The sequence below is a fragment of the Mesocricetus auratus genome, unplaced genomic scaffold, assembly GCF_017639785.1.
Source record: "Mesocricetus auratus isolate SY011 unplaced genomic scaffold, BCM_Maur_2.0 Super-Scaffold_100004, whole genome shotgun sequence".
NCBI lineage: Eukaryota > Metazoa > Chordata > Mammalia > Rodentia > Cricetidae > Mesocricetus > Mesocricetus auratus.
The window spans coordinates 61401105-61660335 of record NW_024429189.1 but is presented as its reverse complement, the minus strand read 5'-3'; the positions used below and the strand labels follow the sequence as shown (position 1 = coordinate 61660335).

At 47.1% G+C, this 259231-nt stretch overlaps 4 protein-coding genes across 8 annotated transcripts; 3 read left to right on the top strand and 1 right to left on the bottom strand.

The window, feature by feature from the left end:
- The first annotated feature begins 27647 nt into the window (after positions 1-27647).
- LOC101841846 (probable inactive 1-aminocyclopropane-1-carboxylate synthase-like protein 2) lies at positions 27648-39681 on the top strand. The gene is given in 19 exon segments (XM_040744977.1): positions 27648-27888; positions 27891-28056; positions 28458-28527; positions 29012-29071; positions 29475-29545; positions 30454-30523; positions 30789-30854; positions 31779-31898; positions 32118-32136; positions 32139-32194; positions 32534-32634; positions 34687-34776; positions 35922-35967; positions 36062-36179; positions 36182-36202; positions 38062-38148; positions 38151-38203; positions 38284-38437; positions 39322-39681. Coding segments are annotated over 19 exon segments (1677 nt in total). The 5' UTR covers positions 27648-27662; the 3' UTR covers positions 39405-39681.
- A 5421-nt stretch (positions 39682-45102) lies between these two features.
- Positions 45103-60501, top strand: Accs (1-aminocyclopropane-1-carboxylate synthase homolog (inactive)). 5 transcript variants are annotated; one of them, XM_013122498.3, is made up of 16 exons: positions 45103-45233; positions 45893-46078; positions 46801-47091; positions 49222-49281; positions 50868-50938; positions 51941-52010; positions 52325-52391; positions 53815-53912; positions 54410-54487; positions 55755-55855; positions 56606-56695; positions 57685-57730; positions 57819-57960; positions 59587-59729; positions 59835-59988; positions 60078-60501. In XM_013122498.3, exons 3-16 carry the CDS (start codon positions 46801-46803, stop codon positions 60239-60241), a joined length of 1575 nt encoding a protein of 524 aa, XP_012977952.1. In that variant the 5' UTR covers positions 45103-45233; positions 45893-46078; the 3' UTR covers positions 60242-60501. The 5 variants fall into 5 exon arrangements, with proteins under 5 accessions (XP_012977952.1, XP_012977960.1, XP_012977956.1 ...); XM_013122506.3 differs by having other exon boundaries at positions 45132-45233; positions 45979-46078; XM_013122502.3 differs by having other exon boundaries at positions 45149-45237.
- Positions 60502-70198: 9697 nt separating this feature from the next.
- On the top strand, positions 70199-200735 carry Ext2 (exostosin glycosyltransferase 2). Its single transcript, XM_040745901.1, has 14 exons — positions 70199-70369; positions 77352-77917; positions 79764-79853; positions 85999-86115; positions 94130-94325; positions 96667-96806; positions 100162-100255; positions 128314-128445; positions 152919-153108; positions 162731-162897; positions 188384-188527; positions 190155-190283; positions 191493-191575; positions 200093-200735. Exons 2-14 carry the CDS (start codon positions 77382-77384, stop codon positions 200229-200231), a joined length of 2157 nt encoding a protein of 718 aa, XP_040601835.1. The 5' UTR covers positions 70199-70369; positions 77352-77381; the 3' UTR covers positions 200232-200735.
- Positions 200736-214735: 14000 nt separating this feature from the next.
- Positions 214736-256578, bottom strand: Alx4 (ALX homeobox 4). Its single transcript, XM_005064888.4, has 4 exons — positions 256120-256578; positions 228135-228445; positions 221248-221376; positions 214736-218687 (listed from the first exon to the last, which is right to left on the bottom strand). Exons 1-4 carry the CDS (start codon positions 256547-256549, stop codon positions 218358-218360), a joined length of 1200 nt encoding a protein of 399 aa, XP_005064945.1. The 5' UTR covers positions 256550-256578; the 3' UTR covers positions 214736-218357.
- Between the last annotated feature and the right edge of the window lie 2653 nt (positions 256579-259231).

Sequence of the window (259231 nt, the reverse complement as noted above, 5' to 3'; positions counted from 1 at the left end):
CTCTCTCTCTCTCTCTCTCTCTCTCTCTCTCTCTGTGTGTGTATGTGTGTGTGTGTGTGTGTGTGCAGGCCGATTTATGTGTGGGAAGAGGTTGATCCCTGACCTTCCTCAGACTCCTTCCCCACCTTCCCCTAGGGGCTTCTAAGGACGAAGGGCTCTGAGCCCCCTTCCCCCAGCACACTCTCACCTTCTACTCCCTAGTGCCAAGCGTTCCCCATAGCAGAAGACTCGTTCCAAGGATTAATAGCTCAGGAAGGAGCCTTGGCCAGCCAGGGGGACAAATGAGTCTCCAGTTCCAGCCTTTGTCCTGTTTTCTAACTTTGATCTGCAGGCAAGGAGCTGGGGAATGGGCCTGCTCTGCCCACCCAGTGCTCCTGTCCCACAGGTCTCCCTTTCTCTTGTGCTCAAGGGTTAGGAGGAAGAGGTCCCCCATGCCTGGCTCTGAGGGATCTGTCTCCTTCAGGCCTCCCCAGTCCCGTACCAACAGGCCCACTACATCCCAGTAGCTGGTCAGAACCCCAGAAATGCTACACCCTCGGGGATTGTTTCCAGAAGAAGCCTTCGGATCAGTCCTATGGTAAAGTTGTGTTGTAAGGGTCTCTGGCAGTTCAGTAAATGCCTTCCTCTGTTCTCTGTGGTCTTCACTGTTGGAGGGACAGTGTCCCAGGGGACCATTTTAAGGTTCGTCATTCACTGGTCCTTGGGAGCTGTCAGTCAGGGAAGAGGGGCACTCCTAGGCTCCTACTGACTTTTGGGTAAGGACAGGTATCTTCTGTGGCTCTAAATGCTGTTTGACCACTGGCAAAAGAATTAATCTCTCTGAGTTTTAGAGTGCTCATCAATAAAATGGGGATAGCCTTCCTAGCTAGCAGCAACTTTTGGCATGAAAGTTGTTAGTTGGGGAGGAAATGACATCCCTTAGTCTGCAAGGGAAGCTGGGGAAGTTTAGCTTTTCACTAGGAAACTACCAGCACCTTCTCCATTCTACCTCCAGAGCGCCACCCTCGAAAGGCCTCTCTCCGGACCCTCCCAGCACTGAGTAAGTCCCCAGTGGCCATTGTTGCTTACAGGGTGGGAGTGGCTTCTCCATATCGTGCCTTGCTGGCAACCTTTACATATTATCTAATTTAACCTCAGGTTCTGGCTAGGAACAGCACATGAGCTGACCCCCGCCCCCATCAGATCCGAGGACACCTGGAAAGCTGTAGGACTTATGGGTGCTGAGCCTGTAAGAACCTCAGCTGGACCCACAGCAGGGATTTGCTCCCACTCTGGGCTTGAGGAGGTTTTGTTACTGCAAGGGCTCCTGGCAGGCAGATCAAAGCTGACCTCCCGTCCTGGAAGATGCCCTGGGCAGTAAAATCAGGCATCCAAGACCTAAGCAAATTCTGTCTTGCAGCCTACAGCCTCTAACCCCTGTGAGTCCCCAGGGCCTGGACCTTGACTCAGGTGAGGGAGCTGGGGGTCAAGAGGTCAGTTCACAACCTGGGGTAGAGTGTGGAGCAGGTAGGTAACTCTGGCTGCCCTCCTGCTGGCATCTATTCACCAGTCCCAAATTGTTCAGGGTTGTATGGATTGCATTCCAAATCAAGAGGTCAGAGAATTAGGCACTGGGAAGACAGCTCAATAGGTAAAATGCTTGCCATGCGAGTGTGAGGACCTCAGTTCAACCCCCAGCACCCTTGTAAAAACGTCAGGTGAGGTGGTACATACATACAGCCCTAGCACTGGGAGGCAAAAGCGGGTGGCTGGCTCTGTGGCGCTTGCTGGGCCAGCCAGCCTAGCCTCAAAGCCGCAGGTCCCAGTGAGAGACCCTGTCTAAACAACAAGATGGGTGGCATCTGACAAACAACAAACAAGGTGAGCCCTGGTTAACACTCACAAGCATATGCACGCATGCGTACCGTACACACACGTACCCCACTTCATGCACACATTGAAAAACAGATGAGGAAATTAGTTTCACCAGCTTGGTGGAAAATTCGAGCTCAGGTGTCTTTTACAGAGCCTACAGAGCCAAGCTGAGGGCAACCCCTCCTGAGAAAGTTATTCTGCATTCCGTCCCTCAGGAGGTCAGGTTCAAAGTAGTAGTTTCCTCAGTCCACCTCAGTCCAGCCTGGGGCTGTATGCGAACAGTGAGGACCTGAGAACGGGGGTGGGGGGGTTGGGGGGATGTACCCTGGGGGGCGGGGGGCAGGGGCCCGGCTTGCTCAGGTCATACAAGTTGCAGTGCATCAGCAGCCCCCCCGCCCCCCACGGGAGCTTCTGGCCCCTCCCTGGGCCCACAGAGCCTACATTTTACTGCAAGTGAGCAAGCTGGGAATGTGCTAAGGCTTTCCATGGGGACAAGCATGACTTAGAGAAATCTTTCCTGTTCAGGGGGTGCAGCTTCCTGTCAGAGGGAGGCTTCCTGGAAAGGGTGGATTCCTAAACCAGAGGACATCGAGACCAGCGGAGTTTTTATGGAGGCATCTTGATGGAGAGGCTGGCCTTATCTTCAAAGACCTGGCTGCACAACGCTTTCCTCTGTAGGCCTGCCCTGTGCTTTCTCCACCGAGTGAACCCACCCCTGAGTGCACCCCATCCCCCACGGTGCTCCGCAGCTGTAGAGGGAGTGGGGGAGCTGCTTGAATGGTTTCCCCCACACAAGTCCCCATCTTTCCTGTCCTCAGGGCCCCCCCACCCAGTAAAGCTGATTGTCCCATTCAGCACGCCTCCCCCTGATTGGCTGTCGTGCTTTCCAACCCCGTTGGCTGCCTAGTTACCGCTGCACGTGCAGCTCGCTGTGAATAAGTGATTCTGTAATTACCGCTGGCACCCAGCCCGGCATGGCAGGATAGGAGGAAAGGGCTCTGAGGACAAAGGGGCTCCGCTGAAGGAGGGACAATGAGGGCAGTCCCAGGCTCTGCTCTGCTCCCAGGCTGGGGCTCCGGGTAAGCAAACCTCCTGCGGTGAAGACGGGAGCATCCAAGGGAGCTGCAGCTGAGAAGGGGGCTGTGACAGCAACTGTGGGTTTTGAGCAGAGAGGGTATCATCCCACCCTCTCCCTTCCAGCTAGGCCCCTGCTTTGCTTACTGCCTCCCACAGGGCCACCAAGTGGTCCCCATTTCCCAGGACACTCCCCATTTCTGTCACGGAAAGTCTCATATCCCCAGGCTTCTGTCAAACCTGGACATGCGTGCGGCTACATGTCATGTTCACAACATCTGGACCAGAGAGTGGGCTCTTCACCCGCTATATGTCATGTTCACAACATCTGGTCCAGAGAGTGGGCTCTTCACCCTTATTTTACGGGTAAAGCGGGAAGACCTCGTAGACAGAGGACTGCTGAACATGAACTCATGTAGGTTATTAACCCCCTAGATCTAGAAGGAGTGGACTGTGACGGGCTGCAGAGTGGAAGGGAGGTTACATTCAGTACACACCTCACAACCTTCCCCTAGCACAGGCCCAAGGTCCCTGGCCCACCACCTCCTCCCCAGTGTTTCTCAGCTGCAGTGACTCCATTCCAGAGCCCAGCTGCTTTCAGAGTAGGGCAAAGGGAGCCTCCCTTAGCAGCCCCAGGCCTGACTGGATATTTAAGGCAGGGTGGAAGGGCAAAGCTCTGGCCTGGAGCCTGAGTGACTGACCTAGGCCTGAGCCTGTCACATGGGTGGCCTAGGAAGCCTGAGCTTCCTCATGGCTTAGCTCGAGGGAAGGTTGAAGCGCTTATGCTCAGGTACCAGTTAGACATGGCTCACTTGACTGGAAGTGAGCCAGCTGCCTCTGTAGCTCTTTGGTGACCTTGTTGTGACCTGGGGCCAGCTACCCAGTTTCCATAAGGTGCTTGATGAAGGCAAATGAAGCTGCCATTCCCCTTCCTATAGCCTGAGAGAGACCATCCTTTAGAAGCCTTTATTAGCCTGATGCCAACAGGGAAATCATAGCTAGTTACTATATTGCTATTGTGTTTATTTTAGCCTCTTCCTCCTCTTCCTCTTGCTCCTTCCCCTCCTCTCTGAGGGTGGAGACTCAAGCTAATTACCCCCCCTACCCCTTACTCCATGGCTGCATCAAAGGACTTGGCTGGCTGACTGTACCAATGAGAACTGAGGACAAAGATCAATGCTACTCCTAGGGCCTAAAATAGAGAGAGCTCACTCCAAAGCCAGGCTTGGCAGGATCATTTGCCCATACAAGGCCAGAATCGTGCCACCTGGCAGCCCTTGAGGCAGGGAGCTGTAGGACAGACACAGTCTCGGGTGTGCTCCAGTTTTTGCCAGATCTGACCGAGGCCACCCCAGGAATTCCACTGGATCCTTCTTCCTCAGATGGATGGCTCCCCGGGGAGTGAGTTTTATTCGCTCCAGTCCCAACCCCCCCCCCCCCCCACATGCTGACATGCTGGAGATCTGACAAGACAGCAGCCCAGATGGAGGCTTCCCGGATGCCCCTGCTGGACAGGGAACCTAGGGCCACTGCTTCTGAGGGGCGTTGTTTCAAAAGCTGAGACTTTAAGATGCTGGGCAGTGATGGGCCTTGGGTTAGTCCAAGAAAAGGCACCTAAGTCCAGGAGAAAAGGCCCCTAGCAGAGCCCTACCTCTGCCTTGAAGGAGCTGTGTGACCTTGGCCTTAGGCTTGTCTAGAAAATGGGAAATACATTGCACACACACTTTATTGGTTTCCAGCAGGGATTAACAGAGACAATAGAAGGAGTCCTTACCAAGCTCTGGGCCGACACATAGCAGGTGCTCTGATTATGCTCATCCTCTAGCCATAGGGTGGCACACTTGTGAGCTGGATGGCTCTGCCCTCAGAGCGCTGGGAGTACCAGCATGTAGCACCATCCTTGCTTTTCGTTGTGCTTTGCTTAACGTGAGTGTTAGGGACTGAACTCAGGTCTTCAGACTTGCCTGCACAGTAAGCAAGCTACCATCTGAGCTCACCCTCTCCCCAACGTCCGCAGGGCTCCTCTGACTCTTCTTTCTTCATCTGTAGACAACATTAGGAAGGTGGGCTTGGGGCCATGTGTGAGACTGAAGTGCAGCTTTGCCTTATGTTAGTGCTGTCTACCTGGAGAAATTATTCTGTCTCTCTGGGCCTTAGTTTCTTCATCTGTGAAGCGGCTGTGATTGGGACACAAGTCTCCTGTGGCTTCATGTGGTCCAAGCCACCTGGTCACGTAGATCAAACATCTGCTGTACAAATGCTGCCACAATATGTGTTCTATGTTACCTACAACAATGAAAATCAACTCCCAGACAGCCCTCAGAAGCAGGTGCCACTTACAGATATGGGAACTGAGGTTCAAAATCACACAGCTGGGAAATATTAGAGCTGGGATTCCAAGCCAGAGATTGACCTCAGAGCTCACAAGGTAAGAAGCAAACAACCGCTTATGGTGGTTGTTGACAAGATTTAACCAGGCGCCTGTAGATCCACCAGCGTGAAATGCAGTGACAGAACTAATGGCTGTATTCTAGGTCTGGGGGGGCACAGCAACATACCCTTTCATGTTCCGGTCAGTTGGGTGTTCCATTCAAAAGCCCAGCTTGCTAAAACGGGATCACCTGGGGGCCAAGGGGCCAGTCATATCACCAGCCCTCAGTCCTCTCCTCCCTCCTTCCTGAATTCACAAAAGCTCTATCTCCCCCAGCAAGGGGCTGGGAAGATGACTCAGGCAGTAAAGTTTGCTGCAGAAGCATGAAGACCTGAGTTCAGATGCCTGACACACACCACACACACACACACACACACACACACACACACACACACACACACACAACAGCCAGCTGTGATGGTGCATGAACCATATGGAATCTGAACCTGCTCTAAGCACCTCTTTTATGACAGAAACTAAGTGAAGGGGCTGATGTATAAATGGGAGACTAACCATCTTCAGATCCATTTATCCCATTAATACCTACTGGACACAGTGTGTGCAAGCCTTTCTCTTGGTTGCTGGAGACGCAAGGTGGAAACCCCTGAAATACCAGATACACATCCCAAGCTAACTCAGGTTTCAGACTTGCATTAGACTGACAAAGTTTCCTTGACACCTCTCAGGTCTGAGCAGGCCATGTGACAGGGAGAAGAGCATTTCTTCCTGAACATTCTCTGTGGAGCTGTTTTTGCTTTGTTCTTCTCTGTGAACAGCACACTGTAACATAGGATTTGCTTGGCAAGACAGTGTCAGTCAGACACAGCTAACTGTGCTCTCCCAACTCCAGGTTCCTCACCTGGGCCCTCTGAGGAGTTGTCTGGTCTAGAAAATAGCAAAAGAAAATGGAAAAGTGGGACAGAGACAGGATGCATGGACAACTGGATGAGGTTTTACGAATGTGAGAGCCAGCCCTGAGGAGTTTACACTACTTTTAAAGAAGAATGCGTAAACATATCCATGGAAGCCACCTTCACCCTTAGTCAGGGAGGGTGACTCAAGTGAGGCAGACTGCACGGTGGAAAAGCTGGGACAGAAAAGTCCAAATAAGTTAAAATATGGTGCTTAGCAGCTGCATCCACAGGCTGGGACCTGGGGTGCTTCCAACATGTCCTTGCTCTGGAAAGGGCCCCACAGCGAAGCAGAACCCAAGAGTCCCAAACCCTGGTGTCTTCCCATCCCACTGGGATTTTATTTCCTGACTATCTCCCAGATCTGTTCATGCCACACACCATCCAATGGCTCATTGCTTCTCACCTGGATATCTGCTTCCCTGGCACACCTTGCTGGCCGCCACCTCCCAGCGGCCGCCACCACCCAACGCCCACCCAGTAGGCCAGATCCACCCCTTGCTGGCCTGGCACTTACCACAGTTGGCACAGGAGATTTTTTGGTGAGCTTGTGGGAGTGATGGCTGTTTCCTCCACTTCATAGCACCCTTGAGGGCAGGGCCTGAGTCCAGTTTTCCTCATCTCTCTGTCCCCTAGGCTTGGCAAAGAGTGAGGAAGGAGCTTTTCCTACAGAGCCATCTGGGGGGCTCAAAAAAGGGAGTTTTCAAGTTAAAAAGAAGTCGTGTTTGCACACATGAAATCTGTTTTTCTCCCACAAACAATGGAAGGATGAATAACACCTTCACACTGGCCTAGTAGGAACTCTGGTGTGGTGTCGGGGACTCTGGTACACCTGAGTGTCTGTGGGAAGGGGGGTGAGATGAGGAAAAGGTTCTTTGTTAAGAGTATGAAGAGGAAGAAAGTGCAGATTCTATTTGCTTTCCCGTGAAAGCACAAGTACTGCCAACCCAGGGTCCTGGGGGCTGACAGCAAGCATCTCTACAGTGAATATCTGCACAAATAGTCAGCACTCGTGTTTGAGGTTCCACATTCATGGGCTCCATGTCTGTGAATTTAGCCAGCCAAGGGTTGAGAGACCTTGGAGGAAAAAACTGTGTCTCCTCAAAATGCACAGACTATTTTTACTTGTCGTCATTCCCGGGATGAGAGAGTGAGGTGACAGTTTATACAGCACTTATATTTTATTATGCATCATGAACCATCCAGAGGTGAGTGAAAGTATACAGGAGGATGCTTGTGGGTCAGTTTATATAAGGGGCTTGAGCATCTGCAGATTTGGGTATCAGAATGGAGGGGCCTGAAGTTAGTCCCCATTGGGCACTGAGAGGCTAATGTACTCTGGATGCTTGTGTGGTACAGTAAAGGAGAGGACATCGACCATAGGTGATGCCTGGAGAAGATGGAGGAGAAAACATAAAGGCTTCCCTCCCATCCTTTTCTCTGTCTGTCCTGCTGTGATCCTGGTATGATCCTGTGGGCTCCTTTTAGGAGGTGATGGATCCGCTTTGTACTCAGCCTTCCTTGAAGATCCAGCAATGCCTACATGTGGAGAAGTCTCTCTTCTTCCTCCTTCATCTTCCTTGTGGTAGTGGGATCAAACCCAGGGTCTCACACATGCTAGGCAAGTGTTCTGCCACTGAGCTATACTCCCAATTCTTTTAATTTTGCTTTTCTGAGACAGTATCTTGGTAAGTTTCCCAGGTTCTAACTTGTGAATCTCCTGCCTCAGCCTCCAGAGTAGCCAGGATAGATGTACCACCATACATGGCCTACTCGTTATGGGGGCATAAATTTGATCAATTGTTTCCAAGGGAAATTTTATAATATCTACAAAAAATATAAAGATAGGGAGATTGCTCAGTTGATAAAATGAAGACCTGAGTTTGATCCCTGAAACTCTGAATATATATATATATATATTGTGTGTGTGTGGTGGCACAAGCTTGTAATCCCAGTGCTTGGAGGTAGAGACAGAATCCTAGGGCTTTCTGGTCAGTGAGAGATGGTCTCCAACAAACAAAACTTACTCTGTATGCCAATTTACAAAACAACAATAGGCACACCAGTTCTAAAAATTAAAAGTGGACAATGCTTGAGGCATGACAACTGATGTTTTCTTCAGGCCTCCACATACATGTACACACACATGAACACATTCCTGAATACATGTGTACCCTCTTCCCACCCCTCCCTGCGTATACACAGACACAGTGTAAAGATGCACATCCTTGCTGTGGAAGATTATCTCTTAGGAATTTATACAATGGGTTCGCTTACAGTTGTGTGAAGAGATGAGTGCATAAAGATGTCCCTTGTGCTGTTATTACATTAGCACAGAGTTAGAATGACTGGAGGTCTGACCATCAGGAAATGGCCCAATCTACTGAGATCCAACTGCACAGTGTCTGTTTTACACTAGCACAGAGTTAGAATGACTGGAGGTCTGGCCATCAGGAAATGGCCCAATCTACTGAGATCCAACTGCATAGTGTCTGTCTCCAGATCACACTCTCTGGATTTTTTTCCTGACTTGAGAACATTCCTCCTTTGTGGCCCTTTCTGACTCATCTTCCAAACACGAATCTTTGTCTAGCCCTCAGCATCAGCAGTGAAGCAGCACCAGGTAGCACAGCACATACAAAGGAAGTGCGTGGGATGCATATTACAGGATCTGCTCTTTGACTTATTGAAAGAAAGAGAAAGTGTTGTGGAATAATATTTTTGTGCACTGTGAAGATGTGTCTTTGCCGAGACACCTTCTGATTGGTTTAATAAAGACATGAATGGTTAGTAGCTGGCAGGAAGAGGTTAGGTGGGACTTCTGGACAGAGACAAAAGAAGAGATGAATCTAGACACACGGGGATACCAGAGGAGTCGGAGAGGAAGCAAGACATGCAGGAGGAAAGGTAAAAGCCACAAGCCACATGACAGCATGTAGATGAATAGAAATGGTTTATTTCAGTTATAAGAGCTAGTTACAAACAAGCCTAAGCTAAGGCTGAGGTTTCATAAGTAATAATAAGTCTCTGTGTGATGATTTGGGGCTGACAATACAGAGAAATACAAGGAAGAGGTAGAATCTCAATATGTCTGTCAGAAAGAAGTCTGAAGGTGCGAGGCTATAAGCAAAGTCCAGACCAGTGAAAATACTGTTATTACACAGGGTCAATTAGACAGAAATAAATTAATATGCTTATCTATGTGCAGAAAATGTATGTGAAAGTATGTGATTGTGGTTGTTTGAGAGAAAATGACCCTCAAAGGGAGTGGCACTATTAGTAAATGTGACTTTGTTCGAATAGGCATGGTCTTGTTGGAGGAACTATGTCACTGTGGTGGTAGGCTTTGAGGTCTCCTATGCTCAAGCTGTACCCAGTGACATAGACTACTTCCTGTTGTCTATTGGTCATGATATAGGACTCTCTGCTCCTTCTCCAGCACCACATCTGGCTGCATGCCACCATGTTGAGGCATGATGTTAATGGACTAAACCTCTGAAAATGTAAGCCACCCCAGTTAAATGTTTTTCCTTTGTAAGAGTTACCTGGCCATGTTGTGTATTCACAGCAATAGAAACCCTAACTATGACAATGTCTAAACATATATCTCCATGAGTAGGAAGGAATACAGAAAGTTTTTTATGTCCTAGGCTTCTGAGCTGTTCCAATTGGTTCCTTAGAACCAACCCCATCACAAACCCAGCTTATGATAAAATAGAAACCTTACTGAGCATACTGGTTCATACCTGTAACCCCAGCACAAGTAGGCAGCCTAGCCCAGCCCAGTCTATATAGTGGGTCCCTGTTTCAAACAAACTAAAACAGATACTCAAATAAAAAAACAAACCAACACAAGCAAGGGCTGCCTGGTCTACCCTTGTTGCAGCAGGACACAAAGGTAAGAATCCGTGTTTGCAGTCATGTGGATCAGTCTTCTTGGAAACAAACTATGATGCCTGCAGACACCCCTCCTGCCCTATAGACTGCTGCCGGCTCTGAATCATACTGGACTAGATGTTGGACCTGAGCAAGTCTCTCAAGCACCATTTTGTTCTGCTGGGGCAACTAAGGCTTGAGGAAACACAGTCCTTTTCCTAAGGGAAACAGAGCTGAAGAGTGCATCTTTGGTTCTGAGACCCTGGATACAGGAGATGAGTGGTATTCGATATCTGCTACTATGAAATGAAGTGCCCCAAACCAAACTTCTAGAACATCTTAGAGATGGGTCCAGCTCTGCTTTCTCAGTTCTGTGACCATCCATGGCCAGATGGTCTGTGTTTGCAATGGCTGGGCTGGGGCAGGGTCCATTTCTGGCCCTCTCTAATTCATTGGCAGGCCTGAATTGTTTCCCATCTTTCAGCCAGAGACCCTCAGCACACAAGCCACAAGCTGCCTGCATATCCTGAGAACATACATGATGGTGGCTTCCCTAGGGCCCCCAGCTGAGAGAGAAGGAAGTGCTATAGCCTCTTATGATCACTTCAGTTCTCAGTGAGGGGCAGAGCCCAGACCCAAAGCCTCTTAAAATCTGGACCCATGGTCCCCCACTTCTACCCCAAGGTCCAGCCTGAGAGCAGCTGTGCTAACACAATCTGCCATAAGAAAAGGCTGGGTTCATCTTCGACAGGCAATTGAAGGTGAACCCTAGCAGGCTGCTGTGTGAGTTGGAGCCTGGGGATTGACGCTGTATGGACCTGCATTCAAATACCATTTCTTTAACCTTGGGTGAGTATTTACTATTTCTGAGTTTCAGCTTCCATATATATAAGGAAGGATGAATGACACCAATTTCTAGTTAATTCTGAGGAATAAGTGAAAAGGCCTCTCAGGAAGTCAGCACTCTGCCCAATGCATTTCTCTATTTCCTTCATCCTTTTTTTTCTTGGTTTTTATGAGACAGGGTTTCTCTGTATTGTTTTGGAGGCTGTCAGACCAGCCTGGCCTCGAACTCACAGAGATCCGCCTGCCTCTGCCTCCCGAGTGCTGGGATTAAAGGCATGAGCCACCACCACCCGGCTCCTTCATCCTTTTAGCTCCAACTCTTCCTCTGTTAAAGCACATCTTAGGATGAGAAATGGTTCCTCCCTCTGGCAGGCCTCACTGTTCCCCATGTGGCTATGACATTCCCCATACACTTCTTGGAGTCCATGAAGGCCATCCCAACACTTCATGCTGCCTGCTTTGGTAAAAGTGGATCTGAAGTTCTGAAGTGAGACCCCCAAGCAGTCATTGTATCTTTTGCCCATTGCTGGTCTGGTGAGTAGGGGCAGAGCACAAGGATGTTGTTTTCTGGAGTGGAAAAAGCCCAGGTTTCTGGGTGGTGGCTGCTGCAGCACTGCTGTTTGGCTTAGTCACCAGGGGCAGGCCAGGGATGCCGCTGGCTTCTAACCAAGGGTCCCTTTGGGAGCTGCTGTTTCTGTGCTGGCAGAGCTGGGACAATGAGGTGGGGCACCAGAACTGGCGAGGATCCCAAGTCCCCTCTAAGGTACTCTCATCTGAGTCATTTTGGGGGAGAAACTGGGCCTGTGTAACTTGATCACTTAAAATAGTTGGTATAATAGATTCCGAGGAAGATAAGATCGATTAGGTTGGAGGCCATTTCAGACTAACTCCCAGCAAGGAGTGGGTGGTCCTCAGGAACTGAAGGGCAGCAGGGACAGTTGGGAAGCGCCTTTCCAAACCAAATCACAGCACCCTGTGCCTGGGGACTTTTCTAGTGATCAGGTAGACGTAGCTGGGTGCTCTATCCATTTGGGGGAAAAGCAGGGCTGAGAGCCAAGGCCTAAGGTAGTTGATGGCAAGAGCTCTTGATGAGAGTCAGCGCTGGGCAGGGCAGGCCCCTCCCTGTGCCTCAGTTTACTCACTTACCAAATAGAGAGACACACTCTTTTCAAGACCCTTCTGGCTCTGGAATTCTGAAGTTCTGCCTCATCTCCAACCACCTGGAGGTGGGCCAACAAAGAAATATTTATAGAACCCTTGGCAGGTGAAGCAGGAGGGAAAAAAAAAGCAATTTTCAGGCCAGCCCCTGCCCTCCTGGAGCTTGTCTAGACCATCCAGATGTGCATGGGCAACTGCACAGATGGGACCACCGGAGCCACCAGGAGTCACTCAATTCTGGAGATGCAGAGAGCTAGGGCAGAACTTGATCCAGATCTTGCAACCCATGTGGGACTCCCAGAGCAGGGTACTCACGTGAGTCCCAGTGAGGAGTCAGAGCTCTCACAAACAATGTACAGGGCGTTTACTGCGAAACTCTTGGGGGGGGCACCACTCACATGTGGGGATGGGCAGTGCAATTGATATAACACTCTATGCCTCAGTTTCCCTATTGTGTGGGGAAAAAGCTGAAAGCAGGCATGTAGACCATTTAGCCCCTGACTGGATAAATGAGGCATGTTGTATGGCTGGCCTCAGGGGATTGATGGAAGAGGTGGGTGGAGGAGTTCCTGGAAGATTCTGGGTTCTAGGACAGTAGAAGCTCATGGACCAGTTGGGATCGGCCACTACCAGATTGTAATGATTTTCCCATAAACTGTATGATGAGATGGTTCTGGCACATGAGCAGGGTCTCCCGGGAGAACTGTTTTAGGAAAATGTTTCGAACGGCCCCAGGAGACCAGAGTTTTCTTCTCACCCTGCAGGATCTTGGACCATTCCCTATATTTGGTATGTCTGATCCCCTGTACATCCTGTTCCCTATGTCTCCAATGGGGAAGGGGCTTCATGGTGGCTGGACCCCTCGACTTCTTAGGCCTCTATCTGAGAGGCTTGGGAGAGGTTTGGCTTCTCAGAGACCAGTATGACCCCAGACAGGAGGATCAGCCAGGTTGGGATGGATTTGGGCCTGGGGCATCTGGCCATCCTTAATCCTTGCATGTCCACAATTAGTTGAATAGCAGAGGCCTCTACTCACTGCAGGGATGATGTGTGACATCTTAGCCTGAGCCTCCTGACTGCAGCTGACATTCAAGGCTTGAATTCAGCTAGTGTTCTACACCATCTTCCCTTGGCAGATGCAGCCAGAAGCTGAGGCTCCTTTACCTTGGGCCTGGACCCAGTGCTCTTGGGATTAATAGTACAGCAGTTTCTAGGGTCAGGACCAAGAAAAAATTATTTCTCGTTAAAACTTTTTAAACCATGAAATATAAAATTCACCTTTCTGTCTCTGCCATGCCTGATGCTAGCTTTGCAGGGTACTAAAGCAATTTGGTTTTCTTCCTTTAAAAAAAAGTATATAGTTCAGGTGCCTGTAACCCCAGCAGCTGAGGAGCTAGAGCAGGAGAGTCAGCATTTCAGGCTAGGTCAGGCAGTATGGCCCATGAATGGATGCATATAAAATGGAGTCTTCTATAAGTGGTGCCTTTCATTTAGCATAATAATTTCAAGTGTTGTACTCCATGTCAGTACCTCATTCCCTTTTTATTGCTGAGCAAAATTCCATTGAACAGATATACCACAACTTACTGTTCACTAGCGATAGACTGGGCTGTTTCCACTTTGGGTCTGTTACAAGCACTGTGCAAGTTTTGGTTTGCACATTTGTTTTCCATTCTCTTGGGTGTAGTTCTAGGAGTGGAGTTCCTGGGTAATAATGCAAATCTGCACTTAGCTTTTTGAAGTCTACCAAACTGTTTTCCAAAGCGACTGCACCACTTTTTCAATAGAACCAGCAGTGTGAGGTTCCAGTTCTTGCCAATGACTTGATATTGTGCATGGGGGGCGGGCGACAACTTGTAACTGTGTCCACATGGCCAGACCACACCTTCCTGGAGAGACTGTGTGGAAGCAGCTGAGAAAGGCTGGCAAGAGGTGAGAGGAAAACAAATGGACAGCACCATTGGCCCACACTCTAGGCTCTTTTTCCTCCCTCCCTCCGTCCCTCCATCCCTCTGCCCCTCTCTCCCTTTCTCTGTCTCTCCCTCTCTCCCTCCTTTTCTTCCACTCTTTTCCTTTTAATGAAGCATGGGAGTCTTACTGTGTAGCTCAGTTGGCCTCAAAATTTAAATCCTCCTGCCTCAGCCTCTGGAGTAGCTGGGATTGCAAGCACAGACCCCCAAACCCAGCTTGTCTGTCACTCCCATTCTAGCTGTCCCAGTGAGTGAAACGGTGTCTTCGGTGGTTAACTTTAAAAACATTTATTTTGTACCTGTGGGTAGGGTAGAGCACACATGCTATGACTTGCCTGTGGAGGTCAGAGGACAACTTGCCTTGAGAGAGTCACTTTGTCCTTCTACCATGCAGGCTACCAGGGATGGAAGGTACGTTACCAGGCTTAGCAGCAAGCTTCTCTTCTTGCTGAGCCATCTCACTCACCCAACTCCTGTGGTTTTGATTTGCATTTCCCTAATTAATAGTGTTGAGCATTTCCCCCCTCATCCTTGCTGGTGTATTTGGCGGTATTCTTTAAAGAAATGTTAATTCAAGTAGTTGCCTATTTTTCAAAGTTGAGTTATCTTTTTATCATTGGGTCCTATGAATTCTTCGTATGTTCTTAATGTTAGCTCTTCATCGGGTGAGTGTTTGAAAACTCTTGCCTTCCCCTCTGAGGTTCTCTTTATACCTTCTCGGCAGTGTCCTCTGGGGCACTGAAGTTGATGGCTACAGTAAAGTGCAGTTTGGATGTCTTCTTAATACTTGTGCTTTTGTCACTATGTCTGAGAAGTTATTTCCAAACCCAAACTCCTAAAGGAGGGCTATGACGGGTGCCCAGACTACACACTATTTCTGTATGTGTGTTGTGTCTTTGAGGGTGTCCCAGATGAGACCAGAATTAGAATTCATGGACTTAGTAAAGTAGACAGCCCTCCTAAGTGCCTTGGATGTTGTCCTTGCACCAGGCAGAGGAATTATTATTATTATCCTTTCACCTTGGCCAGTCAGCTTCCTGGGCCAGGGTATCCATTTTCTCCTGCTCTTGTGGTCTTTTCATCAGTGTGGAACCCGCCGCTGGCTCTCCTGAGTCTCCAGATCATGGGCTTCTCAGCCTGTGAACTATGTCAGTCAGTGTCAATCCCTCATGAGAACCCCCTTCATACATGTACATGGTGTAGATAATATCCTTACATCCATCAAGTTGGTTCTGTTACTATGTAGAGGATCAGTAGATTCTAATTATATTTCATTGTGGTCAGAGAGAAATACTTTATATAATTTCAGTTCTTTAAAACCTACGGAGATACTGCACTCCATCCGTGTGTGCTTGAGAGAATGTGTATTGTGAGCCAGAGAGATGCCTAGGTGGTTAGGAACATTTTGTTCTTGCAGAGCACCTGAGTTTGGTCCATGTACCCACTCTAGGTGGTTCACAATGGCCTGTAATTCTGGCTCCAGAGGATCCAATGCCCTCTTCTTGCTCCTGTGGGCACACACACCTGCACATAAGTAAAAATCTTTTTTTAGAAGAATGTGTTATTCTGCTGCTGTTAAGTGGAGAATTCTATCAATGCCTGCTAGATCTAGCTGGCTTCTGATTTGCTAAAGTATTCTGTTCCAGGACTGCTGGTCTGCCTCAGAGATCTATCCATTAATAAAAGTCTACAACTATTACAAGCTGAATCATCCATTTCTTTCCTTGTTTCTGATTGTTGTCATTTAAAATTGTTTCTTGCTGGTCTTTTAACATGCTAAGAGCCTTTACCCTTGCAATCTTAACAACCTGTAATATCCTCTTGTCTATGTTCTTTTCTGTGTGTAATATGTTCTTATGTATGTGTTCCTGTGTGTGCACTGGGGAGGATGCTATCAGACATCCTAGGGTATCATTTAGGCATTTTTCCACCTATTTTTTAAATTTTTTATTTTTTAGTGTCACATACCTTTAATCCTTGTGCCTAGTAGACAAAAACAGGTAGATTTCTGTGAATTCAAGGCTAACCTGGTCTACATACTAAATTCCAAATCAGCCAAGGTTATAGAGTAAGACCGTATCTCAAAGATTCGTTTATTTACTTATTATGTGCGTGTGTACACACACTTGTGCCAGACACACATGTGGTCAGAGGACATCTCATTTGGTGAGAGTGTTTGTTCTCTTCCCCCATCATGGGGATTCAAGGGCTCCAACTCAGGTCATCAGGTTTGGTGCCAAGCAGCTTTACTTGCTAAGCCATCTTGCTTCCAAGCAACTTTACCCACTAAGTCATCTTGCTTGCCCCCAACCCCTTTTGTCTAAAAGAACATCTTTCAACAGCCAGAGCTTGCCAAGTAGGCTGGACTGCATGACCAGTGAGCCCCAGGGGTCCATTTGTCTCTGCCTCCCCGGCACTGGGATTACAACTGTTCACCTTTACACCCTGCTTTTTTACATAGATTCTGGGGGGGATTAAATTTGAAGCTTCATACTTGCGCAGTAAGGACTGTCTAGACAACCGGCTCTCTGGCCCTGCCAGTGTTCTTATGGCTCACCCGTCGCTGCCTTCAGACCTCTGCTTAAATGTCACTTCATCTGAGAGTTTTCTCCATATGCCTGAGATAACATGCACACCCACACGCCTGCAACCTCACACAGAAGGTGCTGAATGATTAAAAAAACCTGGCCATCAGCATCCCTGGATGAGGGTCCAGGACACTTACTGAGACCTGGACTCACTGCTGTCCCTCATTGGGCCTAGATCCTTCACTTGTACATAGACCTTGGATGGGGATAGGACACTCTTGAAAGTTCCTTCTCATTTCAGAGCCTACAACCCCAAGTCCCTTAGAAGTTCTGGTTCTGCTTGTACACTTGCCTAGAGGCTTGCTCAGGTGGCCTTTCTGATAGACAATTTAGTCTTGAGGCTGGCCAAGAGATCACTTAGTAAAGGGAAAGGTGAAGTCTAAACTGGATCCCCTGGCGGGTGGGACAGTCCCCATAAAAGGAAGGCTTCCTGGAAATGACTGCTTTGGCTAGGATTCATTTCAGCAGCCAGACTGTCGTCCCCTGGGACTTGTAAGAGTTTGCTTGGTTATTTATTTTTTTATTTCTTGCAGGGAGTGTCTCTCTCCTCTTCTCTGGGATGCCCTCTACCCTCTGCCTTTTCAGACTCTCTTGACTTGGGCCTCAGATCCCAGAGACCTGCTCCTAATTCCTGTTTCTCAGAGACAGAGCTATGGGGGAGCCAAGGCCCCCTCCCCTCACTTCTCCAGGCCCCAGAAGGGCTGCCTGCTGCCTGGCTATTTTTATCCCAGGAGCTTTCTCAAGGAGCAGGGACGTGAGTCCCAGCCAAGGCTGGTCCCTGTGGAAAACCTCCCCTCATGGGGAAAGAATCTGGGGGATTTTTTTGAGTCCTGGACTAGAGCCTTCAATTTTTGTATTCCTCCCTGATTTATGGGGGTTTTAGTTGTTGACATGTTGTTTTGTTGGAATAAAGGCAATATGGAATCGGGTCTGTTCATCATCTCTCAAGTAACTGGTGGTCAGCCTGGGGTCAGACTGTATCTGTAGTTGGAAGGAAGCAGATCCGTGTGGGGATGCAGGTCAGGACTAAGATGGATTGAGCTGCTGGGTAGACAGCATAGTCCCTACAGCACCTGTGTGTACACAAGTATGAGGGCTTGTGTTTAGATCCCAGCACATGCATAAAAAAGTCAAGTGTCACAGTGTATGCCTGTGATCCCAGTGCTGGGGAGGCAGAGACAGGAGGATTCCTGGGATGGAGGTGGACAGGGAGAAAGAGAATGAACATAGATTCAACAGCCCCTCACAAGACTCTTTACCCATGCTTACAAGGCCCCTAGGAGGATGGCATAGTGAGGGTCTCAATTTTACATATGGCAAAATTGAGGCTGGGGGGCCACCTAGGCAATGTTCCCAAGGTCTCCAAGGAATAATATATTGCAAGAATTTTCTCCTTGTGTGTGTGTAGATGGGGTGGGGTGGGAGGGACTAGGCAATGTATACACCCTTATCATAAGGTCCTGGTGACAAACTAGAGTTTGATTCTACCAAAGCTCGCCCTGAGGAGCCAATGAGTTTACTGGGCTTACTTAAACGGCATGGGCAAAGGGGTAGGAATGTGGAAGAAAGCAGCTCTACTAGAGGGTCTACCCGCAGCGTGAATGATGGCATCCCTATGGCGGTGCAGATGGAGAGCCCTCCCATTCACCTTCCCCAGCCCTCTGTTTTAGCCCAATGTCAAGTGCAGTTAGGGTAGAATTACAAACACATGTTTGGGAGTAGTGGCTTGACACTCAGGTGGGAGTTCCACGACCCCCCCCCAAGTCTTCTACAAAGGACAGTTAGCCAATGTGATGGTCTCTTGCATGCAGACACATCTGGTTTTTTGAAGATGGCAGTTGTTTTGCTCAGGGGACACTGCTGTGTATCACTATGAAGGGCAGGGGTCTATGCCCAGGGTTTGGAGAGCATCCCACTGGCTCATTTCCCTTTGAGGTGATGTCTCAGCTCTGCCACATAGTAGCCATGACACAGGACCAGCTGCTTCACCTCACTGAGACTCATGTCCTTAGCGTGGTATTGTAGTCCTTGGTTCCAGTGTATAAGAGGATTCTGTGAAATGGTGTGTGAATGGTCTGGTCACGGGCCATTCCTTCCTCGGATGGCTTCAGTTCCTGAGAGCCAGCTGTCCTGTGCAGTCCCCTACCCTACCCCACATGTCTGTGTGGGAATCTAGGACTTTTTTTTCTTGATCTGGGAGCTTTCATTTTTGTCAGCCTTAGGACAAGGTCTGGATGGGGTGATGTCTGAAGAGGTCAGTTCTTCCTAACAGAAAAAATATCTGAAGGGAAGCCCAGGCATGGCCCAGTCATCCCACCAGGGGGTTAGAAATGCAATGTCTGTATTGGAGGAAACACCTGTGGAGAAGGGACAGAGGGGTGGCAAGAGTCCTCAGATGGGGGTCCCTGAAGAGAAGAGAGAAGCCTGGGTTAGGGGGGGAGGACCTTCATACACAACCCCAGGTCTCAGCCCAGCTGGGGAGGTCACACCATCCGAGGCTGGTGGGGGTGGGGCAGCAATAGTGCAAACCCTGGACCAGTAACTGGGCTGTCAATCAACTGCTCCCTAGCAGGAAGTCCACAGCCACCACATGGGCCTATTGGACAGACCTTGGGAAATGGACTCCAGCTCTTTGAACCTTAGCCTTGGCATCTGAAAGCGGCCATGATAAAAATAACACTTGTGTCTGGTCGAGGAGCTCATTTCAGTTTCTACAGCTGTGTGACAGAGCAGCCCCGAGACAACACCAACTTGTTATTCCGCTCAGTTCTACGAGCTGCTGCTTCTGCTTCCTTGGGATTACTCATTTGATGTGGCCAACCTGGGTTCCCCCAGGCCTAGTATCTTCAAGACACCCCTACCCTCTCTGTAGAGAGCCATGTGGGTTGTCACCCTGTAGGGCTGAGCCTTCTAACATCCAGTAAGGGCCAACATTCACAGTCCTGCACTGTGCAACTTCTGCTTCTATGGTGTTTACTAATGCTGCACTGGCCATGGCAGGTCCCTTGGCCAAGTCCAGAGCCAGTGTGCAAGGGCACAAATCGAGCATTGTTCACTGTGGATCACTGGTGTTGCTGGCTATGGGGATGAAGCCTTGACACTGCTAAGTTCTCCAAGGTGTCTGGTGAGGCTGAACAGAAAGTGCTTGGTGAACCGGGCTCTCTGGGGATTGAAAAGTGCACCCTCCCTCTGGCTCTGAAAAGCTGGAGCAAGGAGCAGGGGACACATGGGCCCAGAAAGAGGGGAGAAGTGGAGGCAGTTCCAGATTCTGCGTCTGGGGCAGATCCTGGTCAACAGAAGCCGATGGCCGGAGGAGGCATCGCTGGGCACGAAGAGGAGAGTTTTTACCAGAAAAACACTGGGAAGGCACTCACGGGCATGGCGGGAGAGAAAGTCCCATGGGAAAGTCACAAGTCCTTAAGAGAAATAGGCCCCTTGGGGAGGGAGGAGAAGGTGAGGGGGAGGGGAGAGTCTGTGGAGATGGATGTGGGGTGGGATGTGACAGTAAGAACAGCCAGCAGGGTTCCTCTGGAATGTTCCTTGAAACAGCTTCAGTCTCAGGAGACAGGCAAGCCCACAGTTAAGTGGGCCTCAAAGAGAAATGACAGCCAGAAATAATGGAAGCTTATGAACTGGGGGGGGGGGTTGGGCAGGCGGATGGCAGGGCAGACCATGGAAGGATGAAAGTCAATTCGTATTCACTATTTTACACTCTCTCAGCCCCTCCTCCTGACCTGCCTTTGTAATTGAGAAAATACTGCCCAGAGATGCCTAGTTAATCTCCCAGAGCCACACAGTATCTACATGTCGGAGCTGAGAATTGAACACAAACCTTGAAAATTGTCTCTCAGACCTTAGCACTCCCTACCACACCCTGGAGACCATGTCCAGGATCCCTAGACAATGACCCAGCTTCAGAGTCTGCATAAGCCAGACACACCCCACTATCTCCCCTCCCAGGGAGCCAGCGGACAGCCTCGCACTGCTCTGGCCCTGTCTCCCCACTCTAGCACACCGCCAAGGGCTGGGGGTTCCTTGACTTCCCTGGGGAGGAGGCTTGGCTTTGATACATTGGTGCCTGGTAGATACATCTATTGAAAATAAAAGACCTCTGTGCCCAAGCAGAGCGCCAGGCCCCAGATGGGGGATGGAAATTGCTAGCCAGGGCAGGAAGACCTTGGGGGAAGAAAATGGAAAGAGCCCCAGGAAGACTGATGGCAGCCCACAGTAGAACTGAGCTCTGGCCAGAACAAAGGAATTGGATGCTAGGTCATGCTAACAGCTGGGGGGGCGCCCTCAGAACCACTCTCAGCAGCCTAATGGGATGGAGGAAGGAGCCCTAGAGAAAAGACAGGCAGAGAACAGAGGGGGAAGGAGGTGCAGGGAGCACCCAGAGGCTCTGTATGGGTTGGTAGAGGACACACCGATTTTGCCTTCTGTCATGTCTGAGGAAAGCATGGATTCTCTAATGCCATGTGTACATGAAGATAAAGGTTAGGATGGGGAGACAGGCCACTAAGACCCAGCCACTATCCCTTTAGCACAGGGTCCTACCCCAGGGGTTGGGCATTAAGCCTGGGTGATGCATGGCATTGGTTACTGTGGCCTCCACAGAAACTCCAGCAGGGCCTTGGCTAAGAATGCATCACTGGGGCTTGCAGAACCCTAGGTAATAACCTCACAGTAAGACATTCTCCTAGTGGCTCCAAAACGAGGTATACTACCTGGCCCTAGGATGCCTGCCCTCAGCCCCACAGGACAGTGAATAACTCATGACAGACAGGTCCAGGAAACATGGGCTGTTTTGACCGTATTCAGAATACAAGTCAAAGTCCTAGCTTGGTTTTCTATTTTTCATGTAGCAGTCCTGGGTCAGGGCCTTTGCATTTGCTGGGGCCCTGCCTGGAAGACTACCTCACAGACAGAGATGCATGTGGGGTGTTCCTCAGGCTCCTGAAGGACTTTGTCTAGCTCCCTATTTAATAGCACCCTCTTGCTTTCAGTCCATCCTGGGGTACATATGGCCCGTGGGCTGCTTGGCAATTGCCTAATGAGTGTGAGTCAATAACTGAGCAAGGTTAATTTGCTCCTGCTGCCGTAGGCAGGGCCAGGTGTCCTTGTTTGCAATTTGGATTCAAAATTCCCTGGAAAGAGAGAACAGCATTTTGGGTCAGTCTTCCCATGCACATACTAGACAAGTAAACAAAAAGCACTGATAGGCACCTACTGTATATTTGGTCCCCGTTGAACCAAAGCCAAGGGTTAGTCTTTTTTGGGTCTTCATGACTGACATGATGGGGTCTAAGTGCTGAGCCCCAAGTCACTGCTCAGAACCATGGGGGGTGGGCAGCTGAAGCCCAGGGGTGTTGGAGAAGGGGTGAAGGGCTGAAGGCAGCAGGACTTTTCTGGAGATAAGGGACCACTCTGAAGGACACCCCCCCCACACACACACAGGGTGAATGGTTTGAGGAGGCCGGATGCTGCTGTGTGGCACCCAACTGGATGACTGGTAAGCCAAAGCCATGTGGCCTGCCTCCTCTTTGGCCTCATACTGCAGATCGTCTCAAACAGCCCAAAGGCCACACTACAGGCGGATTCTTCAGATACCGTCTCTGTGGTCCAGGAATCTGGGAAGAGCAAGGTTGGCCCTGGCTTCAGAATGGCCTGGGCCTAATGAACTGGGATGAGGTTGAAGAACTTAACTGGGCTCAGCATATCTACTTGTGAACTGGACCCTTTAACAAACTTTTAGGAAGTCTGTTATGTGCGACTCTGGCCCTTTGACAAAAAAGAGAGCCCCGTTGCAGTCCCTTTCAGGGAGCCCCATTGCAGTCCCCTTCAGGGAGACCCCACTGTTTCTTTTTGGGCCTCTGATCATCACAACCTTTATCTGAGGTGCATCAGGGTTCTTGGCAGGCTTTGGCCACTGCCTTTATCTCTAGGCCCATCAGGTTCCTCTGGAAGATGCTGGGAGTGGGTGCTTCTGGGAAGAGAAATCTCCCCTCTGCTGTCCCCACCTTCAAATACAGGTCCATTAGACGCTGGCCATGGAAGTCTGGTTTCGGAGCAGACACGGGAAAAAGGCAGGAGTAGGTGAGATGAGGAAACAGGGATTGATGGCCTGGCTTCTAAGCACACCAGGGCTGTTGCTATGTAAGACACTAGCCAAGGCACCCACTCTATCCCAACTCCCTTCTTCAAAATGCAGACTCTAAGCCACCAGGGGGTGCAGGGAGTCAGTAGCTGGCATGGTCTGCCAGGGCCTGGTACCTGGGAGTAAGCCTAAGCACCTCTAATTCCCACCCCTTCTGCAGTCACCTACCATGTCCTGGGGGCTGAAGGGTGGTGGCTGTGGACTTCACCCGGCCTTTCCTTTATTCCTCCTGTGGCCTTTCTGGGCCTGCACCGTGACTGCCTTAAGGGCCACGTGCAGCAGGAAAATAAGGATTTAGCACCCCCTGTTGGCAAAGTCGGGTTATGTCTGGGTGGTGCCGAAAAGGGGAGGCTCCTGGCCAGCTGTTTGTGACAGGTTGTACCCGAGGGATTTTTCTCTAGGACACTCTTCTTTCTGCTGTCAACATTCATCAAGGGCCTCCAGCCATTTGACTTTAAAGTTGTCATCTTCATTCATTAATCAATATAATATAATATAATATAAATCAAGTGTTAGACAGACATAACCAAGATCCCCCTTGTGCCTTGGAACCAGAGCAGAGAAGCCTACAGTTCAGACTTCAGATGATTTCCATAGGGCACCCATTCATCCACCTGCCACCCACCCACTGACCCATTCAGCCATTCACTTACAAGGCACTAGCTTCCGCTACCATAATGAATCTTGAGACAGCCAACTTTGGAAAAAGAGGAACAAAGGTCTATTTCCAATGCATAATTTTGAAGGTTTCATCCCATGGTGGTTGGCATTTCACACTGGGAAGCAGCTGGTGGGGACAAAACAGAAACCTAAGTCCCCGCACACACGGCCAACAGCACCGCTTTCGGAACCAACCACCCAGGCCACTCTTCCTCGAGCCGAGCAATGAATGAAACAATCGAAGCTGTCTCTCCTTGTGCAGTTTATATGCTAGAGAGGGGAGCTGCAAAGAAACAACACGCAGAAATGAGTCAGGGTTGTTGACTGCTTAGAAGAAAGTGACGCTACTTAAAAACACGGAAGGCAGAACGAGGCAGGAAAGCTGTTGTGTATTGAGAGGGAGGGTGGACTTTAGCAGTCCAGAGTCCTGGAAACCCTCTGTAGCCGACAGCTCTGGTTTTGAGGCAGGGTCTCACTATGTAAACCAGGCTTTACTTGAACTCAAGGGGACCCACCTGCCTCTGCTTCCCAAGTGCTGGGATTTAACTGGGTGTGCCACCACACACCTGACTCATTTTTATTTTAGTTTGGGAACAGGGACCTGGGTGTTCTGGGAGGATAGGCTACTTTGGGTTCACATCTGTTCCTGGACTGTCAGGGCTAGCTGGGCACAGCTAAGAGGCCTTCACACATCCCTGTCTGCCCTGTTGTGTCAGCACACAGGCATCTCCTGTTCAGTCTGCATATCATCTGGGCGGTAGATCTCCTGACCTCTGACTGAAACCAAGAGAAAGGGGAGGCTTGCCAAAGCCACACAAGCAGGAGGGCCTAGGCTCTGGGGGATGGTGCCCGAGATCCCCAGACATAACCTCCCAGGCTTCCTTGTGCAGCGGTCCGATCAATCCCACTTCAGCCTGCCCTTACATTATGGCCTCCTCAAAAAAGGGGAGGCGCCATAGGCTCGTTGTGCTTTGAACAGGCTCTTCTTGCTTTGGTGATGCTCAATAGTTGGCAAGCACCCAGTTCACCTGGAGTCTTGCCTGTGCTTCCAGTCCCCAGCTCTGGCCTCCTCCAAAGAGCAGGGGTCCTCGCGGCTTGTGAACTCTTTAGGTGATGCCTCTGATCCTTAGATTTGTTCCAGCCTGACACTCCGTGGAGCCAGTTCTTTGTAGTGATGCCAAGGGCATTTTAGGTAATGGGAAGCTCCTGGGAAGAGTCTTCTAGAAGGGAAAAGATGGGTTGCATTACCCTTGAGTGCACTTCCAGCAGGCATGGAGACTTCAGACTGCACAGAGATGAGTAAAGGGAGAAGAGCAAGGAAGCCCGCCGGGTGGGTGACGCAAGCTCTGGGATGTGGAGAAGGGAGGGACACTGGGACGCAGACCCCTAGAGCTTAGAAGACAATGGGCTTTATGGTCAGCTGATTTCGACTAACATTGTAACACAATGTTATCTATAAATTTGGGGCTTGAGAACTGGGCAGCCGAGTTACAGAAGAAAAGCAACAGCTTTCTCATAGTCTTTTAAGTTTTGGCTTTGTTTTGGGTCACATCCGTGGCTGTGGTGGGGCATGGAAGGCACAGCAACTACAGGTTAACATAGCCAGTACCTTCCATGACAAATGCACCCTACTTGTGTGTCTGGTAGGATCAACTCATTCCTTTGAGCCTCTAGTTTCTCGTCTATAAAGTGACTTGTGGAACCAACTCAGGGGTTACACCAGGAGAAACCGACACTAGCTCTGAGTTGATTATTGCCTGGATTCCCACAGTCCCCCCCCCCTTTTCTACTTCCTCTGCTCAAGATCCATCGGCCCTGAAGTTCATGGAGGAGGGCTGTCCTGTTGGCATCAGCTTGTCTGATCCTGACACTGATTTTAGCTGACATGGAAGATGAGTGTAGATTAGAAGCTAGGGGTACTAAAGTCAATGTATAGTTGAGGAGTTTGGAGGAGGGAACTGATGAACCCCAATGCTAACAATTTAGCGCTAGGCATTAGGGGTGCTATTTCTTTGTCCTACAGCATCATTTACAATAGATGGTTCCTATACAAAATGTCTTGGCAGAGTTCCAAACTTCTAAGTTCCCTAGTGACCTCAACCCATATACACTTTCTTCTTACAAACCCATTTTTCCAGGAGAAGGCATTTCTTTGTGGGTGCACTCGGTGTGTGCATGCAGAAGGCAGGGGTTGATGCTGGGTGTCCTCCCCAATTGCTCTCCCTTATTTATTTATTTTTTAAATAGCATCCTTTACCGAAGCCGAAGTTTTGCTTTGGTTACACTGGCTGGCCAGGGAGCACCCTGGATGTTTCAGAGTGTGTTTAGTATTTTGGAGTGCTGATACTATGCACAAAGTTTTATACATGTGTGGGCAGGGTTGTTATTGCTTGGGAAAGTTTGCAAATGGTGGAAGGGTATAGGCTAGTATTTTGTATGGAGACTGGCTTAAAGACTGGCAGCTGACAGCCCCAGCCCATCTCATCCCCTGGGGTCTGCTGGCTTAGTTTGTTTTGCTGGTTCTTTGAGGTATTAAGAAGCTATTTCTTGATCATTTCTGGTATTCTGACAGGTTTCCAGAAGTGTTAGCCACGTGTTCACTGAATATGGTCCTGGGGGCATGATAGAAATGGAGTCTTGGTTCTCGTCCCAACACTCGTCGAACCAAAGTCCAGGTGTGTGGCTTCACTGTCTGAGGTCTCTACCACACCAGGTGGCTCAGCTGGACCGAAAACTTGAGAGGCTGCATCCGAGGCTCGGAAAACTAGAAATAAAAGCCAACAGCAGCCGTCACGGCATTAATGGGAAACCATGTGAGATCAGGATGGAGGGACTGGGTATCTGGTATGACTATCTTGGTGGAGCGTGAGGAAACAAGCAAAAAGAAAGGCTAATGTTCTAAAATGGGTTGGCTACCCTTTTCTATAAAGGTCCAGATAATAACTAGTTGAAGCTTTGGGGGCCGGAGAGATGGCTCAGCAGTTTAAGAGCACTTCCCGCTCTTGCAGAAGGCCAGGTTTTGATTCTTGGCACTTGCAAGTCTGCTCACAACAATCTGTAGCTCCAGTTCCAGGACGTCCAATTCCCTCTTCTGGTCTCCATGGGCACTGCATGCATGCGGTACAACATACGTTCAGGCAAAACACCCATTCACATATAAAGACATACAACATTTCAAAAATCATTTAAATAACTAGTTGAACCTCCAAGGGCCATATGACCTCCATCACAGCTATTCAACTCTGCCATTTGCAAAAGCAATCACAATGAGTCCACGACTAAACTGTGTTCCAATAAAGTACCTTTTAACTTTTAAAAGTTTATCTTTGCATGTATACAGATCTGTTTGTGTGCATGCACACATGTATGTGCATGTGAAGGCTGGAGTCTAGATGGAGCTCATCTTGCTGGCCAGCAAGCTGTAGGGATCCTCTTGTCTCCCCCCCTCCCTAGTGCTGTGACTACAGGCACATGCTGCCATACCCAGCTTTTTAACATATTTAGGGGATTGAACTCAGGTCTTTGTATTTGTACAGCAAGCACTTCACCAACTGAGCCATTTTCCCATTCTCCAGTTACTTGTTACCTAGAAAAACAAGCGAGAGGTCAGATTTGAGCCCCAGGAAATCATGTACTGATCTGTTTCAGTAGGACGATTTACTTGGTCCTGGGGTTGGACAGAAAAAAACCCTCCCATCTCTATTAGAACCACATGAAACAGGATGTGGTTGGTGCACAAGAATCTAGAAAAAGCCAACTCCCCCCCCCCCCCCCCTTCTCCTAGGTGGCCTTACTATGCTTGCTTAGGACACATTCTAATGGCATCTGTGTAGAATGTTCCAGCAGCTGGGCCTGGGATACGTACACATGCCATTTGGAGTCTAAGCCCAAAATATAGAGGTAGGAGGAGCCAGTAATGAACCGGAGAATAATTTTGTCCCCCCAACCATGCCAGGACCCCCAGGGAAGGCTGTCTTGTTTTCTGTGATCAGTCTCTTTCTCTGTAGGTTCCTGTCAGGCTACTGAGGCCCATTCAAGTACCCAGAGTCAGAGTCACCGGCAAGACATCAACCCAAACCCCAGGGTCGGCTAGTGAAGAGGTCCTCCAGAAGGAAGGTCTTCATAACACTCCATGGGAAGATGATGAAGTTGTGACAGGTCCTGATGGACCATTTCTTGCAGCTGACTAGCCAGCAGATGCAGGGCCTCTCACCAGAAGACCAGCAATGCACACAAGCCTCCCAAAATCAGGAAAAGAGGATGGGCTATTTACTGTCCCAGATAGTCAACCTCTTATGGTCTGAGGCTGTAAAGAGACTGAAGTTCAAAGAATCTTTCCCTCACTGGCATTCTAGATGTGACACTAAAGTTGGGTAGCAGACAAACCCGGTCCCTGGCTGGGTGGTTTTGAAGCTGCCTTTGCCAGGCATGTCCTGTCCAAATGTGGTACTGCCATCTATGAATTCTGCCACAACAACTTTGAGAGTTTTGAGGCCTATCAGAGAAACAAATACCACAAAAAAGTAACCCTCTGGTAAGACATGGACATCCTTGAGAGCCCCAATCAGTGAAATTTACTGAGTCCTGTGCCAAGTACTGTATGCTTTCCACTCTTTATGATGCGCTGACACAGTTGTCTTAAGATAATGGTCACAGACATAAGCTGATAATGCCCCAGAAGCAGGAGAACTGGGGGTTCCTGAGTCCCTTCATCCCTACCATCTTTCCTTTAATTTCAGCATTTATTAGATACAAGCAGTCAGTCACTGCACTCATACTGGTAAATGAGCATGCCTTTATGAAATGAAATATAATGACAAGTGTAGGCAGCCATGAGAGAAACGAGTGTTTATACTATTTCCAAGAGCATAGAAGGGATACCCTTCTCAGGTGATCCAGCCAGGCAATATGATGGTGTCTGTGGTCCTCCTACAGGGGTGAGAAACATGAGCTTGGTGTAGTTGGGAAGGAAGACCCATGTGCCAGAATGGAGACAATGAGTACTGTGATTAGACGTATGGACACAGGTGGACAGATGTTAAAATGTTCCCTTGAGGGCAGTAAGCAGCTAACACCAGGGTTTTAGCCAAGGAGATTGACAGCAGCTCTCCATTCAGAGGGTAGAGGATGGCTGTAGCCATGCCTTCCCTTTTGTCGCTTGTCTAGGTTTTCTATGGCCAGCCAGTGGCCATCTCCTTTTCTAGGGACTGAAAAGTTTTATGCCTGCCATTGAGGAATATGGGCTGGTACACGGAGCACAATCCAACTTCCCTGATTTGTCTGTTGGACTGGGGAGGGGACTTAATAGCTGCACAATTTTAGGTTCTTGGGAAGTTTTCTGACACTTAATGCTGCTTGACACTGATTCAACTGTTTTGTGACACACTGATATCTTCCCTTAAACAAATCTACAATGGTAATTTCTTGGAACGCTCAAAGGAGTCCTAGGATGGAGCAAGAGGACTGATGCAGATTCTTTGCGCTTCCAGGACTACATTAACCTTGGTACCTGTGAGAACAAGCTTTGCTTTGACCCAATAAAAGAAAGGGTTAGCCAAGTTCTCGGCTTTGCTGAGACTCAACCCCTCTGGGCCTGGTTCCCTAGTTTATCCCTCTGCTTGTGGAAGGTCCAGGAGGAAGACACAGGTATTTGGGGGAGAGCAGAGACACTGCTTCTAGACCAACACACCTAAGCTTCTGGAAGGTATGCAGTGAGTAGCTGCAAAAAGAGCTTTGAGTTAAGGAGGCTGTCCAATGCTTGCCATTCATGCTTGTGTGTATCTAGGACAAGGCCAACCTCCCTTCATGAAGAAGCACACAGACTGTATCCTCACTCCCCTTCTGGGAGACATGTAACTTCAGGGCAGAGATTTGTGCATGAACTAGGAACAAATTAAGAACCCCTCCTTTGGCCTCCCTGAACTTCTGTCTTTATGTTCTATTTGTCAACAGTTGAATAAATGTAACATGAACTTCATTGATGAGATCCTGCTGCAGTACTCTGACTGGCTAGGACAGCCCTTGTAAGTGATTTTCAGAACGAGGGTCTCTTGGTATACAGGCACCTTTCATCCATCATCCATTGATGTACATCATATATTAGATATATGTAACCTATATATTGGCTATATGTAACATATATTGGATATATGTAACATATATATTGGATATAGGCACACACACATACACACACACACACACATCATTGAAGAATCTAGGTGTAGTACAAGCTGGCCTCCAGCTCCCTATACAGCTGAGAATGACTTTGAATCTGATCCTCCTACCTTCACCTCCTGGGTGTGGGGAGGTGTCTACTAGCATGCCTAGTTTTATTATGCTGTTGAGGATGGAACCCAGGGCTCATTGCATGCATTTTAGGCAAGCATCTGAGGACAAGCACCCCTAAGCCAAATCCCTTTCCCCCAAAGGCACCACATTAAGATTGACTACCTTCCTATATATTTAGCTAATAACTTCCAGGAAATACCTAACAGGCATGTCCAGCTTGAGGCATGATAGTTAATGTATGCAGCCTAACATAACATTGTTAAAACTTATTTTTAAAACATTGAAAAATTTTGGCTGATTAAAAACAAACTTGATCCCACAGTTCTCGAATATGAATTGTGTAGATGACAGTGGCTGCATTTGACATCAAAGGTTGGATTTGCTTAATAACAAAACCTCTCGGAGGTGGCCTAATCTGGCAGAAATAGCATGTTTCTACAACTCAAGCACAGCTTTTCCCACCTCTCAGCATCTGTGTGACCCTGGAGAGGTGGCATCTTTTAGTCTGTAGCCCTATCAGCTGAGTAGGCCTGGGTAACATCTCTTTAAGGTTGAATACTGTGCTCTTTAAAAGCATGTCATCTAGATTCTCAATGAGAAGGAACACCTGGGAACTATAGGGTCTCTTTGGGTTTGTCTGCAGCCTTCGGAAAGAGCTGGCCACCTTTTTGACCCACTACTGCAGGGCACCTACACCCCTATATTCAGAAAATGTAAGTCGGTATTGTGGAGGGCTGTGTTCTTGGGTTCCCACTGAGTTACCTATAGAATACGAAGAGAACCTTCAGAGCAGCAGGGCACTGTAAAACCCAGCTAAAGGAGGTCCCTGTGGGAAGTCCAGGAAGAAGGACCCAGGTTGAGGTCCAGTTCAAGGAGGGCCTGGGACGTACCCTTTGGGAGGAGAGGGGGATGGTGTGTGGATACTCCCTCCTTATGCAGGTACTGATTTGACTTCTGCCTCTTGGACCTTGTCCTCAGGTGGGTGGTTCTAAATGGCTGCTGGTCAGTCTTTTCCTCACTGGCCATGGCTGTGTGACCCAGGTGGTAAGTCGGCAGGCTCTGCTCGCCTTCCTGGTATGTGGGCAGGGACGCCTAGGTCCTGGGCCTTGGAAGAGAAGACCATGTTTGTTAACTTTCTACAAGTGCGGGTCATTCTGTCCTGCCAGAGATATCTTTGTATCATTTCCGGGAAATCAAGGGAGTTGGAGTCCTCATTTAATACGGAAGAAGCATGTGACAGTTCTCAAAGAGGTGATCTAGATGAAAAGATCCACAGACCAAAAGAATGAGAAGGAAAAGCTATGGAATCCACCAGGTCCAGTGCTATGAATCTTTCTTGGACATGGCCTTTGGCCTTAGTATCTGGCCTAGCACAGACAGACTTGTTCAGTTTTGTTGTTTTGTTTTTGTTTTTGTTTTCAGTTTACTTGAAGACAGCTGCTCAGTCAGAAAGGTATTTGTCACTCATGCCAAGGACCCTAGTTTGATCCCTGGAACCCATGTAAAAATCTGGGCATGGTGGGGTGTGCTCATAATCCTGAGGCTGTGGAGGCAGGGACAAGCAGATCCCTAAAGATTGCTTGCCCAGACAGCCTAGCTCTAGGTCAGTGAAGATACACTGTCTTAAAAACAAGGTGTATTGTTCCAGAGGGAAGGACTCTGGGGTTGACCTCTGACTCTCACATGCACACAGATACACGGGTCCCCACACAGACACTAGGCCCTCAACGCAAAGACTTTGTCATGGGAAGTGCCTGACTAGATTCCCAGTTCAGGCTCTGAGCTGTTCACTGTGATCATCCCTCTTCAGTGTGCTTGCAAAATGAAACTAGAGTTTGCTCCACAAATAATGCGTGTATAAATGGATAATTTTTTTTAAATGAAACTTGAGCGCAAGGATGGAAGAAGGGATTCCTACCCGGGACTCTTGTGTTGGGAACCTTGCTGCTCATCTTGACTGCCGGACAGCTTTGTAGCCTTGTACTCCTGGATGCTTTTCCGATCCCCACACCATACTACAATGACTTCGCCTTTAGCTCCTGCCTTTATTCAAAAGTTGAACTTATTCCTGTCTGCTTGGAAAGCCAGGTCAGAATGGGGCCCCTTCCCTGCTCAGCTCACTTTGGCAAAGGACTGTTCCGGGGCCCTGAGGAGACAGAGGGACCGTGTTCTCTGAGAGATAGTGGGGGTAGGGTGATACCAGGCTGGAGAAGGCATGTGGACAACACCCTAACTTGACTGTATGGGGCTTTTGGCTGAGAAACTAGGTTCGGGAATAAGCCCCTCTCAACTGCATGTGTCTCCCAGGTCTAGGAGACCAACTTGCATTTTTTCAACTCACTGTGGATAAGCTGGAGCATGCCCTGACTTAGGCTAAGATGAAGGTAAGGAGAGGGGAGCCTTAATTTTGGAGTGGCCACTGTTAGCCCTAAAAAAAGCCTGAGTAGTATGACTGACATACAAGTTGTGGGGGATTTTCTCTACATGGGAAGCAGCAAGTAGCTCTAAGTACCTGACTTCACTGACTTCACTATAGCAGTAAACCCCACCCACAGAAACTTCCAGAACCTTTTCTTTTCCCTCTTGCCAGCAGCAAGGCATCATGCCCATGAGGTCCTACCTAGGCTTTATGTTAGATGTCCCAAGTCATAAAGGATGCTTGGTAGAATTTGGAGTAAATGTGGAGGACTTGTATTCACTCTTGTGTTTGCATTTCTTCTCAGGCAAAAAAGGTCAAAGGACTTGTCCTAATCAACCCCCAGAATCCTCTGGGTGATGTCTATACCCGATCGATGCTGAAAGAATACCTGACCTTTGCCGGGAAGTAAGTGTTCCACCCCATCACTTGAAGGCATTAGACACAGACATAGCTTACCCAAGATTACCCATTCTATAATATGCTTTGCAGGGTTCTAGAAAGACTACTGAGTGAAGGAGAAAGGGGTCCATGTTCACCATTTCTGTTTTCTTATTGGCTCTCCAGCCTTTCCCCATACAGACATACCTAGAAAGACTACTGAATGAAGGAGAAAGAGGTCTGTGTTCACTATTTCTGTTTTCTTATTTGCTCTCCAGCCTTTCCCCATACAGACATACCTAGAAAGACTACTGAATGAAGGAGAAAGAGGTCTGTGTTCACCATTTCTGTTTTCTTATTTGCTCTCCAGCCTTTCCCCATACAGACATACCTAGAAAGACTACTGAATGAAGGAGAAAGGGGTCCGTGTTCACCATTTCTGTTTTCTTATTTGCTCTCCAGCCTTTCCCCATACAGACATACCTAGCCATCAGGAACAACTTTGTTGCTTTTCTACTCCCCACAGCAGAAGTACTTTATCCCAGTATCTGTTCCCAAACCACCTGGACTGCAGTACCAAAAATGACAGATTCTCCAAGGCAGGTCACTGTAGAACTTTCATGGCTCACTGCTAAGAACATGATAACAGCAGTTGCCTCTGGAGTCCTGCAGCACCCCTGCTAGGACAGATAACCTAGCACTCAAACTTCATGACTACCCCAAACCAGCCAGCAGAGGGGAGGGACAGCAGAGGGGGAAGAGACAGGGTACAGGAGGCTGCTGTCAAGAACTCAACGGAGCTGAGTGCAAATTCCAGGTGCCTTGGTTGCTTTCCTGTTGCTGTCATAAAATATTCTGTAAAAAGTAAAAACAGGAAGGGTTATTCGGCCTCATGGTTTATGGGTAGCACATCACGGCAGGGAAGTCATGGTGGTAGGAGATTCAAGCAGCTGCTCACGTTAGGATCCGTGGAATGTAGAGAGCAAGGGCTGTTCTGCTCAGCTGGTCCCTCTCCCCTTTTCCCCCTCTCCTTCTCCCTCCTCCCCCTCTCCCCACTTCTCCACCTTTCCCCATTCTCCACCTTTCTCCCTCATCTCCCCCTCTCCCCCTTCTCCACCTCGTCCCCCACCACCCCTCTCTACCTCTCTCCGTCCCTGTTGTTCAGGACTCAAGGCTGCTCCCTGTAGGGTGGGTCTTCCTATCTTAATTAACCTAAATGGGGTAATCCCTCACTATGAGTCCAGAGGCTGGTCTCTTAGGTGGCTCCTGTGAAGTTCACAATATGTTAATTATCACATCACCTGAACTCTGGGACCCTACTAGGTTGAACCGTCTTAGAACCTTAACTTGCATCTGTGAATTGGGGGTGATGGTACTGTGTCAGAGGGTTGTCAAGAATTGAGGATGTGAGTGTGCTCAAAAGCCCCTGTGACTTCAGTTTAGACCCTGGTGGCAGCTGCTGACTGTCACTGATGTAAACACCTGGGAAAGTTTCCGTCTTCTTCCATCCTCTGCTTGATATTTAAAGGGTCAGATGCGGTATCTCGAGAGTCCTGTTCCATCTTCTGTACCACCAGCCAGAGACACAGGTCCCTTCTTGTGTGCCACCTCTTTGTACATTGTAGTGCCCCTCTGGAAGTGGAGTCAGCTACTGGGATTACAGAAGTCTATGATCTGTATCTGAAAGCAGAAAATAGATTACAAAGACAGCAAGGCATGGTAGCGCATGCCTTTAATCCCAGCACGTGGGAGGCAGAGGCAGGCGGATCTCTGTGAGAATGAGGGCAGCCTACTCTATAAACCGTGTTCTGGGATACATCAAGAAACCCTCTCTTGAAAAACAACAACATCAGTTGAATAGATGGCTCAATGGGTACCTGCTACCAAGCCTGATAAACTGAGTTTGATCCCCAGGATCTATATGATGGGAGGACAAAACTGATTCCAAAGAATTGTTCTCTGCCTTCCACCCACGAACCTCATGCACACGTGCATGCACACATGTGCAAAATAAAATGTAGTAATCTTAAAAACTGCAGGTAGAAACTAGTTCTATTTTCTTCTCTCACCCAACTATAGGAACAACCTACATGTGATCATAGATGAGAGCTACATGCTGTCTGTGTTTAATGCATCCATCACATTTCACAGTGTTCTGAGTATGAAACAGTAAGTTTGCCCCCAGTAGTGTTGGTAGCAAGAACCATGGGGTTCCTGAGGTTCCTGCATTGTAAGGTGAGTTCATGAAGTAGGTAGGGACTTGTGTGCTGGGGGAATGAGTCAAGTGTCAATGGGGATTGTGAATATGAACAAAGTGTCCTTTACTCTCCTGAGTATTGAGTCCAGATGCCATTCTGTGTATAAGTGAATGCTAGAGCAAGGCAGGAGTGTATCATTAAAGGTCAAGGGGCAGCAGGTCAGTCAGTAAAGTGCCTGGTGTGCAAGCATGAGGATGAGTTGGAATCCCAGAACCTATGTAAAAGTCTAGCACGGCAATGTGCATCTATAACCTTAGAGGTTGGGGAGGGGCTAAGAGCCAGATCTGGAGCTCACTGACCAGACAGCCTGGTTGAATGGAGGAACATCAGGTTCAATGGGAGTCCTTGTCTGCCGTGGGGGTAGTGGGGGCGGGGTAGAAAGTGTTCTAGAAAAACACAGAGTTTTAATCTGTGTTTTTTTCACTCCTATATACATGCATATGTGCGCACACACAGGCACGTAAGTGGACACACATACACATGTACATATGTACATATCAAGGAAAGGCCCAGGGGGATGGTCAGAGTAGGGATTTCTTTTCCACACAGCATCTTACTATGTAACCAAACCTGGCCTCAAACTCTTTAACTCTCCTGTCTCCACCTCCTGAGTTCTGTGAATATACGTATGTCCCATCATGTACAACTTGAATGGGGGGTGGGGGGGGAGCAGAATTTGACCATAGGGATAGGTTTCATCAAAGCAAGACATAGGCATATCTGCTAGAAGAAACAGATTCACCAAAGGCAGGGCAGTGAGTGAGAGAGGTGAGCATATTCTAGAACCAGTGGGCAGTTGATGGCCTGAAAGGGCAGCTGCCAAGGAAGTGATTTTGGACCAGAGCTACAGGAGGGTTCTGCACTTCATATGGTACTTGAGTACTGTTTCACGTGTGCTTTTCAGGGACCTTGTCTCCCTACCTATCTCTTGAAACTGGGCACCTTAGACCCTGTCTAGGAAGAACCTAAAGTCCACTTTCTCCTTTCCATCAGAGGTCATTTATCCACCCTTTAACCATTCCTCCAATCTTTATTTTTTAAAAATTTCTTTTCTATCTTGCCTGAACCTAACAGGACCCATATGATCTGGGACACTAGTAAGGTAAGCCCCCGCCATCTGTCTTTGGGTCTGGAAGGAAGGGAAGCCAGGAACAGAATACAGGGAAAACTATATGTTACTTCCCCAACTTCTCCAGGATTTTGGCATTTCTGTCTTCCATTTTGGCGTTCTCTACACACACAACAAGAAGGTAGCCTCTGCCATGGGAGCTTTTGGCTACCTCCATGGTGTCCCTGGCATTGCACAGTACAAGCTGTGCAAATGCTCTATGACAAAGGTACTGAGCGGGACTCTAGGAGAGCATCTTGACTGGACTTCATGACCATGGGGGATTGCTGGGTTTTCCGGGGTCTCTACCATGTGCTAGATACACTTGAGGATCTGCTCACTGTTGAAAGTTAAACTGAGATGGGTGAGGTTCAGAGAAGGGCAGGATGCAGCTCAGATAGCGAATGCTAGTTATAGCATGGCTAGAAGATGGAGAGCCCGTCCCAAACCAGGCTGAGATTTGATTCTGAAAGTCTAGTAGTTTTTGCTCGGCTTAGAAAAGCACTGCTCGTGAATGGCTCCCTAAGACCTGAAGATAAGAACTCAGGCTTCAGCTAGACAATCTTGCTTTTCTTCTTTGAGACAGGGTCTCAATATGTAGCGGTGGAACTCACCATGTAGACAGGCTGGCCTTGAACTTGGAGATCTGCCTCCCTTGCCCATGCTTCCCTAGTGATTAAAGCACGTGCCACTACACCCAGCAGAGACCAGTGTGTGTCTTTTGAACCTACTTGCCTCAGGCAAAAATTTTTATGACTTTTCCAATATGGATTAAAATAATTTCCCAGGGGGCACATAGGAGAATAGTGTTTTGGGGAGAGTCGATGTAGCTGGATCTATGGTCTCTAGATTCTCCAGGGACCTCAAGAGAATGCTGGACCCGAGAGGAGACCTTTCTCTTTAATGTTATGACTCAAATATAGAAAAGTCATTCTAATTTCCTATAATAGATGCTTGACTTGAAGGCTTAAACCAATAGATGGGCTATATTGAGACAATCTATGGCATTTAAAGAAATGAACTAACATCATTGGACAGGTTTAGAAGAAAACAGCTTGCTTTCAGTTTTGGGTAGAAAAAGGAGCAGAGAGAAGCCTATCTGATGGCTAACCCTGCATGGTGTCAGCTTCTTTTATATGTGGCAGAAACCAAATCTCAGTCCCTTGAATGCTGTTCTTAACCTCAGATGTAAGAATTACCAAGAAACTACATCCTTAAAGATTTTCATTTAGGTCTTTGGAAATACAATGTAGGCATGGAGCTGAAGAGATGACTCAGTAGTTAAGAGTTCATACTGCTCTTCCTGAGGACCTTAGTTCTGTTCCCAGCACCTACAACAGTCAATTTACAATCTCCTGACTCCTATTTCCAGGAGATGACTCCACAAGCACCTACCTGGCACGCATGCATGCACACACACACAAGCGCGTGCACACATGTACAATTAAAATTTTTTTTTGAGACAGGGCTTCTCTGTGTAACATCCCTGTCTGTCCTGGATCTCACTCTGTAGACCAAGCTGACCTTGAACTCAGAGATCGACTTGCCTCTGCCTCCCAAGTGCTGGGATTAAAGGAGTGTGCCACCACTAGCTGGAATAATTAAAACTTTTTAAAAAGGCATAAATGTAGGCATAAAGGTTTTCTACAACCTCCTTAGGTCACTTTTCTTCTACTCTCAGTTCTGAGAACAGTGGGGCTAAAAGCATCCAAGAGAACAGCTGGGTTCCTCCAAGTCCAGTGTGTGGGGTTCAGCAGAAGTGGAAACACTGAGTACCTACTAACACGATCAGGTGACAGTGGCATCAGTCCCCCTTGTGGGATACCCTGGTTACCAGCCTCTATTACCTACTCAAAGGGAACATTCCAGTGGATCATTAAGATACCCACTGTTTCCTCCAGAGTCCTGTATGAGAGATGTGTGTGGAGGTATGTGGGTATTGTAAGTTCAGACACAGCAGAGTCAGTCTTGTATAGATATAGCTCATGGCTCACATAAGCCCGGCTAAAGTATATTTGGGAAGAGCACCCCACCCACCCAGCAGATGTCCGCCATAAGGTCTGTGATGCTCATTCTCTACCCATCCAGGATGGATCCACTGGGTGTACCTGCCTGCTAACCACAGCCAGCTCTGGAGGGCTTACCACTATGTCACTCAGAGGCTGGTGAAGTTGCAGATCCCTTTTGTAATGGCCACTCCAGCCTCTGTGTCTAGATAAACTTGCAAGCTGTAAGTTCTAGAAGTAGCAGGTGCTGGGTGGACCTATCAGCTCCTCTTGTGCTCAGCTCTGCCGCCTCCCCTTCCCCTAGTACCTGAGTCCATGCACATTTGATCAAGAACAGATCCTTTATCAGTGCTTCCTAGACAAAAAGCTGGTGTTATCTAAGGGCGGATCCTACATGTGTAAGGAACCTGGCTGGTTCTGCCTCCTCTTTGCAGTAAACCGACATCAGCTAAAAGTGGGTGAGTGAGTGCTGCCAACTTCCCAGTCCTGACATCCAGTAATGGGGCCATCAACTTCTTAATTCATTTATTCTGTGTCCAATACCTCCAGCTACCATTTTCTATTCTTAATTATGCCCCTTTGTAAACAGGAACCAGTCCATTACTCAAGTAGCCATCTCTCCATGAATTCCACCTTTTGAGTAGCCTATGCTTTGTGCCTGCCATGTCTTTGAGTGTGTCCTTCGAAACAGAAGCTTCTAAGAAGCAGTTCTCTGCCCATGTGGGGCTAAAGTCCAGCAGATTAGATACACAGACAATCGTGGCAGCGCTTGCATGTTATGTTGGGGTCCACACATTCCTCTGGCAGCATGACGACACGATGTTTGTTTGAATAATTATTTATAGCATTTCATTAATTGCCAGACACTCTTCTCCCTGCTGAGCCCATAGCAGCGAGCCACTTAGCCTCGTAAAGTTTATCATACAGCAATATCTTTTAGTCTAGTGTAGAAAATACACGGTGGGAAGGCAGGCATGGTCATTCACACTTGCAATCCTGATACGACAAGGAGGTCTGAGAGGTCAGGGCTAGCCTGGGCCCCATAGAGAGACCCTGTATCATAAGTAAATAATCGAGCTCGGTGAAGGTTAAGAGGCCACAGCACAGACTTTGACAAAGACCTTGTTGTTTCTGGCACGGCAATGATTTGACTAGCAGGTTAAAAAAGAGCCTGAAGAGATAATGGAACAGGTTGCCTTCAAGTTCTATCCCAAAGAAGGGAGAACTAATCTTAACACCGTAAACCAGGGGCTCTGATGGCCATCCACAACCCAGGTCTGTCGGGACTCCACCTGTACACCACTGACTCATTCCCTCTCTGTGTCCCCTCTGGATCTTCTAGCCATGGATCAGTTCTGCATGGTGCTCAAGGAATACAAAAGAGACACGAGACGGAAAGAGCTGGAGCAGGCAATCAGGACATAGGCTGTTGACTTCCAGACAGTGACTCCAGCTAGCTTGCAGTCACGTGCTCAGGGGCCCCTGATATTAGCCTCTTGCCCAGAAGGCATGGAGGGGTAATTGGTGCTGCTAATCAAGCCCCCTAAGCTGGATTCTGTCATTTTTAGAAGCCTTGTTTCTTTTTGTCTTTGCTAGCTACTATGTACACAAAACTGATGTTTTTATTGTGATGGGAGTGGGAGGACCTAAGCAGATTTGGAGGGGTAAAGGGAATTCCCTGGATTCCTTTTTAGATGGCTTTATTTTATATTCAACATTTAATAAATGTCATTCTCTGTCCTCTCCAGTTCTTTATTTCTGGTTCACATTCCTTTTTTGGAGATGATTTCTTTTTTTGTTCTAAGTTCTTTGGAAACCTTGAATATGAATAATACTGTCTGGAGAGATCTGGGGTGGTGGCTGAACCTAAGTTCAAATCCCCAGCATCCCATGTAAAAACCTAGCCATGGCTTTGAGTACCCATATCCTTAACACTGGGTGGCAAGGTACAGACAGGTGGACCATAATATCTTACTAGAAATCTAGTCTAGCTGAAATGGTAAGAAATTCCATCTCAACAATACAAGACGGTTGAAAGCCTTCGAGGAAGATTCGAGGTCCTGCTCTGACTTCCACATGTGCACACGTGAAACACACACACACACACACACACACACACACACACACACACACCTATAGTCCTGTCTGGGGCAGGCCTGTAAAGAAGGGAAGGAGTGATTCATAGCTGGATACTGAAGGGGGCACTAAGTACTGACTGTGTCATCTTTATAAGATCACATCCTTCATCCATGTGAGTGACTGAACGACTGGATGGGTGAATTGTGGGTGTTCTTGCATCCAAATGTCAGAGATCTTTCCAAAAGGCTTTAGGATGAGTCTTGGAATCTTAGTTTGTTCTCCAGAAACGTGAGTATTTATAAAGAATGAAAATGTTTCTCACGGTTCTAGAAGCTGCAAAATTCAAGATGAAGATGCTGACACGTGTCTGGTGGGCCTACCTTATTTCTCTCTGTGACATCCCATGACTGGAGGGCGGGGACTCCTTCTGTTTTCATGACCTGATCATCTCCCAAGGGTCCCACCTGCTATTGGCATCATGTTAGGGGGTGAGGATTTCACACATGAATTGCAGGGTTTGGGATCAGGAACCCCAGTTTGTAGAACTGACACTTTCCACTGTTCAAATGGTATCCATCTGGGTTTCTGTGACCCCCTTGCCTGCCAGGAGCTGTGAAATGCATAAAACAGGAGTCAAAAACCTTTCGTGGAGGATGGAAAAACTTCTAGTATGTGTTGATAGTTTTGACCCCCACTCTTCCCTGGAACAGGCTTGTCCCACTTAGTTTTCTCTTTCTATATAACCCAGACTGACCCTGAACTCATGATCTCGCCTCAGCTTCTCTGGTGCAGGATTACAGACATGTCAGCAGGGCAGGTAGGTCCTCCTCTTCCCTTTCTTCCTCTTCCTTACCCTCCTCTTCCTCCTCCTCCCCCCCCATCAGCAAAGGGTTCATTTTGGCTCACAGCTTGAGGTTTCCATGCACCATGGTGGGGAAGGCAAGGGTGTGACACTGTTGTGGCTCTAGGTGTAGCAGCAGGAGCACCTTCTCCTTTCTTCAGCCTGGGACCCCGGACTGTGGGACGGTGCCTCACACATTAATGCCCACTCTTCCTGTTAATCCTCTCTGGAAACACTCCCATAGACACACCCAGAGTTGGGTATCCTAGGTGGTTCTAAATCCAGTCAAGTTGCTTTTTGAAATTATCACAGGGAGCAGTTCAAATAAGTCCTGATTCTTCAAGGTTATACTGGTGTATGCCTGTAATCCTAGTACTCTAGAGGCTGAGGCATTTGTGGGTTCGAGGCCAGCCTAGGCTATATAGTGAGATCCTAGGCAGAGCAAGAATTTGTTGGAAAAGCCCAGGAGACCGGAAACACCCCCAGGATCTTTAAAGAGGAAGACAGCAGTCTTGCTGGTACTGGATGGAAGGAATTATGCCTTTGTGGAAGGCATCATTCCATTTCTGGGTCCAGTCAACTTGACACTCAGATGGCGGCACTGGTGAGGTATCTCGGTGAGTAAAGGCTCCCGCTGCCCGAGTTTGATCCCCAAGCCTCACATTGTGGAAGGGGAGAACGGACTTCTATAAGCTATCCTCGAACTTCCATATGCAGATAGTGACACATGCACAAAATAATTGAAGTAAAAACATTGAAGTTCTGGACATTTTGCTTTCTTGGTAACATTTGGTGTTTGTGTTTTCATTGTTACAGCGAAATACCTGAGAGAAGCGATTTCAGAGCAGAAAGGCCAGGCCTGGTGGCATATAGTGGCACATGCCTGCAATCCCCCTGGGCAGAGGCAGAATGTGCACTACAAGTTTGAGGCCAGCCTAGATTATCTCAGAAATTCCAGGTCAGCCAAGATTGCACATGGTGACACAGCAAGACACTGTCTCAAAGGACTCGGGGTGGTGCTGATTTTGGCTCAGGGCTTCGATGGTTAATCTCGATTGACTAGATCTGGAGTCAACTACGAGGCAAGTGAGATTTTCCTGATTGGGCTAATGGAACTGGGAAGATCCACTGCCAGGGTCCAGCCTCTGCTCAGGTTCAGGTCCTGAGGCGGGGAAAGGGCGTCGGCACAAAGAAAACTTGTGACCACGGTGCAGACTGCACTCAAGTGGCCCTGACTAGCTCAAGCTGTCTTTATTTATACTCATTTATTCTTACCAGGGTTACTTGAACAGCTTTACTATTGGCTCCTGTTTTTGACTTTAAGAAATACATCACAATTTAAAGAATATCATGATCATTATGAACCCCCCCCTGCTCCCCTTTATGCTTCCCTAATACGTCCTCCCACCCGCTGCATAACCTTATTTTAGACATAGAGCTCAGACACATCCTGCTGTCACAGCGCTTACGTCAGCTTTTGATTACAAAGTTAAAAAATAATAGACATGGGCACAATGCTCTAAGGACAGGAATATTCAAACCCAGACAATTCTGTCTGCAAGATGTGTTTTTAAACAGTTCCCCTTTCCACAAGAGGGTCCCATGTCTCAGTGTCTCTGTAAAAGGCAGACTTTGATAAGGCACTCCTCCCGTCCCACCGTACAGAACTCCTTTCACCAACATAAGCTCCGAGGCATGGTAAAGATGGATCTACCCATCTCACATTTGCATTGCATGTTTTCCTCTTGGAGCATACCAGATCCTAAAAATGATTCTATGGTGTCCAGGGAACTTACTCTCAACAATTGGCACTATGTATTCCTGAGGCTTTTGCCCTATTCAGGGTATGCATGCCTTCCTCCCCTTTCCAGAATTGTGAGACATGGCTAATGTTCCAAGGATTGTTTTTTCATATGTACCTAATTGTGTCTTTTTGGTCAGAAAAGTTCCCAGGAACTTTTAATATCTCATAACTTAAACATGGTAACCACTGATATTATCTTAATTGTTGTTACATTATATGATAAAGAAATTGAGGAACAAAAACTAGTACATGTATGAATCCATTCTTAACAAAATATGACAGGAACATTCATGTCAATCACAATCCTCACTGCAGGGGTGGTATTTATAATTACCTTCCTCTACTGCCCTTTCTGTATTTCCTCCACCCTCACAGAGCACCTCAGCAGGTCTCAGTTCTTTTCGTGGAGGAGGGAACCACACCTTCATTCCTGATGGGTGTGTGTCCTCTGTCATCCTGCCTGGATTAGGCTACTGTAGTTTCCCATTGATAATCAGGACATGGTAGCATCACAAGACACCCTAAAGGACTGTTTTAGAGTTTCCATTGCTATGAAGAGACACCATGATCATGGCAACTATCATGAAAGAAAACATTTAATTGGGCTGGCTTACAGTTTCAGAGGTTTAGTCCATTATCTTCATGGTGGTGTGCATGGTGCTGGAGAAGGAGCTGAGAGTTCCACATCTTGATTCACAGGCAGCAGAAGCAACTGTGTGCCTCAGTGAGTGCAGTTTGAGTGTAGGAGATCTCAAAGCCTGCCCCACACGGTAACATGCTTCCTCCAATGAGGTCACACATACTCCAACAAAGCCATACCTCCTAATAGTGCCACTCACTTCCTATGGGGTCCATTTTCTTTCAAACCAGTACAAGGATCTCCTGCACTCCATATATAATCTTTCTTATTGCGGAGAAGCAATCCAATTCTCCATGGTAATCTGGATCAGTCACCCAGCCTATTATTTCTTTCTTAGCCTGTTGGCTTATGGACATCAGAAGCTCAAAGTGGCCAGGAGGAAGTCTGAGATTCCAGTCACCCGTTTGTTGTGTCTCCAGGCAGGAGTGTTCTGAAACTAAAACCTCCAGGCCAACAGAATTCAGGGTTTTGGAAACAGGGAGCAACAATCTTTCTAGTGGAAATTATTCACTAGGGATGATAGTGAGTGGAACCATTTCCCTTCCCACTCCTTGATTCCTGTGAATCCTGGGATTGGAGAAATCTTAAGTATTGGATGATGATTACTTCTGTCTTAGTTACTGTTCTATTGCTGTGCTGAAACACCATAACCAAGGCAACTTACAAAAGGAAGCATTTAATTGGGGCCCTGCTCACAGTTTCAGAGTGTTAGTCTACTACCTTTATGGCGGGAGTGTGAAGGCAGGTAGGAAGGAGGGAGGGCGGGTGGCCGGGCGGGTGCGGTGCTGGAGCAGTCTTACATCCTGATCCTCAGGCAGCAGGCAGAGAAAGAGACTTGGCCTGGTAGCATGGGCTTTTGAAACCTCGAAGGTCACCTTCTGTGTCACACTTCCTAATCCTTAAACATAGTCTACCAACTTAGGGAACAGACATTCAAATATATGAGACTATGGAGGTTATAGTCATTCAAACCACACACATTCAGTGACAGACTGAAGCTACTGAGGTGTCCTGTCTTGTCACAGGAGTATTCACTGGTTCTCTGTGTCCCCTGTGTGAATGTAGCTGTTGTTGGATTACGTAGGCTCGACTGTGTTCCTGATCTAATTTAAGAAGCTTATAGATGGCCGTATTATATTTATATAAATACATTATTTATCTGTCTAAGCCTCACGGTGTGTGCTAGACATGGTGTGTACTAGAGGGTTAGGTATTTATACTCAGCAGACCTCTGGGAGGCCCACAGTGAAAACTAGTCATTTTTGACTGGGTATTGAACTTTTTCCCTCTAAAAGTCTATTTTGTATAAACTGGAATTCAAAGAGCCCCCTCCCCCTTTGAGGGCTTTTCATTCCCTTGTGTCCCCACCATGAGGGTCATGTGAATGTACATGTCGATAACTTACTATTTTTCTTTTGTAAATCTTTTTTTCCTCCAACTAAGAATTTTCGGGGCTTGAGGGAAGCCTGTGCAAATAAATGGATAGCAGGGTGATCACTTACACAGGTGACACTTAGGAGGAACGGTGTTTTAAGAGGATGTCTACCTTAACTGGGAAGAAACGTCCATGATCACCTGGCTCTGACCAAGGATTTCCAGAATGGTAGAGATCTGAGCTCAGGCCAATGAGAGAAGAGATGGAGAGGGCATGGTCTTTCTTGCCTTGGTCAAAATCTCCACCCCTCTGTCCCAATGCCTTCTCCTATTCAGGCTCCTGTTTCTAGAGGGCGCCTATGTGTTGACGTCCAGAACTTCCAAGCCTGCACTCTGGAGGGGGGTGGGGCGCAGGCTCCTTCCTCTACGTCCTCTTCTGGTCGCCAGGGGGCACGCTGCCCCAGCGTCCCGGAAGTCGGGCCCAGAGGATATCGCGCGCGAAACCCCAAGCCCAAAGTAGGTGCGATCCCTTCTCTTTGTTCATCAAAGGCTGGCCTGTGCTGTTGACTGCTACCGGCTCTTGGGTCTGGAAGTCCTGATTGCAGTCACACAAGCTCCGAGGGCCAGGAAAACGCCGGCGGGCCCTGCAGACCACACTCCGCCTTAGTTTCGTATACTAGGCTAGCTAGATCGTTAGGCGGGATTGAGCCACGCTCCTGTGGCGCTCTGCCTTGTGTTCCCGCTGGGTTCTGGCTGCACCCACCAAAACCCGGGCACTCAGCAGTGTCCTTCCTCTGACCTGGGCTGTCGTGGAGCAGAGTGTGTGCTCCTCCGAAGTCCCACCACCTTGAGGAGTCCCCCCTCCAACCGCGCCCCCCCGCCCCCCCCCGAATTAACAAAGCAAAATTGAAAGCTGCAGAGCAGTTTCTGGGTCCCCATCTACCATCCGCCATCCTTTCTACCAAGTATAGCTTGTACCTTAAGACAGGGAAATCAGAGAGCATTTGTGATAGAGTGACTCATGTTTCAGACATTTGGCCACCAGCCAGGATTTGGTATGAGTTCTTTATCGCCCTCAGATCCTCACTGTTGCTCTTTGGGGTGGGTATTGGTCCACCGGAGCACAAGTGAGGCACGAATGAGAGATGCTTAGGAATCTCTTGTGTTGTTGGCAGCTCGGAGACCCTCCTCTGGGGCCCTTGCTTCCTTTGTGAGTGGAGTTGGGAGTGCATTTGTGACCCCTGCTATGCCCTCCTGTTAGCTCCCACCACCACCAGCTCCAGATCACCTGTCACACAAGAGGCCCAGCAGCAGCACGGCAGTGATCTGCTTGGGAACAAGCCTGGTGCTTTGAAACTGAGGTGAGCAAGGGTGGGGAAAGGCCGTTGGTGACCCCCCTAAGCCAGGTGGATGCAGAAATGGAGCAAGCTAAAGCTACAGTAGATTGAAGTTATTTATGTGCAGCAAGCATAGTGTGGTACCCATAGGTCCTCAGTAGATTTGTTGAGGTATTTAACTCAATAGGGACAAGGGGAATGAGCACACACACTTGCAAAAAGAGGGAGATATCTGTGTGGAGGTCACCGTGGTCCCAGCTACTCGGGGGAGGCTGAGAAAGGAGCATCACTTGAGATCAAGAGTTCAGTGCAACCTCAGAGGGAGGGAGGCGGGGTGAGACTGGACATCCAGCCTGGGTGTAAAGTGTCCACTCATTAAAATGCTTTTCTTGCCTTGAAGTCATGAGGACCTGAATTTTACTCCCAGAACTCACATAAAAATAGCCGGATGTGCACCCTCATAATTCCAGAGCTCCGGGGAGGTGGAGACATGCAGGTTTCTGGGCCTTACTGGCTAGCCAGTCTAACCCAATATGCAAATACCAGGACTTAGGGAGAGACCCTACCTCAAAAAATATGGTGGGCAGTTGCCAGAACAACACCAGAGGTTGTTCTTGGGCCTACAGACAGACAGACAGACAGACAGACAGACAGACAGACAGACAGACACACACACACACACACACGTGCTAGCAGGATGAGCAGAAAGAAGCCCTTCAGCAGGCCTGTGCATTGTGTTTTGGCAGATGTTCCCTCTTCCTCAGAGGGAACCCACGGCACCTACTGCACCTTCAGGCTCAACCTCTTCTCAGGACATGGACAGTGGCTATGGTGATGCTCTGCATGGAGAATGCCTCAGAAAGCCAGACTGGAAGCAGCCCAAACTCTATGGAGTGGGTGACCCCATGGCCATGTTCTCCTCTGATAGCTCCTGCCTGTCCTCTAGAGGAAGAGTCATCAAATGGTTCTGGGACTCAGCTGAGGAGGGCTACAGAACCTACCACATGGATGAGTATGATGAGGAAAAGAACCCCAGTGTGAGTGAAGACCCCTCCGCACAGGGTCCCAAGGCAGCCAGCTTGCTATTGTCAGGTTGGAGTTATGATCCTCTGGCTCCAAGAGGGCTGGTAATGTAGGCTCTGTAGGTAATGCATTTCTGAGATGTGCTGGTAATGTCTGCTCTGTAGACAGATCATCTCTGAGATGGACTGATAATGTCTACTCTGCAGAAATGAGTTCAGGATTGTGAAATTAGTGTTTGTCACATAGGACACTTGATAAAAACAGCTGTTATTGTTATTAGTATCATCTGCCATGATGACCATAATCTATTATATATAATAATTTGGCAAAGAACTGCACAATACCCTTTATTAATAGTTTTGATCTGCTGAGCACCCACCAGGTATCACCGACTATTCTAGAGGTACTGGTGTCATACCAGTGAGCAAAACTCAAGTCTTGCCCTATGTATTTATATTTTAGTTGAGATGGACAGATCAAAAATGCATGTAACATTTACTGTTAGCACTGCAGAGAAAATGAAGACAGGGTGAGGTGGACTGAGGATGATGGTCTGCTAGGAAATGTCACTGTTTGACATAGGATGTCATAGAAGGCTATTTTAATCACGTGACATTAGACTAGAGGCTTGAAAAAAACAAGCGAGAGAGATTGTATTAATTATCCATTGCTGTAACAAATCACCCCAAATCTCAGTAGCTTACCTCACATTTCCCAGTTGCTGGAGCTCATGACTCATGGTGGGCATCTTCAGACCAGGGGTTTCTGTCACAGTACCCTGAAGCTGGTGTTGTGATCTCATCTGAAAGCTTGCCTGGGTGATGGGACTTGGACAGGCGAGAGGCTCCATCTCCTGGTGGGCACCTGTTCCTCTCCACATGGACTTTTTCCCAGAACTGCCTCAGATATGGCAACTGGCTGCTTTCAGAACAGATGACTCAAGACAGAATGAGAGATCATGAGAACCTAAGATGGAGACTACACAGTTTTATGACCCAGCCTTAGAGGTGACATCCTGTCATTTTTGCATGTTCTTTTCATCAGGAGCAGTTGTTAGGCTCAGTCTCTACCCAGGGTGCCATGGTAGAGGCTCCCAGGAGCCTTGCAGCCGAGAGAATAGCTAGTACAAAGGCCCCAGGCTGGCACCATGCTGGATCAGGTCAAGGGTCAGCAAAGGAACCAGTGGGCTGTGGTAAAGCCAGACTGGTAGGTGATGGGGTCAGAAAGGTATGGGTATTGTGGGGCCTCATGGGACGTAGTGACAGTTCTTTCTGGAGACAGGGGTGGCAGGAACTGTTCAGGAGAGAAGCAGTGTGCGTGATGCAATTTCAGTTTTCTTAAAGACATCTTGGACTTCGTGTGAAGACCCGATGGCAGGCGAGGGAGTGGAGAAGAGAGGAGATAGGGAGCGATGGCAGTGCTCTGGACAGGAGCCATGGTGGCTTACACTAGGGTCTCAGCAGTGGGGCATGATGAGTGGCTGGCTGAGTGTCTGGAGGAAACAGCATTGCCTTTTACTTGTCTAACTCAGCTCATTCAAGTTTAATTGTTTTGTCTTTCCTGCTTCCTTCACTCCCCACATAAGGCAGGGCTCAGAGTGCGTGCCTCCTATTAGGATTAACAGGTGACAATTGGACATTGTGTCCTGTTAGCTGGGCCTCCTAGGGAATAATTTACACTGACATGGGGAGTTCCACTGAATACCCCACCCATGATTTTGGTCCTAGAAGAGTGTGATTTGTAGTATGCAGGTTTTTTCATTCTATAAATGTTTCTGGAGACTCACAGTGGTGTCTGGGACATGAACTTGCCTTCAGGGAGCTAGCTATCATCAGAGAGCTCTGTCCTGATCCCTATGCCATGGGGCAGAAATTGAGTGGTTTGCTAAGGGCAGGGGAGTGGTGGAAAGAGACCTTGGACTCCAAGACTCAAGGAGTGCTTCCTGGTGGGGCTTGTGGGAAGGCTTCTTTCGGGAGGTGGTATTTAGACAGTGTTGGAAATGGGAGATGGGGTTTTGGAGCTCAGAGAGGGTGGTGGGAGGGTGGGTTGGTGCCACTTTGCTCTCTGTGGGTCCCCAGGCTCCTTGTTGGGGACATCTGCCAAAACACAAATGCATAGGCTATGCCTCTCCACTGTGTCTGCAGGGCATCATTAACTTGGGCACCAGTGAGAACAAACTCTGCTTTGACCTTCTGTCCAGGCGGGTGAGTAGTGGGGCTGAAACCACCAGGGGCTTCTTGAATCCTTTGCCTCAGTAGCTTGCTGCATGCCTTAGGGGCCCTGACATAAGAGCTGGAAGACCTGGGTTCCAGGCTTGCCTTGGGAACAACCCTACCTCCCCTCCCCTCCCCTCTCTCCTACCCTCCCATCTCCTTTTCCTCTTCTCCCCTTTTCCCTCCTCTCCCCTTTCTCTCTCCTCCCCTCCCTTCCCTCCCCTTCCCTACCCTGTCTGCCAACAGAACTATATCCATCTCTAGTCTTTAATTCTTTTTTCTTCACTGGAGAAGCTAAACCTCTACCGTCTTACCTTTTTATTCTAAGTCAAGGTCTAAGTTGCTCAGGCTGATCTTGAACTTATTCTGCCAGGCAGGCCTTGGATTTACAATCATCCTACCTTAGTGTAAGGTTTAGCTGGGATTACAGGCCTATACCACCAGGCCTGGCTTGTATGGCTATTTCTAATCCAGCTTGTAAAATTCCTTAAAATTTCATCAGATTTTTTAAAATGTATTTTATGTGTATGGGTGTTTTGCTTGCATTTATGTGTGTGCACCATGTACATGCCTGGTGCCTGCTGAGGCCAGAAAAGGGAGTCTGATACCCTGGCACTGTAGTTACAGATGGTTGTGAGCTGCCATGTAGGTGCTGGGAATTGAACCCAGTACCCAAGAAGCTGAGGCAGGAGGAGTGCTGTGAGTCCGGGGGCCATCTTGGGCTTCATTGTGAATGCCAAGAGAAACAGGGCTGTAGCATGTATGGCAAGAGCATGTTTCAATTTTCCAAAAGTAAAAATAACTGGTTTCAGTAATATCTTACTTACCTAATATGTCTAAAATATGGCCATTTCAGCTGGTAATAAATATATAATTATTGGTATCTATTAATACTTATTTTTACAAAGTCTTTACAGTTCAGACTAGCCGCCTAGTAAGTGCTAAGTAGCCGCAAATACCAGTGGCTTTGATGTTGAACCTGCTCTAAGGGGCGACAGGAGGGAGAGAAATGGCTGGACCCAGGCGTAGACAAGTAGATGATTCCAATTTTTCTGGTAATGGCTCTCTTTGACCTTATAGCCATGATGCTCTAGTGTCACTAGTCAAGGACCTGCCCTATCCAAGGGGTGGTCTCAAGTTTCTGCCTTATACAAAGGGTGAGGTTGAGTAGAACCTGCAGGAGACAGTGTCCTGAGTTCTCTCTCTAAAATTGGAGCCAAGGCCAAGTTTACATCACCCAGCTCTGGAGCCTCCTCTGGCCTCTGGGAAAATGGAGCAGCGTGCCCCCCCCTTCCCGTGCTTCTGCCCCTGCCCCTCTGATTTTGTTGTATGGAGAGCTAGTGTCAGAAATTCTAGACATAGTTTTAGCCCTGACACTTGCTAGCTTGGTGGCCTTGCCTTCACTTTGTGAGCCGTGGTTTGCTTGTCTGTGAAATGGGCCCAGGAGTACTGTCTTGTACTCCTGTCACTTTCCCCAAGAAGCCCAAGAAACTGAAGGTTCTAGAGGCCCTTAGGCTGTGCAGATGTGGGTGACAGTGGTGGCCCTCAGCCTCGCTCTGCTTCCTTTGTGTCCCCAGCTGACAAAGAGTGACATGCTTCACATGGAACCATCTCTGCTGCAGTACCCTGACTGGAGGGGACATCTGTTGTAAGTAGTTGCCACAGGCTGGTGGGTCTCAGTATGAGGCTGTGTTGACCCCGGGAAGGTACAGGAATGCCTGGACACATTTCTGGTTGGTGTAATTGGGAGAAAGGGCTGCTGGCCAGGGATGTACTGTTAAACCTACAAAGCACAGGGAGTTTCTTAACAGAGAATTTTCCATCCACGATAAAGGTAGAGGCAGTGAGGGACCTGGTCTAGGCTGAGCATAGTTGTAGAGTTTGGTGACCAAGGGCTGTCCTTCCAGATCCAGATACATCCCCGGATTTCCCAGCTTGGTTCCCATGACCCTAAGTCTGAGATGAGTGAGGAGACTCCTTGATTTTTTAGTAGCTTTAGAGACGACAGATGATGTCTAGGGGACTGGCTGGGACTCACTCTCAAAGGTAAGGTGGGTCAGGGGATGATAGACTGCTGTATACTGATTATTTGCTAGGGGTCAGGCACCGTCCTCAGGAACCTGACCCAAGATGCACTCCAAAGCTCGTATTCTTAGAAAAGAGTCATCAGGATGGTGAGCCCTGGGGCAGGCTGCTGGGCTTGCCCATGAACTCTGCCTCTTACCAGCAAGTGATTTAATCCCCTCAAACCTCAGTTTCTTTGTAAAATGAGAATAGCAGCCACCGTGGAACATTCCCCAAGTAACATTTGTGTAATGTTGAAGCTCAAGAAGAGCCACGGTAACAGTTCCTGTTATGATAATGCTTACTATCAGCTGTCGTCAGCTAGATCTAATATAGTGTTAGCTTTCATCTGTCTCCTGATTGAGGGGGGTGGGGCTGGGTGTCCTAGAACTACACAGAGTGAATGCTTTGTGGTCTGATGGGGGAGGGTGTGCTGGAGTAGAGACACATGCCTGCCACATTCACCTGGGACGGGAGGGTGGAGCAGTGGCAGCTAGCCCCCTGTGGGTTCCCAGAGGGGCTCTGGACTAGACTGGTCTGAGAACCCTCTTGACAAGTGTTGCCCGTTGTTGGTCTGTCCTTCTAGTCTCCGGGAAGAAGTAGCCAGGTTCCTGTCTTTCTATTGTAAGAGCCCAGTACCCCTCAAGCCAGAGAACGTGAGTTACCCCTTCCTTAGGGGTGGAGGGCTGGGGGGCACTTGGGATCTGCCTTTCACTTAGGTTTGCATCCTAAGACCAATGTGCTGTGGCCTTCTTGGCCTCCTCACCTTTGAGAGAGACCCCTAGAGTAACCGTTCTGTCTCTTGTTCACTTGATCAAGAGTAGGGTCCCCAGAAATAATCTTGACTAGGAACCAAGAGAGACCCTCGTCAGGATGGATCCCTAGGGCAGTGGGGAGAGGCTTGGCCCTTCCCCTGGTGCTTGCTCTCCTCTGTCCCTGACAGGGTCATCTTGTCTCTTGTCACCCCCAGGTGGTTGTTCTGAATGGCTGTGCCTCTCTCTTTTCCGCTCTGGCCACAGTGCTGTGTGAGGCAGGAGGTAAGCGAACTCCGTGCCCCTCCCCCTCCCCCAGCTTTGTACCAAGGCTGCACAGTGATCCCAGTCTCCTGGAGTCAGAGCTGCGTCAGGGTGCCTCCAGCTATAGGAGAATATAGGAGATTGCAGGAACCTTAAGTGAGTGGCGTGGACAGACATCTGGGACTGCAGTTCTCAGGGAGACTCATGTGGGGTCAGGGCCCTGCTTTCTCTCTCTGAGTTCCTCAGCTTCCCTTACTATCAGCGATCGTCCGTGTAGCGTCTGAGTTCCGCTGACACTACATCTTACAGCAAGAAGAGAAAGACAATGCCGACAAGCCAGTGCCTCTCCTGTCAGGCAGGGCATCGAGGGTCCCAGTGAGACCCTTTCACCCAATAGAAATTACTTGTGAACCTAAAGGAGTCCCTGGCAAAGGTGCCTAAGGGAGCCAGTGTCAGCGTAAACCAAGCTGTCTCACACCATGGCTGGGGAAGGCCTGACTTGGACATGTTGCTGGTTCTCTTTCAAACAAACAAGCAAACAACAAACAAACAAAACAACCAAGCAAACCAAACTAAACAAAAACCATACTCTTCTCTTAGCAAGGAAGGGAATTGAATAACTACTGAATAGACAGGCGGCCTGCTCTAAGAGACAGTGTGTTAAGAGCTGGTTGTGGCTAGGGGTCAGTTGTTGTAAGGAACAAGAGGCCTGCTAATGAGAGCCTAACAAATAGGTTAACACTGGTCACATGCAGTCACTGCATACTGCATTCCAGGCTAGGCCATGTGTCTTTACACAACACCTCTGTGATGTGGATTCTTTGACTAGACCCATTTTAGAGGTGAAAAGACTGAGGCCCAAAGGTTAAGTAGCTTTTCAAAGTCACACGAACAGAAACAGTCACCAGGACTTGAACCCTAAAGGACGATTTGCTGTGAGAATATGATAGACAACTTCTTATCCATTCTAGAACAATTAAATACAGGGACTCTATAAGTGCCAGTACCCTGGTCTATAAAGTTTGGCTGACAATAGTGCTTACTTCAGAACGTGGTGGTGAGCCTGTTTAGCACCGCCTAAGAGATAAGTAAGTATTAGCAGAGGCTCCACAGTGGATAGACAGTGACTTTCAGCTTTCAGCCACTGAGCTATCGCTCCACCCCCGGCCCCTCTATTTTAAAGACAGGGCTCATGTAGCCCAGGGTGGCCTTGATTGAACTCACAGTGTAACTGAGGATGACCTTGAACTTCTCATCTCCTGGGTGCTGGACTATGACTTTAGGGGATCCAAGCTTCAAGGTTTTGGGAGTTGAGAGGAGCAGCAGTATGCTGCAGATATTTCCCAGGGATGATGGAGGGAGGCTTGGAAGGACAGTGGGGCTCATGATGGGTGTCTGAGGTATCTAAGCCAGAGGCCAGTGGGCTGCCTACTCCTTCCTCTAGAGGCTCTCTTGATCCCCACCCCTTACTATGGAGCCATTACCCAGCACGTGTATCTCTATGGCAACGTCCGACTGGCCTATGTCTACCTGGACAGCAAGGTAAGAGTGCCTGCTTTCCAGTTCTTGCGTTGGGTATTCTTGTAGGCAACGGCTTACTGGGTCTGAATTTGTGGGTGGACCTGAAGGAAGCCTGCGCTAAGGGCTTTGGGGCTGCTGGAAGTGGAACCTTCTGTGGTCACATGGATGGCTCTGCCTGGCTACTCTGGAAGCTCCAGGCTCCAAGATTCCTGGATCCATAGAGAAGCCAAGAACTTGCCCCAGAAATGAGAGGGTGGGAAGGGAGAAGCTCAGGCCTTGGAAGTCCTGAGAGCCAATCAGAGAAGCCATGCTGCCTCTGCCAGAAATCTGAGTGATAAGGGATGTCCCTGATGTAAAGGGTGGTGCTGAAGGCAGGAAGGGAAAGTGGCCTCTCCCATTTTCCAGATTCTGTGCCCAGGAGACTGGAGATGCTTGGGGAGGAGAGACCCAAGAGTTCAAGTTTTGGGTAGGGGTAGGGAACTGAATTTGGTTCCTGCCTTTGGTGGGTCGTTCCCCAGGTAACTGGACTGAACACACGTCCCTTCCAGCTCACAGTGGAGAAACTGGAGATGGCCCTGCGAGGAGTTAATTCTGAGGTTTGGAGAGTCAGTCAGATCCAGGGCTGGGAGTGGGTGGGTCCCAGCAGGGGCTGGACCATTCATCTCTTGGGAGTTGGGTTTGTAAGTTGATAAGGGCATATGGGAGAGGTTATAGAACCATCTTTGTGGAGGGGGGCAGTCAGGCAGAATCCTGTGTCTATGGAGGGTCTTCCCATTAGAAAATGACCCTGAAACCAAAGTGTGCAGGGAACCAGGGAGCTTCTCAAGAAAGGGCAATAAAGATGGCTGGATATGATCAAAGTACAAACACACACACACCTGTGTGTGTGTATATATATATATGTATATTATATGCATACATGTATATATATATATGTGTGTGTATATATATATGCATGAAAATGTCAAGAGCGAAGCCCATTATTGCTGCCAATGAGTGTATGTGTCTTAGTTACTGTTCTAATGCTGTGAAGAGACACCATGACCACAGTAACTCATAAATGAAAGCATTTAACTGGGGGTTTGCTTACAGTTTTAGGGAGTTAGTCCCTGATCATCATGGTGGGAAGCAGACAGGCAGGGCACTGTAGCAGCAGCTGAGAGCTTTAAATCCTGATCTGTAGGTAGTAGGCAGAGAGACACTGGGTTTTTGAAACTTCAAAACCTACCCCAAGTGATACACCTCCTCCAACAAGGCCACACCTCCCTCATCCTTCCCAAACAGTTCCATTAAAGACCAAGCATTCAAACATATGAGCCTATGGGGGCCATACTAATTCAACCACCACGTATGCTAATTAAAAAGAACATTGCTTCCCTCCATCCCAATCCCTTTGTTTCTGCTTCAGGGTCAAATGTGGATCATAGGACTCTATAGCTTAGTAAGTCTCTCTGGCAATTTGAGGGGTGATCCTGCTCCTTTTGAGGGACTCACTAATAAAGGCAGAGGCCCAAGTTCTTGTGCTTGCCTTCCACCCATTTCCAGCATCTGAGGCATTTGCCTTTGCCATTCAAGCTGTCAAGTGCTCACTGAGGAACTGTGAAAGTCCCGAACCCCCAGTTCTTCCAACACAAGCAGCCTCTCTGCCAGCAGCTGAGCACATTTTCCCATTTCCTGCCTGCTTCCTTTCCATAGTTGGCACAGCACAGCAGACAGCTCCCATCCTACTCATTTGCTCCTTGTTGGGTCATGCGAGTCCCTGTCATACTTCCCTGATAGCCAGCCAGCTATCAGCCTCACCCAGTGGGTTTGTAAGGCTCCGGGGTCACGGGGACACTGTAACACCCCCATGGATGGTTTCAGGGTGTCAAGGTCAAAGGCCTAATCCTCATCAACCCCCAGAACCCTCTGGGTGACATCTACTCCCCTGAAGAGCTACAGGAGTTCCTGGGATTTGCCATGAGGTGAGCTATGCTTACCCACAAAGTGGGCAGACAAGTGAGTCTTGGACGGGTCCTTATGCCTTCTAAGCCCACTGCTTTACTGTCTCCTTGTCTTCGTAAGACACCAGCTATAACACCCTAGGCCCAGGACCGTGCTGGACACTTTATTATCTGATTGCATGTTTATCTGTGTTCATGTGCATGTGTGAAAGTGGAGGACAGAGCTGCCTTGTAGTAGTTTCTGAGAAAGGGTTTCACTGGTCAAGCATGGTAAGCTGTCTGCCCAGTTACCACCCCCCCACCCCCCTGCACCACGGGATCCAATTGAAGGTTCTGGGCATCAAAGTTGGGTCCTGTTTACAAGGCAGCACTTTACTGCCTGGGCCATCCTCCCAGCTGAGCACTTTGTGTGCTGAGTCTATGGTACTCATCATGCCAGCCCCATGGAAATGGACACTATTATCATCCCTGCTTGACAGAGCCTCAGAGTGGTCCAGACAGGAGTAGGAACAGACATGAATCTGAGTCCATTTGTCTTCAGCCCACCACGGAGGACCCCAAGGGTGCCTCCTCCCCCCCACCACCTCAGTGCTTCGGATGCTCTAGAGTCCTCTGTTTTTATGTGCACAGCTTTAGACCAAAGCAGGGTATTCCCGGGACAAGTCTGGTAGCCCTGGGCTAGCCTGTGGTCCTCTGGGTTTCTGACATCCTGCTATCCAACCCTGGGTGACATGCTTTGGCTCCCTCTTTCCTACCACCCGCCCACTGCAGACATCAGCTGCACGTGATCATGGATGAAGTTTACATGCTGTCCGTGTTTGAAGAGTCTCTTGGGTACCGCAGTGTCCTGAGCCTGGAAAGGTGAGGCTCCCAGTGTAGCTGATTCTACCAGCTCCTGGACTGTCCCACAGCTTCCCAGCTTCTTTCTGGGTCAGCCTCAGGGAAGTTCAGTTAATATCTATTTGATCTCACTGGTCCGCAGGCCAGGAAGGATTTGGTAGATAAGGGGTCTTCAGATTATTCTATGGCATCCCCAAGAACTCCAAGGAGGGGCCTTGGCATTATTTGAAGAAGTGTTGAGTCTATGGGAACCAAACTCTTACTGTTTCCTTCATCCTCAGAGTCGTTCCAGTTTCATCCATCCATCAGTCCTTCTATCTGTCTAACCATCTACCATCCATTCATCTATCCCCTGGCCCACTCCATCCCTCCATTCACCTCACCTATTCATCTATTTATTCACCCATCCATCTTTTTTTTAAAGACTTATTTATTATGTATACATATGACTGCATACCAGAAGAGGGCACCAGATCTCATTACAGATGGTTGTGAGCCACCATGTGGTTGCTGGGAATTGAACTCGAGACCCCTGGAAGAGCTGCCAGTGCTCTTAACCACTGAGCCATCTCTCCAGCCTGCCATCCATCCATCTTATTTCTACCTAGGAAAAGGTCTCAGCAGCTAAATGCACAGCTATTAATTTCCATGATAGTGACAAGCAGCTCTGAAATGGAGGTGGCTGAGGAGCTGTGAGAGGGACTGTTTGGGCCTGATTTCCTGGGGTTGGTTAGAAAAGCCTTTTGAGGAAGTAATGCTAGAGATATTTTCCAGCTCGGAGGTCAGGCCTCGTGGATTCTCACTCAGCTCAACCACAGACATGTGAACCAGTGAGCCTGGCTGTGTTCTGATACAATGATAGTTACTGCAGTAGGCAGCAGGCTGTTTGCCAACAGGAATCAGTGGTTCAGACACGAGACCCAGTTTCATCTATCCATCTATGAATCATTTGCATTTCTGTGATCTCCTGGCTCTGTGTTGCTTGTGTCTCCACGTGCTCCTCTCTGTAGGCTACCTGACCCCCAGAGGACACATGTGATGTGGGCCACCAGCAAGGTGAGTTCCTGGCTAGCCTGGGTGGGAGGGAGAGGAATCAATTCCTTCTATGAGGGTTGGCCATGGCCTATCGTGTGTCTTCTTATAGGACTTCGGGATGTCTGGGCTCCGCTTTGGCATACTGTACACAGAAAACCAGCATGTGGCTACTGCCGTGGCCTCCCTCTGTCGCTATCATGGCCTCAGTGGCCTGGTCCAATACCAGATGGCACAGCTGCTCCGGGACCATGGTGACTGTCTGAGTCTAGGGACTTGAAAGGGGAGCGGGGTTGTAATGTACATGGGATTTGTTGGGGCTCACAGGTGCCTCTCCTATGGAGGAACTCAGGTGACATCTGACAATGTCATCTCTGGGCCCAGACTGTACTCAGTCACTTGTTTGTCACATGTGTAGCACATTTCTTCACCTCCTCATCTGTAGAGTAGGGCTGATTAATGGTGCTAGTCTTGTAGGCTGAGTATGACCTGTCGTTTGGTTAGAACAATACGTGACAAGTAGGCTCTTCGCTAATGTGAGCTCACTGGCCAGATGCAGTGCTATGCATCTGTACTTCTAGCTACTTGGGAGGTTGAAGCAGGAGGATCCTTCCAGGTCTGGTGTTCCAGGCTAGCCTGGGCAACATAGCAAGATTCCACCTTAAAAATGAACTTTTATTAACTGTGAACACAGAGATCAGAACTTATGAGGACATGTTGATATGATGAGAGCTCTCTGCCTCTAGGAATCTGATCTGTTCCTGGCTCCAGCAGTAGTTCAGATGGCAAAACTCTCCTGTAACTGGCTGTTGGTTGAGCCTTTCAGATGCTCTTTTGGCCCATCTCATTTCCCTCCCTATGGTCCTAGGAAGAATTTCTGTACAGTTCCCGTTTGTTTTACAGGTGAGGAAAAGGAGGACCAGATCCTAAACACCCAATCTAATAGCTTAGAAAGTTTTACAAACAGTGGCAAAACTGAATGTTCATAAGGGAGGTGGGACAGCCAGGACACTTGCTCTTACATCACTCAGGGGGACAGAAGATGGTTCAGCCACAGTGAAAAGCAATTCGGCAGCTCCCTCTAAACACACCTATTAAACAGGCCCAAATGTGGAACCCTCATGGCCACACAAAAACCTCTGTATGAATGCTGATGGCTGGTGTTTTCATAGTCACCCACAACAAACAGTACCCCTCCACAGACACACAGGTGTGCTCCATCCACACCATGGAACTCTGATGCAGTAAGATCCATGGCAGTGTGGGTTTCTCCCAAAGACACTGTGCTGTTAAGAGAGGCGAGGGTCAAGAGATTACATGCCCTATGCGGCTAGTTTTGGTGAATTTGGGAATGAGCAAAATTGTCATGATGCATAATGGGGAAGGGGGTGGTATAAATCTAAATAGCATGAGGATAGTCTTTGGGGTCACTCCGAGTCATGATTGGGGTGGTGCTTTCATAAGTGTGTGCACCCCTCACAAGAGGCCAATAAATCTATGAGGACCAGAGAGATGAGTTGCTGAAGTCTGCCTTTTCCCAGCTCACCAGATGCCCCTCTGGGATCAGGACCTTGGTCTATGTGGTTCTAAGTATCACTTTATAACTGCAGACACCTGTGGCTTGATTTCTGTCCTGAGGGACTTTGTACCCTGGGCTCTGACTGTGATCTAGGACCTGGCATTCTCAGAGCTGTGTACCTGGATCAAAGAAACTTTGTACTGAGCCCTGAATGCCCAGCTCCTCTGAACCTGTGACTCTACGCCAGTTAGAAGAAGGACTCCCGTGGGTGGCCACGACTGCCATGCCCTTTTGTCTTTTAGCATTTAGATTAATGCAACGGTCCATGGGAGTTTTATATTCCCACTTCTCTTCCATTTAGACTGGATCAGCCAGGTGTACCTGCCAGAAAACCACGCCCGGCTCAAGGCTGCTCATACCTATGTCTCAGAGGAGCTCAGAGCCTTGGGGATCCCCTTCGTGAGTCGTGGGGCAGGCTTCTTCATCTGGGTTGACCTGAGAAAGGTAAGCAGGGTGGAGGTGTGGGTGCCGGGGAGTGTCAAGTCCCCATCTGGCAGGCGAAGGCACTGGAGGGTTCTCCTGCATTCGGAGCTACTTCTGTCTTCCCAGTACCTTCGCCAAGGCACATTTGAGGAGGAGGTGTTGCTCTGGCGCCGATTTTTGGACAACAAGGTGCTGTTGTCCTTCGGTAAGGCCTTCGAGTGCAAAGAACCTGGCTGGTTCCGGATCGTCTTCTCAGACAAGGAGAACCGGCTCTGCCTGGGTGAGCAGCTTCCTCCTGCAGCTTTGTCAGGGCACCCCTGCTTCTGACCCGGGTAGCTCCAGCGCTGACCATTCCTCACTTCTTCTCAGGGATGCAAAGGGTGCGGCAGGTGCTCGAAGGGCATTCTCAAGTGGTAGAAGATGCCTCTCCTCGTCACACTCAGGATCCAAGTGCCGGCCCGTGTGAGCAGGCCACTGCCTTGCAAGCAGCCGAGGTCCCTATGACCCAGACATATAGGGCCACGGAAGACTGAGTGTGGATGTGCCATTTGTCGGTAGGATTTTGTCACTTGGATTTGGCTTTGAAGAACTGCTTCCTGCCCTCCCTGCTGGCAGTGGGAGGGTGTTTAAACTGATGTTATTTTGGGCTGTTGCTGTCCTCTGTTTGGTGGGATTGGGACCAGCCAGATGCCTGTGTTGTGAACAGTGTACAGGATGTGGAGTCGTGACTGCTCCTAATCACAACCCCTCCCTAGGACACAAGAGTAAACAAGCAACTGTTCATTCACTGTGATGGTGTCTTCCTGTCTCTCTTGTTACCAGGGAAACAGGCCAGAGGAACAGCACACACACACACACACACACACACACACACACACACACACACACACACACACCATTTTAAGTTGCAGGGAATGAATTCTGTTTGTTCAGGCCTCAGGAGCCCAGGACAGGCCTCAGCTTGGGATGCAGTTAGCAGAACTCCATGGTGGGAGTTAGGAGGGGCTCCTCAATGGAGCTGAAACGCCCCCTCAAGTCCTGATCTCACCTCCTCCTGCCTAGGAAGACAGTGCCTTCACTGTTGTTCCCAAAGCTGTGGCCTAGCAATGGCTAGGGAAAGGGAAAGGATTAGAGGCTGGATTTCTGAACCAAGGCTGTCTGTGGACCATGTAGAGATTGGTCTCTCAGTGCTAAGAAAGACTATGAAGGGGCTGGCTGTTCCAGCTTGAGGGGTGCTCAAGTGAAGATCCTAAATGAATGCTTGATTCCTGTGCTGACCTGCACTTATAGTACCCAAAGTCACAGCTGTGAGAGCAGCTGAGGCAGGAGGATCACAGTACCCATAGTCACAGCTGTGAGAGCAGCTGAGGCAGCCTCACAGTACCCATAGTCACAGCTGTGAGAGCAGCTGAGGCAGGAGGATTACTTGCACCTATGAGTTTGAGATCAACTTGGACAGTACAGTATGTCAGTGAAGTCAGCATATCCTAGGCTATCCTCAGACCACCGTCCTGCCTTGCAGGTAGCCATCATTGTGCCCAACATATCTTCACAGATGAGGGAACCCAATCTTAGAGAGACGGAATGATATTCTGAAAACACACATACACACACATACACAAATAAAATCATAGAAAGGAATCTCATGTGTACTATTCTTTTGTGCATTGCTTTCTGCTATTTTCATGGTCGGTCTGAGGATTGCCCATTTTCTATTTTGTGGTTTTTTTTTCCTTTCAGGGGTTTATTTTTCTCCCTTTTCTTAGATTTTTCTGGATTTCTCCATGTCTCAGTAGGATTTTTATTGCTGTGAAGAGACCATGACCATGGCAACTCTTATAAAGTAAAAAATTTAATTGGGGTGGCTGGCTTACAGTTTCAGAGGTTCAGTCCATTATCATCTTGGCGGGGACCGTGCAGACATGGTGCTAGAGATGAAAGTGTGGCATCTTGCAGGCAACAGGAAGTAGACTGACTGTCACACTGAGGGGAGCTTGAGCAAAAGAGACCTGAAAACCCACCCCCACAGTGACTCACTTCCTCCAAGAAGACCACACCTCCTCATAGTGCCACTGCCTTTGGGGGCCATCTTCTTTCAAACCACCACACCTTCCTTCATCTTCCACTCATTTGCAATTTATACGCCCTACTTCCCTTCTGACCGTGATCTTAGAAATTGTAACACCTACAAACAACTTGTTAATAGAAGCTTGTGCCTTGACTTTCCCTTTAGCAATCTGAGTGCCCCCGAAGACTTATCCCTGGTAATCCCTGACTGCTTCTGTGGTCTGTTTTCACTTTTGCCTTTCATTTTTGACCCCGAGAAGTCTTGTTTTACACAGATGGTGTTTGCTTCAATTGGTCACAGTGCTCGGCCTGTGCATCTGAGGCTTCCATCTGGAGTCTCGGGTCTTCTGTCTGGAGTACAGCGCCTGGGGGTGGGGTGGGAGGAGTCTGCTCATGACAAACTTTCAATCTTTGCTTGTCTGAGGATATTTATTTTGCTTCCTCTTTAAAATACAGCTTTACTGGCTATGGAAATCTGGGGTCAGTGGTTATCTCCTGATGTTTGTTCCTGTTGCTTCTGTGACTCCTTCAAGATGATCTCTCACCCCACCCCAGATTTTCCATGCCTTTAAAAGACATTCTTTTTTTTAATTTTCTTTTTATTGAATACTTCTGTAATGTGACATGTTTTTAAGAGTTGGAATTCTAAGCCAAGTCTTTTTTTTCTTTCATATTTGGTTTTAGGTCCTCAACTTTTTTTTAAAGTTTTATTTACTATGTATACATATATGCCTGCACACCAGAAAAGGGCACCAGATCTCATTACAGCTGGTTCTGAGCCACAGGTAGGTGCTGGGAATTGAACTCAGGACCTCTGGAAGAGCAGCCAATGCTTTTAACCACTGAGCCATCTCTCCAGCGCCGCCAGGTCTATTTTTTAACTATCTTTCACATCCTGCATCTTGATCCCATTCGTTTCTCCATTCCTTTGAATCTGCCCTCTGCCCTTGAAACCTCCGCCCAAAATAAAATAAAGTATCTTTTTTGTTTGTTTGTTTGTTTTGAGACAGGATCTCTCTGTGTAGCTTTGGAGACTAACCTGGAACTTGCTTTGTAGACCAAGCTAGTTTCAAACTTACAGAGATCGGCCTGCCTCTGCATCCCTGCCTCTGCATCCCTGCCTCTGCATCCCAAGTGCTGGGGTTAAAGGCATGTGCCACCACCGTCTGGCTAAAATAAAATTTAAGAGAGAGGGGGGGCCGGGGGAATCGGCCTGGTCATTGTAGTGATATTTTATTTGTAATCTAACAAATAAAGCTTGCTTGAAGATCTGAGTGCACAGCTAAGCCACTAATTAGCCACACACACACACACACACACACACACACACACACACACACACACACACACTAAGTCACTAGTTAGACATATACCTAAGCCACTAGTTAGCCATAGAGGACAGGCAGTGGTAGCCACATCTTTAATCCCAGCCTGTGGGAGATGGAGGCAGATGGATCCCTGTAAATTCAGGCCACCCAGGCTGCTTGAGAGTGGATCAATCTAGAAGAGAAACAGCTCACACCTTTGACCCCAGCACTTGGGATGACCTGCCTTTGGTACCAGCACTAGAGAGGAGTATAAGGCTGGCAATGCAGTCTCAGGACAGTCTGAGGTTTGGTGGAGAACATTGCAGTCTGCAGTCTCTCTGAGGACAGGATCACCCCTGCCCCCACCCTTTGGTCTGAGCCTGGTAGAGGTAAGTACCTCTAGTGGCTTGGCTGCTTTGCTTTTCTGATCTTCAGCTTTAACCCCCATATCTGTCCCTGGGTTTTTATTATTTGTGCTACAAATAATGGAAGCTGTAGTGTGGCACAGTGAGTCATGCAGTGAGCCCATTTATCCGTATGCCCTTACTTGCAAGTGTTTCTTGAAAAGTCATTGGTCTGGTTCAAGGCCCCTGGTTTCTGCTACACTATTGATGCTGGACCCTCACTGCGACTCCTCTTGCATATCCTGTTGCTGCCCTGTGTTGTGGAGGTCCTGAAGCTTTGGGTCTGCAGGACCGGCCCCTTCACATGCTCCAGCAGATCACAGATGGGGTGGATGGTGGAGTGGGCCAACTCATAACCCTGGTTCTGGGCTTGGGTAGTTGCAGGGTTGGTCAGCCCACCAGCTCTCCTTTGTCTTCACCACTAGGGTGAGCTCTCCAACATTGCCCTGGATAGTTCACTCCCGCAGCAATGAGGAAGGCGTGGGGCCAGTTCTGCTTTCATACCCTCCCACACCTACACCATAAAGGCCAGGCAAGATTCAGAGGCCACTTTCCCGAGTGCTGCAGTTCATGAGGGGCAGAGACAATTCTCCAGCTCTTATGACCTCAGGGCCAACTTTTCCACCTGCCACAGGTGGCGAGGGTTGAGGGGTAGAGGGCATCTCTCCCCCACCCACAGCACTGTGGCGCCAGCGTCACAAGCAACTCCAAGGTATCAGGAAAAGAGAGACCAGACATCCAGCTGTTTGTACTAAGAGAATGCATGTGCTGCCTTTATTGCCAGGAGAGAGTGTCTGTGTAAGTCTTCATTGCAAGTGCTAAGAGGTCTCTCCCTTGTAGGAGGGAGGAGCTTTATATACATGTTTACAGCACAGTGGAAAAAACCCCAGGTAGAAGAGATCATTGTTTTCCTCCTGCTGGATGTTGATGTCAGAGGGTCAAGGCCAGGGCAGTAAGCCAGGACTAGAAAACAGAAAGCACTTGGACTGGAAAACAAGTTGCACTTGTAGGCTGACCAGCAACTCATGGAGACCCCATGGGGCTGGGGCCCAACATCTCCCCCCTTCTTTATATATAAATTAGCACCTATCTCAGGTGACTAGGACGTTAATGCCAATTTTAGTATACAAAACCAAAAATTTATAAACAATATTTGGGAATGTGGGCGTCGTTCTTTCCAAACTACTTCCTGTTGTTAAGGGGCGGTGAAATACCATGGGGATCATGACAAAACAAAACAAAAAAACAAAACCCAGAAACCTGTTGAAGTTCTTGTTTTTGTGGTCTGTAAGGCTGCATCATCTCAGCTGTTTTAGGTGTTGGATCACCTGGGCCACTGCTTCAGGTGGTCTTGCTTCATCAAACCATAGTAGTCTGGAAGGAACCCACAGCTTTTTATGTTCTGTGGAAACAAAAGCAGAAATTCTTTTCCCAAGTAACCTGTCCTTATATTTAAATTTAGAAGTCAAAGCATTTTTCAAAACATGCAAGTTGGATTAATTTAGCAACATTAATAATCAAATGTCTTTTAGCAGTTTTTGTTCCTTTCTTAGCAATTAAACAATTTAAAGACAACACAACTGTACACAGTATCCATACTCTGTGTATTTTTCATTTCATATACTTTTAACTTTTCCTTTTCTTTTACTTAATACCAGAACCTCATTTATTAACTATTACCAATTTTCAGTTTACCCACTTTTAATCCATCCTCCAACTGAGGATGATCTCTCAGGTTCCCCTTTCTTTCCTGACCTTGGTGTCAGGCGAAGGCCTGGAGATTTAGTCCAATCCACCCTCCAACCTAGGGTGATCTCTCAGGTTCCCCTTACTTTCCCAACCTTTGTTGGGCGAAGGCCTGAAGATTTAATCCAATTAATTTTACTGTTAGAAGTTGAGGTACTTGTTTTTAATTCTTTTCTTTCTCCAGTCTCTCCTTTCCGAGTCTTCTATCTGGCCAATCTTTTCCAGTCTTTCCAAGTCTCTCTGGATCTCGGTGGGACCTCCAATTGTGGCGCCAGCGCCACAAGCAAGTCCAGGGTATCAGGAAAAGAGAGACCAGACATCCAGCTGTTTGTACTAAGAGAATACATGTGTTGCCTTTATTGCCAGGAGAGTGTGTATGTGTGTGTCTTCATTGCAAGTGCTAAGAGGTCTCTCCCTTGTAGGAGGGAGGAGCTTTTTATACATGTTTACAGCACAGTGGAAAAAACCCTAGGTAGAAGAGATCGTTGTTTTCCTCCTGCTGGATGTTGATGTCAGAGGGTCAAGGCCAGGGCAGTAAGCCAGGACTAGAAAACAGAAAGCACTTGGACTGGAAAACAAAACTTGTAGGCTGACCAGCAACTCACGGAGACCCCATGGGGCTGGGGCCCAACATCTCCTGCTTTCATACCCTCCCACACCTACACCATAAAGGCCAGCTCTTCCGTGTTGCCCAGGCAAGATTCAGAGGCCACTCTCCCGAGTGCTGCAGTTCATGAGGGGCAGAGACAATTCTCCAGCTCTTATGACCTCAGGGCCAACTTTTCCACCTGCCACAGGTGGCGAGGGTTGAGGGGTGGAGGGCATCTCCCCCACCCACAGCACCGTATGACAGATGAGGGGTGGGGCCAGATTCCCCCATACTCACTTTCTCAGGCCCAGTTTAAAAGTCATTCTTCATCATTTGTGTCATACAGCGTCATCATTGTGTATCAAGATAAAGATTTATTATCTTATTTTATATACACCGTGATTCTTGCATCTGTAGCTTCCTTCATCAGTTCTTGAAAGTTCTCAGCCTTTATTATCAAATATTGCCTTTTCCCCATTCTTCCTCTGTGGTAGTTTGAATGGAATTGGTCTTCATAAACTCACTATTAGGAGGTGTGGTTTTACTGTAGTAGGTGTGGCCTTGCTGGAGGGAGTGTGTCACTGTGGGGACAGGTTTTGAGGTTTCCTATGCTCAATAACCCCCAGTGTCCACTACCTGTTGCTCTGGTCAAGATGTAGCCAGCACTATGTCTACCTGCATGCCGCCATGCTCCCTGTCATGATGATAATGGACTGACCCTCAGAACTGTAAGCCAACGCCTCAATTAAATGTTTTCCTTTGTAAGAGTTGCTATGGTCATGGTGTCTCTTTACAGCAATAGAAACCATAACTAAGACACCCTCTGTCTTAGTTACTTTCCTGTTGCTGAGACAAAACCTGATGACCAAGGCAACTTAGAAAGTGTTTAATTGGCTGTACAATTGCAGAGGGTTACAGTCCATGATAATAGAGCAAAGACATGGCATCAGGAGAGCTCATGTCTTCACCTCCAAGTAGGATGCAGAGACAGAGCTAACTGGGGAAGAAGGACACACCTCCTGTACCAATACCAAATCCTTCCCAAACAGTTCCACCAACTGAGGACCAAGTATTCAAACATATGAGCCTGTGGGGGCCGTTCTCACTGAAACCACCACACCATTTGGAGTCCAATTGGCCATATGACAGACAGACTGGCTGCCCCCCGAGTCTCTTACTCTCTTTTCATATTTTCTTCCCCTTTGCTCTCTCTGCTACAATCTGAGTAATTTACTTTCCACTTTATACAATTTAACAATCCATTCTCTAGCTAGTTATTACCTGCCTTGATCTTTGAATTCTGCATCTTAGATAATGTATCTTTTCCCCCAAAGTGATAAAGATTATTGCCTACGACATTTTTAATTACTGAAACATGGTTGCTTTGTGTGTTGTATGCAGTCATCTCTGTGTCCATAGAGGATTGAGCATGACCCCTTGGGAATACTAAAATCTGCAGATGTTCAAGTCCTGTATAAAAATAGCTTCACCCCTGTGTATAACCCAGGTGTATCCTTCTGTAGACCCCACTTTATTCATTTTTGTTTTGGGGAAAGAGTCTCCCCACCTCCAGTTTCTCAATGCTTTAAAGACATTCTTTATCATTGACAATGTGTAGAGTCACCACTTCATGTCAAGGCATTGGTTTTACTTATCTCATTCTGTAAACAGTGGGTACCCACTGTAAAGCTCAGGCTACCTCCAACTCAAGGGAAACTATCCCTAGCTCCCCTGTATATGTGAATCATCTTTAGATTATGCATAATACACGCAGAACAGAAAATACTATTTGAATGGCTGTAGGTGTGAGAACTATAAACTCTAGTGAATCATTAAGCAAATGTTTAGGAAATTACTACTACTAAAGCTGTTCAGGGTGTTCATCTGTTTACAAAGCTTCTAATAGCACAGGCTCTAAACTTCCTTACTTCTTAGCATTTGTGTGCCTAGACGTGGAGCTGCTCCGTTTTAACCATGTTGAGTGGCAGGACGCTGGCTTTTCCTGATCACTCCTTCTTTACACTGCCTTTGATGCATTTAGGGCTTTTTTCCTCTTTCTGGGTCCTCGTCATCTGTCAAGATCCTAAATATTCTCCAGGACAATGATCCATCCCCAAACAGTTTCACTGTGTAGCCCAAGCTGTCCGTGCAAACTCACCATCCTCCTGCCTCCGTCTCCCAAATGCTAGGCTTACAGTAGTGAGCAGCCACATCTGGCTTGAGATGGTAGCTCTTTCCTGATCTTAGATCTTTCCAATTGCAAATGGCCTCTTTCCTTTCCAGCCTGAAGCATTGTGTTTATATCTTTCTCTGCTACTTTTCACTCTCTGTTTTACATAACTTCACTTGTATGCCTGTTTTAGTCTTAGTTAGCTCTTCCATGAACCTGGAATCTTTTATTCACTCAATAAATACTGAACACTTGCTGTACTGCAGGCACTGTGCAAGCCTAAGGCTATAAAATGTGACCAAGATAAGCAAGGACCCCCAACACATGTGTGGTAGTTTGAATGTAACTGGCCCTCATAATCTCATAGGGAGTAGCACTGTTAGGAGGTGTGGCTTTTGTGGAGTGGGTGTAGCCTTGTTGAAGGAAGTGTGTCACTGTGGAGGCGGGCTTTGAGATTTCCTATGCTCAGGACACTGCTCAGTGTGTCAGTCGACTTCCTGTTGCCCGTCAAGATGTAAGGGGTCTCAGCTCCAGCACCATGTCTGCCTGCACGCTGCCATGCCCCACACCATGATGATAATGGACTGTACTTCTGAAACTGTAAGGGAGCCACCCCAATTAAATGTTTTCTTCATAAGACTTGCTGTGGTTATGGTGTCTTGTCACAACAATAGTAACCCTAACTAAGACAACACGCAACACAGTAAATTCTCATTTAATTTGCCAGTGTGTATCAATGAGTTTTTAAGACATGTTTTAAAATGCACATAAATATAAAGGAAATGGATGAGGAAGAAGACAAAGTCTCCGGGTGCAAATAGCTTCCATTGACCCGCTTTTAAGAAGGAAAACCTTGGGTTGAAGAGGTGAGTTTAATTCCTAGTACCATCAGGCAGTTTACAATTACCTATAGGTCCAAGGGATTCAACGCCCCCTTCTGGCCTCTGCATGTACCTTCATGCTCATTCTCACACAGAGACAAATACATAATAAAAAAGAAAATCTTAAAAGTTATCTTTTAAAAAAGACAAAAGCCAGTGCTCTAGGAATTTGGATGTGGTAATATTGGCCATTAGCCCTGCTGTCACCCATCCAGTTCTCAAATGGGTGTGTTTTTTCTGACTTCAGTAGTGTGTGTGTGTGTGTGTGTGTGTGTGTGTGTGTGTGTGTGTGTGTACTATATGTGTTTGGAGGACAGAGCCACATTCTGTTAGATATGGGGGAAGAAGAATGTGGACAGAAAGTTCTGTCCCTAGATTGTTCGTGTTCCAATCTCCCTAGGTCTATAACAAGGAGATATTAGCCCCAAAATACTGAAACCGTTTCTGGCCGGGAAAACCTTCAGAGATCTCCAGATGCAATAATCTCCGTGGATATAAGTACCAATTCCACTAGGTGGCGCGAAAGTACAACCGAGACCGATATGTATTGGCATTCTGCGGCCAGACCAAGAACTACAGCCCGCAAAGTCAATCCCAGCTTGGGTGGTTTCATCAGTAACATCAGTCACTTTTTGCTATTTTAGACTTGCCGCCTTGTGACAGATGCATGAGATAAAGAGCCTCCATTTCTGCTGCTACAATTACTTCCAAAATTTTTATAACTGCTTCTTGGATTTTTTCCCCAGAAAAATATTATATTTATGCCTAGGCACAAGTATCTACTTTCACATTTCCTCCTGTTTTTTCACAAGCACATTGTACCTAAAAGTGATTGTGCCGTCCTCTTGCTAGGGACCCTGGTTTCTTATCAACCTGTCTTGGAGATATTACCTTGCTGACGGATATGCATCCTCGAATTATTTCCTAATTACTTGCACTGTTTCTCAGTGTTTTATTATTATTAGAAACAGTGTGGTGAGTGTTTCTAGAAGTGGAGAGACTTTCCATAGGGTAAACTGCATAGAAGGTTGGTTGGAATTGCGGGTACAGGGTGTTTTTACACCTTGATGAATACTGCCAAATTGCCCTGTGTGCATGAAAATGCTTTGTATAGTTGGAGTGGTCTCACTACGTAACCCAGGGGAGCCTCACACTATTGGGTGATCCTCTTGTTTTGCTGGGTGCTTGCGTTTTTGACAGTTTTATGTCTGGAGCTTGGTGCCTTTGGCTGTCCGCCCCTTTGAGCCAGGGCTAGGATGCTCGCCTGCGCTGACTCCTCCTGTCCAGCAGGGAGCGCGGCATGACCTCTCCGCATGCGCAGTGTGCGCCGTGCCAGCACCAGAGGCCTGCGCTGCTTTCCCGGCTGCCTCCCGCGGACCTGGTGCTGGCGGCGGCCTCCGGTCTCCACGCGACCCAACACGGGCGGCCGTGGCTCGCGACCCACGGCAAGAGCCGGTGACGGAACGCGGGGCCGAGCGGGAGGCGGCCGGTTCCGAGGTGAGCGCGGCGCGCGGGCCGCCCGGGCGGGCCTCAGGGCTGGGCTCAGGGAGCCCGGGGGCTGCAGGAGCGCCGCAGCGCTGCTTCGAGTCCCCAACTGTGCCCGCTCCCCGGGGCCGGTGCGTCTCGCCAGGACCTCTCTTTTCTGCTGCCACCGAGCGCTTTAGGATTCGAGCCCTCCCGGGGAGGTCTTGCACCTTGGCTCTCCCGGGCCGGTGGCTTCCAGGGACGCGGTGGGGCGGGTGGCCCCTGACCAGGCTTTGAGCGTGGGGCAGGAAGGAGCTCAGGCTAGTTGGGATATGAGTTCCCGATGGTGGAAACAGTAGCCAGTTCTGAGAGTCAGATAATGACTTGGTGTCATTTATTAGGAAGTGCCAGTCTAGAAGCGCCCTTTCTCTTACCTGTCTTGTGGATGTTGTCTTGAGACCGGGACATGTCCGTTTCAATCCTTTTAAATCGACCAAAGGTTCTAAGTCATTGAGCTGAACTTTGTGTGTTCCAGAGCTCAAGGCTATTCATCGTAATAAAACACACGCTTGGTTTTCACCGCAATCGCTTTCCCTGACTTAAGCCTCCTAGTTGCACTAGCCTATGCTGACGGTTAGTCATTGAGGAACCAGGCTGCTGGCCCTGAACCCCCAACCTTTGGGTTCTGTTGTGGAGCACTGTGGGTTCTTAGCCTTGCCGTTGACCCTTTTCCACTGTAGGAGGTTCAGAAGTTTGTCACACCGCTCTGTCAGGAAGATGAAGTAAGACTGAATAAATGAACACATGTGAAGTGCTTCACACAGATGTGTGGAGTAAGTGCTCAGAGACTTAACGTATTCACTGTGGTGCAGTTGCCTTAGTCAGACGGGGTCTTTATAGTAGAAACTGGCTTTAGAGATAGTTAGCCACACTGGAATTTTAATTACTGTCCTGTCAGGCAAGGTTGTGCATTGAGAGCTTGTGTCTGTTTGCCCACTCTTTTCAGAAGAGTTAGGCTAAGTGTAGTGTAGCAGTAGCCCTGGGAGTTCAGGAGGCAGGACATCTCCAAGAAGCCTAAGAGGACAAGAAAATCGAGACTTGGAACATTGGGCTGAGTGGCTTGGCTGTAACCTGCGGCTTGGAAAAGAAGTGGTTCCAGCCAGTGTTAGGAATAAGCGGTTCCAGGAACGAGTGTCTCAGCTGATGGTAGGTGGGTGTCACAGGCTTGCCCAGTGACTCAGTGCTCCACTGCAGGATGGATGGTTCCAGCATTTTTTTTTTGAGGGGAGGAGTTTGGTGGGTTTGAAGGATAATAGTTTGTAGGGTCTGCATTGAAATTCTCGTTGTGATCCAGGTTGTGGTGTGGGAATGGGCAGTCAGAAGAACTGCCCCACCTAGGTGCATGGACTGCTTTAGCTTAGACATGCTTATGCAGGATTCCGCACAGGCTAATCAGGGCTGGGCTATGTGGAGGATACAGCTTGGCTGGTAGAGTTCCCAGCATGCATGAGGCCCTGAAGTGGCTCTCCAGTGCCCCATGAACTGGCGCAGGGGTGCATGCCTGCAATCCTGGCACTCAGGAGGTGAGATCAGGATGACAACTTCCTGACCAGCCGGGATTAATTCATTAATTACTTTATTACTTATTTTTATTTTATATGTGAATGTTTTGCTTACTTTTAATCATGTATGTGTACAGTGTGCGTGTAGTGCCTGCAGAGGCCAGAAGAGGGCATCAGATCCCCAGGACCTGAAGTAACATAATTGTGGGTGCTGGTTGTTGCTATTCTTTTTACTATATTGCTGGGCACCTAGCAATGCTCAGCCAGCACTCTGCTACTGGGCTGTAGCCCTGTTGCCATTCACCCCCCCTCCAGCCTCCGTTTATTTTATTTTGGGTGTTTGTTCTGACCCAAGTGCTTGCTACGTCCTCAGCTTTATTTCTCAGAATTGGTGTAGACATTGGGTATTGAACTAGCCTGTGAGGGCTTCCTTAAGCCGGGAGGAGTGTTCTGTCTAGGCTGGCCTTGGGTTGCTGTGCCTCAGCTCCCTGTCAGCTGGGTGGCCCTGAGGCGTGTTCTGTCTGAATCTTCAGGCCTCTTAGCAGAAATAAGTTGTTTGCCCAGCTCAGTGATTAGCCAGCTCCATCATCACCATTCCCTTTTCTGGCTTCTCTCTGGGTTTTCTGGAGTCTTCTCCTGCCAGCCACGTGTGCTCCTGCTGTTTTTCTTAGGTTGGCAGAGCACAGACCATGCTAGTGGATCTAGAAGCCGCCCTAGCAAACAGCGCTGAGACCTCCTTGCCCACTCTCAGCTGGCAGCAAGGACCTCTTCAGCAGTATAAAGCAAGGCACCAGTAACTCCTGTACTCCAGTGGAACAGCTGTAGGACTCCTACTGTGGCAGCTTGGGGTGAGATCCGGTAGGAGGGAGGCAGCCCCAGCATGGTGGCTACAGCTCTTGAGTGGGTATTGTTGTTTGCTGCAGCTACGGGTGACAAACCACGAACCACAAAACTCAACTAAACCCACGTGGAGTTTATTGGGGAAAGGGAGCAATGGGAGGGGTAGGTGTTGGCTTGCAAGTATGTACAGAGTCCTTATGCAGCCACGTCACCTGCGATGTAGCCACGCAACACAGGGCCCTTTGAGCTGTCTAAGTATCTGCTTGAATGCCAATTGTCAGTTGTCAGGGGGTGGGGTCAGCATAATGCCAGGATATCAGCAGGTATGGCCTGTGGTGATGGAAGGATAGTAGCACTGGCTGCCTTTTGGCATCTTCCTTAAGAGGCTGCAGAGCAGGGAATGCTAGGTTCTGGGCGGCCACATGCCAACTCAGGGCATATCATGAAACTTGAGAGGTTCCATGGCAGTGTGTCCTGCAGCTGGGCGCAGACATGATGATTGTACTAGAGTTGAGTCATCATCGTGGTGAAACTTCCAAGGAAGTGCACAGCCTTGGCATCTGTGGCCAAGGCCACCAGTGGGAAAAATGCAGGGATGGAGAAACTGGGGACACTGAGAACTTTGATTCTCGGGATTCCCAGACCCTCAGGGCTGGCAGCAGGTCTTTGAGGCAGAGGAATAAACACGTAGAGGAGAGCTGCTGTGACCAGCCTAGCCTGTGCAGAGCCACCCCGGGGCAGCTGCGTTGCCCAACATGGCCTGTCTGCTTCAGGATCTGCCTCTGCCTTCTCTGATTCCAGTTTTCCCTAAGTGGAGAGTCTTCAGATGTCTGTGGCTGCAGGACCTGGCTGTGTGCTCCAACAGCAGCTGGGGGAAGTGTGTGGAGTGGAGGGCTATAAAACTGGATATTCAGGGTGTGGAGATGGGTGTATTCTCTCATGACCCAGGGTTAATGACCTGTCAGGATAATGGGAGCTGGCCCTAACATGCGCCTGGACAGGCTTGAAGCTTGGATGCAGCCATGACCTAAATCACTGGTTCTCATCCTGGGTGAGTTCATTGTCCTCACAGGTATTTGGCAATGTCTGGATATACTCTTGGTGGTTACAGTTAGAGGCCTGGCTGAGGGTGCTACCAAAGCAGTTATGATCTGTATAATAGCTTCCCAGTGAGACAGTTACCTGACTTAGAATGTTAGTAGAAGCCACAGCCGGAAACTCTGGCCTACATAAATGAGGGGACATATCAGGACTGCCGTGGCAGAGTGTTGAAGAAGCCATTGGGAGGTCAGGAAGGCAGATAGCTTAGATAGGTTGTTACTTGAGGCCAGAGACAGCACCGCTTGCTCTACCTCTGGGGGAGTTCACTCTTTTCACTCTGAGAATATGGAATGGCCAGGGAGGGGCTGGCACTGAGAAGCAAGTTCAGCACTGCCCTCCTGCAGGCTGGGATTGTCTTTCATGGTAACAAGGAACTGAGTTTCCTAGTTCATGAGAAAGGTAGAGTTCTGTAGTGGCAGTGACCAGTGGTGTCCTTAGCCACAGACAGCAAGACAGACATGGTATCCATAGTGGCTGTCAAGCAGGGGTGGGTGTGGGTGGGGAGGTGTTACTCAGCAAGGCTGTCTTGATCCACTGTGCTGTGACGAGGGTCCTAGGAGCAGTGTAGATGGCCAGCCAGCTCAGACACTGCCTCGTGTGTGTGTGTGTGTGTGTGTGTGTGTATGTATGTGTGTGTGTGTGTCCATGTCCTTTCTTTTGATTTTGCTGGTGTGAGATTATTTATTTCCCATGTTTTCTTAGGTGTAGTTAACCTCCCTGGTGTAGAGTTTTCCTTCTGGCACCTTCTGTAGGGCTGAATTTATAGATAGATTGTTTATATTTGACCTTGTCATAGAGTGTCTTGATTTCTCCATCCATGGTGATTGAAAGTTTTGCTAGATATAGTAGTCTGGGCTGGCATCTGTGATCTTTTACAGTCTGTAGGACATCTGTCCAGGCCCTTATGGTTTTTAGAGTCTCCATTGAGAAGCCAAGTGTAATTCTAATAGTCTGCCTTTATATGTTACTTGGCCTCAGAGATGTGAGTGAAGTCACTTCTAACATTCCCTCTTACCTGGGCTGGCCGTGACTGCAATTGCAATATTCAAGGTTGGGAAATCTTCCAGTATGTGGAGTGATGGAGGGGGGTGGCGCTCTATTTAGCCAAAGTGAAAATGACTGATAAGCCTGCTGAGGACTTCTAGGTCCCACTGTACTCGAAATTCCCCTGGCAGATCAGTATAAAAGGGCCCTCTGTAGATTGGGGCTTGCACATGAAATGCTAACATGGCTCATTGCAATCCCTGGCCAGTCTATAGCAGCCACCCATCACATTCCAGGCTGTGTACCTGGGCGTGAGCTGTGGGAAGGGGCCTGGTAAGCACACTGTGTCATGGCCTGCAGGGCAAGTGTGCCTGTCCTAGTCAGGGTACTGTGACCAAACACAAGTTTGGGAGGAAGGGTTTATTTCACTCACAGTTTCATATAACAGTTTGTCATCAAACACCATGAGGGCAGGAAACTCAAATAGGACTGGAACCTGGCGGCAGGAACTGATGCAGAGGCCATGAAGGGGAGCTGGTTCCTGGCTTGCTCAGCCTGTCTCTTATAGAACCCAGGACCACCAGCCCAGGGATGGTACCACCTACAATGGATGGACCCTACCTCATCAATCACTAATTTAGAAACTGCCTTGCAGCTGACTTTTATGGAGGCATTTTCTCAATTAATGTTCTGTCTGTTCAGATGACTCTAGTTTGTGTGTCAAGTTGACTCAGACTAGCCATGTAGTTGACATATACTGCCTTTTTAGCTGAGCACCGAATGGTTTCTTTTCTGTCACTGTCCTTGATACTTACTGATTTTTCTGCTGATCACGAAAACTCAGTGGCTTAGAGTGACAGTGAGCATGCAGGCCTTGATGGGGACAGTGTGGATGTCTGAGGGTACCATCTGCTGGTTGCTCAAATGCCTGTGTAGTAAGAGTTCCCAAGAGAATAGCTGCAGAACAGGTTTTTTTTTTGAGGGACAAACTTGAAGTCTCAGAATGTCCTCTGTGCAAGTGATGGACCATGGGGACTTGCAGGGAAGGGACAGGGCTTCTGCTCTTGGGTGGCAAAGTGCTTCTGTGCATATTCATGGGCGGGAGGAGCTTCTGTGCATATTCATGGGCGGGAGGAGCTTCTGTGCATATTCATGGACGGGAGGAGCTCTGTGCATATTCATGGGTGGGAGGAGCTTCTGTGCATATTCATGGTGGGAGGAGCTTCTGTGCATATTCATGGTGGGAGGAGCTTCTGTGCATATTCATGGGTGGGAGGAGCTTCTGTGCATATTCATGGGTGGGAGGAGCTGCTGTGCATATTCATGGGTGGGAGGAGCTGCTGTGCATATTCATGGGTGGGAGGAGCTGCTGGCATCTGGATTGACCACACACTCTTTTTCTCTGTCCCTTCTCTTTCCCCATCCTCCCTCTTCCCCCTACTGTGGCTCTCTTACTCAGCTCACTTGTATAATCTTTTCGTTGAAATGGACCAGCCTTTACTTTCATTATAAGATACCAACATGTGTCAGATTTAAAGCTGGAGGCTGTTCTTCTGTGATGCCCCTCATCTGCCTCCACACTTTGCATCCCTTGGCTTCGTCTTCTCCCCCTCACTAGGCTGGAGGCTCTTCCAGCTAGGCTCAGCTTTGTCCCGCCACAATATCTGGTAGAGGCTCAATGGTTGTTTATTAGTGAGTGAATGAATGAAAACCGATTTTTAGAGCTACAGAGCATCATTTTGGTCCAGGTAAACCATCACTTTAGGTCAGGTGAATGTTTCAAAATAAATATCTGTAGTTATTTTGTTTTAGAATTTTCTTCTTTGGTCAGTACCTCCTACCCAGGACCCAACATTCCCTAGCTTATGCTCAAGTAAATATACATAGGGTTGGGGCTGGAGGGATGGCTGAACAGTTAAAAGCACTGGTTGCTCCTCCAGGGAACCCATGTTACATTCCCAGCATGTACACTGAAGTTCACAACTGTCTGTAACTCCAGTCCCAGGCATCCAATGCCCCTTTCTGGCCTCCATGGGCACCAGGCACACACATGGTGCACAGGCATATGTACAGGCAAAATATTTATGCAGAAAATGGATTAATTTAAAAGGCATAGCTATAATTTTATGTTATATATTGACATATATCTTATATATAGCATTAAATATGAAATAAATTTTATTCTCTATATTAAAATACTTATTTGCATACATTAGAAGTATCAAATATCCTAGTCGTCTTGGTACACCATGTAAGGGAAACAGGTAAGTATATTAGAGCTAGGTGTGGTGCCCTGTGCTCATAATCACAGTTTTAGGGACATGGAGGCGGGAGGATCGGAAGTTTAAGGCCATCATTGACTACATAGCAAGTTCAGGGCCAGCCTGAGCTATGTGAGACCTTGTTTTGGAAAAAAAGAGAGAGAGGAATTAAATAAACATATTAAAAGTTGAATAGTCCAATCCTTTCAGGGTATTGCTTGTCATCCTAAACATTTGCTTTTTCCCATTTTTGTCTTTGGTGACCAGGCGTGTGAGGAAGAGGCTATCTGTGTCATTATGTGTGCGTCAGTCAAGTACAATATTCGGGGTCCCGCCCTCATCCCAAGGATGAAGACCAAACACCGGTTCTACTATGTCACCCTCTTCTCCATTGTCCTCCTGGGTCTTATTGCCACAGGCGTGTTTCAGTTCTGGCCCCACTCCATCGAGTCCTCTGGTGACGGGGGTGTGGAGAAACGTAGCATCAGGGAAGTGCCTGTGGTCAGGTTGCCAGCTGCCAGCCCTATCCCAGAGCGGGGGGACCTCAGCTGTAGAATGCACACGTGTTTCGATGTCTACCGATGTGGCTTCAACCCAAAGAACAAAATCAAGGTGTACATCTATCCCCTGAAAAAGTACGTGGATGATGCAGGTGTCCCAGTGAGCAGCACCATCTCCCGGGAGTACAACGAACTGTTAGCGGCTATTTCAGACAGTGACTACTACACGGATGACATCAGCCGGGCCTGTCTGTTTGTCCCCTCCATTGATGTGCTGAACCAAAGCCCCCTTCGCATCAAGGAGACAGCACAGGCCCTGGCCCAGCTTTCCAGGTACCTGACACCTAGGCACCAGAGCCCAAGGCATGATCTAAGGGAAGGGGAGAGGCAGGCTCATGTCTCCCGTTGACTTGACCCCAGATGCTTCGGCTCCCAAGTGTGTGAGTGACTGATGTGTGGCAGGAGGGCTGTGAGTGTCAGGCTTGGGGCTGTCATTCGGCTGCTGCTGTGGTGGCCTGTGTCTTCGTGGACTTTAGAACTAAGGGGGGGCTCTCCTCCTGTGCTTCTCCTTGTAGATTAAAATGCACGGCCTCCTACCCCAGGATCTCAGGCCATTCTGTTTACTGTGAAAAGCCTCAAAAGGCGGCTCAGCAAAAGGAATGTAAGATTTATTCCATACTCTGCCTATAAGCAGTAACTACTATCACTGTTTCAATGGGATTATCCAATCTTTTTTTTTGTATGACATTTCCACGTGTGTACAGTTATAAGCTTTTTTTGTTCAGAAATGTCATAATGTAATCATACTCCAAAGAAGCCTCATTTCTTATAATGCATTGTGCATATATTTCCAAATAATGTAACACACACAGGCATGCTGTGCACGCACACAGACACACACACACATACACACACACATACACAGACACACACACACACAGACACACACACAGACACAGACACACACACATACACAGACACACACAGACACATACACAGACACACACAGACACAGACACAGACACACACATACACACACACATACACAGACACACACACACATACACAGACACACACAGACACATACACAGACACACACAGACACAGACACACACACACAGACACACATACACAGACACACACACACATACACAGACACACACACACATACACAGACACACACACACATACACAGACACACACAGACACACACACACAGACACACACACACAGACACACACACACACAGACACACACACACATACACACACACAGACACTCACACACACACACACACGATGTCTATGCAAAGGCTAGAGATTGGATTGGATATCTTTATTACCCTCTTCCTTGTTTTTTGAGTCAGGTTTCTCACTACACCTGGAGCCTGCCCATTTGGCCAGTGAGCCTGGGGCCCTCCTATCTCTGCCTCCCCAGCAGTGGGGGTGCAGACATGCTCCATTGCACTGGCTTTTATAGAGGTTCTGGGAATTGAACTCAGGCCCTCATGCTTGTATAGCAAGCACGTTACTGAGTCGTCTCCCTGGCCCCTCATGTTCTTTTTAATATAATTTTGAAGGTTGTGTACCATTCCATTTTATGGATGTTATGTAATACATTTAATCAGCTGCCTGTAATTTGTTTACTATTGTTTCTTCTAGATTTTTATTTATTTAAATGTGTATGGACTTTCTGCCTACATGTATGTCTGTGTAACGTGTGAATGCTTGGTGTTCTCAGACCAGAAGAGGGCATTGGATCATCTGGAACTGGAGTTATAGATGGTTGTGAGCCATCATGTGAGTGCTAGGATTAGAATCTGGGTCCTCTGGAAGAGCAAGCAGTCAGTACTCCTAACCACTCATTTGCTTCTTGAGCATTTAGGTACATTTCAGGTTCTTTGTTTTTTTATGTTTAAGTGATCAGAAATGGTTGTGTAGCAGATGAACTGGAAGTACACATCTTTCCAGTTTTTCAGGTTTTTTTTTTTTTAACCTGTTGTCCCTTTGGGTTTTTAGAAGTTTCTTTGCACTTATAAGGTCGTGCTGTTGTGACCTGTGTCCCAGCAGGTGGCACTGTTGCAGGCTTGGGCTACTTGCTCATGTGGTTCAGTGTCATCTTACACTCATTTCTCCATGGTTGAAGTGTGGATTCTCTTAGTTCTTTGCTTTCTCAATAGGTGGGATCGAGGAACAAATCACCTGCTGTTCAACATGTTGCCTGGAGGTCCCCCAGATTACAACACTGCCCTGGATGTCCCCAGAGACAGGTGAGCATTTGGGAGGTTGTCCCATGATGGATTTCTGAGGATTAGGTAAGTTAAATAGGAATCTTTTATTCCTATGAAATTAGGTTCCTAGACGGGTGTGGTGGTACACACCTTTAATCCCAGCACTTGGAATGCAGAGGCAGGGAATCTTTGAGTTTGAGGCCAGCCCAGTCTATGGAGCAAGTTCCAAAACAGTCAGGCCTACACAGAGAAACCCTGTCTTACAATAAACGAATACAAAATAGGAGTTTGAGGCCAATCTGGTCTATACAGCAAGTTCCAGGTCAGCCAGGGCTACACAGAGAAACCCTATCTTACAGTAGATAGATAGATAGATAGATAGATAGATAGATAGATAGATAGATAGATAGATGAGAAAGAAAGAAAGGAATTAGGTTCCTGAACCTTCTGGAATATATTTTATGATCAGAATTGTTTATTAAGCTAGAAAACCCTCTAAGGCATTTCCCTCAAGTCAGAAAAGCGGAAGCTGTTTAAAACTATGGAAATAGTTGGAGCCGGGGTCCTGGGACAGCTCTAAGAACTACCTTGTTTTCTTAGTCTGGGCTTGTGTTAGTTTCAAGTGTAGCATCCAGGTCCCAAGCCAGCTAGGTTCAGGATAATGGTGTCCATCCATGCCTTCTTAATTGGGGCTCATTTGCCAACAGTGGTCCTGTAGCATCTGAGAGGAGGGGGTGGATGTGTAGAGGCACCTGAAGCCAAAGTGCCCAGGGCATCATTGCCTGTGTTTTGGTCAGCCAGTTTCTCCCTCTTCTCCCTGTTTTCTTCCCATTTTACCTTTCATCCTCCCTCACCTCCCCTTTGTTTCCTCCCTCTGGTAAAGCTTACTGAACAGGGAGAAGGGGGGAGAGGTGACCAGCGGTTTTGTTCCTGACTCTGAGCTCTCTCGGTACACTTCCCTGCCCTTTCATGCATCGGTTTACTTACATTAGCCTGAGGCTCCTGGAAAATTCCAGAATAAGGTGTTGGGCTTGTCACTTCTGTTAGTGTTTGGTTTACAGCTTTGAGGAAAACAGAAAGTCCAGCTCCAGCTCAGGGTAGTGTTCAGGTTGCAGGAGGCTTACAAGAGTGTGTGGGCACATTCATTTATTCCAGTCTTGTAAGATGATGCTGAACTTGGATCAGTATTACTGACAGAGGTCTCATCTTGAGACCAGCTGTCTTCCCAGAGGCTAAGGTTATCATCCATGGAAATATACACTGTGTCATATGTCTGTCCAGGTGGCTGATCGGAATCTTCTGTGTTTTAAGTGGGTATCTCAAGTCAGTTTTGAGTATGGCAATAGGATGATCACTAGAAGACACATAATAATGTAGAGAGTCCTGTGGACAGCAGAGGGCAGTGGGGCACATAGACATAGAGTCCTGTGGACAGCAGAGGGCAGTGTGGCACACAGACAGAGAGTCCTGTGGACAGCAGAGGGCAATGTGGCACACAGACATAGAGCCCTGTGGACAGCAGAGGGCAGTGTGGCACACAGACATAAAGAGTCCTGTGGACAGCAGAGGGCAGTGTGGCACACAGACATACAGTCCTGTGGACAGCAGAGGGCAATGTGGCACACAGACATAGAGTCCTGTGGACAGCAGAGGGCAGTGTGGCACACAGACATAGAGTCCTGTGGACAGCAGAGGGCAGTGTGGCACGCAAGCCTGTGCAAGCACTTCACCAGGCAATACCTGACTCGCCTCCTGACTGAGCTGCTTTTATAGACACTCAGACAAAAGTAGAAATTTTTAAGGAAGGAAAAGGAAGGGTAATCAAATTCCAAGGTTGTAGAATTGAGAAAACTATTATCACATAAACATTAAGGGTATGATTGCTCCCACTGGCATTAAAATTAAACAGGCTTTGTGTATGTGGATCAGGACCCTCACTGATGCCCAAATAGTTGTTGATGTTCTAAGAGAGGGAAGGAGCAGTTGGGGTGCAGTGTCTACCCCTCCTGTTTGGGGTGTGCTTTCAGAAGGCTCATTCTGTAGACTGAGCTGGCATGGAGCCTGGTTGGCCTTGAATTCATAGTGATCCATTGCTGCCTGTCTGCTGAGTGCTGGGATTTAAGGCATGCGCCACACTGCCTGTCTGCTTGTAAGGTATTTTGCTTAAAGAAATGGAAAGATCTGAACTGAATTAGAATCTAGGGCCTTCAGCATGCTAAGCAAGTGATCCACCACTGAGCTGTATTCCAAACATTAAATGTATCTTTTATGCTGCTTGTTTCCTGTTTCCCTTAGAACTTCTAGGAACCGTATATGTAACACATAGATGCTTTGCACAAGAGTTGGACCACATGCAAATATGTAAGGAATCAAACTGAACAGTGTGTTCCTTTCAGTTTCACTCCAGAGAGGGGGAGACACAGAGAGACACACAGAGCGAGGCCTTTACTGTTAGAATAGTGTCTCAGTTTTGTTTCCTGTTCCTGTGATGAGCACCCTGACAGAGAGCTTTGGGGAGCTGGCGTTTCTGGGTTTGTTTGGCTTCAGTCCATCATGGCAGGCATCAAGAGGAGTGTGAGTCGGACAGTCACATCCGCAGGGAAGAGCAGCGAGAAGGGTTCATGCTTACTTGTCTTGCTTGCTCTGCTCTTGTTCAGTGCACACCCTCACCCAGGGAACAACAGCGGCGTCTGCTTGTTGATCGGTCTTCCCTCGTAAGACAGCATAATTAAGATAACCTCCTCTCCTCCAGACATGCCCACACGCCAGCCTAATCTAGAAAATCCCTTGATAAAAATCCTTTCCAGGTGATTGCACATTGTGCCAAGTTGACACAACTATTTTGTTTTTTTCCAGTCCTTCCCTCCATGAGTACACACACACACACACACACACACACACACACACACACACACACACAGAGAGAGAGAGAGAGTGTTTAACTTTAGTGGGAACGATGTTAATGTTAATTTTCTCAGGTATGTTCTAGAATATTACTACCTTGGATTTTCATTAACCTTTCTTTGACTATGTCTTGTACATGTTTCTGCTGTGATGTGGGTATGTATATTCATTTATTTGAACTTGTTAGGGAAACTTTAATACTATACAAGGGAAGAGGGGTATAGCACAGTGAACTCTATATCCCCAGCCTCATCTCCATCACCTCCTGGCCAGTCTTGGTCCATCTGTTCTGAATGTATCCCCCTCCCCAATTATCTAGAAGCAAATTCTAGACCTCATAGCATTACATGTGCTAACATTCCTGTGTGGATCTCCGCATTAAGTCTAACACTGTTATCATACCTAAAACATTAACAGTGCTTAGAAAAAGATTTATTTTTATCTAAGTATGCCTGCATGAGTTTGTGTGCACCTTATGTGAGTAGGTTCCCTTGGAGGCCAGAGGACATGGGACCCCCTGAAACTGAAGTTACTGACAATTGTGGATGTTGAGACCTGAACCCTGGTCTGCTGTAAGAACAGTAAGCACTCCTAACTGCAGAGCCGTCTCTCTAGCCATATAGTATTTTTTGGTGGTGTTTTTGAGACACCCCCCCCCGTACAGGCTAACCTCACACAATGTGCACCTGCAGGTTTCTGAGCTGAGATTACAGATATGTGCCACTGTGCTTTGTTAAACAATTTTTCTTTTTCATTGCTGTTTTGCTTGTTTGGTTGTTTTTGACAGAGTCTCATTAAGGAGACCAGGCTGGCCTTGAACTCACAAAGATCTGCCAGTCTCTGCCTTCCCAGTGCTGGGATTAAAGGCATGTGCCACGCCACAATATGCTCAACAATACTTCTTTAAGTAAGCTGATAAACTGCTGGGGGCTGTGTTTGGCACTGTGAGTGCTCAGCAGTGGGGGAGGCCTGTGAGCAGCTTGTGTGCATGGGAGTCAGGAGGGTGGTGGGAGCCAGGCTCAGCATTGGTGACAGAGGAGCCTCCTAGAGTCAGGAAGCCCTGGGTAGCCCTGTGCTGGAGACCTTACCTAGTCACCCCTTGGTTTGCCATTGGCAGTATCACCAACTCAGATCTCCTGGGCACAAGTGTTCGATTCCATCTCTGGTGGAACAGTTTGGGGATCTGTGACGGGAAAACAGAATGCCCTGCTCAGAAATTTGCTCTGCAGTCGATGTGAAGCGTGTGTACTGTGAAGTCAGCTGGCGTTCTCGTCATTGTAGTGCCCTGGGGAGCTGGCTGAAGAGGCTGGGGCTTACAGGGGAGGACCCGCAGTACAGGCCTGGCCTGAGGACAGTTTAACCTCCTGCCATCAAGGCTCTTTCTGAGATCACATCCAGAGATGACGTGTGTGTGTGTGTGTGTGTGTGTGTGTGTGTGTGTGTATGTGTGTGTGTGTGTAAACATGACACAGGCCTGTTTCAGACACATTTCTCTGCTGTATCTGTATACCTGCCCCACACCTCTGCAATATAATAATGTGTTTGGGGCCACAGGGACAGAGTAGTGGAGTAGCAGTGAAGGCTGATGTGAGAAAGGAAGCCTGCTCCACCCCCTGCGTCCTGCTGGCGCACAGTAACAGCCTAATCACCCACAATGCTGGCTTACCTGTGCAGCCTGGTGCCTGTCTATAGTGCCCACGTCTGCTTCTCTGCACAGCGGCCTTGGGCCCTGCAGGGTCTGCTTGCGATCACAGCCATGGAAACCGCTCAAGTTCATGTTGGATGAATTCAGTGTTGCATGCTAATCAGGAGAACATCAGAGTGTGTGTTGTGTGTTGGCACTGGGGATAATCATTACATCTTAGAAGAAGACAGGAGCCTGGAGAGGTTTCAAGCCTGCTTGTTACCCCAGTTGCTAGTGCTTGGATTCAGAGTGCTTAAGCAAACATAGTGGGATTTCCAGGGGCGGTTTGAACATCTCTGATCTTAGGCTGGCCACATTAGAAGGGAACGTACATTTTCATCAGGGTGTGGAGGGGATTGGTAGCAATCACTATTGAAAAGAAAAAATGTGTTTTCTCACTTCAGACATTGAGCTCAGACTCTGTGTGCACATAGCAAAATCAGCCCAGACAGTGCTTTCGATGGGTTGGGGCCCTGGGGCAGAAGAACAGCTGAAGTGGGTGTGACCCACACCTGCTTCCTTTGTCTGATGAAGTGTCATCATGGCACTTGCTGGATCCAGTTAAAAACAATGTGGTTGGTGTTTTCTAACTAGGGAGAAGGCATGCTAGTGCCCGCAGACTCCAAGAGAGGCTCTAAAGCGTAGCCCGTCTCGGTTTCCCAGTTAGGGATTGGATTAATAAGACCCAGACTGGGAGGGACAGTGGCAACTGGTACAGGCTGTGTGAGTGACACAGCTCTGGGGTGGCAGAGGGAGAGCTGCTTGGTCCAGGGACTGCAGAGTCCGGGCTGATGTAGTGTGAGATGCGATGCCTGCTGGCCACCACTGCTTTCCTTTTCTGTAGACTTGGGAGATTCCAGGAGAGAGTGGGCAATGAGTGCCCAGTCTTCCTATAGACTTGCTAATACTCCTCTTGCTGTGGGTGTGTTGAGAACCAAGTGTGGAGGCTAGAGAGCTGGCTCAGTGCTTAGAAGCCTGACTGATCTTTCAAAGGTTCTGGGTTTGATTCCCAGACTCATATGGATGCTCACAATCATCTACATAACTCTAATCCGAGGAGATCCCACGCTCGCTTCTGGCCTCTGCAGACACACATGTAGGCAGAACAGTCACACACACAAAAATAATAAAATAAAAAATTAAAAAGGATAAAGTATGGCTTTGCAGGATGTCAGTGGGGTCTGAAGGAGGTAGCTCAGTGGGTTAGGGGGCTTGCCACCGAGCCTGATGACCTGAGTTCTGTCCTGACACCCACATGGTGAGTGGAGAGCACAAACTCTCAACTTGTCCTCTAACTTCTACGTGCCCTGTGGTGCATGCATATGTGCAAACACACACACACATACACACACACACACACACACACACCAAAAAATAAAAGTGTAGTAAACATTTTTGTAAAGTAAGGAAAGACTTCAGGCAGTGGAGGTAGGCTGCTGTTACTTGATGGGAAGCAGCTGGTGCCGGGGTGTTTCTCAAGCACAGGGCCTCCATATTATCTCTTGTTTTTATTAACTCAGTCATTGCCATCCTTCTCATGACATTTATCATGAAAACCTTCCTTCCCCAGTATTTACCCAAGTCTTTTCTCTGCAGGGCGCTGTTGGCAGGTGGCGGCTTTTCTACCTGGACTTACCGGCAGGGCTATGACGTCAGCATTCCTGTCTTCAGCCCACTATCAGCCGAGGTGGCTCTCCCAGAGAAAGCACCAGGGTAAGGTGGCTGAGCTCGGCAGTGTGCCATTACAGAGTATGGGTGCTGGCAAGGCTCGGTGTGGGGTACCCTGACAAGCAAGGTGTCTGTCAGGCCAGAGTCTGGAGTGTGCTGGCCTACCCCACCCATCTTGCTTTTCTTATAGCTTTAAGTATTATAGGAAGCTCCTGGGTTGACTACTAAGTTCACAAACAAACTAGAAACCTGTGGCATCCTGCCCACTCCTCCACTCCACAGAAATTTAACAAGTCTGTCATGTCAGAAGTGTTTCTTGAATCCGTCTGCTCCCTTTCCTCTGGATCTGCCTGCATCAGCCCACAGCCACCTCCTTTGGGATGCTAGGCAAAATCCTGTTTTGTGTGACTGACTCTAGTCTCCCTACTGTCCAGCCTGGTCTTGCCCTTCTAATGTATGCCAGATAAAGCCATACTTCCCTGAATCTGTCACAGCTGTCTGGTGTCTGGCCACTGTCTTCTCTTGAAGGACTTTCCCTTCAGTTTTTGGAACAGGTTTTCTCTCTCTGTTTTTCTGTGAACTCTTCATCTATGTGTGTATGTGTTGTCCGTGTGTGTGTGTGTGTGTGTGTGTTGTATATTCATGTTCATGTGTGTTGGGTGTACATGTGTGTGCATTGTATGTAGGCAAACTTTTCTGACTCACCAACCAGTTCCCAAATAATCACACTAAGACTTATTACTAATTACAAATGCACGGCCATAGCTCAGGCTTGTTACTAGCTAACTCTTACATTTCACATCTTAAATTAACCCATATTTCTTATCTGTGCTCTGCCACATGGCTCAGGACCTCTTCTCAGTGTGACAAGTTCATCTCCTGCTTCCTCTCCATCTCTTCTCGACTCCTGAGACTCCTCCCCTTCGTCATGCTCTCTTTTTGTCTGCAAGTCCTGCCTAACTTCTACCTGTCCAGCTGTTGGCCAGTCAGCTTCTTTATTAAACCAATCACAGTGACATATATGCACATAGTGTAAAGGAATATTCTATACATGTGTATATTTGTGGGGCATGTGTTGTGTGCATCTGTGTGCGTTGTGTTATGTGTTTATGTGTGTGTTAGGTGTGCATGTATGTATTTTTGGGGTGTGTGTTGTGTGCATTTGTGTGTGTATGTGTATGTTGTGTATGCATGTGTTTATTTGGGCTGGGGGGGGGAGCAAAGACAGACCCTAGGTGTCTGTCTTCGATTGCTCTCCACTTTTTGTTTTTTTGAGAAAAGGTCTCTCACTGAACCAGAGCTCATCAATATGGCTAGGCTGACTAGCCAATGAGCTTCAAAGATCTTCCTGTCTCTATCCCTCAGTTCCTCCCACCTCCTAGCCTCCCACCCAGACTGTGCTCTAGACACATGCTGCCATATCTGGCTTCTTACAGTGTCTCCGGGAGTCTGAACTCAAGTCCTGAAGCTTGTGTGGCAGGTAGTTTACCAACCAAGCCATCTCCCCAACCCTGCCTGACAATCTTTCTCCTTTTCTCTGTCAGTATAATGTCTTGCTCATCTTTTAGGTTTCAACTTGAAACTGCTTAGTTGGGAAAAGGCAGGCCACAGTTTCTTTTCCTGGACCAGATCCCCTGTATTATATTCCCACTGCAGGCTACCCTTTCCTAGGGTGACATTTATGCACGGGCATCATGACTCTTGGAAATCCTGTCTTCTTTGGTTTTTGGATTTTGTCAGTGCGATGGAGTACAGACCAGGTCTGCTCTTTAACCACCATAGTGGGTTTGACATTTAGTTGGCTCATATTTTCACATGTGGCATAAGGGGAAAGGTCTGGTTGCATGGATGTGGTGAGCCTTCTGTCTAACCTTTTCTTTGCTGGAGATTGTTTAGAAGTTGTTTCATGGTGGGAGCTCAGTGAGTTTTAAACAGACAAGATGATGATAGAAGCTTCCTTTGCTTGCTTGAGAAGTGTCCAGATATATAGGTGAGTGAAATGGCAACACAAAGAATGTCCTACCAGGTGACCCTTGAGATCAGTTCACAGTTTGACAGAAATGACTCTCAAGGAACTGGCTCACTCAGAGAACAGTAGACTCATTCTCAGAGCATCCCAGACTCAGAAGCCTGTGTGGACTCTGAGAAGCCAGTGAACACTCCCCAGAAGACAGCATCTTCCTGTGTGTGCTCCACCCCATGGCCTGGGGCCACGCCTGAAGTGTCTGCAGCATTTCTTTAGCAAGTGTTTGGACAGTGTGCCAAGCCCTGGTCAGCTCCAGGTACTTTTCCTTAAGCCTCTGCAAGGGCAAAGCGTGGTCTGTTTTCAGCAGCACAGGGTCATCTTCCCGGAGGCTCCTGGGTGTGGCTTCATGACATTTAAGTTGATAGTAACTCACAAACTGTGCAGCCAGTGTTTTAAAGTGTAAAATCCCAGGGAGGGGGGTTGTTGTTGCTTATTCAGAATTGTATAATTCTCATCAATACTGCTATCTAATTCTAGAACATTTTATCACTCTACAAATTCTGTCAGTAGCAGCCACTTGTCATCTCTGCTCAGGGCAGCATCTGCTAGCCTCCTTCGTGACTCTAGTTCTACTCTGGACACTTCATGCTAGTGTGAGCTGGCCTTTTGTGTCCCTCTCCCTCCCTTGAGCGTGTGTTCACACTTTCCTCAAGCTGTAGCTTGGAACGGGCACTTCTCTCCTCAGTGACTATTTAATTGTGTGTCTGCACCATGCTTGGTTCACCCAGTCACCAGTGGATGGCAATCGTGATTATTTCTAATGTTTAGCTGTATTAAACATGCTGCTATGAACTTTCAAGTGCAGGCTTTTGCGGAAGCCTGTGTTTTCAGTTCCCTTGGCTTTCTATCGAGGAGTGGCATTGCTGAGCCATGTGGTAATTCTCTTGTAACTTGTAGAAGAAACACCAGACCCGTTCCCAAAGGCTACAACACCGTGCACCAGCCAGCCAGAGCTATATAAGGTTTCCAATCCTCCTTGTCTTCATAGCACTGTCGTTATCTGCACTTCTGATTCTGTCCAACCTAGGGCATGTGGGACACTGTCTCACTGTTGCTTGGTTTGTGTTTCTCTAGTGACCCCTGCTGTTGTCTTTTCTTATGGCTATTTATAGGACTTCTTTGGAGAAATGCTTGTTCATATTATTTGTTCATTTTAAATTGAATTGTCTTCTTATTGTAGAATTTTAAGAATTTTTATGTAGTCCAGGCATGGGGGCCTGACAGAGTATATGATCTGCAAATATTCTGTCCTGTCCTGTAGGATGCTTTCAACTTTCTTGATAATGACCTATGAGGTACGAACGGTTCTATTTTTAATGAAGTCCAGTTTTTTCATCTCTGTCTCTGTCTTTCTCTTGGAGGCTGAAGTTAGATATCTTCCTCATTTCCCCTCCACCTTAGTATTTGAGACAGGGTCTTTCACTGAATCTGAAGTTCACCAAGTGAGCCTCTAGAATTCCCATGTCTGTTTCCCCAGCACTAGGATTGCAGGCACATGTGTGCTGGGTATTGAACTCAGGTCCTCATGCTTTCACATCAAGCCCCTACCTGCCTGGATGTTTCCTAATGCCCAGTTTATCTGATTTTTACTTAGATTGCTTGTACTTTTGGTATATGTCAGTATTAAAAAAGAGACACCGTTGCTAAATCAAACTTATGCTAGATTTACACGAATGTTTTCTTTTTATCCCTGTTGTGTTCTCTCTTTTTAAAAAATTTAAATTAGAAACAAGCTTGCTTCACATGTCAATCCCAACTCCCTCTCCTCCCCTCCATCCCTGTCCCCCCAACCTCTCAACTCCCTGCCCCATTCCCCCTCTGCTCCCCAGGGAGGGTGAGGCTTCCATGAGGGATATCCAAAGTCTGGCATATCATCCCGGGCAGGACCTATGTCCTCCCCCATGTGTCCAGGCTGAGAGAGCATCCCTCCATGTGGGATGGGCTCCCAAAGTCCATTTGTACTCCAGGGATAAATACTGATCTGCTATCAGAGGCCCCATAGATTGCCGAGGCCTCCTCACTGACACCCACGTCCTGTCTTTGCCTTTCCTCTGCCAGAGTTACTTCACACATGGTTCTTTTATTCTATAGTTCAGGCTGGCCTGGGACTTACAGCAATTTTCCCACTCTGTCTCCCAAGGGCTAGCATTACAGGACTTGCATGATCCCAAGCTCTTGACAAACAATCCCTACAGAGAACTCAGAGGCTAGTGAGGCTGCTGTACATCAGCACCCTGCTCCAGGGTTGTTGGTTCCTGTGCGACAAGCAAGTTTGTCATGTACCCAGGATCTTCAGTTTGGCGTATTGATGTAGCATGAGAGGGCTGACCTGCCTGGCACAGACTATCCTGTTTGCACATTTTGGGCACAGTGAACCCCACTTACCAGTTCTGTGGGTGGTGGGAGCCGTCCCCCATCCAGGTTCCCAGACACCAGTCAAGAAACTAACCTAACAGTCAAAACTTTCACAGGACAGCAGCAGACCTGCCATGCTAACCTCTCGGGACAGGACAGCCACCACAACAGGTAGTGAATGTTCTCAGACATTCTCAGGGCTGCGGCTGAGAAGCATGAGAAACTGGAACCAGTAGTGAGCTAACCAGTGAGCATGTGAGGACTGGTCTGCTGGGTGTTCATGCCTCTGGGCCTGTCTGCTTGGTACACCTTCCCTAAACTCGCTGTGATCTACCCTGAGTCCTAATCCAGCCGCTGTCCTGCTGGTTTAGGACTCTGTCACTCCCTCCAGATCTAACCCAGGGGTGAAAACCCTGAGGCCCAAAGGTGGGCAAGCTCTGCAGTGCTAGAGACCGCTTTCAGAGGCTTAGCTCTGGAGTTTATATTGTCTCTGGTATTTTTCTAGTAATGTGATTTCTCTGACTTTTATGTATGACTGCATGGAATTTGAGATCACTTGATGTTGCAAGTAGTTTTAAAGTTATGTGGTTCAGTAACCTCTGAGAGACCCCACTGTCTTCATGGTAGTCCCCAAAGGCCAAGGGCTCGTGGGACAGGGCCCTTCCTCCATGGCCACTGCTAAGCTGCTCCTTACAGAGGAATGTTACTTTTATAGAAGATACTCCTCTCCTGCCTTCCAGAGACTAAAGGTGAAGGCAGACTTTGACCTCATCATCCTCTCAGGGCCCCAGGGAAGACAGGGAGGGTGCCCTGGCTACAGCATGAGGGTCCCACCCTCTGTGAGAGGTGTTTCTCAGGGAATTCCCACGTCTCCTGAGGACTGCCCAGCATAGCAATGCTGGCTTCCTTTTTATTTTAAAAACCTCCTGGTGCTTCTTCAATGGGAAGCTCAGGGTTGTTGCTATTGATAGCTCCTTCTCACAGTTGTGGTGAGCCTCACTGGAATTCTTATCATTTTCCTTCTAAAAGGAGCTAAATCAGGAGTTTACAACCCTTGCTTTTGAGGGAGACATCAAGTTCTCAGCACGATTTGGCTTCAGCTTTGAGATCAGTGGGCCTGGGAAGAAACATGAGAGCCACAGTCAACTTGAGCCTTCTGAAGAAAAACAGATCTACCTGACATTTTTGCTCAGTTAAAACTAAAGTGGGCATAGTCCATCAGCTGCCCGATGGGTCAGAGTAAGCCAGTGTGCTGGCAGGGAACCTGTTTAAGTCCTGTTCATATCTGCACACTGGACTAGGTGGGACTGGGGGTAGGCACAGTGAGTGGAGCTCTAGTGGGCCTGACTGCTTCTGAACAGTGAAACGATGAAATCCAACCCTGTCTCTCTTTGCTTAGGTTCCTTCGAGAAGCACATACTAACATCTGTTTACTTCTGAATCTGTATAGCACCTTGCATGTGTATGTGTGTTTGTGTGGGTGTGGGCTTGCATGTGTGTGTATGACCTTGGGTATCATCCTCCTTTGAGGGCTCTCTCATTGACCTAGAGTCCATTATGCTACACTAGCTGGCCAGCAAGTCCAGGGATCCTCTTGTTTCCACCTCCCCAGCTCTGGGAGTATAGGCATGTGCTGTCACACAGTGGTGCTGGGATTGAATCCAGATCTTCATGCTTGTGTGACAAGCACTTTACTGCCTGAGCTCCTTTGCTCTCCAGCCCGTTATTTATCTTTGAGACAAGGTTCTTACTGTGTAGTTTAGGCTGGCCTCGCACGCGCCACCTTTCTGTCTTAGTTCTTTGGTTCAGGGGTTACCAGTGTGTACTATCATACTCGACTCCAGCTCCATCCAGCACTGCAGAACCATTCTGGCCTTCCATAGCTGCAGCTCCCTGCTTGCTCCCATGATCCTCAGTGTCTAGATTCTCTGTTCTATATGTCTTTGGACCTGAAGGTTCATTCTCTGGGAGGGTAACCTGAGTTGCAGAGAGTGTTCTTTGGTTGTGGGTATGTGACTAAGGCTCCCTTCAGTTAGAACAGACACATTCATAGGACTGTAGCCTTTATGAGCCTGTGTGACACACAGCTCTAGTTTTCTCTGACTTTCCAGTTTGAATAGGATGTATGTAGCACTGTTCTGTTTATCAGGGTAAGCAGGGGTGGGGTGATCATTTTCTCAGAACCTGCTTTATGTGAATTTTCTCATTGGCTATTGCAGAGCTTCCTGCAGCTGTTTTGCCCCAAATAAACACACAGAGACTTATATTAATGATGAAACTGTTGGTCGATGGCTAGGGCTTCTTATTGGCTAGCTTTGTCTTAATTATTAACCCATTTCTGTTAATCTAAATATTTCCATGTGGTCTTATCTTACTGGAGAAGAGTCTGGCGCATCCCACCTTCCCGGTCTCACATAGCATCTGCTGTCTCCCTATACGTCCCAGAATTCTCCTCATCTCCTAGATCCACCTATCTCCCTGCCTCTGTTGGCCACAGTGTTTTATTCATCAACCACTAAGAGACACATATACACAGAAGGACTTCCCCCATCATCTCCTCTTTTGTGACTAAATAAAAAGAAAGGTTTTACCTTTAACATAGTAAAATTATATATAGCAAAACAGTTATCTAGCAAGAACTATAGTTAACAATATTTAGTCCATTAACATTTGGTAAAATTTAAAGAACATATTCTATCATCTATCCTATCTTGTGAGTCTAAAGTTTTATATGTAACTCATCTTTTATCATAAGTAAGGAAAACCCTAACCATACTATATAGAACCTCTCAATATAGTTTCTGGCTCTCAATATGCAGAGAGAGTCATCTTACACATTGAAACTGCTGAATTTATTCCTGAACCTTTGATGTCTTTCTTTATTCTGCATCCTTGCTATGTATATGTTGAGATGTGCTCTGTGTTGTGGTAAGGATAGCCACCCCCCTGCCATTTCTGGTTTTTAGTTCTTCTCCTGCCCATGTGACGTTGGCAATGGAGATGTGTCCCAGAGTCTCTACATAGCGTAGTGGTGCTGCTTGACACTGCAGCCCATAAGGGGGACTCCTTCTCTCCTTGTTTGAAGGATGCAGCTGTTTTTCTCCTCAGATCGCAGACTCAGGTTTAATAAATGATAGCTTTTTGTTGTACTATTCAAGTAATCAGCCTGGTTTCTCTTTGAATATACATACCTGTGTTTATAGCACACTCTGTAGACTTAGCATGCCATGAGCATTTCTTCACAATATTAGGAGCTGTTTTCTGTTGGACATAGTGGCATTTGCCTTTAATCCTAGCACTCAGGAGGCAGAGGCAGGCAGATGTCTGTGAGATTGAGCCTAGCCTACTCTAAATAGCAAATTCCAGGCTAGCCAGAGACCCTGTGTCAAAACAAAATAAAACAACAAAAAAGAAGAAAAATAGAAAAAACCTCATTTGCCTAAATACAAATTTTATGGCTTCATATTTCAGGATGCAACTGAGTCATACCTTGTTTTTACATAGTACATAATGCTTTTAATATCTAGTAATGTGACTCAGTATAATTTTAAAAATAAGTGGTGGATGTTGAGACTGACCAGCAAATACTTGTTCCTGAAAGTTCAATGTTAAGCTTTGTGTGACCTGACTGACCAGTGACTAATCCCAGGTGACCTTTTCTCTCCCCCACCCCTGTAGTCCCCGGAGGTACTTTCTGCTGTCCTCTCAGATGGCCATCCATCCTGAGTACAGAGAGGACCTGGAAGCCCTCCAGGCCAAACACAGAGAGTCAGTGTTGGTCCTAGACAAATGCACCAATCTCTCGGAGGGTGTCCTTTCTGTCCGCAAGCGCTGCCACCAACACCAAGTCTTCGATTACCCCCAAGTACTACAGGTGAGTGTCATCCAAGATCTTGCCAAGCTCAGGGTGGGTTGCTCCTGTGGAGTGAAACTGACCCCAGGCGCTGTTTTTCATAAGTAACTGGGGTGGTACTCAAGGGGAGGAGACGCAGCTCCTTGCTGCAGGTGTAGACCACTGGGAGCCTGAGTGGATGTGCGTTTATGTGATGTGGGGCCGCTTGATCGCTAAGGGTTAATAATCCTTTCAGATACTCATTGTACTTCAAAAACAAAAGTCCTCTGGATTTCTAAGAAGCTGCATGGGCAAGGCACTCAAATGTGTCTTGTTTTTACCCCCTGTGTTCATGGGCGGAGAAGTGGGTAAGGTGGCCAGTTGTATCTCTAAGTCATGGCAGCCAACAGGGCCACAGCTGGCTTTCTCTGAACATTCAGGCCTGTTCTTACTGCTCTGGCTTTGGGGTATTTTGTCACCCACAGCATACCCTTTACTTCCACCATGCGTGTGTTCCTCCATAGCCATAGGCAAAGTGGCTCTTTGGGGACTGTTTATAGGCAGACTGTTTGACATTCCAGGGCGTGGGGGGACCAGGAAAGGAAAATCAGAGCCTTGCTCACTTAAACATTTAAGCTTGAGACATGTTAGTTTAAGAACTATCAAGGAGTGAGGTTATTTTTATATGTTGATGTATTTATTAATTTTTTAAATCTCCAGAGAGCGGGCCCATCCTGAAATTGTTAAAATACTCTATCAAGAAGTACTGTCTTCCTCTGGAGTTTCTGGCTAATAATAGCAGAGATGCAGCCTGTGTTTATAGTAACCCTTTTCTTGAAGGAAGCACTATCAGCATGTGTCCACATCTGGTGGTGGCTCCTTGAGCAGGCAAGCTGCTCACTTGCAGCTCAGACACCATGCATGCCCCCCCCCCCAGCTGCTTCTCTCCTGTGTCGAATCCATAGGTGTTTGGGAGATTGATGTTCTCATGTTATTTCCTGTCCTTCCCCTTTCTATAATGTTATTTATTTTTCAAGAAAATCTTTATTAGATTGTTTAGTGTGCAAATGTATGTACATGTGTATGTGTGTGCATACGTGCACATGCCACAATACAGTGTGGAGGTTAGAAGACAACTTTGCTGGAGTTGGTTTGCTCGTCTACCCTGCGGGTCCCTGGGGTCTCAGACTCAGGTCATCAGGCCCGGCAGTGGTGTCTTTACTGGCCAAGCCATTTCACTGGCCTTAATGGTATATTCATGTGATTCAGTGATCAGTTTTAAGGTATAATTTTCTTTCTTTAAGATTACATTTACTTTGTTTGTGGGGATAAAGAGGAAACAAGATTAAAAAAAAAAACAGGATTTCACTGTGTAGCCCAGGTTGGCTTTAAATTCACTATCCTCCCGCCTCATCTTCCCAAATACAGAGAAGAGCCACTTTGCCTGGCTTCCCCCCCCGACTTTAAAGATGAGGTCATGTTTTCTGAAGAGACAGAAGTGGGGAAACTGGGAGTAGGAGAAACAGAATCTTATTTTGGGGATGCGGTGTCCATGGTACCTGTTCTTCCTCTGTACATCTAACATTGTCCCAGTATCCACCACATTGAGAGGTATGAGAGAATGAGCAAAGAAGAGATTTTTTGCGAGTTAATTGTTGTTGGACTTCTTGTCTCTAAAACCTATCATTTCCATGTCTTCTTCAGGCTCTGTGCACCTTTAATGAATAGCTTCTATAGGCAGACAATGTTAGGGTCTTGGAGCCTAGAAGAAGAACAGAAATTTCAGAGTTTCCTTATGAGGGTCCTCTAACGGGACTGTCCCACTACAGGCTGGGCTGAGGTCAGGGATTAGGCAGTGTTGAGACCACATGCCATGTATGTATACACAGTTCATTGGCACTGATGAACACTATTCTGCAGGACCTCATAAGGTCACTTGACCAGAGGAAGCCTGTGATGCTGACTCTCAACATGTGCAGAGCACCAGCCCTGGTGGCACGGAGGTTGCATTGAAGAACTAAGGTGGGAAACCCCGCAGCCAGCTGAGCATTTCCTGTTTCTTTTGGAAGTTTCTTTTTTTTTTTTTTTTTTTTTTTTTTTTTGGTTTTTTGAGACAGGGTTTCTCTGTATTGTTTTGGAGGCTGTCCTGGAACTCACTCTGTAGACCAGGCTGGCCTCGAACTCACAGAGATCCACCTGCCTCTGCTTCCCGAGTGCTGGGATTAAAGGCGTGTGTCACCAATGCCTGGCCCTTTGGCAGTTTCTACATGCCTAGGTACTGCTTAGCTTTAAGTCTTGGGGGAACGCCATAATGTGCAGGGGTCCAAGTCAGTGGCCCAAGGGATTTCTTTGTAATCCTCAACCTTGTCTTGTGTTGCTGCAGGAGGCTACTTTTTGTGTGGTCCTTCGAGGAGCGCGGCTGGGGCAGGCGGTGCTGAGTGATGTGTTACAGGCTGGCTGTGTCCCGGTTGTCATTGCAGACTCCTATATTCTGCCCTTCTCGGAAGTTCTTGACTGGAAGAGGTGGGTATACCATCTAGTGAACTGTAGCTGGTGGCTTGGCCAGTATTCGAAGGGAAAGCCTCTGGGACCATTGTGATGCGTACTCAGGTTTGAGAACTGCAGGTTGAGTGTGCTTAACTTGTAAGTCAGAAACATTCCAAAGTGTGATGCTTTTGAGCACTGTCAAGAATGCCACGGTGGACAGTTCCACACTTGCCGTCATGTAATAGCTCACAGAAAATGCTGATGTAGGGAGGTGCAGAAGGAAATGGAGGTGGAAGATAGATCAATATTCACATGCATGAGAATAATGTAATGAAGCCGGTTATTTAAGGAACAAACAAACATGACCTTGAGGGTAGCCAAGGCTGTGTGAGTGAGGCACACACTGCTTGTCACAGTTCTTCAAAGTATTGCTTAGAGCTCTAGATTGGCCAAGAGGATTCAGACGCCAACACTGAACTTGTGCTAGGTAGCAACCCTGCAGTCCTCCAGGAAGCAGCCATTGCTTCACCGTCTTTCCCCAAGTCATCTGTGTATCTCAAATAGGTGTGCGTGCGTGCGTGCGTGTGTGTGTATGTGTGTGTGTGCGCGCGTGCGTGTGTGTGCGTGTGTGTGTGCGTGTGTGTGCGCGTGTGTGTGCGCGCGCGCGCGCGTGTGTGTGTGTGTGTGTGTGTGTGTGTGTGTGTACCACTTAAGTTTGGTAAGAGTGGCAATCAAAGGGTGATGGTTTACTGTAAATTACATTCAGTGCATGTGTAACAAATGCATAGAACATAAACCATAAACAAATCTTCATATGTAGACTGGAGTCCCAAGTTATGTTCATGCAGATATTTCAAACTGGAAGACACCTTGGGACTGACCAACTGGAAACTGAGTACTTCCTGGCCACTGTTGCTTTAGCCTGTTTGCAGGACTGGGCCTAGAATAAAGGGACCCTGGCCACTGTTACTTTAGCTTGTTTGCCATGTCTTCCATTAGACTTAGCACATTGGTTTAGAACAGTTCACAGAGTCCAGTGGGCCAGACACACAGGCTGACTGTTTTTATATGTAAAGTCTTATTGAATCACAGCTGTACCCCTTCATTTGCCTGTTACTTGTAATTACAGATACTGGGTGGCTTACAAGGCTTAAAATACTTACTCCCAGCTCTTTCCACAAAGCAGTTGCCACCCCAAGAACTGACGCAGTCTAGACACACCTGGAAAGTGTCTTTCTTTACCCCAGCGACTCTGAGGTCCCAGGTAACTGGATTCATAAGTGCAGTCGAGAGCCACTGCTGTTGAGTTGCTGTGGGATTGCACAGTGCGCTGGCTGCCAGTGGAGAGCCTGTACCTTGGTGAAAGCGTGGGATCCAAAACACAGGGATAAGTGCAGATCCTTCTGGTTGTGTTCACAGGGTGCCGTCTGGTCTCATGTGTTATTTCCAGACTGGTGGCAGACTGTTAAAATTTAATTTCCTTGCTGTGTCCCCTTTAACTCATGCCTTTGCCACAAATATTTAATTGCTGTCTCTTTTCTAACTCTTACGATGGTTTATCCAACTCCAGTAACATAGGTGCTTGGACAACTTAAATAGCACAATTGACTCATCCATCTAACCTTATTAGAAAGCCTGCTGTTAATAAGATGGTATTTTATAATCCAATAATAGTGATAATTTCGGCTTCTGAGGAGGTTAGAACCTAGTGGGGAAGAATAGCCAGGGATTCAGGGACAAATACAGACCCTGCTTGATTGTGTCACTTCCTCTAGCAAGGCTTCACTTCCCCAAGCCTCCCCCAATAGCATGACCAACTGGAAACTGAGTGTTCAAATATCTGAGCCCATGGGGGACGTATTGTTCAAATTCTTACCATCACCATCAGCTGTAGGTTCTCCAAGAGGAACGAGGTCAGGCCTTCGTTTAAGGAAGCTCTCTACTTAATGATGGGAGCGCAGGGGCCCCACAGTTTCCAGATGCTGTGATGTGATTGGTCAGACTCTGGCTGGCAGTGCTAGGAGAGGGAGAAGATTGACATTGATGAGGGCCTTGCAGGGTGGTGGGGTAGCGGGCATGAAAGGGTATTTCTACAGAGGTCAAGGTCAGCTCCAGTGTGGTGTTATGGGTGAGCAACAGGAATGGAGTCAGGGGCCTGAGGTCAGATAACCAGCTCCTCCTGTCTGGCTTTGAAATTATGGCAGATTAATTCATCTCTTTTGGTCCTCAGTCCTCTCTCTGCTGCAAAAATCATTTACTTATTTACCAGATGTCCCTGAAGTTCTAACTGTGTGGGAGACAGCACACTGAGTGCTCTAGGCACAGTGGTAGGTGAGCTAACATAGTGGGCGGGAGTGGGAGCTAGATCAGTGAGCATCTAGTGCAAGTATGCTTACACTCTCTGCACACTGTCCTTCTGGAAGTCAATGCCAGTCTCCCCTTCTCACTCCTCATACCCAGCCTGTGAATGAATCCCGTGTGCACAGGCAGGCCCTCACCTCTCCCCAGCTCCACTCTGATGTAGTCCTACTGTCTCTGCAGGAGTTCCAGCCTTTCTTCCTGCTCCTGTCCCTGCTTCCTGTCACTCTGTGACCCCGTAGACAGCATGGGCCTTACTGACCCTGGAGACAGCAAGGGCCTTACTGACCTCACAGACAGCATGGGCTTTACTGACTCTGAAGATAGCTTGGGTCTTACTGACCCGGTAGACAGCTTAGGTCTTACTGACCCAGTAGATAGCACGGGCCTTACTGACTCTGTAGATAGCACAGGCCTGTTGGAGCATATTCGACTTTTCATGCTTTTTCCTCCACCTCCTAGTGCTTCCCCATCTCAGCACCAAGTTCTCCATGTCCTCCAAGGGCCCATGTGCCTCACTGCAGCCCTCCCTCTCTCTCTCTCTGCTCGGCTCACATTCTTTTCCATCCTGTTTACTCTGGAGCGGCCACAGGGGCCCCCTAGCTGTTTCTGGACAATGCCCAACATGGTGTTTCCTCGACCTTTCACTCATTAGCCCCATGCCCGGAGCTCTCTTCCCACAGGCTTCTCATGCCCTGTTCACCCTCTTTGCTCTGATGTTCTCTGATGAATTGTCAGTGCCCAGCACACAGTAGGTCTATCATCAATGGGGGAAATAATTGTTAATTCTGGGAGTGTGACAGGTAAGGTAGGATAGACAGGGAGGCAGCATTTCACATGCAGAGGTCCTGTGGTATGACAGAACTTACTGCGGTTGCTGACAGTGGGGCCAGGGAGGACAAAACAGATAGGGAAGGATAGGGCTGAGGAGTTTGGGGAGTTTAGTTTCTGCTCCTGAGAAGGGAGCAGGACAGTACACAGTGTTGCTTTCTGGAAAGGGCTGTGCACATGTAAATAGTGCTGTTGTCTCCAGGGCGTCCGTGGTGGTCCCGGAGGAAAAGATGTCAGACATGTACAGCATCCTACAGAACATCCCACAAAGGCAGATCGAAGAGATGCAGAGACAGGTAAGAGGCCAAAACTGAAACACCAGGTTGGGGAGAGGAAGTGGGGCTTCTGGAGCAGTGACTTGGACACAGAGGGCCTTCAGCCAAGTACACAGTGGGACTATGTACTCATTGTATCAGCTATTGAGGAAGGGAGGGTTCAGTGAGTCATCTTAAGTTAGGTGTAGATTAACGACAAGGGTTTCAGGCTATGCTGGGGAACCCCTGCTGTGATTTCGGGGTGCCAAGTAACAGTGACCAAGAAGACAGCCAAGGAAGCAAGGCAGCAGCATATTTGTTTGGTTGTGTCCTAAGGAAGACAGCCTTGTGACAAGTGGTCTTGTCCTCCATTGCCATTTCCCTGCCTCCCTCTACGGACCTGTCTTTCCCTTTTGATACACTGCCTGGGTTTTGACTTCCAGGAGGACTTTACTGGGTTCCCATTAGGTCTCATTGCTCTCTCTCTTAAAGAAGTCTAAGGGGCCTTCATTGTCAAGCAAGTTAATGAAATCTAAAAGATGGCCCTGAAATTAGTGCTGTGTTCATCTCTGTTTTTATAGATTTTTAGTGTTTAATCTTCATCAGAATTATCCACATGGGCTACAGAGATAACTCAGTCAGTAAAATGCCTGCCACAAAAGCATGAGGATCTGAGTTGTACCCTTAGGACTCATGTTAAAAGCCAGGCTTGGTGACACAGACCCCTAACTCTAGTGCTGGTGAGGTGGACACAGGAGATCCTTGAAACTCATTCTAGCAAGGGTAAGTGAGAGACCTTGACTCCAAAATAGAAAGATAGGGAGTGTCTCAGGTTTCTATTGCTGTGAAGAGTCTCCATGACCACTGCAACTCTTCTAAAAGAAAACATTCAATGGGATGGCTTACAGTCCATTATCATCATGGCGGTACATGGCGGTGTGCAGACAGACATGGTGCTGGAGAAGGAGCTGAGAGTCCTGTATCTTGATTTTCAGGCAGCAGGAGTCTGTGTGTCCACACTGGGAATAGCTTGAGCGTAGGAGACCTCAAAGCCCACAGTGACATAGTTTCTTCAGCGAGTCTGCACCTACTCCAACAAGGCCACACCTCCTAATAGTGCCACTCCCTATGAGCTTATGAACACCAATTACATTCAAACACACACACACACACACACACACACACACACACACACACACACACACACGAGTAGGCGTTGGAGATGAGTGAGAAGAGACTTGGAGGTTCTCAGCATACAGCTCATGTTTTCAGCCTGGTTCCTCACTCTTGGTCATGTGGCTAGAGAGCAGACTACATGGATGAAGGCAGGTAGTTGTCCAGCTGTGGGATGAGGAGACCCAGAGCTACCTGCTTCGTAAGTGCATTCTCAGCCTGTCCAGCTGTCTGCCCACCTTTACTCTGCTCAGGCCCTCCTGGGCCTGCAGCACCAGTACCCTGACTCCCCCTGCTTTACAGCATCCGTATACTGGGATGAGTTTCCTAGTCTCTTTCCCATGGGCTGATAGAATCATGTAAAATTTTCTGTCACATGTCACTCCAGGGATTTAGGAGAGAGGGAAAATGGCTGTGCCTGCTCTTGCCCTTTGTCCTTGGATGTTCGTGTTAGTAATTTTTCATCACTATGACAAATACTGGAGATAATTACATTACAAAGAGGAAAGGGTTGGTTTGGGCTCACAGTTCAGCAGATTCCAGGCTCTGACTGGGTGGACTTGTTGCTCGGGGGAAGGACAGCAGGTCATGATGGTGTACAGAGCTAAGCCGAGCAATTCACTTTGTGGACTTCGTGAAGAGAGGAGAGGAAGAGCCAGAGCCCCACGGCGTCCTTCAAGGGTGCATCCCTATGTCCTGAGCACACACACTCCTTCTAAAAGCCACCACCTCTCCATTCTGTCACTCCAGGACCAAGCCTTTGACACAGGCCTTCAAGCTTTAGTGACACTAAGATCTTTTCACACAGTAACTCACCTGGGTGGAACCCAGCTGGGCACCATGGGGCTCTGCCTTCTGCGGGTCTCAAAAGGCCCTTCCACAGAGCCTTGCGCCATCCTGGTAGAAAGCAGGTTGCAGGTTGCTGATGCTGACAGCCTGCCCACTAGCTTCTCAAAGCTGGGAGTTCCTGAGCTTCCAATCAGTATTCACCACTGACTTCATCTAAGCTGGTGAATCTGAGAGTCAGTTTAGAGTTTGCCATGTTTTTACCATAACCCTATAGCATTGGGGAAAACTGCCCTTTGAAGAGTCTGGGTGTTTGTGTTCTTTGTGTCACTTTTAAAAATTATTTTTAGTTTTTAGACAGTATCTCATTATGTAGACCAGACTGGCCTGGAACTTGCAGAGATCCACCCTTCTCTGCCTCCAGTGTGCTGGTGCTGAAGGCATTTACCTCCATACCCTGCCTGATGGTATCTTTGTTTATTAGGCTAAATTATAGAATCATGCACTAAATAAGTTTCCACCTTACACAAGATTCTACCAAGGGGTGAAGATGAACACAGTCTCTTCTCTGCCCCACCAGCCACACGTGGAGAAAGAGATCACTTGCATTTTGGAACAGAGTGTCTCCTGACAGCCCACAGAATGGCAAAGTTCTTGACAGGATCAGGAGTGGGAGCAGCGGGCCTGGGACAAGCCTGGCTTCGAGTTAGTTGTCAGTTGCAGGCTAGGAGTCACTGGGACAGCTGAGGTGGAGTGAAAGAAGGACTTGTAAAGCTCATTGGTTATTGAGGTTGAAGACCGGGACTGTGCCCTGGCCCTGTCCATACTAATTGTCTTACCATCCTGAGCATGGAGCTGTCTAGGCTTTCATTTTGTCCTCTGTGGAATGAAGGGCCTCACTGAATCACCTCTTGTGTTCCAGGCAGCCATTTAGCAACTCTGTGGAAGCCTTGTCTTTGGTAAGAATGTTGCCCTCCGGACCAGCACTGATGTTTAAGAGGTCATCTCTTCTCTCCCTGAATATTCCCTCCCCTGCTTCCCCATGTCCATTTAGCTGGGCCTGCTCCTTGACAGTCCAGAGTGCTCTAAGGTGACACATCTGTCTGCCTGCCTTTTCTGTGGACTCAGGGTTCCCCAAGTGACCTCTTTTGTCTCCCAACCCCACATTTCTGGACTGGACTGATCTCAATTAAACATGCTTGAAATAATTCCCAGTTTGGTATAAAGGCTGGCAAAATTTGACTCTGGCTAGAAACCAGTTGCACCCTTCCTTTCTACAAGTCGTAATAGCTACCAACGTCTCTTGACATTGCTGAATGTGCTACTTGTGTGGGAGCACTCAGCTTCAGTTGAGAACCAGGAATTGCATTGATAATACATCATCTCTCCGTTTGGAGAGTTATTAGTCAGTGCCCCAACACTATAAAGCAGTATTCGAGGCAGTGAGCTTAGAACAAGTTCAGAGGTTCACATCTGGTGTCTGTCAGCTAACTGGTCTGGCCTATGATGAAGTTAATGTGGGGTGACTGGCCAGAGAAAGCAAAAGAGGGAGGCTGTTGAGCTCTATACCTCCTTTTAGGGCACACCCCACTGACCTGAGAACTACTCACTTGGCCTCATCTCTTAAAGGTCATAGTGCTTCCTTCCCAGGATCACCATCTGAGGACCAAGCCTTTATATGTGGGTCTCGGGGGACTCACTATGTGTGTGCTTGCAATCTTTTACATAGACTGAGCTTGACCTTGGTTGGAGTGTTAAAAATTGCTCCTATACCTCAGCGAATCCTCCCTGGGGAGCTCAGCCTCAATCATTGTGTAATCTAGGCATATGTCTCTGCAGTCACTGGGCCTCATGTCTCCAGGTGACACAGGGCCTGGTCATCCTCAGGCACTCAGAGGTAGAGCTTAATGAGCTGCAAGAACATTGCAAGTTGTTACCAGCAGGGGTCTCCATCCACTTTTAAGTGAGGAATTCTCTTGCCAAGGATTTAAATCTGGGGGAAATCTCAAATGCCAGGGGCTGCTTGCTTCTCAAGGGACATGGTCCTCACTGTTGCTCTCTAGAGACCATGTTGTTCAAGTAACAATTCAGGCATTTGCTCTAGCAGCATGGGACAGCACCCAACACACACACACACACACACACACACACACACACACACACACACACACACACTCACTCACAGCAGGTGGGGAAAGGGTAATTAAAACTAGCTAAACAGAAAAATCTAAAAAGAAAGGCCATAATCTGAGTGTTTGGTACACTCATTCTCCTCCTAAATGTAGCTGGGAGTTCAGTTGTCCTAAAGGAGAGAGGCATGGAGGCAGCCATACCTAAGGACAATACTGGATTCTTAATTGAGCCACAATTGGGAGGAAGCCAGATTTTATGAAGAAAGTGTTTCTGGCAGATAGTCCTGGAATGGCCCTTGTCAGCGGTGCGAGCGCACACATAGCCTTGGGAAGTCTGGTGGCGACTTGCACAGCTTTAGGAGGGAAGTTGGAAGCAGTTCCTTCAGATAGTAGACACAGCAGTTATAGTTGTAAAGCTGGTTCTCAGATGTACCTTTAATGTCCTGTGTGCTAATTAACTAGTTAACTGGCTTACTGAAGCCCTAGCTGTTCTTTCAGGGGCAGAGTAGGGGCCACAATAAGGTTGTGTGACTCTGCTCTTGAGGTGCAGCGTGTACCCGCAAAGCTGTTTTGAAGATGGTGTTAGAGTTCCAGAGCTCACGACGCTGAGATGGAAAGGATGGCACTCAGGCTGTGGCCGCTAGGGCAGGCTGGCTGGGAGAGGCCTTCCCAGTCGGTCTTAAACATGAGCTTCATTTCCTTAAAAGGCGGGAGGAAATGTGCAGTTGCGTTCATACCCCTAGTCTCCCTTGAATCACAAGAGAAAGCATGCAGGCTTGGGGCTCAGAAGGCTGGCTAGTTAGAAATGCTGTGTGAAGAGGGAAAGGTGTAAGTGGACCCCCAGTCTATCTGTTGAACAGAGTTCCCAAACACTGTTTTATTGGTCAGTGGCTCCCCCAGCCACACTAGGAGGTGGAAGTCAGGAGCCTGCTTTGCCTTTGAACTCTCTGTTTGTACGAGGTCGATTAGGGGCTTTTGAGGTGGCAGAGGTTTTAGCATCTTGTCTTCTCCCCAGTCACCAGCACTAAGGAAAGGTCAGCTGCGAGTTTCTGTTCTGTTGTGTCTCAGTGTGCCTTCATGGTTGCCTAGTAAGTGTGTCACATATCTGAGCTGCGGAGAAGCCTTGGAGATGTGAGCAGGCCACTGCTTAGCAGATAAGCCCAGGGATGCAATGTCCTTCTAAACTAGCACTAACTATATAAGGGTCCAGACTGAGCAGGCGAGGCCTTGGGGCAGGAGAGCTGCGCCTGTGCCCATGCTCCCATGCGTCATGTGTAGTACAGCCCCCTTGAGGGCGCTCTTGTTTTGCCTTGTTTATATTTGCCTCCACGAATTGAATTCCAGTATTGCTATAGTTGTTTAGACGCCACCACCTTGAAGGGGAGGGCAGTGCCACAAATGGGTCTGTGAGATGGGTTGGAATTCTCAGTGTAGTGGACACAAGCCCAGACAGTTTTCAGGCTTCCTGGAGTGGGTCTGTGGAGATGGCACAGTTCTTCAGGATACAGTGCCTTTGTTTCTTTTTATGGTCTGCACCTCAGTTTATACCAATTTATATACTATTCCCCTATAGCTGTTACTAATAGGTACCTCACCGCCTTAAGTTAAAAGTTTAAACCATTGAACATATATAATTTTTTTAAATCCTGGATCATCTATGTATAACAGAGTTTGTTTAGAATATTTAAAATTTCTTTCCTTTTTGGTTTAGATTTTTTTTTATGTGTGTGAGTGTTTTGTTTACATGTATTTCTGAGTGCCTGGTGCCCATGGAGACTAGAGGAGAGTGTCAGATCCCCTAGAACTGGAGTTACAGACAGTTGTGAGCCACCATGTGGGTACAGGGAATTAACTGCTGAGTCACCTCTCCAGCCCCTTAGGCTTCCATTTTAAAAAGTGTTCTGTGATTCCCTCATATGTCTAGACACCTCAGCCACCCAGGCGTGTTAGCTGAGGACTCCTGGTGTTGCTGGCCCAACTGTTCTGTCCCTGGTTATACGGTAGTCTATGTATTTCTCCCTCACACCCACCCAGCATACCCCAGTTTACAAAGCAGATGCTTTCCACAGGAGGGAGATAGGCTGTTAGAAGAGTCATCTGACTCTACAGACTGAGGCAGGCCAGGCATACAAATGTGCTCAGACCCCAGTGCCTTTTGATTTGGGCTGTGACTGAAGTCAAGCTGCATTCCCAGCCATTCAAGCTGACTTCCTGTCACCTGGTCTAGCCTTCTCCCCAAAGTGGGTGCTTGAGACAGTTGAAACTGGACACTCCCCTGGAAATACATTAGGAAGAAAGAGTACCACTTCTAATTTCCAGAGTCGGTGCTGTAATTTGTGTAGTTCTTACTCTCTCCCCCAAAGGTGAAGTGGAGAATTCTGTATTTACATAAGCTAGGACCTGAGATGGTGCAGAGGTAAAGGAGCCTGTTGTGCAAGCCTGATGACTCTGGCTCAGTCCCGGAACCCACATGGTGGAAGGAGAGCATCAATTCCTACAAGTTGTCCTCTCACCTCCATACACTAGCTGCGTTTCACACACGTACCAACACACACTCCACACACACACACACACACACACACACACACACGCACACATGCACACACTAAATAAACAAGCAAATTATAATTTTGGAACTGCACACATACACATATACTAAATAAATTGGTAGATTATACTCTTATAACTACACATATACAAGTGATAAATTAATAGATTATTCTCTTGGAAATATGTACTCTCACATGTACACATGTAATAAATAAGTTAGTAGATTATACTCTTGGAATTATACACACTAACATGTACACATACACTCACATGTACCCATGTAATACAAAATAAGTTTATTACACTCTTGGAACTGCACACATACACATGCATGTGCACGTACACAGAACTATTTCCCTTTAGTCCTGACAGGCCGCTCTGCTGTCTTCCTTGGCCTGGTTTTCCAGGCCAAGTGCTTTCTTAAGCACTTGCCTTACATGCACAAGGCCCGATTTCAGACCCCAGCACCAGAGAAGAAAAATGATGCTGAGTCTCTTCCTCTCGGGGGGCATACTCCCTGGGCTGGAATCCTTCCCTTGAGAGCACAAGTGAGGTCTGGTACCTAGAGGCCCCGTGACCAACAGGGGAGCCTCTTTAGGGGTTACTGCTTGGGGGAGATTTTCAGTGCATGTTTTTTCAATAGTACTGTGTACTTGTGTTGAGTTTTCCTGAGTATGTAACCCCACACTGCGAGAGACCAGTCTGTGTAGTTGTTTAAAGCATGGTAAATAAGGACGGGTTTAATCGGCATCTTAAGGAAGAACATTTTTCTGTGTGTATGTTAAACTTTTTTTTTGAAACTTTGGTATTAAGAACCTTGTTGGAAAAAGACTTTTACCAAGTATCTGATCGGAAGCCAAGAAAAGCCTTTTAATAGGACTGTCTCAGATTTATAGTGCACTGGGGCCAGTAAATAAATTTTCCTGTCTTTAAGGTTTGGACTGATTTGCAGTTGTTTGGTATAGCTTCTGAGATTTAAATCCTTGAGGTCCAGATGGAGAGACCATAAAGCTGTGTTCTCTGGCAGTCTTGGTATGTCTTGTCCATGTGCGAGCATAACCAGGTAGTGTCACAGCTTGGCTGGCTTGCTGTGATACCAGCGTCTATTCATTGCTTTGGATTTCTACAGGAATTCATTTAACTATTTAATGAATTTATGTGGGTACATATGCGTTATGTGTGTAATGTGTGCTTCGTGTTTGTACACATGCATGTGGAAGTCAGAAGCTGACACCTGGTGTCTTCTTATATCACTGTCCCTCCTTTCTGAGACAGGGTCTCTTACTGAGCTCAGGGCTCAACAACTGGCTTCACTGGCTGGTCAGCAAGTCCCAAAGACTCTCGCCCAATCCCCAGTCCAGACTCAGACCCTCGAGTTTGTACAGCAGTCACTTTACTGGCTTAACCATCACTCCAGCCTCCAGATGAATGTATTCTAAGCACAGACTTTGTTCCTTGCATTGTCTTGGCAAGGGAAAGAAGGCATTGTGTAGGAGGGCAGCCTCTTCTTTCATAGAGAACATCAAGTTGCTGGTACAAGCATCAATAGTAATGGAGGAGTCACAGGCCAGGAATATTATGTCCCCAGTTGTCCTGAGTGCCATCAGGATTGTCTCTCAGAGGTTAGCTTCACCACTGGGCACTGTGCTAGAGAAGAGGGTTTGACTGTGTGGTTGTTGTCCTCCCCTGGAGATCTGGTACACAAGGGGCAGCCAGATAAAGGATGCCAGGCTGGGCGTGTCCTCAGTGCCAGCAGCAGAGAGCTGCATAGGGAATTAGAGGGAAGGGGGTGAATAACACTTGGAGAGGAATGATGTGTGTAAGGAAAGGGGAGGCTAAGTAACTGAAATTTGTGTAAAAATCAAATCTTGGAAACTATCCAGGCATTCCTTGGATTTCACCAATGACCAGTGAGGCCTGGGGACCTGATAACCTTGAGGACACATCTGAGAGCCAGAGCGCTGGAACCCAGGTCTTGTGGCGCCTAGTCTGGTATTTTGCTTTTTGTTTTTATGTGATATACGGCAGTGTTTTCCAGCCTGGAGTGAGCTGAGGTCAATTTAGTGGGTCACAGCTGGCATCTAATTTAGAGAGAGAGAGAAAGAGAGAGAGAGAGAGAGAGAGAGAGACAGAGACAGAGACAGAGACAGAGACAGAGAGACAGAGAGAGAGAGAGAGAGGAGAGAGAGAGAGAGAGAGAGAGAAGGAAACTATCAGAGTGTTATGTAGTGAGGGTAATTATTTCCTGGAACATTGACTTCTGTCTTGAGTTGGGCTGAGGCTATAGCTCAGTGGTAGAGCACTTGCCTAGCATGCATAAGGCCCTGTGTTTAATCCTTAGCACAGAAAAGTTTAAAAAAACAAAAACAAAACAACAAAAAAAAAACTATCTTAACTTGCCATAGAAAGCATTTTTGTGTGTTTTAGCCATGAGTCCCAATCAAAAGAGTTTTTATGTGGTAGTAGAGAGCTCAAGACTTGTGAGTGGGAGAGACCTGAATTCAGATCCTAACCTCTGATCTGTAACGGGTTCTATGGCTGTGGGCCTGTACCTAACTTTCCAACTTCAGTTTTCCAGTCTAGACCTGGGCTGGGTAAGACTGCCTAGAGGTTTCATGCATTAAAGCATGTGGGTTCTGGTCCCAGCTCTGTGCTGGTGGTCATTCAGGAACTCCCCGGGGTCTGCATTTGAATTTGGTAAAGTGCCTCCTGGTGAGAGCATGGTCTTCAGGAACCACAGTGAGTTAGCAGCATGGATGTTTTATGCATTTGCTTCTGGGCTTGGAAACTTGAAACAGAATGGAGTCCTGGACTTGGGTATATTCCTCTACATCTTGGCATGGAGGAAAGTTCACCTCTGTTTTTCTCTCAGGATCAACAAGGCTCACGGGGAGATGAACCTCACTGATTCCCTAGCCGGCCCTTTTGTTTTAATCCAGTATTATGACTTTTCCCTCTTTCCAGTGAAATCATTTTTTACTGAGTTTATGGAGTTTTCCTTCATCTTCTAATCTCTTCTCTACCCAGTTACAATTTTTACTCCTTTTTTAGGGGAGGGTACTAAAATTAAACAAAGTAAACAGAGGACAATTAAAATACAAATTAACATCTAGGTAATGGACTGCTGTGAAGACCTAGATTGGAGTCCTGTGAGCTGCTCTGCAGGGGACTTTTTATGGGGACTTGAGAGAATGGTCACATGCTTTCAGAAACAGTAGTTGTCACATCCTGTTGGAGAGAATGTGATTTAGGGCAGGATTTCTCTCCCCTTTCTGCTTTTCCCTTTTCTCTCTGTTCCCTTAGCCTCCTGTCTCCCACCCCTTTCTTGCCTGGCCAGTTCTATCTCATATTTGAAATCCCACTGGAGAGCAGAGACGAGCCTCAGCCCCCAGACGATTTGGGCCAGGGGCTAAAACACTCCCATAAATCTGAGGCTCATTTTAGTGCCATGGTGAAGCTGTTCGAGCGGCTGGTCTCCGTGGCCCCTGCCCTCTTGCTTTATGGGCTGCTTTGGCTCTTCTCTATAAAGAGGCCCAATGGAGTCATTTGAAAATTCTTATCAGTTTGCTGACAGCTATATGGCCTTGCCGCTGAGTCCAGAAGCTCAAGCAGGCGTGTGAAATTTTTGATATTAAAATTGAAGAAAAATGCCAGGCAGAAGAGACTGGGTAGTGCAGTGGTGATTGGTGGTGAGACAAGGCTAGCCAGGTCACTAACTTTTGTGGTCTGACCTCACTATTGGCCATAGGTAGGGAGGTAGCCAGGATGAGAAAGGGGCTTCCATCTTTAACCCAGTGCTGACAAAATGCTGTTCCCTGGGCAGCTTGCCTTCCTAGCAGGAGGTAGGAAAGCCCAGGGGCCTGAGGTGGTCAGATTGGCAGCTGTTTCTTTCCTAAAGGCGATGTCTGGCCAGTTGCCGCTTGTCTGTGTCTGCAGCAGTGTTGTTACTGAAGTTAAAGGGACTTTGATGGGCTTGCTTCCCTGCCCTTTAGCCCCTATCCTTAGCCGTCCTCCTAGAGTTCTTTGTGGAGAACGCAGGCCCATCAGCGCCTGAGCCTTCCGCCCTCCCCTGCATGGAGAATAGGCTGGAAGCTGCCCCTTCTTCGCCCTTTCCACTTTCCCTTTCTTTCTTTGCTGGAAAACTCTTGCGGCCAGCAACTGAAGGGAAGGAAAAGCCATTACCTGGATTGAGGCCAGTGGCTTGATGGGAGCTTCAAAATCTTTGGCATCTCCTGCCCAGAATGCTTTTCCAGGCATTTTTAGTCCAGCACCCTCCCCTCTGTCTCAGCTTCCCAGCCTTGCCATCTGGGGGGGGGGTCGGGGGCTTCCTCTGCCCCCTTGCTCTTCTGACAGAGCTTTAGGAGAAAGTTAGTGGTGACAAGAAAAGTCCAGTGGACACATAGTTTTTTAACTGCTCTGTATCCCTTTCTGTTATAAACACATTATTTTTCCTTTTTCTAGTAGTTTTGCAAGCATGTTCAGTTTGAAACAGTCATTTAGTTTGAGGTTGAGACAAAAAACAAGGAGTATTTGTGGTGTGGTAGTCAGACTGACATATGCAGCTGTAATGTAGGGTTGAGCCAAAATGAAAACACTGGTCCTGTTATTTGTTATTTTTCATACAGCTTCTAAAGGGAGAGTAACTATGGACAAAAACTAAAGGGTAACTAAACCAGAGTGTCTCAGACTCCAAAATGGTACAATTACTTTCTCACTGTTTCCAACTGACATATTGCTATCCCGTGATTTAAGATAATGAAGTAGGCATAATATACCATTCTTTCAATTTTTTAGAGTCATTTATTTTATGTATATATTTTGCCTGCATGTCTGATGGTGTACCACATCTGGTGCCTGCAGAGGTCAGGGATGGTATTTAATACCTTATAAACAAAGTTACAGATGCTTGTGACCTGTCATGTGGGTCCTAGAAACAAACTAGGGTCCTATGCAAGTGTATCAAGTGCTGTTAGGCACTGTGCCATCTCTCTAGCCCCCTCTTGTACTGTAATTTTGACCATACTGAATAATGTAAGCATGAAGTCATAAATATGTGGTTGAGTCCTTTCTTCCAGAAGTTCAGGGAGGACCAAATGGCCACTGTTTCCTTCTTGGGCATCAGCAGGAAAACTATGTTTAAAGTTAACCACAGGTTAATCCCTCATAATGAATTCTCAACATGGGACCTGGCTTCAGGAAAGGCCTCCCAAATAAAGTATTAGATATTAATTTGCAGCCTACATAAGAATTGTCTAGTCTGTGGGTTGGTGTCTCACAAAGTCAGATTATTTGTTTAATTTTTGAAAACTCCTTATTGGAGATGTCATTGTAGGTTTTGTGAACTCATTATGCAACTACTTAGAAAAAGATCTAGGCTTGTAAGGGGATAGTTTGTCAATGGTCAAAGTGATGTTTGGTATATTTTCAAGTCTTCAGTAAGAGCTAAACTGACCCATAAAATAATCTGTTTTGTTTGTACAGCATGGCACAATGAAGATTAACATGCTGCCATCTCTGACAACAATTAACATAAAGAATTTCTGTCTATAGTTACAAATGCTAAGATTGAGTATTGTATGTGAATTGTGTCAGCATTGCAGGAGCTTAGGGAACTTGAAATTGCATACTTATTTGGGGTTGATGTAATTTATAATTTTATAATAGTGTGATCCATCTTATGATGCTAGGTTGTAGGTCTTTGGAGCATAAGGCAATGATTACATGCATTATTGTTGTCACTTAAAGTCTGCTAATACTGAATGAGTCTGGGAGTGGTGGCAGTGTAGCTCTCTATAAACCATTTCTGGCAATGTAGGGTTCTTTTTATAGACACTTAAAGGCTAACTTGTTCTTAAAGATGGACTTACAGGTTGGCATACTGCTTAATGCGAGTGTCCCTAATTAGCATGCAGGAATCCCCAGGTTTAGTTTCCTGGCACCATTAACTAACTGTGTTTACTGTCTGTGTCAGATAAGGGTGTTAGTAGTGAGTGTGGTTTGCTGGTTATCTTTCACATCCCAGTGCTTTTTCCTAGAAGGAATAGTATTTTCTTTTTGTGTTTGAAGTCCATGTGCATATTGGGGTGAACTTAAATTTCAACCTACTTGAATCAGGCCTGAGATGATTGCACAGATAGATATCACTTGTGTTTTGGAAAGATCCTTGAGCTTTGCTTGTGGCTTTGAGCCACAGGCAAGGGTTGAGTGTGTCTATGTGGCATTCTGAGAAGGGAACCCCCAGAGCTGGTGAGACATGGAAGGCTGTGGTGCAGCTTGTAGACAGCAGGCCTGATTGCACACTCTTCTGCTCTCCTCAGCTGAGACTAACCAGTGAGACATTGATATTTCCCCAGATCTGCTTCTCTAGCAAGCTCCAGGCAAACTGACTTATAATGTGACCACAGGTATAATCTTTGGAATTGTAAGTACAGAGAAGAAGAATTTTGCTTTCTTAATCACTCAGCTACTGAAGTGATTTTTAGGGCTTGGGTACAAGAGGACTCAGAATTCCCACTGTGAAGAGCATTCTGGGCCATGGTTTGGCCACATGGATCTCTTGAGAGGTCCCTCTATAATGTACCATGGGCGGGTCTCTTGAGGCCCTTGTGCAATGGGCCACAGTCACCCTCGCTCACTTGGGTGACAGAGGGTAGGGGTAAAAAGAGAGCCATCAACACAACACCCTGTTCAGAGTCCTGCTCTGGGGCAAGGACATAGGGCTTTTCCTTTTGGATCCCCAGCCGAATGTCCTGGCCAGACTTCATCAGAAAGGGAACAGGGGTGGACTCTCCAGCAACCAGCAGCAGTTCATAGACGATCTGGAGCCTCTGCTCAGGTAGACCAGTGATATGAGCATTGTATCACAGGAGTCTCCTTTTTTTTCTTTTTTCTTTTTTTTTTTTTTTGGAATGTGTATTACAGTGGAAAGGGCAGTGGGGGCAACCTGACTGCTGAATTCGTGTCTGTACCAGTAGAAAGAGCCTGCCACCATATCTCCCTGCCACTGCAGCTGCTCCCTAAGGAAAACAGGAGAGGACCTGTGCCAGTGTGGTAGCTTTAGGGGTGAGCAAGCTTTCAGTCGTGCCCCTGGAGTCCCTTCGCGTGTTGTGTTGCTGTGTGTACGTGGTGTTTTAATTAACAGGAGAAGGCCTTTCAAGTGGGCCTGCTTGGAGGAGGCTTGCTTTATATTTACCTTCTCTAGTCAAACAAACACATGCTTTTTCTCCTGGTTTTAGCACAGCAAACATGGGAAATCTCACCCCAGGCGGATTCCTTTATAGCTGCTTGACCTAAGTTGTACTCTTATTTGTTTATTTTTGATGACAGACCTTGATTAAAGGTTTCCAGTGCACCTTTTAGCTCTTTCATGAAGCGAGCCTGGAGAGAAGACTGCTCAGCTGCTGGGTCCTGAAGAAGCTCCCTATCTGGCCTGAGAACAGTGGGGTTCGAGGGAGGTGGGATGACTCCGAAAACTGAGCGGGCAAGAATGCAGTCTCTAGTCTCTTTGTTGAGAGAGTTGGCCAAACATAATTTTATTGGCCAGTGGCTCCTGCTTTAGTAACCTTTCACCCCTGTGGCTCTTGAAGGTGCGGGCCACTGGCCGGCCTTGCCTTTGAACTCCTCATGGCTCCTGCCTCCTCAAAGGCTCCCAGTCAGGGCTTGTGTTTTGCTTAGAACCTCACCTCCCAGCAGGGTCTCAGCAGTTGGGAAAACTGATCCACACTAAGATTGCTGACATATTTGAAGGTGATACCCCTGAGACTGGAAACCTATGGCTTTCTATTTCAGGACCTGTCTGTCACATGTCAAGAAACATGACTCAGGCTTCCCCCTTTCCTCCTCTATGCCTTCTTGTTTCCCACAGGACAGGAGGTCATTACCCTGGGGTATTTCCTAAGAGTGATCACAAAGCCCTCTCTTACTCCATTTTCTCCCAAGTTTCCCCAGGGCATTTGTTTTGAGAGAGTTCTGTTGTGAAGAGTGCAGAAGCATTCGAATATCAAACTGTCCACAGTATCCAGGAGCATCACTGGTGTAAGGACCAGGGCTTACATACTTTGTCCTGATGCCTTCATATTCCAACAAGCCTCAGTTATAAGGTAGCCCAGCAGTCCTCCCCACTTGCAGGAACAACTCAGTCTTGCAAGAGGACAGAAAGAGCAAGGGTTGCCACTTCTGTACGTCCTGCTCAAGGAGTTATTTAGAGGCAGCTCTGGAAACACATGGACATTAGATGATTTCAGCTTAGCATTTTTGGCAAGGAACTAAACTTGTCATTCTAAAAGTATTCAGAAGAAAATCCATCTTCTGCTCATGATGCCTTTAGCCTAGGTGAAGTCCTGCATGGAGGGACCTCAGTAGAGTCCCTTTGCTTTTTCTAGAGCCCAAACATCATACTGTTGATAATTATGTAGTTTTTGGCAGAGAAGACAGGGCAGTGTGGCAGAGTCTGTGTTCTGAGCAAGGGCTTCACGGTGTCTGCTTTTGACCCCTGCCCTCCTGTGGTCTTGAGTAATGGCCACTTCTGAATGCAGTAGCTGTCATTCTCTCCTACAGAGAGCAAGCCTGAGTAAATGGCATAAAGTTTGGAACAATTTGAAGCGTGTGACGTAAAAGTATGAAGTTTTATTTATGAAATGCCTTGGTTCTTTGTTTAGCACCTTTTGAGGGATGATAATCATCAGAAATAACTTTTACACACCCAGTTTAGGGAAGCCACTGTACACAGTTCAGAGTTGTACAGGCTAAGGTCTTTGTTCTTAAGCAGTCAGTGGTCTATCTGCCTGATTGTGTCTAAGTTAGTTGGCTGGGGCTTCCATAGCAGTAGTACAGGCTGTGTGACTTAGACACCAGAAAGGTGTTTCTCACAGGCTAAAGTCCTAGTCCAAGATGAAATGGCAGGGTTGGATTCTCTGAGGCTTCTTTTTGCTCACTGAAGGCCACCCTCTCAATGCTTCTTCACACAGTGTCTCCTGAACTCATGCACCACTCTGTCCCAATTCTCTCTTGTAAGGACACAGATGGGCACAGGGCCCACCTTAACAGCTTATTTTGACCCAGTCACCTCTTTAAGTCATGTTCCTTAGGACTATAGGATAGACACACTTCAGGTTGGGTTGTGTCTGGTACAAAGCCTGTAGTTGTCAGTTAGTGGCTCAGCTGAGAAGGACCTTACTGAAATCCACCCTGAGGTGTTTTTCCTGAGCATTCCAGCTACTTCCTGAGGACGAGCAATAGGAATGGAGAGAGGAACCAGGGAGGAGTAATGCTTAACTGTACCTCATAAAACACCTTGGACTGGCCTACAGCAAAACTCAAGAGTGTGAGGAGACTGCCCAGCTGTCCTTGGTGTTTTCTAGTGGGGTCAACCTTCTATCATGGTTTCTGATCACAACGGAATGACAGAGAAAGGTTGTAGGTATACTTTTTCTGTCCCACCTGCCAGCTTCCGAATAAATGACATAGAGGCTTTTTATTTATTATAAATGCTCAGCCAATAGCTTAGGCTTGTCTCTAGCCAGCTCTTACAACTTAAATTAGATCTATTAATCTATGTGCTGCCCCAAGGCTCGTTTCCTCATCTATGAACTTTCCTTGTTGCTTCTTCTGTGTCTGGCTCATGACTTTCTGACTCTGCCCTTCTTCTTCCTAGAGTCCTCTTTGTTTGACTGTCCTGGCTATACCTCCTGCCTAGCTACTGGCCTGTCAGCTCTTTATTAACAATGAGAGCAATACAGTGTACAAAGATTGTTCCATAGCAATAGGTGGGTAGGTGGATGGGTGGGTGGGTGGATGGATGGATGGATGGATGGATGGATGGATGGATGGATGGATGGATAGATAGATAGATAGACAGAAAGATGTGCCTTGAACAAGACATGAACCTATTGTAGCCCTGTTGCAGCTTCCCAAGAGATCTGAGATTCTAGGCATGTACCATCACAGCTTGTGACAAATATATTATTAACACATATATTTCTCTCCTTCCCTCCCTGCCTCCTTCCCTCCCTTTTTCTTTTGTTTTTTTGAATGTTTGAGATAGGGTCTTACTGTGTAGCCCAAACTGGCCACAAACTCACAATCTTCCTCCTATAGTCTCCTGGATGCCATGATTATTTGTGTGCTCCACCAATGTATAACCTTGTATATAATGTATAACCTTGTTGATGGTTTTTTGCTTGTTTGCTTTTGTTTTTGCCTTCTGATGCCTCTAGTCTTCCATCTACTATTATATTCCCCAGCAAGGGCTGACTCCTGACTGCATTAGAATGAGCATGACCGTTTCTCAATAGTAAAATATAATATCATGCTTCCTAGACCCCCAGTTTCTGAACCTTGAAGCTCTTGATTAGGCTCCTTCTTAGAAGGGTCTCCATCATTGCTCCAGAGACTTGCAGCACCCATGTCCTCTGCTGGGCCAGATCATAAAAGCCCTTGTCATTTAGCCCAGAGCACACAGGACTGGGCTGAGGAAGGGAGGCTTCTCAAGAACTTGGATTTTGTGAACTGTTGACTTTTTGCTGCCTCTTGATCCCTTTAGTGAGCTCAGTGGGAGCCCAACTTAGCCCACACTTCAGTTCTCCTCGGGTTAAATCTTATGTCAGGGAAAAGCTGAACCAGTAACCCCCATGAACTTGTCAATGCCTCAATTTTCTCATCATAAAACAGGGGTAATTCCTTGAGCTGTGAGGATTAAATGAATGAATAAAGGTAAAAGCACTTAAAATGTTGCCTTCTGTATAGCGAGTGCTCATTAATCGACAGGTGTTTCCTGAACCCCTGCTTCAGTCCTGAAACACTTCTGAGTGCTGGGCATGAGCCAAATAGTAAAACAGGCAAACGCCTACACTCACCTGTGGCAGGGTCAATGTTGGGGGTGAGGGTGATGGTGACAGTGCTGCCGACCTTACCCAGATCAGAGTGTCTCAAGCAGATTCAGCTGTCGTTGGGTTTGCTTGTCACCCACCAAGAGCTTCCACCTGCTGGGTCCACATGCCTTGGGGACATTGAGTGAGAGCATGCTGCAGAGGCTGCTGGTCTGTGCTAGCCTTTTCTATTTCATGATATGACTGTGGGGCACTCCATTCCACATTCGCCTCCCTTTGACCATGTTCTAGTTCCTTTTCTGAAAACTAGGTTTGTCGCCTCTTTCTGGCAATCAACTGTGAAATCCAAAGCTATGTAAACTTGTAATGAGCTTGAAACATATACTGACCCTTGAAAAACACCCTAATTAAAAAAAAACAACACAAAAAAACTCTTGTGAACTCACTGAGCATACTCAGTTTCAGTATCAGAGATCACTTTTGTGGATGTTATTGTTTAGATTGTCATGCTTGTTTGTGATTATTAAGGAAGATGTGCTATAGCACTTTGTCTCAAGGAATTACTGGATATTAATTCATTTTATTAACATATTTAAATTTTTTTTGGAATTTCATGCATGAGTTCTGTCTGTCGGTCTGTTTCTCTATTTTCCTTTCCTCTCCATACCCCCTCCAACATCTCTGTGCCCTCCTTCCAACTCCTCAAATTCATGACCTCTTTTTCTTTAATTATTTTTATTACACACACACACACACACACAATTAAAAGGGGAGAGAGGGCAAAATAGCAGCAGTAGATACCCATAATGGATTCTTAATTCTAACATATGCTTAGGAATATAGAGATACAGGTTAAGAAATGTGAGATTAAATCCTAGGAGAAACTAATTTATAGCAAGAATTATTGGCTGAGTTTGGTGCTACATACCTACTTGATTGACTGAGGCAGGAGGATGAGTTCAAAGCTAGCCTGGGCTACAGAGCAAGGCTTCATGTTGTATGTCATCTCGTAGGTATTCAGCTGTGCCTGCATTTCAGATGGTTCTCAGCTGTCCTCTGGAACAACACAGTTTCTTAAAAATAGTCGCTGCTGTCAGGTCCAGTCCATTCTGTACTGCTGTTGGGAGAAGTTGGTTGCCGTGTAAAGGATAAAGCTCTGTCTTCTTTGTTCCACTTTTGTGGGACTTGGGGCCTTGCTCCAGGAGAAGCTTGGGGTTCCAGTGGGGCAGAAGCTTTGAGAACCCAGGGAATCCCCTGTCTTAAAAGCACCTAGCTCCTTCTCACGGTCTTGCCTGTAGGTGGGTCTGGCAAAGTTTGCTTGCATTGTGGGCCTGCTGTCAGTGTAGGTCTCACTGGAACTTATATTTGTTCTCTCCTGTGTAGTTGTACTTTTTTTGTCAGGACCACCAGTCCGCAAATAATGACATGGGCACTTATTAATTATAAAAGCCAAGACTTAGCTTAGGCTTGTTCTTATAACTTGAATTAGCTCACATTTTTAAAGCTTAGGCTTGTTACCTCGTCTCCATACTGCTCATCCTTCTTCCCTTGTGTCTTGCTGGAGACTCTACTCTCTTCTTCCCCAAGTTCTCTCTCTGCCCAGAAGTTCTGTCTATAATCTCCTGCCTAGCTATTGGCCATTCAGCTTTTATTACACCAATCATAGCAATACATCTTCACACAGTATACAAATATCACACAATGCTACTCCCATTTTATTTAAATACAAATGAAAGGTCTTAACTCTAACATATACAATTAACTCTTAACTGTATACAATAAGAACAATTATCGGGTAAAAAGTATATTTGCAATATCCAGTCTATTTGTATTTGGCAAGTTTGGAGAAATTACTCTATTATCTATCCTATCTTGATGAATTTAAAGTTTGGTGGGGTTTTTTGTTTTGTTTTGTTTTTCATTTTTAATTTAAATTAGAAACAAGCTTATTTTACATGTCAATCCCAGTTCCCTCTCCCTCCCCTCCTCCCCTGCTCCCTACCAACCCCCTATCCCATCCCCTTTCTGTTCCCTAGGGAGAGTGAGGCCTTCCATGGTGGATCTTCAAAGACTGTCATATCATTTGGAGCAGAGCCTAGACCCTCTCCTGTGTGTCTAGACTGAGAGAGTGTTCAGGGGGTCTGGATCAGTCCTATGCTGGTTCCAGCTATCAGTCTGGGGAATTTAAAGTTTTATACCTAAAATTTTTATCATAACTTATTTTACCATCCTATAAATATTTTTAGACCTTAAAACATCATCTTAGATAAACAACTTAAGCTTTTATGTTTCTCAGCCTTATAAACTTTATATCTCTCATGTAAGTTTTTTGTAATTTGGTAACAAAGAAAATGGTATAACTACCTAGTGTTCAATCCCCATCAGAGACCAAAGAAGGACATAATATTACTTGAGTAAACAGAGCAAACAACTTCCAAACTATAGAAATGACAGAGACATCTGGCTGCCTGGACAGTCACCCAAGGTTCCTCTGTAACTTTGGAGCATCTATCTTTGAACTACAGGCCTAGAATATCCGACAGATTTTTCTGTGAAACAAGAATTTGGAAGAGTTCTACCTTGTATTGGCAAAGTCTGGCAGTCACCTTCTTTCGTGTCCTGTTTGTTCTGTTTGGACAGCATACTGCCAGCAGTTGAGGCAAGGGTAATTTCTTTCCCAGTTGCTAACTTGCGTCACAAAGAAAGCAAGGTTCTTCATGCCTGCCATCCTTTTTTGAAGTAGATTGGTGCTTCCAGGAGCAGACGTGTTTCACTGTCATGAAGAACCTTAGGTTGTTAAAACATCTTAAATGCCATGTTCTGTAGGCCCCTGAAGTGTTTGAAGGGCCTTCTGTCTATCTAAAATATATCTCTAATTGACCTTGAAAACATACCTACATGACTACAAGTTTGATTGTTATATATGACCAACTACTAATCTGTATTTCTTAATTATCCCAAACAGTTTGTAATAATAGCCTTTAAGGATTAGAACTTTAAATTACATTTTAAAATGGCCCATATAGGTACAATATATTAAACAAGAGTAGAAACATATATACAGTATGTGAAAACAAAATTAACTTTAAACTTGTATCAATATAAAAAATCCATACCAATATAAAATATATGAGATTAATAGTCATTTTTTAGCTTAAAGTAGATTTAATAATCTTCCCTTTTATCCTATAATTTATATAACCCCCTTTTTATCTTTTTAGAAAAAAATCCCTGAATCTAACCCCTTCTGTTTAGTTTCCTCCCTGACTATGACCAATAGTAACAACTTGCAAACAACCCCCAAATAATGACAAACATCTACCAAATGACCAAAAACACACCCCCCCCTCTTAGGAATGTGGGCATCATGTTATCCAGATTACTTCCTGTTGTCTAGGGGTAACAGCTTCTTTAGGGAACCCTGGGAAAATTGGGATAATGGTCAAGTCCTGAGAGAGCTAGCTGTATCATTTTTTGTTTAATCTCTGTGTGATGGGATAGGGTAGAGCTTATCTGAAGTCCTGGCTGCAGGAGTCTGTGAGACTGGACCATCTAAGCTAGCAGCTTTGAAGTTGTTCTGGATGCAAAGTTGTGAGGAAACTAACAGAGGCATTCTGAGAGGCTGGATCACCTGGGCTACTTGTCTTTATTGGTGTTTGGTCCTTTTTTGTTCTGAAAGCATAAAACCTTTTTGTTGTTGTTGTTTTCAAGACAGGGTTTCTCTGTATTGTTTTGGAGGCTGCCCTGGAACTCGCCCTATAGACCAGGCTGGCCTTGAACTCACAGAGATCTGTCTGCCTCTGCCTCCCAAGTGCTGTGATTAAAGGTGTGTGCCACCAATGCCCAGCAACATAAAAACTTTTAAAGGTAACATACATATCTACATTAACACAAGTATGGAATATGCGGTGTGTGCAAGTCAGTTAAAGATGATTTTTCCTCTATTTTTGAGTAGGTAAAAGGCATTTGTCAACTTGATAAGTCTATTTGAACTATATAACCAAACTGTAATATAAATCTTTATCTATGGCAAATGAAAGAATGACATGTAATAATAACTCATGAGGACTCTGTAGCCAACAAGATTTATCATGTCTCATCCAGTCACAGAGTTGTTCCCATGTCAAAGGATCAGCTTACATGTCACCTGTCCTGTAGTCTTTCCTGGCTTCCTCCCTCTTGTCTGTAGCCAAGATCCTCAGGAGGTCCCTCTGATCAAATCTGATCTCTGTTAACTTTGAAGCAATCCACAGTTTTTTGTGGAAACAAAGGTACAACTTCTCTAATGCAGCACATTTCCACAACTTCCATCCTGGCTTTCTGTGTGTCTGTAGTGTTCTTTGACCAGGTGAGCCAAGCCTTAAAGGGTCAGTCTGTCTGCCGAGTGGCACATGTCATTAGCAACTGGCCCAAGCCCACAGGCAGCGAGTGGCCATGGCTGTATGCTATGAGCATCAGCCACCTGGGAGAATGTAAAACTAGGAAACCACGTCCAGCGCCTTGTCCATAACTTTCTTAGCTATCTTGGGTCCTATGTTTGGATATTGGATGTTTGGATATTTGGATATTCCATGTTGGATACCATATGTAGTAGTACTTTCTCCCCAGGACTGCCAGCCCACAAATAATGACACAGGGACTTAACAATTATAAAAGCCCAGCCTTAGCTTAGGCTTCTTCTTAACTAGTTCTTATAACTTAAATTAACCCATATGTTTTTAGTCTACATTCTTCTGCAAGGCTCATTACCTCACCTCCATACTGCCCATTCTGCTTCTCCATGTTTTGCTGATGATTCCACCTTTCTTTTTCCCCCAAGTTCTCTCTCTTCCCAGAAGCCCCTCCTATACTCTCCTGTCTAGTTATTGGCCATTCAACTTTTTATTGTACCAATCACGGCAGTACATCTTCACACAGTGTACAAATATCCGACAAGATCCCTGAAGTGACCCTGAATGTCAGGTGTGGGAGGATCCTTAAGGATCACATGGTTCTAGTTCAGTTGAAAGATACTGCACTGAGACCCAGGGAAGTTAACTCTGGGTCAACAATGTTCTGGGAAGTGTTTAATGGCAACTCAAGTTAGATCTAGTCCAGTCTCATATGGTCAAGGAGATGATGCAATAGGAAGTAAGCCGTGGTTGCCTTCCTATTAATTACATATTTCCTGGGACTCACTGTGTTTGTGCAGAGTTCCCACCTTACTAGTTTTGTGTTTCCTGGGACTCACTGTATTCGACACTCTGGAATCACTTAGTCACCCTTAGTCTTTTGTACTCAGTTTGGTCCTGTGACATTGTTAATGATACTGTCCTGGTGAGGTGTTTAAGAGACATGTCCTGTTTCCTTAATGACCTTTAGAGACGTCTGTCCTGGCGAAAGCCTCATGAGGTTAAACCAACCTAAATTATGGAAAGCCTGGCTGCAGTTCTGTTTGCCTTCTCAGAAAGCTTGTTGTCAGGACAGTGATGAACAGAATGTGGGTTGGTGACCAGGAACAGTGACTGTTGCCCCTTCAAGGCCTGCCTAACAGTCAAATAAAAAGGCACACTACTAATACATTCCAAACCCTGTATTTTTCTACATTTAAACATAACTGTCACTGGGGCTAGAGAAATGGCTTAATACTTAAGAATACATAACTGCTTACTTTTGCAGAGGATCCAGTCAGGGTGACCACAGCTGACTCCAGATCTTTATGGAGATCTGATGCCCTCTTCTGGTCTACACAGATACCTACACTCATATACACATACCCCCCATCCTTATACATAATTAAAAATAACTTTTCTGATATCAAGATTATTTTATAGTTGTTATAATTTTAGCTCTGTGTCATATTTGAATTGAAAACCTTTTGCTGCTAGAGTTATATAAAATAACAGTGAATATTAAAATCAATGGCTCCAGATTGCTGTGCTATATTAACACAGAAATCCTAAACAAGATACTACCAAGCAAACAGCAGTTCAGGGAAATGGTTGACAGATCATTACTAAGTGAAGCCAGGGATGTAAGATTAATTAATACTCAGTGAGTTTAGGCAGTGTAAATTACTGAATTAACAAAATAAAGAAGAAACTCATAGGATTACCTTATAAAGTAGGGTCAAAATCACTTGACAAAAATTTAGTGATCCAGACTGAGAAAAATAGCTCAGTTGTTAAGAGCATTGTTTAGTTGCCAGCGCTCATCTGACAGCTCACAACCTTCTGTAACTCCAGACCCAAGAGATCTGACATCCTCTACTGACTGCTGCAGGCACCAGGCAGGCATGTGGTGCATAGACATACCTGCAGGAAAAGCACCCACATGCATAAGATAATAAAGAAAATCCAGCAGCCCCTTTAGTAAAACCTCAGTCGAAAGAGAGCACTTCTGCAGCTTGCTAAAGGGTGTCAGAAAGGCCCTACAGCTACAGCTCTGCGCACTGGTAACAGCTTCAGCAGCTCCCTTTCAGAAAGGCATCTCAGTAAAGATGGTCATTCTTTCCACTTGTGTCCAGGAGTGTGTTCTAGACATTGAGACAGGGAAAGAAATGAAAAGAAAAGAAAAATGAAAGGAAAGCCGTTTTTTACTCTGAGATGATGTGACCACACAGAAAAGTGTTTTGGATGCTATGAAGACACTGCTGAAAGCACAGTGAATTCAGCATGGTTTTAGCATACAAAACTATTTGTTTTTTAAGAAAAATAAGTCAGGTGGTGGTGGCAACTTCTTTAATCTCAGCACTTGGGAGGCACAGGCAGGTGGATCTCTGTGAGTTTGAGGCCAGCCTGGTCTACAGACTGAGTTCCAGAACAACAGGACAGGCTTCAAAGCTGCAGAGAAACCCTGTCTGGAAAAATAATAAATAAATAAATAAATGTTTTGCTTTGTTTCATATTTTTTTGTTGATGGTGTTCTTCTGGAACCTAACAGACATGCAATAGAGCTATTGATCTTATTGAGCGTACTTTATAATTGTCCACCTTCCATGATTTGATAATTACTTTTATATTGCTAGCTGATTCTGTTGACTTTTGAGATAAAAGATCTTGTTTGGTTGTTTTTTTGTTTTGTTTTGTTTGTTTTGTGGTTTGGTTTTCTTGAAATGGAGTCTTACTGTGAATCCTTGACTGTCCTATAACTTATTGTGTAGACCAGGCTGGTCTCAAACTTACAGAGCTCCACCTGCCTCTGTCTCATATATCTTTTTATTATATATATATACATATATATATGATTATATACATATAATCTTATCATTTGAAAATAATAATAACAGATTTTTTTTTATTTTAGCAATTGAAGCTCATGTTTGACCTTTGCATAAGAAACTATGGGAAGGGAATTTAGTTGAATATAAAGAACCCTCACTAACCATGGTAGAGAAGTATGGGTCTTCTTACCTCACATTACCTCACAGTGTGTCGCAAAACCATCAGGAAAGCCACCTTTCCTTGCTATACTTCTGTTCCTGTCACTTTCAGCATGTTGGCCTTTTCTATTTAGTTACCGTACACCCTTGTCACCTGCAACCAACCATGTCTGCATTCTAGCCATGCGTGAGTGAGAGGTGGGAAAATATGAAAGGCTGAGAGCAGCATAAAGGACTTTGTCCCTTTCCATAGGAATACACGCATTGGGGGCGTGGGCCAGTGGTGTGTCATTGCCAGCCATTGCAGATCTAGAACATCATAGCTGCAGCATTTGGAGGAGGAGGCTCTCGCCTCACAGTAGACAAGAAACAAGTAAGGCGGGGGTTGGGGACTCAGTATGACTTTCAAAGGCATGCCTCCAGTGACATGTGTCCTCCCTCTTAAGTTTCTAGGACCTCCCGAAATGGCACCCCCAGCTGCGACCTAATAGTTTGACACATGAACTTGTGGGGGGGCACTTCCCATTTCAAACCATAATATATGTGTTGGGGAGAGCATTCGTGCTCAGTTTACAGCAGCCGTGGGGCATGGTTTCCGTAACCCAGTCTTCTTAACTACTGTGACCTTCACCTTACAGGTTTGGGAAGCAGATAGGTTTAACAGCTGCAAGCCACACCAACTGCTGGTCACTGTCACCACTCCTCACCCCCTGCACTGCACTGGCTCCTTATAAACATGAATTATTGCAGATCCCATTGGCATGGCATTACTGAAGAACAAAACATCCATGCTATTTAATTGTTATATAAACTGGAATGACAAGTTCAGCTGAGCTCCTGTTTGCTTATGATAGTATTTTTGCATGTATATGTGTGTGGATGTATGTTCTAATGTGTGTTAGCAAACGTGTTCATGCATCTTTGTGCACATGGGTGGAGGCTAGAAGCTGGCATTCAGTGTTTTCCTCAATTCAACACTTTATTATTAAGGCAGTCTTTTGCTGTTTCCAGAACTCTGGACTCCACTCAGTCTAGTCAGCTCCCTCGCCTGGGGATCCATCTGAGAGCTGGGATTACAGCTGGCTACCACACCTGCCTGGCTTTTCATATGGGTGCTGAGGTTCCAGCTTCAGTCCTTACTATTGCTCAGAGTGCCTTGCCCACTGATTCATGTCCTCAGACCCCTGGTTGGGCAGTTTATGGTCTTAACCTGGCCCCAGTCTTGTCCCTCTCAGAGTTTCTTGTGTAAAACTGTTGGGAATTCTGCCTTTCTTATACCTTGAAGTCTATGTTTTAGTGGCTTGTTAGTATCTGGATAAATGTCCAATTAAGGTCTTATTGGTCTGATCTATTCCTGCATGACCAGTTTTCTCCCTGTACAGTCCCCAGGAGGGTTTGCATGATTGCCAAAGTCTCTCATTCAAACATCTTGGATGATAGGAAGATGGCTCTTACGTTTACTTTCTTGGAGAATAGATGATGTAGTAAGTAAGTATTTGTGTTTGCTCTCGGGAAGAGAACAGAGAAACTTTCTTACATTGTCCACATGACTGAAACCCCGTGTCTCTGTGGACAGGTGGCCGACAGAGAGGCCGGCAGGGCTGTAAGTCATCATGCCTTCTGAGCTCTTACTACCAAGGTCCTGCAGAAGCCATTAAGCCCCAGAAGCTCACTTACTCTTGCCCTGAAACTCTTGAGCTGTGATTATTGGCAGAGCTTGCTTCCTCTATAAGTGAATTGCAATTTGTGGGTGGGGCGATGATTGGAGACAGCTTGAGTCAGATGCTGGCTTCCACAGTTGGCCTTTGGCCAGTATTCAGGTGCATATATGCAACACACAGGTAGAAAATGACAGAGGGACACCTGACTTCATCCTCTGGCCTCTGCCTGGCACAGGACCTCCTCCCTCATAGCGCATGGACACAACACAAAATAGAAAAGCAAGTCTTTTATTAAAAAATGACAAAACAGAAAATGTATGCTGAAGAGAAAGAAAAATGGAAAATTTTCCTTCTGAAAAGAATCTTCAAATTGACCACTTTTCAGGACAAGCACCAAGAGAAAGCTGGGCTGACAGGATAGGGAAGGAAAGGGCTTTACTTCTACAATTTTATTCCAGGAAATCTAATGATCTAAATGAGATGGGATCTTCCTTGGAAAACAGTATTTTTTTCAAGTTCACACATCCAGATTTGCATTCTTCTATGTCTGCAAAAGAAGATCAATAGCTTTAAGCCATTCAGTCTGGCACCTGAGAACACTGAATAGGAGGTTGCAAATTTGGGCTATAGAGTGAGATGCTGTCTCAAATAAAATTTAAAAAATGCCAGTTGTGGTGACATATGCTTGTAATCCTAGCATTTGGGAGGCTGAAACAGGAGAACTCTGAGTTCTGGGGCAACTTGGGCATAGTGAGATGTCACCTCTAATGAACACATAAAAATAATAAATAAAACCTTGTCACACATACTCACAAGAAACCTACCCCAATTGTGTCTTTGATTCATTCTTCTAAACCCTTTCGAGGAGGAGAAGTAATGTCAGTTTTGTACTAAATTCTTCAAGAAGTGGGGGGGGGAGAGGGAGAGAGAGACAGAGAGAGACAGAGAGAGAGAGAAGAGAGAGAGCACTTTTTAGTTCATTTTGTGAGGCCAGCCACACCCTGATTCCATAACACAAGTTAGGTTTTCCAAGTGGCACCAAATAAGTCGGTGACAGGAAAGTGAATGTCTTGATGTTATTTTCATAACAAAGGCCCAAGGTTGCTAAAAAGAATCATCCTTCATTGTTTTTCTACTTTATTCTTTGAGACAGGGTCTCTCAATCAAACTCAGAGCTCACTGATAGACCTAGTCTTGTTAGCCAGCTTGCTCTGGGGATCTCTTATCTCCAGTTTCTGATTCTGAGATTATGTGGGCTACCATGCCTACCCAGCATTTACATAGGTTCTGGGGAGCCAAACTCTGGTCCTCGTGCTTGCATTGCAAGTGCTTTATCCTTGGGGCTATATGCTCAGCCCTCTATTTGCCTCCTCTACTAAAGACTCTAAACCTTGCCTGATTTAACACATAGGACTTTCATTACCCTAGGCTCCTCTTCTGTTACACCAGCGCTGTGTGTACTTTCCTGACTACTACTCTATTCTGACTGCCTTCAGTAAGGCATACCTCTGACAGCAATGAAGGAATCACCTAGCTCCAAGTTGGCTGTGACAGGGCATCTTGTTCCCCCACATGTCACCTGCTCACTTACAGCATGTTGTTTTCTTTATAGGCACGATGGTTTTGGGAAGCATACTTCCAGTCCATTAAAGCCATTGCTCTGGCCACCCTGCAGATCATCAATGACAGGATCTATCCATATGCAGCCATCTCCTATGAAGAGTGGAATGACCCTCCCGCTGTGGTAAGTGGGTTCTCGTGCTAGCCACATGAGCCATCAAGATGGGAAAAAGGAAAGTATGCTACGGAGGAAAAGGATGCTTAAATGCCATCCGTCTCAGATGGGTGAGCACATTAGACTTGCAGCTTGATAAGGGCAACTTGGTTCAGAAAGGCTGATAAGAGTAATAGGACAAAGGAGCAGCAGGTCCCCATTTGTTCTCCACATACTTGGGAAGAGCCTGTTTTCTTAAGGTCAAGGTGAGTGACACATGGGTCTTGTTGTAAGCTAAGGACATCCTGATGGCTTTGGCACTGAGTTCCTAGAACACTTGAATACGTTCCATCAACAGCTTGATGATGGGCTTGTTTGGACATCCTGCTCTGCTGGATATGGCATCACGTGCTTGACATTTGTTACTTAAGTTGGCACTCCCAAGTTTCTGTGAGTGAAACAGTAGTAAGCAAAAGAGATGGAGTGTAAGCCCCTAATACTGAGGGAGGAGGAAGAAAAGAGCTATCAATATTCCAACCAGTCAGAAAAACAACCAAGGAACGGGCCCTCCAATAACCTTAGATGCAATAATTGGCCCTACCCACCAACTAAAAGGTGCAAACTAGGTGATTAGATTAAAACCCCAACACCCAACTAGGTATTGTCTCTAAGACATACACCCCTCTGGCACAGACATTGGAAATGGAAACTCAAAGGAGGGATATTCACCCATCAAGCCATGGGAAACATGAAGCAGCTGTTATAGTGATTCTGATATCTGATAAAGTAGACTCCAAAACTATTCAGAAGAGATAAATCCATTACATTTTAAAAAGGGGAACAGTTTATAAAGATTATATAGCAATTGTGAATATTTGTACATTGAACATTGTGGGCTCCCAATTTCATAAACACTAAGTGGCTTGAAAGGTAAGACAAGTCCTGATGTGGTACTGCTGGGGGACTTCAGTATTCCATTCTTATCTTTAGTCAGGTCCTTCCATACTAAAAGTAGAGCAACAGCAGAACTAACCCATACAATTGACCAATTGGATCCAATAAACATCTGCAGACCATTGCATCCAACAGATAGCAGAAACACATTCTCAACAGCCATGAAACCTCCTCTACAATCAGTCAGATTAGGTGTCTCTGAGCAAGCTTAACACATGCAAAAAGCTAAAATAATTCTTTCTATCCTCTTAGATCACAGAATACAAGTAGAAATCAACAACAAGAGAAACTCAGAGACTACACAGAACTTGCAGACCTAACAGTGTACTCTTTAGTTAGCAGTGAGTTATTGAAGAAGTCAGGGAGAGAATTTAACATTCCTGTACTCTGATTAAAGTGGCAACATAGCTTATTAAACTTCTGAGATAGAAGGAGAGCCACTTATAGTAATTAATGTTCAAATTTTAAAGAATAAATTGGTGGTCTAGTATTTGATATCTCAGCAGTTAAGAACACTTCCAGAGAATCCAGATTCAATTCCCAGTACCTACATGGTGGCTCATAGCCTTCTGTAACTCCAGTCTTGGGGGATCTGACACCCTCTTCTGGCCTCCATAGGCACCAGGCACATACCTTATATGCAGACATGCACATAGTCAAAACACATACACATAAAATAAAATAAAAATTTAAAAATCGGAGCAGTGTCAAATAAGTTAATGATATATCTGAGGTTTCTAGAAACACAAGAAGCCAAACGTAAGTACCCTATGACTAGATATCATAAAGATCATGGCAGAAGTTAATGAATTAGAAATTAAAGGAGCAACTCATAGACTTAAAGAGCTGGTTCTTTGAGAAGATGAACAAGATTGACAAAACCAGAATAAAGAGAAGCACCACATTGATAAAATTAGAGATGAAAGGGAATTTGTTACAATAGAATCCAATAAAATCTGGAGAATCATTAGGGAATATTGTGGAACTTACTTTTCAAAATGCTGAAAAATCTGGAAATACTGGATAGATTCCAAAATATACCTACCAAAATTAAGTATTATAAGAATATAAAGACAACTTAAACAGACCCAGGCAACACAATTGAAGCAGCAATGAAAAGATTTATACAAGGAAAAGGCCAGGACCAGGAAGATTCACTGCTGAATTCCACCAAACTTTTAAGGAAGAGCTTACACAGTCCTCAAACTGTGCCACAAAATAGAAATGGAAGGAACACTGCCAATTATTATCCTGATACCAACCAGATAAGAATCCAACAATGAAGCTATAGATCGACTTTCACAATGAGCAAGGATGTAAATTTTTTCAGCAAAATACTTAACAAACAAAATTCAAGAAGTCATTAAGATCATACATCGCAACAAAGTTGTTTTCATCCCAGGGATACATAGTTAGTCCAACATTCACAGACATCACAACCAGATAAATAAACTTCAGGACAGAAATCACATGATTTTCTCAATGAAAACTGAAAAGGCATTTGACAAAGTTCAAAGTGGCTTCATGACAAAAGTCCTGAAGGAACTAGAAGTAGAAAGAACTTATCTCAATATAGTAAAGGCTTTTTAAAGCAAATATATAGCCAATTTTATGCTAAATGGGGAAATACTGGGAATATTCTTGAATGACACAGGAATGTCCTAGACTCACATTCAATATAGCTAAAGCAATAAGACAAGAAAAGGAAATGAAGGGGATGTGAGTAAGAAACAAAGAAGTCAAACCATTCCTATTTGCAAATGCTATGATCTTATTTAAAAGACTCTATGGATAGACCAGATAAATATTTTCGGCAAAATAACGGATCAAAATCAACATACAAAAATGAAAAGCTTTTCTGTTTCGATAACTTCCTAAGGAGGAAATCAGGAAAAACATTCCTTTCACAATGGCTTCAGTCAATAAATAAGTGAACAAATAAACTTAGGAGAGTACCTAACCAAGGAGGTAAAGACCTCTATCTGCAAACTTGAGGATGCTGAAGAAATTGAAGATGATGCTAGACAATGAACACCCCTTCAGTGCTCATGGATTGAAAAAATTAATATTTTCTAAAGTAATCTACAGACTATACATTTCCCATGAAAGTTCCAATGACATTCTTCACAGAAAAAAAATCCTGAAATTCACATGGAAGCACAAAAGACCACAGTATCCAAAGAAATTTTAAACACAAAGAACAATGCCAGACCTATTACAGTACTTGACTTCAAATCTTCAAATCATACCACCAAGCCATAGTGAAAAAGTCAGTGTGGTACTGGCACAAAAGCAGACACATATACTAATGGAATAGAGTAGATGACCAGTAATAAATCTATAGTCACCCGAACATACACTGCATAAAATATGGTCTCTTCAGCAAATGGTGCTGGCGGTACAGAGAGCCATGGGAGCAAGTGGTTTAGGTGCCTCAAGGACACTTTAGGAAGAGAAGGAAGCTTGTGATAGGAAGGGGATGAAGCCTGAGGAGGGCTGGGTCACAGAATATCCATCATTTAAATGAGGTATCAGTGTTCCCTGTAGATGATAAGAGATCACCGTAGCATTAATGGAGAAAGACTACACTTGAGACCAACCTATGTGTGACACCACTGTAGAGTATTAATATGCATAGCAATGGGACAGCATTGGAGACAACTTGAGGACACCGGAGAGAATTAGTGGAGGACAGATTTGAGCCATGTCTGGGGAGACTGATTGCTCTCACTGGTGAGCCAGAGCCATAGTTTATCCTGAGAGGCTTTCTTAGTCTGGCTCCAGTCTGCCTTTCTAGCCTCCTCTCCTCCCTGCCTGCTTCGAGAAGGTCTAGAGTAAGGCCCACCAGCTGCTTCCTTCAAGTGTGCCCATCCGTTGCTCCTCCCTTGCCCTACTGCCATTCTTCGCCATCAGTCCTGTTCCCGGCACCTGTACACGCATCCTTCCCTCCACAAGGCCTTGCAAATCCCCCTCAGGAAGCAGTCTTTTCCTCTTCACACGCTCTGAAGGTATGGAATCTGTTTCCTCCTGTCACTTAGCACACATGGAGGTATAATTTTCTCTGGGGTTTTAAGCAACTGTAGGACCCACATGCTAGTATGACAGCCATTATTTTGTCGTCTCCCACATACCACCTGCTTAGAAGGTAGGGGCATGATAGATGCCCTCTGTAAAGTAGTCTCATGGTGCATGATGGCCTGTGGCCTGGGTTAGTCACATAATTTGGCAAGTTGTGTAAACAAGTGAGGACACTGCCTGTAAAGTCCTCTGGGAGCCACTGAGCCTTCTCTGTGTGGAACAAAACTCCTGCCCTAGCATATGGTGTGGGTCTGATTCTCATGTGTGTTCCTATGCAGAATGCACACAAGTGTTCCAGCATACTCAGGCAGACTGTCTAGGAATCAGGACTTCACCCTGAGTGTTTAAATAATTAGACTTTCACTTCTCTTTTGCAAGTGTAGATTAAGGGAAAATGTGAAGTTGTGTAGTTTTGAAATGGATGTGCTTGGAGTTTAAGACAGAATGGTCAAAGTGAGGAACTCTTAGCTTGATAAGGAACAGAAGTATCAAAGGCATAAATCTCTATATATATCCAGAAATGCATTTGTTATTTTTCATTTGGTTCTTTCTTAAATACCTGTTCAGGGCACTTCAGTATTTATCACATCTCCAGTCAGTCAGGTGGCGAGATTCCTGATTTACAGCTCAGGGCTGCTCACTTCTGAGTCTTCAGTGGAAGCAACAGGCGGGAGGCTGGGTAGCAATGATTCATGTGTAGCTGACGTCTCCCTCCCCTCAGGAATAGTTAACTGATTCTAGATGAGATTACTCTGAGCCCAGTCTGCAGGGGAGTCTGTCCTCTAGATTCCAGCAGATTTACAATGTCAGACACCCGAGGTGGGAGTAGGTGTGGATAGTGCTCAGTAAATCAAGGATGCTCTGGACTTCTTAGAGATGTGCTGCTGGCCTCCCGCCTGCTCTGTGCATGCTCAGACAGGGGAATGAGAGGTGAAAGCTGTATTTTGGATAGATACAGCTGTCTTCATTTAATATAGAAATGGCTATGGCTTGGGTGACAGACAGTGAGGGGTGGCCTCCTAGAGCATCCGTCACCAGATGTTTAGTGTTCTAATCAATAGGGTGAGGCCAGTTACATGGTATTCCACTCTTCCACTCTCAGGACCTGGGAGTGTTTGCCACAGAGAGCCTTGAGCACTGATTGGAAGTAGCAGGTCTGCCTGGATTAGAGAGACTGTGCTTGGGGAAGGACTTCTCTCTAAGCTCAAGATGGTTAAGAGGCAAATAGGGATGGAGAGAGCGTCCAGACAGTAAAACCTGCATGCAATCCCCAGCACCCTGTGAAAAAGTCAGGTGTGATGGTACACACCTGTAATCCCAGAGCTGGTGTGTATATGTATATTCTACCACAAATGAACACACACACACACCCCAAAAGTTGTTTTTAAAAAGAAGGAATTCAGGAGCTAGAGAGATGGCCCAGTGGTTAAGAGCACTGGCTGCTCTTCCAGAGGTCCTGAGTTCAATTTCCAGCACTCAGGTGATAGCTCACAACCATCTATAACTGTAGTCCCATGGGATCTGATGTTCTTTTCTGGTGTGCAGATGTACAGACAGACAAAGACCCGTATACATAAAAGACATATATATAACTGGGTGGTGGTGGCGCACGCCTTTAATCCCAGCACTTGGGAGGCAGAGGCAGGTGGATCTCTGTGAGTTTGAGGCCAGCCTGGTCTACAGAGCGAGTTCCAGGATTGTTACACAGAGAAATCCTGTCTTGAAAAACAAACAAAAGAGAATATGAATATGAAAAAGAAAAAAGAAAGAGTGCATGTTTTTATCTTGAATTTTCTTAGCTTGTCCCAGGGCTTCCTGTATCTCTTACCTGTTCTGTTCTTTTCTGTTTTCTACCCATTGAGATCTCTCTCTCTCTCTCTCTCTCTCTCTCTCTCTCTCTCTCTCTCTCTCTCTCTCTCTCTCTCTCTCTCTCTCTCCCTCCCTCCCTCCCTCCCTCCCTCCCTCTCTCCCTTTGCACCTGTACCAAATGTTATCATCTCCTTTAGTCACTGTCCCTGATGCTGTTTCTGGGCTGGCCAAAGCAGCCAGGCTTTTCCCCAGACACTACCCTGGACCTCTGCTCTCAGACATGCAAGATGCAGGACAGAGACAGAAAGTATTTCGTATTACATCTGGATTTCTGCCATGTGCTACCAAAGCTGAATCATCTCAATGACGTTCTTTTAAAACATCAAAAATAAATTCTGTTACAATTGCGCATTTCCTCATTAGTTGTCTATAATATGATTTTTATTCCACTATGATTTTATTTATTCTTTGGGTGAACACCAGGAAAGATTGCCTTCTCTTTTTTTCTTTCTGCATTTATTGTTTTGTCTAATTTTATGTTAAATTGACACAAGCTAGAATCATTTTTTTCTATTTTTTTATTTTATTTTCCAGTTTAAATTTAGATAAGAAACAAGGTTGCTTCACAAGTCAGTTCCAGGTCCCTCTCCCTTTCCCTCCCCTCCTCCCGTGCCCTCCCCCCAACCCCCCCCCCCCGTTATCCCCGCATTCCCCCAGGGAGGTGTCCATAGTCTGTCATTTCATATAGGGCAGGGCCTAGACCCTTCCCCAAGAGTTCAGGGTGAGAGTGCACCTCACATTGTTCTATGGGAGTCCAAAGTCCGTGTGTATACTTGGGATGGGTACTGATCTGCTGCCCAAGGCTCAATAGATTACCTAGGCCTCCTCACTGACACCCAGATTCAGGGGGTCTTGATCAGTCCCATGCTGGATTCCCAGGCTAATGCCAGGGATTCAAGAGTTAACCTTTGTCTGGTCAGCTGTTTCTGGGGGTTAAACCAGCCCAGTCTTAATCCCTTTGATCATCAGTCCTCCCTCTCTGTTACTGGCTTTCTTGAGTTCAGCTCAGTACTTAACCAAGGGAGTCTGCCTCTTCTTCGATCAGCCACTAAATGAAGTTTCTGTTTCCCAGACTCTCTGGCCATAGGATTGTAGGCTGGCACTCCCCAGATCTATGTCTAAAATCCATATATGAGAGAGTACATGCCATGTTTCTCTTTTTGTGACTGGGTTACCTCACTCAGGATGGTTTCTTCTAGTGTCATCCATTTGCCTATGAATCTCATGATTCCATTACTTTTTTCTGCTGAATAGTACTCCATTGTGTAGATGTACCACATTTTCTCTATCCACTCTTCGGTTGAGGGACATCTAAGCTAGAATCATTTTAGAAAAGAAAATGCCCCACTTTGACCTGTAGGCAAACCTGTAGTACATTTTCCTGATAGATGATTAATATAGGAGATTCCAGCTCACCATAGATGGTGTCACCCCTAGACTGGCGGTCCTGGGTGCTGGTTGAGCAAGCCATGAGGAGCAAACCAGTAAGCAGCCCTCCACCATGGCCTCTGCACCAGTCCCTGCCTCCAGGGTCCTGCCTTGAGCTCCTGTCCTGACTTCCCTTCATGATGGACTACAGCTGTAGGCCAAAATAGACCTTTTCTCTCCAAAGTTGCTTTTGCTCGTGATGTTTTATCATAGCAATAGAAACTCTAAGACATCAGACCTGAAACAAAAAAGACAGACAGGAATTCTTATCTTGGATGTTCATAAAAAAAGTGTATAATTGTCTAAGAATAAGATGGAAAAACAAAAGTTAATTGCAATGCAGTCTAGATAGAGGGGTGACTTACCTGAAGTCGACTGGTCACATAAGGGTTATGTATTTATGTGGAAGTCCTGTAAGCCTCTGTCCAAATCTAGGAGCTGGAAATGGCGAGTGCAAAGGACTTACACTCTTGAGCTGTTACGTGAGAGCTCCTGGTTGGTAGGTGTCAACCATGGGCTCAGTTGGGCAAATCTGGGGTACTTGAATACAGGAATAAAGACCCCTGCCTGTCCAGCTCAAAGCTAGGGTGGGTGCATAGAACTCATACTCGCGTAGCTTCCCAGGCCTTGGGTCTAGTGTATGCTGCTGCTGGCTAAAGGAGCATGCTTTGATCTAGAGTTTGACTTACTCTCCACACCCTGGCTCACTGACTCAGGAAGGCTCGTCCATCCTCACCTCTTCCCTCCTCTTGACCTGCATGGTTTAGACTAGCAGCATTGAGAGGCTGTCTGGGCTCTGTCTGTCTCTGCTGCACTTATGGCTGAAGGCTGCTTACACTCAGTTGTCCAGATGGCTCCTGCTCACAATGACTGCTTGTTCTACAGCCCAGGAAGGCTGCTCAGACACCTGAAGCAGAATCCTCAATGGGAAAGACACCAGTTTAACAAATTGTCTGGCTCAGCTCGGCACCAGCCCTTTAGCTTCCAGGCTGTGGAATGTTCCTCTGGAATTTGAGGGTCTTTTTCCCAAGGGGCCTTCTTGGCTGATTCTCAGACCCTTTTCCTCCTACTGCCTAGATAGAAATATGTATGCGATTCAGAAATTTAGTCTACATTTTAAGTAAAAATTTTGAATTACATTGTTTTTAGAGGTATATCATGAATTGGGTAATGTTTGCTCACGTGGTCTAGTATGCTACCTCAAATTCTAGACTTTTCTGTGAAGAGCTGCAGGGAAACGCTAGACGTCTCAAGTTATCAGCAGTTAGGGAGTAAAGAAAACTACCGATAGAAAGATGAAGACCTAAGGAGGTTGGCCAATTCTAGTCAGACAGACAGGAAGGACCAGGTGCCAAGCCAGATTTGAATGGGGAGAATAAATAAGGAATATGAAAGAGCAAACTTAGAGGTGTGGCTGAGATCATAACCATGTCAGTTAAATCTTTTGCAGTGGAACAGACATCTGCATGGCACCCCTGAGGGGCATACGGGTGAATCCCCACCCCCAGCTGCTGTTGATGTGGCCCTGACTCTCTCTATCCTTTTCTTAAGGTCCACTTGGAGGGCCCCAGCATTCATGAATCAAACCTGACTGCCTCTTGACATCACACAGCATGCTGGAAAGAAATGAGTAGAATAATGTTTTGGAGAGTATAGAGGCTTGCCCTGGTAGCAGATGAATTGAGAACATGCCGGCTACCCTGGCAACACTACCCTGCACCAGTGATCACATATCAGTTAGCACAGCAGACCCCCTGGTCTTCAGGGGCTGTGGCCAGGTTCCTTCCAATTCTGCCTCTGCAATCCTAGAACATAGTTTGGTTTTGGTTTTGGTTTTGGTTTGTTCTGATTTAAGACGCGGTTCCTCTGTGTAACAGCGCGGTAGACCAGGCTAGCCTTGAACTCAAAGATTGCCTGCCTCTGCCTCCAAGTGCTGGAATTTAAGGTGTGCACCTCCATCATCGGGCCCCAGGACATAGTTTTAAGAGTCTCCAAAGTAATATTTGAATGAGATTTTCTCATAACCAGGTCATTATAGTTGTAGGTTAGAAAAAAAAGGCCACATAGCTTGATTTTTAACATCTTTCTTTTACTCTCTGTAATATTTCCTCATTTTATTTAAAAATAGTATTGTTTCACACATGAAATTAAGTGGTCACAGCTGCTTTCAACTCTTCTAACTCCTCTGGTTGTCTTTCTGATTCCATACAAAATGCTCATAATGGAATTCTTACATTTCTTACTAAGACGTTGTTTTCAAATTGGTGCTTTTTCTCCCATTCTCTCCATTTTCCCTGTGTGTTAGTGTTATGCATCTATCCGAGGGTGATACATCATTGCTTTTCATTAAAATGGTGTTTACCTTATGCATAATTGGGGCCATATAAATATAGTTTTCAGCTAAGTACCTTATTCCCTGTTTTCCAGGGAGATATAGCTACTTTTTTCTTTCTGCTCTGTGATGATTTTCATTAACCACTCTAGTTAAGATAGCAAAATGGTCAGTGAGAATAAACTCCAGGTCTCTTTCTTTGGTTTTGGAGCTCTGTCTTGTGCTGCAGTCTGTGTGAGTCCTCTTTGGCTCTCTGTATAGCTGTTATTCTGATCCTCTGCCATTCTGGAATTCTCTTTCCTCTCTGCATGTGCAGTTTCCTTTTCCAGGGCCTGACATCTTCCTTTTCTGGTTTCTAAAGAGCTTCCTAAGGCAGCACCTGAGAGACAGAAAAGGAGATAATGCCCTGTCGTCTTGCATGTCTGGAAATGTGCTTATTTTTCAATGTGATGAGTGGTTGGACTCAGAATTTTGGTGGAAAACATAGTTTTGTTTTTTGTTTTTGTTTTGAGACAGGGTTTCTCTGTGTGGCCCTGGCTGTCTTGGAGACCAGGCTGGCCTCAAACTCAGAGATTTGCTTGCCTGTGCCTCCCAAGTGCTGGGATTAGATATGTCCACCACTAATGGCTTTTAATGTTGTTTCCCCCAATCCCTGGAAAACTTTAGAGTAATGTGCCCTCACATGAGTGTTTTTACTGAAAGTGCTGATCCAAGCTTTTTCAAGCTGGAAATTCATGCCTTTCAGTGCAGAGGCATTTTCTCATTTTCTTCTAGTGTAACTTTGGTTACTGTCTTCTGTCCTCTCCTTTCTCTCTGCAGCATCTATTAATTGGATGGTGAATGCATGCATTAGTTCTGCTTCTTTTATTGCCAGGCCTGGTCTTTCTGCTCTCATTTTTCTGGCATTTTCTTCCTTTATCTTTTAACATTTGATTAAAAACAAGAACCATTTCAGTTCTTTTTATTTTAAGGGTCCATAATTTTCCATTTCTGAAGATACTGTTTGTGGTTTTATTTGCTTATGTTGTTTCCTTTTATTTCTTTTCTAATTTTTATTTGCTCTTTTGCAATGAAAGATTTCTTTATATGCCTGACCAGTTGTGGTGTTTGCTCTTGTGAGTGAGGCATTGAAGGCTGATTGGAAGCTCTAGCCTTAAATGAGCTTTGCCAGTGATGGGCTGTACTCAGGCCAGGGGACCCAGGCATTTGCCCAAATGTTGGTGTTAATAGTTATTTCCGTTGGACTAGATTATTGCTCTGGAGAATAGTCTTTGTGCCTAGCGGAGGGCTGGATAAGGGTGGGCAGGTGTGGACCAAGCATTTGGGAGCTGAGTAAAGGAAGGAGACTGTCCTTGCTCTTCCATTTGTAGATGGTACCTCACCCTGCCTCCTGGTCTTGGAGACTGTGAGTCTGGGATCTCTGTTTCATTTGGCCCATAGAATAATCTTTCCTTCTCCAAAGCCTGGGAATGGGGTTGGCCTCTCTGTGCCTTAGGTTTAGGGACCTTTGACCAACTGTTCTTACTGAATGTCTCCAAGGAACACCAATATCTGTCTTCTTGTCATCATCACTGCTAGGAATCATAGAATTGACTGATTGCTTGCTTGTTGGCTTGCTTGTTTGTTTGATTGATTGATTTTGCTTTGCTGTGTCATTCATTATTAGTCTGACTTTTGTTTGTTTGTTTGTTTTTGTTTTTTGAGACTCACTATTGCCCAGGTTGGTCTTGAACTCTTGAACATAAATGTTCCTTCTGTCTCAGACCGATGAGCCCTGTATATGCCTTCACACTTGGCTAAAAATTCTATTTCTTTCTTTCTTTGTTTTTCTGAGGCTGTGGGTTGAACCCAGGCCTTGTATGCATTAGGCAAATGCTATGCCCTGATCTGTATCCCCAGAACTGTTGTTGTTTCTTTAAATTTTGATACAGTTCAGAATTGAAATTTTATGAAGTAGCAGTTTTATGTACTCATTTACTCATATTTCCCCTGTGTTAATAATTTATCACAGTTCTGTTTTTCCATGTGTATATGTTCAGATGTATTCCTGAACCTTCTAGAAGGTGTAAGTGTTATGCACCTTTACTCTTGAATGTTTCTCATATAGCATTATCTCACCAATACAGTAATACTGTATTACTCCTTAGACTTTGTTATCCTGACCGTGTCCATCATAGTGAAGGAAACTGCCTTTGCACTCATTTCTACAGCTTTCATTTCTGAGGTCTAGAGCAGCCTTTCATTCTTTATCTTGTGCGATGACATTTTTGAAATTTAGAAGAGAACTTGTCATATGTACAGTAAGGCACACACACCCCTTCTTCTTTTACAAAGCAGCAAGGAACTTTATTCAGAAACAAAGCTGTACACAGCCTGTAGATAAGCCCCAGGAGATCAGCGTCTGCTGGATGACAAGGCACTCAAGGGCTCGTAGATGTCTTTGGGTTTGGAGTATCTGATGCTTTTGCCTGGTCAGATCCAAATTATGCACTTTTGCCAGTAATGTCACAAAAGCATGTGATCTTGTCATGTCAGAGGACACAGATCATCAGTTTGTCCCATTGTTGTGATGGGGGTTTGGACCACAGGTTTCTTCCAGGCTTTTCCAGTGCCTTATTACTGTTTCCTTTTATCATGTGTCATATGAGGGACATGGTGACTTTTCAAACTGTAAATATCCTTTTATTTTCAAACCTACACCCTCCAATTTGAATCCCATGTGGATTCCTGCCTGAGTAGCCTGCCTGTAGTTCTCTTGCTTTTGAGGTTGAGTTTTTGCCTTTAACCCGAGCATCATGTCATTAGTTACTTTGGACAGTTTTCATTCATCTTTTCTATGAATGTTAAAAATCTGTGTTTCTCACTAATTATTCCTTCTAGAATCTTGTTAAATTTTGTGTGCAACTTTTTTCCTTCTGCCTTTATTTTCTGTTTATTGGTTTTGTTTCTCAGATTTTTCACATTTTCATACCTCTTATGCTGGATAATGCTTTCACAGCCATTTTCCCGTTTTCTGCAGCAGTGACTAAGGCATGCTTTTGTCTATCCTTTGTGTTTTAAAATTCAGTGGCTATTTGTAGAAGTTCATGTTGGTTACTTAAATCTTTCTTCTTGGCTCTTATGTTTTATTTTCAAGACAGGGGCTCACTCTATACCCTAGTCTGACCTTGAACCCTGAACCCATCTGACTCCCTTTAGTTTCTTTTTTTATGTCTTGAAGCATTCTGAGACATTTACTTTATAGTCTCCAGTGCTCCAACTTTCTGAAATATGTGTGAAGTCTCATCTTACCATTGGTTACCTGATTGTTGCTTTGGTTATATTATTGCCTCAGTCATTATAATTTTGGAGTGTTAGTTCATCTATGATGAGGTTTTCTGTGGAAACTGTTACAACTTGGGCTAAGAGGGAATTACTTTTCACTCTGTTTTACCTCATTCATTCCTTTATTGACATTTATTAGTTGATAAATTAATGCTCCTTCAGCTGCTCTAGAGGTTGCATAGAGATAAATCATTTTCCCACATCAGCTCCTCAGCTTGAGTACCCGTACCGTCATATAGACTCTGTTAGGCCCAACCCTGCAGGAAAGCTACCCTCCATTAAACTTTCCCAAGGAGAACTTCTGTCGTCACCCCAGGCTCAGGTCCAGAAAGAGTGTGTCCTAGCAGGTGGCTTTTCCGGCTCCTCTTCCTTCATTGATCACTCATGCCTACCTAGTGTCCAAGTCTCCCTTCCTACTCTCTCCCTCACTGGCCTCAAAGCCACTGAAACTGAACATCACTGTGCATAGCCATGGCCTCGCCCTCCTGAGTGCCACTGTGCCCACCAGCTCCAGTGTCTTCTACTCCCCTTGAGTTTCTGCTTTGTTCTTGGACTCAGGACTTTGCCTTTTCCTGTGACCTCAGCTTCAGGTTGGAAAATAGTTTTGTTATATTTCATCCTAGATTTCTATGTGTTTTACAGCAAGAGGATTTTTGAAAAGAAAGACTCCATGTGTTTCAGCTTCCAAAAATTTGTCAGACCCTGATCCATCATTGTCTCCTTCCCTGTTCTTTTTGCCCTTGTGGGTTCATGCCTTCTTTCTTTTTCCCCAAGAAGAAACAGAGGAAAACACAGTAGACAAAACATGTGTCTTAGTGAAATTCCAGAGAATTAAGAAGTGGCTGTGTCGTGGAGGCTGTTGCTTCTACCATCAGCTCTCCCTATGTGCCGCTCACAGCCATACAAAGCTCTGATGTTCTTGGTCATAACTGTGGTGGGGCTTTGAGCTCAAATGTCATGAGCTGTAATTTAACCGTTCCCAGGAGTGCCTCTGAAATCTTCCCACCTCACAGCTGACCTTGCTGAGAGAGCCAATGGGCTGCCAGCGATGAGTCCACACATGGGTTCTTCCAAACGGCTGGAATTTTTCAAGCATGGGATAGTTAGGTGAGATTGTAAACTTGCTTACTCTCTCTTGAGAGGTAGTGGTTTAGTAGTCTCAGTTGCTGTCTTTGGACTATGAGTGAGCCTTGTTTTTGGAATCAAGTAAATTGTGAGTTTCTTCCAGGAGGTCTTTCTTTCAGCTGTTGTCAGTATCCTTATGAAGAAACAGGTCTAAGGGTGATGATTGTGTGTGAAGACTTCGTTCTAAAACCAATCCAAATCTTGTGCATTATCCCTGTCAAACAGTAGAATTGTTATTTTTGATATATCAAATTGTAAACCAATAAAATCAATGGCTGTTATCTTTGCCAATATCTTCAGCAGTCATATCATAGATATATTTAGTGAAATTTATTGCTTGCAGACTGTTATAACTCATGAATTATTGAAAGTATCAACATCTGGAATCCTCTCTTTGCTCATTCCAAATTCTTTTAATATGGCTTATGTTGAGCCGTTTCACTGGCTTCTGTCCATCCCACTGATGGAGGCCACAGCCAGATGAGGGCTCTTATAAATGATTGCCTTCCTTTCCAAGAAATAGGAAGATGAAATGTCAACTTTTTCCTCTACTACCTGAAAAGCAATCAGTGGCCACCCTTCCTGCTCTTCTTGACAGTAGTTTGGCACTATAAACCAAGAGTGGGCATCTGGCCAAATGCAAAATTCGGAGCTACACAGAGAAAAGATTGAAGTGGCTAAGCCTCAGATAATAGCAGGAATTTTCAAGAGGCAGGCAGGTGGGTTTAACCCCTGAGCCTTCAGTAAGCTAAGTGCAACCCAGACATTTCTGAACTGTGCCTTTTAATCCTCCTTTACTGCTCATGGTCTGAGTGACTTGAGGTGACGGAGGGACTCTCCTCTGCAACAGTTCGATCATCTGTAGGACTGGGCTTAGGGATGCTAATGGCTGCAGAGGAATATAGAAGGTAATTCCTTATTACTTATTGGTGCCTAAACTTTCAAAGGAAAGGATATTTTGTAATCAGAACTGAATTTAAAAACATCCACTAGTTTGACCTTGAGTAGTAGGTTTCTTCCCTCTTTGAAATTCATTATCTTTATTTGTAAAGTGGGAATCATGAGGATAATTCTTAAGTAGGATGATTATGAAAAATTAGAGGTATAATTTACAAGGGAGACTTTTATAATTGACACAATACTTTTAAAAGTTAAAATATAGCTAGCCTGTAATACAACTCACCCTCAGCAATTGTGGGGATTGGTCCCAGGGTCCCCATGAATACTAAAACCCACTGATGGTTAAGCCCCTAGTGTAAAGTGGTGTAATTGCACTCAATCTGTGCACATTTTCTTGTAGACAGATAATCTCTGGATTGCTTATAAGGCTTGATTCAGTGTAAGACTTTGTGAACATCAGTTTTACTTTATTGCTCAGGGAATATGGGCAAGAAAGGAAAGTCTCTATATGTTTATTACAGATTCAGTGTTTCTCATAAGTATTTTCAATCCCACAGTTTCTCTAATCTTTTCATGCAAGACCCACAGATACAGAGGTCAGTCTATATAGTGCTTTATCATATTAGAAACATGAATTCAGAATTGGATGGGACTCTGCAGAGGAGAATTGAAATTTGCAAAGGGATATTCTTTGCACCCAGGTGGTTGTCTTATGTATTTTCTGTTGTCTAGTCCCCTTTCACCCCAAAACAGCCTTCTGCTCACTCTGTTCTTCCAGGTGAAGGAAGGGAGACATGATTATTTTGGGTCCTTCCTCCTGGGATGGGATGTAGCCCTGGGTATGCTCTGCAGCACATCACACTCACCATCACCACCACCCATCATTCTGTTGTGGCCTCTCAGATTTTCAGTGAACAAACAAAGGCTGAAGAAGTATAGGGCCTGTCCTATGGGGAAATTCTCTGCCCATCATTTCAACTGATAATTACTGCCAAATTTTCATGAGAATTATTTTCAGATGATGCACAAACTTGGCCCTCAAATTAAATAAGGGACATGGTAGTGCATGACTAACTTTACCATGTAAATGTCGAAAGATATCACCCAATTGAGTAACTAAACTATCAGATAAGTATTATGAATCAGTTTTTTTTTGTTTTTTTGTTTTTCAAGACAGGGTTTTTCTGTATTGTTTTGGAGACTGTTCTGGAACTCACTCTGTAGACCAGGCTGACCTCGAACTCATAGAGATCCACCTACCTCTGCCTCCTGAGTGCTGGGATTAAAGGCGTGCGTCACCAACACCCAACTATGGATCAGTTTTAACCGGTTGCTGAGCTGGCATGAAAGGAAGCTGAGCCCCCAAATATACTGGCCCTTGGTGCCCTGGGAGGATGGATGCATATAGCAAGTGTTCCCTGGGGAAATCTATGTTCTTTGGTGATCAGAAGATTCAACCTGATCACTGTGTGAAATGGGGGTTGGAGAGCAGGATTTGTCACCTGTGACCCATCCACATCAAGACATGGAGATCTGTGTCTTGATGACATGAAGAAGTGACCAGCCTAGATTGGTTCGATACTGAGACCTCACAAACCACCCCACTCTGTGTGGGCTGTGGGCTACATTCACACCATGAAGCCAGTCTAAATAAGCTCTAGGAGGGAACTGGATAAAGCATTTTCGAGACACTCAGACCCTGTCTTGAGGAATTTGTCCTCAGTCTGGCTCTTATTCCTTTCAGTAAAGTTCTAGTGAGTAGCTCACCATCAGAAACCACAAACTCTTGAAGCCCGAGTGAGAGCAGCAGAAACTGAGTGTAGACTAGAGTATTAGCTCCAAAGAAGTGAATAGAACATAACCTAGAAAGACAGAGATGGAAACTGTGAAGTGATGTAGAGAACAGAGGTGGAGTGATGTGAGACAGAGGTGTACAGCCGACACTTGGAGCTGCAGGAGAGGAGGAGGAGGAAGCTTTTTGGAAAGGATGATGGCTGAGAGTTTGCAGCACTGGTAAATGATGCCAGGCCTCAGACCCAGGAAGACCAACAAACCGCAGGTCAATTATCCAAATAAAGGATGAATAGGAGGCCATCAAGATCCCAGTCTCCAAAGACGATCTCATACATCTAGAGGACAGAGAATTGTTTGAATCACCCTATCACTATGGCTCTCAGTGTCTTCAGACAAGGAGGCACATGTGGTTAGATGTCAGAAAGAAGCTTATGAGGAAATGCCTGGAGATGGGCAGCAGGAACTCCATGCCAGCAGCCCTGTCGTCATAGTTGACTATTGTTTTAGTCTTCTGGCCTTTGATCTTTATCTTCCATGTCTCATGTCTCATCAATGAAATTTGGCCTTTGGCATTATTCGTGTTTTTTAGAACATCCAGATATTATTATTCCTCCCTCTGTGAACTAAGAAATCTTGCTTGAAGGCACACTTGGGCCATCAGCGTGCTCTGAAAGAGGGCTGTGGATAGCTGGAGCTCTAGAGGTTTAATGGTTAAGGCAGCATGGGCCACATTACTGATTGCCCCTTTCATATCTCCCAGTAACCATTAACATAAATATCATCTCACCATTTTAGACAGGGGACACCACCCTTGTGCAAGTGAGCAACATGATGTAAACTCTTAACCCTCTCCATGCTTCCTTTGCTTCAGAGGCCTTGGCCCACATCTACCCATAGTCTCTTTGAACCTGTGTAAGGCAGGAAAGGGTTAACTCCTGTCAGGGTTGCCCTTTGACCACTGCAGGATAAGAGGCATGATGAAATACTTTTCAAAGTCTTCTGTGGAAACACATCATGCATAATTGGAGCAAAAAAGAATAAATCAAAGCTTCCCCCCCCTTAGTCTGGTAATTCATAATTGAAACCACATTGAGGTAAGGGTTGATAACTTCAAAACAACCAACAAGACTGCCCTTTCCATCAAGGTAGGAATAGGTAAGGCTGCTCATTACAGGGGCTCCAGGCTTCTGTGTAACAGCCGGTCCTCTCTTCCTCTCTTCTCTGATGTCTCACTTTTCATTCAGGAAAATACCTCTGTTTACATCAAATATAAGCTGACTCAAATGTCTGTCCACATCTCTTGTTTCTGCATGGAGTTACACAGAGAAACGTAAAGCACCTCTGACGTGGTGGGCTATGGGAATTGGGTTTCCAGCGGCCCTTGGCTTCTTCTGTTCTGGGATTGGGATTGGTCAGATTGACAGAGGCCTTTAATTGGCAATGAAACATGGCTTTCTGCCTCCTGATTCTTACAGCCCCCAAGTGAACCCAGCAAGACCATTTCAGAATGGCTGGCAAAGACTGTTTTGTTTTTGCACAATAACCGTAGCCAAGATGGCTTTGGCTACCATAATCTTTGATTCTAAGAACTCTAGGACAGAGCTGCTGAGGGATGGGGACAGCTTCCTCCATGTATGAGCTAGTCGCCCGAGTTTGCTTCTTTTGAAGGAGAAACCATTTAATTGCCCTTGACTTTAACGTCGGTCTCCCTTGGCCTCCCTTGCAAGGTATCCTGAAACTTGAGTCTACTAGGAAGGAGCCTCAAGTCTTCCACTGAAATGAAGGCAAACACTTCCCTAAAGCTGACACTGAGACTGTACAGTCATCATGGCTTCATAATCTACTTTTGTGTGACTTCAGTTTAACAACGAAAGGTTTCTTCATGGAACTTGCATAGCAAATAGCCATTGTAGGGGTGAGACAAGCAGAGTGGGAGAATGGGTGAGAAAAGAGCCAGGCATTTTGGCCAAAGCAACTGCTTTGTCAAAATAACACCTATTTCTTCATCCATCTCCTAATGTTTGAGTGAGCCATTTCCTGTGAACTGATAGGTTTAGACATTGCCTTGGTACCTGCCATCCCAACGCATGATGGCTTGGCCTTCCTTCCTGACCCCACTGCTGGGTGCATCTTGCCATAGTGGAGACTTAATTAGCCACCAGGGTTAATTGCCAGCATTGTTTGCTTTTCCTGGCAGAAGCCAGAGTCTTGAGTAAATTATGGAGGTTTAAATTTGCCTGATTTCCTGCAGAAAGTGGGGTCAAGAGGTCCCAGACTGTAGACACTCTCTGTGACCAGCCAGCAGGGGTCAGTCCTGAAAGGTATTTCAGAGGTGACTAAATGCCATTTTTTGAAATGTCCCTCTCCGGTGGGATATTTCTCTGGGCTTGGTTTGTTGACCTTACCCCAGCAGCACAGTAGCAGGAGCCCCAATTAAAATCTGCCTTTCTCCACCCTGCTGCTGAGCTCTGCAGCCAAATGGGATTATGTTTAAGGAGGGGGTGACGTTTGCTGAAGAAGCCCATTGCTGGCCAGGGCTTCCTACCTGTGAACTTTAAAGGTAGTCATGTTCATTCATCAGTAAAACACCACTCAGGAGAAGAAAGCTTCAAAAGAAACAAATAAGCCAGTTGTAGGACTGAAAAGGCATGCTATAAGAGGCTTCTCATTCTCACGCCATGGCTTCAGCCTTTCTGATCTCCTCCTTTAGACACCACCCTGCAGGATCCTGGATCCTCCCTGTCTGCTGAACTCTGAACAGGCTATTCAGTTGGCTGCCCTCCCCTGCTTGTCCCTACTGCAGCTTGCCTTCCCAGGGTGAGGGGCGTTGTTGGATCTTTGCTTGCTGAGGTGGAGTCCTGTGTGATACCCTGCTATACTGCCTGCTGTTTGGCATTGTACTCTATCATTCTACCCTGCTGCCTTTCCCACCCAATTCACCTCGCGTTGGGAGAGTGAGGGATGTGTTCATCTTTACATCTTGAACACTGATCTAGGCTTGAAGGATAAGATTAGGAAATGTAGACATAATGGATTTGTCCCTGAAGCAACACTGGTAGGAATGGTCTCCGCTTTGCCAACTCATTATAGCAGACAAAAACACACAGTGGGAGGATCAGGGTAAGTTTTGTGTTTGCTTTAAACTAATAGCCATGTATTCTATCCTAAGTGTTTGCATGCACAATCTCATTTAAATATCACTCCACAGGGAAATAGGTACTGTCACAGTCCCATTTTTAAAGATGAGGAAACAGCTGCTGACAGAAATATGTTTTATGTCATAACACTAATCAATGACAAGGCCTCTGCTTTATTTAAACATTGCAGTAAAATCCTATACTTCTGGTGAGATTCTTAGAAAGTACTTGTAAGATGAATTAATCAAGTCAGAAACTATTTCGAAACTCGGGCTTCCTGTCTGTGTAAAGGACACATGGAGTGGGACGTGGGGCGTCAGATTTGAATCTTCTGTTCTCTAGCTTTTGTAATAGCACTAGGTACTGTCGCAGGCACTGGATGGCATGTCTCCTGCCCTCTGAGCCTTCGGAGTGCTTAAAGCAGGCTCAGAAGGAAAAGAACAAATGGTGGAAATAAAAATAGTGTATTTGGGAAGTAGCAGGGGTAGAATTCGGGTAAACCAGGACACTGGGGAATGCTGGTGAAGGTGGAGAGGAGGCATGATTTCACAGAGTCAGTGCTGAGAGAGATCTGAGATTGCTTAGACTGACCCACTTTTTGAAACATGTGAAAAACTATACAAGATCAGTCATTGGCTTCTTCCCCAGTGTCTGTGGATGCCCAGGACTGTACGTTTCCCTCCTCTGTACCAGGTAGCACCATCTAGGAATGTGACAGCAATGTCGGGAGGATTTAATAGAGAAACTGAGGCACAGAAGACATGAAGTACTTTGCCCAAGTTGCACAGCTGTTAAGAAAGAGAACCCCTACTCAGACTGAGGCCTCATGATTCCCAAACTGCCTCCAAAGGCGCTGACTCACCCTGCGAGTCACTTGAGTGGGCCCTGGCAGCGTGTCCACAGTAGGCTAGAGTCTGTCCCTGATGGATCTGTAGCTTACATGCGCCTCCTTGCTCATCTGAGTCTCTGGAGTTCCAGAAAAGGGCTGGCAGTATTTCAGTCGGTTAAGCTCCTTTCCATCTGCCCCCCATGTGCTGCCTTCCCCATGCTCCAGCCCTGCTTGGGATACAGGCCAGTAGTGTGGGAAATGGCAGTTCTTCCCAGCAAACTGCCCTGTTCCTTCTTCCCTTCCCTGACCACCACTTCCTAAGGACACCTGGGACAAAATCTGGCAGCATCTTGGAATGAGAATGAGGTGCCCTCAGGATGCCTCAGGTTAAATTCCAGGGCACCTATCCCCTGAAGCTGGCTTTGCAGTCTCTGGACCTCTCCTCCAAGCTGTGCAGCCGTCCAAGCGCATTGGCATTCTCCTCCCTCCTCGCACAGCACAGGCCTTGTTTTGTTGTTTTAATCGCTTTTCCTTCTGTGTCTATGGGATATTTACCTTTGTAAATTTATGTGACCATTTCATCTCAGGGTTGTATTGTGTTGTTTTTGTGTGTATTTTCTGCAGTCAAGGTTCTTGGGGATGATAGTTTCTCGTTTATTGGCCCAGAATTGATAATAAGGGTCAAGCATTTTGAGGACTTTTGTCTTAGTGAGGAGGTAGACATAGTGAGCGCTAGCTTCCCCTTCCCCTCCACTTCCTGATGTCTCCACTGAGTGGTGCATATGTAGAATTTGGGAGGGGCCAGTGTGCAGAGTGGAGCTGCCTGGGCTGTTTAGTTTCTATCACTGACCAGATAGCTTTCCTTGAACACAGTTTGTGGTCTCTAGCCTCGAGCTTCCATCACCTTGATGAGAACAACCCTGCCTTGGAGTTGTGAGTTTCAAATGAGCGAATGCATGTGAAACTCTGTGCATAGATAGCACTTATGTGCTGCTCACTGAGTCTTGCCTAGTTCCACAATTAGGTAGTCTTGCATGCTTCTTTTAAAAAGCAAACTCCCCTTTTTCTTTTCCATTTCAAATTGTGTTTTTTAGTGGACCTTCAGTTATATCATTTCTGGGCATGTGGATTGGGATAGTAATAGCAGAGGTACTCTTGGAGGAGAACCTGTGACTTAAAAATAAGGTCACCTGCTAACTTTTTAGTCCCATAGAAGTCAGGATAAGATGAAGACTGAGACTTGAAGCAGAGGTAGCAAGATTCTAGGGTATGGATACTAACATCAGCCACTGTTCTCAGACTGCAGTTCAGAGTCAGTATGATATCATGGCTCTCTCGGCTGTGAAGTCTAATAATAGCCATCTCTGGCCACATAGGCTCTAATATCCTGGTCATATGAGGGCTGCAGGAATCCCGTTCAGACTCTCTGAGTCCCCATCCCATGTGTACTCCATGTGTTTGTGTATACATTTCCTAGTCCGTGCTGTCACATCTGGCAGACAGCTGTTATCACATGTGGTGATGGGTGTCCATCAGTGGCATAGAGTAGATTGATAGGGCACCTCAGGATTCCAGAGTCTAAGGGCTGTAGGGAAGTGCAGGGCAGCCAGCATGACAGATGGACTTTACACATTCCCCTCCCGATGGAAACTGCAGTTCTGGGCTGTTAACATGGTAACATATGATTGTGGGTCTAGTTAATAACAATGATTGTATACTTACAAGCCACTTAGATGGGAAATGTTGCATATATTTTATCACAGCTTTTTAAATAATGTAATATAGAAGGGCCATTGTATTCTTTGTATGTATAGTGAGACGGAGTGAGAGGGAGAATGGGTACACATGCTTGTTTTCAAATACAGAAGCCAGATGAGGATGTCAGTTATATGTCTTTATCTCCACTCTGTCTTATTGCCCTGGGACACTGAGCCTGGGCTCTCCTTTTTAGCTATACTAGGTAGCTAGAAAGCTCCAGAGATCCCTCAGTCTCAATTCCACACAGCACTGGGATTATTGGTGCTTGTGAACGTGCCTGGCTTTTTTTACATGGATTCTAGGGATGTCCTCATGCTACCGAGCCATCTCCGCAGGCCCTGCTGTATTCTTGAAATGGGTGGGTTGTAGAGAACATGAATTCTATTCCAAGGAGGTTCTTAAAATATGTAAGACCATCTTAATAATAGTTTCTTATCTGTCATTAGCAGAGCAGAATTTTCACTTACATTGTTATGCTTAAACTAGTTAATATTCTTACAGTAGGTAAAAGATTGCATTCTTTTATTACCTTTTTCTCTTACTATCAAAACTTTGTTTTGAACAAGTTTCTAATTTATGGAGAGATTTTTAAGACTTGTCCAGCAAATTTATATTCCCAACCCTTCACCTTTGCCTCCTTGCTTCCCCCCTAAACAGAAATGGTGGCTTGCTTTATTGTTTCATCTTTCTGTTTGGTTTATTTCTCTCTATATTTTAAACACCTCTATGTTTGTTCTTTCTTGGTCTATTACAGTCTGAAGCCTTTGCCTCTCCTATTGTGTACTGAGATCATGCTTAATTTCTTTGATAGATTTATTTTTTTTCATATTCTGTGGTTTTGAGGTTTTTTTTTTTCTGGCACAGCCTATTAAATGGATGCTAGACTGCCCTGTTTTCCCCTCCTCCTCTTTCTCTCCCTCCCCCTCCCTCTCCTCCTCCTCCTCCTCCTCCTCTTCTATGTCCTATTTTTCCTCTATTTTTTTTTCTTTACTGGCTTGGAATATTTTACCACCTTTTAGCTTAGAAACTTCACCCTTAAACACACACACACACACACACACACACACACACACACACACCCTCTTGTGGTTTTTAACATTCAAGAGTTTTTTCTGATCTTTGATAGATATTTTAAAATAAAAGTAGCGTTTTCATGGATGAAAACTCTTCTCTCCCTGGGGGATAGCATTTGTTGTTTTAACTTGGTTTTGTGCATCCATTGTCTGTCTGCTCCGAGCTTTGTCTGTTTCTTTGGTCTGTGCCACTTCTGCTGAAGATGCTCTTGAACTGTCTGTGATTCGAGAATCTGTTCGTGATTAAGAGGGAGCTGCTAAAAGCTGATCAGAAGGTCTTTGTGAACCCAAGTACTGCCTGAGGGCTTCCCTGGGAGCTGGAGGGTCCAAGACAGCCACATGGCTGGGAATGGAAAGAGGGATGTAGGGCTCCTCACTTAATTAACATTGGAGTTTTATCCTGAGTTTGCCTGTGTTCCTGTCTGGAGATCCCATTCATTTTCACAGAGAATCAACCTGACCGAGAGGGAGAAAGGGAGGGTTTGTGAACTGGAGTTGGACATCCCCACACAGCTATTTAACCAGCCCCGCTCTCAGCGCCTTCCACCCCCTCCCTCCTCTACAGTTGGAGCTCCCGGCTTCCCCTCACAGGCTGTTGCAGGTGGGCACCCTCACTCTGCCCTGTGGTCCTCTCCAAACCTCTCAGCCTTCCAGCTCTTCGTCCATCTCCCTGCCATGGAGTCATATCCTTTCATAGTCGTCAACCGCTACCTCAGTGGTTGGGGAGGAAATGGAGGTAGACGTGTGCTTTAAATCTGCTGTGTGGAAATGTCTTCTCAGCTCAGATTTCCGTGCCCTTTCAGTGGTGTCGGATGGTGTGGAGGGGACACTTGTAACAATGGCTTAGCTCTTGCTGGTATTGCTGCAGCTCCTCTGATCTACACCTTCCTGTCCTCTTGCAGAAGTGGACTAGTGTGAGCAACCCTCTCTTCCTCCCGCTGATCCCACCACAGTCACAAGGCTTCACTGCCATCGTCCTCACCTATGACCGAGTGGAGAGCCTCTTCCGGGTCATCACCGAGGTATCCAAGGTGCCCAGTCTGTCCAAGCTGCTGGTGGTGTGGAACAATCAGAATAAAAATCCCCCAGAAGGTAAGGAGAATGAAGAGGTACAGTGCTCGGGAGAGGCCCATTTAGGGCTTTCATGCACCCCTTAGTTGCACTGATTTGGGTGGACACATGCTCCCATCCTCTGCCAACAACATTGCCAGGCTCAGGCAACCTGACCCTGCTTTCTGAGTCATCTCACCCGTAGCATTCTAGTGTGGCCCAGTGAACTCTGCGCCCTGGCATGCCCTGAGCCACAAGTGTTTGAGAGCTTAGGAGTCAAGGGGATCAAAGGCTATCCGCCTTGGGAAAACAGGCCTCAGCTTCCCTCTGCCATCCCAGCCGATTTGTTTACATGAAAACTCAGTTTAAAGGGCATTAGTTTTCTGCTCCCTTATCTCTGTTGTGATATTGAGCCCCCCTTCAACAGAACAAAACAAAACAAAAAGATAGCCCCTGTTCTGGTTGGGAGGTCAGCTGCCCAACACTTGTAGCCTTGCAGCCTAAACTGGATTCTCACAGAAACTGGCCAGTTGCCCCGTCACTTTGTCCCCTGCTTTGGCCATCCCTGTCATCTGCTGCTGCAGCTAGGGTTGAGGCCTGTTTGATTAATTGGATTTGTTTTTAATTCGAGACGCACAAGAGTTCATCCCACCTGCATTTAGCTTCACATTCAGCCTGTCTATTACTGATCCTAATCCCAGGACTTCAAAGCTCCTGCCATTTAGAGCCTATTAAAGCCAGGAAGTTTCTGATGGATTAGAGCAAGGAATGAGTTTGAAGTTTGTAATGTGCACCACTGTCACCGATAAGGTCTAGTTTATTGCCTGACAGTAGTATCTGTGCTTTTTATGGCGGGTCCCTTTAATTGGGTACACTGAAGTCACGATGGCTAGTCCTGGAAACCACCAGTGGTAGATCTAGAGTCCAGGCTGGGAGACAGCCTTATTTCTGTCTCTGGGGTAATTCAGAATTTGCTGAAGAAAATTCTTTAGTGTCTCTTAACACATTTTTTAAAAAAATGTACTTTGTAGTGTGTTCAGTCTCTGAAAGAGTCATATACTCTGTTTAGGTTTGAGGAGCCAAAATTTGTGTAAAATAGATTCTTGATTATTTTTAAACCTCATTTATTGTGTGTTATGATGACGCATGTGTATGCAGGTACATATGTGCCACAGCACTCATGTAGAGGTCAGAGGACAACTTTAGTGTGTGTGTGTGTGTGTGTGTGTGTGTGTGTGTCTATATGCCATGCATGTGTATGGAGGTCAGAACACAACTGGCAAGCCTGTGTCCTTCTGCCATGTAGGTCTACAAGATCAAACTCAAATGATTGGGCTGACTGGAAAGCGCCTTTACTGGCTGACTGTCTCACCAGCTCATATACCATTTTCACACGCGTTAACGGGATCAAACTCAGGTGGCCATATTGTTCAAAGAGGGCCTTGACTTGATGGATCATCTCCCTGGCCCAGTAAGTAACTCTTTAAATAAAAGCCCTATGTGATGTTCCAAAGCATAGCTGCTTTTTAATTATCTTTTTCCCTTGTTACTATAACAGGGCCAGTTTTAAGAATGTCTGTTTTATTTGGTTGATTCTTAGTAAGAAAGGAACACTAGATGTGGTGGAGCACACCTAAATTCACATCCTCAGTGATGATGATAATGGAGATGGTGGTGGTGGAGAAGAAAGGGTGTATGGCATAAAAAGGTGTTGACATAATCTGAGATGGAGGGACAAGGGTGACTAGGGAAGGAAACAAAAGAAAATTTAAAAAATGAGGGCAGGGATTAGAGAGAACATCTTTGGTACTCCTGGCTTTGTGAATTGTAGCTGCCTTTTCCCAAAGAAGTGAACTAAGATCCAGGGCCTGCATAGCGAACTGGCCCTTCACTTACAGAGGGTGCTTCTGCTTTAAGATGGAAGACGCCTCTTTCACTCTGCATCCGTGTGCATGCATTTGTTCCTGTGTCTAAGGCTACCATCTTAGAGGATAGCCACCCAGCCCCATCCTTCAGTCCTAACCACGAGGCCAAGTACAGGCTCTGTGGCTGGTGATAGAGATGCCAGTGACTGATTGGATCTTTCCAGCGGCCAAATATGTACTGAGCTATTTATCCCTCTGTGCCCCATAAGCACACACAGTTGTCATCTGTCAGTCAAAAACAAAATAGAACATAAAGCCTGCCAAAGAGGCTTCTGCTTGTGGCCACTTTGATGAGCTGTGAGTCTGAGTCACTTCTCTGGGGGCAGGTATGAAAGACAGGCTGGCCGTTGGCTTCCAGGCTCTGCACTGTGAGATGAAAGGCAGAGCGCAGTCCTGCATTTGGAGCAGGGTAATTCTGTTAATTTTTGGTAGACCTTACTAAAATATAGTGGTTAATACTATGACCAAGAATTTAGTTTAGGTTTTGAATACTTTGGCTCTAAGGAGGAAAAAGCCTGATGAGTCCTAGGTTGTGGTGTGTGTCAGCTGGGCTGGCTGTTTTTGCAGGTCAGAGCCCTGGCTTTGACAATTTGGTTGTTCAAGGAGAACGTGATGTGGGTGTTTGTTCAGTTGGTAAGTGAGGCTGTCAGTCATGGTCTTTGTGTCAGTGCAGGCATCAGATTTTCATCTGCATGTTAAAAAAAAGAAGAAATAGACAAGCATAAGGCTTTGGATGTTAGAGGCAACTGTGATGTTCTTCACTTACTCTATATTTGCTAAGATAAATATTGTGGTTAGCATGTCTGCTGCTGGGTGGATTAGTGAAGGCAGCAACCTACTCCTTCCTATTTTAGTTTTTCATTTTCCAACCCAATCAAATACTTTTAACTTTGGGTCACAGTTAAGTCTAAACTGCTGAGTTTAAAGTTTAAGTAAATACGTAGGCTAGGCAATAGAATTTCCAGTGAATTTTCAGCATATTGTTTTTGAGGTGTGTTGAAAGAAAAAGGTCACTGTCCTCCTCTTTCCCAGCTCTTCAGCTCTAATCTTGATGGATATAGAGAATATATTTGATATCAAGAATATTTGCCTAGCCATGTGAATTTTGTCCAGGTGTAATTCAAAAAAGTTTGAGAACTTTTTTGAAAAATAGATTTTTATGTGCTGTTTTGATCATGTTTTTCTTCTTCCCCAGTTTTTCTCAGATCCTCCCCCTTTCCCTACCCATCCAAATTTATGTTCCTTTCTCTCACTCTTTTTAAGACAAATAATAAAACAAACAACAACACAAGAAAACACATACCCACAAAAGCAGAAGTCAAGATAAAAAAGCAAAAGATGAATAAGACAAAAAATTCTCAACATCAAGTGAAGTGAAATGAAAGATCTACAAAAATACCATTGAGTTTGTTTTATGTTGTCCTGGGTGTGCGGCCTGCCCCAAGTATGGTTATATACCCAGTGAGACTCCATTGGAGAAAACTATTTTTATTCCTTTGCCAATGGGTAACAGTTGCAGACAGCTTCTTGGTTAGAGTGGGGGCCTGTCTCCACTTATCCCTCTCAGTGATGGGACCCTGTCCGGTCTAAACCCGTGCAGGCCTTGTGCACACTCTCACAGTCACTGGGAGTTCATATGTGCATCAGTCCTGTTTTGTCTGGAAGATGCTGTTTCTGTGGAGTTATCCATCGCCTTTGTCACAATCTTTCTGCTCCTTTTCCACATAGATCTCTGAGCTTTGAGGGCAGGGCTATGATGATGACATCCCATTGAGGATTTAGTGCGCCAAAATCTTTCTCTCTACATATTAGTCAGTTGTGGGTCTTAGTTGTGGGTATTAGTTCCCATCTACAGCAAGAAAAAGCTTCTCTGATAAGGGTTGAGTGAACCACTGATCTATCAGTATAGCAGTATGTCATTTGGAGTCATTTTATTGCTGTGTTCCTTTAGCAGGGCAATAGTATGTGATTTTCCCTTAGACCTATGGTGTATATATCTCAGCTTTTTGGCCATGTTAGCAGTATCAAATATGGATTCCATCTCATTTAGTGGGCGTTAAAACCAATCAGAAAGTAGTTGGTTAAAACTATAACATTTGTGCCACTGTAGTGCCTCTATATCTTGTAGGTCATTGTTGTAGGTTGTAGAGTTTATGACTGAGTAATATTGATGACTGCCATTCATTCTCCTCTAGAGTGCAGAGTCTTTTCCAACATGGGTGAAGCTTCTAGATAGATATCATCTAAAAAAGTATCTGGGATAACTCTAACCAAGCCTAACCAAGCAAAATGGAAACATGTAAAATAAAAAGTTTAAGACACTGAATAAAGAATTGAAGAAGACACCAGAAGATGGAAAGGTCTCCCATGCTCGTAGATTAATATAGGATTAGTATTGTGAAAATGGCCACCCTATGTCTTAGTTACCTTTTGATTGCTGTGAAGAGATACCATGGCCAAGGCATCTTATAAAAGGAAGCAACTAATTTGGGGCTCGTGGTTTCAGGGGGTTCCCATGACCATCATGGCAGGGAACATGGCAGTCGGCATTGTGCTAGAGCAGTAGTTAGGAGCTTACATGTTGGGACAACTATGTGGCAGAAAGGAAACAACTGGATTGGTATTTTTTTTGAAACCTCACAGCCAATGACACACCTCCTTCAACAAGACCACATTTTCTAATCCTTCCCAAACAGTTCTACCAACTGGGGACCAAGAGTTCAAACACAGGAACATATGGCAGCAACCACACTACAAAAATCAATCCATAGATTGAATGCAATTCCCATCAAAATGCCAACATAATTCTCAGAAATTCTTAATCAACTTCAGGTCTGAATTAACACCAGGAGCTGCCCTCCACCCCCAATTCATATTGTGACTATCACAGTCCTTAGTGGGCAGAGTGGAGCTAGCTGCACTTGTCAGCATGGCTCGCTCGGAAGGAGCAGCAAGAAGAGTTCCCTTAATTGAGCTCTACTCTGGAATAGAGATGGCAAGTCTTAGGGAACTACTATATAAACGAACCCTTCTGCTGTGGCCAGTTCAGGACTGGCTTCAGTCAAGCCTAACACTACACACTTTTGCCATTGCTGGAGAGGCTTCCCTCTGCTTGCACCTCTCTTGATGCTTGTGTAGGCAAAGCAAGTCAGTATACAGTATACACCCATGACACCGGGGATCCCTCTCTTCTTTGGGCTAGAGTGGACTCACCAGGGTACCTGGCTCTACTCTTTGTCTTTCACAAACTTGGGGGTTTTCCCCACAAATCGTACTCTTCTGGTTTCATCGAATGAATGGTAACATTTCTGATCTACCTGCTACAGTCACGAGGGTGTGATGTCCCATTTAGAATGTAAAGGGGTAAGGAAAGGAAACCCCGTGCAGATTGAGCTCTGGACTAGACCTGGAGATTTCTTGCTCTGACATTGTGTCCTCCTGCTTCATCAGGGTCATCCCAGTGTCCATCTGTCTGACCATACAGTTAGCAAAGAATCAGTTTGCAGGACTTCATAAGAATCCTTCTGTAAAAATGATGGTGCCACAGTGCCCACTACCAAATGCCACTCGTGTCCGAGGAGTGGGGACTGTGCTAAGTGTGTCATACGCGTCCTCTCCAGCTTCTCATCACAGCCTATGAGGAAGGTGCTCTCATTCTCATTCTACAAAATTAAGAAAAATGAAGCTCAGATTGGTAATTTACATACATCACAAAGCTGCACATGGCAGAGTTGGTGGTGAGCTTGGGCCATTGAATCTGAAGCCTGTCCTTTGCACTCAGCCTGCCAGGCTGGTCTGTATTTTCAGATCTCCAACCTGGAATTATGTAGAAGAGCTAGATCCAAGTCAGAGACTCAGAGAAGGTGAGCTGTTTTGGAAGCACGGTTCTCTCTCCTGTGTGCCCTAAGCCTCCATTCTGCCTCGTCTATCTGTCCTGATGTTTTTAAACACAGCCTTTCTAGGGTTAAAAATCACACATAGGTTGCCTGTGTTCAGGGCTCTGCTCCTGAACTTCAGTCTGTCTGCCCAGCAGGAGTGCCAAAGCCTGAGGCTTGGACTGCCCTTCTCCAGAACAGGTGAAGAGAGGGCAGCATTCTCTTCCGCTCTGTCTCGTGATGGCAATGGCCATGCACCATTTAAGTAGAGGCTCCTTTGGTCAAAGCTGAATTGGCTACCCAGATTCCACCCAGAACAGGGGAAAGTGATTGTGTGTGTTGAATAGCCGTGACTCATTCTGGGCCTCCATCTGTACCCCATATCATCCTCCTTGGCTTTCATCACTCTCTAAAACTTCCCCATCAAAGACTTTACAGGGGCAAGTTAGCTCTTTATGGACATCGTCTCGATGGATATATATAGGTCTCTTTGGATATATATAGGTCAAGAATGTGGAAGTGCCTGTGGGGTGAACAAGCGGTACACACTCCCAAGTGAAAGTCCAGATTCCACACAGCGCAGAGGCGTGTTTCCACTTAGCTGGAGCAGCTAGCTGCTTTCCTGTACAGACGGGTAAATGGAGCGGTTTGTTGCCTTGTGGAATTAACAGGGCCAAAGTTCCATGGCTTCAGTTTCATTATTCAGTGAGGTGTTTTCAGTCCTGTAGCAGGGGTTCTAGAAGTAGGCACAGTGAGCCAGAAGCATAATCTTAGCACTCAAGTGGCTGAGGCAGGAGCATCACAAGTTTGAGACCAGCCTTGACTCCAACAGTGTCTCAAAGAACAAACAGAAGAGTAGGGTTGGGAAGCTGAACTGTGGCTATGGTCAGGGTGGTTGATGTGTTATATCTAAAGTGAATCACCTTGCTGCCACTAACACAGAAAAACACTTTGTCTTGCTAATAAACTGAGACTTCCAGGGGAACACATAACTAACAGTTGGTGAATGCTTGCCATCTGCCAGGCACTGTGCCGCTAAATTCATTCATTCATTCATCCCCACTGGGCATGGGGGGGGAGGAGAAGGAAAGAAAGGCAGAGAAAAGGAAGATTACTGGGGGTGAACTTGGGAGGCCCAGTCCCCAGCTGGGTCTGAAATTGAGTTTGCTGAGGAGAGTTGGGGCTGTGGCCCACTGGCTGATGAAGCATGCTGAGATGTCACAGACTAGGGTGACATCAGAAAAAAGATTCAACAGGAAGCTGTCAGGCATTGGTACTGAACTTGCTGGAATACTGGCCAGAGCTTCAGTGGACCTCACCTGAAGCTACCCCTGTGGAGAGCCTTGGCTGAGCTACAGCTGGGCATCCCCAGAAGCTGAGGGATGCTCCTCAGGCCTGCCACTCACATTTGCTGCCCACTTGTGGACTACTATAGGAGCACGAAGTCAAAAAGGCACACCAGAACCAATGAGGCTTCCTTCCTGTGAGGCCGCTCCTTGCCTTCTCCTGATGAAGCATACCCATTGTGCCAGTGCCTCAGACCAGGGCACAAAGGCTGAATTTGAAGCTGTGAGGCAGAAACCTCAGTGACAAATCATTTCTTTAAGCATGATTTACAAACCGTGGGTCTAGACGCCCGTACCATCCTCCAGACTCCAAAATGCTGGTCAGGTTTGTTGTTCCTGTTGTACCGTGTGGTACCCAAATGTGAACAGGAATCGAGCACAGTCATTCTCTGTATGAATCGGGTACCCTGTGCATCCCTGGGGTCTTGGAGGAGTTGAGAGGGTACAACTGCTTTCATAGTAGTGTTGAGTTTTTCTCTCCTTTTCCCATCTCTCCTTTCTCACAGTGGATGGCAGAGTTTTCCACAGCCTACATGATATGGCATTTCTGCTCTGCCAGCTAATGGCATGTGTACATGTGTTTTACAATTTCCTGATTTAACGTATAGCATAATGAGTAGTGTGTATTTGTATGTATGTGTTTGTATAAATGCATACATATGTATGTATATTCAATGTACATTCAACTCCTTAGGGATTCCTGACACTTTTAAGAACATACGCTAATTCTGAGGCCACAAGGTTTGAGAACCTAGTAGTTAAGGCTGGATAGCCTTCTTTGTTGTAGGTGTTTACTCGGGTTTATGAGGATCTGAGATTTAGTAGCTATATGACAGGGATTTTATTTGTCTTAAGTAAGGAATCTGATGCAAACAAGAGTCAGAATGATTTTTGGATCTTCAGTGATTTATCCCAGGTTTAGAGAAACAGACCTCTCACACTGCAGTGGATTATGGCACAGGTCATATTTTGTCTTTGTTGTTAATAGACTTAAATATTAGAATTATTGTTTCTTACCTGTGTACTAGTGGACAAGTCACCACCTCCCAGAGGTATGTAGACACTACTTTGACAGTAGTTTCTGACCAGTGGAAGGTCATCAAGTATATTGGATGATGCCACATCTCTGAGAGATCTAGCTATGCCCACTGAGCAGTAAAGTCCCCCACTCTGTTGACTCCTGAGAAGGGACTTCCTCAGTATCTCACAGAAAACCGGCACGATGGCTCAGTAGAGAGAAGAATGTGTGTACACACCAGTTCAGTTCTTGGATCCCTACATTCAGTGTGATGTGTGCACACACACATGCATACCCATCCACTAAATACATAAGAAAGCCAAGAGGCTTATAAAAACTAATAGAAAAGGCAGAACTCTCATTTATATGCCCACATATGTACCACAAATGCTTGTTGATAATGTGCCTTTTGTAAACAGAATTTTTTGGAGTTGGCCACTTTATGCCCTGCACCATATAGGCTTATTAAAATTGGAGATATCTAACTTAACTACAGGGCCTCTCTGTTACATTGACCCTTTCTAAGACCCCTGGGAGCACCCAGCAATGAGTTACATATTTGTATTATTCTATTCTGTTATACTCTGCAGAGCTCAGATGCTCAACATTTGGTCAGACCAGCTTTTCCCTTTGACTTTCCTCCATCTTGCTGCTTCTTGAGTTTGGTGACTTAGGAGTAGATGAGACCAGATCTTCCCAGGATCACACGGCGGACTTTTGGGAAGCAGCACACTTAGCCTTCCTAACAAATGTGTGAAGAACCTGGGGTCTCTGTACATCGGTACCATACTAACCAACAAAGCATTGACTTCATGCTTTGCTAACTGCACACTTTACAAGAGTGACCCTGCAGTGGAGTTGCTCCAGTCATTTCACAGTAAATTGGGGGCAGGACAAGGAGAGTCACGGGTTGTTGTTTTTCCATATACTAGGAAATCCCACATAATCAGACCTAGAAATCTGACACTTGCTCTATAAATTGGTCGTGCTGAGAAGCCGAACCTGGTAAGTCAAGAGGAGAGGGTGAAGTGTTGAGTAACGAAAGCAGCACTCAGCCAGGGGTATGGGCTGTGCTTCACTGGTGAGCTCCACCCCCCACTGGCTGCCATGGCTGCACAGGGGATGGCAGGCATCCTCAGGCAGGAGCTGAGTTTCCTAGCAGACCTTCAGGCCAGTTTTGAGTTGAGTGCGCTGGCAGAAAAGCACTTTGCAGAGTGTCTGCCGGGTGAGGTAAAGTTTAGGCAGGAAAGGTCCTGAGACTGGTGACCTGGACTTTCTGTCCCTGTAGCCCCAGTTAGGAGTTGGAGCCAATTGAGAACAGGTAGTGCCATAAAGGTTTGAGGAGGATGGTGCATTGATGGGAACCTCCCCTCCCACAACTGGTACCTCTGCACTTAAGAGTCCCTGGCAGAAGCTTCCCCTCCCTGTGATAGGACAGGATACTCTGACTCCTCAAAGAGCTAGGTGAGTAGAAAAGACTTTCTTTTATTCTTCTTCCAGAATCTCTCTGGCCCAAAATCCGTGTTCCCTTGAAAGTTGTAAGGACTGCAGAAAACAAGCTGAGTAATCGTTTCTTCCCATATGATGAAATTGAGACGGAGGCTGTCCTGGCCATCGATGATGACATCATCATGCTGACCTCTGATGAGCTGCAGTTTGGTTATGAGGTAAGGCTCTTTTCAGCAGTTCACCGAAAGGCTAGGTGTTTCATTCTCTAGAGCTGTGATTGCTAAACTTTCCATCATGTGCCTGAGAGTGGGCTAGAAAGCTATCTTCGAAGTCCTAGGGAAGCCCAGTTCCCCAGTGACAACTGTACCCAGTTTTGGGAACTCCCAATGAGAGTCCCAGGGGATGCTTTCTAAAACCTGTCTCTAGCACTGAACAATCTAATCGGCTCCAAGCATAGCATTCCTGTGTCCTCGGCCACTGTCTCCACAGCAGTAAAAGCATGAAGTCCAGAAGTGGCGGCATTGGCAAGCATTTGAAAAGCAGCCTGCCTGCAGGTGGCTTGCTCTCTGAGCTCGACATGGACAGACTGGATGCTTGTCTCTGTCACTGCCCCTTTGGGGCAGCTGATGGATTAGGTTGATTCAGGGGAGCGTGGAGACCAGGAAAGGTCTCCCCAGGGGAAAGTGCCAGGGTTGAAGCTTGGCACGCACAGTGGAAGCTGGTGAGCCTGTCAGGGAGGATGTGTGTGAGATGCGTGCTGCAGGAGTCACCGAGGTGTGACGAAGCCCAGCAGAGTACACAATCCCTTAGCTCCTGCTGGCACAGGGTGCAGTGCTGAGATATCCCATGGTCACACTGCCTTTGGAGGAGACGAACCATTTCCTTGGGTTTTCTCCGGACCTGTTGGATTTAGGGTCTTAAGAAATGAAAATTAAGACAGCATGATAATGCACATCTTTAATTCTGGTGGAGGAAGAGGTGGGGGGCAGAGGCAGGAGGACTTCCGAGTTTGAGGCCAATTTGATCTTCATAGCAAGTTAGGGGCATCCAGAGCCACACAGTGAGAACCTGTTTATAAAAACATGAAAACCTATCCAATGCAACCATATTTTTTGCATATGTGTTATTACATAAATTTCTTTGAGTCCTTAAAGATTGATTTAAGATGGAAGAGGAACCCACACATACATGCTACCAAAAATTAAAAGCTAAGTTTTCCCCATTTTAAATATAGTCCCATTTGAGTGTGAGAGAAAGCCATTCTGGCGTAGATTAACTTGTGACCCTCTGTCAGGTGTTTGGCCAGTGAGAAATAGGGCAGTATCTGGCAGAGCCTGTACTGTTTCATCTTTTGGATTTACTTTCATTCATAGGAAGTGGCTTAGGTCATTGTACCTAGGATATGAATGATATTTACTGTACCACATGTGCTGGCCAGTTTTATGTTACCTTGATACAAGCTTAGCGTCATTTTGGAAGAGAAAGCCTCGATTGAGAAAATGTTCCACCAGATTGGCATGTGATCTAGCCTTTGGTACATTTTCTTGTCTAGTGATTGATTGTGGGATGTGCCACCCCTGGGTTCTTGGTCCTGCATGCTGTAAGAAAGCAGGCTGAGCAAGTCAGGAGGAGCAAGCCAATAAGTAGCACCCCTCCATGGCCTCTGCATCAACTCCTGCCCTGACTTCCCTGGATGATGGACTGCAAGTTGTAAAGTGAAATAAATGGTTTCTTCCCCAAGTTGCCTTTGATCATGGTGTTTCATCATAGCAGTAGAAACCCCAAGACACCATTTTTCCTACTTTTGTAGAAAGAAGATCGTAAAGTGTTTCTCTAAGCAAACCAGAGAAGGGCCTCTTCATTGGTACAGCAGTTCCAAACTGTATCTGTTTGCTCAGTTTCTTGGCAAAAGTGAAGTGGGAACAAGGATATTCAAAGATAATGCCCAGATAGTTGGAATCTATATGGTCACTCTCTCTGGTTACTGTGAAGGAGGTCTAGACAAGAAGGCTAAGATGAATGCATTCCCAAGACCTCTTTCAACCTTGCGATTAAACCTGCTTCTTAGCTTATTGCTTCATACAATGGCAGTGACAGTTTGCCCCCTCTCAGGATGAACTTTCATAGCGCCTGCCAAACAGACAGCTCAGGAAGCACTTCACAGAAGCCACAGTAGTGCCACTATTCTTACTGTAGCTGCAATCGTCATCATGACTCTCCAGTGATTCTCCTGGGGCTTCTGAGACTTACTGCCCGTCGGCTGCTCTGTTGAGAGTATGTCTGTGGTAAGGGAGCTCAGCTGACTGTGGATTCAAAAGATGGAGAACACGGTTGCTTCCAAAGTCCAGCTTCCACTCCAAATCCTTGAGTTAATTGCTGTGCAGCAATTAGCAGCCTCAACTAAGTTAATAAATGAGTTAATGAAAATTGGCATCCTAGGGGAATTGTATCAGAGCCCAGAACCATTCCTTGGCAGTGAGCAGAGTCTGTTGGGATTATGGTTTTGTTACTGTCTACTCTTCCTCTCACCTGAAAGCTCAGGTGTGGCTGTTTCAAAGAAGCTTCCAGTTCCAGGCTAGGTGAGCTTCAGAAGGTTCAGTACATCTTTAAATAAACAAGGAAGTCGTTACCTCTGAGATTTTCTGTTTAGTGTCCATTTTTCCTTCTAGAATGTGAGCACCAGAGTCAGAACCATGGCTATCTCATTCATTGGCATACTCTTCATGCCTAGACCAGGTAATTGAGCTTAGCAGTTACTCAGTGATGTTTAATGAATAACTGATCCCCATAGCCAAAGTGCATGTGCACAGTAAGGCACAGACCTTAGCTTCTGCTCTGTGCTGGTTCATAATTTAGATGCAGTGGTATGATAAAACAATTTGAAATGTTAAAAATATATAAATGTTAAACATATATATATATATATATATATATATAATAACAGAATACCTGAGGCAAACTGGCTTTATATTATATTTATTTGTTTTGTTTGTTGTTTTGTTTTGTTTTTGGAGTGGACATTTTGTTTTGTTTTTCTTAGTTTTGTTTGATATGTGATCTCATGTACCCCAGGCTGACTTCAAACTCACTACCTGGTAGAGGATGACCTTAACTTCTGATCCTCCTGCCTCTACCTCCTGAGTTCTAGGAATATAGGTATGCACCACCACAGCTGGCTGAATGGCATTATAAAACAGAAATTCAGTTTCCAGTTCTAGACAAAGGCAGGTGCCAGTATTGGCTTACTTCTAGCAAGGACCTTATGATTGCTGCCGCAGTGGGAGGAGCATGTGTGGGAGAAGAGATCATGTCAAAACAGGAAGTCAAAGAGCAGTTCAGGGGTCAGGTCTTCTAACAGCTCATCTCCACAGAGCTTTGGGACCCATCAGAGTTCCTTTAATTCCTTCTGATGACTGTGCCCCCATTGACCCCAGGACCTCCCACCAGGTCCTGTCTCTTAAAGTTCCCATATCACCTCTGCATTGTTAAACTGAGGGCCAGGACTCCATCTACCATGTGAACCATAGGGGACATATCACATCCAAGCCATAGCAGCACCTGCCATGTCATCCCAGCATTCTTCCCACAGCATCTAAGGTCTAGAGTAATAAGAGCCCATGTTTGTGCTAATGCCGCTACACTGATATTCACAGGAACTTTCTTTGGTATAGCCAGAACCTGAAGGGAAACAAAACCAGTGTCAGTCAGTCCAAAGGGTAAGTGAACAGCAACATATCCTCCAATAGGAGTTGACTAAACAGTAACTAGAATTTGTTGGGGGAGGAGGAGCTAGGAGGCTGCAGTGCTGAAGACCAAACCCAGAGCCAAGCCAACACTCTGGCACTGATCTAAATCCCTAACCCTCAATAATAAATAAGAATGAACTGTTGATATATGCAACAATGTAGGTACTTTTCAGAGTAATTATGCTTAGTTAATGAAGTAACATGAAGAAGAGAACAGAGTTTATGAGTTCATATGTCTGGAATTCTAGAAAATGCATTGTGGGGACAGAAGATCAGTAGTTGCTTTCTCTGATCCTCAGTGCTAAGGTTGCAGGCATGTGCAGCCAGGAATGGGTTTTGTTTATTTGTCTTATGTAAGTCTTGGGAATCCAAGAACTTTTATCTGCTGATAGACACAAATTTCTAAAATTTAAATGGGAACGCACTAGCTTTGAAAAAAACAAAAAACCCAAAAACCCTTTTTGGAAAATAACAAAGTTGTAGCACTTACACTACCTTGTTTTAAGACGTACCATAAAGTTACAAGATACTCGTATTGATTCAGATTTAGTGAGATGGAATTTAGAGCTAAGAAATGGGTCACTGTTATATGAACTGTCTTAGGGAGACAAGAAACATCTCTTCAGCCCAGATGGGACTCCAACAGACCAAAGTAAGCATTCCATTCAAGTCTTATCTTAGTGACCTAATGAATTTATGCATGGTTCCTCACAGTAGTGTGGACAACTTTGCAGTACTACGCTAAAGGAGAAAATGTAACTGCCTATTATTGTTGTGGGAGAGCACTGTCTCATGAGTCTCTCTCTTTCTCCATGATGGAATGTTAGTCAGTCCAGTCTTGTGCAGGTCTTGTGTGGCATCTTCACAGCCGCTGTAAGCTCAAGAGGATACAGCCAGAGGTCAGTGTTCCCCAATGCTTAACACATGTGTCTAGCTAATTGTCAACAGAAGAGCCAGATCATTCAGTACAGATGATAAGGTCTTTTCACACAGTGATTTTGCAACATTTTCTTATCCATGTTTTCAAAATGGCCATACCGTCTACTATAAATAAACATCTAACTCACAGCCAGGTATACCTCACACCTTAATCACAGCACTTGTCTGAGGCAGAGTGATTGCAGGTTTGAGCCCAGCATGGCTTATATAGTGATTTCCAGGTCAGTTTGGGTTATATAGCAAGACTCTATCTAAAAATTAATGAATTAATATTTGTAAGTTCCAAGCTTGGAAAATCAAATTACAGAATACAACTAAAGCAGTCCTTAGGGAAAATTCATATCACTAAATTACTGGATTAAAAAAGAAAAAATCCTGAAACTAGGATGAAAAAGAAGCTGGGAAGAAAGTCAGCCTTTGGCAAGTGAGAAAAGGAAAGAATAAAGGCGAACAAGTGTGTAAAAGCAGTGAAGCAGAAAACTGGCCAACAGAGGAAACGAACATGTCCAGAAATTGGCTCTGAAAAGATTAACAAAGCAGATCAACTCCCAAGTTTGACCAATCAAAAAACAAAACAAAAACAAAAAACCCACAAAGCTACAAAATGGTCATTATCAGTCAGTATCAATAGTAAATGTTCCCTTTCCACTCCTCCTCCATCCTCATTCTCTTCCCCCTCCTCCCCTTCCCTTCTTCCTTCTCCTCCCTCTCTCTTTCCTTCCTCTTTTTCTCCTCCTTCCACTCATCCTCCTCCTGCCATGAAGGATACGAAACTCCTCTACCACACACTCCCTGACTATGATGTCTTCTCCAAGTTCCTGGAGCCAAACAACTATGGACTGAAATCTGGGAAACCCATGAACCAAAATAAATTCTTCCTCCCAGAAACTGTTTCTGTGGGGTATTTTGTCACCCTACTGAAAAAATAATGAATACAGGAATGGGTCATGGCTGTGACTGAACCTGGCCGTTTGACTCATGAACCTTTGGAGCAGGTTTACATGAAGAATTGCAAGAATTTGGAGAGCTACAGAAGCTCTAAAATGGTGTACACAGAGCTTTATGAGCCATTCTAATGGATACCCAGAAGAGAGGAACACTGATGGAAAGGTAGACAATATATGCTGAGTTCATGAAGTTTCAGAGGAATAAAGTCTCTGTTAAGAATTAGACCAAAAGCCATTGTGTTACTGGAAAGAATTTTCTATATTTTATCTGTGTTCTAAAACTTTGGCAGAGAAAATTTCAAGACTGTGTAGCATTCAGAATGTAGAGTGGCTATTGGTAGCTGCTTTCAGCCAGATTTACAGCAAGAAATAGTGGTAAAATGAAGAGCAGAAGGATCCAAAAGCATTGTGCCATCTAACCAGAAAAGGAATTTTGAAAGTTGCAGACAGAACGGGTGTGGTAGCCAAAGAGATTAGTATCATTAGAAAGAAGTCAAACTCTTTGTAGTTAGACAATAGAAAGATACCTTGAGGGTATCTCCGCAATTGGCCAGACCTTACCCCTCCAAGGTTCCAAGGTACAGAATTGTAAACTTATTTAAAAGACTTTCCCCTGACAAGATGATGCCTATAGAGCACCCTGCTTAGAGCTACCTAGAGCTTTCTTTCTTTCTTTTTTTTAATTAATTTTTAAAATTTGTTTTACATATCAACCACAGATTCCCCTCCCTCCTCTCTTCCCGTCCTCTCCTCCCACTTTCCACCACCCTCCCCATCCACTCCTCAGAAAGGGTAAGGCCTCCCATAAGAGTCAACAAAGCATATCAAGTTGAGGCTGGGTGAGGCAACTGCATAGGGAATAGGTTCCAAAAACCTAGCTCATGCACCAGGACAGATCCTGGTCCCACTGCTAGGGGTCCCACAACAGACTGAGCTACACAACTGTCACCACATGCAGAGGGCCTAGGGCGGTCCCATGCAGGCTGCCTAACTATTGGTCTTGGAGTCCATGAGCTCCCATGAGCTTGGGTCAGCTGCTTCTGTGGGTTTCCCTGTCATGATCTTGATAGCTCCCCTCACCCGTGCTCATATTATCCCTCCTCCCTCTCTTAAATTGGACTCCCAGAGTTTGGCCCACTGCTTGCCTGTGGATCATTGTATCTACTTCCGTCAGTTACTGGGTTAGGGTTCTATGATGGCAATTAGAGAAGTCTTTTAGTGGAAGACCGTGGTATTGTTCACTTGATTATGGTTTTGAAGGTATGCAAATTAAAGAGTGGGGAGGCTTCCTCTAACATTCAAAGGAATGCCTGGGAGGCCAGTGTGTGGCAGGTTTGGGATTCCAGCAGGCAGCTGCTAAGAAGGCAAAGCAAGATGTAGCTATGGGAATGAATTAAAATATGGTGGAGACTCAAGAGTGTTGAAGTTACATCTGCCTAGGAAAGCCATAGGCAATAAGTGGAACTTACGCCCAGGACAGGAGCCGTGAGGGATGCAAACTCAAGGTAGTGGAGGCAGGAAGCCTATTGGAGCACACATCCTGCTGTCACCAATCCAGGGTAGCAGCCGAGGAGCTGCAGAAGGTAGTGTTTGCTCTTTTGCATCTTGGTTTGATCCTTCTATGCTGTGCCTGTCTTTCTGTGATGGGAATGTTTATTCTGTGTCATTGTAACTTGCTGTTTGCTTTACAGTAAGCAGCTCACAGCTAAGAGTTTGCCTTGAGACACAGAGGAGACTTTGTACTTTTAAACAATGTTGGAACTGTTTAGACTTTGGGAACTCCTTGAGATGAACTAAATAACGTTTTGTATTATGAGATGGCCCTGAGCCTTTGGGGCCCTGGGGCAGAATATTATGGCTCAGCTATGAGATGGACCCACTAGCTCTAGTGTAGACCCTGGGCTCCTAGCCGGGTGCTGTTTGGAAGGCTGTGGGCTCGCTCTCCAGGGAGGTGGAACCCAGGGAGAGGAAGTGGGGCACTTGGCATGTTCCCAAGGAGCTCCTGTTGCTGCTGCCTCTCTCTCCCCTGTGTTTCCGAGGCTGTGACACTTTACCTCAGCTCATGGGCTCACAAAGCCCAGAAACTGAACCAAAAAGAAATCCTTCACACCACCATTGTACTCTCAGGCATCAGCATATGAGAATGAAAGACAGCTGAACTTTGAAGAGTTGTGAATGCAGATGTCAGTCATTAACCGACTTACAAAAAAACCTTACAAAAATTGATATGAGACTTTATGGACAATTATAAATATAAGAATATGTTAAATAAAAGGGGTGTGTGAGCACACATATGTGTTTGGGTTTGTACAAATGTATGTATGGATATGGAGGTCAGAGGTCAACACTGCATGTCTTCCTCAATCACTCATCTTATTGATGATAGGGTCTCTTGTTAAGCCAAGAACCCTGTTATTTCTCTGGGTCTGTAGGCTCCGGGGATCTCCTTGTCTGCACACATTATTCATCGCTTTCTGCTGTGGGTGGAATGTGTCCAGTTCTCTCACATCCTGCTGCTGGCACTTCCCCGCCACGATGGGCTATAATCTGGAATTGCAGGCCAAATAAACCCCTTCTCCCTTAAGTTGCTGTTGTCACAGCAACAAGAGAAAGAAAGGAAGACAAAGAAAATACTGAGAATGATGCTAAAGTTTTTCTGTTATCCGAGGAAATTGCAGCTTTAAGAAAAGCTGTTTGAGAGGTGTCACACCCTGAGGATGAGGCCGGTAGGAACAGCAGCAGTTGCTGAAAACATGAGCAGCACAAAGAAAGAGGACATAAAGAAGAGCAAAGTAGAAATGGCGGAACTCACATTGCTCGCTCCTGAATTAAGCCCTGTATAGGCTTCCTAGGAGAATGGAGGTACAGGAAAGAACAGTGGCCTGAGGGTAAGTCAGTAGCAACTATTCAGTAAGTGCAACAAAGGGGGATAGGTTTAAGAAAAATAAAACAATAACAATAACAAAATCGGAGCCTGGGGACCTGGCAGACCTGAGGGACAGTCACAAACTATTTAATAGTACCTTTCATTAGAGTTTCTGGAGGAGAAAAATGGGTAAAAAGTTTGTGAAGAGAAGAGTTGACAATTTCCAGAACTTAAAGACCCAAGAGACCCATCAGGCCACAGCAGGACTTGTAGAGATGTCAATAAACTTCACAAGCATCAAAGGAGTACTTCTGTGTTCAAGTGGTTATCAGAAAGCAACACCCGGAAGATGAGTTGTTCATCTGTACAAGTACAGACAGAGGAAGGCGCATTTGCATGTGCCTCACGCACCCTGCTTCTGTAGCTTGGGCAGAGGCCTCATTGATGGTGCTGGGTCTTCCTCCCCTTGCTGCCCCCACTCTTCCCCTCAAGCAGAACCTCACTGCCTTACTTCCCCAGTGTGTCCAGCTCCTCTCAGACTTGCTCAGCTCTCCTGCATTTGTCTTGATAGATTATGTGAAATGTACAGCAGCTTCTCGTGTTTGGAATGATGCATCTTTTTTATTCTTGATACTGGTCACTTCTTTCCCTGTCCTCTCTTCCACAGGATCTCATGCTGTAGCCTAAGCTGTCCTCAAGCTCATGATCCTCCAGCCTCCACCTCCTGCTGGCAGGATTGTGGGTGTGTTCTGCACACCGATTCCTTTTTCTGGAGTCTGGTCGGACTCCTTGTTAGACCAGTTCATGCTGTGGCTCTTTCAGAGAACTGGCTCTGTTGGGCTTTCTCTGTTTTGTGCTAGTCACCACTCTGCCTGACTGATTGCACACTCTGCATTAGTAAGTCTGAATTGCTGTTCTTTTTCTAGTTTTTTGGTAGAATAGATCATTGGTTTTAATACTGATTTTTGTTCTGTTACATGCACTGGAATGTCTCTTTAATTGTAGTTTCAGGTTTGTTATGAATCTTGTTCATGTATTTCTGTGTGTTGTGTCTATGTGTGTATATGTGACTGTGTCTCTGTGTGTGTATTTGTGTGTGTGACTTTGTGTGTGTGTGACTCTGTGTGTGTATGTGTGTGTGTGTCTGTCTGTCTGTCTGTGTGTTGGCAAAGGCCAGAGAAGGATGCCAGGTGTCTTCTATAACCCTCCACCCTGTTTTTAACTAGGCTCTCACTGGACCTGAAGCCTAGCCAACAAACTCGCTGGACCCACATGCCTCCCTCTCCAATGCTGGGGTTACATGCGTGCTCAGGCATGCCCAACTTTTACATGGGTCCTGGGAACTTTAACTCAGGTCCTCTTGTTTTAACAGCAGGTAGTCTTACCCACAGACTCGGCCCCAGCCCTCATTCTCAAGTTTGGATGTGTCATGTTTCTGTTATCCTGAAGTTCAAAATATTGTGTGATTCCTTTTGTGTTATCTTCTTAGATCCTTAGGTCCATAAAAGGACATTGCTTGTACCTGTCACATTTTAAAGTTACCTTTTCTCACTTGTTCCTGATTTGATACAACAACTGTGCTGAGTTGTATCAAACTTCTACTTGGAAATGCTTTGAGACTGGCTTAGCATAAGGCCTGTGTTGTTAATGTTCCAGGTGCACCTGGGAGGAAGGTTCATTCTGCATTTGTGAATTCAATATTTAACTAAGCCAGCTGGTTAGGTTAGTCACCCCAGTGCTTCAAATGTACACAATCAAAAGCCCCCTGCCCATTCTCTTATGAAAGCAGCATCTTTTGTTTTTTTCTATAGCCATTGTGTTTGTAGTATTCATTATCCTAGCTTAACCCCAAAATAGCTAAACACCATATTGACTGTGTGAGAGTCAAAGAGAAAATGTGCCAAAGAGGCTGTAGAAAAACCCCGTGACAGTGGGGTCTCCCCCATCAAGAATCCTTGCTGAGGGAGTAGCCAGCAGCCCCAAAGCTCCTAGAGTTTTTCTTTGTTTGTCTGGAAGGTTTGATTGACAGAGACCGTTTCAAAGGAAGCTTCACATCATGCTTATGGGTTATAGGGCAGACTACAGGCCAGCTCATAGAACACACACCTCCCCAAGACACAAGACAGATTCACAGGTGAGTGATGGGGCAGTCTCCCTGTACTGTTAGCTCGGAAACCAAGTGTAAACTCTGAGGTCCCTTTCCAAGAGGAAGTTGTAGAGCCCTGCAGTGCTGTCTGGTCTTTGCCTTAGCACAAGTAGGTGATATAAACACACAGATGAGCCTTTCATACCTCAGGTGTGACCTGGCCCCAGCCTTGCAGCTGATCAGGTAAGAGGCTCAGATCTCTACATGTCACCTGCCCTGTTAGCCTTCCTAGTTCTGCTCAGAAGAAACACATTGAGAATGTGAAGGGACCACAGAGACCGCCCTGTCCCTTCATGCTTTGTTGCCAAGGACCTAGAGAACTACACAGAAGTCAATTTGCATCTTTAAGATGTTAAATGCACATTGACTGTGTGACACTTTGTGGTACAGAGGAAGGTCTGGGGAATGAGGCCAGGCCAGTTTTCCTTCCAGTCCTGTGACCTGAGTGCACAGACAATTGAATCCAGCGCTAGATATAATCATTTCCTTGGAAGAAAGCATGGGTTATTTGCTGTCTCGATGGGGTCACTTTCCCTCTTGGAAGGCAAAGGGCCCTGGGAAACTTTCTCTTCCCTCTCCAGCCCTGAAGTCAGGAGCTAGGAATGATCCTCTGTGGCCCTGTGTGTTTCTGACTTGTTTGACAAGCTCTAGTGAGCTACCAGATGGGAGATTCCTTTCAGCCTGGGATAATTTATTTATCTGTTTATGTATTTTACCAGGAAAGTATCTATTCAGTTCTTGATACTCATTTGCAAGTGGCTCCTATGGGAACAGTAGCAGCGTATAATGTTACTTGGATGTTTGAGTCCCCCCCACCCCCCAGTCTGTCTGCTTTTATTTCAGACACTAAAAAGCAGAGAAATAAAAAGCAACTTATTCCTATTCCCCTCCCCCCTCCTCTAAGAGACAGTTTAAAACATGTGGTTGAAAATGAGCCGTGGAGACTTGGCTGAGTGTGCAGACCCGTGGATTTATTTTCTCTTTCATACTTTGATCCACATTTCCAACCATAAAAAATTATTAGTGGCACTTAAATGTTGGACATTTTTCACCTGAGAGAGGTGAAACTCTCTTGGCTAATGATGTTGGCTATAAATACAGAGTTAGGGCTTTAGGTGGGAGTGGGAAGGAACAGATTGGCTGTGTGTTGTCAGGCATGGATACTGATGCTTGGACATCCACAAGTGGCCGAGGCTGCTTGGCCTCTTGGGTACTAATACATTGTGAGAATTTATTTACATTGTTTTGTTCACAACTGCCCAAGGTAATGGCAATTACATAGCTTCAAAAAAAAATCACAGAAGACAGCAAACTATCAAGACTTACCCCATTCTTTTCTTATAGCATCTTCTCCAACTGGGTTTTCTTGATGTAGGGGTCATTCAGAGCAAGACCTTGAAGTATAAGTGAGTGTGGGCTACAGGGTGGGCCTAGCAGTTTTGTTAACAATGGATGTTGGTTAGTTAGGCAGTAGAGGGTGGCTGAGGAAGGAATGGACAGACTCCGAGGCTAACAGAAGAGTCTCTTGGGAGGTGTGTGTAAAAAAGAAGTTGATCTCAGGATAAATTTGTGGTGACAGAGACTGGAGTCAGGAAAGCAAGTGAGACCTAGGTGGTAAAAACCTAAAGACAGTGTTGGAGTGATTGTAGAGCCCGGAGAAGAGCATGAATTTAATGAGTGATGGGGGACTTGGTTAATTGAATTCATCAGAGATGGTGTGATGTTTATATTTTAAACAGAATTAGTAAAATACAGCCATCTATATGTGCATCCGGGGACAGCAGGAGAGAGGGCGCAATCTGTGGTTCTAAATAAATTCTGGTCTTTCTTTTCTCATTATAATGGCTGCAGATGGAAACTGTCTACCCTAGAATTAGATTCTTTTGTGACTACCTTTAAAAGGGAAGAGATAATGTAAAAAAACAAAATGTGATCTCTGTATCCTTGTGTTGATCCACTCAGAGTGTTGGCCTGTCCAGGAAGTTCTCACAGATGCTGGATTTGGGGACGATTAAGTGCTAAGCAAGTCTTGGGCTCATTCTGTTGGGTGTGTGGTCCTCTGCCTTCTGCTCACCTACCTAGGAATCCCAGTCCTAGTCTGGAGATTTATCCAGCCAGCTTGTTGAAGATCTGGGAAACTCTATAAAAAGAGTTTTCTTTATGGCACATCTTACTGTGGACTCTGGGCAAGCTCAGGTTTGAGTTATCTGCAAAACTCAGTTTTACATAACTGAGACAAATATGGAGGGATCCATAAAGGAATGGAAGTAGAGGCTATTTCTTTTCAGCTGGATGTGAAACAGAGTTACTGTGGTGACCCACAGATACCTCATCCCTTACTCATATCAATGAGTTAAACAGAATAACAAAGCTGCTAGCAGTCTGTGGAGGAGGTGAGGATGCATTTAAGAGAAGTAATGATCAGAGATGACAGACAGATAACCAGACAGGCAGACAGACATCCTTTTCAATACAGTACATGTACAGGCTCAGGGAAAGGGGCCATGATGGGGTTGTCAGGAAGAAGGTAACTGCTCTCTATCAACCAGGCACTGCTGGACAGACCCTGAGAAAGCTCAGGGATCTGAAGTAGCCAAGGGCCAAGGGCTGGTGCTGATTCCCACCAAAGCCTGTGATGTCTCCAGTACTCAGATTATTCAAGCACCGCTGTGCATGCCCTTTTGTTGTGTGAGTTCCTTGGGAAGCCAGAAGCCAGGTCTACTCACCCAAGTGTTCTAGCTGGTCTATGTGGCTGACAGAACAGAGAAAGCTTCTGCCAAGTCCATCTTGGGGGAGTTGTGTAGGGTTACTTCCTGGAGCATGGATAACCCACTGACAGCTGCAATGCTGAAAAGTCCCACCCACCCCGTCAACCCCCTACCTCTTGCATATTCAGGTACCTAAGACCACGGTACCTGGGACAGGGAGAGGTGACCTCACTCTCAGGGGAGGTCTCATGACTCTCCATTCCTCCACAAGGAGTGTTGGCATCCTCATCACCTCCCCTGACTGCTAGCAGCCTTGTTGTTCAGTTTAACTCTTGTCTTCAGCAGACAGTGTGGCCAAGTGGTCCCGCCTGAGAGACCGCACTTCCCCAGGCAGACAGGGACGACAGTGATTAGAGTCAAGTCACTGTTTGGAGGCTGTGCCCTTTCCACAGTATCTCCAGCTCCTGGTGTGCAGCCTGCAGACCCGTTCCCCCTGTCCTGTCTCCAGCTTGCACTGATTTACACCTGCAGGCCTCGTGAGACAGGGAAAACAGTTCATGTGTGCCGCCAGAGTGCGAGCACTGCTGAAAGAAGATCCAGAGACAAGCCAGGAGCCGAGTAGGTGCTGAGAGACACTGTGAAGTGCTTGACCTTGCCAAGCCCTCTGACGCACCCAGATCCCGCTGGAGAGTAAGTCAAACAAATATTAAGGGAAGGAAATAGAATATGTATGCTGAACTTTGAAATAACAGCCAATCATTTGGAAAAAGCACCCAGATGGGAATTATAGTGGAGTGGCACTGTCTTCCCACTGAACACATGAAAGCAAGTTCAGAATGTGTTTGTAACCATTAATGAAACATCATTGGGAGCTGTCCCTGTCCCAAGGAGTAGAGCCCATGATTGTACTGCAGGTCTCCATATCCTAGGTGTGTCTCCTCCCGACACACTCATAAGGGAAGTGGGTTAGTGAATGCTAGACAGGGCTGGTGAGACAGCTTTGGCCTTTCCCTGGGTAGTCCTGGGCCTTCACAACTAATGCTCATGGTGTGAGAAGGCCATTTTAAAGAGCTGATACTTGAATGAACACCCCCCACCCCACCCCACCTCATTGAGCGGGTGCTATCTTCAGTGATACCCAACCCTGAGCAGATTCATGTGTCTGAGGGTTGTTGTCTCATTGAGATTGATCACTTCTTCAGACTCTGGCTATGGTTAGATGGGAGGGACTTCTCTTCCTGGACCACTTCTCTGCCTTGATAGTGATAGAAATGCTGAACCCAGGTGCACGGGCAGGATGTGGTACAGGGCCAGGGGAAGTAAAAAGCCACAGCACTAGGCCCTGACTTACCTGGCTCCCAATGAGGGTAGTGTCCAGAACTCCCAGGAAAGCTACATGGGTTTCCCAAACATGAGACCATGCCATTCATTATGAGAGCACACAACTCTAGCCTGCCAAGGTCTGGATCTACGACAGACTTCTGATCCCTGTCATACCAGATACCATGTGAAGGAAGGAACACAACACTGAAAGGCTCAAGGTGGCCCCTGCCTAGAAGATGCCACACTGTGGAATGAATCTCTAGAAAGCAAGATGAGCTCACCAGCCTGATACAACTTACTTCTCACATCATATTTATTTCTTGGTGTCTGGAAATTGGTGCCTAGGGTTCTCATTAATCATGGTTGCTGTGTATTTGCTACTGTCTGCTGGCTGGTTTAGATCAAGACTTGGCAACCTTTAAAAGTAATATTTCTTGGTTCCCCAGTAGCCTTTGGGTTGGGCTGAAGATTTGAGGGTTTGGGCGGAGGTCATAATCACACGCTGACACTCAGCTCTTGGAGGGAAAGAAAAAGGCCACTTCTCACAGTTAGAGCCACCAACCACGTGTGCAGCAGAGATGCTGGGCTTGATGATAAACAAACCTTGGTGGTAGTGTGGTCTTTCAGTGGGGACTGTGGCGCCTTTTTCAACGGCTCTGCTGAGACTCCTGGCTCATAGTAGTTATACCGTAAATACTTGCAGACTGACTGGAGCTGAGGTTTGGACATTGAGTTGACTTCCTGTGAGTAGAATTATAAAGAGCTGTTGGAGTAAAATGCTCCCATAATCCCTGTGCAGTAGAGTGTTGGTCTTCTACATACTGTCCGGTGAACAAATGGTGGAGAGGAATTTTGTGCTGTACTTCAAGGCTGTGAGCAATGGGGATCTAAATCCCAACTTAGTAATTAAACTTTCCTCCTGTAGAATGGAGCCCTCAAAGTTTCTTCAGGTTCCTGCTGCCCTGTCTCTAACCCACAAGTACTCGTCTACCCTGGTGACTCCCTAGCCCTTTCCCTACACCCTCACTTCCTGGGGACCTTGACTTTCTAATGGACTAATGGACATGCCACTGGATTGCCCCTGCAAAGCCCCACTGCCTCCCTCCCCACTCCCTCTCCCCCCTCTCTCTGAAGTATGGGACAGGCTGGACTTTGATAGAAGGTCAAGTATGGTGCCAGGAAGAGGCAGAGTCTGTCAGAGACAGTTCTGGAAGGTTGGGGCCTCCACAAGCAGAGATTTGACTTAAGCTTTACACTCTCTACAAAATTAGCCAAAAGCAAATCATACATTTATATGTAAAGCACAAAACTGGGGTGGAGGTGGGGGTTCAGGTTCTAGAAGTTTGCAAAGAGATCTGAGCTTGACAACAAAAGGTCAGTCCATAAAAGGACAAATTGGTAAATTAGGCCTTTTCAAAATAAAAATATTTTGCTCTTTAAAAGACATTGTAAAGAAGATGAAAAGACAAGCTACAGACTAGAGAAAATATTTGTAAACCACATGTCCAACAAAGAAGTAAACATCTCAGGCAGACAAAGAACTCTCAGAAGTCAGCAGTGAAGGCCCAGCAGTCCAGCCAAGAAGAGAATGGGGCCATAGACAGACTCCCCACCGAGGAGGTGCCACAGGCAGCAAGTGGAACACAGAGCACTTAGCCCGCAGGACAGTGCAGAGAGAACACAGTGGCATGCACAACACACCTTTCAAAAGGTCTAACATTAAAAAATAGTCACAACTATTTTTAGGGGCTGTGAGGTGGCTCAGTAGGTACAAGTGTGAAGACTGGAGGTTGATGCCAGCATCTCTGTAAACCCAGAGTCAAAGCAGAAACCGGAAGATCCCTGGCCAGTCAGCCTAGCTGAATCCATGAGCCTTGGCTTCAGTGAAAGCCGGTCTCAAAGAGTAGGTGGAGTTCCAATAAAGATGCCATACCTCTGGCCTCCACATGCATACATGTGCAGACAGACAGATGGAGAGACAGATGGGAGGAACTGAAGCTGGCTCCACAGGTAAGAGCACTTGCTGCTTTTCCAGAGGATCTGAGTTTGATTTCTGGCTCACAGTCACCTGTAACTCCAGCTGCAGAGGGCCCAGCACACACATGGCAAACACACACAATATATTTATATGTGTGTGTGTGTATGTGTGTATCATATATATTACACACATATATATGTTATATCTTATTTTTATGTAAATATTTTTAAAATAATGATGGGAGCTCAGTAAATATCCAAGAGCCAAACACAAATAAAACAGAAACATTCCATCTCCATGCTATATTTAACTTGTTACTGGATTGCCTTTCCAGAACTCAGTGACAGGACTGACGTGTGTGTGTGTGTGTGTGTGTGTGTGTGTGTGTGTGTGTGTGTGTGTGTAGCAGTAGTAGTAGTAGTAGTAGTAGTAGTAGGTCAACCTCATTTCATACCTCAGAAGCCATCAACATTTTTTTGAGGCATGGTCTCTTCGGTGGCCTTGAATTTACCTAGTACTTTATTCTAGGTGGCCAGTGAGTCCCAGAGATCCCCATGCCTCTACCTTCCAGTGCTGGGATTCCAAGCACATACCAGCACACCTAGCTTCCATGGTGCTGGGGTTCATCTCAAGTTGGCATGCTTATGTGGCAAGCACATTACCAGCTAAACTATCTCCGTAGCCTCACAACTGGTACTTTGAAGCTAGTTGGAAGAGATTCATATTTTTGCTATTGTACGCTGGGTGTTTGTCACAGGCTGATTATGGAGTGCAGGCTGGCCTAACACTTGTGATGGTGCTGCCCCTCCTTCTACATGCAGGCACCACCCATATGTGCATCTCACCAACTCTAGATTGTTTTTAGTGCCATGGAGTACATTCTCTGCTTGATGGTTTAGATTCCATTTAGTTTTGCCTTTTTCTGTAAACCACCCTGAATCTGTGTTTGGAATTAGGTTGGACATAGGTTAGTATGGAGGGTCTCTGCTAACTGTGTATCAAGACTAAACAGAAAGTAGGTAAGGTTGCTCAGGAAATGACCATTTGGAAGTTCCTTCATGGGATTGGAGAGATGGCTCAGTCTACTGGCTGCTCTTTCAGAAGACTTAGGTTCAATTCCCAGCACCCATATTGTAGCTCACAACTGTCTGTAACCTCAGTTTCAGGGGATCTGACACCCTCATAAGGACATACATGCAGTCAAAACACCAATGTTCATAAAATAAAAGTTTAAAAAATAAAGAATGTAAATTTTTTAATGAAAGCCCTTCATGCTTTGAAGTTAGTTGGGGCTCAGCAGTTTGCAAGTTGTCATTTCTTCCTCCATGTGAGGTTTGCTCTTGCCAGTGTCCCTAACTCTAGTGATGAGAGCCACCTCCACAACTACTGGAGGCAGCAGAGTTCACTCACCTCTGCTGCACAGAGCTCAGGCCACCGGTCCAGTCATTCAGACTCACCAAAGTCAGTTCAGAATTTGGAAGCCTCAGTAACTGTCCACTGAGTGGAAGCAGTCTGTCTTGCCTCAGTTGGCGGGATTTAGGAAACAGCCATTTGCCTTCTCATTACAGTTTTAACTTCACTGAACAGTCTCCTGAGACCAGGCCAAGAAATGGCGTGACTGCAGCCGAAGCTCTGGAAAGAAAATAAATTGGGAGTAGTGGTCTTAAAGGCACAGAACTAGCTAGAGTGAACCCCCATCCTGACCTTCCTCCTGTCCCCGCACTCCCACCCTCCTCCTTTCCTCTGTTGTCTCTCAGAAGAGATCCATTGCCTCACGAAGAGGCATCATCGGGTTTAATCTTTCATTCAGCTGTTCTGGGCTTATGCTTCCTCCTCTGCCCCAGCGCCTCATAGATGTGAGGTTCCAGGAGGCGCTCAGATGTGGTATGGAAACACACTGGCTTGTACACAGCTGACGGGGCCTCTTCGCTTCATGCCGTGAGCGTGTAGCTGCTGGTTCTAAATGGAAACCACATTCACAATGAAGCTTCTGCTTTAGGAAGATGAGTGCTGATGGGAGCAAATGGCCAGTCATGTTCCCCGCCTCCACAAGCCCCGCCATGCTCTGCTGTCCACCTGAAGGGTCAGTGGGCTCTACCTGCCACTGGCACACAGGCTGAAGAACCAGGTGCTGGGGGTGATTTAGACCTTCCTCAGCCTGGCTGCCGTGTTTCATTGGTGAGGGCCTGAGCTTAGGGGGATGGGCTGCTTCTTAGAATGCTGAGAAGCTATAGTACTTGATGAACAGGCTGCTTTGGGACTTTGCATCTACTGTACAGGCTCAACCTAGCAGTGTAAAAGGCCACTTCCTCCTCAGGTCAGTTTTTTCATGTGTGGAGGGAACACATGGGTAACTGGACAAATGACCTCTCCCTTCCACATGGTCTTGAAGGCTGCATATCCTGGAGACATCTTGGACAGGGCCTCTAGCACCGATCACCAAGTATCTCATAGGTGAGCTGATACTGACTCCACAATGAGGCAGGTGTCTTTTCCTAGAAATGCCTTCCCAGTAGTGGCCACCATTAAAAGATGTAATGGCACATAATCCCATGCCCACTGTAACTAAACATAGCCCATCCTTGAGCCTTCAGTACTGCCCCTGGCCTGAAGATGCCACTTACAAGATGAGCATAACATGTACCCAGTACCAAAGCCCTACCCTCCAGACTGGAGCAGATGAGTAACAAAACCCCAGAGGTCTCCCATGCTCTTTGTTTTCTTGCTGCATTAATCTTAAACAGAACTCTTTCATGGCTTGAAAGGGTCCCTCGGGTAGACTGAGCTAATCTCACAGGTTGATCTTAAAACACACTGTTTATATATGTATATATCATTGCTAGTCATCATTAGGAAGCTCTAGGTGACAATGCCTGGACTCTCCACTCAGCATTCACTTGTGCCCCTGATGTGAGCCAAGGCTGTCAGCTTTCCACAGAGCTCCCTCTTGACAAACTGCCATCTGTTGGTGTGATACAGAGCCCAGCTTGAAGCCCATCACCTCAGAAAGGTGCAAGTGTAAAAGATAGGTTTGGGGCCTAGAGAGAAGGCCTGGTGGGGAAGAACACTAGCTAAACTTGCCATGCCAGTGTGAGGAACCAAGTTAGAGTCCCAGCCCCCACGTAAAAAGCAAGGTGAGACCACACACATACCCATAACCCAGCACTTGTGGAGGAGCAGAGACAGGGTCGTCAAGCATACTGGCCACCAGCCTTAGCTCCAGGTTCAGTAAGAAACCCTGTCTCGAGCGCACACCTTTAATCCCAGCACTCGGGAGGCAGAGGCAGGCAGATCTCTGTGAGTTCGAGGCCAGCCTGGTCTACAGAGTGAGTTCCAGAACAGCCTCCAATACAATACAGAGAAACCCTGTCTCGAAAAACCAAAAAAAAAAAAAAACCTCTGAAACCCTGTCTCAGGAATACACCCAGTATTCTAACCTCCATATGTGCATGCATAAACACACACACACACACACACACATTCTGACCTCCATATGTGCATGCATGAACACACACACACATTCTGACCTCCATATGCTCATGCATGAACACACACACACACACACACACACACACACACACACACCTACCTGGTCAGCATGCAGGACAGAGCGTGCTGCCCTGAAGGGAAACATGCTGTCCTGAATTATGAATGGAAGAGACCACTCTTCCCTTTGCATGTTGCTGACTCCTTTCAGCTCTGCCTTGACTAACCCAACCATTAGACTACAGGGATTGAGCTAGTTCATAGAGTTCTGTGTCACTGTGATTCTTGGCAGTTGACACAACTCAAAAGTTGTCATGCAAAGAAAAACATGAAACCATTGTCCCTTTGGAACCATGTTTATACACACACACACACTGCCTCTTACCCATGCACTTGTTTTTTAAGGATAGACATGTAGCCCAAGCTAGCCTCTAAGTCATGATTGTTCTACATCTGCCTCCTTAGTGCTGGGGTTACAGGCATGCACTGTCATGCATGGCTTCTCTTATCCCTCCTTCTTCCTGTACTTTTGTCTCAGTCATCCCTGTAGTCCAGTGTCTGTGTCTGTGCCTTTGGGAGGGAGAGACTGTAACAGTCACTCCAGAGAGAGCCCGTTTTGATGTTGGTGTCCTGATTGCATCTCCAGATGGGCACCATGTGTGACTGCATCTTCCCCTCTCCTTGCTCTGATTCCTGAGGCTGACTGCACACCCCAGGCTGGCTCACAAGGCAGCACAGCATCCCCTCTTCAGGGACATTCATGGGCTGGCCTCATGTATATGGCATTTACCAAAGTGCACTGATGCAGGCCAATCTGTTCAGAAATCTACAGCCTGAAACAGATCACACTGAAAACAGTCTGTGAGGAGGAAGGAGCATAGAAGATCTTTGCCCTAAAAGGACATTAGCAGATGGAAAAAGGAAATGGAAATGGGCCACTGTAACTGGGCTAGTGGGGCAGCAGTCAATCTGTTTGGGCCCTGTGCTGCTGTGCAGTGACTATGGATGCAAGGGTCCAGTGAGGCTGCCTCCTAAGGCTGTGAAACAAAGGCAGAAGAGCTTTGCTGTACCCTGTGGGAAACCACAGAAGACCTTATGGCTTTCTGGTTTGGGGAGGTGTTTGTTTTGTTTTAAAGAAAGTAGAAAATGGCCCTGGGGAATTGCGTCTGTGGGTCCTGAGAATAGAAAAGTCTCGGATTAGGGAAGGGTGTTTGGGGCGAAGACACGGAAGGAGCAGCTGTAGGAATATCCTGTAGCTGTAATCTGTATTCATATATAAAGTCTGGATTGCTTTAGGCTTTGATCCCCAGGGCCGTGCCACTGACTATCCATGAGGGTGCTGTTTAGAACGCCTGTGACTGGACTGGAGTTCAGAGTTCACCCTGTATATGCAAAGGCTCTGACCCCAGAGAAGAGTGGAATTGGAGTAAGGGGGCTCAGCTAGGAGAGGGGCGTGGAGTGGGCACTGTTGCTCCTCTGGCTGGGAAAATGCTTTATGTGTGCATAATCAGCTTGGTTCTATGGTGGCTGATTAGTGAGGGCCATCCCATTCTGCTTCCCTTCGTTTTGATCCTGTAGTCAGCTGCAGGGTTATAGATGAAGTGACAAGGATGGCGTCTTGATTGGATCCAGCTGCCTGGAGTAAGTCAAGGACAGAGGGGCCTAGAAAACAGCTCAGGAAAGGCTCCAAAGGAATCCAAGACTCAGGACACCTCTGGTGCCTTTCAGCACGCTGTAGTTTGGCAGTCTGTGACTTGGTGTCATGGATTAAGTCCTGGAGAGAATGCTAACAAAGACTGGCCAACAGGAAGAATCCTGTATTGAAATCTTAACAGCATTTGACCCTAAAACTGAGCAGATAATAATAACAATAATAATGAAAAGGGGATGACAATGGTGACGGATGATGACTGCAGATGAGGTGGGGGAGGGCGCTTGTAAAGGAAGGGACTTAAGTTCCTTTGATTTCAGTATAGAGAGCTATGTTAGTTCCAAGTCAATAGGAAAGGCAACTGCTGCCTTCAGCAATACCGGTAGAGTTGGATATACATACACCTACATCTTGCCATTCCAGCTACTTAGTGTGTGTGCTTGGGGCCCTTCAGACACTAGTGTCCACTGAGGCAGATTAGCCAGCAAGGTGCTGTGATTTGGGTGTGCCGAGAAAAAGAGATCTGTCCTGGCCCACAGATAGACTTGTGGCTTACACAACTGTTCGTGTCATGCCTCTATAAAACCATTGTAACATCATACTATTTTAGTCTGTTGAAATACACATGCCATACCAGAGAGCATACAGCAGCAGCTAACACAGCCGGGGAAATGCCTGACATAGATTCATTTGTCTGCAGCTATTAGGATGATCTCTGTAGCTCATTAGTTCTGTTGGTTACAACATGGTGTTAATGAGGCCAAGGCTGTGAGTCTGAGAACCCTGTTAGATGCACCAGTGTCACACCAGGATAAGCTCTTCTTATGACCCCAGGCCACACCCATGATGCAGATTAAGTGTCCCATAAAATCTGGAGATGACTGAGGAGGCCTGGACAGAAAGTGTAATAACAGTGTAATGATTCAGCAGATACTCCCCTGTCCCTCCCCTCTGGAAAAGCAGTTTGAATATGTGACTTGCTGTGGGAGGATGCTTCTGTGTCTGTCACTCTGGGGATGCTCATGCTTGTCATTGACAGTAACCGCTAGTGTGTACTATGCAAGCCTTCTTGAGTCGAGTGCACTATTCTGGCAATGAGAAAGGGAAGGGCCCCCCCTCCTCTCCCATCCCAGGCACTGTGTGCCCTCAGCAGCTGGTGTGGAATTCTCTGGTATGTGCACTGCTGCTCTTCAGGCTTGGATAGCACAGTGAGTCTTTGAAAACTCTTCTAGAGAGAAGTAACTAATAACTAAAGTGATAGCACAAGTGAAAATTTAATAAAGAGCAGCAGGGGGCTGTAAAGTATGCCCGGGGTGGGGCTGCAGGTGGCATTTGTCTGGCCCGACAAGCTAAGAGGGTCTGTTGAAGGTGTTGATGCTTAGGCAGAGGCTCCACTGATTTTATAAGGAGCCAGCCTTTTGAAGCTAGGAAAATGTTCCAGAAGGCACAGCACATAAAACGGACTTGGGGTCTAGTCACAATCACAGAGCACAAAGGAGAGCACGGTGAAAGATGGCATGAAGTGTGTCCTTAGCAAGGGGGAGAACTCTGGGTGTTATTCTTGGTGAAATAGGAAGCCATTTTTGTTTGTTTTAGAGGAGGGATGTTTCTTAAAGATTTCCAGGAGATGCTAGGGATTGAAATATGTCCCCCTCATAAAGGATATATACAAGTTCTGACCCTCAGTACCTCAAATTGTGATGTTATTTGATAGTGGGCTTTTCAGAGATAGTCAAGTTAAAATGAGGTCACCAGAGCAGGCCCTGATCTGTGAAGACTGGAATCTGGGTGTAACTGGGACTTTGGATAGACAGACTTGAGTGAGGAAAGTTATCTTGTGAGGATGGAGGGCTAGTTGATATGTTTGTTGACCAAAATAATAAAATAAAGGACAAAAGAAATGATAACCAAGGACCAAAAGCCATCAACAGGCAGGAAAGGGTCTTTCCCAACAGGTGTCAGTGGGACATGGCCGTGACAAACCTTGACTCCTGAACTTGAGAAGTTTCTAATCTATGCCTTCAGAGTGTTGTTCTCTATGAAAGGAAGGGTGTTGCTGCTCATACCCTGGCTGTGCCCTGGAGAATGGTATCTACATGTGCCCCTTAGACTCAGTGTCATAGAATGGTAGGGAAGCTGCTTGTCCTTCTGGGACATTACCTTATTGTTTCTATAGATAAATACATAAAAATAGTCATGAAACAGTAGGAAAGAGCCTACTGGCTAAATTATGCAGAATGCTTGTAATTCTAAACGGGTCCTGCTAGAGATGCTGCACTAGTTACAGGAGGTTTGAAAGGACAGGAGGTGCAGCATGGATATGAAGAGGTGTCTGTCCTGGAATCTGGTTGGAGCTCCAGGGAGTAGTTAGAGGTGGCTCAAAATAGAGCCAGCAGGACTTTGTAATAGCTTTGGAAAGAGGACAAAGGGTACCTGGGCATGTAGGCTTGAGCTAATGAGGAGGCTGCCTGAGATAGAGAGGATTGAGGGATCTTTCTGGGATGTGGAATTGAGTTCTGTTTGGGCCATTGTTAACTTTTCCTGCAAGCATCATCCTAGATAGAGTACCAGTGACAAGCTGAAGGAATGTTTCTACCAAGTTACAGCTGGGTGAACTAATACTTTTATTGGGCTTACTTACAGGAGCACAAATGACCCCCAAAAACTGCTTTGCATAACAGTCCCACCCCAGTATAGAAAGTGAAGCCCTTCAGCTAAACTTCCACTTCCCAGATACGGCAGCACCGCCTGAGACCATATGCAGTCTGAGAAGGTTTGCATGCAGCTGGGAGGGCCATGCAGGGCATAGGGAGTGGCTGGAGTCTCTGGGAAGATATATTGACCTGCCTGGTCCCTCTTTCTGTGAAGGAATTGAACTTCAACAAGCCTTGTCTGGTGAGGGTCTGGTGCAGGTAACCAATGCTGTTCAGATCACAAGGTAGAGGCCATGTCTAGCTCAGTATGGCACTACTCAGCATGGTAGAGGGATCCTTTATTTATCCGCAGGATGGAGGCCAGGTCGTCAGGCCTGGCAGAAGGCACCTTTACCCACTGGGCCATCTCACTTGGTCCATGTGTGCTTGTTAGTGTGCTTGTGTACACATATGTGCACACACAGGTGTATGTGTCCATGATCAGCACTGGTCTTTCCTCGACCAATTTCCACTTTAATTTTTTGAGGTTAGTTTTCTCACTGAGCCTGAAACTCAGTGATTTAGCTAGGCCAGCCGGCCACTGAGCTTCAGGGGTCTGCCTGTCACTGCCCCCTCTGCTATGGTTCTAGGAATCTGAACTCAAGATCCCAGAGTGTTCAAGGCAGGCACTTGAGAACTGCATCATCTCCTCAAGCCCTTCCTAAATGTCAAAGTAAATTACAGGAAACACGGGAGAAAGTACCAGAAGTACCTCACCAGTGTCTAGTGCACTGTGTTCTGTCAGCCCAAGTGCCATCTCTGAGGATTTCCCAAATCTAGAATCAGTGGTTCTCAGAATACTCCAGAGCATAGGACAATAAAGTGCTGATTCTCAGAACACAACAGGGAACTGCCACCCTCCCAGACCCCGCTCAGAGTTCATACAGTAAGAGTCATTTTGTTTGTCAAACAGCTAAGTTTAATTTTCTAAATGTGTGGTGTGTAAGGAGGGAGGACAGTTGGCTCTGTGTCTTGCTGGTGTAGACAACACTCAGTCAGCCCTTCTTCCACATGACTTCAAATGGCATGCATGCACATGGCATTCTAGAAGAAATCAAAAATCCACTTCTGTTGCTGGATACTGGTGGAATACTAACCCATGTTTGATGGAGTCCTCAGAAGCCCACCCTGACCCCAGTGGTCTGTTGAGGCCAATCTGGGAACCTCAGACTCAGTGGTCATCTGAGCTGGGGATTGCTTATTGGTGTGCTCTGTCCCTAGGTCTGGCGGGAATTTCCTGACCGGCTAGTAGGCTACCCAGGCCGCCTGCATCTCTGGGACCATGAGATGAACAAGTGGAAATATGAGTCTGAGTGGACCAATGAGGTGTCCATGGTGCTCACGGGTGCAGCTTTCTATCACAAGGTAAGGGGTGTGCTTGATTCGATTGTTTAAGTTTTCAGAGTTTTCACTGGGTTTAGGAAAGTGTTTTTCCTAAAAGACTTAGAAAAGCCATGTTGTATAATATGCCTTCTAAACAAAAAGCACCAAAAACTTCATATAGTAAGTGAGGAAAACCACTTGTCCTTGTATCACATAGAGACAGCATGGCTTGGAGATGCTTTTCTGGCCTTCTATTTTGTCTGTGCGCGCATGTGCGCGTGCACACACACACGTAGTTGTGCACATTCTTATCTGCCCACTTTTTTGGTATTAAAGTGTTTTGTCATGCCATTCATCTTTCTTCATAAACAGTTATTTCGAGCATAATTGGTAATAAGCCACTGTCTTGGTGTTCCTTAAATTATATGTATTTCTCTATCATTAGGTATTTAATTTTTGCCTAGAGGGATTGGATTCCCCTAGAACTGAGTTATAGGCAGTTGTGAGCCACATAGCGTAGACGCTGGGAACTGAACCCAGTTCCTCTGCAAAAACAGTTCCTGCTCTTAACTCCAGCCCCTTGACTTTTTTTTTTTTTTTTTTTTTTTTTTTGATTAGTGCAAGTATTCATCTCAGCCCTGGAATCCTCCCAGAGAGTACAGGGTTTGGTTAAAAGGAGTAACTCCTCTGTTGTCATCAGTAGGAGAGCTAATGTGTAAAGGGCTCTGCTGAGCCTGCTCTGCAGCTGCTTGTCAGCTCACCGTTGCCGCTTCCGCTTTTCTGAGATTCTATGTCACTAAATAGGTTTTGGTCTCAGTAAAACAAAGCACACTGCCGTTTTTAGCTTTGGAAGTTTATCATAATAGTGTGCATGCTTATCTACGTGTCTGTTTATAAATTTATTTCTGGAGGCAGAATCTCCCTAGGTCCTCAAGCTGGCTTTGAACTCACAAGCTTGCTTCTGGCTCCCAAGTACAGGGACTAGAGGAGCACACCTCCCTCTATACCTGGCTACTTGGTTTTGATCACTAGTTTCTAGCTCACTCATGGAGCTTATGGTAATTTCATGTTTGCCTCGCTCTTGTTCTGCGTCCATAAGCACGTGCCTTCACTCCTAGATCATGCATGGCCTCCAGAAAGACTTGCTGGAGCAATCGATCTCATGATCACTTGCACGTTAGGCTCACACTTTTTATTAATAGGAAAACAACAGAAATATTTCTTTTACAACACACCTCTGACCTGTTGTATGTAATATGCATAAATAAAACTTTCTACTTCGTGTTTATTTGAATGTTTACACTTTAAAAAGGGAATCTTAGGAATGTGAACTCACCACACCTGGTGCCATGCATCTGTTCTTGTCACTCATCTAAGAATCTGCATTAATGTAAATCTTACTTAAAAAAATAAAAGCAAATACCTACCATTTTTTACAGTGATGTGTGTGTGTGTGTGTATGTGTGTGTGTGTGTGTGTGTGTATGTGTGTCCCACAGTGCACAGGACCATCCTACTTTAAAGGCACTGGGCCCTTAATTTCCTTTTGCCCTTCCCCACTGATAAAGTCTTCTGATTAATCTTCGCCCTGTACCACTGAGTTACCCTGGACATGCCAGCCAAGGAGAATTGCTATTTATGTATTTCTTCATTTTTGTCTCATGTGACAGTACTTTAATTACCTGTATACCTACAAAATGCCTGGGGACATCAAGAATTGGGTGGATGCTCACATGAACTGTGAAGATATTGCCATGAATTTCCTGGTGGCCAATGTTACAGGGAAAGCTGTCATCAAGGTAAGAGTCTATGTCACCCCTTGCTTGGCTCTCTGGAGCTCAGCATTGTTCCTGACCCAGGAATAGTAAATAGGTGCTGGTCTCTGTGCACAGAGAGTTGAATGTAGTTTTCCTAGTCTTTGGTTTTAAAGATCCAACTACTGGTTTTTTGAAGTTGCCATAACATACTAAATTCTGAAAAAGCAAAGTCTTTGGCCCTGAAAATATATCAGTTTGTTCTTGAAACTCTGTGTTTCTCAAATCAAAGCCCAAGTTACAGATCAGTAGTGGAAGCCTACTTACAAGCAGAACCATCTTTTCCTCCTGGGTTAGAACTCCATGTGAAATTGGGTAGTGCCAGAGGTCTCTCAGCCTGAAAGGGTCAACATCATGGGCGTTTAGACTGACCGCATGGGTGGCATCTCACTGACTCTCCCGTCATGTTCCCCTCCCCGGCGACTCAGAGGGCAAGGGGAAATGGAAAAGTGTAATTAATTGTGAGGGCTGCTTTCCAGGTACCCCAGACCTTCGATTGCTTCTCAGCATGTGTTTAGCTATGACTGTTTACTGTGGGTGGAGTCTGGGAGTCAAGGCCTTGCCCTGGTTAATGTTCTCATCCTCCCATCTTCCCCTGGGTTTGCTAGAAGGATCACCACTTGTCTCCCATTTGGAGAGTGGGGGTTAAAAGGAGCCAGGGAAGAGGAGTTGCAGAGTAAGGGTGGCTAGTTTTTTGTTTGTTTGTTTGTTTGTGTCCTGACCAAGGGAATTGGGAGATGAGCTGGCATCTCCAGGAGAGGTGCTTCTCCAGCGCTGGGCCTTAGAAGGGGAGGCCAAAGACTGCCTGTTGGGACCCAGGTTAGTCTGCAAGTTGTGGGAGGCTGTATTTCATCGCCCTCATGATTGCAAGAACAAATGGTGTTTATACAAGGACCTTGGCAGTGAGAAAACAGTCATTAAACAGGAATTAAGGAGCTTGTCATCACGACTTCTTTCCAGTTACAGAAGGCGAAAGCCCTGCAAGCCGCTTTTATTGGGCCCTTGGGAGTTCTGCCGTTGGCTGAGGCAGCCCAGATTGAATGGAGGGATGCTGAGGTGTGCGCATGTGCATGTGTGTATACTTGCACAGGTTACATATCGCTGCTCACAGCCCAGAAGCCACAGAGCAGCTTCACGGTGTGGCTGTATAGTCCTGGGTACTGACAGCCGGGCGTGTGTCATGTTCCTTGGCAGGTAACCCCAAGAAAGAAGTTCAAGTGTCCTGAGTGCACAGCCATCGATGGACTCTCGCTAGACCAGACTCACATGGTAGAGAGGTGAGTTTGCCTCTAAATAGAGGTCTACCCCAGCCTCCATTCCCATTTCCTGCCTGGGCCTGTGTATGGGACTGTGTTAGAGATACAAGGACAGCAGCTGGTAGCCAGTCACCTCCATTTGCACTGTGGGAATTGAATTAGTTCAAACCCAGGTCACCCAGTGAATTAATTTGGGATGCTGCTTGCTCGATTTGTAATGGCTGGAAGGGTCTGAAAAATATAGCTGGCCTTAAGCTCTGGAAGCCAGATCCTTTGTGTAGACCGAGTGACTAACTGTCTGTAGTCACTTGAATGGAAGTGAGCTGACTCCAAGGAAACACTGGCTTGTTTCTCTGGGTAATGGCTCCGTGTTATAGTAATGCTTGACTAGAAAGAATTAAACCCAACCCACAGAGACAGAATGCTTCTGCTAACCACACTGTGTCACCTGCCAAGCTCTGAAGGTTGGAACAGCAGGGAGACTCTGACCCATTCTGTCAGTTCCTCAGCAATCACACTTGAGTGTGGCATGTCACCATGGGCTAAGAATCCTAAGAATTATGTCATTCATGTCATGGATGTCTTTCTTCACAACTGTTAGAATCTGTACTAGATCCTCAGGGTTCCCAGCCTTCAGAGATCCTGAATCCATCAGACTCATTCTTCTAGAAGTCCATCCATACTCGGGCCCATGAGCTCTCATGTCCATCAGCGCAGTTGTCAAGGGACCCAAGTGCGTTTCAAGAGTTTGGCAGCAGCCTTTCAGAGAAGGCCTCCACTCGGGTTCCCGAGAAACACATGCATCTCTGACAGAGTTCATTTCTGAAGTTTATAACCACAAGGAAATCCTCTGAACCTTTTCATTTGTCTTGGGTTCTTCTGTGATGTTTTATTTTTTTAACTCTAAATAATCTCCTTAGCTCCCTCATACAGATATCTTACTTAAAAGCCATTGACTTTTACCAACATTTGATGTGAAATCATATATGAATGCCCCCTGTAACACTGCAAATGCTGTAAGTATGACATAGTTAGTTAACTATCTACTATAGCTCATGGGGAAGAGCCCCGGTTGTAATTCTACCAGAGTAGATGAGATGGTCATTAAAGCCTACCTCACTCCCTGTGTTGGGGAGAATTCATAGCATTAAGGCAAGTGGTTGTGGGCAGAGTTAACACGGAGATTACAGTACAGGGAGGAAGGAAAGCTGACCCAATGACAACCCTGAAGTTCATGGTGGGGTTAGGTAGCTCTTCTCTAGCATGAGAGCATAGCAGATTTAAAGCTGTGTTAGCTACAGGGCCAGAGCACATAGGAAGATGGTTTTGATGCCCTGAGCTGTGGAGGCTGCTTCTTCACAAGAGAGCTGTGAAAACAGTGCTGCAGTAACTTTCAGAACTGAGGGATTTGTATGTACCAGCAGGCATGTGTATATGCATATGTGTGTAAAATCTGGTGTGGAGCTGTTTGTGGTGCACCCCGCTAGGAAAGTACAGTTTGTAACAACGAAAGGCAAGAAAGGAACATTCTGACTGGCTGGATTATTCAGAACAATGTTGTTAAAAATCACCAGGGGGCTGGAGAGATGGCTCAGTGGTTAAGAGAACTGACTGCTTCTCCAGAGGACCCCAGTTCAGTTCCCCATACCCAACCCCAGCGTCAGTGAATACAATATCCTCTTCTACCCTTGACAGGTATCTACATTCATGTGGCATACACACACACACATATATATATTTTAATCACGGAGGGAGCTGGAGAGATGGCTCAGTAGTTAAGAGCACTGATTGTTCTTCCAGAGGCCCTGGGTTCAATTCCCAGCACCCACATGGCAGTTCACTACTGTCTGTAACTCCAGTTCCTGGGGATCTGACACCCTCACATAGGTGTGCATACAGGCAAAACATCAATGCACATAAAATAAAAATAAATAAAATTTTCAAAATTTAAGTAAATTAATTAAGCATTTAGAAACTACCAAGACCTCATCCTCTAAGTATGATGAGCGGGGGGGGGCTGTGAGGCCAGGTCAGCAAGCTCCAAGTTGGTTTGGCAGGCATGAAGAAATTCACTTTGAGCCAGACTGAATCCCAATTAAAGAGCTTGGGTTCTTCTTTCAGGCTCTGAGAAGCCATCAAGGATTTGAAAAGGGGACTAATTTGTCCAAGGAATTGCTCTGAGATTAATTTAAAGCAGTCCTTAGGATAGGAAGAATATTGAAGAGATGGGAGGAGGGTGACCAACTTGAATTTATACAGAAAGGCACAAATCCAAGTGCCCACAATTGCCCAAAGGAAGGCGTGCCAGATTTCTGTTGCCACCTGGATAGGTGTAGGGAGGCTGTGGGGAAAGAAGCTGCAGAAGTAACTTGGGTTTTTGAGTCAAGAAAAATGGCAGGACTTTTCACAGTGCAAATAACAGAGGGGAGGGATGAGCAGCTGCTCATGAATGTCTGTCCCTTGAACAAGGCAATGATTCTAGGCAGGAGATTTGAATCATGGGCAACATCACTGGGGTGAGTGGCTGTGAGGATTTGCCCTCTGCACAGGCCATTGGAAATGAAGATGTATGGAAGTTACCTGCCCAGACATAGCAGGAAGAATGGAGACATTCCTACATTTGGGAGGCTGTAAATGAAAACAGAAGCCAGGAAAGAGGGAAGAAAGGCAGGCTGGAAACAAGAAAGCTGCCCAGGGACAGGGAATGAAGGGCTGGAGATAGAAAAGCTGCCTGGGACGAACAGACCGAGACAGGGCCTGTGAACTAAATGCTTAGTGGAGGCCCGAATGTTAGCACCATAGAGCAACTAAGCCAGGTTGTAGAGTGTGAGCTGGTGACCAAGGGCAGCTGGGAAATACAAGTCACCCATTTGGGGGATTCAGTGAGGAGCAGAAGGAGACAGATTTTTTTAACATTTTTTAAAAAATTTAAATAGCTTGTTTTACATGTCAATCCCAGTTTGCTCTTCCTCCCCTCCTCCCGCACCCCCCACCATCCCCCCCATCCTCCCACCCTATTGCCAATTCCTTCCGCATAGGGGATATCTAGAGTCTATCATTTCACTCAGGGTAGGGTCCAGACACTTCCCTAAGAGTCCAGGCAGAGAGAGCATCCCTCTTTGTGTTATGGACACACGATGTCTGTTAGTATTCGAGGGATAAACACTGATCCACTGCTCAGGACCCCATAGGTAGCCCAGGCCTCCTCATTGACTCTCACATTCAGGGGATCTGGATCGGTCCCATGCTGGCCTCCCAGCTGTCGGTCTGGGGTCCAAGAGCTCTCCCCTGTTCAGATCATCTGTCTCTGCTGGTTTTGCCAGCCCATTCTTTGCCAATTTGCTCTTCGCTCCTCTCTTTCTGTCGCTGGGTTCCTTGGGTTCTGTTCAGTATTTAACTGTGGGCCAGTCTGCACTTCCACTGACAGAGAGTCTGGGAAACAGGAAAGAACCTAAAAGATATACATGGTACCCAAGAGAAGAGAAATGAGGCAAGATCCTCTGAACAGATGGGGAACACGGCGAGGGATGGGGGAGGGGGACTTGGGAAATAGAGAGGGGGAGAAGTGGAAGAGAGAGTAGAACGTGGAGGAACAGGAAGGTCGACTGGGGGGATAGGATGGGGGAACAGGGAATCATAGGTTAGAAGACAGATCAGGCACCATTGTGACCTCTAGTGATCTAAACGGATGACACCAACTGGCAAGCTAAGCAATAGTGTAGAGACCACCTCGAATGCCCATTCCTGATAGTGAACTTGATGTCTATAACCATCCTGGAGCCTTCATCCAGTGACTGATGGAAGCAGAGGCAAACACTCACAGTTAAACACTGAACAGATTTGAAAATCCATTGGCAGCTGTGGGCAAATCTCCATGGGTAAAGGTTGGAGCCCCCACTTAAGAAATCAGGCGCCTAGGCTGGAAGAAGGAAGATGGTCTAAGCCATCTAGAAAGCCCAGGAGATGGTTCGCTGCAGAGCCCTGCCCTTGTCCTGCTTATCAACAGTTCCCTTTGCACAAGCCAGCGGAAGTAGAAACTGCGTCATCATCCTGTGACCTTATATTGGGGCCTGGTGTTCAGTCTGCTTATTTAGTCGTAGACTTGGAGTCTGGGTGAAATCAGAGCTGTCATTTGAGAAGGAAAGTAGCTTTTACTCCTTCCAGTCTATTGCCAGAGGCTGCTAGTTCTTAAAGAACCTGAAGTTGTACTCTTTGACCATTGCCATTGCCAAGGGCGCCATGGCAGACAGTGCTGATTAAAGCAGCATCTTCAGTCTTTCACAGTTAGGAATCTGACCTAAGGAAATGCCTTACCTTACCTGAACTTCAGTTTGTCCATTATATATCAAATTATAGTCAAATTATATCAAATTCATAAGCTCATAAGCAGTTATGGCCATCTTCGTTACATGCTGGATACAAAAGAAATATATACCCTTGAAAACCTGGGCCCAGCGGTATTCATTTACATTTCCCTGACACTATCTTTTTTTTAACACTTTTTTTATTATATATTTAAGTTAGAAACAAGTTTGCTTCCCATGTCAGTCCCAGCTCCCTCTCCCTCCCCTTCACGACTGCTCCCCCCAACTCCTCCCAGCCCCCCACCAAATCCCCACTCCATTCCCCAGGGAGGATAAGGCCCTCCATGGGGGATCTCTAGAGTCTGTCATTTCGTTCCGAGGAGGATCCAGGCCCTCCCCAAAGTGTCCAGATTGAGAGAGTGTCCCTCATTGTAGAATGGGAGCCCAAAGTCCATTTGTGTTCCAGGGATAAATACTGATCTATTACCCAAAACCTAGGTCTCCTCACTGATACCCACATTCAGGGGGTTTGGATCAGTCCCATGCTGGCCTCTCAGCCATCAGTCTGGGGTCCAAGATCTCCCCCTTGTTCAGGTCAGCTGTTTCTCCGGGTTTCCCCCTTTGCTAGTCTTGACCCCTTTGCTCATCACTCCTCCCTCTCTGTCACTGGGTTCCAGGAGTTCAGTTCAGTGTTTAGCTGTGGGTGTCTGCCTCTGCTTCCATCTGTCACTAGATGGAGGTTCTAGGATGGTATGTAAGATAGTTGTCAAAAGCATTATCAGGGAGGAGCAATTAAGGTAGTCTCTCCACTATTGCTTAGTTTGCCAGTTGGTGTCATCCTTGTAGATCTCTGGAAATCTCACTAGTGCCAGATCTCCCCTCAATCCTAGAATGACTCCCTCAATTATGGTATCTCTCATCCTGCTCTCCTCTATTCCCCGACACTATCTTAAAGGCTCCTGGATCTATGTGTGTATGACAGGAAAAGTAAGGTCCGTAGTCCTTTCTCCCCCAGATACTTCAGCAGGCAGATACAGACCCTGGAAGTTTAGTGTGTAGCCCTTGATTAGAGAAGCAGCGTGGGAAAGGCTTTCTGCTAGGGTGAGTGGCTGGACAGTGTGACTCAGGTGAGCCACCTGCGACCAGCCGTACTCTCAGCCTACTGTGCCAAAACAGATCCCCTGTGGAGAAGAAAGTAGGCAGCTGAGGGAAGGGCCTTTTGTCAAGACTGACCAGAGTCACTTCCCTAGCACAGACTATGGAGGAAGGTGGCGCTTGCCAGAGCAGGACAGCCAGGGCAGCTGCTGCAAGCCCAAACCCCAGTTGCAGCTCTCCAGTTGCCCAGCTCGCAGGTCTGGTTATAGAGGCCATGTCAGCATGACTCCAAAGGGCTGTGAGCCACTCGCATGCAGCAAGAGCCTTTTATGCAGACATGAGAGATCCTATACTGGGCCTAGCAGGGAACTAGAGGTAAGGAGCTGCTGCTACGTGCATACAGCCAAGGAGAGACTCAGGCTGGCCTGCACTGCTTTGGCCTTGTGATTAAAGAGCAGGAAGCTGTTGTGTCTGGACCCATCAACTTATCCCTCTTATCTTTCTCTCATTCTCTGTAATTTTTTTTTATTCTTGAGGATTTCACGTTGCATACAATGAAATATGATCACATATACCACCTATTTCCTTCCAAATTCCTGTTCTGTTCCCTTCAACATATTTCCCTCCCAAGTGTATGTCTTTTTTTTATAACCCCATAAGTTTAGTTAATGCTATACATACGTATATGAGTGTAAGGCCATCCACTGGAGATGGGAAACCTACCAGTATTCACATCATCAATCAAAAATGACTCTCCCTCCTCCAGCGACTGTCCACTCCAGTACATCCCAGTAAGGGGGGGGGGGTCTGGAGGAGTTTATATACCCCACCAATGATGGGATTTTGGCTGTCTTCTTCTTGTTCAAGACCTGTACAAGGAACCCTGGCTGCTGTGAGTTCATGATTGAAACACCATGTCCAGGAAACAGACCCCGCAGCACTCCTGCCCATCCTCCTCTGCTCCTCCTCCTCTTACACTCTTTCTGCCGTGCTGTGCCTCCGGGAGCAAGGGCTTGATACAGATGTCCTGCGTAGGCCTGAGCACTCAGTGCTTTGGCCACTTATGCGTCTCTCTGTTAACGTCTGCTTACTGAATAAAGAACTCTGGTCTCTCTGATCAAAGTTGAGAGCAGCCACATCTATGAGTATAAATATAAATAGTAAGAAGGTAGTTTGACAGCATGACCAGTTACCAAAATAACAGTAGCACATTCTATCCTAGGACCCATTCTACCTAGACATGGGCTTTTGACCAGGGTTATAGTATAAGGTATGAATTTCCCTCCTGTGCAGCAAGCCTCAAATCCAGTCAGAAAGCAACTAGGTAGTTTATAACAGTCATGCCCCTAGTGCATGAGTGGACATGTTTCCCATTGGAGCCTGCATAGCACTCCCAACACTGTGAAAGCTAGGAAGGCAGTTTCCCAGTTTGAGATTAGTTTCCCTACATCCAAAGGGAGTGGTGTCTTCAGCAATAAGGTCCTGCAGACACTAGCTGTCCCAGAGTGGTGGAGAGTGATTCAGCCAGTGCCAGCCTGAGTTTGAATCCCAGTTCCACCATTGCTAGTCCATCATTCTTGGGCAGCTTAATCTCTCTGAACCTAACATGAGGTGAATATAAACTCAGACAAGAGAGTTGAGGATGGGAAGAGTACTTAAGTCAGTAAGATGCGTAGATGAATTACCTTGTACAGAACAGGGGTTCTGGAGCTGTGGCCTTTCAGCACCTCCTGTTGAGCTGTACAGGTTATAAGTAAACATGTGTCTTGTCTCTCAGTCTTCAGTCTCAGGAGTTGGAAACCTGGGCTCGGCTCTGGCTCTGGCATTTGTTTGTTTGTTTGTTTGTTTAGCTTTTGTTTATCAGCCTTTTAGTATCTCAGCCTTCCCACTAGAAACTGGGATGGAGGAGACACCTGAGCCTGAGGGCTATCACGAGCACTTGTTGCCTTGTGGAGCATCTAATGAACAGTACCTCTTGAGGTGTTGATAGATCTGTTGACATTAGTGGCCAAAAGTCCATGACATGGTGGTGCAAGCTTTTCAGAAATGCAACAAGGAAAGACGAGCTGATGATGGCGGCCTTCACTAACGAGACCCTCCTGATCCCAAAGCTCTTCTCTGTCTACACATTTGGGAAGCAGCTTAAGGGGCCTCGAGATGGAGAGGTGGCGGTGAGCACTTGGAGGTGGCTCCTGCCCTGTGACCAGTCTCTCATCAAGCTTCCTTGCTATAGCTCTCTGGCAGCTGCCTAGAAGGCACCGGCCCCTGAAATCCATCCTTCTGGGCCCCAACTTCAAAAAGGGCTTTTCCCAGGCTGCTTCTCCTCTGGCCTGGTGCTGACGCATCTTCATTTCCAGCTGTCACACTCAGTTGGCCTGACTGACCTGAGCCATTCTTGTAATGGGGACCTGACCCTCTCCTCTGAAGGGAGGTTCAGCTTAGAGGAGGAGCAGAGGAAGCTCTGCTTTGCAGTGTTGAACTCTTGTCACCAAGTTGCTCTTCTGCTGGCTTTAGTGCAGGAGTAAGAAAAAAATCTCACTAATTATGCAGAAAGCCTCTGTGAACTCCCCCTGCCTCAGAAGAGCAGTGCTTATGACGGGGGGGGTAATCACAGGCCATCTGTGAGTACTGGGGAGCTAAGTGCTCATTGCCTGAAACCCAGAGTCACCAGTCCCTCTGCTCCTCTGTCTTGCATGAATAGGACCCTTTCGTCCACCTCTTCAGCTTAAGCAAGAAGAGCATTTTTTTTTTCTTTCCATCATCCTGCTTTCCTGTAACTGGCAGAGATGGGGTTAAGATTGCTGGAGCTAATCCACCTGGGTCTGAGGCCTGCTAGTGCTGGAAAAATGACTGGAATTCGAGGGGGAGGGGCAGGTGTCCTGACCCGCGGGCCTGTAGACAGCATCCCCTGTTCACTTTCTCCCTCTGAACAGAGCCAGGGACTTCAGGTCACAGCCCTTTCCAAATCACCTTGCTTTCCACCACAGCCCTTTCCAGAGCCCAGCAGTGGGCTGGGTACCCTTTCAGCACCTTTCAGTTCTCTTGTGGACCTTGGCTATGTTTGGCTTTGCTGTCTCTGAGCTCTCTCAGCAGCTAACCACTTCCATTCTGCTTGACCCGCCCTCTCATCCACCCACAGGTCTGAATGCATCAATAAGTTCGCTTCCGTCTTCGGGACCATGCCCCTCAAGGTGGTGGAGCACCGAGCTGACCCAGTGCTCTACAAAGATGACTTCCCTGAGAAACTGAAGAGCTTCCCCAACATCGGCAGCTTATGAAGCTTGCCACTACCCAGGGCTGTGGAAGAGCCCAGTGAGGCCCTCACTGTGGGGTAGAGGAGGCCAGCCTGGGTCCAGCTTCCCCAAACACTGGAGCTTCTTGAGCTGTGCAGCTTGCTTTGTCCTCCTGTCTCCAATGGACTCCGTGGAAACGCCAAAGGAAGGAAGTCTCAGGGACGAGCTGCAGTTTTGAGCCCAGTTTACCAGCTCACTGGCCCTAGGGCTGGCTGCCTTAGAGAAGAGGCGGTGGTGACTGTCCAGTTTTAGATCCAGGAGTCACAGCAGAGGCATGCAGTCATTTTGCATCAGCAGACCTTGGAGGAACAGCCCAGCTTACAACGTGCTGCAGATCCCAATACCTCTGAGGGTTAGAACTGTGCTTGGACCCGAGTCACAGTCCTGGGTACATAGCAGAAGATCACGGGCTGCCAAGATGTGTCCTGACAGTCCCTGAACAACTCTTTGTTTTGGCGTTTTGATATATTAAAATTATTTTTTACTCCATTTTCTGTCTAGAGTGCTGGTTCCCAGTTATCCAAGGATCTGTCCTCGTTCTGTGCATACAACCCTACCTTCTGTCCTAACAGCCATCTGGGAAGAAGCAGCCAGGAGAGATACCCAGCTCCATATGCATCAAGTATATGAAGGACCCATGGACAAACATCCTAAGTGCAGACGCGGCCATCACAGGTGTCCTTAGCCCTTGGTCTGGATATTCATAGGTGTGCTCAGGGAAATAGGAGCCCTCTGACTGCCACCCCACAGCCATTCTAGCTGCTCCTATGTTGTAAGAACTGAGGGTATTGTGACCTCCCGCCCCAAGAAGATGCCCAGGATCCTTATTCTTTTGCTGTGGCTATAACATTGGCCAGGGGGTTCTGGCTAACATTAAATAATGCTGTAGCATCCATGCCCCAGAAGTTGCTGGTATATTTAAATCATTACATTTCAGCATTTCCTAATACTACACATGTGTGAATTGTACCTCTTTAAGCCCAGTTGATGAACAAATCTACTCTGGCAAATGTTAAATGTTATAGATTTGAAACAGATTTATCTGGGTCTAATATTAAGATTAGCCACAGTTTGGGCTTTAGCCATAACATATGTCCCCAGAACACAAAATACATAACAATTTGCTTAGAATATGGATATAGTTACAGAAACCTAGTCGTACGCCAGTCATCGTCGTTTGCGTACCACCCATTGTTCTGTTGAGTAGTGTGGTGAACACTGGCTTTATACGGTCCTGAGTCACTTTGAAGCTAGCAAGAAGGCTCAGCAGGTAAAACTTGTCTACACAAGCCTGATGACCCGAGTTCAGTCTCCAGAACACGAATTGGAAGGAGGGAAACCCACTTCTTTAAGTTTCCTCTGACCCTCATAGTACACTGTAGCATGAGCAGATGCATGTGCGGGCGCGTGCGCGCACACACACACACACACACACACACACACACACACACACACAGCAACCCAGTTTGTTAGAAGGCCCTCCATATGCATTCCCACTAATGGAGAGCAGAGGAAGGTTTCTGAATCAGCCGGAATGGACGGAATGGAGGTAGAGACCTGGGAAGTTTGTGTTAGCAGAGGGTGGAATCTGGGGTGCTGCTGGGATGGGCTAGGGCACAACTGTAGATGCAGACACTCCAGCTATGCCTTGTTCCATGAACTGTAGGTGGTTACAGAGGCCATGGGAATCTCTGTGGTGTTACATGTGCAAACAACACTGGATACCATAGACTTGAAACCAAAGATCCTTGAAGTTGCAGCACTATACGTTTCTATTTTTTAAGGAGTCACCATCCTGTTTCCAAGATGGGAGATATGGAGTGTAGGGAGGAGAGAGACACACTGAAATCCCTGCAGAGAGCCAGGGACTCTGCTCATGGTGGGTTTATGTGGCATCACCCTCAGCCTGGCTGTTTCAGGAGGGAACCAACTTGTAAAAGTTGTCTGCTGACCACACATGCACAATAAGACATATTTGCCCGAACCCTCTCACACAGAAACACATCTTTTATTTTTCAATTGAAGGGACTGAGGACTTGATAAAGTACCTGCAGTACAAGCATACAGACCTGAATTCAATCCTCACAACCCATGTAGAAAGGCCTAGTATGGCAGTACACACTGGCAGTCCCTTTGCTGGAGAGGTAGAGACGAGAATCCCTGAGTTCTAGCCAGCCGTCCTAACCAAATCACATTCCAGGAAAAATTAAAGACCCTGCCTTAAAAGACAAGGAGAGTGAGGATGACACTAGAGGCTGGCCTGGGCTCCACGGGCATGTGTACATGCACACACAAGTGACCTGCACACTCACATGGGAGCACATACACATGAGCATGACACAAAAAATATTTCCAATTAAAGAAAAAGTGAACTTTGGATTTGGAAGAGGAACTATAATCTGAGATGTTGGTAGCTCCTAGAATCATGTGACTCTGGGATTGTTTCCAGAAAAGTTGGGGTTAGGTCTTACAGCATAGCATACAGTCAGTGTTATGTTCAGAATTGTATCTTAGACTTAACACAAACCTCACAGGTTCTGTCCGCAGGACGGGTGGTTCCCCCAGTAGAAGCTCAGGACAGAAAATATAGTGAGCAGCCAGGATTGGGAAGGGCAAGGGGCTGTACCCCACCCCTTGTGTCTTAAGCTAGCCAGCAAGCCTTGCCTAAGCTTGGGTCAGAACCATCTGCCCTTGGGACGCCACAGAGCCTGGTTTCAGAAGCAGAACAATAATGCTAATTAAATTGCCATGTTCTGGCCTACAGCAGACAACAGCTGGTTCCAGAGTAAGACATCTTTTTAAAGGAACTGCAGCCCACCATCCTATAGAGAAGGGGAACCAAACTGGCCTGAATCTGGCCCAACTATGTGCACTGAGCCACAACCTTCCCCAGGGATGAGTCTGCTGAGGATGACAGGGTTGCAAAGACTTTTTTTTTCCTGATTGATTCTACTTAGATAATTGCTCATAGTTTTGGTCAGTGGTTGGTTGGTTTTTTGTTTGTTGTTTTTAATTTTATTTTACCACGCCTTACTCGGACTTAGGCCAAAGCCTTTTTCTGGAAAAATGAAATGGAAATACCCTCTCTTCTCTGACTTCTTTCAGTCCTGTGATGCTCTGCTGGCCTCTCTTTATGATGCACTAGGCCCTGACTGCTCCTGCCTTCCAGCCTTGCCTAGTTTACCCTGTGCTTTGAGCTCACCATTTAGGTCCTGGGTACTGGATTCTCTTCTGTCTGTGGGGAAGGGACCATCAGAGGCAGACTCCTCTGCCCACATCAGCTGAGGGCCTGCCTCATAATCCTTGGATTCCAGCCTCTTCCAGGATGATCTGACTGCAAACAACAAGGAAGCATGATTTGAGGTTCAAGTCCAAGAATCTTGGATGGTTTCAACCAAGGCAAAACCAAGAAGCAGAGGTCATGTTAAGGATGTGATTGGGTTTGACCACGGTTTCTGCTAGGCCCACAGCTTGTGGTCCTCCTGGGAGATCACCTGTAGTGAGTCTTTCTCTGTCCTGCAAGCCAGCTCCCAAATAACAACACAGAGAGTTATTAATTATGAAAGCTCAGCCTTAGCTTAGCTCCTATAACTTAAATTAACCTGCTTCTATTAACCTACGTTTTACCATGTGGATTTTTACCTTTCATTCTGTGTGTTCAACTCCCTCTCTATCTTGTTGTCTCCTCTGTGTCTACATTCTTCTTCCCAGTTTCTCCCCCTGTGCCCTGGAAATCCTGCCTATTCCTCCTGTCTAGCTATTGGCTGTTCAACATTTTATGACATCAGTCATAGCAATACATCTTCACACAGTGTACAGAGATCCCACAGCAGTCACCCTGCCTGCTGGGCCCCATCAGTAGCATTGTGTGAGTTATTTTTTTTCTGGAGGAGTCGTGTTTTATCTTGTTTTGGGGGGGTGGTATCACATACCCCCATACTAGCCTCTAACTCAATAGGTTCTTTGGGGGTGACCTTGAGTTTCTGATCTTCCCAGGCAAACCTCTGTCAGCTAAGCCACAGCTCCAATCCCCGTCCACATGGCAGTCTTCTTTGCTTTATCATAGTGGCCTCTTTGGGGGCTGCTTTCCTCTTTTCCTTGGCCCCAGGTAGTCTGTAGCAGCCAAAGAACCTACCCCAGGCTGCCCAGAGAGACCAAGATAGAGAGTGCTAACCTAGCTGGGGCTATGCCCAACTCCTTTCTGAACGACTCAGGTAGGAACACTTACCTTGTTGGCAGGTGACTACCACCCAGGGAGACTCTGAACTCAACTTGAACAGACCCCCACCCCAGAGCTCTATCCAAGCCCTGGGGCTCCCAGCCCAGGCCAATGTTTGCCATAACTGTGACTGGATGAAGACCTGGAAACAAGCTCCCTGCTGCTGTTCACCGCAGGGCAGTGGCAGACTGTAAGTCTGTCCCCTCTCTCGGGTGTTCATCTGAAGGCTTAGATGCACAGAACCCTCCTCAACCTCCATTAGCTTAGCCTGCAGGTTCCCTGGACAAGTGTGGAATCCATGTAGGTAGCCTGCTGCTGTGACTTCAGGCTCGCTGATGCTGGCAGCTAAGAGCAGATGGCTGGGGTGGGTCTCGACAGCCCCCCACCTGACCCCCACCCCCCTGCCCTCCTGGCTCCTTTCTCATAGCCAGAATCTCCGTCCAGCATTTGGTTTCCGCACATGTGCAGCCTTTCCAGGACTTTTCTTCGAGGCTTTCTCACTCTCGTAAAAACAGTGGTCTGCTACAGGCAGACACCATCATCCATACCTCCTCTCAGGAGCTGCCACAGAATGGAAGCCCTGACACCTAGACCAGAACCACCCAGTGGGCCCTTCCCACCACACAGAGCCTTCCTGACAGGAGGTGTCAGCCAGCTTTTCTCACAGCTGTAAACTGATGTCACTCCCACCCCCCCCCATACCAGAGATAAATTCAGGAACCATGGTCTTCTGGGAGCACACATGGAGAGCAGCCAGCTCTCACCCAGGGTCTTGAGAAGAGCATCATCTACACAGGCTTATGACAGATGGTACATTCTCCTCCACGCTGCGGGGCTGCCAGAGATCCTGCCCTGCCTACAGGGAACACTGATCTGGGGCTGTGAATCTATCCTGAGCCCAACACTGGCCAAGCCTCTGAGAATTTGTGTTTTAGTCCCACTCTTATTCGGGTACCCAGTGTATACCCCACCTGTATACACAGTACTCACCCCCCCATATGTCCCAGGTGCACTAGGATGTCCAGTGTCCCTCAGCTGTATGTGGGGATGCCAGTGTCTGTCCCAGATGTATGTGGAGAACCAGTGGAAGCCTCAGCTGTGTATGGGGACTCCAATGTACGTCTCAGCTATGAGAAGAGACTCTGGTATGTGTCTCAGCTGTACTGGAGGACCAGCATATGCCCTAACTGTATGTGAGCACCCCAGTGTAGGAGGATCCTGGGAGGTTCCTTTATTCCCTGACCTCATACACCCTCCCTTGAGTCCACGCCCAGGCTCTCCTTGCTTCAGCCAGAGCAGAGACAGCTTCCCTGTCTTACCTGGGTGTTTTCCAGATTGTACCTGTTGATGCTGGCTGCCAGCCCTCTTCTGGTCCCCTTCCCAGCTTACCCTGTTACCAGAGAGCCCGGGGTCTGGATCCTGTCTGCCCTATCAGGGTGGATTACCAAATGAGCAGTTTCTTGTCCCAGTCCCTTTCCTGTGCTATAAATAAGCCCCATGTTTATTTTCTTATGTTATTGAAATGAGCACTTGTGATTTGGGTCTCTTTTGACGAGTCCAGAGAGCGTCCATCCGGTGCCTGGCAAGGGCCCTGCCTGGCTGGCTGCTGTCTGAAGCTATTTGGAGCCCTTTCCCTGTGTTTTGGATGTGGCTTAATTTCAATAGAAAAGGCTGTATGCTGCCCTGTATCTGCTGATTTTCAGGTTTCAGCTTTCTGCCAGCCTCACTGCCTGCTTAGAAGTGAAGTTGTGTTTTTCATTACGGGGATAACAGCCACAATTGAGGAAATTAAGGAAAATTGTGCATTGGTGGCAGAACCCCTCTAGGATTTCCAATAGTCTTTCTCTGGTCGATCCTGAGGGACTCACCTTCATCTCCCTTCTGCCTACTCTGTGCCAAGTACCCTGTCCTGGCTTTCTGGATACAGGCCCAGCAATTTCCCTACTAACAGCCTTGGTCTTGTCACCAGTTTAGTTTGATATCTTGACAACACAGCCAAGCGTGGATTTCATTAACTCCATCTCCCCCAGTGTATGGGAAATCCAAGAACCAATGTCTTCCTCTACTTCCCTGGCCCTCCTTGACAGTTACAAGGATATAAACATCTGTTTTCCACAGATAACAGATGCGTCTTTCCATCTTGTGCTATTTCTGGCAGCCACGCACTGGGTACCTGTTAGACGGAAGCCTGGGAAAGAGGAAATGTCCTGATTGAGGACCTCTCAGAAGAGGGTTAGTTTTGGACAATGGACCAAAGCTATCTCAGAGACCTTGACTAGGACCCAGCCTTATCCATTTGAATTTAAGTTTTATGACCACATTTTCTCACTTCTCAGCTACTGGACTGAGACAAAGTGTCAGAGTCTCAGGACAGATTGGTCTGCACTCGATAAAGACATTTTTTTCCAACCTGAACCCAGAGTCTATTGAGAGAACTGTATCTAACAGTAAGATTTAATTAACCATTTAGAGAAAGGACCAGGAGAAAGTAAATGTTCACTTCCGTGTTTTTATTCTATAAACTATTAATGATTCTCTTTATTAAGAAGAAAGAATGAAAGAGAAAAGGAAGGAAGAAAGAAAGGAAGGGAAGGAAGGCAGGAAAGAAGGAAGGAAGAAAGACAGGAATGCATGGAAGGCAAGAAGGAAGGAAGAAAGGAAGGAAGGAAGGAAGGAAGGAAGGAAGAGCCTGATGTGGTGGATTGAGCTGATAAATCTTTGTTGAGTTATTATGTGTAAGATTCCATTCTTCCCAAGAGGACATTCCATTGAGCATAACAACGTGCCTGCTAGCAGCTGGCTACCATTCTGAGATGAAAAGCCACGGTGACAAGTAGGAGAGAGTGTAATTTCAAATGTCCATAAATACTGTGCAGATGAGAAGGCAAACTGTTGGAGACAGGTAGTGTCTTGGGAAAGTATTGTGGAAAGGATGGCTTACAGAGGACATTTAAGCATAGCTTTAAATCTTGAGAGGCACCAAACAACAATACCAGATTGAGAGAAGAGTTAGCGAAAGAACTGGTGTGTGGCCTTGGCATATGCAAAGGAAGAGAGACTGTATTGGGAAGTGTTTACAGGGAGATAAGCCAGGACCAAATGGTGTAAAGACCATGTAGGGTGAATGGATACTGTATGCTCCTTATTAGTGTGAAGGAGTGTGACTAGGAGATTTTAGGCAGAGGAATGACAAATCTGAATGGCAATTAAGATAAAGCATTTCAGCTCCTGTGTGGAGAATAGATCACAGGGAAGAAGCATGAAGGAAGGAAGTCAGGTTGCTATTTAATTCTGAGTAAGGGCTAACAGGCTAGAGTGGAATGGGATCATGAGTGGTGAGAACTTTTACTGGTTAGAATGTCTTTTAAACTTATTGAAAAATCCAAAGTAGGAGGTGAAAGAAATACAGGCTTACAGCTAATTCCTAAATTTTCATCCTGAATCCACTAAGTGAAACCATTCCTTGAAAAATGGCAGACTGAAGTAAGACAGGAGTATTGAGAGGGAAGATCAAGAGTGCTTGCAGGGTTGGAGAGACAGAGTTAATAACAGCACTTGGTGCACAATCTTGACAGTTGGAGTCAGGATCTCTGCCACCACATAACAAGCCAGGTTCCTTGCAAATGCAAACTCTAGGGGATCCATGCCTTCTTCTGGTCTCTGCATGTTCACAAATGTGCACATCCCCATACACACACGCATGCACACACGCACTCATTCATGCAATGCATACCCTCACATGAATATATAAATAATAAAATCTTTTTAAAGTGCAACCTTAGACAATTACCTACTAGAATCTAAAGGGTGGTGCTATTTAAACAGCTGGATACCTGGCACTCAAAAGAAAAGTTAGAATTAAGTATATAGATGGGATTTAAACTAAAGGACTAGATGGGATTATCCAGAGTAAGAGCTGGCAGGACAGGGCCTGAGCACTGAGCCTGCTCTATCACTACCAGGTGGAGAAGAAAAGGAGACTGAGGATTTGGTGGCAGATTAGGAAGAAAAATCTAGAAGTCTGTAAGACAGGCTGTGATAAATTACAAAAACTGTAGACAACCAATGAAAATACTTTTAAGAGGCATAGCTGCTAAGACAACATTGAAAGTGAAATATCAAAAAATGCACTCAATTTAAGGGCAGGGGAAGAAGAAAAGGTGAATAATGAACAAATCAGACAAATAGAAACAAACAGAAAGATGGTCAAATACAAACGGATCATTAATTGCATTAAATGTAAATGGCCTATACACCATGATTAAGTTACATAAATCATTAGCTAGTGCTAAGGTGTGAAAACCTTAACTCTGATGCACTAGTGTTGAAGTAAGTTCTCATTCTCTGGAGTTACCATAAAAGCAAAGTAATTTTCCTTGGCCATGCCTCCTGCCATGTTATGAAGATACAAGAAAGCCTTCACCAGAAGCCAAGAAGATGCCCAACTTCAGAAACATGACTAAGTATACCTCTGCTCTTTATAAATGATACAATCTGTGGTGTTTTCTTACAGCAATTGAAACAGCAAGAATAACACACTCTGTTCAGGAAAGTAAGATGCATTTAAGTTTAAAAAGTGGGGGTGAGAGAAGGAGAAACATTTAATATTGATAATGATAAAGAGCCAGTTCATCAATACATCAATGTATGTAACAAATAATTATATATATGTATATGTATATATATATATATATAGCAACTAAAAGAAAAACAGAATGCTTAGAATTACATAAGTATGTTTCAACAATGTTAGTGATTGATGAGACAAGTTGATAGAAAATAGATGACCTGAGTAACACTATCACACACTGTGGCTTAATTGACAGCTGTAGAATCGTTCATCTACCACAGCTGAGATTCAGCTTGAAAAATTGCATGTGATATTCACCCCAAATGTGTTGCACCGAAAGTAAGCCTCAATAACTTTTAAAAAATTGAGAACATAAGAAATAAATTCTTTAGGCCAGTAACATGGTTCAGTTACTTGCTGACAAATCTGATAACCTCAGCTTGAGGCGCATGATGGAAGGAGAGAACCAACTCCCACAAGTTGTCCTCTGACCTCCACACACAGTGGCATTCATGCATGTGCGTGCACACACACACAAATAATGAAATGAAATTTAATTTTTTATTCTGAAAAAGAAATACATTATCTGAACACAGTAAAATTAAGTCAGAAGTCGGTAACAAATACCATAGAAAACCCCCTGTAGGTGGAGATTAAATAACATATTTCCAAATAATACCTGGGTTGATAGAGACGCAAAGAAAATAATCCGAACTGAATAAAGATCAAAAGCACCACACGTGTGAGTAGTGTCCCAAGAGGCAGACCTGATTGAATTACTTAAACTAGAAAGGAAAGGTTTAAAACAGTCTGAGCTTCTGCCTAAGAAACCAGATAAACAAGGCTAAGCCCTGAGTGGGCAGAGAGAATGGAGAGCAGACATCCAGGAGCTAGAGAATAGGAAATCTTTAAAACAAAGATGGTTCTTTGTGAGGGTAATCAAGGGCTTGGGTGTTTAAGGGACGCAGAGGCATGATACAGATGGGCATCAGGAAGCACTGGTCCAGGTTCTATACTGTGAAAGGGTCTCCAGTGCCACCAGGCAGGCAGGAGGTGAGTAGGATCCCAAGAGAGGCATGTTTGCCCTTCCTACCATGTGAAGGAAGGGGCCATACCAGTCCCCAAGGCTGCTGCCACCTTGAACTTGGACTCCTAGCCTCTATTACTATGAGAAGTCAATCCTCCTTGCTTATAAATTGCATTTTGTTATGACAACACACAAACTAAGAAAGAAATGAAAGACAACTTCTGCTTTCCAGGGTCATTTCATCCAGTAAGAAAACTGGGTCACTCAGAGTCCCATCAGTTGTATGAGGCAGTAAATGACAAAAAGGGATTTCAGTCTCTTGCTATCCCAACTCCCAGCCCATGGCATGGTACCACCGGTGCTTGGGGCAAGTCTTCTCCATTCTATTCCTGACTCACACACCAGGCTCCTTTGGAAGCCCCTTTCCAACCAGAAGGGACACTGTAGGTGTCCCATAATCCAATTAAGCTGACACCTACAGTTTACAAATCAGAGTTGCAGCCCCTGCTGGGCTAGTGTCTCACCAGGGACCTGGAACAGAATTGGTTACTGGCCTGAGTTCTGATGATATTGACTAGGGAGAGAGTCGTAATGGGGTATGCGTAGGAGAAAGTGGCAGGGCACTAAACCAGAGGCTCCCAGGCCACTGCAGGAACTCACTGGGACTTCTGAGATTCTCTAGGAATGGCCAACCACTTGTCCATGTGCATCCCTGTTCTTCATCCGCATAACACACACAAGCCACACTGCTTGTTATTGACTGAATTCTGCCCCAAGAGAAGACAGCTTTCTGTAAGCTGGAGATGGACAGCCCACTCCAGTTCCACGAGCAGGGCCCCACCCAGCCTCTGCTGCTGTGAGGAACTGAATGTCTGTTGTTTATGCTGCCTCATGTGTGGGGCTTAGTTATGGCATCCCATGAAGATCCAATACCACACCGTTCACCTTTATTCATCCCAGAAATACAACAGCACAGTCTGGTGGCACACTTGGTGACAGTCCCCTCATGTTTGGTGCCTTGCCCTTAGCCACTTGCGTGGGTGTATGCATAGTGTTGCCAGTCTCTAGAACTCCTCACTGTGTCAAACATTTTTACTCTTAGGCTCTGCAACTGCCTTGTGAGAGGATTGGAGACCATGTCTCTGCTTTTATCGGTGGTGGGCAGGACATGCAACAAGAGCATCTTTGTGTCTGGCCTGCCTGCAGTAGCAGAGCAGAGGACATCTTTAATACCCACTCTGACCTGGGTCCCTTGTAACTTCCTGGGTTTCTCTTCCTTCCTCAGGACAGGGCTTACTGTGTAAATCTGTGTTTGAGAGGAGATGCTGGCTGCTTCTGCACTCCATCCTTGCAACCATCTCTATCTGTCTGCCTGTCTGCCCATCTGCCTGCCCCCCCTCCCTTTCTCGCCTTCACTTTTCTGTCTTCCATGGTATATATGGCCTATTATTTGAGAATAACAGAGGTATATTGTAGGTACACAACAGAGACGAGAGGGGGAGGGAACTTGTGAAAAATGAAAGAGACATCCCAGAAGACTTGGCAAGAGCATTGCAGCCCCCCTCCCCATCCTGGAACATCTAAGAACCATGTCCTGAAGGGCTCCAGGGAGATCCCATGCAGGCACCGCAGTGAGTTTGCTCTCCACCAGCCAAGGCAACACCTTAACACATGGTGTGCACATGGCCATGAACCCAAGCTCCGTGTGCAAGCTTGCCCTTCCTCAAGCCTGTTGGTCTGTGTTGAGCTAAAAAGAAAAAAATCTGTTTGGAATCACACAGAATTCCTGGGAAAATTTCAACTCTCACACCCCATTGTCTTCTGGCGCCGGCTGACATCTCACCACGAACATGTTGAGGGTCTGTAGTCAGCCCTATTTTGGGGGAGCTGGCTATTTGTGCTATTTGTGGAGGGTCCATTGTTCCTCAACTGCTGAGCATGCAAATCTGGGCCATGGGAGGGTGAGCTCCACCCCTAGCTCCCTCTCCACTCTACAGCACGGCAAGCATTCTGTTGTCTGGGGACCAACCCACTCATGGTGGCTGGGGTTGGCAGGGGTTCTTATAGCGAGGCAGGGGGCACAGGGCAAAAACAGCTTCAACTGGGCTTGGCACCAAGGCAAGAAGCAATCTCTCTGCAGGGTAGAGGGTGTGGGGCACAAGAGTTATCTAAAGGGGACTGAAACATGAGATTTGAGCCCAAGACTAAGTGGAGAGGCTCCAAGATGAACGCTGTTGGGCTAGGACTTGATGCACAGTCATGGGAAACTAGCCTTGGGCTGGCTGGACCCCAGGAGAAATAAATAATGGGGACATATTCTCTGTCATGTATGGGATTCTCTGTAAATTCACAAATGTACAGGAGTCCATAGGAAGACAGCAGGGTTCATGGTTAAGCTGAGGCTCCGAATTCACTAGAAGCTGCTCTCCAGAGGCCTCAGCCTCTCCCCACCACACCCCAACCCCCATCTTCCTCACTTGCTCCATCCTTTTGTCCCTCCCTCTCTCTCCAGGGTCTCATGTGGCCCAGGCTGGCCTTAAACTTGCTTTATAGTTAATGATGACCTTGAACTTGCAATCCTCTTGCCCCCACTTTCCAAGTGCTGAGACTACACACATGTGTCATTGTTTATGCAGTGCTGGGGATGAATTCCAGGGCTTCATACATGCCGGGGAAGCATTGCACCAACTGAGCTCCATTCCCGGCCCATTCTGGCTCGACGTCAAGTATACTGACTCTCCTCTGACCTTCCTACCCAACCCTGATCGTAGCTCCAAGTCTCAGTTCACTTACTCAGAACTCTAATGAAAGCACAGCCTGGGTCCTGAGAGTCTTTAGTTGAATGGGATTCACATAGAGTTGATGCCCACAGGGATTTGTGTCAGCATGATGCTGCACACAGCTCCTAGGAAGCAGATGACCTGGGGTGAGTACTAAACAGCGATCCACAGAGGCCTTGTCCGGCGGAAATGCACAGGATCAATGGGAAATCACCTAGTGGAAGAGCCAGGAGGGAACAGAGGCATTCTAGGCAGAAGCATAGCAATCCCAGTGATGGTGACAAATGAAAGGTCTGATAGTTTGAGGGACAGTGAGTTAGTTGGGTGACCAGATATGGGGCTGGAACTATAGTCAACAACAACCTCCACCGTCCTTGAGAGTAGAGTCAGTACTCTCATGATCTCAGATTCGTCTGCAGATTCAGCAGATGAACAGACATATTAAAGATGGTTTGCCTCACTACTGAGCATGTGCTAACTTTATCTTGTCATTACTTCATAAACAGTACAGTTTAACACTGTGTACCTGGCATTCCTGCTGTAGTGAGTATTCCTAAAAATACAGAGATGATCTAAATAGGTTGGGAGGGCCTGTACCATTGTGTAGAAGGGACTTGAGTGTCTTGGATATGGGTACCCAGAGTTCCTGGAGAAAATCCCCCATGACCACTGAGAGATGTCTGTCCTGAGAGGCACCAGTCTCTAGAATGGACTCTCAGTCACCAGGGATGCATGACCCAGCCAGCTTCCCACAAGCGGGAGTTGCCTGGAGAAATAGCCCTTGTCTGGACACAGATTCAAGTGTCTGATTCCCAAGAAGAGCAGAGACGGGTGGTAGAGAGCACTCCATGGTTTCCAGGTGCATGTAGCTTTTCCTGCCTCTGCCTCAGTTGCTGTTCTGTGATTTGGGGTAAGAGTCCAAATGCCATTGTGTCCTTCAGCCCTAATGTGTGCCAGCTGTCATTTTCTAAAGTGAGTCTCCAAGTTTACCTAAAACATTCTGTGCTACACAGAATCCCCCCCCCACACACACACACAGGCAGCAAGTCCACAGTATCTCTGAGAGAGTGTTCAGGTAGTTGGAATGAGAGTCTGGGAAGAGCAGCTCTGAATAGCCACCATCGTTCATGCCTCTTTGCCACGTCAGCTTGGCAGCGCATGCACGCACCTCATCATTTACTCCTCCCCACAGGTTGGTAGACCAGACAGGGACGGGCCTACTCCTGTGCTTTGGACCCTGCTCCACACACTCGCTGCTCTGAGACTCACTGCCTCTTTCTGAGTCACCTCCTGCAGGCCCTGTCTGCTGCGTCCTTTGTCCGCACAGCCTGGCTTTCAGACTCATTCGTACACTTGTTTTTCCTGCTGGGAAAGGTCTTTCTACCACCCAGTCAGTACTGGTCATCAGGGCCGGGCTTGGGTCTTGCTTCTCCTAGAGGCCTGCCCTGCAGGCTCAGATGCCCTGGCTCTCATCCGGCTTCCAGAACAGCACTGTTTCAGGGGCATCAGGGATGTGAAGAATGGCTGCTGATGAAATCCTTCTGGTACAGTCTGTACTAGGCACATGGGAGGCAAGAAACTTTGCCCATGATCCACCCCACTGTCTACGACGCAGGCTTGGACCACTCTGGCCCCTCTGGCTCGCTTGCTACTCAAGAGCCCCCAAGGGTGTGTGTGTCCCAGACCCTGACAGCCCGTGCACCCTCTTTGCGCTGGAGGATTGGCCGGCCACCTGTTGTTAATCTAGCCTGGTAACCCATCCTGCACTGTGTCAGCGGTTCAAAAGGGCACTGTTAGTATTTTTTTGCCGACTTCAATTAACGTGAGATTTCAGAGGCCTCTCTGATCACATTTCATCTGTCATAAGTCAGGAACAAAACAGACAGACTCCAGTTGAGAGGAGGGAGGAGTTTATTGCAAACAACAACAACAAACAGACAGTCTGCTCTGCTCCCGACAAGGGGGTGCCGGAAGCGTCAGCTGCCTCTGCCTTGCATCCCACCCACCTCAGCGCCTCAGCCTCCTTCTTCCCACATTCCTCCCCTCAGCAAGAGATGTAAGTGCAATAACTTACTTTAAAAGAAAAGAACGTTTCTTGTAATATTTTGCTATAATGTAGTTACATGGTGGTATAGGCAGTAAAACTTTATGGAACGGACCTCAATTTTTTTACATTTTTCTGAAATTTTAATGTATTTTTAATATATATTTATATATATCTGAATGTTCCACCCCAGGCCGTTAAGCTAAAGAAAAAGTTGCATTTATACAGGGTTAGAATATCTTACAAGAACAGCGAGTTTTGGTTGAGGTTCATGTTCTGTCTCTCACTCAGCTTTCTCTTTCTCTTTTTTTTTTCTGACCACTGCACACCCAAACAGGTTATTAGACACTGAAAACGACCCTCCAAAATCAGTAGTATACAGGCCTAGCTCTATGTGTGAGTGAAGGGCGAGGAGAGGCGAGGGTGGGAAACACTGTCTGGTGGGAACTCCTCCCTATGGCATCCTTGCAGCAAAGCCGGGCTGAGGGAAAAAATAGAAGCTTGCCCTGGTTTCAGATTGTATGGTTACTGATTAGCACCCTGGGGTGAGGTTGCCTGCCACTCTCCCTCTGCTGGGTCTGTTTGCCTATGTACCTGACAGTCAGGGTCGTTCCTGTTGACCTAGGACCTTGGGTTCCTGAGTCCCCAGAGATGATCTGCCCAAGGATATCCCAGAGGGCAATTGGCTGTGTCGGGCACATGGTAGATTCCATGGAATCCTTCCTGTCTACTCCTGGAGATGGGGCATCGGAGCTGTGTCCAACACAAGCCCTGCAGTGAGTGCTGGGGAAACCCCTGGGTCTTGCTGCCTCCTTGCCCGAATCCCCACCCATCCTGCTTCTTGAAGGTGGAGGCATAGCTGTGAGAACAGACTCAGGAGAACTAAGACAACTCAAAGAAGAACTTGGAGCCATGCCTGTCTGCCCCAGAGCCTGGGCCCCTCTGCTGTGAAGGAAGGGGCTCCTGGAGAGATGAGATGAGGCAGGTATAACTGCTCTCCGTGATACACCAGGCTGCCAGCACTAAACATGGCCACTCCTGTGCTGTCAGGCAAGGCTGGCCTCAGCTCACTCAGATGCTTATCCGGCAGTGACCACCTGGGAGGCAAAGTCCTCTTCCCTCATCTGCACCTTGGGAAGATCTGGATCTTTAGGGAGCAACGTTGCTTGGAGACTTTTGTTACTTTAGGGCATCTTAGGGGCTAAGACAGACCTATTAGGGATGACAGGACCCCACAGTTCTCTTCTGGAGACCTGGGAGCTGAGGTATGAGGCATGAGGGAGGCCCTGTGGGAGCTCAGAGCATCTCCAGGTTCCCTAGGGACCAGCTGAGGTTGAGGCCCTCCAGAAAAGCCTAGGTGACAACTGCTACATCTGGAGAGGTGATGGAAGGCACGTCAATTCTTGACTGATGGAAAACAATCTGCTATTGCTATATACCTTTTCATTATCAGGCTTGCGGGTTGGAGTTTGCCTGACTTGGGTCTAGCTTGGCCAGAAATAAAACCCAGGGAAGTTATATGTCACTCCCTTCCCTGAGGCCCTTCCTCCTCTTGCTAGATTCTGAGGGAGTGAGTTATTTCAGTGCACTCCAGAAATGGAGAACTTGTTCCCCAAACATCTGGAACATTAAAGTCGAGCCACTGGCAACCCTGAATTCAATACCCAAGGCTTTCTTTGCCTTCCTAAGATCTACGTGAGAGCTACAGTTTCCGAAGAGGCCTGACTCTTACCAGGGGTGGCCAATCCAGATCTACATTCTACCGAGAGCTTACTCCGTCTACATTCCAGAGCAGATGAGGACACAACAGGGCTTGTGGTTACCTCTCATCCACTGAGACCTAGGGAAGATCCAAGGCAGGAGTCCTTGGTCCTCAGCCCAACCTGAGAGGCCATTTGGTGAGCAGAACCTGGGCCTAGTTGGCCTAGCCCACCTCACGGACAATAGTCGAGGCAGAATGTAGAAAAGGCAAGTGTGTCTCCTCAGGAAAGGCCACCTGCTTGAGGGACCTACCTCAAGGGTGGCTCTTTGCTCCAGCTCAGGTGAGGGCTGGGGCCACTTCAAATCCTAGTTCCTAGCTCCAGGTCAAGTCAGGTAGAGAGGGAGCCCCTTCTTTCAGATAGGGGACTGACTTCAGGAGAATTTCCTGCCACAGAAAGTGGTACTTGATGGGAACCTTTCATGAGGCCAGCTAAGGCAGAGACCCTGGCCCCTGGGGAAGAAGCAAGGATAGGCTCTCTAAGAGGGTGTGGAGGGCAACTAGAGAGCGGGTCTCCTTTTAGCCTAGAGGGGCACCGACCTCCACCTACCCTGTGTAGAAAGCTCCAGCAGGTGTGATGCGTGGCAGGGTGGTGATGGACACAGTTAGTCTGAACATAGAAAAGCCATCCTGGCTGGAGGCTGAGCTGGCCACATGTCCTCTGCTCCTGAGCTTCCGCCGTGGCCCTGTGCTCTAGCTTATGTCTTCCAAGGTGTAGACTCTTCCAGCTCAGGACACTGCCCAGCAGCCCCAAAGAGTGACCAGGAGGGAGAGGACGAATATCTCAACTCTTCCCAGAGGGGTCCTGAGGAGGTTCCAGCGCTGACCAAGGGACCTCCCTACTGCAGAAGATGCCAGGTGGTACTCAGGTTCAGTCCACTGAATCCTCCTTGTGGGCATCATGCTGGCAGCTTCTCTGCTTCCTGATGATCATGTGTGGGGTAGTGGCAGTGGTGGGGAGGTCGGTCTGTGTCCTTGCCTCCCTTACACCTGGCAGCCCACTCCCACAGTTTCAACTAGAACCGGTCTCAGGAGCAAAGGTGGGCCTACATCTCCTTGGAGCTTGGTCATCTTCATGGGTAGATAGCAGCAGAGTCCTTCAGTTCTGTCCCCCATCTCATGCCTCACTTTTCCCAGGTGCATCCATCACAGGGGGCAGTCAAGCTACAGTCACGAGGCCCATTGCATGGGTGGATGATCAGATGCCTTGGACAAAGAAGGTGGGGTCCCGTGTGCTTTCTGGGAGCAGAGGGGTTCAGGAGCTGACTCTGTAAGGCAGCTTGTTCCTTAAGACACACAGCCATAGGCCGGGTGACCAGGGGTCCACACAGAAGAAAGGAAGGCTAGACAAGGATGGACTGTTGAAGCTGTTAGGTCAGATGGAAGGGTGAAGGGACACGAAGAGAGACAGGGCATCAGCTTACATGATGCAAAGCTACACATAGAGCCGCCTGGCTTCCTCCACTGCCTTTGGCAGGGAGCAGGGGTCATGGCCTCAGTGCCAGGGAAGGGCAAGGACATACAGCCCCCTCCCTCCCAGCAGTCCCTGGGGCCTCAGACTTGGGGTGGCTGAAAGTGCTGAGGGCCAGGCCCCTGGGTCAGACCGGGTTCCTAAAAGGAGAGTCAAGTGGGAAGCTCGGGGCCTGGAAAGCAGGGACGTGGCCAAGGTCCCAGGGAGGAGCACGACATCAGGATTGGCAGGGGAGGCCCTGTCATGTGGCCCAAGAGATGGCCGCACTGTGCTCCTTGGCCTTCATGCGCAGTGCAGCGATGCTCGAGGTCTTGCGGTCTGGTTCGCCGTTCATCTCATAGCCGTTGAGGCTCGGACTGAGGCCAGCTGCTCCAAACAGGCTGCCCATGTGTGTCTGGCCCACGTGACTGCCAGCCCCAGAGACACTCAAGAAGTCGGAGACACTGCTGGCCCCAGAGCCAGGCGGGTGAGCATGAGGGGACATGCAGGCAGGCACTGGGTCACAGGGGACCACACAGGCTGGCACTGGTGAGGCAGCCCCATTGTTGCCAATCCAGGACGGGTTCTGAATCTGGGGACAGTGAAGGAAGAGATGTCACAGGCCAGTCAGGAGGGCGGTGGTGTAAAAGGGGCTCTCACCCTTTTCACTTGTCCGTCATTACAAGGAAACCATTCTTAGGTGTCTAACATTAGGGATGCCCAGGGAACTGGAGGTGAATTTATGTTTTAGAATTTCAATTCTCAGAGTAGATCCATAATCGACATTCAGTAGCAAGGATTGAGTTTCCATGTGCCTCAGGTTCAGTAAAAGCATTAATCTGGGTCATCTTGTGGGGGGGGACACAAACTCTGGGCTTGCAGGTTGGGGTGATATGGGGATCAATGTGGGAGCAGACATCTGAATGCTATCATAGGCCCAGGTCAATCAGTAAGGCTCCAAGACAGAATACTTGAGGCTTTCCAACTAGCCTAGCAGTGAAAAGGTAGCCCCAGCCCCCAGGTGGGGTTCAACTACATGTTTCCTCTTCCACTGAAATGACTGCCATTCATTTTCTCTTCCCATCCCCCACTTCTGGCGTCATCTGCCTTACCTTCTAAGCATCTTTGAGTAAGCAAATCTGGGGTACAGAGATCCCCTTGGAGGAGAGAACTATGCTCCTCTAAACTGTAACTCTAGGTTCTCAGTTGTTTCAGACAGATTTCTCCTGGCCTATCTACCCAAAAGGTTTGAGAGGACCTCAAAGAGGCCTTTAAAAGCACCAGGTTGACACTGGTCTTCAAAATCCACAGGGACTTCTAATCGTCCCAAGAACTGCCTGCAGACTGACCTTGACCTGTTCCTAGCCTCAGCATGTTCAAGAGAGGAGACAATTTGGCTGTCACCCCCTCTTGGAAAGGATCTAGGATATGGAGTCTGTGGGGCAGATGGAAGAGACAGGCAGAGTCTCTTGATGGGAGATGTCCTTCTGTATATATGTGCTTCTCTTACGGGTTAATGAATAACACAGTTTGACCAATAGAGGCAGGAAGATAGGCAGTACTAGGAGATGAGAATTCTGGGAAAGGTAGGCAGAGTAGTGCCAGAGAGAGAAGCCATGCAGAGACTGGGAAGATTGGATGCACTACATGGTAAGATAAGGCCATGTAGAAATACATAGATTAGTAGTCATAGGTTAATAATTAAGACAGAGCTAGCCAATAAGAAGCCCTAGTCATCGGCCAACAGTTTTATAATTCACATAGTGTCTCTGTGTGCTCATTTGGAGCTGAAGCAGTGAGACCTGGTGGGACAAGAAAAACACCAGCTACAGTCAGTTGTTGGTTTCTTGCCTCTAGCTCTGAGCTCAGATGGCAGCAACCAAGGGCAAAGAGTGAGAGAGGTTGGCCCTGGGAGGGCAGAGGGAGAGGGAAAGAAAAGTATTAAATGGTGTGGCCAGAGCTGAAGTAGATTTACTAGATAGCCATTCAGCCTCACCTCTGGGGCGGCCCTCTGACCCTCAAATCCTGGGGGAGCTGGAGGGGGTACAGAGCCAGCCCAGGTCAGGGCTGGGATGGACAGAGGCTGCATGACAGCACCAAACCAAGGCACATTTGGGATCAGTGATGCTTTTGGCTGCTGGAGAGCCTCAAGACTTAGAGCTGGAGGCAGAGTGCAAACAGGAGAGAGGCATAGGTGCGGGGAGCCGGGGCAGAAGGAGGTCATGAGAGAGGTGTCAGGGGTGTACTCAGTCAAATAGACATCTGTCCAGGAGCCCTGCATGCCTGACATCACTCACAATACTCCTTGTTCTGGCTGACAGACACACAGGAAGTTGCTGGAGAAAGGAAGGGAGACAGCAGGAAAATGTCTAAGTGTCAAGCCCATGCGTGCTACCTTCCAGAAATCATGACCCCCTAGACTTTACAGCAGGGTTATAGAAGAGTTGAAGTGGACACTTATATCATATCCAATTTATAAGCAAAGAAGCTGGGTCTCAGAGGGTTGGAGACAAACATGAAGAGAGCAAGACTAAAACTGAGGAAGCTTTGTCCTGGTCCTCAGATCTCTATGGACATTCCCACCTAGCCACAAGCCCTCGAGACTGCAGAACATCCTTCCTTAGGGTAGGTACCCTGAGTGACAGCCAACACTCTGACAGTACCTGGTCTTCCCATGTGCCAGATCTTACCCCAGCAGAGGAAGACACTGTCCCAACCTTCTAGGTCTCCCACAGTCGGGGTCAAACAGAGACCTGGGGTCTCTGAGCCTAGCCTGATGGGGGATGTTCTTCTGTATATAATAGTCAGACAGAAAGTACAGGAGGGGTTACCAGCCAAGAAGGCTGGGGAGAGGGGGGAGAGAGAGAAGCCTTGAAGGGACGCCATGCTGCCGAAGGAGTAACATGCTGGATGCTCGTGGCAATACATAGATTAATATAAATGGGTTAATAATTAAGACAGAGCTAGCCAATAAGAAACCTGAGCCACCAGCCAAACATTTTATACTTAATATAAGTTTTTGTGTGTTTATTTGGGGCAAAGCGGCTGTGGGGCCAGGCGGGACAGAAACCTCCATCTTCACTATCCCTCCTTCCTGCACCACCAGTGCTGGGGTCTAGGGTCAGAGGAGACGGCCAGGAAGGAGGACTTACCTGGGCATAGTTCTCTGCTCGAGTGAGGAGGGGCAGCTCATAGGCCGTGGAGAAGTGGGTCCGGACCTGTTGCATCTGCCCAAAGCGCTCCCTCTTCCTCCACTTGGCCCTCCGGTTCTGGAACCAAACCTACAGGACAAAGCGGTGGTCACAGGGCTCGGCCTTGTTCTCAGGCAGGGAGCACTGCTCCCTAATTCCACCAGCCAGGTGTTGTGTGCACAGAGAAAGAGTCAGCCTCCTCCTTCCAATCATTGGTGTAACAACTAACCACAGGATTGTCAGCATTGGGAAGGCTGCCTACACTGCATTGACCATAAGTGTGATTTGGTGCCCAATCCAGGACAGGTAAGTGTTGTATGTGTATGCACACCCCCAACACACACTCCCATGCTCATGCTCACATAAATGAGGAAAGAGTGTGAGCACAAACCATTGGTTATCTGTCTTCCTAGCACTGTGTATAATCTGCTGAGGGTCACAGACCCCAGGAAGAATCCCATCAAGCTATGAAGACCATTCTAGAAATTTCTTCCTTAGCCAGTCTCACACAGTGCTGAAGGCTTGTGGCTCTCTAGGACCTGTCTATAGATGCAAATCCAGAGTACACAAGTCGCTGTATCCTTTTAAGAGAAACTAACTCTGCTCAGAGCTGCCCTTGGGTGATGGTGGGTGAGACCTTCTGGAGCAACAGCGGGAAGCAGTGTGGAAGCAGGAGCTAGATGGTGGAGGGTGCATACAAAAGCAGGGTTGCCCTTAGGGAGCTGTCTTAGGGGTAACTGCTGAAAATCCCATACAGGTTGGCTGATGCTCCTGGGCCATTGGGTTGACCAAGCACTCAACCAGGAGAAAGGTCTCTGAGTCAGAGATAAGTGTGGAGACTCTGGTGGGGTAGCTGAGAACCACCCAAGACTCGAAGACAAGGGCAAGGGCAGGCTGCTACTCTATGGGCCTTAGCTGGTTATGGTCAGAGTGGAGGTTGCCATCAAAGAGGGTGGGAGAAGAAGACATTGGGAAGAGGGCAGACCCTCTCCTTAGAGGGCAATGCCAGCAGCTTACTCTGTACCTTCCAGTGGGCTCTGTAGATTGAGATGCGTACAGACATAGCTCAGCAATGTGTGCTCAGTCTGTGGCCTGCAGGCCACATGCACCCCAAGACAGCTATGAGTGGAGCCCAACATAGAAGTGTAAACTTGCTTAAAACACTTTAAAAAATGTATTCATTTTGTAACTCAATTGCATGGTTCTTGATCATGAGCTTTGCTTATTACAGTATCCTATTGCAATGGCGAATCGTTGGACAGGTTTGTGCCAAGGTGGTCTGCACCCAGGCTGCTCGTTTGGGGCCCAGACTAGGAGAAAGACGATACTGACAGGCAGGGCAGAAGCTTCCCTAGCCACAGCAGTCAGCTGTGCTTCTGGGATGAGACCAGAGCAGCCTCTCCAACATCCTGCCCGGGAGCACCCAGACTCCTTGGGAACCATGGCGGAACCTCCCGAGGGGCTGCAGCCTATGGGGATTCTAGAGTATCTTTGAAAAGAAGGGCGCTTGGCAATGCCTGCACTGCCAAGAGCCTCGATTTTTTCATCCTCAGAATGGGGCTGAAGTCTGGGCTGATGTCCTGGTAGAGGTGGTGCTGCATGGGGACAGCATATGGGAACACAGCGTGAAGTTTCTAGAGCACTCAAGTTGTTTGTTTATGGCTCCTGACCTCATTCTCTTGCTTTCAAAATCTGCCGATGCATATTCGTTAGTGTTGGTAGGGAAATTGGGTTCACTTCCTCTCCAGTTCTCCTTCCCACTTCTAGTCTGACATATGCACACATTTACACACAAAGGTATCATCTGCTCATGTGCACACACATATGTGCACAAACATATACACACACAGAGTGTCCTTCCTGTGACCTCCCTGGAGAGCAGCCCTCTCCAAGGCTCAGGGTCTCAGTCCCTGCCCCAGAGCCTGAGGGAGGGGTACTTTTACTCTGGGGTGCAGGCCCGGGATGCCCACTGGGGGAAAGGAGCACATGGGGGCTCTTCTGCACAGTGAAATGGGATCCCCCTTTATCAGCGACTGCAGTGGGGGCTGGGGGGGGCGGGATGGAGGAATCAATCAGAGAAGGTTGTTTTCATTTCATGTTTAATTTCCTGCAGACTGAGCTCAGCCTTCCGCTCCATGCTCAGCCTCCCAGGGTTTTCTGGGGAGGAGGGGGGGCGCTAGAGGCACCAAAACATACAGTTTGACTACTTCCTCTCTTTGGGGGTGGGGTAGAGACAAGAGAAGCAGCAGCTGCTGCTGTGGAGGATTTGTGTCTGTGGGCTCCAGGTTCCTTTTGTGGTGGGGAAACAGAGGTGGGTGATGTCACTGAAGACTGTGAAACTGAGGACCCAGGGATGCCTGGTCTGGCAAAGGAACCTGGGGTAATGGGGTGAGGGATGGGATCTAGCAATACAGCACTTAGGGAAGTGGGGAGCACCATTGTCTGGGAAGGGGCAGCCAAGAATATTGTTTGCGGGAGGGAGTAGAAGAGGATCGTGGTAAGATTTATTTGATGGAGGGAGTGGCAGGTGGGGACAGAGTGGAGAAACTCAGATCAGTGGGAGCTGGCCTGCAGGGGACATCTGTCTTAGGGTGGTCCTTTGTCCCTGTCCTTGCCCTGGGCCTGAGGCCTGAGCTTATGTTCTGCCTTTCCTGTTCCCCAATCAGCTGAAGCAATTAGCCTGGCTGTCCATCAAAGTCCTCCTATCCTCCAGGAGTTCACATGGTACCTGGTGGTCCCCCTGTGCTCCAATCCATGTCTCTGTGTCCTCCAGTCTCTGACCCCCAGCTGGGCTAGGAACCACAGACTTGTCTCTACAGCCCCCAGGAGGAGAGCTCACCGAGGTCCCCACTGCTGTCGCTCCTAGGACCACCCCATTCCTGGGGCCACCCGGGCCTGGCCCACTCAGCACAGGCCTCTCCGGAGGACCAGGCCGTTCAAGGAACCAACTGTCTTGGAGGAGGCCTCTCTAACCGCAGCCCATCTGGGGCCAGGGTGGGGTGGCCCAGGGCGGGGAGGCCTCAGTCTCATTGTCTTCAGACACCAGCTGTGGAGATTGGAATCCCAGACAGCAGAGAGAGGCCTTGAAGCCCCCTGGAGCAGGGCCAGACCCCAGGCTGCTTCCCATGAAGGACCATCTTGGGACCCCCCTCATTGTCCCCTCCTTGTTCCTGCCATCACTGTACACCAGGCACCTGGCTTGCCACCAGCAGAGTGTGGGTCCTGAGCGAGCTCCACAGAGGCAGGCAAAACAGCTCTAATACCGTTCTAGTACATCCCTGCGCTACTCATCCCCACCCCCAGGCACTGCCAGGCAGAGCTCAACCCAGAGGTTTGACGCACATGGAGATCCCACCCACCCTGCTGCTTTTGTACAGAGACAAGACTAAAAACAATCTGGCATGTGCTGGGAAAAGCAAGCTGAAGTCAAAGAGCCGTGGCCTGGAGCTGGGGAGTCCCGGATTCCAGGCTCAGCACTGCCTCTGCATCGCTGTTAACTCTGGGTCTCTCTTCCTCCTCAAAAGATGGTGTGATCTTCTCTGCACTGCCATTCTGTACTCCTGTAACCTTCCTATTTGATAGGAATACATTTGATCATGTATAATTTATAATATATATTTGTATATCTGTATTTGTAAATTTATCTGTAATATGTTTTATAGTCTGTAATAATTTTATAGATAATAGATTAAGGTTTCTCTTTCTACCTTGGCTGACAGGGAGCTCAAGGCTGAATTTGAACAATAATAAACTTTATCCTGGTGGGTGTTTTTCGTCTGTTTGTTTGTTTGTTTGTTTTAACACAACCACCTCGTTTCTTGACATAGTTTCTGATCTTAATCCAAAATAAATCTCTAATTGTAGATTTTTCTCAGCGTTTCTCAGCTTGTGTATGTCTGTGTGTGTGTCATCAAAGCAATGTCCTGGCTGTGTAGCGGTGGCCCAGAAACACTTGCTCTGTGCCCTTCTCTGTTGCCTGCTGGGTGATCCTTGAACTCAGCCCTGGACACTCCCATTCATTTGAGAAGTGTGCGTGTGTTGCTTGCATGCACACAGGGACACACATACAAGCAGCAAGCAAGTAAGTGTACTCCATGCCACATGTTACTGACTGGCACTGTGGATTTCAATCAGTCACCCCTTTCTCTATCCCTCCTGCCCTGGCCCCAGTCCTGGGCTGGAGTTGAGGCTGGATTCAGGGCTCCTCTGCAAGCTCAAATATCAGGTAGGTGAGGTCTCATGGGGCATGAGATGGCTCTGGCATGGCAGTAAAGCCCAGCTGCTCTGAGTTCTTCATCAAACCGAGACATCGAAGCATGTCCCGTCAGCTACAGTGTCTAGGGCTGCAGGCTTCCTGGTAACCATTTTGCATTTTCTATGTACCCAGGTTAAATGGCAGACATCTCAGTGCATTAAACAGGACTTGGTGAAGCTGGTAGACACTTAACTGACACTTCGGAACCACCACTAGAATAAAAAAAGCTACAGTGTCCATGAGTTTGCCTAGGATCACAACATTCTTTGTACTGACTCCCCAGGGACCAGACCACAGTTCTGTGTCCATTAGAAAGAAATACTCCTTGGGGTTATTGAGATGGTTCAGTCTGTAAAATACTTGCCATGGAAGCAAGAGGACCTGAGTTCAGATCCCTAGAACCCACTTGAAAGAGTCAGGTATGGAGGTGTGCGCGTGTGTCCTCCAACACTAGCAAGAGGAGCAGACAGGAGGCTCGATGGCTGCCTGGTCCAGCCAAATCGGCAAGCTCAGGGTGCAGACAAAAAGAGACGTTTTCTAAAATATAAGATCAGGGGAAATTGAGGAAGACACCTAATGATGACCTCTGGCTTTTGTGTTCATGCATGTGCACCCACACACACATTAAAATATATGTTTAAAAAACATGCATCAGGTTCCTGCCTGCTGGATAGGAACCCTCATGCTCCATTCTGTGGAACTGATTTCATATTAAACTGCAGCTTGACTGCTAGTGTATGGGCTTGGCCATGTGTGCTTTGGCATATTGGGCTTTCATTTTCTTTGCTATGATGTCCTGCAGAGGGGTAGGACAAAGCAGGGCCACCGGGCTGCACACACTTGCTGCCTTTGTGTGGCATGCAGCCTCCTCACATTGGTGGGGACACAGAAGTGAAGAGGTGTGGCCCAAGCCTATAATCCCAAGGCATGAAAGGCAAGACAAGAGAGTCAGTAATTCTAGGCTCGCTGTGGTTACAAAGTAAGATAAAGGCCAGTCTGAGCTACATGAGACCCTGTCTTAAAAGCAACATAGGTGGGTAATCTCTCATTTCAGGGACAAGAGAATGATGTGACAAGTCTATCCAGAAGAGGAAACAGGATGAATGGAAGAAAGTGGTCCACTTGGGTTGTGTTGAGCTGGGTTTAGTTATAAAGGGCTACGTAGTATTGTGTGGTGTTTAACTAAGTGGAGCTGGGTTAATCAGTACTCAGTTTGCACACTGAGCTCTACTGGGTTTGTCGGGGCTGAATGGAGCTGTCTTTGGTGAATTGAGTTGAATTCGCTGCCTGGTACTGTGTTGCATTAGGTTCAATTTTGTTGTGTTGAACTGCGTTGAACTGAACTATATGTGCTGAGTTGGGTTGTTTTGGGTTGACTGAGTAATACCAGATTGGATAGGGTTGGGGTGTGATGTTATATGTTGGGTTGGTTTGTACTAGGTTGAATTGAGCTGTGTATTGTGAGTTACAGTGAGTTGGGTTGTACTGGGCTGTGTTGGGTTGGGTGGAGTTATGTTGGAATGTATTATATTGTTTTGAGCCATGTTACATTGGGTTGAACTGAGCTGCACATGATGTGCTGTGTTGTGTTACATTGGGTTGGGTTGTACTGAGGGTTTTTTGTTGTTGTTGTTGTTGTTGTTTGTTTTTTTGAGACAGGGTTTCTCTGTATTGTTTTGGAGGCTATCCTGAAACTCGCTCTGTAGACCAGGCTGGCCTTGAACTCAAAGAGATCCTCCTGCCTCTGCCTCCCGAGTGCTGGGATTAAAGGCATGAACTACCAACGCCTGGCCCAAGGGTTGTACTGAGTTTAACTGATATGTGTGTGGTGGTTTGCACCTTGTTGAGCTGGCTTGTTCTGGGTTGTGTTGTATTGAGCTGGGTTGAACCGAACTTGTGTCGTGAGTTGTACTGTTTTGAGCAGGTTGTCCTAGTCTGTGCTCCTCTGCACTGGGTTGTGCAGTGACTGGGCCATGCTGTATTGAGTTGTGTTGTCCTGGGGTTGAGCTGACTTCTGTATGGTGGGATGCACTGCACTGAGTTGACTGAAGTACTGGCCTGTGTTAGGTGTGCTGGCCTGAGTTGGGCTGAATTTGGTTTGGGTAATGGTAGTGGTAGGTCATTGCACTGGCCATGACAGCCAGGAGTCTCCTCAGATGAGACATGTTGCTTGGGTCCTAAAAGATGTAGGAGGCAACTATCCTAGACAGGTATGGCTGTATTATTCTCTGCTTCTACTATGGGGCTGTGAATGTCTGTGCCTTGTTCATCTGCAGCCAGAGAAATGGGCCTCCCAGAAGAGACCTACAATCTTGTCCTTCAATTAAGGCATGAACTCACAGATAGCAGCCTTCTCCTTCCTCCACAGGGCCTCCCTCCTGCCCTAACCCTGCAGAGCTGAATATGGTGACTGAGCAGATATACTATGACTGGGGAAGGGGGCGTTGGGGTGACCAGATCCCCTCTTGGCTTGGCAGGCCCTTCTGAGGTGAGGAAAACCTGGCATAGCCCACAGCAGCCAGTAGATCCCAGCTGAAGCTGGAGCCCCAGACCTGGGAGCCCTTGTGTGCCCCTGCCCGCCACTCCGGCTGACCTGCACACGGGCCTCGGTGAGGTCGGTCCTCATGGCCAGCTGCTCACGCGCATACACGTCGGGGTAGTGAGTCTTCTGGAAGACCTTCTCCAGCTCCTCCAGCTGGTAGCTGGTGAAGGTGGTGCGGTTCCGCCGCTTCTTGCCTTTGTTGCTCTCCGAGTCGGTCTTCTCCAGGGGACTTGGGATGTCAGCACTAGCCCGGTCCTGGGGCCCCTTGGCCCCTGTCTCCTTCACACTGAGGTAGCTGTTGTCCATGCCCACGGGCTCAGAGTCAGGGGGCAACTCTGGCTCACCCAGGTTGCTCTCTTTGGCTGAGGAAGAGAAGGGGAGGTTAGAAACTTGAATTCAGCAAGGGAGAGGGGAGAAGACTTTTCCCTTACAGAGGCACGCTGAGTACCGGGTCAGGGGACTCAAATTTCATATCCTAGCTTTCCATCAGCATGCTGGGTAACTTTGGGGCAAATCCCTACCCTCTCTCACCCTCCGTAGCATCATCCTTAAGTGGGTCCCTTCTGCCACCAATGTCACGTAGCCCTTGGTTTGCTCGTCTGACCTGTGAGACTCCTCACCGACAGCCGAAATCTCTTTGGGCATGGGCCCAGTGACTAGCTGACACAATACTGAGGCTCCCTGGAGAAGGAGAGACCTCTTCAACCACAGAGGACTTGGTGGGAGAGAGAAAGTCTAGCACTGAGGCACACAGTGTGTTCCCCATGTACAGAGAATCCTTGTTCAACAGAGAAGCCTTGGAGACTGTCTCCAGACTTTAGTGTTAAGAGACCCATGGCTCACCTTCCACTCCACTGGTAATGCTGGACTTCCAGCCCACAGAAGGGCTTTCTCTGGGGCATGGGTGCTTGCTGGGGTCCCTTTCACTAGCAGCAGCTGTCACTGCTGTTCAGGCCCTCACCTCACCTCTGAGAATCCCCTCTTTGGGGCCACAAGCAGTTCTGACAAACACAGTTCGCAGTCTAGGCTCTTTCTGCTACCTGCTGACAGAATGGGGCTCCCATGGTAGATTCTGGGAAGCTCAGAGATACAAGGAACCAAGTCAAATCATTCAGGTCAAGGGTGGGGAGGCGGAGACCAGGCTCGGAGGACGGGAGCTGCTGTCTCATCCATCCGTCTGGGCAGACCCACTCGCCACACTATTGCAGAGGGCTCAGAGCCTGGGCTCCAGGGCCAGGCAGCAGGGTGTGTCTCTGGCTCTACAGCTCCATGTTTCTAATGAACCCCTTTGTGGCTCAATTTCCCCTCTGTAACTTGGGGGTGAATGAAGATACCCACAGAATATTCCGTATGGGTTGTGAGAAAGGGAGGGGCACCCAGCCTGTGCTATAGAGCCTTCCACCACTGTTGGCTCCTACTTCTGGTCTGGTCTTGCAGGCATATAGGCCTTGCCAGCACCAGAGGAGTATGACCCAGGATAAGGCCTCAGTGGGAAAAGTCCCTGGGGTACAGGCACGTGTACAAAACACCATAGGATGGGAATCAAGCATGTCTCCATATGGGGGAGCCCCTTTTGGGCCATATGCCTTATCTGAGATTTGGGGAGAAGGAGACGGCTTCAACAAGAGAACAGTTAAATGAGGTGTGGAGGGAGATTGTGGAAAACTCTTAAATACACTTAAGCTCTGTCCATTTACAGCCGGCACCGCCCATTCTGACCGTCTGCTGCTTCTTTTGGAAATAGGTCATGCAATTTGCATTTGCCGTCAGAATGATGCTGCTAGCCTTGATCTTCTGATGCCATCCAGACTGGGGACAGGGGATGACATTTCAGGTTTACTAGCCTCCCTGTGCGCATTAGGGAAGGTGGGAGGGGCTTTTTGCTTCTGTCAGCCTCCCTCCAAATCTGTGCCACGGAAGAAAGGGAGGAGAGGGGAGTGCCCGGAGTACGCCCGAAGCAGCTCCTGAAGGGCCACTCACAGCATCAATGCCACAGGGGTGGCTGACCCACCCAGAGGCGTCACAAATGACAGCCATGGGAGCCCAGCTTACACAGTGGGCCACGGCTTGGGTGACAGCATTGTGTGAATTGCAGCTGGCAGCTGGGCCAAGAGCTTCCAGCAAAGATATTTATCTTCCTGGCAGACAAATAAGTTTTATGTTTTGGTTTTTTTTTTTTTTTTTTTTTTTTTTTTAGGAAAGAAATCCCACCCAGCTCACCAAAAATAAACATTCCTCTTGTGCAACTTCCTGACAGTCAGGCCAGGGGAGAAGGCCACCACCCTCCTGGCCTAACCCTGCTCCCCAGGCCCATCCTTGCCCTGTGGACCCTGGTAGTGTCTCCAGGCATCCAGCCTGGAGCTGGGATCACCCCATGGGAATGAGGCCAGTTGAGGGCAGCTACATAGAAACCAAGGTTGGAAGAAGCAGCCCCAGCTTCTCATTTAGACTGAGGAAAAACAGACTGGTGAGAAAAAGAATATTCCTTAATTATGTACAGAACACAGCCTCCTGCTCCTGGGACTGCCCTCCTCTCTAAGTATGGGCATGGGACCTGTTTCCCCCCGGGAGAAGAAATTCAAGGCCTCTCAGCATCCAGGAGTCCTGCCCCTGAGGACAGGGGGCTAAGATGCAGTTCAAGGCACCCTCAGTGTGGAGCTAGGTCTTGGCCTAGTAGGAGAAGATGGCAGAGGGTCCAGTCTCCTGATGAGAAGCAGGGTCTACCCCTGCCCACATCCAGCCACACACTGGATCAAGTGAGTGGGAGATGGGGAGACAGCAAGGCCGGGACTGAGATTCCAGCCCCAGAGGGAGTCCGTTTTACCGTGTGTGTGTGTGTGTGTGTGTGTGTGTGTGTGTGTGTGTGTGTGTGTGTGTATGAGTATGCATGTGTATGTGTGTGTTTGTGTGTATATGAGTGTGCATGTATGTGTGTGTATGAGTGTGTGCGTGTGTTTGTGTGTGCATGTGTGTGTTTGTGTGTATGAGTGTGTGCGTGTGTGTATTTGTGTGTATATGAGTGTGCAGGTATGTGTGTGCGTGTGTGTGTGTGTGTGTGTGTGTGTGTGTGAGTGTGTGTACACAGGGAGGTCAGAGGGCAGACTCCAATGCTGTTCTCAGGAGCCATCTGCAAAGTTCTTGGATGCAGGGTGTCACTGGTCCGGGGCTTGCTGTCCCACCAGGCTGGCTGGATGACGAGCTCCAGGGAGCCACCTGTGTTTACCTCCTCAGTGCTGGGGTCATGAGCACATCCCAGCATGCCTAGCTGCTTTAGGTGTGTTCTTGGGTCCCAACATCATGCAAGTGTGGCAGACACTTTACCAACTGAGCCGTCTCTCCAACCCTCAAGGCCATTTAAAAAATGTTTATTTTATCTGAATGTGCACCATATGAGTGCCTGGGAGCTATAGAAGGTGGAGAACCGCCATGTGGGTGCTGGGAACTGAATCCAAGTCTTCTGTAAAAGCAGCAAGTGCCCTTAACCACTAAACTGTCTTTCTAGCGCCGCTCCATCTTTTCGTTCATATATTTTCTATTATTCAAAACAATTTTTAACTTTAAGTATATTCTGATCATATTCCTTCCCTCCCCCAAGTTCTTCAAGAGCCTCTCCCCATCCCTACCCACATAACTTTATGTTCTTTCTCAAAAAACAAACAAAAACTCAATACAAACAAGAAAACAAAGTAAATCACCACCAAAAAAGGAAAAAGAAACAACAACAACAAAAACTACCACCAAACTGTAACCAAATAAAAGCACACGCCACACACACACACACACACACACACACACACACACACACAAAGAAACAAAACAAAACAAAACCTGTGGAGTCCATTATATGTTCATCAACTACTCCTGAACATGAGGCCTGCCCTGGAGGATATACTCAGTGTCACTTCATTAGAGAAAACTGATTTTCCCTCTCCCCGTGGGCATAAATGACAGTTCAGTTGTTAGCCTTTACCCTAGTCAACTGGCCAACTTTGATCACTAATTTTCTTGCTTTAAATGCTGAAGTTGGTTCCCTTCTCTATACAATAAAGGAGGACTCTCCCAAGTTTTATAGCCATACATACCTTCTGAGAATGGCAAGCCTGGTCCCTCTGGTACCTAAGGTAGGAGACTCCCTCATCTGTCTATAAGCTCCCCCACTTGTGGCCCCAGAAGCCAGGCCATTCACCCTTAGCAAGTTCATGTTTGTCCTCTGGGATCTGATTCGTTGTTCCTGGTCTAGCTTTCCGGGGCCCTTCCCCAACCCAGCCCCAGGGACCATGGGACACAGCTTCTCTGTCTGAAGTAGGCCATCTATCTAACTTGATGACTTTGGCTCCCACTACTACTCCCCATTTGACCCTCAGTAGACAGGGTCTGTTTGGGTTAGGTGGGGTTCAGGGATGAGGAGGGGGCCCTGTGTGAAGCCAATCAAATGGTCCACAGGAGCCAGCTAGGGAAGTGGCCTGGGCAAGGCCTAGTGTATGCAGGATCTATCTCATCCTCATCATTGAGATGGTTCTAAAATCCCTGGCTCCACAGTGTGAATCTGATTGCCCCTGACTAATGGAGACCATTGTCCTCTATGGTTCCCCACCTCTGACCACCTGCTCAGAAATCTTTCTGTCCACGTGGCCTGCAGCTGCTTCCCCAGGAGGCCTGCTAACCAGAGCCAGCCCTCTATCCTCCACTCAGCTCCAGGTCTAGGGTTTGCTGACTAGCTGGGAAGGAAGCCCTCAGTGTCTGGCTCTCCAATGGGGGAGCAGCGCCCCAAGGAGAGCTTCTTGTCATTTGCCCTATCTTAGCTCATAGCATAGGGAGAGACAGGCTCAGATATGCAGAGAGAGGCTGTGGTAGAAAATGTGAGTTGTGGCCGAGAGACACTGCCATGCTTCTTCTCTGTCCAGATATGCAGAGAGTTGCTGCTGAGCAGGCAAGGAACCAGGCATGAATCGGGTACGTGAAGAATCGCATGAAAGCATGCCACTTTCAAGGTGGATGGCTCACACGGCTGGAGGTGAATGAGAGAAAGTGGGTAGAAGAAAAGCCCAGCCGTCTGGGGGGACAATCTTCTCCACACAGCAGGCAGGAAGAGAGAAATAAGCCGGACCAATAGGGAGGGGCCAGCATCTAAACCAGTGGTTCTCAACTGCCCTAACGCTGAGACTCTTTAATATAAGTTTCTCATGTGGTAGTGACCCTCAACCATAAAATCATTTGGGGGGGATTTTCAAGACAGGGCTTCTCTGTGTAGCTTTGTAGACCAGGCTGGTCTCAAACTCACAGAGATCCGCCTGCCTCTGCCTCCCAAGGGCTGGGATTAAAGGCGTGCGCCACCACTGCACAGCTCGTAGGATTATTTTTATGGCTACTTCATGACTATGATTTAACTACTAGCCATGATTTTAATGAAAATATCTGATATGCAGGGTATCTCTTATGTGACCCCTGCGAAAGGGTCATTCAGATCCCTCACCACCTCAGGAGGTCACAACCCACATGTTGAGAACCTCTGATCTAAAGTATCGTCCATACCTCAGACACCACATTGCACAAGAGAAGTGGCCTCTGGGAGCGCCAGTTTGCCCAGCCGTGGAGGTCCTTCCCTGCCCTGTGGACCCGTACTGGAGTAGGCTGAGTAGCGACAGAGCCCACTTGAATCTAGGCCCCCATCAGCGAAGCTGACTTTGCCCCAGCCTTCAGGGACACACTTCATGGATTCTACACTGACTGGATGTCTTCCTTTCCAAATCAGGGAAGGAGCCTTTTGTGGATGTGTCCCAGGATCAAGGCAGTGTCCCAGGGTCATCCTGACCTAAGGCTTCCTCAGTCTATCCTTCCCCCTCCAATGGCTTGGAATTCACTATGTAGATCAAGCTGTCCTCCAACTCACAGAGATCTACCTGCATGTACCTCCAGGGTGCTGGGATTAAAGGTGTGCACCACCATGCCCAGCAATCAGACCCAGGCTACCCGGAAAGGGGAGATAAGGAGTGATCACCAATGGACATTCAAAGTAATTCCTGATCCTGAAAGGTCTTCCCTCAGTGGTGCCAAAGGCTCTTGAACAATCTGAGCCCAGTGTTATTCCCATGGACTGGTTTTTGACAGGTGGGGAGCCGGTGGGGCCACAGACCTCTTCTGGGAACCAGCTGTACCAAACTGATCCCACTTGGTATTGGCCATTGGGTTTCAGCTTGTGAAACCAAGAAAGTGGGAAACCCACCTTCATTCCCTTAACCTCTACCCGCTTGTCCTGGGTCAATTTATTCACACCCCTCCCATCTAGGGTCATCCAAAGCTCTTGAGAAATTTCTAAAAGTGTGTGTGTGTGTGTTGTCTTTGTTCCTTTTTACTGTGATTGTTTTGGGGAACACATTGGGAACTTCTTGTGCATCTGTGTTAGAAGATGTGAGCCCCAGGGTATGGGCACTAGCCTGTAGCTAGGGATGGGTGTGGGGGAAATGGTCCCAATTGTCTGGAGGGAGGTTTGTGAGTGTGCAGACATGTGTGTACAGCTGTATGTCAGTACAGATAGGTGAGTGTGGACCTGGGTAGAATGTGCATGTACGTGTGTGGCTGGGCATAGACGGTGCATATGGAGTGTATGGCTACGGGGTCTGAGTAATTTTATCCTCCATGGTTCTGATTACATCTATTTTCCCTCCAAACATCTGCTTTGTGGAGGATATGCCGCTCACTCTGTTCCCGGGTGAACCGGCCCCACAAACCCTGTGGCGGAGTGCACAGCACCGATGTAATCTCCTTAAACAAAACAGGCCAGCACGGGGCCCTTTCATGCTATTTAAAGGGCACTGACTAAACCCACCGCTGTCCAAACAGTCCTGGGGGGGCTGGGGCAGGGGCTAAAGGTTAGCCATTGATCGCATAAATCCTCACCCCACCTCATCTGCCCCTGGGCTCTGTCCAGAGGTCTTTAGCTTAGCAGGCAGCTTGGTAAAATAATGCCAAAGGGGAAGAAGTACCAGGCGACATGTCAGAAAAACACAGAATGCATCTGTGTGCGCGCTCTGGAGGCCGTGAGTCCAGAGGGGAGAGAGAGTGTGCCGAAGAGTTCTCAGGTTAGCTGGGGACAAGCTACCTCATTGTGAGCACCCTCCAGCCAAAGAGCCCTAGAATGAGAAGCACAGACTAGAAGAGGTGGAGGGGACAGGCGAACTAAACAGATTGAGTGTCCTAGGATATGGGCACTAAGGGGAAATAGTGAGGTCTGCACTGGGTGTGGAGTTTGGTTCATAAGTAGTGCTTCTTTGAAGTGGCAGTTTATTCACACAGGCAACTCAACAAAGAAGATACATGGGTGGCCAATAAACCTGGGGACAGGCAGCCCACCGCTACTACTACTGAGCACAGATGAAAAGTAGGGTGGGGTCCCATGCTGTGCCACGCACAGTGGAGATGCAGAAACAGGAACCACCGGTACACGTCACAGTGATTGCAACAGTGTCTGAAGTTTCTTATGTGATTAAACCTACACTCAGCCCTGGCCCCAGCGAGCCCTCAGCTCAGCAAATGCCCTAAAGAAATGAAGACTCATTTGTAAGGAGCAGAGACCCAAACCAGACAGCAAACACTGGTGCTGTGTTTGGCTCTGAATGTCCCCAAAGGCTTGTTTGTGTCATGTGTGCCAGAGGCTTGATCTTCATCTGGGGTCCGTAGAGGGGTGTGGCTGGGCATGTGTCCTTGAAAAGATTTTGGGACACTAGTGTCTCCCTCCTCTCCCTTTCTGCTTGCAGCTCCTTCTGCCTGCCATAATGAGCATCTTCGCGGACCCAAAGCAATACAACTCACTGAGGTGTGAACTCATACTGTAGAATACCAATCCACTGTGGTGTGAACTCATATTATAGAATGGCAGCCCACTGTGGTGTGAGTTTATACTACAGAATAACATTTTAGCACACAGAGTGATGTTCATTTCTTACAAGTAAATTCCCTCTCTGTGTAACAGCCTTGGCTGTTCTGGAACTCTCTTTGTAGACCAGGCTGGCCTTGAACTCACAGAGATCCACCTAACCCTGTCTCCCAAGTGCTGGGAATAAAGGTGTGCACCATCACTGCCTGGCCATAAATCTCTTTTTGACAAGAGATAAATAAAAGTGCTGGAAAGGTACCTCCAAAACAGTAGAACCCTTTTCTTTTAAACTGGTTGTCATGGGCATTTTGCCACAGTCACAGAAATCTTAGTAACACAACAAAAGCCCTTTGGTAGTGGAATAAGATAAGCGGCTGAGGAACACATGGTGGACTAACGTTCAGTAATGAAATGAACCACAGACACAACAGTATAGGGGAGGCTCAGAAGCACACAGTGTGTAAAGGAACCAACTTGAAAAAGCACACACCGTGGCTTCATACAGTTGTCATATTAGTTTGGAAAAGGTAAAAATGGAAGTACAGAGGGCACATGGTTGGCTGTCAGAGTGTGTGTATGGGGGGTTTGTTGTTGACAAAGAGATCTCATTGGTATGAAGACTGTTCTAGAACTATCTGATTGTGCCTTGTGACGGTGGCAAGGGATGCATAAGTCTGTATGAGGATGCATTAAAATTCCTCAAATATGCACCAAACTTTATTTCACACTGTGTTATTTTTTATTTTATTTTATTTTTTGGTTTTTCGAGACAGGGTTTCTCTGTATTGTTTTGGAGGCTATCAGTCCAGCCCAGCCTTGAACTCACAGAGATCCGCCTGCCTCTGCCTCCCGAGTGCTGGGATTAAAGGTGTGCGCCACCACCGCCCGGCTCACACTGTGTTATTTTTTATGGTGTGACACTGAACATCATTCGATGTTCTTAGACCTTCACCCTAAGTCCCACTTCAAGGGTCTTATTCTAAAGAACCAATTAACAACGATCCAAGGAAAGAACAAGAGACAAAGTTCATCAGGCTTTTGTCTGCTTATGGAAGAAAGCTGAGGTTACTCAGAACAGCCAGCATAAAGAGATGCCCATAAAAAAATACCCAAAGCTAGGCGGTGGTGGCACACACCTTTAATTCCAGCACTTGGGAGGCAGAGGCAGGAGGATCTCTGAGTTCAAGGCCAGCCTGCTCTACAGTGAGTTCCAGGACAGCCAGGGTTATATTTACAGACCCTGATTGTTTGTCCATCCCGTATGTGGGTGCTGTGCATTCTCTACAGTCCCCTTGTCTGCATTTAACGTGAACTATTGTGCATTTAGCTGTTTGCTTATTCTTCCTTTGTTCCCATTGTCCCCCTCAGAAAGCAGGGATCTTTCTTCGCGCCTCCCTCCCAATGCATAGTCTTGCACTAGGAACACATGAGCTGTGCAGTAAACACCTGATGAATGAGTGACTGAAACCTGTGTAGAACAGAGCTTTGACAAGTGAAAAGATGGGCATCTCTGTGAAGCTTCGGGCTGACAAAAAGTGGGACAAGCATGGAATGACTACCATTCTAAAATACTGAAAGCGTTCCAGAAGTAGGGATTTAAGGATATGGGCTTTCACTTTTGGTTGCTTTGTTTTGTTTTGGGTGGCTCAAAATTCCATTGTATTTGTGCTGTGGGGTCAGGTAAAGCTCTTATCTGAAGCAGAGACTGGAGTTCCCAGCGAAGGCTGTGCTGACAGGGAATTGACCCTGCTGTGGGCTTATGGGAAGCAAGAGGCCTGGTTGGAGTGGGGTGGGAGAGAGCAACTTCAGAGAGAGTTATGTGGGGATGGTACTGTCCTCCCCTCTGGGCTCTGATGAACTCCAGGCCAAAGCCTCTGGTGACTGCTGACATCCAAGGCACAGGGCTCCTCTAGCTCCCAGGGGCCTCATTCAAATGCGGAATTCATGACAGGATGTTCCTTGAAACAGTACGTTTGTATCAACAGTGAACACCTTTTAATATAAGAATACCCCAGTATTCTATAATATGAGTTTACACCACAGTGGTTCAGTGGGTAAGGTGCCTGCTATGCAAGCCCAAGGACCTGAGTTCAAGCCCCAGAACCCACATAAAAACAGATGCAGTAGCACAGGCTTGTGATCCCAGCTCTAGGAAGTCAGAGGCAGGAGGATCTCTGGGGTTCACTACAGATCAGCCAGCCTAGCCAAAGAATGATCCCCAGGTTCAGTGAGAGACACTGTCTCAAGAAATAAGGTAGAGAGCGATCAAAGAACACACTCACCTGATAACTTCGGCTCTCCACACGAATGTGTACCAGCACACACAAGCACATGCACACACATACACGGTATTAAAAATGCCCAAAGCTAGGCGGTGGTGGTACACACCTTTAATTCCAGCACTTGGGAGGCAGATGCAGGAGGATCTCTGAGTTCAAGGCCAGCCTGGTCTACAGTGAGTTCCAGCACAGCCAGGGCTATATATACAGACCCTGTTTGTTTGTTTTTCTTATTAAAAACAAAACAAAACAATGCCAGGTGGTGGTGATGTACGCTTTTAATCCCAGCACTTGGGAGGCAGAGGCAGGCAGGTCTCTGTGAGTTTGAGGCCAACCTGGTCTACAGAGCTAGTTCCAGGACAGCTAGGACTGTTACACAGAGAAACCCTGTCTTGAAAAGAAAATAATAATAAAATAAACTCCTCCAATATGCATGAGAAATACACAGAATGATTCCTTCCATATTTGACATCCAAATGTGACAAAGCATCTTGGTTTTGTTTTCATTCTATTAAACTGGCCAACTTCACTGTGGCTTTTAGGGATCTGTGAGGGACCCCCTCTTGATTCACCAACTGTCACCTGTGCACTTCCCCAAATGACCACTTCCACCCCCACCATGTGCCTTGGGCTTCCTGCCTCTGAAGCCACCCTCCTTCTGCCTGGCATCTAGCCAAGCACTGCTGTGTCCTGCGCATCTGTGTCTTTCTCTGTGACTTTTGTAGATTTTGTCCTTATCACACTATCCTTGGCTTTCCATGGAAAGTGAAAAAAAATCAAATCCAAAGCCAAAAGGCAGGGCCTTTAACACTTGTGCACACGAACACACTGGTTTTATAAAAGCCTTTTCAGTCTCCCTCTGCCCCGAGTCTCTTCTCCTACTGCATAGGACTCCACCCTATTTTACGGAATCTGTCCTCTGCTGCTGGACCCACACGTCTGCCTGGGAAAGACAGTGGCAGAGTTGAGATAAGAAACTGTGATTTCAATCTCTTTTCACTCATAGTGATTACCTTAAAGCAACTCTAGGAATAAGACAGTCAGAATTATGTCGTAGATGCATCTCCCGGCTTCTGGTAAACACAGCTAAACTGCTCTCCAGAAGTGGGCTTGGGTCCTCAGCCACCTGCTGTGTGTCCTCCCCCTTCAGGGTCAATATAGGCCATTAAAAAAATCATTGCTGTGGTGCGGGCTGGGAGCAAAGTCTTAGCTTCATTTGTATCTTTATTACTAACCTAGAGAAATCTGTTTTCAGTGTTTCTTCCGCTGTAAATGCCTCTGCTGGACTTCCCAGGCTCGGCCAGAGGTCACTCTCCTTCTCTGACCCCAAGGTTGGGCTGAGCTCTTAAACACTAGACTGACTGTAAGCTCTACAGAACAGAATCTGTGATGATAGGTGTGCTCAGGACACGCCCCTACAGTTCATGCCATGAGTGTGGAGTACATGCACCAAACCCCTGGGCTTCTGCTGTCCTAGCTCTGGGTCCCCCACAGGGGCTGGCCTCCCCACCTCAGCATACAATGCCTGTGTGGAGTGGATGCCCCAGGGTGGTAGAAGAGACCTCTCAGGAAGGAGCTCAGAGAAACCAGCCATAAAGCAAGCATGAAGGACCAAGGTGGCCCTGTGGCTGCTTGGGCCTTGACCAAACCTCTGAGCTAACAAAGACTGTTTCTTTGGTTTTACAACTCTGCATGAATCCACAGCAGTAGGGGGGTCAAAAGGCACTGTGGAGGTCCAAGTCCCATGGGTAGCTGGCACTGGGAGCGGTCTATAGGCAGCTGCTAGCTCCCAGGACTGGTTCTGTGTCAAGATTCTAGGTCCAACTCCCAGGGCCAAGACCAAAGCTGCAGTTTCATACACCTGCCACTAAGAGGCACTGTAATTCCAATAAAGTGTTTCTGGACCCGAGGCAAGTGGATTGGGGGCCCCACCCCTTAAACTGGTTTGAAGACTGTTTCCTGGAAACATCTACCAGTTCAGCAGGTATTCAGCCCTACTGTTCGCCTGCCATCTTTATTAGGGACATAGTGATGGGCAAAGCAAGTCCTAGCACTTCCTGGAGCTCCTGCATCTCATAGCTCATTTCACTACTCTCAAAATCCCTGCCGGGCAAATGAGGCACCAGATGAGACCAGTGGAATATCACCAGCATCTAAATGACCGGCCCGAGGCCTCAGTTTTCCCCCACTCCTGCGGAGGTTGTCTCCTTCCCTGCAGACCCTGAGAATCCCTTGGGGCCTAGCTATATTGGCACACAGTAGGTGTGCAGGAATCATTCAGCTCACTTGTGAATGACTGTCTTGTGCCAGAAATTCTCGGTGCACCACCATGTCTTGCTGGTGGATTTCTCTACAGCTCAGAGCTGTCACCCCTGGCCTGTGAGGTCCTCCTGAGGGTTCCCTTTAACAGAGTCAGGTGCCACAGTTCTGCTTCACACAGATATACTCTGGGCCCCCCTTTTTTCATGAGGGAGGCTCTTTCCTGGTTTAGGGGGTGGAGTGGGCTTCTCAGAGTCAAGAAAGGAGAAGGAATTAACACAGAGCATCACAGAAAATAGGAAATAAGCTTTGTACTCTACATGGTCATCAGGCACCCTCTGTCACCTGCTTTGGTGACTCCTTCTTTACAGACACCATGTAAAAATGGCCCATTTTACAGCTTCAGAGATGAGGCCAGAGAAAGCAAGAGGCTTGTTTAAAAGGTGGTCTGCCCTGATTTACTTCCACTGGGCCTTGTTGGGCAGGTGCCTTGTCAGGCAGGTGCCTGGTGGGACGGTTGCCATGGTGAGATGGTTGCCATGGTGAGACAAGGCTAGACATTCAGAGACCAGGGCCAGGATGAAGGAAGGCAGGTTGGGAAGTGCAGGAGGCCAGCCCCTCCCATCTGCCTGGAGGAGGACCTACCATATTACAGCTCCATGTTGACCTGCCTAGGCTGTCCTGTGCATGAGACAGTGTCACTGACCATCAGGGACTACAGTGTTAACTTGTGTCAGCAGGAGGGCATTTGGGATTCCCTAGTACACTCAGCAGCTTTTCTCAAAGTCTGAACCTTTATAAAGACGCAAAGCTTTTTATCAAGAAGTGATGTCTGATGGCCAGTAGGAAGCTGGCCGTCTCCAGGATCCCATCACAGAGGGCACTCCATACTGCTTAGCACAGGGCCTGGGCAAGCCTGTAGTAAGTGGCCTTCCCTGCCACGGCATCCTCAGCCTCCAACACCTCGTCTCCGTGTCACAGCAGAGCCCAAGGCTGATGGCAGCTCCAGAGAACACAGACTTCACTCAGCCCTTTGGGAGCTCATCTCATCCAGTCCTTCAGAGGCCCCAGATAGAAACTGTGCTTCCTTCAGCAGTGACTTTCAGGCCTGTAGGCTGCAGCAAAGGGCATGCCGCTATTGGAGCTGAGAACTAGAAAAAGACTCGAAACCTATCGGGGTTTCCATTTTCTGGGTTGGCAAGATGGCTCAGTGGGCACAGGCGTTTGCTGCCAAGTTTAATGACCTGAGTTCTGTCCTCTGAACCCTACACAGTGAGAGGAGAGAAAAACAACTCCCACATGTTGTCCTGACTGACACACATGTGCCATGGCATGAGTGCCCACACACGTATACACACAAAACACATAAGTAGAAGGGGAGGTGGAGACTGGTGGATACCCGGGCTCTTCGGTTATCCAGCCAAATCCGTAAGTACCCACAGAGAGACCTTGGCTCAAAAATCAAGGTCTCTGACCTCCACATACATGTGCACACACACACACATGCACACAAGGTTATAGCCTGATTGAAGGAACAGACAGGAACCAAGTGCCAGCTAGTTTGTCTCAGGGGATTCTAGGGAAGTGAATAATTGTGTCCTGCCTGGGCACCAGGGTCTACAATAAGGAGGGCTGGCAGCTTCAGGTTGAAAAGGTTAAGGAAATCTTTGAACTGGGGACTAAAAAGCCAACAAAGACTCCAATTAGCCTATAAGCTGCTTTGCTGGAAGTTTCCCAGATCCTGCCAGTAAGAGCCCACCTAGCCCAGTCCTCAAAACCCAAGTTCTGTGTGCTAGCTTGTGTGGCTGGGTACAGTGGGGCTTGAACCCATGTCTTCCCACTTCTAGCTTTGTGGTCTATCTGCTCACTGCCTCTAAACTGTGTGGCCTTGAGTATATCTCCAAATGCCAGTAACTTGATAACCCAGATCCTGTATTTCTCTGCAACATAAGAGAGCCTGCATCCTTGATGCCGCCTCAGGGACACTTGTGACAAAATGGAAGCATTTAAGTCCTGTGCAATCTGAAGGAATGGGAAGGGTCAAGGATAGGACAAGCCCAGGTTTATCCCCTAATTCTGCCATCCTTTATTCCCTCATGCACCCATTCACTCACCCAGCATCTCTGGGCTACCCTAACAAGCTGCAAAAGTTCCAGGGGGCAGGAATGGAAAGCATAATGGCTCCCATCTCAGGAAGGAAGGCTGTCGGAGGTACAGGGTGATAGAATGGGTAAAGCAAGTTCCCTGACCTAAGTGACAGAGTGGATTGCCAGGGCAACCTTGGTCTCCGTGCGGGGATGCCGAGGCGAGGCTGTCGTGTGCTAAAGAGGCCAGCTGGAGGCTCTGCCTAGCTAGTGTCACCAGAGTAGGGATGCTGACTGTCCCCACCAGAAAAACTGCAGAGGCAAAGGATGGAGATTCCCAGGCTATCCCTCCACTCAGTCTCCAAGGGCATCTTTGGGAAAGCAACAGTTGTGTGCCTTAGTTTCCTAGCCTGTGAAGCAAGGCTAAGCAATCTACACCCCAGAAGGCTGTGAGGTGGAAACGAGGCAGCAAGCAGGGATTCGTGTCCCTTGCCACCAGAAACCCCCAGGGCACACAATACAACTCAACCTGGGAGTCCACACAGCTGCAGGAGGGGCGGGAAGACCCCTCAGCTGCAGGACACCCACACCTCCCAGTCCTTTCCGGGTGCCTTCTGAGTCTCTCCAGCCCCAGCTGCCTGGACATGTGTTGACCACAGTCCTCTGTGCTCTGTGGCTCCCAGTGTCCCCTTCAATTAGAGATCACTTCATATCTGTATAGTGGGTCCTCTAACAGGCGAAGCATTCGTGACCACTGTAAATTTTTGAAACTGTCATAAAATCCAGGCATTGAATGTCCATTCCTTTCGTTACATATACTTTGCAACATATGCTCCTGGCAGCTCCCTCCCTTAGATAGGTCCCTTGCCCAGGGCAAGGAAGATACCTTACCAGCCTCCATGGCCTCTCCCTGTCCTGTGTCAGGACTCTGGTGTAGTTGGGTTCCCAGCCTTTGGAGAAGCCTATCAGTGTAGAAAGAGACTGCCTCTCTCACTGGGGCCCAGATTCCTTTGTCCTACGGCAAAAAATCACTGACAAACAGGGGTGGTGAGAGACCTTTTCTCTCTTGGACAGGAAGGAGGAAGTCTTAGCTAAATCCATTGCAAAGCCGTTATTTAACTTTCTGAGGTCTAGAAAAGACCATTGGATATTTGCTTTCAAAGAAACCTCACAAGGGAGATGGTTAAGTGGGTAAAGCCCTTGCTTCACAGGTGTAAGGACCTGAGGTCTGGTCCCCAGAACCCATGGAAACACTGGGTAGACAGGACTGCAGTCTGTGACAGCAGATTTCCCAGGCATGCTAACTAGCTGGACTAGCCGGAACTGGGGAGCTCCAGGTTTGGCAAGAGACCCTGCCTCGATCAACAGAGTGAGGAGTGATTAAGAAGGCACCTGACATCAACTTTGGGCAACACACATGCATATGCAGCTGTACACAGATGTGCACACAAATGTCAACACACATCACACACATGTGTGTGCAAAACATCTGACCTCTGCACAATGCTGTGTGCACGCTCTCACATACACATCATACACAGACACATGTGTGCATACACACACACACACACAAGTGAAATAGGTTTTAGAAATTGTGTGTGCTCTTCCTGCAGACTGTGACTGATCACTTGGGCTGATGCTTAGGCAAGGGAGCCTTTTCTTATGGGGCTCAGTGCCTGGAGCCAGAGGCCTGGTGGACTCACACACTGATGACTGGGCAGGGGACAGTCATGCAAGTGCCTTTTCTGGGAATAAATGTTACACAAGAGATCTGACAGCGTGGAGCCTGAGGTGGCGGGGGAAGGGAGCCGTCACAGGCTTCCTTCCTGGGAATCCTCTTGGCACACATTGGGAAGATTTGGGACATGACATGAGGTGACATCCTTATTAGAGTTCACTGGACCCAGAGACCCCCAAATAGCCAGGATTTTAGGGGGCATCTCTGGAGCCCTGGCTTGTAACTCTACCTCTGCCCTCCCTTATTAACTCTGGTTTCTGGGACACAGATGTGTCCTGGAGATGAATCTCTGTGGCTGTCCAGTCACTGACCTGGAGGCAAGAAGAGAAACAGAGAAACCTGTGTTTTTTCCCGTGTACTCTACTGTTCGGAACTTCACATGGGAAAGCCCTGCTGGGGACAGACAGATGGAATGGACCAATACAAGAGGGGGAAAATCCCAGAGGGAAGCTCTCAGGTGCCCAAGTGAGCAATTCTGAAGCAGGTTCTCAAAACTACTCCATGGAGAAGCAGATGCCTTTTCTTCTGGGATGCCAGGAACCAAGCGCCCACACCCAGATGGAGCTAGTGCCCATCACATGCTGAACCCAAAGACTGCCACAAAATGAATCAAAGACCTGAGTCCAACGGCAACAAAAGGAAATGGGAATTCATGACATAGGTGCCATCAATGGGTGGCAAAGGGGGAGAATGGTAAACCAGACTTTATCAAAACGAAAAGCTTTTATCAAAGGACAGCATCCAGAGAGGCAGAGATGGCCCACGGGAGGAGAGACACTGTGATGCTTGCAAACCATCTTTTGGATAAGAGTTTATTGTCCAAAATACTTAAAGATTCTTCTATGGCTTTGAGTGTGGCTCAGAGGTAGGCCACACACATGGGACACTGGGCTCGATCCCCTACTACCACAAAAAAAATGACAAAAACATTCAAGCCAAAGGATTCAAACCTTGGAGAAGGATCTGGAGTAGGCACTGAAGTGCAGATGGCTAACAACGTGTATGGACAGCCAGGCACCAAAGTGCAAATTTAAATGAGAGCAGGGAAAATTCAGAGACAGAAAGCAGAGTGGAGGCTACCCAGGGCCAGAGGAAAGAGGATGTAGGCTTTTATTTAACAGGTATAGATCCTGTCTAAAATGATGGGAAAGTTCTGGAAATAGAGAAGACATTATTCAACATTTTCCATTTATTTAATGCCACTAAGCTGTACACCTCAGAGGTTAAAATAATTAACTTTTATGTTACATATAGCTGTGTGTGTGTGTGCGTGCATTCATGCATATGTGTGTATGTGTGTGTGAGAGAGAGATAGAAAGAGAGAGAATGTGAGAAAGGATTTTTTTACTGTAGTTCAGACTGTCCTGGAACTCACTAGGTAGCTCAGGCTGGCTTGAGACTTACCTAGCTGGGATCTGTAAAGAAAGGGCAGGTTTCCTACTGCACAGTCCTGGGATGGAACTTGGGTAGGTCCCTGATGTAGCTCGAGTTAGCCTCATCCTTGTAGCAAACTTCATGCCTCAGTCTTTCACATGCTGGGATTACAGGCTTCAGTCACCACACTCGGACTCATGCCATGTATGTGCATGCTACCACCATCAAGAAAACAAATGAACAAACACCAACTCCCTGATGGTTGAGGCTTTTGAAATTGTTTATAAAAGTCACACCAAGCAACACTAATATTCATCAGGGGGCTTGCCTTCACAGCTCCCTCAGCAATCTCCAGGGGGGCCCTCTAAACCCTAAGCCTTAGCAGAAAATGAAAGTCCTCACAGCTGGCCCCTGCCAGTCCTAGGACCCCAGTCCCCTGCAGTCATCCTGGCCACATTCAGCGACCTTTGCTAACTCAGACCCTTGATTCAGGCAGTTTCCTGATGACAGAGGGCCGTTTCCTGCTCCTTCTGCTGACTGGTTCCAAATGAGCCTCTGAGATCCACTTCAGATGTCCTTAGGAAGCCCCAGGACCACTGCCACCTCTCTGGGATTCCTCATGTGGCTATGAGGACGGGAATCCGCTCACTCACAGCCAGATGCTGGAATGTGCCTGGCCAGGGTGCTGTACACAGGATCTGTTGATGGGGAGAAACCTACCCAGGGCACTGGCCAAAGCCTCGAATGAACCTGTTCCATCTTTAGTGAGGGAGAAGGAAGGCCTGCCCCGTGCTCTCTCCATATTCTCCCTCAAGTACCTATAGTCTGGAATAGTGGAAGCCACCCTGAGTGCTGCCATTCCCAGGCTAGGTGTGTGTATGAGAGAGAGAGAGAGAGAGAGAGAGAGAGAGAGAGAGAGAGAGAGAGAGAGAGAGAGAGAGAGAGTGTGTGTGTATGTGTGTAGGTGTGTGTGTGTATATGAGTGTGTGTGAGTGTGTATATGAGTGTGTGTGTGTAGGCCATGCTCACACAAATGCTGGGGGCCACAGGGAACAAAAGTAATGGTGTTGGGAGACCCAAGCCCAATCCAGGTGCTGAGTGGGTGGGAACAGAGAGCAATGTCCCTTGCTGGGGGAGTCTCAGAATCTCAAAGAGGAGAGAGGAATAGATAGGGAGGATCATCTGGGCTCTGAGTGGCCCTACAGAGCTGACTGCAGGCAAGGGAGGGGGTACACCCACCTGATTAGGGCCAGCCCTGGCAGCCATGGCAGCTGGACACCAGGCCTGTGGCCTTGGAGGTGAGCCTAAAGGGGAACAGTTAGGGATACAGGGAACTCCTCCAAACTGCCACAATTCTGCAAAACAAATGGCTTGTCTACCCAAGACCTCCCTGCTCCTGAACCACAGCTCCTTGTAGAGTGAAATCATTTTCCACAAGGATAAAAGAAGTCCACATATCTGGCTGCCACCCCACCTCCACGGAGGAAGGAAAGAGGAGGGGAAAGTCACAGTGTTCACACCCTATATCACTCGCTTATCAGCAAACACTGATTGAGCATCTACTGTGTATCCCAGGCTGTTTTCGGGTCTGGAGAAATAATCTGAAATAGTGTAGGCAAGGCCTCACATGTTCCAGATCTCCTGGAGGAAAGGCACTTCCCCACTGCTCAGTTCTCCTGGTAACTTCTCAGTTCTTCCATCTTGACCAGCACTCCGGTTTTAGGTACCCATGTCATGCTGTTCTCACCAGGCACAGGTGAAGAAGCTATGCCTGAAGTTCTGCTCAGGCTGGAACACTACCCTACGAGGTGCCAAAACCTTGATCTGGCATCCCCAGACATGATATGAAGACCTCCTTGTGAGCCATGTTTAAAATGTACCCCATCATTCATTCCCATGCCACCTGGGAGAGAGAGATTCTAGAAAAGGTTGTATTGTAGGTTCTTAGTCTTGAAGCTGCCAGGAACTTGTTAGTTCCTTCCTATCTGCTCCAGCCTACACATTGGCTACCGGGCCTCTGGTGAGTCTGATGATCTCACAGCTTCACAAATGGGTTGTGATGAAATAGAACACAAGAGCACTCAGTGTGTTGCCTGGAACACTGATTTGCCCTATGTTACAGCAGCTACAGAAGCTTCCCTTTGTGTCAAAAACCAATCCTGCAGGAGGAAAAATGAAGGAAAGGGCCAGACAAAGCTTGCTAAACTATAAACTCCCCCCACCCCCGCAGTAGGTGGCCAGACCTTCCCCTGAGCACAATGCAGTGGTCAGAGAGGTAGGCCTTTGAGTTCTCTAAAGGTTTCTTGGCCCCAGAACCTGGACCAAGTCTTCCAAAACCATCGGATTTCAAAAAGGGATTTCAGTTGTGGGGTCCTGTGTCACCGAGGCATGTAAATGCTTGTCTTGGCTGTCACAAGACTGAGTCCCTTCTTCTTCTTCTTCTTCTTCTTCTTTTTTTTTTTTTTTTTTTTTTTTTTTTTGGTTTTTCCTGACAGGGTTTCTCTGTATTGTTTTGGAGGCTGTAGACCAGGCTGGCCTCAAACTCACAGAGATCCACCTGCCTCTGCCTCCCAAATGCTGGGATTAAAGGCGTGTGCCACCAACACCCAGCTGACTGAGTGAGTCCCTTCTTAAAGACAACCATCAGGACTCACTGGTCCCTACTCAATGCTCAGTTGTCAGCTGAATATGAGGTGGCTGAATGGTGGGGCCTGAGAGAGGGCAAGGAAGACTTCTGGACAACAGGGAGGCCCCCATATCCTGGAGGACCTCAAAGCCTCCATTCCTACCCTAAAATCTGATCAGAGTCCGGAGTGGTGTAGTGCTTGCCTAGCATGCATGAGACCTGAGTTTGATCTCCAACACAGCAATAATAAACAAATGATAATAAACAAAATGTCCTCATCATTACCTGCAATACTCTAGTACCCTCAAAAAGGTGGGCAATGGGCAAGGCTGAGAGCTCAGCAATGCAGGATCTATCTACACTGGGGGTCACGCTCCATATTCACACATCCTCCACTCCTTCCCTCTTAGTCAGCAAGTCCCAAATAGCCACACCCAACAAATGAAGTCACTAAGTGACACCAGAGAGTAAGTAGGCACTGTGCTAAAGGTTACAGTCAATTCCATTGAAATGCCAGCACCTGTGCCTAGATCTCTTGATCTGCATAGAGGGGAAGGAAGGGAGTTGACAAGGGATGGAGCCCAGGTAGGGAGGGGTGGTGGTTTCTGACTAGCACTCCACACACGGGCATCCTTCCCCTTGCAGTCTGTAAGCCAGCCCAATGGAGGCTTCCCCAGACCAGAACTGGAGCCAGGGAAGGGGAACTAGAAGTTGCTTGTCTGCCTCTGGACCTGAAAGCAGAGGCAGGTTCAGCACTTTTCAGGCCTCCCAGGGCCTGGCTTGGTGACAGACAGTTTGGTGAGCCACAAATAAGTGGAATCAGGCATCCTAGGCCCCAGTCTGTAAAACAGGACATTGGGCCAGCAGAGGACTGCCATTTCTTCCAACATAGGGCAGGACTGTGTAGGGATATCAGGACCCACTTAAGTCTGTGTTGGAGGGCAATGCTTTCTGGGCATCACCGAAGTCTCTAGCACTGGGTAGGCAGTCATGTAAGAGAGGGAGAAGTGGGTCCTTGACCTCAGGGTACCCATGCAAAGTGTCTTCCGTACCTCCATACAAGAAGAGCAGATGATCCAGCCAGATCCTGCTACCTCTCCACTCAATGGTAAGAGGAGTTCCTGCCCTCCCTACAACCTGGGCTTGGGGACCCCTTATCTCCTGCAGTCCTACTCTTCTACTAAAGGTGGTCTGAAAACTACATCAGGATGGTGCCAGGAGAGCTTGCTACACAGGGCAAAATGGACATCCCAGTACCTAGAGATGGGGACAAGTCTCACTGCATTGCAGGTGGGCTGGATGAACCTATTCTGGGACACCGGGCTTGCTGGAGACCTGCCACCTGGAGACTGCTAGTCTGTGAGTCAGCCTCAGGGAAGCTGCAATAGGCAGCCAGAAGGAGGGAGGCTTGGAGCCAGAGACACACAGACGCTTAGCCTCCCTCGGGCACAACCCTCTGAAGGAGAGGCTTGGTTGTACATGGGCTAGGAGGAGCTTTCAGAGCCACACACAGGCGCTCTTGCACACATGCAAGTATGTAGGTTACCATGCTGGGGTAGCAAATGGTAACGAGTCATGTACATTTTTCATACAGGAGTGCACAAAAATTAATACACACAATTATATTCTGACTCACTCAAAAGGAGGAAGAGGGCAGAGTAACTATAGGTTGCATGCATGCCAGCTCACATTCACATACACGGGGGGGGGGGGGGTCCTGGCATGTTTTTCACAGATGCACCCAATCTTTTGAATGAAACACCAATTCTTCATTCATCCTTGCAGCCAGGCTCTGGGATATACACCAGAAAGGATTAGACTCCAGCCACAGAAGGCCCACATTCTCTTGGTTCACCAAGCCATTATTGCTCGTGGTAGGCAATTGGAAAGTACAGAGACAGGGTACGCAAATGGAACATCAGATCAGGGAGATGATGGAATTAATGCATCCTTGGCTCAAGTCCCGTGCCATGTGAGCACCAAAGAACAGCAGCTTACCGGTCCTCATATTTAAACCCCACCCCACCTGCCAGGACACAGCATGGTCTGTGTTCCGGAACTGTGCATCATTCAGGACCGATTTCTGCTTCCAGGGAAGACTTTTCTGCCCGCGTTATCTAAATGGACCCCTCCTAGACAAAGCTGTGTGGGAGTGAGAGAGCAGAGGAGGGGGATCCCGCCTAGCACCCTCGCAGACCCTCGCAGACAGGAGAAGTCAGAAGCTGAGAGGACTTCCTCTAAGGCCATGCAGTGAATAGAGACCTCGGAGATCGGTTGGCTCAGGGACTCAAACCCTCCACGAACTCCTGTCTTTTCTGGATCATGCTCTCTCTCGGTAGCCTAGGGTCGTGGCGGGTCCAGTCTTCTAGAAAGCGCGTAGACTTAAGGTTCAGGACGAGAATTTTCCCTCACTCCCCCCCCCCCCAAGAGAATCCGCTTTAAAGAATTCAATGTGCTGTGCGCGCATGCGGCTTCCCTCTCTATTCTGAACGCGGCACCAGTAACGGGACCTTAGATATTAACTCTGAGGTCCCTAAGCGCAAGCAAGGGAAGGTAGGCACACTGACAGACAGTGGCACTGCTCACCCTCAAGGTACCTCACGGTGATTCCTCATCTCCAAGAGTACCTAGCGTGCGATTCCACCGCTGCTGCCTCTCAAAGTAGAAATCGAAGTTGAGGCTTACGGGGTTACCACCCCGCTGCCACTTGCTCCTCTGAGTAACCTTTTACAAATGTCTGAGCCCGACTTTAACTTCTTTCGCCCTCCCGCTCTTTCTCTTCCTTGGTGCTGGAGGTTGCGAGTGGGTGGCATGAAGAAAACAGTCTTTCCTTCGGGTAACGAATGTGCCGGGGACAGAGAGTAAGAATTTAATGCGGCTGGAGTACCTGAAACACCATCCTACAGGCACAGGGGACATCTGAGCTGTTGCTAGCCTTTCTGGGGCTTCCTGTTTCCCGTGGCTAAATGGCTGCCGCCCCAGGCTACTCCACACCTCTACAAGATTAAAACAGAAGCACCTTTAATGGCGATACGATACTCATCACACAATTATAGCAGAGAAGTGCCGTCCCTGAGGGCCATTGATAACTGGTCTCAAGAGTGGTTGGAACCGCTTACTGACTAGTGGGTACCTGGTCCTTCTTCCAAGAGGCCCTGTTTCTAAGGAGGACCAACTCCCACTTGCTCAGTGTTGCTGAGCTGGTGGCTCCTAGCTAGTGCTTAAACACAGGTTGCCATTGGCTTCCACTGTGAATTCGTTGCAGGGAATCGTCACCTAGCTGTAGCCGGGATGTCCAAGCACTGGTGTGGTTTACCGGTCTGATGACCATCCTTTAACTCCTCAGTGAGGGGAACTGCACTATCTCAAACTATTCTTAGAGAGGCCGCGGTTGTCAGTGAACACGCAACACTCACAAGACCGAATGAGCAGTCACTGCCCCACCCAGACCTGTGACTGTGCTTAGGCTCTGCAGCTTCCGAAGCACAGAAGCTCCAGGACTGAGGACGCTGGAGCACCAGGGGCCCAAGATCTCCTTTCCCAGAATTTTCTTTTCTTCCTAAGTACTTACTCTCCACTGGAGCGCAACCTCCGAATGCTGCCTCCTAAGCGGCGAAGCAGAAGCCACGGAAGGCTCAAGGCAGTTAGCTTTCCTGTCCTGTCCCTGCCTGCTGCCTCGGCACCCCGAGGTCCAAGGGGTCAGTAGACAAGCCCCAACCCGGGTCTTACGCACAGGACGAACGACGCCAACCTCTCCTCCCTCCCAGTTGCTACAGAGGTTTTTCCATTTCGTTTTTTCAGCCTTCTACAGAATCAATTCCTCGCGCTGCGCTGTGCGCAGCTTCCAGAAGAAACCCGCCCACGGAAATGAATAAAGGCACTTTCCAGAAAAAGTCTATTTGCCACTGGAAACCAAAGCCCTCTGGGAACATTAGAAATATTTAATACAGGGTGTTATACTTCGTTTTCCTCTGCGTCTGAAACTTTAGGGGCAATGGGAGACTTTGATGACTCCAGGAGATCCTGAGAAAGGTTCTAGGCTAAGCTGTTTGTAGCCTCGTGTTAGAATCAGGGCTGCACAAAAGTCCCAGAGCGGAGCATTAAGGTCATCCTTGACATATTGCCATGAAAAACAAGATGGGGTCCCCGGTGCTTCGAATTCTTTCCTGAAATTTTCTTAATTCACAAAAAAGGTTTTTTCCCTCAAAACTTTGGGTGTGCATTTTCAGCACATATAAGACCATGACTTGAGCAAGTTCTTAACCATTTTCCCGACTTTTCCATTTAAGACTTTGAACCCCACTATGTGTAAATTAAAGAAAAATGTATTCCAAATCCATTGATTTCAAAAGAATATTAGACTTTTAATACAAGCCTTCTGTTTCTCTAGTTAAGAAAGTGTCTTTGGGGCTGGATGGTTGGAGCAGGCTGGGGGCTATGGAAATGAATAAAGTAAAAAATTAAAAAATCATTCTTTCCCAATCTTTCCTCTAAAACTGGCTGGGCATCTCTGCCTTCACCAAGAGACTTAACCCTCTCAGAATGGCTTGGGGACTACTTAAGGCTGCTCTCCCAGACCCTTATGTACTCATTTTCCACGTTTTGGGCAGGAGGATTTACAAAAGGTCCTTGACTAAATCAAGTAAGAGTCATATTGTGTGGATTGTGTCTGTACTGGGGAAAAGGAGGTAGAAACATCCTCCAGAGTTTAACATTTCATCTAATTCAAAAAATCAGAACATGCTCGGCGCCACTGGGGCTCGAGGCCGGAGTGCCCAGAGATCTGGGCGCCGAGGGAGCTGCATTCCGGATGGGCTGTGGAAGTCCCTAATTGCTCTCAACGAAAACCTGAGTACACCGAATCGAAAGCGAAAGAGGAGGTGGCAGGGCCTTTGCCACCCTCGGAAGTACCCGGCAAGGCTGCGCGAGGCTGCACGAGGGAGCGGCAGTGGCGAGGTTGCCGAGCACAGCAGTGCCGGTCTCCACTCTGGTGAGCGGCTCTAGCCCGCCCGACCTCCCTGGCCGAAGGACCGCAGGGAGCCTGATGGGGTCTAGATCACAGTGGGCGAGGGCTCCTCCGTGGGGCCCTTTCATTAAAAAAAAAATCGAATGGTCCTGCGTTCGCAGGAGAATGAAGTGTCACCCTCAGCTTTACCCTTTTAGAAAAGATGAGGAAACCGCGTCCCAGAACCCTGTTAGAATGCCTGTAGCCACAAGGGGATCTCCCTCACCTCCCGTTCAGGAGTCTCTATAGACTCGGGCCTGCACTCTCTCGGCTCGGCTTTAGTGCAACGTCCAGGCCTACCCCTTCCTCCCGAGGGACCTCAAAGTAAGTACTACCGAGGCAGAGATCTCAGAGGCTCCCCTCCACTCGAAACTACTTTGGGGTCTGGACTCCTATAGCCGGCAGAAGTTGTAAATACTGATCCGCCTGGGTTGAGGATCCAGAGCCACCAAGGCAAGGCCTATTCCCAAACCCATCTCTGCCTCGGCGGTTTGCCAAGTTCATGAGAATATCTCGGGATTTTTAGAACGCTGTTTGAGAATTGCTGTCAGTATGCGCCTTGGTTTCCCCGCTTGCTGGCAGATTAGAGTCCCTGCTCCCCTTCCGAAAAGGCTGGACCCTTCTGCTTCTCAGTGTCTCATCCTGTGTGGATCTGAAATCTCCTTTGGGACAGAGGGCCCTTTCTCTGAGAGGGGACAGGGGCAGTGATTTGGCCCTTCCCTGGTTGTTTCCTGGAGGACTGCCTCTATTTCAGACAGTGATACAGCCTGGTCTTGGCAGTTTCCAGCTGCCTTTCCTCGCAGCCTGCCCTTTATGACTTTGTCCCAGCAAGGGCAGGAGCTTGCCTTGTCCTCAGAATTGGGGGATCCCAGCAGTATTGAAATGTTTAGGAGGAGGAGGGGGGACAGCATTTATGTCCTCTTCTTTACTGCCCTGGTATCAATGAGGAAATAAGAATTTAGTAGAGTTACTCACTCTGGGGTCACTCTGCGGGTTAAGAGCAGTTCCAGGTCAAGTGGCTGCTCCTTTCCTTGGCCATAACGGCTAATGGCCAGTCAGTCCTGGAAATCCCAATAGGACAGGCAGAGGCCTAACCTCTTTCTTTACCCTAGGGGCTTAAGGGCGGCTTTCTCACCAGGAGCTTGAGAGCAGCTAGATTCTCCCAGCCTAATATCTCGGCCTCCTCGGAGGCTGCACTGATGGATGTCTTTAAACTATGAGAATGCAGTGTAGTGTGTGTGTGTGGGGGGTGGAATCACTGACTCCCCCTGGCTTTGTGCAGTGCACTTCTGAGAATCCCTGAGTCTGCCCTCTGCTCTCACCTGGTAGTCACAAGAGACAGGGTCTGTGTTCTGGAGCCGGGCATGGGAAGAGCACCTCGGTGGTTCCTGGTGTCATTCCAGTGAAAGGTGGAGAGGAAATGTGGCAGAAGTAGGGAAGGGCACCAGATTTTTCTAGATCTGCTTTAAGCCCCGTCCTGTCAGTTTGAGAGTTTGTAGCTTTTTTGAAGGTACCTGCGAGTATGCATTTGATATGTGACCACGCTGGCCAATAAAGTGTGTGTGTGTGTGTGTGTGTGTGTGTGTGTGTGTAATTCACGTTTAGATACTTAGGTGGTTATTCCACAGTCCCCCCAAATGATTGCTTCAGTCCTGTCTGTGATTGAGCTAAAAATGAGGGAGTGTGTATGCAAACTAAAAGCTTGGCCCGTATTCCTGAGATTATTCTGTCCACCAAGACCTCCACCAGGTCTCCTGCCCGTGCCAGGTTTAGTGCCTCCCTATAGCTTCTCTATAGCCAGAATCATTGCTGTCAAGAACCAGCCCATCACTAGGGCCCAGCCTAAAGACAAAGGCCCGGGGTGAAGGTCCTTTCTTCCTGCTTTGAGTTCGGGGCTCCCTAACTCCGATGCTATGGTAAAAGAGAAAGTTTAGGAGTTGGGACGGCTTTGGTTTTCTTTTTTGATCAGCTGCCGTGTCCTCAATGGTAGCTGAGCGCCGAAACTCAGGCCTGAACCCTGCAGCCATGTTCAAGGGGGCTTGGAGGTCATTTAGGCCATCTCGATCAGGTTCCTTGTAGGCCCAAATCAGGACCCGGATTCTTCCTTCTTCCCGTAGTCCTGTGCTGGCTGTATCTCAGAATTACTGCTTTCACACCCAGTGGGTCATAAACCGTGATTTTTCGATGCCAGCTACTTTCCGACATCTCAGGGACCGCGGGCCGCGGTCCCCTAAGCGATGCGCACTCAGGACTTAGGTTTTCTGATGCACCAGGTTCTCCAGACCCAGACCCGCAAGCGACGCGGTGCTGTGGCTTCCAGCAAAGGCTCTGGGAGCTGCGCTCAAGACTTCTCCGCGCGCTCGGCACCTGTGGCTTCTTACCTGCGGCGCTGTGCGCGGAGGCTGCCAGCGGCTGGGAAGCACGGCCTCAACGGCTCGGCTCGGGAGCCGCGCGCCGAACGCAGCGGGAGAAGCTTCTAGCAGTCTCCCGCCGGGAACCCGGACGAAGCACCCGCTTCAAATCCGGCCCCGCAGGACAGCTCTATGCACGCGAGTCGTTTGAAAGAACAGAGGAGAAACCCGAGAAGCGACTCCAGAGCGGGTGGAAAAGTCACAGCGCTCGAGCCCGGGCCAGGGCTGGAGACGCAGCAGGATGCATGGACACCCTCGAAGCGCTCCGGGCAGAACCGGAGTTCCTCCATCCTCCACCTCCAGCCTCCCTCCAGCCCAGTGGGTTTGGGGATAGCGAAGCCGCGAACCCCAGGGTCCCCGGGCCCGGTGCCCCGCACGTGCACTCACCGTAGCAGGGGACCTGCAAGGCCGCGTTGTGGCTACCGCTGCCTTCCTGAAGCTTGAGGCTGCCTTCCGGGGGTGTTTTGCAGGCGCCCCGCTGCAAGTAGAGGTGCGCTGGCGGCGCGGGCGGAGCCGGAGGTGGCTGCGGGGTGGGTGGCTGAGGCTGGAACTTGTTAAAGGAACCCCGCGCCCCAGCGCTGTTCTCCAGCGGTGCCGCCAAGTCCTGCTGTCCCGTTCCGTAGCGGGCCCGGTTCTTGGCGTCCCCGAATCCCTGTCCTTTGGCAGCGGCAGACAGAAAAGTTGTCCCGAACTTGTCGCCTCCTGGGAACCCCCTAAAAGGCGACGAACCTTCCCGGCTCTGTGACACCGGACTGTAGTAGGCGTCCATGGCAGCAGCCGGCGACTCGCAGTAAGAGACGCAAGTCTCAGCGTTCATGCCTGGCCTGCGCGGGCGACGGGCGGGGGCGCCGGCGAGGGCGCGAGGACGCCACCGCGCGCCTTGGCTGGGAGTTGGGGAGGCGAGGAGGCGGTGGCAGTGCTCCGCGCCCGGCCTGCTGGCTGCCTCTCTCCTCCCTCCTCTCTCTCTCTCTCTCTCTCTCTCTCTCTCTCTCTCTCTCTCTCTCTCTCTCTCTCTCTCTCTCTCTCTCTCTCTCTCTCTCTCTCTCTCTCTCTCTCTCTCTCTCTCTCTCTCTCTGTCTTTCTCTCTCTCTCTCTCTCTCTCTCTCTCTCTCTCTCTCTCTCTCTCTCTCTCTCTCTCTCTCTCTCTCTCTCTCTCTGTCTTTCTCTCGTGCTCTCTCGCTCTCTCTCTCTCCACCCCTACCTCGCTCCCCACAGCTGGCCCAGAGAAAGAACCAAGAGCTGTACAAAGATTCGGATGCTTCAGAAAGTTCACCAGATCTCCCAAACCCTCTTAAGGTTTTGAAGCAGGAAAAAAAAGTGATTTTTTTTCCTAGACTTGCTCCTTCCTGCTCCCCTCCTTCCTCTCCTCCTCTCCCAGAGCTCCTTCCTCCCTCCCCAACCCCTCCTTTTCACTCGCTAGAGATGCCACTCACTGGCTAGAGGCTATTCAACTTGGAGAAGCCTCAGGGTCTTTGGATTTTAGGCTAGGATGGGGAAGTGCAGCGACCCCCAGAGCTCCCGAAACTGGACTGAGCTTTGACCCGCAGTCTTAGCTAGGACCTAGAATAAGGGGAATGAAAGTTTTATTGACAGGTTAAAAAACTGTAAGAGGGTTTGACTTTCGGAGTCAGATGGGCCGCTGGTCTGGCGAATCTTTTGAATGCTTCTTGGTGAACTTGGTAGCACAGCCAGGGGCTCGCCTGCTGGGACCTTAGCCTGGGTTTTTAATCCTGCCTCCCCATTCCCGATTCTTCCCAGTAAGTCACACACAACAGATCTCATAGTGGTCCAGAACCTACCACTTTTTGCATCTTAACTATTTCCCTGTCCTGTAAGGGCTCTGGGCTCGGGTGCTGTGATATCTGTGTTGGCACAGTCACTTGAAAGACCCTAGACTTGCCTGGCTTCAAACTCTAGAGCGAGCACCTAGGCTTCCTGCCCTTCAGCCTTTTGCATGCTGGGGTGGGGGGCAGGGGGCTGGTCCTCAAAGCCAGGATAAGAGTGGAGCCTTAAGAGACATCCTTCCCTCCCAGCCTTGCAGGGTAGTTGTGTCTGTCATCTGTTAGGAAAAGAGTGAAGTCAGTCTCTCTCTTCACTGTGCAGGTCACCCACCCACCCACCTCCACTGTAAAACAAAAGACTCAGATTTTGTTGATTTTGAAACAGGGTGTCACTGGTTAGCTCAGGCTGGCTTGGACACTCAGGATCCTGTTTCTGTCCCTCCCCCCAGAGTGCTGGGATGATGGGGTAGGCATGCGTAACCACACCTATGGTGTGGATTTATGTAGACACCTGGATCTGCACATAGCAAGGGGAAGGACTAAGTATTACTTGCACCTCACAACCATCAGAGAGAGAACTGGTGCTCTTATTTCCAGTGAGCAAACTGAGGTCCAGAGAGGTGCAGACGCATGGTCAAAATCACACAGTGAAGAGGAACACTGAGAAGTCAACACATCCTCTTTGGAGCCCAGGCAGAAACTAATCTTTCCATAGACTTGGGAAGTTGAAGCAAATGTCAACATGGAGACCTCAAAAATTAATCACCTTTCAGCTGCAGAAAAGCTCAGGCAGATTCTTTAGAGCACCCCTCCTTAAGCTGCCGGGGAAATCTGTGAATGTAAAACTTGCCTCAAGGGGAGTCTGGAGCAGGCTGGGGTGGGGACACCCTGAATGCTCTGATGGGATGGGATGCCTACTCTTTGCACTTGAAACATGCCGAGGAAAAGTATAGGAGACTTGCATCTATCTCTAGCCTCACCTATCCTTGCTCTCCCTCCACCCTACCCCTTATCATCTCTGGTCCTTACTTGATGCAGGCTGCACGATCCCACATCTGGTTTTCATTGCTGGCTTACCTTGAAGTGCTCGTTAATAAAGATATTCCTCAGAGCCAGGGGCGCTGGACCACTATGGCACCCATCCCCCCACTGCTGGTCAGAAACCTGTGTCTGTTTCTCTGGCCAACAGACCTTAACCACCATGTTTATTGAATGTCTATTGTACCAGAGGCCACATCAGTTTAGCCTCACATGCTTGTCTTGGCATACCTATGTTGCTATGGGTAGACTGAGTCCGTCAAATCCAAATCATTGTTCAGTCTCAGATAGCAAAAGAGCGAATAAACTTGCCATTGCCCTGAAAATTCCTGTTTGGTTCAAGTTTCCTTCCATCCTAGAACTTAGGAGTCCTCCCACCTGGGCATCTCAGGACAGTGGTTCATCTGTCACTCCTGGGCTTTTGTCTGGCTCGTGACTTGGAGCTCATCCCTGAGCCCCATGCCCGGTCAGTCAAGTTTTATACACCCACCTGCCTCCTTCCATTCCAGACCTCAGGGGTGCTTGATAACTATTTGTGCTCATAGCTCAAGTAGCTGGTGCTTCCTGGGGAGCAGCCTCCTGGTTCTGGGCCCCACAAACTTTTATAGAATGGAGTGTTAGAGTTGGGGCTCAAGAACTCTCACTACTCCGTTCCTTCCAGGCTTCCAACACAGCAGCAT

What these genes read in the sequence shown, in the direction of transcription:
- Accs (XM_013122498.3), top strand. Translation starts at nt 46,801, where the DNA reads ATGTTCCCTCTTCCTCAGAGGGAACCCACGGCACCTACTGCACCTTCA. An exon ending in TTGACCTTCTGTCCAGGCGG is followed by an intron (nt 49,282 to 50,867) that starts GTGAGTAGTGGG and finishes TTGTGTCCCCAG; the next exon opens with CTGACAAAGAGTGACATGCT. An exon ending in TGCGAGGAGTTAATTCTGAG is followed by an intron (nt 54,488 to 55,754) that starts GTTTGGAGAGTC and finishes GGATGGTTTCAG; the next exon opens with GGTGTCAAGGTCAAAGGCCT.
- Ext2 (XM_040745901.1), top strand. Translation starts at nt 77,382, where the DNA reads ATGTGTGCGTCAGTCAAGTACAATATTCGGGGTCCCGCCCTCATCCCA. An exon ending in CTCCCAGAGAAAGCACCAGG is followed by an intron (nt 86,116 to 94,129) that starts GTAAGGTGGCTG and finishes CCACCCCTGTAG; the next exon opens with TCCCCGGAGGTACTTTCTGC. An exon ending in GAAGTTCTTGACTGGAAGAG is followed by an intron (nt 96,807 to 100,161) that starts GTGGGTATACCA and finishes TGTTGTCTCCAG; the next exon opens with GGCGTCCGTGGTGGTCCCGG.
- Alx4 (XM_005064888.4), bottom strand. Translation starts at nt 256,549, where the DNA reads ATGAACGCTGAGACTTGCGTCTCTTACTGCGAGTCGCCGGCTGCTGCC. An exon ending in CTTGCAGGTCCCCTGCTACG is followed by an intron (nt 228,446 to 256,119) that starts GTGAGTGCACGT and finishes TCTCTTCCTCAG; the next exon opens with CCAAAGAGAGCAACCTGGGT. An exon ending in TCACCGAGGCCCGTGTGCAG is followed by an intron (nt 221,377 to 228,134) that starts GTCAGCCGGAGT and finishes TTTGTCCTGTAG; the next exon opens with GTTTGGTTCCAGAACCGGAG.